Source organism: Barbatula barbatula, assembly GCF_947034865.1.
Source record: "Barbatula barbatula genome assembly, chromosome: 1".
In the NCBI taxonomy this organism is placed as follows: Eukaryota; Metazoa; Chordata; class Actinopteri; order Cypriniformes; family Nemacheilidae; genus Barbatula; species Barbatula barbatula.
This window is the reverse complement of record NC_136766.1, coordinates 7010329-7292839: the sequence shown is the minus strand read 5'-3', so window position 1 is coordinate 7292839 and position 282511 is coordinate 7010329. Positions and strand designations below refer to the sequence as shown.

Below are 282511 nucleotides of genomic sequence, written 5' to 3'. Positions count from 1 at the left end.
CATGCACCAAACATTTCTTACTTCACACGTCCTCACTGTATTGCTTTGCTTGGGAATATGAGCTTGTACATTACAATATGGATGAGTATGGGGGAAATGTCATTGTTAACATTGTTTCAGCGAGTTTAGAGTCCCGTTCAGGGTGCGGTCATGGCGAGTTAAAGTATTTGTGTCTTTTCCATCCCCAACACTCCTTATCACCCCCTCTATATCTTCCTCCTCCCTCCATCTCTCTCTGGTGGCAACAGGTGGACGGGTTCCTGTGGATCCCTGAAGGGCAGTTGCGGTGGACTGACAGACATATTTGTACAGGAATGAAAGGGGATTGGTGGGACGGGTTGCGTGGGTGTAGCGGTCAGCTGTCCACAGTGCTGGCAGGGGTGAGAGAAAATATTGCACAGAGCACCTACACATATCAGATGGAAAAGGAAGCAGGCTGAAAGGTCAGTGTGGCTTGTCTTTACACATCACAGCTCAGAATAGCAACCTGCGGTTGGCTCTGAAGCATGTTGGAACATTAAGCGACCTGTGATGGTGTTAACAAAGTATTGCATGAGAAAGAAGTTTCTGTGACTTTGTCATAATCCTTTCAGTGTTGTAATGGTTTTGCTGTGAATTAGTATTTTTTGTGAAACTTGAACTATTGATCATCACAGTAATAGAAATATCAAAAGTATGTTGTTTCCTAAAGGTGCAGGGTGTAATATTTAGGAGTATCTATTGACATTAATGCAATATAATATACAGTACATAACTATTTCTTCAGAGGTGCATAAAGACCTTACATGATAAAACACTATATTTTTATTACCTTAGAATGAGCTATTTCTATCTACACCGCTTGTCCCCTTGCAGGATATCTCTCATGTTGTTTTGGACAGACTGCTCTACACAACACGTATCATAAATATATCTCCTTTGGCAAAGAAGTTCAGACGCGACGACATTTTAGCCTGTGTCAGCCGCCATAGTGCTTCGAAAGGATGAGGGAGCAGTGGAGTGAGCCATTGGTTGCAGTTCAAATCTTCACCGCTAGATGCCGCTAAAATCTCCACATTGCTCCTTTTACAGATTTAAGGGGATAGTTCAGACCAAAATATAAATAAATGCATAATTGATTAACCTTCACATGCAAATGTGTATGCCTTTATTTCAACTGTGAAAAACAAAAAATGTCTCTGTGGCTTTGTGTCCAATAGAAGTCAATAGAGTTCCATGCTACCAACATTCTTCAAAATATCTTCTTTTGTGTTCTGCAGAAGAAAGTTTTGTTTTCAATTTAGTTTTGAGGAGAACTTCTAGAATTCCTTAAAATAAACACAGAAACACGTGTTGGCAAAAAGCTTCAGTATAGAATTATAAAAGGAATGTGGATAGGGAACATTTGTTTTTTATGTTCGATAAGAAATGTTTTTTATCCACACACAAAAAAACAAGAGATTGTTGAAGATGTCTTTTCAAGAGAGTCTCCATTTGCACCCCATTTAATCTCATTTCTGTCTTTGCCGTCTGACCATATTACCCAATAGTTAAAAGTTTGTGCTTACGTGGTCACAAAAGTCCATATAAATATTTCAAAGAAATACTTAAAACTCTCCAAACCGAATCCAGATTAACAATCAAATAAACTGATACTCAGCGCCAAAACATTTGCACAATCAGCATCAATAATCTCAAACATAATCATGTCTGCTGCCCATTAGCCAGTGGGAACAAAAAGAGAAAAAGTTGTTAAAACAAAGACGTGCCCACAGTAAAGTCCCGGCAGCTCAACGCCAAGCCATTAAAACTCACATGCTAAGAGCCTATTACAAATCCATAACCCAAACTGCACTTCAGCAAATCTCCTGACTCTGCTTTCCTCTCAAACCTTCATCATCGTCATCACTGCTTTAACAGCCGCGGCTTCCTCTTTGGTACCCATGGTGATTCTGAAGCGTGTGAGTTCAGTGCCCATTCTGTATCGGCTCTTCCTACAGGAAATCATTTTTTTCCATCTTCCTTTTCTCCAGCCGTGTTGGCTTGACCTAGTTCTTATGGGCCAGTGAGAGAGAGAGAAAGAGAGTTAGCATTAGTGTGTGGGGACCAGGTCGGCCCGAGCTGGAAGAAAAGAAAGTAAGGAAAAATACCTAAATAAACAATAGAGAGAGAGAATATGTTAGTACATAACAGAGTAGTGCTTAAACACGTTACAGTGCAACATTTCTAATCATAATCGAATATGTTTGGAATATGTCAATGAAAAATATCTAAACATATAAAATGTCCATTTAAAGTCAAATAAAAGATCAAATGAATAACATTCGTGTTCATATGACCTGAACATAGTGGCCAATATCTTAACCACTGGATTTGTCTTTTGATATATTGCAATGTGACTTTGTATTGTTGTAGAACAGCAGTAAAACCCCATAATACTCTGAGAGACCCTGAGAATGAGATGGGAAATCCCATCCACAACACAGAGCCTGCCTTTGTAACTGTTCCAGGCCTGCTTCGTCTTTAAAGGTCTTCTGAAGGACTGCCAGAGAAGCGATGTACTGAAGATTTATTTAGTGTCAGACAGAAATATAACATCCTCTAGCCGGTGACGCATCCAGCCATCGATCAGTCAGACACCGGGCTGTGATTCGTGCAGACTGTGGAGTGGGAGGGGTTTGGCAACAGGGAGCCCATTCTTAAACATAATCAGTAAGATATGAAACTGTCTGTGCTCGCTCCACCGCTGCTGTTTCTGGACGCCGTGAATGCCAATGGCTTTGAAAGGCGGCCAAGTGCCAGCTGCAACTTTGAATGGCGAGCAAAAGCCAGTACAAGCTGGCACAACCCACGAGACATCACAGAGTCTAATAATGAAACGTTTGCCATATTACTGTTCAAATAATGTGTGTTGCAAAACATTTCTATATGTTATGATGAATAAATCATTGTATGCATTGTGGTATGATGTTCTATGCGTTCTCTGGAATCAAAATGACCTGGATTTGAAAATCCTGTTTTTTGCTATCCAGGATCAGGTAATCTGTATTGCTTTTGTGACGGTTTGTCAAAGCAAAACTGGATTGGATCACCCCAAAACCATTCAGATTACCAAATTTGGATGACTAACGCTCTATGGAGGCCTAAAGGGACATATGAAATGGGAGACGAAAATAGATTTCAATGCTTTTGCATTCAAGTATTTGCCGCCCATTTTTCCACATAAAAACACATTATTCTTCAGAAAATGCATGCGCATATAACCTCGTCTCTAAATACCCCTACAAAATCGGAGCCGAAACATACGGTACATACGCTTTGTTTTCAGTTTTTTATTAAATATGTTATTCATCCAAACATAATTGTGGGGCACAGGAGGGAGAAGCACAGGATATATCAATTATTTATTTCTTCATAACAACAGAGTACAATGTGGCTGCAATTAACAGATTAATAAGTATTCTAACAGGATGTCACTTGAGAGGAATCTCGGTAACATACAGGAAAGGTGGGGTACTTATAAAGAAAATGCTGTGCTGGACCCCTGAGACTTTTTTAACTTCTTTAAGCGGGAGCATTTCATGTGGGTTCTCGGCCTACGCCTCACTACTTCTCACACTCTGGGTTTATGTGAAAAACAGAGTCTGATTTATGAATGGAATTATTGACACCAGACCGAGCCCAAGGCATTCATTTATACGTTTGTTTGCGTGTCTTCTTAAACATGCTGGATAGGGTGTCTCTCTCCTTACTGCCATGTGAATCAAAACGGGATTGGGAGTTTGAGTCCTAATTAAAACGTGAACTTCCCAAGGGAAATCTAAATAAATGGTTGGGGGCGTGTCTTATGCAGTTTTTAATTAGCCAATAAAGGATCAGTGCTTCATAGCTGAAGTGCTTACAATATGATAAAAGTATCACGAACAAATTAAAACATCAAGCAAAATCATTATGTGCCACCAATAACATTTTAATGAAATAATAATCAACATCAAAATTAAACCGTGACAATGCCTTCTAATGACAGGAGCATGCGTGCTCGTTCATGTCGATGTTATGGTTATGTGTTCATTAAGCTGTATGGTACTGGGCCATCTGACCATCTGTGTTTTACCGCAGAAAGGGCACTGCCTTGTTTTACAATCTCTCTTTTCTTCCTTCGTCGAGCCTCATGTCTCTCCGTTTTCTCATCATTGCACATTACGAGACAACCAGTCTGAGAGTCATAAGCTTAATGTTCAGTTTTATTGCTTTAAGATGTGACCTGTCTCATGAGACTCTGGTCAGCTGCTCTTGTGGCATCTCTCTGCGTGTTGTCTCCAGTAACCTCTAGAGGAGTGGATATGTATTTACTGGGGTGATGCTTGGCTAGATTAACCTTGGCAGTACTTTAGGGACACTTTGTTACCAGGGTCACTTATGTGCTAACAAACAGATCCGTGACACTTATGTCAAAGAGACATAAAACAACCCGTGAAAAGACATGATATGACTCGGCACATGCAGTTGATGGAGGTTGCCATGGTAACAAATAGCCGGTCATGAGGTTGACTGTCTATCACCTCTGTGTTGCCAGAACTCATTGTCTCTACGTTGACCTACGTTAGCCTCATCCAGCTGCTTATAATACTCGTGTAGCTTTGCTGACAATGCTTTTTCCACATGATCATAGGCAGCGGGTTTAATTTCATGGCAGTGGGTTTAATATCATGGAGCCAATGAAAACTGAGCTTTGACATGACGACTTGATTTCTCCATAAATGGTTAGGGATGGTCAATGTGATTTCAATGAATAGGGAAGTGTTATGACTGAAGGAAAGGATGTGTAATGGGTGTCATTTTTTGTAAGTTGTTTTTCTTTTATGATGCAAGGGCAAAACAGATCATCATTTTCTATATAATGTAAACTTAAAGCACGAAGTATTAGAAACTTGACGGGTGGATGTCAGTAACGTGGGTGGAGTATGATGTGCCCTGTGTATAGGACATGATTAACCTATTTGTGCAACCCGTCCTGTCCTTTTATTGACATGATCAATACATGAAAACTGACTAAGCCCTACACGACCAGATAATTTGTTCTTATCTCATAATGGCCCATTGAGTGATGCATTAGATCATTTTGTTTTCCAAACTGTCTTGTCATAATAGCTCAGATACAGCAAAGATAAAATTAGGTTATTTAAGAACTGGAGAACGCTGTAAAAGACACTAAAGTTTCTTGCAATAGGAATGTAATGTATTACATACATTATACATAAATTCAAATTAACAATAAAAAAGCAAAAAATACTAAGATTGGCTGTTTATACACTCTTAAAAAAAGGTGCTTAAAAGGTTCTTCAAATTGATGCCATAGAAGAACCGTTCGTGGGTCCACTAAGAACCATTCAGTAAAAGGTTCTTTAAACAACCATCTCTTTCTTACTTAAAATTTTTTTGTGATTCATAAAAGTTCTTCAGATGTTAAAGTTTCTAAAGGTTCCATAAAGTCTTGCAAATACAATGCATGTCTTTGTCCACCGTCACCTTTTCTTTATATTAAAGACCCTTATGGTCTCTTTATTAAGAGACAAAGAAACAAATACAATAGAGAATTACCAGGAAATTGCTCGCCACTTTAGCCTGTAAATGCAGTTTTTTGCCATTTTACTGCTTTTTAGTAATGCAAATTTCTTGTTTCTTGTTCCTGAGAAATATTATTATAATATGGTCATTAGCATTGGTACAATAATTCTATAAAGGCACGTGTTGTTTCATAGATTATATGATTTTCTACAGTACTGTATGTTTTTATGTTAGGAAAAATGTAGCTGCTAACTTGCCCATGCAACACAGTGTGTAATGTTGTATTCTGCACATATTGACCAACGTTTTGCAGAAAAGCACATATCTAAAGCATAAAACCAATATGCTTCACGTAGTATGGTACTATCAGAACCCCAAAGAGCCATTGTCTCCATTATGCTTATTGTTACTCTTGCCGTGCCTCTCTGTTCTGGCATGTTTGATAAGTGAGTCAAGAGTACATGCTGATGAATGTCAATGGCTTCCCACAATGCACTAGGGTTAGAGAGGTGGAACGGCTGGGGGAGGGAGCTAAGTCCACATGGCTCCATTAGCCTGATGGGGTTTTTATTAAATTAGCTTAGGCAGTCCACGGATGCCTCCTCTCCCACCCGAACACTAAGAAAGAGAGATAGTGAGCGAGAGAGCCACTCAATCACATTAAAGTCCTTATTTCATTTGCCAAAGGGGAGGGGCTCAACTATGGGCGAGAAAACACAAGGGCTCATAAATAGGGACATATAGAGAAAATGAAGGGGTGGAAGTGACGGTTGACAAGGGCGACAATTTATCGCCACGTGGCGGTGTGACAGCATGCTATAGTTCACTGCCTGCCAAAAAGAATTTCTAAATTGGATGAATTTATTCTTAAATCCATATTGTTGTCAGCAGGTGTGTGCTGTATGTTTAGAATAGCGTACTTTACTATTGCTGCACTATATAGTATGCATGCTTTTCAAAGTATACAGACTTTATGTATGACCAGTATACCTTGATGACCTATCACTTATACCAAAGTGTCGTATACCACAGAATACGTGAAATAGTGTTTCCCACAATGCAATGCATTCCTTGCGTTCCTATTGACATTGATGTAGTAGCATGTTGTTTTTAAAATCACTTAATAAATGATCACTCACACTTTTTTACCCAAATGTTTATCATATGTAAAATAAAAAACGCTTACAGATAGTATACAGCGTGCACTGTGTAGTGTGCTAGTATTCCATCCATAACCTTTGTTACCATTTGTGTGTGTGCAAGAAGTGTGCAAGGGTCTCACACATGTGTGACAGTCAACTGGTTTTATGGGACCCCATTCACACCAAGGGGCAATTTACACAGGATGCATTGCATTCTTGTGCCCATCTGCAGTTTCTCTCATTGTTTTGTACATATAAACATAAACTAGACTGGCGTCTTTGATCACTGCTACGCCATGTAAAATTCAAACCGGTTAGACGTTTGAACAGCGTCTCACACCTGCGTTTAGTTCCGTTCCATCTCACTCCGTCAGCTTTTTTAAACACATAGACATTTCCTCATTAAATGGCCCCATTCAGACATGCAAAACAACTCTGTGATTCATTTAAGATCTGCCACTCAGCGACCCATTTACATTACTACAGGTGCATTCTACATTTCAAAAAGAGATGCCAAACATTTTGACATGAAACATTTCAGGTTTTATTTTCACTGTGATGTTTGCCCATCTTTCACCTTTTTTGGGAGAAATTGTTGGGTCCAATTAAGACAACAAAACAACAGCAGGAAAGGGGAGATTAGACTAATAATGACAGCCCTGCATACAGACAGTGTTACCCTGGCGTCTGTGGTCCACATTAGAGCTGGGGGCTGTTAAAGACATGCATTTCTGAATTTCTAAACACAAGTTCACATGGCTCACAATGACTTTATCCCAGACGATAAACATCCTGCAGGAGCATGTGGTTGATGCTGTCAAATATATGATCAAATCCAATGATCAAACTGTTGTTCCTAGACAGCAATGTGGTTAAATAGAAAGCAAATGGACTGCTTTCACAGTCACCTAACAAATGTCTCCCACAAAGTTTTAGAAGAGATCTTAAAGGGATAGTTCACACCAAAATAACAATTCTGTCATCATTTACTCACCTTCGAAGTGTTTGCCAATCTGTAAACATTTCTTTGTTCTGTGGAACACAAAAGAAGATATTTTGAAGAATGTAGGACAGCAAACAGTTCTGGGGTACCTTTGACTACCATTGATTTTTGTCCTTCTATAGTAGTGCATGAAGTGTTTGGTTACACGCATTCGTCCAAATATCTTTCTCTGTGTTCAACCAAACAAACACATTTATACAGGCTCAGAACAACAAGAGAGTTTCATGACAGAATTTTCATTTTGGGAGAACTATCCCTTTAACAATCTCAATCTCATCTCAAAGTCATAGATTTCAATGTTAATATTTGTATCTTGTATTAAAATGTATGCTATTCACAATTCATTCCGAACAGTTTTTTGCCATTTCCGTCATCATTCGTGAGTTTAAAGGGATATTTCACCCAAAAATTTGTACATTTATACAGGTTTGGAATAACTAGAGGGTGAGTAAATCTATTTGGGTGAACTATCCTGTGGCGATCAGGGCGGGACGAGAGCTGAAAGGCGCGAGGTCGGGCACGTGAGTGATAACAAGTGTCAGCTGTGCGTGCACTCGTATCTCTCACGGAGGAACTCCGGAAGCATAAGAGACGAGCGACAGGAGTGAATGACGAGAGAGGACCGGGCCTGGACATTATGTTGTGTTTGTCATTATGTTTGCAGTCGACCGTGAGGGAGCTGCTGCCATTTTAAGTTTGTTTTGTTTGTTTATTAAATTAAAAGCTTGTTTTACATTCGCCCGGTTCCGGCCTCCTTCCTTCCTTTTATGGATCTTTGTTACATATCCCTTTAACGGGTAACATCTGAGATAGATACATGGAACTTTAACATTTTTTTCAAAGTCTCTTAATCTAAAAAAAGCAATAAATGTTTCCTTTGGGAATATTGATGATGGGGAACACTTGAGGAATTTATTGAACTGTAAATATTTTATTCATGCAGACCAGAAAAGCTATTTATTCTTTCAGACACACACAATCTATAAAGGTATCACACGAGCAAGTCGACATCATTTTAAAATGCCTAGTTCAAACCAACACAAGTCGTTCATGTGATGTGTTGACTGTTTTAAGAAATGTACTCGGACCAAGGCATGACTCCATAAAAGGGAAATTCTCATACTTTTCCAGCTGAATTTCGAACTTTTAAAGTGCATGTAAATACACTTAGCGAGATTGTTAAAAGGCAGTAAGCATGTAAAAGCATGTAAACGATACCAGAGACACGAGTCAGTTCATGTCAACAGAACATGCCATCACAACAGGGTCTCTCAGGTTATTCTTTAAACACCAGGTGAATTTTGCGTTTCAGCATGGGCGTTTTATGATGGGTGGGTAAGTTTAGCTCTTAGCGATAGGGATCGCAGGGAGGACTGGTCTCTTTGAAGACAGGATCAGAGAAAGAGGCTCAGCATGTCTAAATGAAGGCATTAAGATCTATAACAATGGTCTTGACCTCATAATCAAAGCATGCAATCTGCGCTATTGCTCCATCACAGTGCGCCGGCAAGCTGTCATTCCCAGCAGGTCAAATGTCAAAAAGACTCACGTTAAAACAAAGTGCTTTTCGCACCTCTGTTTTACAGCATATATATATTTTGTACTGAAAATTTTATTTTATACATACTGTACATCCATATACTTTTAATACAATTAACATTTTATATATATTCAATTTCCATCTGTCTGAAATTTGTTGTTTTCATTTTAGGAATCAAATGATGCTCAAAGTCCACCACTACAACATTTAATTTCAATTTAATTTTCATTTAATCAAATTCCGCCAATCACAGTTCCCAAATCCTCCCAAATAATATTTTGTGTGATAAATAAAAGAGCTTCTATCCACATTCATTTGGTTTTGCTAAATCCTTTGTGTTGCAATATGTGAGATTGTTGAGTACTTGAGTATTCACAACTTTCACGTTCACACACTCAAACATGACTTAAACTCTTTCAACAATAGATAGACACACCTTATTACCAGACCAAAACTTTTTCTTGGCACACCAGTACTTCACACCCAGCCGGCTACGCCAGAAATGATGTCACTCACTGCGCTTCCGCAAGGAAATGTGAATCTGTCGATGGTAATCCCCCTTCCTCTCCCCCGTTCCTTGAGGGCATGAGATGAGTGACCATACTACCATGGACAGGAAGTCCATTGTTCTGGACGCTTTACACACTTAAGCGAAATTACCCGGGTAACTAAACCATTGATTGTCAGCGAGTCAAGGTTACCCAAGACAAACGCACCCAACCATCCCAACCACCACCTCCTCAACATCACACACAGCTTTGTTATCCATTCATTGAGTTTCAATGCCTTTACAACCCGAAAAGAAAATATCCATTGCACGTCAGAGTAACATAGCCGCGTGGCCGTCGTGAAGCACGCGTGGGTTTGCATGCCCTTTGACCCTTGCACTATAACTAATGAGGAACTATTGATGTATGTGCACATAGGTTAGAGGTAGTGGGGGTTGCTTCTCAAGGAAAGAGACCTCAAAATAAGACCCATGACATTATTTTAATACATCTTTCTTAGAATGCTTTGTTCCTATTTTGTTACAATCAGATTTTTGTAAAGCTTGGTCTTTGTTTTTTTACGACTGTCGAATAAGTTTAATAAACTGCTTTATTCCAGAGGACATAAAATTGTATATTGCTATTTATCGTGCCAAGTGTTATATCACTGAAAACAGGTGAAAATAATGTAAACACATGGTTACCTAGTTGATTTTTTTTTTGTTAACCTAAAAAATATCAAAGCCCACCCACCTCAATAATATAATCTGGTCTTTTTGACACACACTCCACAACTGTCCGTGACAGTACAATCAGAGCAGAAACTGTGTAGTGTACGCTTGGCTTAACGCTAAATTCTTTAAACCCTTCCTTTATATCTGTTCCCCTCAGTTGGTCAAGCTTTCCTTACCATTGGAGTTCCGTCAGGAAAACAAGAGGATCTTTTGTAGTCTGTGCTGGTGACCCCCACGGGCAGCTGAGGCTCCGTCTGTAATAAAGTCCATCCATTTTCCTGTTCTTCTCTCTGGAACTCCTACGTGGTGTTCATTCCTACATACTGTACATGCACATCAAAGACATACACAGCACACAAGCCAAACACAAGATGAAACTCCATTAGCATATTGTTACCACAAATATGTGGGCTCTTATTTAATTATACACAATGTATAGACAAATGTATTTTTTAAACAATACACAAAGACTATTTTATACACAGAATATGTAAAATAATAATATTTTTAATACATATTTAGATTTTCTAAATGACATTTTGCCAGAACTGTTTGGACGTGTTGCAGAGCCCAAAATATAATTTTCTACATAATATACCACACTACTAGAAAACTTACTATAATATACAAAAACTAATGCCAGTCTGCTGTACATAGCCACCAAGTAAACAGTGTGGTCAGGCTTACTGCCAACATTTACACAGGCACTAACAGAATGAACTGTTACACTGGACCCCGGACTTGGGATTTAATTGTAAACTTGCCTAGAAAAGCATCTCTCACTGTAAAACCATCTGGTGTCATTGTAGCATGAAAATTCAATCAAAGCTTGAATCTTTCCATAGCTCGAGCTTTACTGACCAGCAGGAGAAATGACCTTAGTGTGAAAAGCTGAGGTTACAAAACATCATCAGGGTCAGTAGTGCAACTAGTACATTTACATGAAAGCCATCACAGGCAATTAAATCTAAGCATTTGAGACAGCTCAGGCTCTTCTCTAACCAGAATAACAAAATAAACTACTTTTTACGTCAGTGTACAGGAAACAGTCTCTTTTTGAGCAGACAATAGGTCCTGGTTGCCCCGGGATGAACCTTAGACACTCCTGAGCAGGCGTATAAAAAAAATCAACCAACTTTTGAAGTAGATGTCAAACACATGAATTCAGATGACATTAAATTGAGTTCCATTTGTATAAAGGACTGATGACAGATCAACTGAATCATCTTGCAGACTTTCAATGACTTCTACCAAATAAATGTTTACAGGCATTGTCATATCTCATTTCATATGTTGGTATTTTGCATGATAAGAGGCGAGTTGAATGTGAGATACATGCTTTGAGATGTTGATGCGTATAACCGAAGGAAATGGGCGAGGACAATGCAGAACTAGAGTATTTTAGATCTCTCACTATCAGAATGCAACACTATCTGTCTGCATTCATACAGTATTTACAGTTCACAACTGCAAAGCATTTTAATTTTAATCTGTATCTTGTGTGGATTAACAGACGGAATAGAAAAAGATTGTATATGAATAAAACAGAATAGAAATGGAACAACTTAAAGATACAATTCATTTGGAAAAACCATAAGAAATGTCTGTTAAAAATATAGGTGTACTGTATGTTATCTTGTTCCGATGGCCATGCTTTACACAGTTTTAAAACACAATCTCATGTAAATTCACTGAAAATCATGGGAATAAAAAATGCACTACTACATGAAATACACTTACATACCAGACAGTAATCCTCCAAAAACAAGTCTCAATGTTTTCTTTACATCCTCGTTTAAATATTTCATATATCGTTTTTTTTTACTGGAAGACCAAACAAAGACACAGATTATGTTTTTTGGCAAAATGTCATCATAACAATTCATATAATGTAAACTAAAAGTAGATGTCTGGGCTGATCAGTGTTACTGTGTCGATATGACATTAGTATGACGTATTATAGGATTATCCCCACTCCCTTTCAAACTACTACAGTGGCCGACAGGACTAAGATGTCATCACATTTTTGCTTTTTGCCGAAGGAGATTACGTATTTACGAAATGCGCTCTGTTAAGCAGTTTGTTCGTTTAGGGCTATTGTAAAAACGGTGTATGTACATGTACATTTATTAATTTAGCAGACGCTTTTACCCAAAGCGATGTACAAAGAATTCAGGGAGCAATACGAGATATGTCATACAAGAGCAATAGTACAATAGGTGCGAATATAAAGTTACTAGTTTCAACAAAAGCTAGACAACTATTTGTAGAGAGAAAGAGTGAGGGTTAGTGTATTTATTTATTATAATTTTTTATAATTGTTATTTTATGTAGACAGAAAATGCTCATTCTAAGGTAATAAGACATAATGCTTCATTATGTAAGGTCTTCATACACCTATGAAGACATAGTTATGTACACTATATTATTTAGCATTTCTGTCGAAAATTTATAATTTAATGCACCATTTTTTGACACAGAAGGGCGAGTGACATCTTAGCTCCAGTCCAGAAAACCATTTGTCTTCTGTAAATAACAACTTTGGTTTTGTGGAGAAGAAAATTCAATTCAAAGGAAAATATATGAGACTGTCTGTTTAGTAATGCTCATAAATATGTAGGCACTAATACCTTCACCAGGAGGTCCAGAGTCAGACATTGATATATGTGAGATTCATAATGGCCGTGTGCTGTCAGATTTCTTTCAGAAGGCTTGGAACTGCTGGAACTGCTGGAACTTGCCATTAGCTGTGACGTTAAAGAGAAGCAGAGTCTGATGTGAAGGAATACTTCACCGCTGCATTAAGAGACTCCCTGAGCTCCGTCTGGGATTGTTGGTACTATTTTCCCATTATGAGGGAGGAACTGGCAGTGCCATCTGTAAAACCACAGATATAATGATGATGAGGATCATAGCGCTGGCAATGTAGATAGTTTGCATTTGGTGAACAATGAATATGTTTGACCAACAGAAGATCTAAAGGTCACACATTGACCTAGTGGTGAATAATTTAACATGGTGGAAACACATTTTGGCAGATTCGCGTTATTAAAAGTAAAAGAAAACCAACTAAAGCTGTTGAAAACTGGAGAAAATTGAATATGTCTTCACACGCCTTCAATAAAATGTGACCCCTCTAACCTTTGTGTGCACATGTTCAGTCGAGAAAAACAGAAATTGAGAAGCACCGATTATTAAGTTAGATTAACTTAACTGTGTATGTTTGTCTAGCTGATGTTGATGTCATTATGCCCTTAACCGATCACCATAGCAACCCTGACGTCAACCCCTCTCGCAGATATTCAAGGAAAGAAAAGATGCTGCCCTTTCTCCTCCTAATGAGGAGTGACTCCACATCAGGACACAAATCACACTGTGAATGCACCACCAGGAAACCGTGACCTTGGAGACAGACATCGTGGTTCACTGGTCCAGGGTCCCTGTGATGCACCACCATAGCGACATAATTTGCCACGTCGCCTTTGCTGTGAGGTCATTCTTCACTGGCAGGTCTTTTGGCACAATTAACCTAAATATTGTCAAAACATATCCGTGTGCCATGAGGTCAATGACATCATCTCTTGGTACCCAACAACCCCCAAATCCCCCTCCCCACCCACGATGTAACCACAGCACTTATGACCTAACATCCGCTGGGTTTTTCCCTTTCTCTGCTCTTTACATCCTGATGCCACATTTATTCTAGGTCTGCGCGTGTGAGTGTGGCACAATTTGATGGTCATTGTGCATGATGTGTATTCAACAGTCATGTACAGAGAGTGTATCTGTATTTACTGGAAAAAAACAAGAAGATTTTGACGATAGATGTGAATGGGGTACCATTGGTTTTTGGTCATTTTTTAAAAATATTTATTTAATATATTTTCTGGGTTCTGCAGAAGAAAGAAAGTCATAAGGTTCCCTTTAAGGTGACAAATTGAATAAACATGATATTAAAGGAGAGCCAGACATCTTGCTTTCCTCCCATCTCCTCTCTTTCTGTCTCTCTCACCCTCATCACCCCCTGCACTCAAAGCAACAATGCAAGATCTCAGTCAGCACAGTTATTTCACAAACATTCGCAGACACTTTACACAGCGCCGGCCGGTAAATGACCAAACTGTCCTAGGTTAACAAGGCCTTTAATGAAAGGTTAACCGTAATCCCCGCCCCCCTTCATTTATTTGTTTGCGTCTTTCCATTGTCTGCCGTCCTCCGTGTCATCTACGATTTATCCGTGTCTCCTGAGAGCAGTTAACCGTCTGCTGCGTCAGCAGACCTCGCTCGCATTACCTGCCCACAGAGACGTGCTTCACACAGAGGAGGGGGTCTCTGAACACATCTTGCCTAAAGCACTCCTTTGTTAAAATGAGAAATAAACATGACAGAGAGAAAAATGAGGAGAAAGATTAGGGAGTTTTGTGTATTTTTTTATATCTCTGTGTAGCTTAAGTCAGCCGGTAGCTAAGACGGAGTGACCCGAGGGCCAGACAAGGTCAGCAGATAAATGAGGCTCTCAGTTTCTGAGGACATCTTTCTGACACAGACCGTTAAACTCCCTGCATCGGATAACACTGTGGATTACTGCAGAAAAAATGTGTTTCTTCAGGCACGCAACAGACCTAAATATCACTTTCACAGCAAACTTAAGCCGCTTCGGCCTTAAGCGTAGGATTGTTTGATGTCAGCACCTGTTGTGGATTTTCAGGGAAAATAAACATTTAAAGGAGAAATATTAAAAGGGGTACACATCTCTGTCTTTTGTCCAAAAACACAGATGCTCATCCTTCGAAAATGATGTCAGTGGTTTAAATGGTTCTCATATTTGTACATTGGATCTTTGGATCATTTCTTAGGGATCCTCCTTTCTCAGGCCAGAACTTGCTGCTTTAAAAGAATCCCTGAGAGCTCAGTTGTGAAGAAGTATAATAGAGGTTTATATTTACAGGCAGAAACTATTCGGTCACACAAGGTCTGTATACATAAATGTCATAACTGGGTTTAATAATACCCCAGAACACAAGCATGTGCATGTGTTAATACAATGCACAAGTCTTAATGGGGTCATATGGTGCGAATACGTGTTTTTCTGTGTCTTTGGTGTGTTATTAGTTGCCCATGCATGTACAAAAGATGCATTCTATCTACCTACCTATCTATCTGAAACACCTTGTTTAAACACACCCCCACAAATCTACGTCAGTTCATGGTATGATTTGAATAAGACCACCCAAATGTATACACAAATTGCTTTGGAACCTGATGTTCCAAATATGGTAAGAGGCGTTACATTTTCGTCACACGCTTGAAGTATTCGACCAATCGCTAAAATATGCGCATTTCAGAAAGGCGGGCAAAGAGGAGATACAAACATGCACGGTATGTGGAAAATACAACCTAATTTTTCAACCTAAAATCGTGTATACACATTGCATTACATCTAAAACAAACGATAATATTCGTTTAAGCCGTGTCATATGACCCCTTTAATAAAATAAGTATGAATTTGATTCTCAGTTCACACAACAATCCTGTCAAAATGTATTTACCCAGTTTTGTAAATGTATATTTGTTTTTTTTAATAGGAACACAAAATAAAGTATATGACAGAATATCCAGTGTTTACACTACAAGGATAAATTGTGATTGCAGGCTTTAAAGCTCCGTAATACACTTGAGAACATTGTTGTTTGGATACTGTTGATTCTAACGTGCATTGTGAACACATGTCTGAATACAGAAGAGTGAATGAGTTTCAGAGTTAGTCAGTGGATAATAATGCTTTTATACAACAGTTCGAAGTGTGTAGATAAATCAGAAACAACATCATTGTGTCTTCAAAACCCTCTGGTTTTTAAAGAACTGGGGAACCAATTCGAGCCCAGCATAACAGTTAAACAAACAGGTCACGTATTATTAAATTAGCAAAGTTTTGCTTCAGTGAGGATATAAGTGAGAAATAAGGTGAATAGAAGAGCAATAACTAAACTCACAACCTGCATAACAGTTAAAGCAACTCTTAACTAAACGGTAATACTGGTGGAATACGGCATCAGCTAATTCAATTCAATAAACAGAAAGAACTGTAACTTGTAACTTATATTTAGTTATTTTCTCAACAAAAAGCTCTTAGAAAATATATTTTTATCAAGAACAAACTGCTTGTCTGTTTAGACAGTAGCTTATTAATACTGTATGTAAGCACAAAATACCTTCACAATGGAGATCAGGCTGAGACTGTTGTGTATGTCGAAAAACAGCAGACTTTGATTGAAATAAATAAATCATGAAGGTCTCTGTGTGGTCTAATATCTCCAAAGCCAGGCCTCTTCTTTATCTGCAGGACACTGCTGAACTGTCCATGACAAGACACAGGAGTCTACAAGAGAAGAGCAGATTGTAAGTCGGGCAAGTGATATTTTTAACATTTAAATTCATCAAACAAAAACATTGTTCACCAAAAACCACCTCTTGTCATTTGAAATCTGTATGACTTTCATTCTTCTGCAAAACACAAAAGGAGATATTTTGAAGAACGATGGGAAATAAACTGTGCCGGCACCCATTAACTTCTATTGCATAGACACAAAACCAATGCAAGTGTGGGTGCCGGTTAACAACATTTATCTTCAAAATATTATTTTGTGTTTTGTGGAAGAAAGTCATATAGGTTTGAATGGACAATATGGTGAGTATATGATGACAGAATTAAAACTTCTGGGTGAATCAGTTTAATATATAATGTAAAAGAAAGTTAAAATTACCACCATGAAGCCCCTATAACTGATCCTTTAAATGGTTTATATTCAGCATTTTAGAGGTCACACATGCAAAAGTGAATCATAAAATAATCTAAATGATACATAAACCACAAATATTAAACAAGGGATTTACCTCTTCTACTCTATGTTTAATTTCCTTTCAAAAGACACGTGTGCGTGCAATACCGTCAGGGGTTAAATTTTATTGTCATTTACCCCCTCAACCCAACAGCCCTGGTTTAGCTCGCTCTGGGATAACCCCAACACAGCTGACTGAGATAGAAAGCTAAAGAGTAAGAGGTAGACAGAAGTTTGAGAATGTAAACATAAAAGTCATCCTATGCTCAACATAATTCCCTATTTGGCAACAGACTCCTAATTTAGCGATAGTGCACAGGGATGCAGGGCAGTGCAGATATTGGAATCTGGAGCGAGATTTGACGACCGTCTCTGCTGGGCCGTTTTTAGCCTGTGCTGCGTTACACTTATAAAGAAAGCCCGGCTTCAGTGTGCATGACAAGCACACATTAGTGAGCTGTAGAGAATAAACAGGTCTATAAATTCAACGGGAGACTTTTAAGCCCCCTGGGACACGTTTGCGTGAGTTGCGAGAGGTGCTTTGGGGTATCGTCTTAAATAAAGTGCAGCAAAGTGAGCAAACAAAACATGCCGGGTCAGGGTCTCATTCATTTGGGAAGAGAGACGGATGGCTCATTATTTTGCCGTCTAACAAGCATTTCATGTCTTTATTTTTTACTCTGTATGGGCCGCTACATAAGTCTATAGGAAAATAAGAATCAGCAGCAAAGCATTATGGGTTTTGTGTCCAAAGAATGGAAGTCAACGGGGGCCAATGTTGTTTGTTGTTTGTGTTCTGCAAAACGAAGAACGTCTCACAAGGAATGACTGGTGAGTTAATGATTGTAAACAAAAAGGTAAAGTGATAATTGCAGTATCTGATCACAGGTCTTTGCTTTTGTCCTACGTGACTACCACGTACAGACATGTCAACATCTCAGTCACCATCCTCTCAAGATCCACTCTGCTCTTCTCTCTGTTTATCATCAAGGGTTAAAGAGACCTGGAGGATGTGGTCTTATCTAGCTGCCTTAAACCCTTTCATCCTCCTACCGATCCTCCCTTTTCTCGATTTGAAGCTTGTGTTCTAGAGAGCCCTCTTTAGGAAAACAGAGCTGTTAACCCTCACTTAGTTGTGAAATCTGTTCAACACCATTGGCTTTCTTCAAATAATTTAAATGTAATTTAAATCAGCTGTAATATTTAGATATTTTTGATATTCACAAAATAGTATTCTGCTAAAACACATAAAAAAAAAGCAAAAAATTATTTTGCTTAGGCCGTGCCGGGTATCTTCAGGGTGTGCCAGGGCCAAGTAAAACAGACGCTCAACTTTCACACAAACTCTCATTAACGCACAATGATTCCATTCAAGTGTGTGTGTGTGGATTGGAATAAGGAAAGGATCGTGTCCTGAGAAATGGACCAGAGCATCACTAAATAAAAGCCCCTTTCATTCAACAAATCAAGCAGATGAGATGACAGGAACAGAAACTCTCTTTAACAAACTGCATAATTTATCATTCATGTCCGTATGGAGTATTACATGTTAAAGTTAAAAATTATGAGGTGTTAGATTTACCAGAAAACGATATTCTGAAATTTCTCCTGAGATGATGCAACAAGAAGATATCGCTGCATACAATACAACAACTGGCGATTTCCAAATAAAAGTGAATTTTAAAAGTCAATGGGTCGTAGGATTTACTGTATAGGATTTTAAAGGAGGTAGACTGGCAAAAACTGTACATACATTACATCATCAAGAACTTTCAAGAATGCTTTAAAAACCCCATTGATAAATCTTACATAAAACTTAAAAGGGACAGTTCACCCCAAAATAAAAATGCTGTCATCATTAACTTACCTTCGAGTTGTTAGTCTGTGTATATTTCTTTGTTCTGATGAACACAGATAAAGATGTTTGGTAGAATGCCAATAGCCCAAACAGTTCTTGGACCCCATCGACTACCGAAGAAGGAAAAATTATTTTATTATTTTTGTGTTAAATATTTACCAAATATTTTGAAGAGTATGACAGAAACAATTCTGTGGTACTTTTGACTACCATTGTCATTTTTCCTACTAGGGTAGTCAACAGAGTCCAAGAACTGTTTGGTTACAAGCATTTATCCAAATATCTTTCTCTGTGTTCAACCAAACAAATGTATACAGGTTTGGAACAACTAGAGTAATTTATGACAGATACATTTTTTGGGGTTAACTATCCCTTTAAACTATCAGTCATGGCACACACACATTTGTATGTTTGAATAACACATTTAAAAACAACTCAAGTTGGCCAAAGTGCTTTCCAATAAAGCAACATTACAAAACAAGACTAAAACACTATAAATTAAATAAATTAACATTAAGATACAACACGGCCGTAAACAAAGAATATTCAACAACTAGCTCAACTAAATGCTCTCCTAACTGAGATTTAAAAGACATTTCAGATTTAACTGAGATAAAAGCCGAACGATGGACCCCAAAACACATTGTCAAAACAGATTGACGTCACCATGATCCGGAGTGTCTTCTAATTTCCTGATAAACATGCCAGAGAGGAAGAGGAAGTGTCTTTGCTAGCCGGGTCTCCCTCTCTCTCTCGTTTTTAAGTTATTTATGTGATTTTATCTGGGTGACAAGCCAACAAGAAAAAGTTTGATGGATGGAGCGTCGCAGTGAGTGAGTGGAACACAATGAAGCATTGGCAGACACAGAGGGACGAAATGACATTACACTGGGGGTTACTCTGACTTCATGAGCTTTGACACCAGCCGACGGTTTGTGTCATATACTGATCACATGACGTTTGTTGCACACAAGTGGTGTCCACTATCATTTGCTTAATAAAACAACACAGAATAGCAAAATAGAGTATGAATTACTTGCAAGGGAAAACAATGAATTTTTACTTGGTTTGTGTTCAAATGCTTTGTGTTTACTTTCAATTCTGCAAAGACATGATTAATCACAACAGCAACACAATAAGTCTTGTAGAAATACAAATGCTTTCTATTCCCATCTGAATCATTCCAGCTGTGCTAGAAAAAATGCTCACATCTCCATCACAGCGGCATTGAACAAACACCACTGGAATCGTAGGGACTATTTTGAATAGTTTACATAATCTGCCAACTAATCTTTACTAGACACTAGGTCAACTAGCAAAATAGACAAATTAAGTTCAAAAGGATTTAGGGGTGAAATTAAGGGTACACAAACCTTTTAAAAATTAAAGACTAAACAAACCAAGTTCATTTAAATGTATGTGTTCACCCTTCACCCTTGTATTTACCAAAAAACTAATACATTTGGTTTCTGTTAATCCCACAATCCTCCTTGAGAATGTATTGCTTCTGTAGAAATGCACAAAAAGCAGGTTGAAATTGAAATGTCTGCAAGCACTTTTTTCTGCGTTTAGACATGACAAATAAATACATAAAGTTAAAGTTAAGTTATGGGAGTCACTTAAAGGGACAGTTCACCCAATAAAAAAAATATGTCACCCTCGAGTTGTTTCAAATCTGTATAAATGTCTTTATTCTGATGAACAACACAGAGAAAGATATTTGGAAGAATGCTTGTAACCTAACAGTTATTATTGGCCACCATTGACTACACAGGTAGCCAAAAATGCCCCAGAACTGTTTGCTCTCCTACATTCTTCAAAATAACTTTATTTGTGTTCAACAAAACAAAATAATTTCAATCTTTGACATGGACTTACTCCGTCAATATTAAAGATATTAAGGTTACATTGTTGCTTGTAAAACAGTACATCACAAACAATGACTATAGGTGGCTTTTCAAAGACTGGGTCACTTTTTTCCAGATACATCATTTTAAGAAGTTTGAGAAACACATGGGCTACTAAACACATGATTTGTTCTGAAGAATTTTAGTATCATACAGTCCTCTGAGCTCTGATCAAATTTTGTCCCTAATTCTCCATCTCTAATATCCAGTTGTTGGAAGTGATTAGAACATTAATGGACTCCATATTCAGCGCTTCTTCCCAGGAATCTTTTTGCTGCCTGGCCTTTAAACACACCCTGAGACTGGAGTATTAAGTCCAGATGCTGAGCCCCCTGATGAGGGTCTTCACTGCTCACACAGCTGCGCGACCCGACGACTTCATGAACCGAGAATGTCTGACTAATCGGTGAACAGGACTGCCCACAGATGTGCTGAGTCGGCTAAGTATTGTAACACACATTCATGTGGACTTATACGAGCACACTCCTCCCAACACATATTTAAATACTTTACAATGATTTTTATCAGTGCTGATGCAGCACAGAACGTGTTAAAATGCCCTAATAGCAGATACACCCCTTGAATGCTACACCAGGCTTATTATCTCGGCCAACCAATATTTGGTCACCCCATCATAAACCAGGTTGAACTAACATGGAATTTAAGTGACTTTTTGCTAGTGTTTAATGCAGAAAACTGTTTATTTTGACACAGCGAATAACAAAATAATATTTACCAAAAGCATCTCCACCTATATTTACATCTCTACATTATCACTCTACCTATATTTAGTGGTAATGAGTTTAGCATCAGCATTATTTCAGATATTGTGCAATCTATTCAGAAGTTTGTTTGTTTTATTCATTCATAACGCCATAACCTTTTCAGCAGAGAACACTGTGAAACACCTGTTCTGTTTACAGGCGTCTAGAGCCCCTGTAGAGCCGACACAACTATGCAAAGTAAACAAAGCATTTACTCAGAATGCCCAGAGTGCTCACAGATGTGGATGCCACCAAAACCAAGTAGTGCTTGCATGCTAAGGCCAGCTTCACTTAACAAAGTTGAGCAAATTTCAGCTTTGTTTTGAGAACACTGTATTTAGAAAAATTACTGTCAATTTAGTTATACTTCAAATTTAAGGCAGCATCCCACTTTTTGAAGTTTATCCCTCACACTTCATTTTCATATTTCATTACCTTAGAATGAGTTATATCTACAAACACCGCTGGTGGCCTTGTATGGAATTCACCATGATGTTTCTACAGTAGCCCTAAACAGACAAACTGCTCTACAGAGCGTATTACATAACTACTTTATCCTTTTCAGCAAAGAAGCGGAAACGTGACGATATCTTAGCCCTGTGAGCCACCGTAGTGCTTTGAAAGGGAGGGATAAAGTAATCCATTGGTTGCAACCTCACTGCTACCTGCTGCTAAATTCAGACACTGGACCTTTAAATTGAGACATTTTACTCAAACTCGTAACACAAAAAGAAATTGCATTAAGGTGGCAAGGTTTGCTTGGCCAATTGCACATTTTACAAATAAAAAAATACAGGTACAGTTCTGTTTGAAGCACTATCTTTCTCATATTTTGAGTAGTACAGTGTGCAAAGTGAACTACATCATAGTATTTTATGTGCACAGTTCGTGCATGCCATGTATAGTCCAGAATAAATCAGGATTACGTACGACAAATATTGCGTCATATTTGGCTTTGTGACAATGATTCTGAAAAGCATTCAGTATGGCACATATGGTATTTTGCTGATCTAAATCTATAAAGGACAAGTGCAGTCCATTAAATGTTTTTTATTGATCAAACTGATGTCTCAAAGGACTTTGAACGTCACGATACAGCCATACAATACAGTGTTCACATACAGTAAATTAAAACCATTTGTGAATATAATAATGGAGCACTATGCACATGTATCTCGAGAGAAAGAGATTCTGTAAGTTTTGTTGGACGCAACTTGGGCACATGTGGCCATGTTTGAAACTGAAAAGATCTAATGTTACAACTTTGGTTTATCTTGTTACGAATGTTTAAAAAAAGCATGTGAAACGGCATGCGGCACACAATAAATGTTTAAACATTCACATGACCTAACTTCCTCTCATGATTCATTCAGAAACTGTCACTTGGTTAACTATTTTTAAATCCAATTATATGTAAAACATATTTAGCTTTTGCCAATCCAATCCAACAAAACAAGAAAATATTGGCTTGTTGATACCACACGTGGTTCATCCATATTAAGTTGAAATGAATGAGATAGAAAGAAGAGAGAAAGTATATGCATGAATAACCTGTAATATTAAGGAACTCGTCATGTCAGAGACACTGGGGGTTATGGGAACTAAAACATTGAATAAAACTGAGCTGAGTAAAGGCTCTTCATGAAGGACAAGCCTTTCCCTTAGGAAACAGAGTGACCCGTCCAGACCACCTGACCCGGCGAACCAACTCTCTGTGACCACTATTACACAACCACACCCCCGCGCACGCACACACACACATATGAGACAGGAGGTGATGCAGTTCATCCCATGACACCATTCGTCCGTTATAATGCTCGAAACCACACATGACAGTATCTCAGTTGCATACTGCATGCTGCATACTATGTACTACCTAGTGAACAATGTTTCATGCAATGCTATCAGTATGTGACTGACATCTCAGAAATAATAAAGGGGATAATGTGAAGTTACTTTATTTGGCTTATGGGATAACAAATAATAAAAAGTCATCAGGTATTCAATAGAGAAAATGTTGCATACTGCAGAAAGAGCATAATAACGCTATATTCTGATATTTTAAACAAAGTATTAAGAGCTTTAATGTAAAAAACAACTTGATGGCAAATCGAAAATATTTCTTTTGCGTTCATGCTTTTGTTTTTCATTAAATGTGACATTTTCACAGATGTTTTGTGGTTACTTTTCATTACAGACTGTTCTGAATTCCAGCTCTACCGGAAGGTCATAATGAGCTTAAATCTTATTATGATGACCATCACAACAATGATAATTCCCTTTAATGTGGAACATATGGATGACATCAGTAGTCATTACGTAACAAGCCCATTAAGCACCTGCTAAATTACTTCCAGTGTTTTTCAACACCGATCCGTCATTAATAGCCACATGTTTTAATTTTTCAGACAGAAATGAAAAATGAAAGTCCATTAATGCTGACTCAACACCTCAGTGCTACCATCTCTTTAAATGTTATCTTTCTAGCGTGCAATAGTCTGGCATGTTTATCTCCTGCAAGAAACTTCAATATTCTGATTGCAAATAAACTCGATTTCCTCTCACTTTGCTTGAAACTGCACACTTAAAACAAGCAAGATTGCAAAATGAAAATGTATTTTCTGTTACTGAAGGGCCACGTCCTGCAGACTTTTGCTCAGTCAAACACCTGCCAGTAATTTTATACAGTAAGTAATCCTTAAGACCTTGATTCGCTGGTTCAGGTTTGTGGAATTTTGCCTTCCAGGAGCAGAACTGAATATCTCTGCTGCATTTTAACTATCAAATAATGTTAGTATTCCATTCTGAACACACCAAGATTCCTCAGTAATCTTGCAGTTCCTCCCGTTACAAAAATATGTTTATTCAAGTGTGCTATTAGTCTACATCTCTTAAAAAAATATCAAGTACACTTAGCATACTTTTTCTGTAGTTTTCAGAAATGTACTGAAATACACTTTTGATGGAAATATAGCCTATTTAAAACTATGATAGTATTCTAAGTATACTGTACTTGACTTGTAGTTGTGCTTACTCTTCTGACTCTCAATTCAAAGGCTGCGTCCTCAATTCATCGACCGCATGCGTCATCGAGGATGTCTCATTTCAGTTAAAAAAGACATGAAATTAACTTATATTTCTCTTAAGACGAAATCATTGTAGTTTCATTCCTACCTTGAAATGTGCGAATTGCTTTTCTGAAATGAAACCTGAAATTATCAATTTTGACGACGTATGCGCCTGAAAAATGCGACTGTAGAGCGCAGCCGTCAAACAGAGACGCAGTTAATAGCAGCCTATTCAATGCTTTTTCCTAATAGTTTAACACATATCTAAGTTTATACAGAAAACAACAAATAGCCTAAATAGCTACCTCTAGTTATATACTGTACTTTTAAGTTAATTTGTACTGCAGTTGCAGCAAAAATAAAAAACAGACGCTGAGTACCTACATTTTTACTACTGTTAAGTATACTAATGTTTTCACACCAAGCGCGAATGAAGCGTTGAAACATACCTTTGTAAACTAAAAAGTGGGCCAATTTAGAAGTTTAAAATAGTACACTTAAAGTTTACTTCTAGTACAGATATTAGTGTACTTAATACATAAAGCCTACTTAGAAATATAAATCACATAAGTATACTTAATAAAATTACCTTTAAGTGTACTTTTTTGTATACTTAACATGCGTTCTGTATACATTTTTGTTACACAAAGTATACTTAGAAACATACCGTTGTAAACTAAAAAGTGAGCAAATTTAGTAGTTTAAAAAAGTACACTTAAAGTTTACTTCTAGTACAGATATTAGTGTACTTAATACCTAAAGTCTACCTAGAAATAAAAATCACTTAAGAATACTTAATAAAATGACCTTTAAGTGTACTTTTTTGTACAGCTTTTAAATTCAGGCCCTAATGGAACCATGTTGTTTACTACAACCTAATGGACCATGTGCTCAACCACCGTGTCACCGTTTTTTGATGCAATGTATATGTTCAAAAGTGCCATCAGTCATTTGGCCGGCCTTGAGCAGTGAAGCTGACGAAGCATTTTGCGCCTTCTAGGGTTACACGCGTGTGGCCACAAGTGTGTCAGGTTAGAAAAACAGACGTGTCCTTGGAGGGTTCATTTTAAAGCAAACACCTCCGAGCTGCAGGTGTTGCGTTCACAAGTTCATTTTCAACATTTTCAAATAGACCCAAGGCTCACGTTAGACGTGAATATCCTGCGTGCAGTTATTGCGTTAAGCTGTCATGGTCCATGTTGTTTACAAGTGATTGGAGGAAAACATTGTTCAGAAAGGAAACTATATAAATTCCCGAGAAAGAATGTTCTCGCTGGGTCTTGTTCGACTCGTAATGTTTTAATAGAGACATCTTATAGTGTGTGAACATTGCCCACCCCTGTCGTTCCACTTCACTGTTTTGAACAAATAAACATCCAAAAACCACATGCGTTCTGCTCCACAAACCCGGCTCAAGTCAGATGAACAGAGTGGATGATGGTGTCAAAAAGAATAACATGGAGACCCACCTGTTTTCTTTCAGGTTGTTTTTTGGAAAACAGCAGGTGCCTTGAGGAGGGGCAGGTGTTAAGTGTGTTTCTTTAACACACCAGGTGCAGATCTGAAAGCAATAAATAGGGTTCAAATACAAAGTAGAAGGTTAGTGGAATGCTTTCTGTTCAGTGTGCTTTCAATACCGTCTATTATTGTTATTATATAGCTGGAAAGAGAAACATTTCAAACCGTGTTGTCACATGATGTCACTACGTATGCTATTCCAAGTACTTCTATTCAAAGTATCTGACCAGAAACCTTTTGCAATCTTACTAAAAAAGATGCTTATAGAGGACAGGTTAAATAAAGCAAGTGGTTTGGAACATCTGAGATTTGTTTCATTACATTCTGTGATGCTTCATTAGCTCACAATAACTGTACGAAAGCAAAACTGGCAATGATAGTTTCCAGCACGGATGATAATCATGATACTGATGTAAATTTAACCGCTCACTTGTGATATATTGTTTCTGCTTGGGTTGCCTCAGCCACTTCGTGGCACCTGTTCTTCATGCTTCAGTCACTTCAGTCCACTCTTCCTCACGTCTGTCAGCAGGTCTCTATAAATATTCCTCCCAGTCTCTCATGGCCCATGCGGTCCAGCTCTTTCCTGAGGGAAAGGAAGCGCTGGCTGATTCAGGGTCCCTGATCTTTCTCCTGGGAGAGAGGAGAGCTCTGAGATGGGGGCTGGGAAGGATAAGGATTGTTTACAGTGGAGATCTGCACTGTACAGGATGAGAAAAACCATGAAAGGCAACCATAACAATGAACCTTACGTGAAAGCGAGACAATGTTTTTTCATGCAGCGACTGGGAAAAGAAATGAAAGGGTAAAGTCAACATGAAATGCTGAGTGTTGGTAACTCATATTGGTATTATATTGTTAGTTGACTAAATGTACCTTATATTGCGTAAAACTAACTAACAACTATTGTAAAGCGTTTACTCTCATTTTACATGAGTAATATTTCATTATTTCAGACATTATTCAAACAGTATTTAAAGAAAAAAACACCTTAGATACCTTAGATCCAAGAAAAATAATACTTATATTTTATGACATATTATAATTATAGATTATTAATTATATATTAGTCTCATCTAAGTTTTTTTAATACATTATAAGGAAAAATATCATACTTTTTACTACATTTCATAAGTATATGTAAATTTGTTGTACCTTTATTATTAATGTAGGCTATTTTTACTGAAGAAAATTTACTTGAGTAATTATGTATGTTATAATAAATGTATGAAGTAAAGTGTAGCAAAAATGATGATTTATGCATTTTAAAGGGGTCATATGACACGGCTAAAAGTAATCTTATAGTTTGTTTTAGATATACTGTGTATACACGATTTAAGGTTAAAAAAACGCTGTGTTTTTTAAATACTGTGCATGTTTGTATTTCCTCTTTGCCCACTTCTATGAAACATGCAATTTTTTACAATGTTTATCGCTCAGTAAGGTGTGCTATGATTGGCCAGTTAACATCTGCGTAGTGATAGGTCGTAAACTGCAAGCGTGTGAAATATAATACTTTTTGCGTTCCCAAAGCAATTGTACCGACAGTAAGCCCACCATACTTGCATATACATTTTTGCGGTCTACCACAATCGACGTAGATTTGTGGTGGTGTGGTTAAAGGAGGCATTTCAGGCAGGTTTGGGTGAGCATTTGCTTTTAGATAGAATGCATCTTTTGTTACTACACTTAATGTTTTGCAATTTTACGTGTCTAATACATGCAAGTTCGACTCATAACACCAAAGACACAGAAAAACATTTCCCCTTTAATGTATTGAAGTATTTTTTTAAGTAAAAACTAAAATGTATGAAGAATGTAAACAGGGTAAATTAAGATTAAATCAGGGTAAATCTTGAATTAACCGAAACATACGACAAATCCAATTCCTTTAGTAAAAGTGCATCAGCATATTAAGCAGAGATTGGAGACTCGATTCTTTTAACATTTTTTCTTTTATTACAGTTTACATGTCCAGCATGGATTGTTAAACACACTCAGATGTGACAACAAACATAAATGTATAAAATCCTCAGTTTCTACATAAGAAAAATAAATCAAAACACAAATCGGAATGTCAACAAGGTAGAAATCTAAAAACCACAAAAGAAAATTATTAAAAAAGGTCCTATTTACATTTCTAAAAATGACCAAATTTAAGATTAGGAACTCAAAAAATAACCGAACGAAACGTCATTATACATACCATCATTAATAACACAGATGAGGTGTTTACGAAATACACTGCAGCACAGATTTGCACAGCATTGCTTTGTTAGTCATTTGTTACTTGATTTTACTCAAATATTCTCTCTGTCTACTTTTTAACAGCATGTTTATGTCAGTTTCCAGTAAAGTGAGATTCCCTTCAAGACATTGTGCGTGCCCAGACGCATCGTCACACAATGGGGCGATTTAAAAATCAAATCGACAAGGGACGAGAATGCGTCCACGTGCTTACAATCACCGTCCGTCTCTCATTCTACTCAACTGACTCCACAAAGCTGAAAACAACACTATTGTCTCCACCTTTGCGCCTGCGTTGTTCAGTAAAACAACACTATTGTCTCAAAGCTTTGCGCCTGCTTTGTTCAGAAAGCCAAAAAATACTTGCAGACCAATAATGAAAAGTGGTTAATAAATGGGACGGATGTTTTTAGAGGCACGTCTGATCTAGAGCTCAAGTTTATATCAGGAAAAAAAAACACACACGGCCGGACTGTACCACACCAGATAAAACGCTCTATGAAGGTGGTCAGACATCGCGCGGCTAGCATGGTCCTGATTGCTTATGAGAAAGATGTGACCCAAACATCCAGCGTCCGTCATTCTCGCTAAAAACGTTCGTGACAGAGGCTGTTGTTAAGAATGCTACGTGAGTGGGAGAGTTTGTGGGAGGAAACTTTGTGACCCTGGCTGAGGGCCAAGTCCATCTTCCTGTTGGCCAGAGGCAATGTGCCCGACAATAATAAAAAGAGAGAGAGAGAAAGAGAGAGGCCATTGTTAAAAGAGCCGGTCCAAAACTTGGCCTTACCTTGATTTGAGATTGAAAAAATTGCTTGAAAACTACAGTATCACATACTAACAAACTGACCGTTTGGATTATTCATCAGTCGTTGTCTACCACAATCTTGTTTACATCATATTATAACCAAGCATGAAAAAAACGAGAAGTAATGCACTTTCATGAAATCTAGACTCTGTTGGTACCATGATACAGCACTGGTTTCAGATAATGTTTCCCTACCAAACAATATACCAGTTTTTTTATGTATATAGCCTTCGTTTGATAGAGGGAAAGAAGCTGCCTATTCATCTACCACAGTATCACCATGATGCTGTTTATCAAGTGGCATATTTGGGAAAACACGTTCATAAAAGAGAGGCCTGAGCGAGCTCTGAGCTGCTTTTCAGAGATCTTTCAAGCCTATTTCTGTATTCCTCATTGATCGGGGCAGATGAAGGGGATGATAGAGGGCGCCGGGCCACCTGCGGAGGAGCTTTTATATCTGATTAACTCTCCTTCAAATCCCACCGGACGACAGGAGCACGGCGGGACTCATAAGTGACTGCATTCAGATCATGACCGGCCTCGATGTCCTTTACCAATAATATTTATCAAAGGGCTTTATGCTCTACCTTTGTCTGACAGGCCAATATTTATAATACCACTCTCCTTGTCTAACTCTCGTCCTCTGAGAGCAGAGAAACTCGATGATCGTGACGAGAATTTTGTTGGGAGGTGCTTTTAAAAAGTTAGTTTCTTACGGCTTCGTCCAAATATACACGGTCTGGGTTAGTCACTAGACTATGCAAAACACAGCAAGTTAGGAAACTTGACTTGTCTATTTTGCCTAGTAGGTCACATCAGCGTAATGATAAACGTGAATGACAAGAGCATTGCATTTCCGTCACCGGTTACAGAATGCTTTCCAAAAATAACCTGTGTCCTTTCACACAGTGGCCGATGTGGCAGCAAACGCATGTGCCAGCTAGAACGTTACCCTACGCAAGTATGCAAGAAAACAACGCACACTTCCTGTCTGGTCTAACACATTATGGAACACAATGACACACACTTGCGAGTACGCATCAGACCTTGGGCTTACAATGGGTTAATCCAAACCCTTGCCTGTTTATTTGTCCCCAAACCTAAAATCTGCCCCATCACTGAAACACAATCCCACAGTGACCTGTTAAAATAGAGTAAGCCCTCGTGCAAAGACTTAGTAGATCAAGTGTCTGCATCTTAACCCATGCGTTTGAGCTTGCACAGTTGTCCCTACTCCTGGCCACCTTCTGCAGGGTCGTATTTCTGTTAGTGAGAGCTTTGGGGTGGGAACATGTCGGCAATGCGCTTTAACCCCCTGCTGTTTCTAAAATGAGAGGATTATCTAACATTCCCAACATGACGGCAACAACTGGCCCTGTTTAAGGATTTCTACTCATAATTGGGCCCCGAGAAGCTTACTTAAGTGTATTTTATTGAGTTTTGAATTGGTGCACACAGCGGTGTGTTTTTAATAGTACTTTTTATATACATATTCAGTCGTTTGATTGAAAAATGTAAAGCAATGTTATAAATCGTTTAGATATTGCTCCATTGCCTCACTGAAGCCCTACAATGAATGCTGTCTTTTTGTCGTAAATGATAGAACCGTTATGTTCTTCAGATGACAAAAAATTCCAGTCAGCACAGTATCATTAGATTGTTGGTCAATAAAAGTGAAAGAGGTCAGAGCGTCTCTATACATATGAACAAAGGCACATAAAACACTGTTTAAACAAGTGGCAATAAATTGGGACTTTTGTTATGATCATACTATGTAAGCAAACCCAGAGAAAAGCCCCTGCTTCCTACTCTTTGATTTTGAAACAAAGACCAACGCTGTTTTGGGTAAAGTTTTGTCAAACGCGACTGGACTTGGTTACAGGTTATATAACTACATCCAGCTGTTGTATTGCTCATAGATATGACATTCTACGTTAAACCTGGATGAGCTAAACATTTATTGACAAAGAACATACAGTTGGGTCCAAACGTCTGAGACCACCCTTTCTTATTAAACCTGGAGATAAACAGTTTTACGATTTACAAAATGTTAAATTACGACAAAGCAATAATACATGATTCTGCACATTTCAATCTAAGCAAACTTGCCAAATTCACTCTGAAGTCATGCTGAGATAATCATCGGGTTCGCACAAATGTGTTGAGTTCAGACCACCTCCAACCATTACAGCATAACCACAACGAAAAGAAGTTTTAAAGACACCTAACTTAAACAAAAAGTGTAATAAAATATTCTGTATTGTGGAAGAAAATCAATACAACACAGAATGATTTTCACAAGTAGCCTCAAACCTTTGGACCCTACGATATATCCATATATTCCAATTTGAACATATGATCAAGATCTTATGATTATTATTGTTATGAGTTGCCCGGTCAGTAGGAACATCAAAGCTCAGAGTCCAAAGAAAAGATAAATGGAAATAGAAACATATTCCTGTCTCGGTTTCCATTTTGCTCTACGAGATTATCAATTTCTCTTGCAGTCTGTTCCTCTTTTACTCTCATTGTAGATCTAGAGGTCTAACTGTTACTTCTAAAACAAAAGTTATTAAGAAAACCCCACAAACGGATCAAGAGAAAATAAAATATTATGTGCAAATTTTCTGATGTAAATAGAGAAATGGATGTTAGGAGAGCACCATGAGAAAAAGAAGAGTGAACCAAACGTGTGTATGTGCGTGTGCAAATAGTTTTTCGTTTGTTGAAAGGCAGGACAGGGTATGGATCGGAGGCCATAGGTGAAAGTTTAAACCCAGTCCTGCATCGAACGTTTGCAGTGCACCAAATATCTAGGCGCTCCTTTCCTCTGAAGTGTATTAATGATGACATAGATCAATCCCAGGATGCACAGCACCAGGACCAGGGGTACCGTCACCATGATGATGTTCATAGTACGCTCTGTCTCGTTTATCTTCAGAACCACATCCACCTCATTAGTTTTCTCTTCGGTTTCTTCCTTCTCGTCAACATCATTTGTGTTGTCTTGCTCTTTGTCCTTCTCTTTATCTTTATCTTGCCCCGCATCTGGGTTGAAAGGAGGGTGGTCGGGCCACTTGCGTCCCGGGTCCACGTCGGTGTCTCTGTCGGGATCGAGGTCAACGGTACAGCCCATGAAGTCCCTAAGAATGGATTTGGGATAACCCGGCTCGCTCGTCATTCTGTGATTGTCAAATTTCCAGTACTTCGATCCCTTGTAGAAGTACGTATATGCTGTGTGAAAGAGAACAGGGTTGGGGAGTTTAGTGCATGAATGCCATTACCTCTCATATGGCACAGCCCACAGTCCAATGCACACAAAACTGGAAAATCTGGCAGGTTCTAGTCTGATTGGCTGACTACCTAAATAAGGTCAAACAGGTGCTGGACCAAATCAGTGTGCCCAGAAGCTGTGCTTGTGAGAATAATGTATTTTCAAGGTGAGTGGCATCAAACCCTTCAATGAAAATTTGAGTTTTGTTTGAGGCACTTAGTCGCATATAAACTATAGCTGAAAGTACAAGAATAACTATAAATTCAGCTTTCTTTCCCAGTCTGTAATTGTGTTATGAAAACATCTCTACACAACACACAAAATAAAATGATCAGACAGTCCCTTTCCTGTGTAAGTGGGCAGCTATTGGTCAGTATGGCTTTGCTCTATCTGTGCCATACAACTGACACTGAAAACAAATTGAACTCATCTGTCTGTTCGAAAAGGAAAGATTTCCAAATAAAACAGCATTTTTTAGTGTGTGCCTGTATTATTGACACGGTTTTGATTTGCTTTTTAAATACAAAACTGTGTTTGTGGTAATACAACTTACCAATTGTGCACAAGTAGAAATAATTGCCTTTGGTATTTCACGGCCTGCCACAGATGTGGTCAATACAGCCACAATCCATACTACAGCCCATGAAGTCTCTGAGAATGGATTTGGATAACCCGGCTTGCTCTTCATTCTCAGCTTATTGTCTCAAATCACATCTCCCATCATTTTCAATCATTCGTTTTTACTCATTGGCTAAACAATCTTGCCCCTCCCCATCCTCTACATTAAGCTAACAGATACTGGAAACCCCTTCCCTCATCCATTCTGTACATTAAGAGCGCAGCCACTCACCTCCATCATCGCTGAGGAAGGCCCCCTTGGGAGAGGATGGTACAGAAGTGCCCCAGACACTGATTGGTTTAGGGTAGTCCTGATCTGCGGCTCTAGAGTACTCATTAAAGCGCCAGTACCTGTCATTTATCAAACACAATTTGAGAATTACTGTAAACGCAGAACTTTATTAGGAATCATCACTGAAAGAAGCTATTGTAGCAATGGTGGAGAGAACCATTTACACCTGATATTATCATCCATCTCAGGCTATCTGATCACGGTGCTAAACACAGTTTGAAACACATTGCGATTTGATTAAGCAATGCATCTGTGGTGTAAATGCTGTCGCACCATAGAAAACAGTAAAGGACTGCCTACTTTCGAAATATGTTCTTATAAATAATAAAAGTCAACCTGTTATCAAATTATTTGGCACATCCTTCTGAAAAGAGCAAAATGTGTTTTCGATGCTGCTCCATCACCTATCATGTTCACTTGTGTCAAAAATGATTGACAATTAGCTACATTTTAGATTGGCGGCATGGTTCGTTCAGGGCAAAGAAATTATGAATAATGAATAAGAACAGAACAGAACAGCTGCTGTTAGCTTAATGACAGTTTAACGTAGCTGTGATTGCGTCATATTTCTATTGGAAGATGAGGATCAGCTAATGCGGGCTTGACTCACGTGACCTGACAGAACTAGTTAACCGGCAGTCTTAAAATTGTACTTCAACATAAAAGTGCTAGTTATTACATGAACTTGATGCAAAATTGTTATCTCAGGTCTGAAGAGAAACAACACAGCGCTAAACTTAAATATGGCGGCATTTTGGTTACTTCAAATCTTGTCGTTTCAAGCATTTCCTTCGACATTTCTTGTTTTTGTGTCATACCTGTTTTTCTCCATGAGGTTGAAGTTTTGAATTTAGCGCTCAGATCTCCGATTACAACGTACCTAAATAATTACTTAATATTTATAATTTTCTCTTACAAATTTTTTTCCCCCTAAGACATTTGCGACCCTCTGTATGTGAAAACCATATATATATATATATATATTAGTTTTACATAAAATCATCTAACAATGTAAAGAATGTTCTGTGATAATATAACAGTGATTTCAATCTTTGACATTGTCTTACCCACTCAATATTAAAGATATCTTAGTGAAATGAATGGTGGATATCGAGTTGCAGGAGTTGTTTTGTCATTTTCTTCAGGTTTTTGGCCTGTTCAAGTTTTTACGTGCACCACATGACACCTATGGAACAGCAGCTTGTCATATGACAATAATTTTGAGCTACAGGAAAAAGTGAAAAATAAAATTTTGGTCGAATTTGAGATTTTGATAAAAAATTTATACATTGAGCATTGGGATCACGAGACGAAGGCAATGTCGTATTAAACACCTAAACGTCTATGTTTTCTGAGAGGTGCACCTCCCTAAGTCTTTCCCAAGACAAACTGGATGCGTGTCCATGCGAAGCAGATTTGGATTTTGTTTTAAAACAGAAAATAAAGTGCGGGAATGATGTTAAGAGAGTAATTAAGAGAGATAAAGTGCAGGATATGCTTGATGCGAGTTATAGGAGCTCAAAAAATAGTTATTAAGAGCTTTCCTTAAATAGAAAGGTCAAAAATCAGATACAAGCAATGCAAAAGTAACCCGCGTGGCTACGGCCTCATATTAATGTATTATGAAGCTAATTGATCGGTCTCTAAAATAAGGATTAAATATCATCTGTAATCTACAGCTTCTCCAACTGAAACTTCGGACGAATATCAATCGCACCCAAGTGCCAAACCCCTTGTTTACACCACACCACACGCGGCACGTTTCGGCTCCAGCAAGGTTTTGTCAGTCCTTAATGTTGTGCCAATGTACAACAGAAGCGTCTCAAACGCAAAGCGGCAGATTTTGTGAGACCAAAGTATTTGCCTGTCCGATGTTGATTTTCCTAATTTTTCCTGAAGTTTTTTCCTGATTTTTTGGCGGTGCGGAGAGCCGCTTCTGGGACGCTGGTGCGGCTGGTATAAACAAACGCATTGACTAGAGTGGACGTGACGTTGACGTTTAGAACGAGTGATTCTGTTAGATATTATCATGATTCTGGTTGGCCAAACAAATCCAGGTGCTGGACCAAAGACGTTTCAGATGCTAGAGAGTAGATGCCCAAGACCACCCACCCCCCCCCCATGGAAAAAAACTCTTCAGATTAACATTATTCACATAAATTACCTATTTTGGATTCAAAACAGCAAAACTCACCAAAAAGTGACTAGTTTTCAGTTATGTATTATGAATGTAGCCCTATAATCATACACACCCTCCTCAGATAAAATGTGATATTGGGTGATCAGTACAGAAGCACTTGAGACAGGCTAATACCCGGGTAACTACAGTCTGTCTCAGTTCACCACTTGTGGTCAAATCACCCAAGACAGAAGTTTGTACCAGGTGTAAAATAGGGCCAGTACAACACTACGGAAAAGCAAATCCTCACCAGTCTCCTTTGAAGAAGTAAGTGAATCCCGAAGGTTCCCACCAGATAGCCGTGTCTATCTTGTCATAGGGGATCTCTCTACCATAGTCCATCAGTTCTTGAGGGTAACCTGGCTCCAGGTTGGCTTCCCTGAACAACCAGTACTGATTTCCTATAAGAAAAAATGTCACAGGGAAAGAAAGATGAAGGTATGCTGAGTTGCAGAGAAAAGAAGAGGTGGCAGCAACTCTCAACGGTTAATAGGTTTTGCAGTATATCTACAGGGACTTTCCCCACCAATGACAGAGCATTACAGATGTGTGTTTATCCTCGTAAAAGCACAAATCACTGCATTAAAGCGCTGCGAAGATGCATCAAGCATGCGGCTTTGGTTCTCTTCCTACATTCTAGCGGTCAAAGTGACGACATAGCATTGCAGGGAGCCGTAACAGAAACATTAGCGCAACTTTCAGTTTTTACCATTGTACAGTATGGCAGACACCAAGGCACCATTCTCACAGGCCCGGTTTAATTCAACAGGCCCATATCCAAATCCAACTTCTGCTGTTAGCATCTGGTAGAACCGCTAGCTGACGCAATGGGCTTGAACTCACGAAGAACAGATGTTGCTTGCCGACATATTCGGTCCCCTGGTTTCTATTGAATGGCGGAAATTTGCCAATGACATCACTGGCCCTATGCACATTTTGCTGCCAAAGTCACGTTTACTTTGTGTGTCTGCCTTACAACACTTAAGGAACACCAAGACATCGCTAAGTAGTTAGATGTCAGTGAGGTTTTGGTTTTAGTGTGGTTTGCCTCCTTTTCCAACTGAGGGTTAAGCTCCAAACAGCTCCAAAAGACCGTCTCAGTATGACTTATGCTAAACCAAAAATGTCACTCTACCTGTGAAATCCATCAGACATAATTGGCAGAGGGAAATCAAGGACTCTTCCTGTACTGTATGACAAATGTCAAAATCAATGGCTCTTTTTTAGTATGACAAGCACTTTAATCTGACAATTCTGCCAGCCTGGATAATGATCTCTCTCCGGACATAACGTTTTTATGGGTTATACCTTCAACATATTAGCTTTCAAAGAGCATAAAGCCATATGGGTGCTGAGTTAGGAAGGAAAATACCTTTGAAAAACACAAAGCGGCCATCGTGTCTTTCATACGCGGCGTCGATGTCCCCCGGCAGACCCCTCCAGAAGTGTCCAATAGGCATTGGGTAATTATCTAGGACTCGATTTCTCCTGACTCTCCAGAACCAGCGACCCTACGGACGTAAAAATACATGAATCGGTGATCAGACTCTTTCAGTTTGTACAGTGTTCAGATTCAATAGCCGAGTGGATGATCATAAGCAGTTGTGGAGTAGTTAGGAATCAGAGGGCTTCTGTTTTTTGTTTAGACAAGAAACCAGGTTTATCTTCTTTGCCAAGCCACAGTCTTTGCACTTCAAAGCTAACAACCTCAAAAAAAGGATTTTACGATATTGTTCACTTTATTTAAACAATTCATTTAGTTTTAACACCATTGTATTAGGTTTTATGTTCAAACACAAATGCATTGTGTTAAACGGACTAAAAACAGTTATGCTTTGGCTTAACTAAATGTTTATATTCTTTGTTCTGATGAACACAGAGAGAGATACTTGGAAGAATGCTTGTAACCAAACAGTTCTTCGCCACCATTGACTCCCATAGTAGGAAAAATTACAATGGTAGTCAAAAGGGCCCCAGAACTGCTTGCTGTCTTAAATTCAACAATGAAAATCATAAAGATCTGGACTCAAAAGGGAGTAAATGATGACAGAATTTGTATTTTTGGGTGAACTATCCCTTTAAAGATGGATTAAAAATGGGTTTGCTGTTGCTGTGGTCTGTTTGGAGTATAAACTGAAGCTCAGCTTCGAGACAAATGTAAGGTAGTTTGGCAAAGAATAACAAACAACACATGTTTATAATGACATACAAAAGCAAGTCTCTAAAAATGAAACTTTTAATGATAGTTTACATTTTAATGACACTTTAAAATGCACAAATCTACCTACGCATACAAATTGTAGTGCAATAAAACCTAACCAAATAACCCAGTCTCTAAAACACATATACACCTATTCTATAGTTTCAGATGACAATCCCATCATGTACACATAGACACAAATGCATTTGGCTTCACCTTTACATATCTATAATAATCTCCTCCATTGCTCTGGATCCATTCCAGAACCTTCAGAGCTTTTTAAACTGAGTCCAAATTAAAACCAGAGCCCAAACTGCAGCCAACACGCTCTATATTTATCCTACCGTCTCCCTCCACACCCCAGAACAACTACTCACTAGCGGACGTGTGCACACACACTTCAATTTACAGACAAAGCACACCTCGTTCTTGCACCGAAACACATGAGGAAACTGGCGGTTTTGCGTTACACAGGGAAGGGCTTTATTTCCGAAACCTGCGAGTTGTGTTTTTCAAGCATGTGAAATGCAGATAACCGGGGGTGGTCTTTCACTCAAGGGTATCTGATTGTTGTAATGGATAACTTGACCACTGAAGCCGGTTAAACAATACCACCTGCAGCAAAACCCTATTAATAATTGCCAACAAACTGCGATAGAGTATAACATGTCGCGCTAGGACTGCCATTGGCTCTGAAAACGAAACATTTGCTGGTCTTCTCAGAGCCAAAGATGTCAGCAACAACTGTGAGGGAACTCTCAAATGCATTCATGGGTGGATTTCCCATTGCAAATGCAATACTGTGAATCACAGGTGCTAAAGAATAGGGCGAGGTGGACGTATTTAAACTTTATGTTGGTGTAACTTGCTTTAAAAAGGGAAATTCCACCAAAAAATGACATTTCTTTCATCATTTACTCACACTCTTGTCATCTTCAACCTGTATGACCTTAACAAGTAGAACACAAAGAAATTATATGTGGAAGGATGTAGTCAACTGGCACTCATTGACTTGCATTGATTTTGTGTCCATACAATTGAAGTGAACGAGTGCCATCGCTGTTCCTTTACCAACTTTCTTTAAAATATCTTGTTTTGTGTTCTACGGAAAAAAGAAAGTCATACAGGGTTGAAATGAAAATAGAGTGAGTAAATGACAGAATTTTCTTTTTTGGGTGAACTATCCCTTTAGACAACGGGCCACGATATCTTGGTAATTGACATCAAAATATTTTTTATTTTATCACATTTTACATTTTTTTTTAATAATGATAGATGCAGTTTTACAGCCAGTAAGAAATATGGCTAGTAATTTTAGACCCTGGCTATGCATCCATTCAAGCTTCTCCCGAAGCAAAACAATGAACCATCTAATGAAAGGAAAGAAAGCCCACAGATAATCTAGTCCTCGTTTTTTTTAGATAAAAAGTCTCTAAACTTTCATGAAGGAACAAATTACTACATTACGTGACCACAAAATACCAAAAAGACAAAGAGCAGATCAAGTCAGATGTATCTCCTGATCAACTCCAGACTGCTCTCTTTTCCATTTTATGGACCTCCGCTGCTCAACAAAAACCAGAACTGGGGTTTTTTACAGCCCACTGCGTAACAGGGCCTGATTAAGAGCAGACCGACCTCACCAGGTCTCCACCTGCATGTCAAGTCTTCCACCTGGAACCGTGCAGTGTTATTGTTTCACAGCCTGACCAGCTCTTATTCAAAGAGCTCTTCAGCAAATCTTACGAAACCTTTTAAGAATGTCAAGCTCTTACTTCAGCACAACATCTAGAGTACAAAGTAAGTTAAAGGAGACCATTTCAAAAGTTTATTTAACTAGCAGCTCTCTAATGCAAAAATATTTAAAGGGATAGTTCACCCCAAAATGAAAATTCTGTCATCATTTACTCACTAGCGAGTTGTTCCAAACCTGTATAAATGTCTTTGTTCTGATGAACACAGAGAGAGATACTTGGAAGAATGCTTGCAACCAAACAGTTCTTGGCCACCATTGACTACTACCATAGAAGGAAAAATTACTTTCTGTTTTGAGCAAAAAATATATTTTGAAGAATGTCCGAAAGCAAGCAGTTCTGGGGCACTTTGAATCCCACTTTTTCCTACTATGGAAGTCAATAGGGTGCTTGAACTGTTTGGTTACAAGCATTCCTCCAAATATCTTTCTCTTTGTTTCAGCAAACAACAAAATTTTTACAGGTTTGGAACAACTAGAGAGTGAGTAATTCATAAGAGAGTTTTCATTCTTGGGTAAACTATCCCTTTAAGAGCGGTTTTACATCAGCACTCTTGGTGCGCACCCAGGTTCCATTAACGTCAGAGTTCGGTTTGTTTGGGTGATGTAAACGCTGTCTTCCGAACCCAGGTGCGCACCCACGCAATGTACCCGAGTCCGCTTAGAAAGGGAGGTATTGGGTACGGTTCATGTGAACTCCAGTACGCATCGCTGCTGATATGAACACAATCTTACTGAACCGCTTTTAATGATGTATTGGTAAAAATGTGTGTATGTTTCACTCACTTTGCCGCTTTGTAATAAAGCTTTGGAAACAAAACTAATGGTTCGAAAACAAATGTATAAAAGTGATGCAAACAATGTTATGCTTTTGCCGCATTCTCTGCATGCTGATGACGCAAATGATCCGTGGTTCCGATCCCAAAGAAATTATGTGAATGAAGTCCAGCTGGGGCAGGGGCGAGCAATCGAACTAGGGTTCGGACCAGGCAATCAAATTAAATGTGAAACAAACCTAAAAGATCAACCCAGCTAAAATCTCAAGCTCACCTTGAACACAAACATCTCTCCCCTGAGCATGGTGACTGTGTCGAAATTGCCCTCACAGATGTTTGGACCATAGTGATCAGGGCGATCAGTGGCACGAGGTCTTTCTGGCCTCTTTGGAGTGTAGGGTGGCCTTGGGCCTGGCTGGGCTGGTCGCCGTGGAGTCACGGTGGGGAGAGCCCGAGTTGGGTAACTGTTAGGGGGTCCTAAAAAAAAAGATCAGTGAGCGATTACACAATAATTCTACAATTGTAAAAAATATATATACAATAGCGTATATGAAAATGCACATAGTCTCTACGATATTGTGGTCCCTATTCTGGATATGGCTTAGGAGCTTCCTCGAATGTGTGGGGATTTTTTCCCCACTGTAGGGTTTCTAAATGGATGGTTCACCCAAGAAATAAAAAAGATATTTTGCCTATACAATGGAAGTCAATGGGGTCCATTGTTGTTTGGTTACCAACATTCTTCCAAATATCTTCTTTTGTTTTCTGCAGGATAAAGTCATAAAGGTTTTGAAAGACACAAGGGTGGGTAAATCATGAAATAATTTTGGGGTGAACTATCTCTTTAAGTAGGAACAATATTTGCAATGCTTGACTTAGGAAGCACCAGTATTAAGGAAAATTGTTTGTGAATTAGCAGGCATGAGGAAATACTGTAAACACTATTAAAGTCCACGAAGACTAAAACATTTCAGAGGAAAAGCATATGTGTGGAAAGTACAGATCACAAAAATAAACATTTTTAACTTTACACCATAACCATAAGCACCACTAAAACATTTTACTGTAAACCAAAGTATATGAAAACACTTATATAACGCTTTGCGACACAACTTAAGGCAGACGGAATACACTTCAATCCTAAACTGTAAATGAGCAGGCGACAAATCACTTATCAATAAAAAATTTATAACAACTTGTTCAACGACTGTGGTTTCTAAACTCTAGAATTTATGCACAAAATATTTAGAGAAAGTTTTACACAAGGATTTAAATTACATTGTTTATTTAAAAAGTCTGTTGTGAGACAAATTCATTTTTGATTAGCAAACAATCCATGTAGTCTCTCAAGAATCAGACAAATTTTAAGGGAAATACAGCACGCCACATTGCAGGACACTGCTAAAACGGTCGATTACACAAATCTTCCATATGAAGTCTCATTGTACATTCATATCATCAGAACGTTATTTTCTGCCCGGGAAGCAGAAAATAATTGGGACCAGATTCGCACCAAAACCCCCCGAATTGGGCACCGAGACTAAAATGTCAGAGCACACATCAATACCGTTATGCCAAGACTTAACAGCAACCTAAACGGTGAAAAACGACATAAAGCAGATACTGTATATAATTTTGAAGCCCTCACAAAGCATGCAGTAGCTTACCATAAATCTGCTGAACCCCACGGAGATCATCCTCAGGAAGTTCAAAGTTTTCCGTGTCCATCCACTGGTAAAAAGGAGCCATGATGGCCATGGGATTATTTGAGTGCTCCAATCCAAGGGCATGGCCCAGCTCATGCACCGCTACCAGGAACAGATCATTACCTGTGGGAGACTGATATTAAATATCACAGAGCGTGGTACAAAAGACAGCCAATGGTCAGCAATGAGAAGATGAGGTCACTGGCAGGGAATGTCTGATACAACAGTTTATTAATCTTTATTCGCTCTGGGAGATCACAGCTGGACTTTATGTGTACTCTCTAGCTTAAAAACATATGATATACAATACAGTGAATAAGTCAGAACATTAGATTCTGATGTGGGTAATGACACAGAGATGCTTAGTGAAATTGCTGCAGGCCTATAGTAGCTTGAGATGAAATAAGAACTAGGAAGCTATAATATTTACTTGACTTAGATGTAAACTGGATTTAGGGTTTTCCTGTGATTTTTGCTTAGTGTGGAGAATATGTGCACTTTAATGTCAACATGAAACTGATTATAGTATGCAGTATGTACTTGTCTGTATTATCTCGGATGACCGGCTACATATGCCAAAATGTGTATTGTACAGCGTTCAATGCTGTAAGGCAGGGATTCCCAAAGTGTGGTGCGCGCACCCCCAGGGGTACGCGAGCTGCCACCAGGGGGTGCGCGAGAGGAAAAATGTAATGGCGATCTGTTTTTTTAAGTGGGATTTTTCCATACAATAAAAAAACATGAACAGTAAACATTTCCTTTGTAATCGCTTTTATTTTAAATAAAAAACTATAATTTATTAGTTTTTGATAGAAACGTAGAAGAAGACCGCAGCTGTCTTCTTCTACGTTTCTACACTGCTCTTATTGTCGCACTTGAAAAGTTTCAGATTGATCCTCGTTTTTATTTAGCCTAGGCCTATTTTATCTATTTCGGAGCCTATTCTCTTTAATGTTGTGGATCGTTTGTAACTTCATTGCAATGTAATTCAAGGTACCGTCATTCTAATTTCCATAACAGTTGTGTTATGATGATGATGATGCTAGCTCCACGGTCATTTAATAGGCCTGGCCTATTGCTGCAATGTTTCTTTTACGCGGCTGAAAATAACCGTGCTTTCTGTTACTGAGCCTGTGTCTGTCACTCGTCCTCTTAAAAGTGGAAGCTTGTGCGTAGCTTTGTTGTATTATATTGAAATTTTGTTGATGTTATTGTCATGCGTGTTTTGTTTTTTTGCGCATGATTAAACATGAGTCTTTATATGGCGATAAAACAAATCTTTGTTGCGTTTTTTTTTTAAGTGGGGATTGGGGGTGCGCCAACCCTGTTGGGACATAGAAGGGGGTGCGCAGGAAAAAAAGTTTGGGAACCGCTGCTGTAAGGAATACTGTATGACACACTATAACGAGTTAAAAAACAACGTAAAATGCTATAATTTCCTATATTTATCATTGTTTATTGTCTTTTCCTTTAGTGACAATCTTAAACATTGTAGGTCACACGCTCTCTCTTGCCCTCCAACATACACACACAACTCAGAGATCAGAAAACAGAAAACAGAGAATCTTCAAAAGGCACTGCGCTGTCACTGAGCTGGAAAGAGATTTTGTAACGTGTTCTCTGTAAGTTCTCCCTATGGGTTTTCAATGCATATGCAAGGAGTTTGTGAACATTTGTGATTTTACCTGCAGACTGAGAAGATTGATGGAGAAACCAATGAGACCCTACTGAGACACTGACTGATTGAATCACATTCTGTCAGGATGATCTGTGTCTCTGTGGGTGTAAATGGCTCGATTTCCAGGACAAGAAAGATTGAACGCTGCAAAATCCACTCAAGGTTAACGCGTTTGCCTTGTTTTCCAGCAAAAAGAAAAATCTACACATCCTAAAAGGACATTTACTTTATTTTTTGTAATCCAATTGAATTTTATGAGGAATCACTCATGAAAATAGCGTGATAAAATAAATATGATTTTCATGTTATTTAAAGCTGCAATTTGTAACTTTCACCATCTCTGCTTGAAACACAAATTTGAAGGTTACTTTTCATCCAAAAATAGTTCAAAATCTGTATACATGGCTTTGTTTGGTTGAACACAGAGAAATATATTTGGAAGAAAGCTTGTAACCAAACAGTTCTTGGTCACCATTGTCTACCATAGTGTGGCGAGTCACCCCTGGCGCAATCAGCGTCGCCATGGGAACAGACGGAGAGAACGAGGCGCAGCTGTGGGTCGTCAAGGAATCATCAGAGCCGGCATAAAAGCCTGCTTCACAGGAAGCACGGGAGGCTATGACTCAATGGTAAAAGTGTGTCTAACCATTGTCTCTCCTGTACCTTTTGCCAGGCCTCGGACTATTGACGGTCAACAGCAGCCAAGGACTCGTGAACCCACGCACCCAGCCACTGCGCTACGGACACGAGGGAATTCACGGCCACAAGTGAACTCGGGGATATCACGGACACGGGACAACGCAAGGAACACGGCTCACCACCCCACCTCACGGCACGGGATATCGGAGACGGGCATTTGTGTGTTGTCTCACCGGCTGATCGCCACCCCTTTAATAAAGTCCCCTTCGGGGTGTTGAGAAAACAGGACAGATTGTACGTGTTGTTTCTCTACCCGTCACACATAGGAAAAATTACAATGGTAGTTGAATGTGCCCCACAACTGTTTGCTTTCCTACATTTTTTTTTTTAATCTTTATTTTATGTTCAACAGAACAAACAAATTTATAAATAATTTGTATCTACTATGGTAGTCAATGGTGGCCAAGAACTGTTTGGTTTACAAGCCTTCTTCCAAATATCTTTCTATGTGTTTATCAGAACAAAGACCTTTATACAGATTTTAGGGTGAGTAAATGAAGACAGAATTTTCATTTTTGGGTGAACTGTTCCATTAAATGGGTTAAAGTCATATGATGTTAAACTTAAATTCCCTTAAATCAGCCTACTGTAATGAATCGGGGTAAGGTACTTGCAAAAAAAAACTGACTTTCACATTTCAAGTTATGAGCATTAAGTTAAGGTTTCCTCCCTCATTGTAGTTTTTACTGGAAAACAAGACAAAAATTATTAGCATTACTTTTTTGCAGTTTATTACTCAATACCCCTGACAGCTTTTATCATTAGCCAGTAAACCAAATGGCAGCCATCCACACAGACAATATGAAGCCATCAGACAACATCACTCGAGCTAATGACTGCATCAAGATTAGAGCACTACAGTATAAGACTAGAACGTTTAGATGATTGGTAAAAAAAAATATTTGATGGTGTTCCAATGAACAAGTAAGAAAAATATATTTAGTATTGTTTAAATCGGAAACTCACCGAGAAATACATTTTGTGTGATTTTTTACTCTAACGACGTCTTAATTACTTTTCTGGCAAAAACTGACAACATGATGTCTATGAGGAGGCCTGGAAATCTCTCAGATCTCACCTAAATATACGCCAGAAGTTCTCTAAACATGTTCAACATCATGTGGGTGAGTAAAAAAATCACTCAAAGTTTATTTTTTGGTGAACTTGCCCTTTGTGTCCTTTCAGTTTCATTTTTCGGCCAAGTGCATCCTTAATTTTTCGGTATATATTTCAGCCCAGAAGTTTCATTTCCGTGCACCGCTAAGCATCTCCTCTGTCGTTCAAAGCAACTCTTGTGTGAGGGCTGTAAAAACATGTAACTTAATAAAACATGTAACTTCAGCGCAATGGAAGTCATCTCTCCTCACAGCTGTGACACTGACCTACACTTCAACTGCAGCCAACAATGACCATCCTGTAGCCCGACCTTTTGAAATGCTTTATGTTGCATTGATATGAAGTTGTTTTTACAATGAAATTTGGGTAAATCAACTGTATTCATTCATGTTTTTTATCAGACACTTTATTGTTATCTACAGGGAAAGCATCATAGTTCTCAATAGTGTCTAGTCATGTTGGACCTCTCTATGCTGCATCATGCTCCTCACACAGTCAACCTGCTATGCTGTTAAGTGTGTAATTTGCACTAGCCAATAATTCAACTTCCTCCTATACCAACATAATACAACCTGTGCTGTGGACTTACCCTGCAAGTTTTCTGAGCCAAGCGTCCATGGCTCATCTGAGTCAAAGTGAGTGTCTCCGCCCATCCCTGGACCAGGGAAGTAAGCATGTGCCAGGAATCCCCCCTCTCCATCAAACGGTGAGCTGTCACCATGGAAACCAGAGGCGAAGAAGATCATGATGTCAGGTTCCTTCCGACGGCCGTATTTGACCTCAAAATAAGGAATTTCATCGAATTTGAGGGGTGTCACCTTCTCCCACACCTTGAAGGCCCTTCGGATGGCCTCATACGAGTTGTACTCGCCGATCTTCGGGGTGTAGTTCTGAATACTGCAGACATGCCAGAAACAAATAAGAACTCATCAACTTTAGATACAACATTGCCACACTGAATTATTGTAGATGAAGGAGACTCTATGGTGGATGGGTGCATAATGGAAAAGTAAATGGCACACACCTAAAAGTCAATTGGGTCTTGTCCCATTTGTGGCCAGTGAGTGCGTATCTTTTCCGCCGGACGTTGGTTTTGATTTGACCCCCAAACTTATCTGGTACACCACAGCGGGGTCTTTTCATGGCCCTTTGAAGAGAAAAAACGGATAATGAGGATAAATGAAATAAAATCCTTTAACATAAGCACTATCCCTTATCATTGGTGCATCCTGGCTTTGATCGTCTTAGTATTTCCTTTAAACATAATTTTTTATAATAAGGACGGTGTAATATTGATAAACAAAAGTTTTTTCAGTATTTTACAAGCAATGGTAGACAAGCATATTGGTCCACAAACATTTAGAAAAAGTAACGTTCACAATGTTTTGACCACATAGTCATAGTAATTAAACATTACACGTGGTACTACAAGGTTTATTATAACCTCTACAGACCAGCTTGCCAACCCTGTCTGAACAAAGTCATATTTAAATGTTCTACTCATGTCATTACAAGACAAAAAATAACCAGAAGTCCTCCGCATAGACAAACACTTCCATAGAGATTAGGTTAAAATAACCACAAATGTGTTTTTAAGGATATCCTTTATAAAGTATTATTATTCATGACTTTACCTGTTCAGTTATAGGTTTAGAGGGATACTTTACTAGCGAATCAAAATGTCCCCTTGTTTTACTCACCCTAAAGGAGTCCTAACTGAATATGGTTTTCTTCTTGAAAAATAATGCAGGCGGAGTTATAATACCACGTATCATTTTACTTTCAAACGGTAGAATGTGAGTGATTGGGTGTTGTCAATTTCAAGCTCTAAAAAGTGCATCTATCGATCAAAGAACTGCACGACACCGTTCTCAAATACGGGTAAACCAGAGACAGTTTGCGACTCGCGGCTCTCATCGCGCCCTGCTCGCTATAGTATCAATCCGACTGCATTATTCTTCAAGAAGAAAACAATATTCAGTTTGGATAACTTGAGGGTGCGTAAAACATGGGGAAATATTGTTTAGCTAGTAAAGTAATCGTTAAATTGGATATAACAGCCTATAGATGTTTTAACTAAGTTGAACAGTGTTGCTTGTGTCTGCTGCCCTGAGGTCTACATTAACATCATGTGATGAAGATTCTCTTACTCGATGGTGGCTGGGTCTAACTCTCCGGTGATTTCCAGCCCATAAAAACGCTGCATGTCACTGATGGAGTCAGACAGGATTTGAGCCGAGCGCATCGTAGACATCTGCCTGCTGGCCTGAGGGAGGTAACCGTACATTCGCAGCCATGACTGAGAAAGAAACAGAGACAGGGGAAATTAAAGGGAGAGATCTGGATTAAAAAGAGCATTTATTTAAGATCCAGTGTGCAATTTTTTGGAGGTTTAATACACATACAGGTGCACAGTGGTTTTCCTTCAGAAAAACGACTAGCGTCTTTTTGGATAAACATTAGCTTTCAGTGAGTGGAAAAATGTCTCTCTTGGCGTCTTTGTTCATTGAGTGGCAGTAGCAGCACATTCATGACCAAACGCAGCTTACATGCGAGTGAGTATACAATTGCATTTACAAGTACCTTTCATTGTTACTGACTGGACATATGAACATAAACATTTTTCTGTAATTATTATATTATGTCTGAAATCAGAATCAATAAATATATGAATATAAACAGTTGTAATAAAGTAAAGTAAGTTCTGACAGTAAATGCAAGTACAGCGTGCCAATCAGCACGATACACCACCTTACACCACAGTGACGGGTAATAATAGATAATGACAGACTTTTTACAAGCCTGCCCGTCAAAATGACAGACAAAAAGGCTATGTTTGATCATGATACAAGGACTCAATAAAAATGGCACTTAAAGTATAATGTGACAACTTTTAAGGTGGTCATTATTCATCATTGATGATTAATTCATCATCAATTCATCATCAATGGGGAGGGGGAAACACTGCTACCAACATTATCCAAAATATCTTTATGTTCTGCGAAGAAATAAAATTTGGGTAAACTTTTATTTTTGGATGAACTTTGCTTTAAGGACAATGAACATCAGTCTTACAATGACAATGAAGGAGAAATTAGATCTTCCCACACTCTGTAAGAACGTCACACCTGTTATAAGAGACACATAATACTATATGCCAGACTGTGGGAGAACATGAGGCGGATGTGAGCGCAGATTGAGGGGTGACGGCACCAGCTGGAAAAGGCCAATTTATAAGCCACTCTGCACTGACTGCTGGGGGATTTTCCTGAGGCTACAGACATGCATGAAGTCACTGCTCTGCTTCCATATGGCCCACTTGTTATATGTGGGGATTTCATAAACCAGAGGGTCTTGTTCATTAAATAGGGTGAAGTGGGGGTGAGGCTTGGACTCCTTTGTGGTGATTCTACTGTTAAGCTTCCTTTATTAGGCAATTAGCAATTAAACTGCCCATTGTTGAGCCTGACCTGTGGCGACAGTAACCAGGATGTGCTGGACCAGATCTCCCCACAGGCAAAAAAACCTCACAAATGTCCTGAGATCTACTTCAAAACTCAATAACTGTCTTCTAGACAGAAAAGAAATTCAATGAAGAGCAAACATAGATGTTTACAGATACTCCTGAGAAAAACGCCCACGTAATCTTACCTCTGTTCTTTAGATATTAAACTCAACTCGCCTGCTGTGCTCAGATGGCCCAAGATAGTGAGATTTGTGATCAAAAGTCCCAGAGACAAACCCTTTTGCTCAAAAATTGACATTTCATATATCAGGAGATATGACAATCATTAATATATATAAAAGGTTTTGAGCTGTAAAATTAATGTTTGAGTGAATAATAATAATTAGATTGTATAGGTAAAAGTTTATATTTTTTAAAGAGGATTGGTCATCTTAAAATCTCTAATAACACTGATTGCAGACTTGGCTAATCTGATCTCAGATTGTGACAGTTTGGGAAATATCTGGGTCTGGACCTTTGTATAAAACAGGTGAGACCCTTTTCTCTACTTTTAATCGCATTGCAGTCTAGGTTAAATAATTGAGAATTAAGAGAACTAGTCAGTGATTTTTCTTTTGGTGATATTAAACATTTCAAACAAAACAGAAACCCTATCAGATGTTTCCCAAACCAAAGTGTTTTAGCTAAGATATCCACATACTTTAAAGTTCTATTATCAAAAAATGTCCTGTTTGTTTCTATTTTCTATTTCACTTAAAGGCGCAGTTTTTGATTTACAGCGGCCAGTAGCGTTGTATTATAGATTTGCAAAGAATCTCTTTCCAAAATCCAAACACTACGATGGTCACCACAGTCCAAAAAGATGTCATCTGCATCCAAACACTACGGTGGTCACCACAGTACAAAAAGATGTCATCTGCTGCGACGGCACGTCTCCTCAAATTATTCCATTAGCAGTTTGAAAATATCTCTCTCCAGTTTATATTACTTAAACTACTTACGATTTTATTTTCACAACATATCGTATGTTATATAAATGTCAGAATTTTTGATTAAAATCTCAGTTCTATAGGCACAATAAAATAAACAAATGGCAATATTGAAAGGATGACTGAGGACAAAAAAGATGTATTGTTCTGAAATGTGTTTGTGACGTAACAGGGTTGGACTTCAGCTGGCATTTATTAGCAGGGGGTCAATGCGAATACCCCTTCTGGACTTCTGGATGAATGTAGGGGTTCTCTGCCTTTATAATGTCCCCTTCTCTTTCTACTTTGTCACACAGTTGCCTGGCCTGGACACCCCCTTTTTCACTGCCACACTAAACACAGGCCTTTGTAAGAACCTGTGAAGGTAGCTGAATAACACTCAAATAGTTGAATAGGTGGCACTGTTTCTGGCCGTGGCTAATATGCCCACCGCCAAAATGTTGCTCAGCACACATGGGAAAATCCAGAATACAACCCCACCATGGCTGCCTTTTTCTCCCAATGTCTCAACTTCATTTGAACATATGATGTTTCGCTCATTGCTGCCATTCTTTTGAGCAAAAAAGGAGACTCCCTCCTTACAACATGTTTTATTTTTCACAAAAAAATTACACTGCATTTCAACATGACGATGAGTAAACCATGACAATGTTTTTGTGTGTCTGTATGAAAAATCTCCAAGTGAACAGACCACTCACAAAATACAAACATTCCCTCATTCATTTAATCTAAAACCTTGGTAAAATGTTATTTAACATCCAACATGTTAAATCCAAGTATCCACAGATTTCCTACTCGCCCTGACCACAATCGTGTTTGTATCATACACTATAAGAAGGGAAGTGCTGAAGGGCTGTTCAGTGTAGGACACACCTCACCCTATAGATAAGACTGTGTTTCTTTCAGTCGGTCTGAGCCCTGGGGCTTTTAGCTGGGCAAGAGGTGGAAGGGTGTGTGTGTACTCCCACAAGAGGAGAAACACATTAACCCAGTGTTCTGCCTGCTGACTAACAAGAGAGAACAACTTTTGTGGTTTCTATATCTCAAGGTCACCTACAGTAATTTGGCTGGATATTCATTGAAGGACACAAATGACAAGTTCTCCAGGTCCCCTTTTAAAAACATAAAGTCCACCATCACAACAACCCATGTGTTGCATACAGAGTAAGTTTTGCATTCAAAAGAGGCAAGGAGGGCCATCTTTCTCTCCAATCAAGCATCGTGCCAGCCGCTGTCTCAATAGGACCTTGAGAGCGTCTGTCAATAGCACGTCCTCCAGGAACCTGTGATTCACGACGCGATGTAAAAATATTCAGGTTTTGTGTGCAAGAGCGTGTGTGTGTCCAGAACAATGTCAGCCAAGATTCTAACGGCAGGAGAGCGCTATTATTCTTGAGCCTTGGATGCATGCCATCTTTTGGATCATGAAGTGAAAGGCAACATAGAGCGGGCAAACCGGATCAAGTGAAAGCGATTAAGAGGAAGACAGAACATGATAGAGGAGAGGAGGAATAAAATAAATTGAAGGCGGACTTGGGTTTGGTGCTCTAGACAGCATCCTGAATCAGATTCATCAGGTAACTGGTCTAGGGAGCAGTGCATTGATTGTTGGTAACCTAAACCTGTCACCATTCACTTGAATTGGTTTCATATAAATGAAAGTCAATGGGTACCACCAGTGTTTGTTTGTTTGTTTGACAACATTTTTCAAAATATCTTCTTTTGTGTTCTACAGAAGAAAGTCATACAGGTTTGAAAAGACAAGAGGGTGAGTAAATGATGGTTCATTTTTGGGTGAACTATTACTAACCATTACTAACAACAAAACAGAAATTAAATTATATAACTATGGATTGATTTAATTTTATCAAAGTTTGTGTTGTTTATAAATGGTTTGGTGTATGAAATTTTGGGTCATCTAGAGGCAAAGTTGTGCATTGCAACCAACGGCTCACTGCACCGTTCACCACTCTCTTTCGAAGCACTTCGGCGGCTGACAAAGCACTAATGACACTATCAAGTTTTCACTTCTTTGCCGAAGGAGATAACGTATTTCCGAATAACACTTTAACACTTCATTACGTAAGCTATGAACACATAGTTATGTATATAATATTGCATTTCTGGGGATCCTCCAAAAGATTACACATTGAGGCCAGTACAAGTTTAGGAAAAGGCTAGTGAGTAACTGAGTTGACCCCAACTCTTAATGAGGGGAAATAGACCTACCAGTCGTCTAATAATACACAGACACAAGTGCCATTTCCTAGTCCAATCACACCTCATCATACTTCACGTTCATAATGAGGCATGCCCCAGACCGCACACAAACAGACCTCTGAGCACCAGAGATGGACCTGATATTACTGTGGATACACAGGGACAGATAGAACAAGTGGCACTCCGGGGGTTAAACGCAAGACCGTGATAATGTTTCAGGAAGTGATACAGTCGGCTCCTTCTGTTCTACTATTCTCATACCCCCCACCCAAATCCCGCTTGAGTTTGTTCGGTCTCTATCCTGCTACACTTATGAATGCAGTCAGCTGAACACAAGAAGTCTCATTGTTGTGCCTCGGGAGCCCTGCAGGCCTAAACATCTCACTCCGTTTCTGTTTGTGACCTATTTAGAAAACAGCCGTTGACTTCACCAATCACATGCAGCACAGAGAAGCAAACCACACCTTCACACTTTCCAAATCACCAAACATTTCCTTATATATTTCCTTCATGGCATGGACAGATGGGATTGTATTATCTCCTATTGGTAACTGTCAAGCAAATAGTAAGTGAAACAGAATGCCTACAACCTGAAAACAACTTCTGGATAATCCACCCCCTGAAGCTATGTTTGACGCAAGCTGCATTCAGAACCGGCTAAAGTCACGTCTATGTTTGGAAGACAAAATGCGATGCTATGAAGTATTGTATCGCAAATAGTAGAACAACAAAAGGCTCTCTGACCACCACCCACACACACATATTCTCAACACTCCCAACTCTCACTTGAGCGTCTACTTTGTTTGTGCTATGTTCATTGCCACACAAGCTTTCTTTGTCACTCATGATGAACTTCAAAGGAATATGCCTCACTTATCACCTTACATTATACTAAAAATGAAGATACAAAAGATTCCTCTTATGAACTCTTTTTGTTGCTCAATCAGAGTAACAAAAATTCAAGAAGTTGAAATCTTATGATCGCATGATAGATCATATGATGGATGGTTAATAAAAGTGTTGAGCTTACTCAGTGGCTGAAGTATCCTTGAAACCTGACATCCAGAATCCATAAATACGAATGCATGCATAACAATCCCAGAATTATCAGAACACTACAACCATAGTTGCCTTCAAAAATTGCTTTAAAAATGGATTTGTTCTGTTTAACAAAAGAAGCTACTTTGAAGAATGAAGGAAAACAAACTGTTCTGGGGCACTTTTGACTAAAATAATCATGTTCCTTCTAGTCAATGGTGGCCAGGAACTGTTTGGTTACAAACATTCTTTCAAATATCTTTCTCCGTGTTAAGAGAACTCGAGGATTATTTAAATAATGATGACAGAAATTTGTTTATAAAACGGCCTGTTCTGGTCCTCGATTCTGATTGGCTGACCCGAGTTCTAAGCTGTTATAAAATACCCCAATTTATAAAGGCTGATGCACTACATAGCCTAAATACCATTTTATTTACTTTATTTTATAAGAGTGTCGTGCCCCAACACTCTTATCTGTTATAAAATGCACCGTAACCCACTGCTTTCTGGGGCTTATTGCTTTATTTTATTGCTGTATCGCACATGTGGCAGTGAGGATTGACAATGTAAGACATCAGACATTCTCAAAGCTTTCTTCTCTCCTCCACAGAGAACCTAAAGTTCACAAAGCCTGTGGGTTACAACTGTCTGGTTTAAAGTATCTCAAAACCTTAATAATAAAAACACTCTAATCAGACGACCCGGCTCAGTGTGACACCTCCGGTTATAATAACATGATCCATTATGGGCCACCAAGTTTAAGCAACTATCTTTCCCATGATCCTACATCGAACGTGACTATTCTTAATACGTCAAGCCTCTGATACCTCAAAATCATTATGAGGTTTTCTGTCAGATTTAGTGATTAGCTCAAATAAAGAAACATTTCTGAAATTCAGAGAGCTTGTTCTTCTGTCAGTCTTCATACACAGTGCCAGACCACCAATGACAGGGTTTGGACCACTGCAGCACTTCATACATGTAGAGGCTCACCACAAACAAACCCAAACCACACTGCAACAGTTAACACCCAACATAAAAAAATGTCAAATGTCTCCAAAGTATTGAATACCGGTGTTTAAAAACCAATGCCTTTGGGAAGAACTTCCTAAATTACTCTTGAATGTTACAAGCATTCCCATGCTGGGTTTACAGGCAATATCTTAAGTGGAAGAAACTCAGCTGTTCGATGAAATCCAGACCCAGAGACACAAGGAGCTCTGCAGAGACTAACACACAATGCATCACAAGGAAAAACACAATCCATGCCATGAGGGTGATCCATGCCTCAAAACGTGAGCTTGATAGAAAAGCAAAGCAATAAATGCAAGACAAAAAGAGTTAAGTGACATGAGTGGTTTTCTTGTGTGAATGGTCAGTTTGTGATATAACAAAGTGCCTTGTGATATAAACTTAAGATACAAATTTGAATATATTTACCGCTCCATTGAAGGATTCGTCTCCTAAGGTGCGCACATCCGTGATGTAAATCATCAGAATACAATAAATAAGAGTCCGTTTCCACAGTAACGCCATCGGGTCATCCCATAATACCGCCATGCTCACCAGGATCAGACTGCCTGTGTGATGCTGAAATCTATTCCGATGTCCTCTCCTCTTCAAACATATACCCAAAGATGCTTGAATTAAACTGTATATGGTTTATTTAGCGAACGCGTAAAATGCATTCAATGCCATTTCGTTTTGCACATTATTAATAGTCAGTCTTACTAAAAAAAGTGTACCAAAAACAAAATAAATGTAATTTAAATAACACAAAAAGCAACTAAAGTTGCACGTTTGCGTCCTTTCTGCAGAAATGCACGGGTCCTGTGTCAAAAGTACATTGTGAAGGCTGTTTAAAGTAGAGAGGACTCTCAAGTCGTACCAAAAGTCAGTGTCCGATGCTCTGATGTGAGCTTCCGAGTGGGTCAGACTCAGGTATCATATCCCGCGGGTGTGCCCACTTAATGCTCGTTGCATCCCCCCTCACGTGCTCACGGAATTAATAATAGCTACAACCTAACGTTACTTCAAAGCACGCGAGGCGCAAAACTAAGTTGCAATTTCCGCTTGGATTACGACTGAATATCGACAGTATGGGACGCGGGATTAATTGAGAAATAAAACAACGAAGCCTTTGGTCGACCACCACGCAACAGCGCTCAAATCGTTAGCAGATGACAACGACGCGTTATGACACCTGCTCCGAATGGTCGCCCGGCTCGTAAAGATTTCATATGGTGGGTTTCTTCTCGATAAAATCCACGTTTTCCTGGGACGCTTCCACTTTGTATCCGCTGTGCGCTCGTGGGGCGTTCGCAACGCCGCGTGTTCAGTTTGTCGCGCGGACTTTGCGCCGAGTCCCGCTGTCATACGCCGGAGGGGAGGGGCACAGCGCTTCAGTCGGACTCGGGAGGACCCTCAAGGATGTTTCTTGAGACAAAGAGGGGTTCTTTTCGACTCGCAGATGTAAATAAAAATAAACTTTTTGCAAGCTTTCATCGTCTTGTGTTCGGTGGAAATTCCCAACGAAGATGAATAAATGTTGTGGAAAATAATTGCTCATTGTTAGTTCACGCTATAAGCATTGACTAGTATCAATGACTGGACTCTTATTGTAAAAGCGACTCTGTGTAAGTCACTTTGGATAAAAGCGTCTGCTTAATGTCTAAATGTAAAAGTGTTACCAAAAATGCTTGCATTTTTTCTTGTTAGGAAGCCATAAGACAGCAAACGTAACAACATTTTGGAGTTCTGAAAAAATATTACAAGAGTTTCTACATAGGCTAATGCTTACATTATATGCTTACAATATACATTATATACCACGAAAGACAAAGAAATTGACCATGTCATGATCTAGCTGCTCAATATATCCCCGTCTATATTTCTAGATAAATGTGTTTGATATAAAGGCCCACATATTGTAATCTATATGACTACTGCAACCTCACATATCTTATTAATTTTTTTATAATCGTCCTTTCTCTACTAAAACAATCCCAAAGTTTTGTCTTAAAGAGACAGTACACCCCCAAGTGCTTCAAAATCTGTATAATTGTGTTCTGATGAACACAGAGAAAAATATTGGGTAGAATACTTCTTGGCAAGCAATTTCTTGGCCACAATTGACTACCGTAGATGAAACATTTATTTGTTCAGTTAACCAACTCGACGGTGAATAAATAATGACAGTATTTAAGTTTGGGTCAACTGTTCCTAGATAAATGGGATGAACATAAACAGTCTTTTAAAATGTTGACCATTTCTGTGTGATCAAGCCATGCCTCGTCAACACCAAACAACTGCAAGAGCGCCACCTACCGAATATAGTCAGACAAAACCATAAGCATCATCTTTGCGTTTTTAATCACACCATTACAGGCACCTCAACAAGCAGCAGAACAAGCAATGCAGACTGAACTTCCTGTTTTTAATTTGTTTAATTTTAATCTGTTTTTAATAATCTGTTTTAATATCAGTTTTCAACAGTTCTTCTAACGCTTGATCAATTCAAATGCTTGTTTATGAATCTATTGAGACAGACTGGTTGCAACACGGAGCAGTTGCAACATGGCCTATTTCTCCAAAATAGGAATGAGTGATGCTCATACCACACATGCTTAGATTGCCCCTTCCTTTTTCTGGGGAAAAATCTGCCATATGATTCATTCTGGACAAAATCAAATTTCATCAAAAATGTTTTTTTAATACTCTAAATTGTCATCGTCCTAACCAAACTGTTTGTGTGAAACATTATATATCATATTCTTAGCCTCTAAAAGACATAGCTAGGAAGTGTCACAGTAATTGTGTCTAGATAACATAGCATATTTTATCATGACTGCCAGTGAAGGGACAGTTGCTTATTATTTTTATTTGTAGTACACATTTGTTGTGAACTTGTGAAGATTAGTAAAAATATGGTTTGTTACTTATATCATATGTATTTGCCAATTTAGTCCTCATTCAGTCAACTTAACTGTAAAGACACACACACATACAGTCAGTTCAGAGAAGTGCATACATTTTCAGTGTCTTGATTTTCATTAAAAAATGTTGCCAGTTTAACCATTTAAAGACCCAGATGTCTGTTCACAAAATGAAAAAATTGCTAATTGATGTTATTGAATATATTTTGTATTACATTTTGATAAACTGTCCCGTTATGGGGTCAGTTTCAACATATTACTTTGTCTGTTCAAGTATAAATTACACTTTACAGCTATGTCGGTGGGAATAGCTGACCGAAATAAATATTTTGGTTTTCCACAAAAAAAAAAAGTCTTTGAGAAACTGAAGGAAACACAAAAAGTGTTGCAACCGTCCCAAGTCTCCCCTATAATTTTGTTTTCTTGAAGGAAGATTTTTGTGTTTGTCATTTTTGTGTTTTTGTGATTTTTGTGTTGTCTATGTTCCTACTTCCAAGCTTTTTAGATTTTTTTAACATTCTCGTGTGTTAGACAGTTTTATTAAAAGACAGTCAGAGAAAAGGGCATAATTGATAGTGCTGCTAAAAGCAGTAAATGAGTGTAAAGTTGTTTTCTAAACCTCTGTCACCATAACAAATTAAAGTCTTTTTTTTCAACCTTCAAACTGTTAAACTTACCTCAGGCACTATGCTTGCCAGTACACACGCACCCTATACACAGGCAGGAAAAAGATTGTTCTATTTTAGGAAATACATTTACAAAGAATTTGTTTTTTAATGTATTCAGTATAATACCTTTTAAAAATATAACAAACACCCCCTCCTGTAGTAAGAAATTTAAAAACAACTGGGTATACTGAATTATTATATCCATATAATATTGTCAGAATAATAGCACGTTGTCATCCGTGTACTGTAATACTGTAAGCACTTACAAGCAGTTTGTAAACTGTACACAACATTTCACATTTTACAAGACACAAATGATTCATGTATAAAATCATAAATTAAACATTCATTCATTCATTCATTTTCTACCGCTTTATCCGGGGCCGGGTCGCGGGGGCAGCAGTCTAAGCAGAGATGCCCAGACATCCCTCACCCTAGACACTTCCTCCAGCTCTTCCGGGGGGACACCGAGGCGTTCCCAGGCCAGCCGGGAGACATAGTCCCACCAGCGTGTCCTAGGTCTTCCCCGGGGTCTCCTCCCGGTCGGACGGGCCCAGAGCACCTTCCGGGGAAGGCGTCCAGTAGGCATCCGTAACAGATGCCCAAGCCACCTCAGCTGACCCCTCTCGATGTGGAGGAGCAGCGGCTCTACTCCGAGCTCCTCCCGGGTGACCGAGCTTCTCACCCTATCTCTAAGGGATCGCCCAGCCACCCTGCGGAGGAAGCTCATTTCAGCCGCCTGTATCCGGGATCTTGTCCTTTCGGTCATGACCCAAAGCTCATGACCATAGGTGAGAGTAGGAACGTAGATTGACAGGTAAATTGAGAGCTTCGCCTTTCGGCTCAGCTCTTTCTTCACCACGACGGACCGGTACATCGACCGCATTACTGCAGAAGCTGCACCGATCCGTCTGTCAATCTCCCGTTCCATCCTTCCCTCACTCGTGAACAAGACCCCGAGATACTTAAACTCCTCCACTTGAGGAAGGAACTCTCCACCAACCTGAAGTGGGCAAGCCACCCTTTTCCGACTGAGGACCATGGCCTCGGATTTGGAGGTACTGATTTTCATTCCAGCCGCTTCACACTCTGCTGTAAACCGTCCCAGTGCATGCTGAAGGTCCTGGTTTGAAGGGGCCAACACGACAACATCATCCGCAAATAGCAGAGACGAGATCGTGTGGTCCCCAAACCTGACACCCTCCGGCCCCCGGCTGCGCCTAGAAATTCTGTCCATAAAAATTACGAACAGAACCGGTGACAAAGGGCAGCCCTGCCGGAGTCCGACATGCACTGGGAACAAGTCCGACTCACTGCCGGCAATGCGAACCAAGCTCCTGCTTCGGCCGTACAAGGACCTGACAGCCCTTAGTAAAGGACCACAGACCCCATACTCCCGAAGCACCCTCCACAGGATGCCACGAGGGACACAGTCGAATGCCTTCTCCAAATCCACAAAACACATGTGGATTGGTTGTGCAAACTCCCATGAACCCTCCAGCACCCTGTAGAGGGTGTAGAGCTGGTCCAGCGTTCCACGGCCTGGACGAAAACCACACTGTTCCTCCTGAATCCGAGGTTCTACTATCGGCCGTATTCTCCTCTCCAGTACCCTGGCATAGACTTTCCCGGGAAGGCTGAGAAGTGTGATCCCCCTGTAGTTGGAACACACCCTCCGGTCCCCCTTCTTAAAAAGAGGGACCACCACCCCGGTCTGCCATCCCAAAGGCACTGTCCCCGACCGCCACGCGATGCTGCAGAGGCGTGTCAGCCAAGACAGCCCCACAACATCCAGAGACTTGAGGTACTCAGGGCGAATCTCATCCACCCCCGGTGCCTTGCCACTGAGGAGTTTCTTGACTACCTCAGTGACTTCGGCTTGGGTGATGGACGAGTCCTCCTCTGAGCCCTCAACCTCTGCTTCCTCAATGGAGGACGTGACGGTGGGATTGAGGAGATCCTCGAAGTACTCCTTCCACCGTCCGACGACATCCCCAGTTGAGGTCAACAGCCTCCCACCTCCACTGTAAACAGCGTTGGTAGGGCACTGTGTTAAATTAAACAATTTTCCTTTATTTACAGAGGGCATTCGGTCAAGCATAAGAACTGAATGACTTGCTGTAAAAAACATAAAATTTAAATTTTGCAAATACATTTAACTTGTTCAATATTGCATACATGTGTGTCGAAGCTATGGTTTTCAGATTACAAGCTGTACTTTTCCATCATTCAAATGTGTTTAAAAGGAAGTCATTTTCCATCGACTCATATGGCCACACGTGATACAATATACAATTCTGTTGTGTTACCATGGTACAGTGATGGTATACGCATATGGATACAAGATATCACAAGTTCATTTTCATTAAGTAAAAAAACTGTTTTAGTTTTTACAACATTTAAAATAGCTAGATAACTAAACATGACAATCTTAAGATCAAAAATAAGAGCAATTGCTCAGCTAACTTTGCCGTGAAATAAAATTGAACCATTTGAATCAGTACAGTATAATGTGATGTGTTTAGAAGTGGCTCAGTGGGTGTGTGTCTGAAGCCACAAGATTTGTGTTCGACTGTGTGAGTTGCAAAGTTGCTTCACAACTTCCATCAATCTATCAAGAAGAAAATGGTTAGGTGAGTGAAAGACTGCACATCAATATATTTAAAGCATTTTCTAACAAAAATACAAACACCTTTTTAAAATATTTACATTTAAGATTTGGCAGAAATATACAAGCCTGCTAAACATTACAATGTCTCTGTATTGAAGTGCACAGCTAACAATGCATTTTTGTTGTTCAAACTGATCATTTCTCTATTAGGGTTTATTTTAAACATACAGCTTATATTCATGCATTTTGTCTTTATTATAAATTTCTCCAAAGAGCTGAGTGTTTGACACTTCTCCTATATATGACTATTCTCTGTGGTGAGGATGCAGAAACCAGTAAGTTCTTAAGATTACATCCATGAATATATATCTTTAGGTACCTGACGAATGCATCACTGGTCTTTTATCAGGACACTGTTCTGTTTTTTTATTCAGTTACACAGTTTGTGCAAGTCCATAAATTTAAAACAAGAGTCAAAATTAGGCTTTACTTTCAAACTTTCATCTTACATTACATTTTATTTTACATATTTGTGTAATCATTCATTAAAATACATTTCTGGCAAGTATTTTCAAAATGGCTGATGACTGTCAAGGTCGGTGTGGAAGAACTCAAGAGCAGGCAGCAGTGAAGGGGTTGACAAAATAAAGATTTAATTAAACACAAAACAAAGACCCACGATGGGGATAATAACAATAAGACACTAACTAGAAACACTATAACAAAACAAGAATCCAAAACAAAACAAGAATCCAAACAAAACACTTCCCACGAGGGGGCAAAAATAAACTAAATGCAAAAAAACTCAACGTCCAACAAAAACTATTAGGGTAGGTATAGGGTAGGTTAAACACATGGCAAGAAAACAAGCAAAGTACATATGCAAAGTAATTACGCAAAAACGAACAAGCATATGACAACAGACATGAGGGCATTATATGGGGAACTAGCAAAGGAAGATAACAATGGGCAGGTAATGAGACACAGATGGAAAACTAGACTAGGAACGAGAGGGGCGGGTCCAAAAACGAGACAGGAGAGAACACATATTGTCCTAATCGACAATAAGATTTTTCTCGCCACACAAAACATTAGGCCCTGCCATGACTCTGCCACAAGATAAAGAGAAACATGCATGTGCTTCAAAATGTTATTTGATGCAATAGAATAACCTTTTGGTTCCATTAAGAACTGTTCTGAAGATGTTTAAAAAATGTTCTTTGTAGCGAAAAAAGGTTCTTCAGATTATAAACAGTAAGAAAGAGATGGCTCTTTAAGGTACCTTTGAATCAATTGCGGAGTATCGTGTAAACAAACAAAGAATAGGCAATGTGTACTTACACTTTTAGAAATGAAGGCGCTTCACGACGCCATGGAAGAACCTTATAGTATAATTGGTTCCATAAAGAACCGTTTGCATCTGAAAAACCTTTCTGTTTCTCAAAAGGGCATTTTCAGGGGAAAGAATCCTCAGATTATTAAAGTTAAGAAAGAGGTGGTTGTTTAAAAACCCTTTGACCTAATGTTTTTTGTGGAACTAAAATGGTTCTTCTCTGTCATTGCTGTGAAGAATCCTTTTAAGCACCTTTAGTTTTAAGAGTGAACTTGGGATGTTATTTTGACAAAGCATTATCTTTTACAGAAACAACTACATCAAACACTAATGGGTCAGGAAAACACCATAACCCTGAAGACTCTGGGTCCCCTCAAGTTACTAGATCAAATGCTAAATGTAACAAAGACCCCTCGCTAGAATGTTTTCATCAGAACAGTGATCCAGACATGTTTAAAAACAAGACAGCTTTACAAAACTTCAACAGGTAAAAGTCAAATATTTTTAAAGATCTGAAAATGTATGATTATGATGTTGACTTTATCACAATTGATGTTATCATTATGCAGACAGGAGATGGAAATCATACACGAAATGATCAATAAGACCTCCACTAATGAAACAAAGATCTGGAAACTTCCACGTGTTGACCTAGCTGTGGTTAAGATCAACTTAACCACAACAGACGGTTTTACACCAATCACTGCTTCGGAGGTAAGAATCCGCATTATACAGTTTTGTGACCAGTAGCCTACACTAAAAAAGTGGGAATTTTGCTACCTTTCCAGTTCACTTCATTTAAATTCAAGTTACACAATTACTGTAAAAATGACCACAACATGATTTTTTGTTCTCATGTAATCCATTCAAGTTGGGACTACATGAATGAATTGTTAAAACTGAGCAGAGCATTTCCAGTTCCCAGCAGGTTTTGCGTGAGGTTGCATTTTGAGAATAATTGTTGTTTTATGTTGTTTCCTTAAACAGAAAAACTAGTTTGGGTTACATTTGTTCTTAGGCTATGGGTGTTCCTATTTTTAAACTTGAAATTCTGTTAAGATGTGTAACTTAAAATCTTGAAAAAGATCAATGAAAATTTGACAGAAATTTGACAGAAAATATTTGAGTTCCGAACTTGAAATCAAAATATGAAATGTTTACATATCAAAATCATGTTCGTTCAACGGACATAAATTGGGCAACTTGAACTTTAAATTATGTGATCCAACAGATTTATTTTCAGTCTAGACGATCAAAATGTCATTTAAATCTATTCTGAACAAAAAGCTTTTTATGAAAAAGTTTGTAATATTCCGGTAACTAATTTAATGTATTTCTTTGTCTTGTTTATCTTTATTCATTTAAGCTGTTTAATGATACGCAAGCAGCACAGATATTGATCCCAGGGGAGGCTTTCCAAAACATATCAGAGAAAGGGCACAGAGTTGTTGTTGTTTCTTACAACTCTGATGAACAATTTAGAGTGAGCAATGTTTGTATTTTGACCTTTCTGCTGACTGTTTAATGTGTCTGCCATTGGTGTAAAAATTTAATAATTTAAATTACACTCATAAAATCATTCAAATTTAAACGATTTACCTGTAATTTTTACAGTTTGGACTGGGAAATGCAAGGATTGTATCTAAAGTCACACGGATTGAAGTTTCTGGACAGGACATAAAGAATTTGATCCATCCGCTTAGAATACACTTCCCAGTCAACATGACAACTGTAAGTAACATCTAACACGTGTCTACACCGGACACAACCGGAGCGATGCAACAAGACAAAAGACATCAGAAAAGCATTAGAACCCATTATAATATAAAGTTTTCCACACTGGATGCGGCGGGGAACGATGCTACACACCCTTTAAGAACAAGTCAAGTCGGTTGTCATGTTGCATCGCGCCTATTGCGTCCGGTGCAGAAACTGTGTGATAGTACTTTTCAGATAGCTATATGCTTATTCATTCTGTTTTTTGTGTTTTTGTATTTTTAGAACAACAGCAACAATTATTCATGTCAGTTCTTTAATGAAACTGGTATGGACGCTACACAAACAGTGTCTTTGTGGGAAAAAATCATAATTTTGTTTCTTTTCTGTATGGCATTGACATTAATACATATGGATTTTTATTTACTTTTATTTTGTTTCGTTTCACTTCAAAGGCTTCATCTGGAGTGATAATGGCTGTTCCACCACAAACAACAGTGATAATGTTCTGGAGTGCTCATGTAACCATATGACGCCATTTGCTGTGCTTTTGGTGAGAACCTACCAAAGCTTTCTATCCAATTCATTAATAAATGAGTGATGGCAGCTGCTAGAAATGAACAGCACCCCCTTAAACACTCCCTTTGTGCTTCATTCCCTCTAAACAGGTTAAGTTGCAGAACATAGATAAAGAGCACTGGATAATCATGTCGTACATCAGCTACATAGGCTGCGGTCTATCTGCTGTATTTTCTGGTTGCTCCATATTGATATTTATTATCAACAGGTGCAGTTTCTTACATTTTTAAACTAATGCGTATCCTCTGCGATCTCGGAATTACATTATTCCTTATGCAATGTTTTTGTTAGTATAGTAAAAATTAATATTGCACAAAACACAATGTACAAACGTAGCAATATTATTTTTTACATTAGTGACTTTTATTACATTTGAATTGTGACTTTTGGACCCCATTGTGTTAAACAAATAGTCTGAATAAATTATGTGTTTTTTATAGTAATGGCAGGAAAGAAGTGTCCAGGAGCATCCATGTGTCTCTGAGTGCCGCGCTGTTTCTCCTCAACATCACCTTTATGCTCAGCGAGTGGGCTGCCACAATAAATCAAGAAGGAGTGTGTGTGTTTGTCGCTGTTGCGATACACTACAGTCTGTTGTGTTGTTTCACCTGGATGGGCATTGAAGCTCTGCACCTCTACCTTCTTCTGGTCAGAGTGTTTAACATTTACATCAAGCACTACATGGCCAAGCTCTCTCTGATAGGATGGGGTGAGAAATACATCCAAACATGCAACCTGTAGAAACGGTTACAATACAGAAATTTATGAAAGAGAATTATGCATAGATTTTTGAAATGCGACTCATTCTGTGATCTTGCCCCTTTGACAGGACTCCCAGCTATTCTAATTGGAGTTTTATTTACAGTTCATAGCAGTATCCCTTTGTATGGTACTGGAAATATCGCATTATTAGGTGCCAATAAAACAAACAAAATGTAAGCCTAATTTCATAATAATGATAAAATGTGCATTATGTTGCAAATACTTAGTTATTTAAAAACATAATTTACTCTCACTCCTGTCATTTTAACAAATAATTTGTCGACTTTCTTTCTTCTGCAGAAAACAAAAGATATTTTGAACAATGGTGGTACACATTCACTTCTATTGTATAGACACAAAACCAATGCAAGTCAAAAGGTACCGTCGTGGTTTTCGGTTACCAACATTCTTCAAAATTTATTTTTTGTGTTCTGCAGAAAAAAGCCACGTAGGTTTAAAATGAAAAGAGATGATGTAAATGATGACAGAATTTTCATTTTTTGGGGGGTGAACAGCCTATAGCAGAAACAGTGTAAAATTGTTTACAAATGTTTACCTGGCTATTTGGTCATATTTTTGTAAAAAGCATACAGAGCTGTTTTCTTTCTCCCCTCAGTCAACATTCAGTGCACGACATCTCTGTAATTATTCAAATTAATATCAATGTTTATTTTTAACATTTCAGTTGCTGGAACACAGATGCTTCCATCCCAAATGCGGTGAACATTTCCTACTTTTCTCTCATATTCCTGTTCAACACCGGAATCCTAATCAACGTTTCCATAAAGATCTTCATGCAAGGAAGAGCTGGCAAGAGCAAAACGGTGAATGTCTGCAAGAATGTCACCACAGTTCTGGGCTTAATGTGTCTGTTGGGTAGCACATGGGGTTTGGTGTTTTACACGTCTGGATATACAAACTACCCCATTCTCTACCTGTTCTGCATTTTAAACTCGATGCAAGGTTAGTTACCCTGAAAATATATATGGTTTCAATCTATGTATTAAATCGGTTTGTGCAGTCACTTAAACTTTGACATTTTTAGCATGAAAGTTAGAATAAAAATAAAAAGATTGCTGTTTCTTTTGGCAGGGTTTTACATCTTTCTATGGATGTGTCTGACTGCAAGAACTGGTAAACAGCAAGCAGATAACAACTCTACATTAACTGTTGACATCACAGACCATTATAAGCAGAATTCCTAAAACCTTAAACCACTCTTCACAACAACAGGGTTTTGATAAATCGATCTTAAAATAGATCAAGGCCTTTTACCATATTTTCACTACTCTACAGTTTCACTTGCAACATGAAATATTAAAAGGCTTTGTCAGAGCCTGTGGCCATGTGGAAGGTGCTTGTGGAGAAAAAGCCTGCTTTTAAATATTGTTTCAATGAGTGAATATAAACTGAAATACTTACCTTTGACAAACAAATATACTGTTATTTCTATTTATATAAATTCAGTTTTTTTAATTATATTTACAATGTTGATTTAGTAACATGGCATTCACAAGCTTCCGGGTTGTTTTGACGAGCCTATTAATAATATAATATGTAATGAATGTAATAATATGTATGACTTCTTGTTAAAGTTTGTTTACATGAATTTATGTTGTTTACTTTCAAATGTTTGACATAATATAGCCCTGAAAAAAATAATAAATTGTATTTATAAAGAGACTACTGTTACTGTTTTTATTAGGCCTATAGTCAATTTAAAGTCCTTTTCAGTGTTTACAACATGGGGCTAGTAGGTTGTGCGTGTGATCCCAGAGATTGCACATACTTAGAATGATAATTTAAAGTCGCTTTGTATAAAAGCATTTGCCAAATATGCGTAAATGTAAAGTAGGCCTATTTGAATTGGTTGATTTCCTGGTAATTTTGACACTGCTTCCTGCTGTTACATGATGTAGTGTTCAACATTAAACCAGAGTACAAAACAGTACACGTATAAAGCAGTAAGAAGTGAAACTGATGACTTTACAATACTGATTTCCCTGTGTTTCAACAAGATCTGCACAGATGACAAAAGAACCCGATCCATTTATTTGAGGTATAAATTAAGTAAAAATGTATTTGTGCCATCTACTTTGTGCACCAATTGCAACACAGTCTAAAGGGAAAATTGTAATCTATTAATTTGTCTTACTGACACGAATTTCTACCTTTTTTCGTGTCACCCAGCACTAGGTTTAATCTATTTAAATGTAATACACAGTATCTTTCATATCTATAAATATATATATATATATATATATATATATATATATATATATATATATATATGTCAAACGCAATATGATGGGAATTCATACCTTTTTCATAAGGTGGCTCATTTGTGTGAATTCCCATTTCCTAAGAACTCATTGGTATGTTTAGTTAGGATTTGACTACTCCCCAGTGACGTTAGGTTTAGGGGCAGGGTTAGGGGAGCCATTTATCATTGCCTTGCCACCTTGTGAAACCCACGTTTTCAGAAAGATGTGCCTTTGCGGCTGTGATTATCGGGTTTGGTTAGTCCCATCCTAACATATGTACGACTTCTTTTGATATCAGGCTATAAATATATCAATGTAAATACACACGCAGTCTGTGTATTGAAAGTCTTGCTGAGTGACACAATTATTTTAAAATGGTATTAAAAGGAGAGGAGCTAAAGATTTTTATAAAGGAGGGCTCGGGTAAAAAGCGATGGGAAAAACTAAGCTTTTCGAAGTTTTGAATCAACCGAACGAGATGATTCCGCTTTACAAAATGATTCACCATTGAAGGATACCTGAAACACCGCGTGCTGTTGACACTTGCTGATCAAACATTGTAAAAGCAGGCCCACTATGATGATACAATTTACAAAACGTAAATGGCTGTGTGCCCGTATGATGGGTCCCAAGGATGTTGTGTAGATGGAAAAAAGCACCGGTCCAAGCACCGATCCCTGAGGGACCCTAGTGATCATGTGGTGAGCAGTGGACAACGAGCCCTCCATTAGGTATGATTTAAACCAGCGTAGAGGGGAGCCTGAGATTCCTAGAGATGACAGGGTTGCTAGCAGTATCGGGTGATTGACAGTGTCAAAAACTGTAGATAGGTCTAGCAGAATCAGGACCGAGGATTTAGATTCCGCCTTGGCTAGCCGCATTGTTTCTGTGACCGATAGCAGTGCTGTCTCAGTGGAGTGGTTTGTTTTGAAGCCAGACTGCTTGTCATCCAGTAGTTTCATCTGGGATAGGTAGGAAGAATTTTCTTCTGATGGACGATGTTTTATTTGCTAGTAGGTTGATGTCAAAACATAAAACTTTGCTTCATTGAACATATGTATTCTGTGTCCAGTCAAACCTCACCGGTGTCGATCTCTGAAGGGCTTGTGCATGTTACGTCTCCAGACTCAAAATGTAATACGGGCGAAGTGACTCTCCAACGTCCTACTTTGTTGGGGAGATTTTTTTTCCTTTTCAATTTTTTTAATTAAATCTTTCCTCACAATAGTTAAAAATGTGTTGACTTTTGTTGCACTTGCTATATCTCAACAAATAAAAAATGCCTTTATTCAGTTTCTAAGTAGTCTTTTATAATGGGGAGAATAGTTTAGTCTATAAAACATTGACACTTACCCACGACCCACAGGGACTGAATTGAATAGGTGGAAGTCTGAAAGAGGCAGTGAGCACACAGACACAAACATGCACGCTGACTGCGTTACACTTATGACCCCATCGATAAAGTCTTTTAACACAAATACAATAAATGAATTTAAAAAATATATTTCAGGCAAACTGAAAATAAAGTTAAAAAAATGATAAAATATTAAATGGATTAATATTTAAAAAATGCAATATATATTTTCCAGGCCCAATAACGCAAGCACACCGCAAGAACCAACCAATCAGCATCACAGTTTTTGTACCCATTAAAAAAAGCGCATGTACAGCTCGAACAGATCACAACTGACTCAAAGGTCATCTTCAGAGTGTTTTTTCTGAGGTAAGTTACTTTAAATTTAACCAGTTAATTTGCTTTAATTTACATTACACAAAGCAACCTCATTATGTGACCATAGTTTGTTTTCTCTTTTAGTTTAAAAATAAATAACCGCTGTTTTCACACTTATTCTTTTTCCACAGAATTGGCGTTTCAGTACATGTGCCACAATTCTGTGGTTACTCCTGGGTTAACTACATACGACATTACTACAAAAATTGCAGAGAGACAATGCAAATCTAAATACTGATCAGATCGTCAAGATAGTTCATTCCCTGTTACCCTGTGCTGCGGCCCATAAGCAGCACCAGATGTCCCATGTGCGTAAATGAATAAATATGGTTAAAAAACAGCCATATTCTGACAGTAACATACTGTTTTTATTAAAACAGTAATATACTGTAGAAAACAACGCATCCTGGGCAATTTAAGAAACTATTGTTCATTTACAGCCATCTGTCAGCAGCAATCTACTGTTTTTCTGCAATACCGTTTTGTACTGTAGTACTGTGCAATGCATTGTGGGCTGTATCTTTAGACCCTGCTTCAATAAGAATGGACATTACATATTTTTTTGTTTAGACCAACAAAAATGCATGTTTCTATCATTTTCATGATACCTCACAGATTGTTAACTAAGTTAATGGTAACCTCGTTGTCTTGCCCCTGTTATATTTTATTTGATTATGTTATGTTTTTCAACTAGTTGTACAACACAGGATTTGATTTATTTAATGTCCATCCCAGTGGACATGCGGTCTTAAAAATGGAAATAAACGTAGCGTTTTTTGTCACGTGCCGCTGCCATGGTAAATCGTGCTATCTTCGCTCAATTGATGATGGCTTTTTAGAGCCGCGGTGCACAAGCGTCACCGAAGGTGAACTTACTCAGAGTGGATTGAACTATGAATAAATATGATCAAATCAGCCATCAATTATAAGCAGAAACCCAACAGGCGCAATCAGACATATAGGGCCTATATATAGGCTACACATGTGGTACTCAGACTGAAATACTGCAAAGAATATTTGTTTTTTCTATTTACTTATTGTATTACTCAGTCCCACATATATGTATTTTGTTAGCATTTTTTTTACTTTGACTTCTATCACACTGTTAAGGTTTAAATTATTATTCACATGGTTAAAACATGCAATTTGATGTTGCTTCAGTTGGGGTTTCCAGTGTTGTGGACTTTAAAAAAACATCCAAATCCTATTTTTAACATTTGTTTCTACATTAAAAAAGAATTAATGTCAACTGAAAATTTTTGCATATTCTTTTAGCAAAGGAAAATACCAGATGTTAAATTACAGTACAATCCAGCTGTGACTCAAAAGGAAGAGCTGGTGGTCGGGGACCACCAGAAAGAACTTTAGTCTTTTTTTAATTTGTTTCAAAATGTTTAGTTACATATGTGTTTACGATAATGTTGTACTTGTGTTATTTGTTTGATTAATGGCTGCCAAACATTTATGTAATTGACATTCTACTATTTTAATTTTCACGTTTGATTTGCTGTTCACTATAAAAAATGTCCACAAGTAATAAATTACAGTATATTGATAGTCCACAAATAATGTGTTATTGTTCGGTCCGACTGGACCAATTTTGGACCTTTTTAGAAACTGTCAATTTAAGACACGTGTAGCAAAGTTCGTAGAAGGGAAGGAAGGAGGCGGGAACCGGCGAACATTCAACAATAATAAAACTTTAATTAAACAAACAATAAACACGGAAGTTGCCGACAGCCACCTCACGGTAGACTGTCGGCCATAAAACATACATAAACTAAACACATTTCCGGGCCCGGTCCTCTCTCGTCAACAGTCCTGCCGAACATCCTTTTAAGCTCCCAATCTCCTCCGTGATAAGATGCGGGACCGGTGCGCGCACAGCTGCTTGCACTTATCACTCACGCCACCGGCCCCGCGTCACGGCTCTCGTCCCGCCTTCCTCACCACATACCCCCATCACCCCTTACAGGCCGGGGGCACCACCGAGACTGTACCTACTCCCCCCCCGGGGAGCCAGTCTCGGAGTCCGCGGCGCCTGGGGGTATGCACCGGCGAGACGAAAGAACGGAGACGGGAGCCCCCGGAGCGACAGGGACGAGAGAGGGGAGAGAGGAAAAGAAAAAAATTGTCCGGTTCCCTGACAAGCTGTCGCTCGGTCCTCAGCCAGCCGAGAAACTCTTCCTCGCGGTGCCATGCGATGGTACTGGACGCTCGGTGGACGGCTCGACCCTCCTCCGCCCCCTGGCGGCCGGCGATGGCCCTCCAGCTGAGGGCAGCTGGTCCTCCGTTCCCTGCTCCTCCCCATCATGGCGGCTGGCAGCAGGCTCGGCCCACGGCGAACGGGCCTTGGCTCCCTCCTGGACGGCAGCCACCCCAACTCGACCCAGGAGCACGGCAGCGAGGTCCTCGTCCCATCCGACTTCTTGATCCAGCACCACCGCCTCGGGCAGCCACTCGCGGACTTCCCCCGTCCGCGCTGCCCGAACTCCTCAGCACCGCGATCACCCTCGGCAGCGAGGGCTCTCTGACAGCATGTCCCTCCTTCCTCCCGGGTTTCGGCACCAATGTAGCAAAGTTCGTAAGAAGGGAAGGAAGGAGGCGGGAACCGGCGAACATTCAAATACTAAAACTTTAATTAAATAAACAATAAACAATGAACAAACCGGCAGCCACCTCACGGTAGACTGCCGGCCATAAAACATACACAAACTAAACACACTTCCGGGCCCGGTCCTCTCTCGTCAACAGTCCTGCCGAACATCCTTTTAAGCTCCCAATCTCCTCCGTGATAAGATGCGGGACCGGTGCGCGCACAGCTGCTTGCACTTATCACTCACGCCACCGGCCCCGCGTCACGGCTCTCGTCCCGCCTTCCTCACCACAACACGTAAACCTGAATGTGACCTGACACCAATTGACCACTGAATAGAGAGACTACGCCATCCTGGATACTCGCCAGGGACGAGAAAGTATTCTTATACTTAAGGCACACAGGTTCATTTCATTAAGCGGCAAGAGACGCGAGCGTAGAAATATAGTGTTATTAAAAGATCCTAACACAATATCATATCACTTAAAACAAAAAGGAAAAAAGCCTAAGATGGCAAAATACAGCAATAAGCAACCTGTGCCAACAGATGCTTCCAAACCAAAAGAGGCACAACCGCAGGAGCACAACAGGCCGCACAACATCTCAAACTGGTTACACCGGTACACACATTCTCACGTGCAGACAACACACAGAACACCGCCACCCCAAACTCAGCCCCCACCTTCGACACTCAGCTCCCGTAAGAAATGTATAGAAATAGGTTTGGCAAAACAGTTGGCACAAGTTTCAATAAGGCCGCAGGCACTCTGCAACTCCTGTGCACTACAGTGCAGTATTAGTACAGACCCATCTGTGTTGCTTTATCTGTCTGCTGGGCATTAGACATGGTCTGTTGTTATATGCTTTAGCTATAAGCAGATAGATCCCAGATAATGGGTTCTCCAGACATGCTCAAATGCATCCTTGCCCAGAAAGAGAAAATATTTTATTAAGATATGATATGATCTGTAAACAGCAAAATGGGTCATTATAGAATTATATCAATGCAAATGAATGCCATTAAATGAATGTGAGAACAGGAGGGCTCTTGTCTCTGGCCAACGGTAAAGCCAGGGAGGGATTTCTGAAGCCACAAGATTTGTGTTTGGCTAATGTTTACTAGTTTTACAGTAGAGCTGTCACAACATCCACGGAAAGCAGAATGGTAAGTAGAGAAAACCAAATTAAAGATTCAGAAAAATATATATATGTGTGATGGTAAAGAGTGTTTTTATAACTAAGGCACTTTAAAAAAGAGAGACGTAAACTTTAGGGTGTTTAAAATGAATTGAATGCTAAAAGAATGAAGGAACTTTTGACTAATATATAACCAAAAAGTATGTGATTTTACTGTCAGTTTGTCTGCGATGGTCTTACTGTAAGTTTGTTTACTGTAATTGCCATGTCTGTTTTACCTCCAAAAAGTTGTTCCACGGAGTTGCATATATGACACAGCTTCTGGTGGTGATCCTTTACATAGAGGGTTATGAAACATGTCTTCCAAATGGTAACCACTAAAAACCACTTATTTGCAAAGTTTGGTACATTCATCCAAAAATGAAAAGAATTTGAGAAAAGAAAGATATTTGTCGGATTGTAACTAACACCGCCTAATTATTTTCTTTTCTTACCTGTCAAGGAACTCTAATACGATACAATAATACTAGAATGGAGCTTACCATCTCAACAGGACACAAAATTACCGTGAATGACACCATTAATGAATTACTTTGTAGTTTTGGGAATTTTCCATGCTATATTGAATGTTCCTTTCACAATTTCTTTGAAAACGAAAACTTCACCACACCAAAAGATATATTTGTACATGAAGAAAATCGTACATCTACTACAGTGGACTTTATCATAGGTAAGAAAAGAGTTATCTTCCATATGTAAATGGGTGTTCATTGCATTTATAAAGTAACATTGATGAGAGAAATGTCGGTCATAGGGTGGTGTTTTACTTAGCAGTTACCTTTTCTTCCAGGTGACGCAGAAGATGGTTACTCATTTTGTTCTGTGATAGCATGCTTGCTAAATGAAACAGATAATCTCTTGAAAAAAAAAGAGGTACAAATGAAGATCCCGCACGATCTGTTCAACATTCCAAATATAAAACAGATGTGTTTTAAGCACCTTGTGAATGTAACCTACGTGAACTACACTAGGTAAATTGATGCTTTGTTTTTAAGAACTCTTCATTAAAGTATGATCCTATGATCATGGTTTTATGTTAACTCTATGCAGGGTGGAGAAGAAAGCCGTAAACAAAGCTATAACGTTGTCTAGTCAATCCCAGATCTACAGTGGTGAGGATCTTTCCTTGAGTGTGGTTAAGATGAATTTGAACACGACAAACCAGTCTGTATCAGTCGCCGCTCCACTTGTAAGACTTCAATCTCATATGCAGTATGTCTTGTACAGCGTTCACATTGTTTCTGGAAATAACTCGTAACATGAATCATTCATGTTTATTACACCTGATTGTTGATGACAGTAAACGGTTACATTAAAGAGATAGGTCATCATTTGCTCACCCTCTTGTCATTTTTAACCCCTATGATCTTTATCTATGAGAAAGAAAGTCATTCAGGTTTGAAATGACGAGAGGGCGAGTAAATGATGACAGAATTTTCACATTCGGGTGACTTATCTTATTTACTGTATTCATTTACCTTTGTGTGCTTTTGCAAAATGTTAAAACAAAGTTGGGATGTTGCAGTATAGTATTGACAGTAACCACCACATGCAAATACAATATTTTCCAATATATTAACTCTTTGTGCTTTCAATCATTTAATATATATTTGATTCCAATATACTGAAACAATATTGTATTATATTTTATACACTATATACATCTTCCATTATATTTATTTCCATATAGTTTTGTTTCATTAATCTGTAATGTAAATTCTTGATTATTACAATTTTGTTAATACTATTTAACTCCAGAATGTGTTTATACTACCCACTAGCATACTGCATATCTGCATTCTTATTATTTTTAAGCTATTTCATCAAAGCACTGAAATACAAACGTGGATTCCATTGGAGGCTTTCCCAAATGTTTCAGATGACCAGCCCAAAGTGGGTATTGTTACCTACCAGTCTGCTGAACAATTTACGGTAAGGTCAAATCATCACCTTGCAAAATGTATTGTTTGCCTGGTTGATTGTTAGAAAGTAGTTGTGGTTGTTGTTTTAATGTTTCTCAAATATGTTTTTTCAGTTCGCTCTGAAAAAAGGAGTTCTTGTGTCAAATGTTATACGGATCGAAGTTCCTGACCGCGACATAAAAAATTTGGCCAATCGACTTTCAATACATTTCCCAATAATGGATTCAACTCCAACTGTAAGTGCAGAGCCGTCGTTATGTTTTTATCTATAATTCCGTAACACATGAAAAATGTTATAACATTGTATTATTCATTTCGATACGCCTTATTGTACATGCTGTGTGCTCGCTCAATGGCACCCTGTGCTGATGAAATCATTCTTAGAGTTTAGTTCTCATTTAGGAATAGTTTTTTTCGAAAAGCAAAAAATCTGTTGTGTTTGCGTCTATGAGCAACATTGTTGCGAAACGTCCAAGAGAATGGAGGTGAGGTGGCTTGACTTCTTATAGGCTGTTAGGATGATTGCTGTGATTGTTTACCGAAAGCCAGCCGAGTGAATTATGTGCTCCTGCCGAACCTTGTTAATAGAACATCATTTATTACCTGAGAATGAGCTATTTCTGTGTACGTACACCGCAGGTCCCCTTGCATGTAATTCGCCATGTTCTGTCAGCCGTCGTAGTGTTTCGAAAGGGAGGGGTGGAGTGTTGGTTGATTGCGATTCGTAACTTCGCCGCTAGTTATTTTTCTAAATTATTACAATTTTTCTTAAAACTTATTTGGAACTGTCGCGTTACAAAGTTTGTTGTCTTAAAAGGTTTTAAAGTAAAAACATGTCATTTTGTCATATATATGAATAATATATATAAATATACCCTGAATATTGAGTTGTTCAGTGAGTTGTAAGGAATTGAATCGCACTTCAACATGTCAAAATAAAGTGACAGCTGACTTGAGCCAGGTGGTAATGATTTACTGTTACTGTGTTAATCCAGCTGATATGTCCATTTCTGGGAATTTTTTTCATCATCATAAAACCTTCGCTAAAAACATTCTCTCCAGAGGGCCTCGCACAGCATGTTCGCACCGGGCCTCGAAACCCCCCATGTTCTCAAAATTCCCAAATACATCATTTGTTAAGTAATTTTTTTATAATTCTGTTTAGGAGTTCGAGAACTATACCATTTCTTGTCAGTTCTTTGATGAAAAAGGTAGGTTTTCTTATTGAAAGATCTTGTAAGTATAACATTATATGGTTTAGTCCTTTAAATGAATACATATGTTTTTGTTTATTGTCGGTAGAAAACACATGGGATACCACTGGTTGTGATACCAACAAACACAATAATAGTCTTGTGGAGTGTCTGTGTGACCACATGACCCCATTTGCTGTGCTTCTGGTGAGTATGAAGCCATCAATACTGAGAAAAAGGAAGCTGTAAATGATTGTGTGCTTCACGCCATCCCTGTTTCTCTAAATAGACTGAGCCGAAGATCGACCAATATAACTGGAAAATACTGTCAATAATTAGTTACATAGGCTGCGGTCTGTCTGCGTTCTTTTGCGGCTGCTCCATCTTGTCCTATATTGTCGAAGGGTAATGTTCTTTCAGATTTTTTTTAAATACAGCTCTGGAAAAAGTAAGAGTTCACTTCAAATTTGCCTTTTATCAGCATTTAAACGTGGTTTGCAGCCATTTTATTGTCTTTTACATTCCCACTAAAGCAAACCTCAGGAATGACAGGAATTCTCCCAACATCAATGTGAAGAGCATGCCAAAACATTTCAATTGTTGAAAATCAGGATTATTTGAGCAAATATAATGTTTTAACTTCCTAAATACATGTGAGCATTTGTGTATAAAATGAATATGAGCTTGTTTTCTTTGCTGTACTCAATGAAACATGGCATACTTTTACCAGTTTGGGAGAATGTATTTAGTTCACTAAATAAAACAAAAGTGATATTTTGTTTTGTTAACACAAACCTATGAAATAATTTTGGTGTAACCCTTAATTTTTTCAGAGCTTTATGTATTTAGATGAATGTATATCTATAAATAGATAGAAATTTCAAAACATTCACATATAAATATGCTCATTTTTAATATGAATGATCAGTAAATTGTTGTAAATTATTTTAAATCTTATAGCTTCTAAAGAGCAGTACTTAACTGTGCAAGGTTCTGACACATGTTTTTTGTCAATTGTTTTCAATAAGTATGATGTGTGTTTTACAGTAATAGAAAAAAAGAAGTGTCCAGGAGCATCCATGTGTCTCTGAGTGCCGCGCTGTTTCTCCTCAACATCACCTTTATGCTCAGCGAGTGGGCTGCCACAATAAATCAAGAAGGAGTGTGTGTGTTTGTCGCTGTTGCGATACACTACAGTCTGTTGTGTTGTTTCACCTGGATGGGCATTGAAGCTCTGCACCTCTACCTTCTTCTGGTCAGAGTGTATAACATTTACATCAAGCACTACATGACCAAGCTCTCTCTGATAGGATGGGGTGAGAAATACAACCAATCTTAGATTAACATGAAGCATACAGCAGATAGTGACTAACATACACGAAGCATTGCTGCTCAAAACACAATTTGGTATTTTGGAAGGAGGCTTTTAGCGGTTTTACTTTAACTTCTGATCCTAATTCAATAACTTTACCAATGTTTTTATAAGGCAAGCATGCTGTTTTTGTAGAGAGTCCAGACCATGTGTTCAAACCAGATAAATGCGCAATTGAAAATTTGGGAATAAAATGTGGCTCATTCTGTGATCTTGCCCTTTTGACAGGAGTTCCTGCAGTTGTTGTTGGGGCCTTGCTTATCCCTTTTGGCCATAAACCTTTTTATGGCACCAAAGAGATGACATTTTCAGAAAATGGTACATCACATAAAATGTGAGTCTTTGAACAATAAAGTTCAGACAAACGTAGTTAAATGTAGCACATTCAATAACCTGCTCATCAAGGTTTGAAGCAAACTTTTGTTTTGTTTCTTACAGTTGCTTGATCACAGAAGCTTACATCACCTATGCCGTAAACGTCTCCTACTTTACCCTTATATTCCTGTTCAACACAGGGATCCTGATCATAGTGTCTAAAAAGATATTTTTGCTGCGAAAAATGGACAACAAACACCGTAAGATGCCGGCGTGTAAGGATGTAGGCACGGTGCTGGGCCTCATGTGTCTGCAGGGTACCACATGGGGTTTGATCTTCTTCACTTTTGGATATACAAACTTACCCATTCTCTACCTGTTCTGCATCTTAAATTCACTGCAAGGTAGATTCCTGGTAAAAAAAAACAATAGGAAACAATATGTCAGGAATGTCAATAATGTTTAACGCAAAATGTGCGGAAAATAAGGCAGTATAAAGTAGATTAGTTGATGAAAAAAAATTAAGTTTTGAGGATTAGTGCGGATGAGATGATAAATGTAAATATCAATGTAAATGTATATATAAATGTACTGGACTCCCCATGCAGTGGTGTTATAGTGACTCATGTGACACCATCACTGGCTGACAAAAAAGCAAAAAAAAAAAAACCTTATCCTCTGTGAAACCAATAAAATAAACATGATGTGAAGACTCAAGAGCAGCGTAAGGGTCATACGTTTGAATAATGCTTAAATGCCATATGCATAAATGTACAACTTAAATGTATTGATTTTAGTTTTCAGTTCAATCTGAGAAATGGATTTGTTGTGAATATGTATAAAAACATGAAATTCGTTCTGTCTGTTCACAGGATTTTATATCTTTGCTTGGATGTGCATAGCAGCCAGGAAGAACAGAAAGGAACCACTTTATGACAATAAATCCACTACAGTCATCTCCAAATGTGACCCTGAACCACAAACCGGTCTTAAGTAGCACGGGAACATTGTATGGGCCAAAATTTTTGATTTTCTTTTGCCAAGAATCATAAGGATATAAAGTAAAGATCATGAAGATATTTTCTAAATATACCACCACAAAAATATATCGAAACGTTTTCTGAGTAGATGCCCGCTCTTTGGTACTCCTTGGTATGTAAAGCTTAGAATTTCAGCTATCCACAAAGCCATTACAGTGGTAAGCCAATAGAGAGTGTTAAAACCAACCTGTTTCTTCTAGCAAAACGCCTCTGTTTAAAAACATTTAAAAGGTGATTTTCTCATTATAATTATTATTTTTGCGAGTTATATATAGTCGTATCTCAGTTAAATATAGTTCCTTCCTATATACATCAATTGAAAGCTTATATAGCTTTGAGATGATGAATAAATCTCAATTTTACAACATTTACCCACAACACCGGTTTTTACGCATTTCAACAGTTCAGTTGCGTGTTGGATCTTTTCTTTTCTTTGAAAATTTCCCATTGACACAAGAGATTGCACCCTGATCCTCTAAAACACACGCTGCCACCTGAAAGCGAGAAATGAGCAGTTTTTGCAACAGCACTTCCTCTTCAGTTGATAATGACCTTCCTGTTTTCAACTGTAAACCTCAAAACAACATTACATCTCAATGTTAAAACAATAAATTGTAAATGAAATCTAAATCTGGATTTAGTTTCTTTATTGTGAGTGTGTTGAATTCAATAATAAATATATCACGCTTGTGTGTGTTACAATAATTATAATAGTGACATTTTATTGAAATATATGTGACCGCAAATATGCAGTATGATGGCCTAGTTTTTGCTTTGAAAATGTGCAGATTTCAATTTCAGTTGCATCATGGTAACATGATGAGGAAACCACAGAAATCACATGAGAGTGGCCTTTATGAACCCATGCTGAATGCTAAACTTATTTAAGGAAATAACACGAAGTGTTGGGTGAGAGAGCTATGAGAGACTTATACAGTGTTATTTTTTGGATATTATCTTCCACAATCGTAATAGCTGAAGAAGGTGAGTCTGAATATTCTCTTTGTTTTTGGATTCCAAAAGCCGATTTTGCAAAATCAAAGAGAGGTAACAAAACAAATGCATTTTTAAAAGTATCGAAGATATGTTATAATGTCCTGATATAAGTAATGAAATGAAATGAAATAATGAACAATAATTGAATAACTTGAAAACCAGGATTATTTACACATAGCTGTTTATTACATTAATGTTTACAGATTCCCAAAAAGAAATTGATGTACCATGTATTCATGTTGAAAATCATTGTTTTCGAAACGAGCCACTAAACATACCGAGGTGAGTTGGAAAGAAAAGAACATTGTGTTAAAGTGCAAGTTGAAAATGAAGTAAAATTCGATGAAAGCTTGAGACAATGAGATTTTTTGTGTTTGTTTTTCATACAGGTGTATAGAGCGTTATATGAGAAAATGTACAAATCGCGGCCGGTTTACGGGTATCAAGCCAGGCTATGGTATCCAGACAGTATCCTATTCAAATGTAAGACCATCGTTTCTCAATTATGAATGTATTTAACAGACACTTCTACATGATTCTCACAGACAAAGTATCACCACATACTAGGCATGAGCCGGTTTGATAATTTGACGGTACGATAGCCTTAAGCAAAAAATATTGAGGGTTCACGGTAGGACGGTATTGCTACTACGGTTTTAATGTGTTCTTTTAAATGTCTGCTTTTCCCCATTGAACATTATTATGAAGACTATAACTAACTATATACATATAAAGAAATATTAAAGTCCGTCATACACTGTCTGGCTGAGTAATATTTAAAAACAATCGTGTCGAAAATGGTTAACATCTTCTGAAGAGGTCTATACGGTCAGTTCATGCGGTGTATTGTGTTTTTCTTTTTGTTTAAACAGGCCACGATGAATATGCTAGAAGGATACACAGTTCACATCCCCTCCGAGGCAGTACAGAAGGGCAAAAATGAGAATGGGGAGATTGGAAACAATATTAACTTTATTGTGTTGGTTGTAAACAAAACCTTATTCGTGGTCAGTGACACTTTTGGCATTTGGAAAATTGCAGAGATTATAAAAATGATTTTAGCGATCAGTTGCTAGACACAAAAGCAAACGCTTTCATAGAAGACATTGTCTTGAGTTTTACATGAGCGCTTTATACCCCTGTGGCTTTCTCTCTGAGTGCATTAAATGATTCTAAACTATGTGTTACAGACAAACTCAGTTTCTGACATCATTGGAGAAAATGTGTTGGGTGTCTGGCTTGGTGCGACAGAAGTTCGCAACCTTTCTGAGCCTGTTAAGCTCAAATTCAAAAACACCAATCAGGTGAGGAGATTTCTCAAGACAATGTGATGTAACCATAACGTAAAGACCAAATGCATTGCCAGCATTGTAAAGGCTTTTGTAATTGCAGACTGATAATGGAGTCTGTGTCTTCTGGCATCTTGACGAAAAGACGGGTGGTCAGTATTCAGGTTCACTATCGTAATCTTGTTTGAATTGATGCTTTTACAGTGACATGTTATAATGTTTAGTGTGTCTGTTTCTCAGGTTACTGGAGTACAGAAGGCTGTAGCACTAGAGTACAGAATGATGAATTTGTGTGCAGCTGTGATCATCTCAGCTTTTTTGCAGTGCTCATTGTAAGTTATACTGTCTTGCAGTCACTTCCCTGCTAAAAGAAACAGTAGAATCGGAAATGTAATGGATTAAATTGTTGTAATGGGAATTGGGATTAAAAAACGCTGATGGTGTCTACTGGTATATGATGGATTCTACTGGTGGGATGTTGTCTGGCAGATGGGAACCAATGGAACACCATTCAATCCGATTGGACAAATGCGCAAAATTAATTTTGCAATGGCTTTAATGGGGGGAAAAAAACTAATGGTATTTTAATTGAATCCATTTGGATTTCTGTGATGTTTCTGCTGTTGTTTAGCAGGATTTCAATATTAATTCAATATTAATAGAACCTGTAATATTATAACTTCACCTATGTTGTAAATGTCTACAAAAACTGTCAAATATCTATTTCTGATCTCAATGTTTCTCATAGAATCCTAAAATTCCCGAAGAGATCCATATCGTCAATCTCAGCTACATTTCATATTTCGGCTCAGCCCTTTCAATCGTGTTTTCAGGTCTCGTCATCGTCATATTTCTTTGGCAGAGGTAAGCAGATCATCGCAAACGTTCATTCCGGACCATGGCCGAAATGTTAGATCCAAACTATGGCTACATGCTAAAATGGTTACATGCTACAGATTCAAGTTTTAGATGTAGGTCCCTAGTTCTCACACTAAGCCTCAATATGTCATTATTTCTGGAAATGGCTGTTAGACCAATGGTTGAGACGTATACGCTTCTGCCGAAGACCGACTGAAAAGGGAACGTACCTTAAATAGATAACTTGATGAGACAAAAAAAGAGATTGTTGAAAGGTCTCAGTGGCAAAGAGAGTGACACCCCTATCACTTTTCAACCTTATTGTATCTGTATACAATACAAACCCAACATTTGATATAGAATAACAGAATAATGTAGGAAAAGGTCCCTTAAAATTAATATAGGATAATGACATTAAACAAAGAAATTATGTTTGTCTCTACTCTCAAGCTAGAGCTACAGAATCTTTTTCCAGGTGAATCTTACAAAAAACATTGAACTGTGCCACACCACTGAAACTACTGTACCTGTCACTTGCGGAAAAGCAGATTGAAACCCAGATGGTTAAAGATCATATCCGATTACAATTGTTTGCTTTTCACCCTTGGCATGCAACACATAGATCAAGAAGATAAGACCCTCTCAGCGATTTCTCAGAAACATGTGCCAGTTTAAGAATGAGCTTTGTGTGGTGCATCTTCTAATAAGATCTTTCAATGTCCTCCCCACAGAAAGAAGCAGTCTGAGAAATCCGTCATGATTCACGTACAGCTCGCAGGCTCTCTCTTCTTGCTGCACATCTCATTCTTGTGCAGCGTCGGGTTTTCGGACCGAGGTGATGAGGTATGCCTGTCTTTAGGACTTATTCTTCACTGGTGTCTTTTGGCCACTTTCTCGTGGACGGCCATCGAGGGCTTTCACCTGTACCTGCTGCTGGTGCGGGTCTTTAACATCTACATCAAGAGATATATGCTAAAACTAAGTCTTGCGGCCTGGGGTGAGTTCAAAAGTGCAATGGATGATCAAATCTTGAAGGACCATTCAAATACAAATGGTGTCCTCATGTATACTTTGCCTATGACAGTATGATCCGTTTCTTATAGGTTTACCCACAGCAACAGTGATGATATGTGGTTTATTTAGTAGACATACATCAGTTTATGGAAAATACTCTATTCATGAGGAAAACCCAAACTCAACAAGCACGTCTATGTAAGGCCCATTTTTGACACTTTTATTTCTTTGTGCGCTCTAAGCAAGAAAAATGTATTTATTGGCTTGTTCATTTATTTAGATGCTGGATAACCACCCAGACGGCAAGCTTCATTACAGTGAATGGTTATCTAGGCCTGGTGATGGTCTTTAACACGATAATGCTTGGGGTGGTGTTGGTCAAGATGCGTCAGTTAAGATCGCAGGACGTTCGGATCAAAGACAATAAAAGGCGGGTTTGGAAAGAATGGGCTTCTCTGCTCGGCCTCTGCTGTGTTCTGGGAATCCCATGGTCACTGGCTTTCTTCACCCGTATGCCTTTAAATCTCCCTGCTCTCTATATGTTCACCATTCTCAACAGTTTTCAGGGTAAGTAGACCCATTCATAACTCATAATAAGAGGTGTCAAAACATTTGTGTCCCCTGACTTTTATAAATCACTAATCTTATGTGGTTTAGAGTGTTATATTTATTAGATAAACTATTACCTAGAATCAAACTGGATGATTCATTTTCAACACATATAGAAAAATGTAAATATTGCTAACTTCATGTGAGGTAAACCCCCTATTGTACTGACCCTTTTGTTGACCCTTCAAACTATATTGACACTTGCTGTTAAAAGAACGAGACATTGTTTTGTCATTGCATTTTATCCCAACTATGTTTAATTCCTCTTCTAGGTGTTTTCATTTTCCTGTGGTTTCTGACTCTCACATGCAAAGCACGAGAAGAGGAATATGTCTTGTCAAAGGGAACGATTCACGTCAGCTTCCAGAATAATGAGGAACATGTGACCGCAGGTTTTGTTAATGGAAAACATAAACACACGTATGAACAGAATGAAAATGTAAAGGCTACAGTATGGTCTTAGTGTATTTTAGTATATTTTTATATGTGTATGTTTTTCAAACCGAGGCCTGCAGACCCTCGGGGCAGCAAGGAGGCACTATGGGAATGTCTATAAAACTGAAGCAAAGATACATACACAGGATATATTTTTATAAAATATGTTATTTCTAAATTGTAATTGGTAAATACTGTATATTGGTGTTGTGTGGTCTGTCTTTTTTCTCGTTGTCTTTAGTGTGCTCACCTGACAGTATTCTTTGTAAATAAATTTGGATGTTGTGTTCAAACTAATGTGTGTTGAAAAAAAAGTGAGTAAAGCTCAAACTCCTTATAATAACATTTATTTCAATACACAAATGCATTGGGAACACTGCACATTCTGTTCTGAATCAAAAGGCTTTTCAAACATTTACTGTATAAAATAAAAAATGGTTGAAGATTTAGCATTCTTGTGAATCACTTAACTAATATTTATTTGTATACCCACGGTTTTCTGAAAACTGCTTTACTTCTGTGTTGCAATGAGTCGACCGACTTCTGGCACCTGTTAACAGGTATTCCGGCCCAGGACGATTGCACTACAGACCACCATTCCTCTGCATTTCTTGGTTTTGCCTCAGAAACAGCGTTTTTGATGTCACCCCACAAGTTTTCTATTGGATTAAGGTCCGGAGATTGAGCCAAAACGTTAATCATAACGTTCATAACGTTAATCTTCTTGGTCTGGAACCAAGATGCTGCTCGCTTACTGGTGTGTTTGGGGTAGTTGTCTTGTTGAAACACCTTTTTCAAGGGCATTTCCTCATAAGGCAAGTTTTTCTTTTCTTTTAAGTATTTGAATGTACTCAAACTGATCCATGGTCCCCGGAACCCGATAAATAGGTCCATAGTATGAGAAACATGGCCATACCCTGATGCTTGGCCACCATGCTTCAATGTCTTCACAGTGTACTGTGGCTTGAATTCAGTGTTTGGGGGTCGTCTGACAAACTTTCTGTGACCCCTAGACCCAAAAAGAACAATCTTGCTTTCATCATTCCACAAAATATTGTGCCATTTCTCTTTAGACCAGTCAATGTGTTCTTTGGCAAATATAGTTTTTTTCAACAGTGGCACTTTGGGGGGGCTTCTTGTCGATAGCTTTGCTTCGCATAGGTGTCTTCTAATTTTTACAGTACTCACAGGTAAAATCAGACTTTCTTTGATCACCCTGGAGTCTTTGCCATTTTGGCTATTCTTGCTTGATCCATTCGAATGGTAGTTTTTAGTTTTTTACACGTCTTTCAGGTTTTGGTTGCAATTTTAAAGCATTTGATATCATTTTACCTGAGCATTTTACATTCACACTCCACAGAATTCATCAGCGTTGGTTTGGTTCCGATCGGGCAAAAATCCAGGGACTAGTTCATTTTAGCGGAAAAATTTGCATACCGGAAATGAAATCGGAGATCGGACCAAACACTTTGTTGTGCGACATCCGGTTTACGAGCATTGAGCCCAAACGCATTGGCCATCGCTATAGCGCCACCTATGGGCCGATTTGGCTGGTTCACTGTATCTAAGTAACCTGCACAGATACAACCAACTGACAAAGTGTCGAGTTTCTACGATTTACGGTTTGGGCTGGGCGACGCGTTTTAAGGCGGAAAAATAATAAGAATAAGAATAAGAATAAAAATCCTTACAAAAACAATAGGTTTTCAGCCCTTCGGGCTCGAAACCCTAATAAAAGAAATGTCTATGCAGTGCATACTGTAGAAAAAACAGACAGTATGAGCTCAGCATAAATGGAAATTTCCTCAGTATTGTTTAAAAACTATCCCATGGAAATACATTAAGAAGCAGGCTAACTAAATGCAAATTGGACATTAAAGATGCTTAAATATAACACAACTATGTTTTTTCAGGTTTTCACATACACAGATTTAGTTTTAGAAATAACTATAAATTATTTTTGTAATAAGATGCTTTCTGTCCTGCACGGAGTAGAAACGTATCTTTACACTAGAGTATATACAGCTGCCGTTATATTTGAGCAAAACATAAAGGTTTGAAGTAGGCAGTTCACGTTGTGTTATCTTATAAGGACCAAAGGCACATGCTGTTCAAAACACTTGCATTTACAACGCATATTTGACACCATCTAGTTTTCAGAAGTGGAATTTCAAGTGAAATAAGTTGGCATGTTTTCTCCAGTAAAGACTTATCAAAGTGTATCATTTGTATCCCCCTTCAAACAATATAGTTTATACACACACAAAAAAAAACAATGAAACATATTTAAAAAGTTTTATGAAAATACCAATGTAAAGAAACCAAGGTACAAAATCTTATCAATTGAAATATTACAAAAAGTATTAAAAAAGTGCACAAAAACTTCTTTACAGCATCAATTGAACAGACAGCTTGAATAAATAGCATAAGTTAAAAATGACAAACTCATGTGATGTAAGCATTAGCTAAATCTCTGGTAAGGCACATTTACATGGACCGAGAATGTGCCTAAGTTAAGTTAAAAACATTTTTCCCTGAACTTTATTGATTTCATATGGGCTCTCATGTTTTCCAAATAAGAGCACTTTGAGGCAACAACAACGCTGTCTCAAAGTATTGCTGGTGAATTAAAGCAAACATTCATTCAAATAATAGAACCAAAATCTAGCGAACCTCAAAATTCCATCGGTAAACTTAAATTTTGGCTTTTCTGTCATATCATTTCAATAAATTCACACAGCGAAAAGACAATCGACGAAACAAAAAACCAAAACATACACCAAGCTGCAAATAATACAACAAGTCTGAAAGACTAGCTATACAATTTCATCTTTGATGACCTTTAGTGTACTAAAAATATAGCAGGAAATAGTGAAGTGATGAAAGTACAGTATACATCCGATCATATATCTGAACAGTAATATTAGCTCTTTCTTGCTGTATTCGAGCACTCGCACATACCAACTATACAATCAATAACAATAAAATAAAAAATCATGCCTACAAATACAATATGCATGCTCATTGTGTAAATAAACCGTTTAAATACTCTGAGATATTGATTTTTTTTGCATCTTGGTCTTAAATACATACAAACCCGTAACGTTTTAAACCACTGAGAAATATCTTTACGCCAAACCAGGAAAATTAGACGTGACAGATCAAAAGCTGAGGTGTATTCTAGTTGTGAATATTGTGCCCGTGTCAAACAACTCAATTTAATTATGCATTATAGCACAGCTCACAACTTAAATTCAAGCAGAAGACTGCAAGACCGAGTAAAATATAACATCTGCTTAAAATGCCACTTGTTTCATTAATGCCTCCGCTATCATTTTAAATTAAGCTTTACATCATTTATGCCCGTTTCATGTGTAATGCACAAAACTAAATGCCAATTAGAAGTCTTTTGGTGCACTGGAATGGAAAATAAAGATTATATTTACAAACACTGGTAACCCCAAAAACGAAAAAATACAGTGTAAAAAAACAGAATACATTGACTTTCCTAACGCTGGCCTATAAATACTTCCTAATGCCCCAATTTTTTTCCTTTTCTGTTTTATAAAAAAAAGGTACAACTTACAGTATACAAAAAGTCATAAAAAATACAAATAATACAAACTGTGGGGGGGGGGGGAATTCAACTCCTACGGTTAACTATCAAGGGGAAGATATCAGAGTCTACCACTGGAGACAAAGCTATGTGGTCCTCAAAGAGACAGTCTGGAGGTGTTACACGTGGATCACCACGCCTCCTTCATGTCCTCTGGGAGAGGAGAGGGAAGTGTTTGAGGGATCTGCGAGTCTGAGGACGACGCAAGAGCCGGACGCTTCTTGGTGTTACAGCAGGGCTTGAAGAGGCGAGGATCGATGATCACCTCACCGAAACGTCCTTTGTAGACAATCCCGCAGCACACCTTCTGCCTGCAAGTATTGACAGTGCCATTTATTATCTCAACGATAATGCATTTCTTTAAAAGCATCGGTAAAAAGAATGAGGCTTGTACCTTTTCCAGTAAGACAGGTCAAGAAAGGAGAACCCTGATGGGTTTGGACGCCTCTGCTTGGTCTCGATATCTGATCCATCATCAGACTGATTACTGTGACTGGGAGACTGTGACATACTGGATGTAGTGCTGTGAGCGTCTGAATCTATAAAGACGAGATATTAGTAATACTCATGTTAAAAACGAAGTGAACATCACAAAAGACCGGCGAAACAAAGTCAACATACTTTGTCTTTTAAACTTATGAAGCTTTTTTAGTTTACTTTTCTTCTTCCCATCAATGTTTTTGACTTTCTTGGGTTTGGTGAGCTTAAAGCCAGGACCTGCTCTCGCATCCACCACCTTGGGGGCACAAAATACACAACGTCAAGATTTTTTAAAGTGCTGATTGATTTGGGTACAAACAGAAGATGAACTCGTGGTTGTATTTGAAGCGAACAGCCATACGTACATGGTTCCAGTTCTTTTTTGACCCATGTGGTAATTTCTTCCAGCGTTTTACCAGCAGTACGCAAGCATTGCAGATGTCTCCAACTCTATCCTCGGACAGACTGATAGACATATTGCAAATTAAATGACAGCAAATACAAACAGGCTGAAATCTATTTGTACATTTAAAGACAGGACGCATAAGAGACTTTGAACAAGAAAAATAAATGCCGTCGCCAAACAAAATATTGAAACAAATGCAAAAAAATATGAATTATAATAATATTTAAAAATAAGAAAAACGTATAGAAAAAAAATCTAAAAATGAAATCTTATCCAATCAAATCATTATTTGATAATAAAATCAAAATTCATTGCCACTTTCCCTCCTTTACAAATTGTTTACAAGTAGGCATGTATACATTACACAGCATCACTCACCCAAAGCACAATCTGAAGTTTTCCTCATATCTGCTGCTGTCGGTGAATCGAGAGCTCGACGATTTGGTTTTGCAAATACAACAACCATCGTTGCTGCGGTAAATCTTTGATTTATGAAAGCCGAACATCTTTTTACTGGATCTAGAAACAGATAAAAGAGAACACCGTTAAAGAAAAGCTCTCCTGTTCATTTTGCGCGGGTGATAGGAGGGGGCGGTACGACAATAGCCCTCACCTTGACAATTTCATAGTTTTTAGTAATATGTTGAAAGAGTTACTTAAAGAAGACACGCTCGCGCCCGACACGTTCCGGATGAAAGCGCGCCGTGTTTGTTTTGATGAATCCGTCGCGTCTGTGGCATTGACCTACTTTTGATGTTTGACAATAGAGTCGCTGCACCTTTTCCCCGAGATTATCGACCATTTCGCATAAAGCCGAGAAAAAAAATCACTTTTTTAACTAATGCACGACACTTTGATGATATTGAAATAAAAAGAAATGATCCGTGCAAACGTGTTTTGAACCGATCCAAGGCGGGGACCTAACCGGGATCCTCCAAGAATCCAAAAAGAATAGTAAAATGTGACGATTCATTATTGGAGCACTGCTGTTTGTTCATATCAGCACGGGTTTCAATACACAATTTAAAAAAATCTTTTTTTTTCGAATTATTTGACAAGAGCCTAGTGCCAATCGAAAGTAAAAAATAAAAAAGAGCGCATGTGGTTTTTTCCAGAGGTTAGGGCGTGGAAGATCAACAAGCATCGAATAAAACAACACGACTAACGTTACCTGTCTTACGTCTGAAATCTCACGTCATGTTTATGCATAATGGCGCGAGCGGACACATCAATGAAAACGCATGCCATGCGCGTACGAGTAACCAAATCAAACCTAACACGAGGCGCTCTGCGACCTCGCAACTTTACACTTATATTATTGGGACATGTGACGTACACTATTGCTCTAAACGACGTATTTAAAATCACGTATGCGCGTATTCACACCGCGTCCCGCGCGTAAAGACGTACACGCTCGCTGATATCTTTCTTAAAACTAACATAACCGTGCGTTTAACTTTACGTTAAACGTTTACAAAATAACAAAACGATCGTATTTCAGCTCAGTCGGGGCGACGCTACACGTGCCACGATTGAAACTCTGGCAGAAATAAAGCGCCAAAACGCGCCTGTTAGTGCACTAACAATAACAGCTAGCCCGTTAGCACGCCACCATGCCACGCTCCGCATCCACGCGCGCAAAGACCCATTGTTGACGTAAATAACCGCGACGTAAAACACGCAACATCACGCGCGCGACACATTACAAACTCGCAGTCGGACAACGCGCACAATTAAAACACGGTTCGGCATTCGTACAGTTAGTTCGCAGTAATAACAAAGGACTTCACCGTCAGAAACTTTGAATTCCGTCCGTTTTGTTCGTTCGCACTGCGCATGCCTTACTACGGCTACACGGAGCTGAATGGCGGGGCGGAGCTCGGGTACAAACATTGAGTAAAGGGGACGGTCGGAGGAAGACCATATAAGGAGCTCAGACGCCAAGTTTGAATATTCATTCGACCAATCACAGGACATCCCTCGCTTGCCATTTAAGAATGTTGCATGCTGGGGCGGAGCGGAGCGTAGCGCACGTACTGTATTGTTCTTGTTCTGACTCGCTTTATGCGCGAATGGATTCCGAAAATCTGATTTTTCGGGTCACAACAGACCGAGTGTTTAAAAAAAAAGCTATTTATTTGATCTGTTTTGATCGAGTAAGTCAAACGAAGTTTGCAAAAGGACTCTGCACATCATTTTTGCAAATGTGTCTATTAATGTCAGTTTAATGGCATCTTTCACATTTTAACATTCATTCTATGAACAAGAAATACCTTTGAAGTGTTGACCCGATTTGCAATTTGACATTCTATTCGCAAACTATTTTAAACAGTGTTTTGATTATTGTTTTACAGTTCTTAAAATGCTAGATTAACTAAATTTAGGCTCATTTCATTACACAATCAACAAATAAGAGGAAGACATTTTACAGACAAAGTAAAACGATCCTTTGAAATGAAATCATCCCTTACAAATATATATATATATATATAGCTTTATTTGTAGTAAAACCATAGTAACCACAATTTATTATGATCTCATCACAGTGACCATCCTATCTGTAGTAAACTATGGTAATACAAACGTTGCGAAGACAAACTGAAGCCTCACAGCAATATTATCGTCACTTTTAATAATACATTTTATACACTGTACACGGCTCTTCAATATATAACACTACATTACACTGCTTTGTCTATAAATGTATCAAGAGATAAAACACAAGGAAAATAATCCCAGAATGCTCATTTTGAAAAGCTGTTTGAAAAGGTATCCAAACAGTCATGGTGAAATTGGCACATAAATGTCAGCCGATAATGTGCTTCTCCCAGTTACATCCTGACTACAAAATATGCTACACTCCAAAACTGTGAATGACGTTTCATCTGTTTTTCAGATCTGTAAATATTGCATAGCAGAAACTGAGGTTTAAAGTGACAGTTCACCCAAAAATCTAAACTTTGTCATGACTTACTCAAATCTGTATACATTTCTTTGTTCTAAAGGTATTTATTTGCCCTACTGTGGCAGTTAACGGGGATGAGATCTGTTCGGATACTGACATTCTTCCAAATATCTTCCTTTGTGTTTAGCAGAACCACATTTTGTACACGGGTATGAGAGTGAGTAAATGATGACATCACTTTCGTCTTTTGGGTGAACTATCCCTTTACTTAGGGGTGGTACACAAACATAGCAATTGTGTCGCAGTTGAATTCACCTGCAGATAATGGCATTACCACTGGCCACGGTCCAAACCTGAGGGCTGAACTGATGGGGAATGTGACGATAAATTTAAGAGACACATTAATAGGAGGATGTATTAATAAAAAGGTTTATATAAGCCAGTAAAAGGTTGTAGGAACTACCTGGTGAAATGTTTCTTTCTGCGTTTATTGTTTTTAAAATGTGGACATCACTTTTATAAGTCATGTCTTTTATTTTAGAAGCTCACATAAAGATCTAATTTGGTAAGGTAAATGACACAAGCTCCCGGTTATACTTTTTCTAGTTTTTATCTTTTCTTTTTTTTCTACGTAAAAATATGAATTCCGCACGACTTGTACTTATAAAGCATACTTCTACATCATTTGCTTTAAACTCTGCATTGTGACAGTGGGGATTTGATAGGAGTACAGAGCAAGCAACCTGACAGACATATTAAAATAACACTGCTCTTTTTTCTTTTTTTGAAAATATAATACGTTTCCGTTTAAATATAGCCATTGTCAGCAGTCCACAACAACAAAAAATATTGAGCTTTCAATAAACAGTATAGCAAAGGTGGAGCTTTTCACCTTTCGTGAACAGTATGGATCAAAATAGACATATTTACATGTCTATGGCAACATTGTTGATAAAATTATGACACGTTTCAAAAGGCTCATTGCACTTAATATATGGCAAACATAACAGTAGCTTTAAAGTCGGCCTGGCTTATTCTTTTTGTTCAAGTCTCTCCATGTAAAAAAACAATTAGTTCATGGTCCCCGGTGATCTGTGTGTTAATTCCACGTTCAGATGATGTTATATCCCGATCCCTTTGACGAGAGAGGCCTCCAGAGTGATATTGAATTCCTGCAGAGTCTGTAGCACTCGAATCAGAGAGTTCACCAGAGAATGGTCCTTTAAGAGTGCTGTGTCCTCATACATCTGTGCTGTGATTGGACATTCGGCTAGGAGAGCTATCCAGTGGTGTAGCAGGTGATCTCTGTGAACAGAAAGACAACATCAGTCAACAACACTGAACATGAAGAAACATTTGGAGGGGCATAGCGGTAAACAAGTGAAATGTAAACAAGTGAAATGTAAACAGGGTTCATTTTAATTGTATATAGAAATTTAAGAAAAAGGGTAAAAACAAACCTGGCCCCAAGACACACAAGCATCTGAAACTTCCCATCCTTGCCGATGTTTCTAGGTGTGCTGTTGATAGCCTGCATGAAATGGCAAAAATGTCGTGCCCTCATCTGCCAGTTCTCATCCGGGGTAATCTGGCTCTGAATGGCACCCTCAAAGTAAACTTGAGCTTTTTCTGAAAGAATAAAGCATGTAAAAAATGTTTTATTACACACCCCTGGAAACAAATAGATTTTAAGTCTTTGTAACAAATTTGGGGTGAAGAGCAAAAGTTATAACCGTGTATAAGGCTGAGAGATATATTGAAATATACAATTATTGTGCATTTCGCAATATGCATATCGTCGATGTTGGACTGAAACATTCTAGTTGTATCTCCTAAACTTTCAAAACTTTACAAGAAATTTAAAAATCTATTACCGTTTCAATTAATATTTGTTACCTAGAAAGTCCCAAATGAAGACGTTCTTAAAAAGGCGTGGTGACTTGAAGCCATGTTGGAACACCTGCTCCAGAGCCCACACCAAACCATACTCTCCACACAGAAGCAACGTGAGGCTTCCTCTCTACAACAGGACAACAACAGGAATGTTATGTCTTCATGTAATTCACAACAAAAAAAGTTTCAACAGGCCATTCACATGCAGATATGCTTACAAAGGACCCTCACCTCTTTCTCTGGCTTATGGAAGTGCTTAACAATGCCATTGATCGCCTCTCCCACTCCTTCCTGGATCTGCCCTGTGTTTAACTCTAAAGGATAAAAACATAAAACATGTTTGAGACCATTCATATACTGACCATTAAGTTCAACATAATCCATGGACTTGTGCACACACTTGGTTTGCTGTTTGGTGAAATGGTGACAAATCTTCGCATCATTCCGGGGGATTGCTGCATCGGTGGAGTCCGACACATTCTCTCCTCGCTCTCTGTGTTAGTCACCAATTCGCCCACCAGTATCCGCTCCAGGCTGCCATCATCTACCCCCTTTCCAAGCCAACGGCCACATGGAAACCTACACAACAGTCTTTCAGTCAGTGAAGGCTCTTAGAGAATAATATAAAAAATGTGTAAAATGTCTTTGTACTCACTTGTAAGTGTGTCCTGTTATTCCATTGCGGACCATCACAGACTCTACCAACCACTTCGCATACAGGCCTGAGTTATCATGACCCATCTGAACGGTGGTCAACTTGCCCAGGTTCTGACACTGTGGAGGTAGAATTATAACAGACCAAAACGATTAGTCTGGAGAGCAGTCGATGGACAAAATAATACAATTTAAAAATAAAACTGGGATTGTGCAACATGCAATTGTATTTGTTCATTCAGTGTAGGCGATATCTGGTGTATCGGTTGCCATGGTAATAACTTCAGCATCAGCTCCATCAGACCTTCCTTTATAAAAACCGAGAATTGCAGGAGACAATTAAAATGAAACCTCTCACGTTGATCACATGGTGTTTAAGCTCACCTCAAACGTGATCTCCAGAGTATTTCTGGGGACCTGTAGTACCCCAGTCTCAGCTAGTTCCCCTGACACGCACACCCATGGGTTGGCGGTGAACATGGAGCCACCGAGTTTCTTACTGGGAATGATCACCACATGATACGGTATCACTGTAAACAACGAGATAGAATACAGATAATGTCATTAGCAAAAAATCACAGCGATAAGTTTACTTGTCCATTTCATGTGATACTTACTGATCGTTGTGAAAACGTTAGTGAAGCAGAAGTAATCCACGGCATTGAAGGAAAGGAGGTGATAGAGAAACTGCTCTTTCTCATCATCACAGCGAAGAAAAGCGTAGCGCTTATAGAGTTTCCTTTAGAAAATTCAAACCACAATAAACCATTAAAACCATAACGACTAATATGTACAGCATATGAATATCCAACTCCACCGCATGGCATTGAGATTCGACAGTAAATGTGAGTTCAAACGGAGAGCAAGGTTACTTCAGGTCGGCACACCACAATGAACATGATCCACTTTACTGTTCTAGGCACATTCATAATTTAAAACCACATTTCTATGGTGGCTTGTTCTTTGCATAACATAATCATCGTCTTATAACCCATTAACTGATTTATTAAAGTAACTTTTATTTCAAAAGCAAAGAACTTGAAGATCTTACTTGGTGAGTTCATGGTCAGACAGAAGTTGTTTTAGGTGCCTGGAGAGCAGTTTCTTCTCCATAGAGAGACGCACCCATGCCCTTGCCTTTCCCACATCGGTCTTGATCTCACTAATGTTCTGGATGTGCCTGAAGAGCAACCAAAGCTGAATATCAGAGGCTTTCAAGTCCAATTTGAACAGTTGAATTCACTTAAAGTGACATGTTGTATTTAAAGATAATATAAGTTACAGTCAAATAATTGTAAATGTCAGAATAATTAACATAATTCAATAGTCCAAAAAGTTGGTAATGGTGCCATGCTATGCCATGATGTTGGTAACCAACATTTTTCTATTTGCAGAAGAAAGAAAATAACATAGGCTTTAAATAACAACGGGTATGTAAATGATGACAGAATTTGATGACAGACCTCCTTTGGGATGTTCTAGGTGGTGGACTACTCTCTTTAGATATAGTTTTGGCCCCTCCTTCAATTTTCGGTCCATTTTGTTGCTCGCCAGGTGAAAACATTCAATAATGTAGCTAATTTAACAGCACGCCTCTCAATTGAAGTAGTGATGCAACGAAACCTCTCTAGCAACTCTCTAGACTTGTGTATTACACAGGAAGCAGTTATCTTGAGGAACGGTTCAAGAGAGAAATGGGGCAGAAGAATTGACTCACAGACTCCCCAGAGCATCAAGCCGGCATGCTGTCATCGCCTGCATCCAGACGCATTCACTTCCACTCCAGCACCGTTAGTCAACACTGTCGAACCTTGCATAAAGAGTTACCTCCTGGCTCCCCAGACCCCAGATATTCTCTGTTCGCCTAATTTAACCTTAACCAGATCTGCATGTGTAATAATTTTATCCTGATCGTTCAGTGTTTATGCTGTAGTTTATTAAAACATTTTTATATTGTGGAATAATGACTAGTATAGACTCCGCAAATTGCTTGTAATGTTTCCTCGTTTCTAAGTCACCTGAATAAAAAAGCACCTGAAAAATGACTACATTTAAATGTACAGTAGTTCAAACTATATTAACGTATCAAAACATTGCCATTTAGTGCTGTTAAAAATGTGTTAGTAACCCAAACAAACAAATGTGTTGTTTGTGGTGGTAATGCTGACACCACAAATACAGCAAAATTCAGATCAATACTTAGTTAACTGGATGTGTTTGATGACTTGACACTAGTAGACACCGGCATGGATAAAGTGATGGATGATACTAAGGCTTCTCTTGCTCTGTGATGTCACATCACAGCTCAGCGGGGGTCTGATGTTTATTAGGCTGGAAATAATATGCAGACAGAAAGCGTCTCGCTGCTTCCCTCACCTCACGCAATGAGAAGAGACCAGACTACAATCTGACTATACTGTTTATATCCAGAGAGAAGGCTACAAGCCCCAAAAAAATCTGTGACTTCACATAAATATACATGATGATAAACTGCAAGAATCTCTTGGTCAACCGGTTTCACTAGAAAGATTCTGGACTGGTAATATCAAAGTCATAATGGTTCACCAGCTAGACCAGAACAAGAGAATCACTAAATAGCATAAACCAGCCTGGGTCTACTATAAATGTCTAATTCAAACATTTTCACCACAGATATTCAGAATTGCAAAATAATACACGATTTTATACCTAAAGGCATCCTGTTCACGAATATGTTTTTGTTTTTTATAATGACACACCCAAAACATTTATTTTAGGAGTTCTTTGATATGTTTTTGTTTATGTACATGCAGATCAATGTAAAAAAAAGGTAATTATTATACTTAAAAGTACTTATCATCAGAGTAAATTATGTATGGGTGTACAGTTATAATAGGGGTGTGTTTTAATTCTTTTCTGTCAGAAGGTGGAAGTATAAAGCAATGCTTTTAGCAGTCAGAGCTAACACTCACCTCATGTCCTGGATCAAAGAGACTTTAAGAGGTGGCATTGCACAGCCAGCGTCTGACTTTCTCCTCTCTGTCTCATGAATGATCCCTGAGACGAAACAGAGAAACATAATGTGTAAAATATCAAACATATGACAGCGATTCAACACTTTTTCAATAACAGCAACGCTGAAATATAAACATATTTGGGGTTGGTTTTATATCCCATGTACTGTATGTGGTGTTTCAAAAAAGAAAAGCTGGAAGCCTAATATTAAAGGTTTCTTGTACCCCGACATCTCAAATGATAAATCTTTATTATATGCTTATTCTTGCAAATTGAGATAAGGAGAGCCAGCGTTTGAACACAGTTTTTTATGTTTTTGTCCATATGTGCTTTGAGATATATACATCTTATTATATTCTACTGTGCACTGTAAAAAGAAATTTGAAACGCAAAATGCTTTCCATCTTAAAAGGCAGCTGCCTATGTGGGTAGCCCACTAGGTCAAAAAAGAAAAAACAAAAATCACGATTAATCTCTTTTACCAGGAGGGGTGAGGCCAGCTGGAGTGGCATCTCTCTTCTCTTTGCTCTCCTGATAATGTAAGAGGTGCGACCACAAGGCAGATTTTCCCTGGCAAAAACACAAACCAGAATCAGGGTCAAACAAATCACAAACACAAGGGAAGCCAAGCTGCCATGTCTTGCAAGTTAGCATGCTCATGTGTGGTTTCTGTACCTGCTTGACCTGCAGACCGTGACTCCAGATCCTTTCCAAGAGATCACACAAGCTGGCGATGAGCGTGTTCTCCTCCACACCCGTGATGCTGACCTCCCCGTGGCCCAGCTCCACCGCCTCCCTGCCCATCTTCTCCACAAGCATACGTTTTGTCTACGCCGTGGATTAGACTGGGTTAGCAACAGTTTACATCAAAATCCTCACTGTGACCCTGTTTACATTTGGTAATGCCATCTATTTGATTTGATCACTTTGTATTTGAGATAAAACACCTGACTCAGAAACATACAGCGTCTGTGCTACCAGCTCTGACTAAATCGGAAAGTTGTAGTTTATCATCAGAAATCAAAGGTACAAACGGACCTTATTTCTGCACTCTTTCAACAACCCCTCAACAAATTTCCAGTTGGTTTGAGCGATGACTGATGGCGAGAGGTTGGAGAGTTTGGGCTGGCGGAGGGTGGTGCCAAGGTTCCTAGCCTCCTGAATGTACTTCTGCAATGACAAAGCCTCACAGTCACGGAGATTTAACACAATGATAAACACTGATGGCTTGAAATCATGAATAAATGCATTGTGATATTTGTATATTTGACAATAATTGTTTTTAATTAAAGAGCACGAAAAACTTCCACCAGAATATTGAAATGCTGCACAACAATAATAATAAAATGATCTAAAAGATCTAATTATATTTTGTTATTTCTCTCGTAAACAAATAAACCTTTTTATTTGTATTATTATATTATAAAAGTTTTATTTGTTTAAAAAAAAAATTCAGAATGCAGGAAGCAACTGTAAAATGTGGTGTATGGGTGAGTTAAAACCATGTAACTTTTGTCAATAAACAAAGTCCTAAGCATTCTAAAAGTCTTTGTTTTATCAACATAAATTGTTATTTTTTTCTTTTGATTTTGTTTAATGACAATTGTTTTTCACCACTTTACCACAGTACACTTTATTCACTGGGCAAAGAAAGGATAAAAACGGAGGAATTTTATTCTGAAGGAATTAATCAAAGGGAAAAATGCAGGACGCAACTGATGCTTATATGGCTGCAGGTTCAGGATAGGAAGAGAACAGAGGGAAGACCTCCTGAGATTCACGGTCTTATCTCACATCTTATCTAACACATACCACATCCACCCTGACGGACCTCAGACACGGCCTGAAAGTCTGAGAAAACCAGTAATAGTCCAGAGCCAGCAGGAGCTGAGGCTCAGAGACCAGACACTCCACATGCTGAGAGTGAGTGCGTGTAAGAGGAAGACAGGACAAAAAGATAGAAAAAATAAACATAGGGAAAGAAAGAACACAAAACGAAAGAAACCATGACAATGGAAAGTAAAAGAACAGAAGACATTAAGATGGAGATATGTGAAGAACAAAGGAATAAAGAATAGATGCTATTCATACCTCTCTCTGGTCATTATCTAGATAGAGATGTTCAGCGTGTTGCTTCTGTCTGTCCCTCCTCCTCCACTGTGCAGGAGCGCTGCGCTTCGCATATCTAACACACCACAACAACAGCATTACATCATGAACTTAGCACCACAAACATAGAAAAAACATTTCTAGAAACCCTCTATATTGTCATCGCCGTCCGAAACATCAACAAAAAAAGATTCATTCTCACTTGTTGCTGGTGGGTCCAGTAGAAAGCACATCAGACTGCAGTCGGGGGAAGAATCCAGGCTCATACCGGCCCTGGCCGATCTTCATATCCAGCAGGTGGGGGTGTAGAGCCGTGTGGTCGATCTTACACAGTCTCATCTCGATGGCTTTTTCTAAAGCAACAAACAAACACATCAGAAACAACGTCTCACACATTACTGATGAATCACCTAAAACCCCATATGGTGTCAAAGAAATGATGTCATCGTCATGGTGACAAGAAACCCAAATCGCAGGAGGAGTGTAAACGTGTGATGTGGTCGAATTAAAAAGACAGCTAAGCCACTAACGGCAGGAGCGGTGCGTAGGTGGAGCGGGAGTGGGAACAGTGCGTAGGGAGAGTGTTGGCAGCACCTGCCCATTGTCCTTTCACACCGGCAGCGTATGCTTGCACTGTGCACCACGCTGCCTGGGTAGGTACCACAGTACAACAATGGAACTTCGCATGATGTTATATTATATACATCAACGGACAAAATATCCTGAACTTCATCGAAGCGCTTTTAACATTTAGGCATTTGGCAGAGTTAGATTGCATAACTATGATTTGTTAAATCTGCCCGTTTCATGCCCTTTTGGATCCACGTATTAAAAGTTTGAAATAAAAAGCCATCATGCTTTGAAGGATACAAAGTCACTAAAGGATTAACTCACCATAGTGGTTTTGGCCAAAAACACTGTCACACCACTTACTGACTTTTTCCTGTCAATCCATGTGGATTTTGTCCGTAAAGAATGTACTGTCGCTTTAATTAAGCGTGAGCAGCACAGCAAAAATTGAATCAGTACCGAAATGATCACTGCACCGCTGCTTTTATGGGCCACTTCTACTCCACTTTTTAAGCGTTTGTTAGGAATGCTCTCATCTGTTAACATGTGGCAGAATAAAATACGCGTGCGGTGTGAAACAGGCAAAACGCTTACATACACGCTCTCAATGTCTAGAATACACCTACCACCTTCCATAAAGTCAAGTCACTTTTTTAATGCAGTCATAGTTTACTTACATTGGCTATAATTGTGTTTTGCATTATAAGGAGTGAAGTGTAGTATACCGCCCTACAAAGGCAAAGCGCAGTAACTACACATTTACTCTAAATTGAGTTCAGGCTTGAAATGGGCTTTGTGACACCTGTTTAGTCTTGTGACAAAGTCTCCTGGTTCATTGCAGGCGTCCATTTTATGGACACAAAACCACACATTTCTCCAAATATATTCTCTTATGTTCTGCAAAAGAAAGTCATATACAGGTTTTGAACAAAATGAGGGTAAATAAAGGATGACTTAATTTTTGAGTGAACAATCCCTTCTAAAGATGATACGTGTGTTAGTGGTTGCTAGGGTGTGGGGATTATTATTTTCTAGTGTTCTGTATAATGATGAATTTAAGCCCCTAAATACTTCCTTTCACAAACGTCTTAACCAATAATAATTTAGCTGTTAACAATAAATAACATTTCCATTTAAAGATCATTTATGGCGTTTTCTTCTGTGGGTGGGGCTAATGGAGGACATCTGAATGTGAAGCACTCAACACATAAACCCATAATACATTGCAGGGTGCGGAAAACATTATGATCATAATACCCGTAGTGATTTCCCATGCTAATGCCTATAGATATCATCATTAATAAAGTGTCAGGAGCAGATCAAGCACCTAATAACATTTCAACAGCAGTGTGTCTGCAAATAAAGGTCACAAATCTATAAAAAACGAACTCGCAATCAATGTGTGCTTAATATTTAAAGTTAGGTTCATGAAGAAACCAATATGACATTTGAAAATGACCCTTGTGGATTAATTTACATTCATTGAACTTCTAGAACATTTGCCATCAGTGGGACATCCATGATCCATTAACCTGACAATATACTATACATATTTTACATATATTTTAATGTAAATCTAATTATTGCACTATACTTAAAATGTTGGCAATCATGCCAATGAAGCTTTGCAGGCTTGACCATGTTCACAAACAGATAACAATTTTTTTCCAGAAGACATTTTTATTTCATTATGCTTATTTGGACCCTGCCGGAAATCCCTTGTCTTAAGTGACGAGCTGTCTCACCTGCTTCATCAATATTGGTGCATTTCTGGTACATGGAGGTGCGCAGGGTGGGCGTCCTGACATTTAACATGCGGACCTTGTCAACACGGGAATCAAACACTCGTAGCGTGTGTTCTTTGTCCTCGTCGTCATGGCACAGGATCTTGCTGTCAATGAAAGAGGCAAACATCTGCGTCTCCAGGAACCGAGAGAGGAACGGCAGGTAGGGTTCGGGCTGATCCGACAGGAAGGAGGCCTGCAGTGAGTAGAATCCATAAAGGGATGACCATGTGAAGCTGGTGTGAACAACATTGAAGCTATACAGCATTTGGAGTTTTGTCATGCAAAACGTTTTGGACATTAAACCCAGTTGAAAATTCAGCACTGATACCTTGTCAAAGTTCTGCATCTGGTCACGGTTGCTGAACCAGGACTCTTTATCTTGGCTGGGCTGGATGACAAACACCTCGTAGTCAGCGAACATCTGGGTGAAGCGATTAGCGAAGACCTCCCGGACACGAATGTTCAACTGATACATCCTGAACTCATGTTCATTACACTGCACTTTTGTGTCCTTATTAGTGCTCGCGTCTTCCTTCACATCCAACTGCCAAACATACAGAAGGAAAACACACTGTATATAAAGAAGCACTGCGGTGAATTATGAACTAAAATAACTTTAAGAGATGGTCCTCACTGCAGAACACAAGATCCAGGTGACTAGGTTGGATCCAGATCCAACTCCTCCCACTTTATATACTTAGCCGCAGTTTGGAGAGTTAGGTTGCCAACGTTTGCTCTTATCAGTGCAATCATAATTCAGTGTACGCATTCAATTATGTTAACCTAAACTCTTACCCTAAACAGAAATGTAATAAAATACGTTATTAAAAGTACCCTTAAAATCCTTATCCAAAACCTGAAACACATAAAATATGTCTTCAGCAAGAATGTTTTTCCGTCAAAAGAATAACTTTAGTTACGACTCAATGCGTTAGAGAACCAATACAACATGTGTTGTGGCAAAACAGCTGCAGAAATCTGTCGACTAAACAAGACACAGTGGGAGTAGACTGGATTCAGTTTCGACCAATCACAATGCAATCCTTAACCCTTGGATCTCGCATTCTGCAGTGAGGAGCTACCGGAAAATATTAGCATAGCTTTACTTCGGTAATGTGCACAATCACAACATGTAAAAAAGGCAATAAATCCCACCCACTGCTTGGGAATCAAGCAATTTCAATAGCCCCGCCCACTTTGAAATCTCAAAACAAACTCTACATTGCTGTAGTGTAAAAAACAAACAAGCTCTTTAGAAGTCAACAAATAAAAACACTAAAAACTGAAATAATATGGTTACATGAAATACAATAATAGTAAATCAGGAAAAACTAAAGTTAGCTAAAAATAAAAAAATATAAAAAAATATATTAAATCCCAATCAGACAATAAAATTTGACAATCGCAAAGGAAGGAGTTAACAGATGATAGAGAGAAAGTTTGGCAGCACATACCACCATCTCCGAGTTATCTACATTACCATGGTAACCTGAGTGCTGGGTCAGGAAGTGGACAAATCTGCTTTGACTTAAAGCGCTCCTTCCCAAGAGAATCTAACTTTACAGTGTAGCCATGCTGAGCATGAAAAGCATCAAGTATGCCAGCCAAGTATGATGGAAACAAAACTAGTCCAGACTAAAGGATGTGCTGAGTCATGGGCATGAAAGCGGATTTAAACAAAGAAACCTTTTCTAGTCTTCTCATTTAGAAGCGTTAATAGGAATAAAGAGTCAATCGCTGGTCTTTAGAGACAATGTGAACTTAAGCTGCTCATTGTCAGATAGCAAGACTTCAGCCCGCTGTGAATCAGAACATCTTGTCTTTAGTCTTTATAATTCACTCATTCTTTTATATTGCCCACACAGTAATTATAACGACTGCCCACACTATACAGATCTGCTGCATACAAAGCAGCTGCCATCACTTCTGAAGCAATTGTTGAAATGACTGAATAAACTGCTAATCCTCAAAGAAACAATGAAGTTAAAAACCTTAAGTCTGTTAAAAAGAAAGAAACGTCATAACAAATGAAGTCCTGCAGAGACAGAGGATCAGTCACATTCTTCTAACATGTTATATTTTTATGGTATGTTTTTATGCAAAAAATGGTTATGTTGACTAGCATTGACTCACCTTCTCCAGACTGACTCCAGTCCTCTTGACCAGCGCTTGAAGGCGGGCTATGGTTTGGTTTTCTCTCAGCAGGAAAGAGTTGAGCGGCGAGCCCGCCAGGTTGCCGTTGCGTTTGTCAGAAACCACGTCGGCCGAGCGAAAGCTCCTGAGCTTGGTGTGGACCTCACTGCATTGTGGGTTTGCCTCTGGAGACAGTCCATACGCCAACAGAACCTCAGAGATCTCCTGGATGAACTCCAGCTTGTTGGGAAACTGAGGCAGGTCCTCTGGTAGCTCGATGAAGTGGTTGTCAATATCGACAAAACACAAGTTGGCCTGAGGAAAAATTATTTCATTAGTCATTAAAACATTGATCTGTGCGTGGATGTTAAGGAAAAACTTCCCAAAGAGAAGCAATATAGACTACTGGTTCTGTCCACAAGAGGGCTTTGCACAATCCAGTATAGATTGTATAGATTGCTGATTTATATGGTACTTTTATGGTGTTTTAATTTTGAAATTGAATAACCCTAGTCAGTGGCCTTTATGATCTTTCATTATTTGGTAGAGTCATCAGGATATTCTTAAGTTCACCTCATATTTGGCTAAATAAAGTGACACATGGTTGAACGGCATAGGAATGAGTAAACATTAACAGAATTTGTAGAAGCGAATCAAAGGATAATTCCACCCTAAAAGCTATATTCTTTACCTCTTATCAGAGAATTTTACAATAACATGCTGTTATAAAGATCACTCTCTCTTAACAGCTCCCAGAGACGCATCGCCTATAAGGTTAAAGCAGCACCATTCTTAGGAGAAAGCACATGAATCATCTCTGCTCATGAATTCGTCCTGCACTCAATGGGCAACTCGTGTGGGGGCGTGAGAGTGGGTCACTCACCTCTTGGGGAAGTTCCAGCTTGGTGCGGTCATCCTGGCCGTTGGAGTGTAAACCCATGAGGTAGGGCACGGGAGCGTCCAGGAAGTGAAGCAGGGATGCGGGAAGGATCGGCACGTACACATGCTGCCATTGGAAGGGGAACATTAAGGCTGTGATGCTCTCCGCCACCGCCATCAGCCGCTGGTAATCTGCTCGGAAAATGACAGACACGTTTACAAAAGCCAATGCAAGAGGAGGATGATGCACGGCGGTCTTACCAGACAATGACACTGGTTGAAAAAATCTACTCCGAACTGACTGGCTTGACTATTAGTCATCAGTGTATCACTGACATTTTTTATATAAATGTATGTAATGCACTTTGTCCGTATAGCTGGCCGTAAAAGGAAACTAGGACAGCAGACTAGACTAGACAAGACGTTAAGGCCATGTAAGACTGAAAGTAAGAGCTTTGACATTCTAAACTATGTAATAGTCCATGAATAAAAATATATAATATCTCAGATTTAATTAAAGTATCACTCTGCATACAGACAGACAGCCGGTACACTAAGAGGGTTTTTGTGAGAATGTCCTTGATATTCTAACGTTCCTGATATCGTGATACAGTAAATGATTCCTAAGAGCCTGATGCGCAATGCACTCTCATGTATGAGAATGACACAATTTCATGTTTCAAAGGGAATAGGCCAATTTGAAACCCACAAAACACAGTAAAAATGGCTGATCTTCAGGTTAAGGTCTCCACCCTGCAGCCCCAATGGATCACGTATGTCCAAGATACAAGAATACTTCCGGTTTCTAAACACCCTCAGCAATAACAACAGCCGTATTCACACAAACACACACCCTCTTCATCCTCACAGCCCTCAGTACTGTATCGACAGTTACACATTCATATATAGAACATATTAGAAATATAACAAACAAATACTTCACCCAAAAATGTCATCATTTGCTCACCATCATGTCATTCCAAACTTGTATGACTTTCCTTCTTCTGCAGAACACCATAGAAAATATTATGAAGAACACTGGTAACCGAACAACATCGCCCCCATTGACTTCCATTGTATGGACACAATATCAAATTTCTTTCCTCATTTCTCAAAATATCTTGTTTTGTGTTTCACAGAAGAAAGAGTCATACAAAGGACAGAATATTTATTTTCAGGTGAACTATTCCTTTAACATACACAGACACGCACTTCCTCTCCTCTTATTAAACAGATGAACCATTACATAACCATATGTAAGCCTACTGCATATGAAGATTTTGGTTTTCCAAAAATGTTTTTTTTTATTGTGCATTATGATTAATATCAATTAAACTGTAGTTGGATTGTTTGGATTTAATCCATAATAACAAAAAAATACATCTAACTAACACAATAAAAACATGATAACATTGATAATTGTAACATGATAATTATATATTCAACACACGTTACAAAATAATTATGTGCATATTTAAAGAACGGCAATTACGTGTAGAATTTGATGGATGCAAACCAAAAGATACACGCATTGATTCTATTATTTAACACTTGAATACGCACATCCATGTACCACTGTATCAACAGTACCGAAACCTCTATGTCTTGGCACATTTCTATTGCTGTGCTGTATAAACCATCATGCCGCCCAGCTCTGTGAGCCAGAGATCTATATACAGAGACAATAAGTAACTGACAAACGTCCATCGATCTAAAAGCAGGTGCCCATCTCAAGGATTCACGTACACGGGAACAGGCCAGGACATTTGGCCATTAGCTATGAATGTGCCTGCTATTTATAGAACAGCGTAGGCTCTCTCATTTTAAAGAGATCATGCCCGCTGCCTGTGCGCGCAGCTCCGTCTAATAACAAATCCCCTTCAGTGTCCACATACATTATTCTACAACCGTGAGGCTTCTGGCTGAGAAAAGGATGATGTCATTTCCAGCCAGTCATATTTATGCTGCATCACCGCCATCCTCGTTATCTGGAGGAGGGTTGCTAGGCAACACCACCGACGCATCCACCCAGCCCCCTAACATTTTGTAGTTACCCCCTGTAATTTGCCCTTCCTTGTTGATGTAATTGATCCAATCATCACATCTGCCACTGAATCGCGAAACAATTTGCCAACGTCCCTGTAAATTTAATCTAAAACGCTCTGCTGAGGCTCTCCAGTGCGAAACGCAGCCAATTACATTATGTTAAATCAAACAACACTAGTGTAAAACACTTATTTACACAGTTCAAACCAGACAAAAATAAAAAAAGAGCCTACCTGAAAATACAAAACATTAACACACACACACACACACACACAAAAAACCCAAATATGTTTCACTTAAGCGACTTTAAGATTAGTAGCTAATGATCCATTAAATAAACGCTCAACAGAAAGCTGTGCGGTGGCTGTGGGCAAAGTGTGGCCGGTCAGTTTGCGAACAAGAGAGAACAAAGCAATAGCATGAGCTCATAACCAACACAGAGACGGGGAGAGAGTGTGAAAAGAGAGAGCTTGTCGCAGTACACTGCAACCTACCCGCCTGCCTATCCTCTGACTTAACCCAGCCTGTATTGAACTGAAAAGGCACAAACGCAAGAAATGTGCTGAATTTGACGTTTGCGTGGCACAAACAGAGACATGTGTTGTGTTGGTTTAATATTTATTGTATAAAATAGCACTAATGTGAAAATAAGAGCATGTTTGCTAGCTGTTTGAGATGGTTTCATAGGACACACACGACTGCCTGAAGTTAACTTCCAGACTGTGTTTGTTGATCTGTCAGGCAAGTGGCTAATAATATAACCAATTATATTTAATTTCATTTGCTTTAATATTCCTTTATAGTCATATTTTATTGTATAAAAAGTGCATAGTCATGGCCAAAAGTATTGTTGGCAGAGACATAAATGCTGTGTCTTGCTAAATTTCTGCTTCGTTCACATAGTTTAAAGATTATTATTTGGAGTGATCCAATGCATATAAAAAAAGTTAAAAAAAAAGCAACTCCACAGATGTCAATCCCATATAGAAAACATGTGGTCAACCCTCAAAAAGTGATGCAAGAAGGGGTTTGCCATCAGTCAGGATTTATCCAGCATGCCAGAGTGAATAGCAGAGGTTGTGAAAAACAAGGCCTAACACTGTAAATTGTGACTCTTTGCATATATTATGTTTTTGCCAATAAACACCTTTAAATGCAAGATATTCTAACCTAAAATATCCAGTATACCATAGGAACATATGGAAAAATAATCTACAGAAACAGTAAAATTCCAAAATACAAAATGTATGTCACTACCAACACGTTTGGCCACGACTGTATTAAATAAACAATTTGTTAAATGGGTCATGTAACTTTGCCGCATTTAAGTTTAGCCGAATAACGTTCTTCTAACATTATAACCCAAATAATATTGGCGAGAAATACTTTTAACTTGCTAGCTAATATAATTTACATGTTATTTCTTAGCATGTTATCAAAAATAATCTGCAGGGACTCTATTTTTTGCGGATTTGTACTGAAAGTTAAGTCTGGGCCCAAGAGTTTGCATGCTCACGCAATAACGTTTGTTTATGCTGTTGCTTTGAAACCTTCTATAGTGAATTCTATCAAGCAAAACTAACTAATAAAAAAAATAATGCTAATCTCTTGCATTAAGGTTCTCCCTGATAGATTATGGGATGGTTTTTCTTTAAAGGGAAAGTTCAGTCAACAAATACAAATTCAGTCATCATTTACTTACCCTCAACCCTGTATACATTTCTTTGTTCTGTAATATTTGAAAGAATGTCAGTAACCATTCAATCTGTTTGGCTACCGACATTCTTCTATATATATTCCTTTTCTGTTCAGCAGAATACAGGTTTGGAACAACCTGAGAGTAAGTAAAATCAATTCAATTGTATTTATATAGCGCTTTTCACAATGTGCATTGTTCCAAAGCAGCTTAACAGGAGAAAATAAGAAAAACACAAATACACAAAAAAGGTAAAACAAAGCACAGTCAAAAGCAAGATAATTCTAGTTAATAATATCTAATAAATGCATTCTCACATATTATACATTAAGTGGATGCTTGGCTGAAAATATGTGTCTTTAATCTAGAATTAAATTGGGCGAGCATTTCTGACCCTCGAATAGTATCGGGAAGGCTATTCCAGAGTTTAGGTGCTACGAGAAAGAAAACGATGACAGAATAACATTTCTGGGTGAACTATCCCATTAACTATAGTATTTGTAGACAAGTCATAGTAGCCACCAAAAATAAAAACATGATCATACAAGAAAAATTAGTGTCATGTTGCCAGAAATTTCTTAAACATTGTAGTTTATTCTGGCTCAGAATTGCCCACCTAGACAGGAAGGAGCCCACTGGCTACATACAGCAACCAATCACAGTTTATTTTACGTGATGTTAGGGGCTGCTAAAACATCAGATATAGATCTCAGAGCACAGGGGAATATACCAAGGCGTCAAGGTTCAGTCCAGTTTCCCCCTGTCTGCTGCTAGCAGCTTTAACTGGTTAATCTGTCTGCGAAGGCGTCTTTCATCATTCACATTCATTCAAATGCAGCAACAATGTGCATCATAAACTACTGATATTTTATTATATTGTAGAAGATATTTGTCGAGAGCACACATTGTGTTTAAAGGGCTCTTAAAAGCATAGCGTTTAGATGCCCACCGTGTCATAGCTCAGGATAATTGCAAATGAAGGAATTGGGACTATGCCACCTGCCAAACAGGACAGGCCATCATTTTCTTTGGATGAGTCACATGATATTTACAAGGAAAGAAAGTCATAAAGGTTTTGAATGACATGAGGGTGAATAAAGACAACTGCAAAGCACCACAGAAGAATTTCTGAAAATTACTCACGTTGCGAGTATAGAAGGATCTGGATCTCAAGAAGCGCACAGGTGAAGAGCTGCAGAACGTTCTCCACTCCCAGCAGCTCAAACACTTCTTGTATGTGAAAGTCAAAAAGGGGCAGCTCGGCCGTGCTGGGCCTCTGACACAAAATCGATCCATATACGCCAAAGAACTTTAGGGAACGCCCGAGGGGTGGCAGCGGGACTTCGTAGAGGATGTTGTAGACGTAGCTCTCCAGCGGGAGGGGCGGGGGCTGGGGCGAGGTAACGGCCTGGTGCAGCTGTTCCAGAACCTTTCGGCAGGCGTGGGCGAAGGCCATCGGCGTGATCAGACAGATGCACTTGGACACGTAGAGCGTGTCACGACTGATGTCGTACGAGTTGAAGCGTTGTAACCTGGAGAGAGAGGGGGTGGGGTGCAGCTGCGGATGGGCGGGTCGGGGGTCATCGGGGAAGCGAGGCGTGGGGGGCGCGTGCAGGATGTCGTACTGTTCTGCATTGTGCATGTGATAAAGCGTCTGCATGGCACTGCAGATCTGCTTGCTTGTCACCTCCTCGAAGAAAGTAAGGGCGAAGCCGTAGGTGCGTGAGCCGTCCTCCCGCGTGATGATGAAGGAGTGGAACTGAGGCTCGCGAATGTCTGCCTGAGTGCGGAAGGACAGGCCCTTTGGCATACAAAGCTGCAGGAAGAGAGGACAACTTGTTTTAAAAAAATGTAATGATCCTCAATTTCAAGAAAGCCTAATTTGATCTGATACAAACCATAATAAGCTTTTTATGATGGACAGATAAAGTATGTTGAAGAGGTTAATGGGCCTGTATTTAGCCATTTCAGATTAGTAGAAGTCAAATACATAAACATGGCATTGGTCACTGAATCATATTTCAATTGGTCCTCCAAAGAAATATAAATAGATGAGCAGCAATTTATCTTGATAAAAAGCACATAGATTTCTGAAATATCAAACAATGCAGAAACATTTTCTGACTTCATTTACTTTTTGCCTAAAAAAATGGTCATAAGGAAATGTAAAAACTCATGCTTGTCAAGTATAAATTACTTTAGAAATGTAATAAAAATTGCCTATTTGCATCACTCACCATGCCCGCAGCATCCTGATCGAAAGGATTCCACTCCACATTGTCGGGAAAGTGCGCTAGAACTTTGGATTTAAAAGTTCTCCTCAGTGGACTCTGCTCAAAATTCTCACCTGACATGAGTAAAGAGAGATAATAAAAAAGACATTCAGAACCTGTAAACGTTTTCTACATTAGCCAAACAGGTCTCCTTACACCTTTGTGGCAATTCAAAACCAACAAAATCACAAATTAATCAATTCATTGATATAATTGTCATCATAGTCAAAGAACACATTCTAGTGTTTTTTTCTGAAAGAAGACTTGTTTTGCCAGGAAAGTGACTGCAGAAAACATTCAAAAACCAGAAATTAAACCCAGTCGGAGTGCTGGAATAGCTAAAGCAGTAAAGTTTGGAGAAAGACGTGACTCAAAATCATTTCAAAGTGAAGCACAGTACAGTTCACAGAGAAAAACCTGGTAAAAGATTCAAACAGTTTGAGGTGCTGACAGGTTGTTCTGAGATGCGAGAAGAGGAAGAGGAGGACTTGAAGAGGACAGAAAGTGATTCCGCTGTACCCTAGTGCTCAGCCAACTCACACACAAACACGAGTAAACAGCAGTACTGTGAAAGAAGTGCGTGTAAAGGTTAAAGGTCAAAGGACACAAGCGGAGCTTTGGTTGACTGTGATGCAAACAGTGGTTTACTGCAGCGGAGGGGGATTACCTTCTCTTTCACTCGCCAACTTTCCTCTGGCACCATCTCTGAATTTAGTAGCCTGTATATACTCGCATAAAGCTACATAACAGATAAAACAACAAGACAAATAATCAGACGGCTGAGAAAACTTTTTCCTCCAAAGATTTAATTCAGTGTGCAAATTGCTTTCTTCAGAAGTTGTGCTTGCTGTCTCACACTTTACACACAGTATGTTGAAACAACATGGGGTGAATTGCTGATTGGGTGTGTGAGTATACAAGTATGTCACTGTTAAAGGTAAAACCTGGACCACGTAAACCTCTTTATCTGGACAGAGTTGAAAACATAACTTATCAGTTAATCTGGCTAACATAAAACCACTGAAATGGGACAATGAACATTAAAGGGGCGTTGATCAATTTTATTGCTATATTACTGTTTTTGTTATTTTGTTATATAAGAGGTAGTTGTATTCAAGCGAACATCATTTAAGGGTCAGAACTCAAAACGCCCTTGCAACTGAAATGGCAACTGTTATTGACACCAGCCCCAGCGAACGGCAGGTTCTGGAATGCACCTAACTAGATAGTTTTCACACGCCTCCACAGAAGAAATTCAACGACATCTCTTTGAATGACAGTACTAAAGTGGTGCGAAACCAGATAGACCAAGGAAGCATTAAACTTGCCATTAAAAGCATCCTTGGGTATACAGCGATGTATGGCTTAATATATGAACGAGATGAAAGTGATTGGTTGCATGCTCCTGCTCTCCTTGGTTGATGTGTAGGCGTGTCGCAGGGTTTACCGGGAGAATTGTCCAATTTTGGGACTAAGAAAAGTGATTTTTCATGGTCGAAAAAAACTTTCCGAAACCTGTATGAACCCTGGGGGAGTGTATTGAGTACAGAAATACTATGCCATATGACAAGTTGACCATGTCAAGCATGAGAAGACGCAACGTTTAACATTGTAAAGTCAGAATGCATGAAACACCGTTGCAGGACATTTAAAATATCAGCATCCACCATAATCGTATACTTTTATACATTACGAGAATAAACTGATAAACACAATAATAAGATGCTTGCAGTCAATATAGGATCCGACAGGATTTGGCGCAGCAAGCTTATGCGAGTAAAACATATGTGTATAATGCGTCAATATTGTATTGTTAGAGATCGCTTGATATGTCCTTATAATGTGAAACCTAACGTTGCGTGTCTGACCAAATTCACAGAAGACTACGACTAAATTTACTAAACAAACTGCTATCCAATCATAGCAGTGGACGTTTTCTTCCAAGTCTTTCATGGGTCACGCCCATAAAACTGACCGTTTGTCGAGCAGGCCTCAAAACCCGGGTAGAAAATAGCCTATTACTTATCTTTTTTACAGACAACAGTATAAAATAATACAAACGGCCAGTTCAGGACACCTTAAATTCATCATGTTCGGGACAAAAATTCCTCATTCATGCCATGTCCTGTCCAGTGACAGTCACACCAGTATAATGTCAACATTGGACTTCATCCTTCATGTATTGCTTCATCTGCGTTGTTGATTATCTGCCAGCAGCATCTTACATGATTCGTTTCTCTCAAGAGAATAACAATAAAGAGTTCATGAGAGGATGAGTCAGGCCAGTAAAAATCCCCAAACAAATCACTCATCATTTTGTCAGTACCACACAAGCATTGAATAGTATGAACTGCAAACATCGATGCGGTGAAGGTCAGAAGCACGCAAGTTAAAATCAAACACATAGAAGCTGAGAAATTCAGCAATAGGAGTTGTAGAGACTAGACTCAATTTACAAGAGAGGAAAAGACCCTTTTAACTCCGCAATATAGACACACTGAGCAGTTGATGTCTGGTAATGTAGAAGAATCAGTAAACTTTTTGTAGGCGCTTATAATAAGAAACATACATTTGTAACTAGACATGCGATGTAAGGGTTGTAAAAAATAGGCAAAAGGGGCCTTAAGTTTTGTCGTTTTCACACAGACTGAGAATCTAAGATAAAACTGTAAAATTATGCTTATCTTTTTTCCTCAGTTGGTAAGATGTAGTTCTTTCAAAATAAGGTTGGTACCTTAAGAAGCAAACAAGAAACCACATTAAACTACATCTACTGTAGTGTAAATAAACAATTTAATTCACACTACAGTTCTGTGTATTTAATAAAAAGATGTCCGTCTCTGCTGAATAACTGGTATTCGTTGATGTGACACAGTGTTGGGTCTTGCATACAGAGAGAGAGTGTAGTCTACATCTATGTGCAAGTAAAGAAAGAGACACAAAGCAATAGGGAGACGAGTAACAGATGGTAGAGGATGTTTCCCTGTGAAAGCGGACTGCTAAAGCAAATATCCAAACAGCTGCGAGGAGAAGTAAGTATCAAGGCCCTCTGCGTATACGTCTTAAAAGTTCACTAAACCCAAAATAAATCTCCTGCCTTTATTCTCAATCTTAAAAATGCAAATTAACAGACAGATTAAAATTACATTATTTGTATATCTATTCTTGCCAGTTCAGTTTGTGCAACAATACGTACACAATAAAAGGTTAAATATAATACACATAAATATGTTTTCAGAGGTGTATAAAGACATTACATAATGAAGCGTTATGTTTTTATTGCCTTAGAATGAGCTATTTCTACATACACCGCGTGTCAACTTGCATGGAATTCATCATGTTTCTACGGTATCCCTAAACGGACAAACTGCTCTTCATATCGTGTTTCGTAATCTCCTTCGGCAAAGAAGTGAAAACGTGATGACATCTTAGACCTGTGTCAGCCACCGTAGTGCTTCGAAAGAGAGGCGCGCAGTGAGCTGTTGGTTGCATTTCACAACCGCTAAATACCCTATAATGGACCTTTAACTCAGACGCAGTATGTCTGAAACACGCCTCAGTTGTCAAATTGCATGCCAATCTGTTTGCAAGACTTTACTGCAAGCTTTCCTCATTTGTGACCCTGGACAGCAAAGAACACCCTGGGTTATAAAATGGGTCACAAGTGTTTCCTAGAAATTAAAAAAATTCTGCATATAGGCTGCAGAGAAAACGCAATGGTTTGGCTTTAATTTCAGTCCTACCGTAGTCCGCTACAGGCACAACTTGTGCGGTTCAGCTTGGAGCCAATGCGACAAGGATGTACTTGAGCGCATTTAAGACAGGTGGGAACAAACAGACTCTACACAGGGACATACACAATTGTAGCTCATTTCTGCGATGACACGGTATAGCATGAAACGGTCAAGCCTGGACTGACACAAAAGTACAAGACGGATAAATGCATGACCATGTCATAGCAAATAGGGCTGTGCAAAATTATCGATACAGCTAACTATTGCGATAATTTTTTTCATGATAGTGTATCGATAGTCCAACCTATAGTATCGATACCTTAAATAAGTCATGTTTTGAATGGATTCAAAATGATGTTTCATCGCATAACCATTTTTTCCGTTCCTGTTGATGTCGCTGTGATTCGCTGTCATACGGACAATGTCTCAAAAGTAAGCGGGTGCGAGAAAGCAAATGGCGTAAAGTAGATTCATTCATATAATATCACCAACAAGCTTCCGTATATCTTAGCTCGTGCAAAGAAAATAACAGAGTCGGTGGTGTATTTTATTTGTAAGGATTTGCGACAGTGTGGTTGAAAACCCCGGCTTCGGGCATATGGTGAACACTAGCTGTGTTATGTGATTCCGATTCGCAGGCACACAACGGACGTAGAAGTACCCGGGATTTACGAAGAGGTAAGAGCGAGTGACCCTGACTTGCAATGCATCGTATGTTAGGATTACATCACAACCACAGACACGCGCAATGCGTGAGACGAGCCATACTGGCATAAACATTGCGGAGTTACTGAAAACTGCACTGGTGGAGTGGGATATAAAAGAGAGTCATACTGACAATTTCAGTTTTATGAATAGATTTTAATGTACTTTGTTTTTTATTAACAACATAATGAAAAAAATATGTTTCTTGTGGCATTTGCATTTAAATGTTTAATGACTAAATATGCACTTTAAACATTATATGTTCGCTGTTCAGTAACACTGTGTAAGCAAGATGACAAATACCTCTTATAAATAGCTTTGTTAATAAAATTGAATAGGATCTTTTGTGTCTGCAGAGTCATTACTATAATGTGATGAACATACCAGAATACCATAGATTGTACACACCAACATGTATTTTTAGCTCACTCTTAATTTGTATTTATTTAAAACAAATTATTGCAATATATCGAACATTTGTATCGTATCGAATGTATTGTAATATATTGTATCGGGACCCATCTATCGTGATATGTATCGTATCGTGAGGCCCTTGCCAATACAAAGCCCTAATAGCAAGTGACTTGTCACTCTCTTTTCGATGCAAAAGCAAGCTTAAAAATGATTCAATAAAATGCACCAAGAATCCTTAACAACTTCCCCCAAAACTCCATTATCATGCTAGATTAATGACCAACCAGGGAGGAGTCTGAGGAGCTCAAAGAAGCACTCTTTCATAGTGATGTCATTGAGAAACAACTCAGAGAGGGGTGCATGGGAAGCTCCTAGGGGATAGTGTTTAAATGTCTATATGTGTGTGTGTGTGTGTGTCGAGCCCAGCTGCCTGTCCTCAGTGTACCAAGGGCCTAATAGTGCACCCAGGCCGTGAGCCAGCCAATCACATCGCTCAGCCAGCAGGGCCTCTCATGCATATGCTAATGAAGTCTTCACCATGCATGTGTCATTGGGAATAAAAGGTTTTTTTTGTCTGAAAGTTTGCCGCATTTATGGACCACTGCTGTTATGCATTACCAATAAGACAGTGGATGAGAGAGATAATTGTATAAAGTGATTAATAACAGGAAATCTGTGAAATGCTACTTCTTAGAAGAAGGTCTTCATAGTCCACACCAGAAGGCACCTCTCTAGTGGAAAATGTTTAGGGCATGTTATTTTCTCAATTAAGCATGCAGTACACACTCAGCCCACAAGCACTTTCTCAGAGGTGCTAAAGTGCTTCCTGTTTCAGAGTCCCTGTATAGACTTGGTTAACGTGTTATGACGAACTGATGTGTATGTGTGGAGGATACAGTTAACTTCAGGGTTCCCAAACCATGTTTTATATTCAAATAGAATATCCTATGACTAGTATTGTCAGGCTTGGGAATCAAATGTTTAATGCTGCAATTGTTAACTTTTTCAGGTAAAAATAAACGAAAACAAAACGGTTATTACGCAAGTACATCTAAATTTACATCAGCATTAAAACGAGCTTGCAAAGGTAAACATATCATAATTAGTTTTTAAGTTGAGATACACTATTTCAGAATAAATTTTAGTTTGTTAACTTTAATTATATAACTGCAATTTTATGTTTCACACATAGATAGTGATATGGAAGCAAAAGTTACAGCTATGTGTCGACCAGCACTTCCATGACCTTAAGTCAAATTGACTTACAAATAATTCAGGGAGCAACAAGCGATATTTCATAATAGAGCAATAGTACGACAGGTGCTTATACAAAGCACACCCAGAGCAGCGAGCAGCCAGTGCTGCGGCACCCAGGGAGCAGTTGGGGAATCGGTGCCTTGCTCAAGAGACTCACCTCAGCCATGGTATTGAAGCTGGAGGAGAGCGCTAATCATTCACTCCCCCACCTACTATCACTGCTGGTACTGACGCTCGAACCAACAACGTTTGGGTTACAAGACCGAGTCTCTAACCATGAGGCCTGTTAAAAGGTCATAAGGGTCCAGCGTGATTTAGTTATTTTTCAGCACCGGACAAAAATATGTGTGCCATCTGCAAACTAAAGAATTGTAAAGAAATCCCATGTTTGCAAAGGTTGACCCTAGTGGTAGCAAATATAAAGCAAATAACATAGGATTCTTGAGGGACACCACACGTCAATGGAGCAGACTAGGAAAAAGTCTGGCCTAGATTCACAGAAAAGATTTGACAGAAAAGATCCAAACCCATTAAGAGCAGTACCTTGAATGCCTGACACTTTCACATGGAGTGAAACAAGGATCACATGCTCAATTGTCATTCAAAACCCATCAAACAGATCTGATAAGGAAGATGCTTTATACCTAACATGATGGTTAAACAACACAGTGCATAAAGCTGCGGTCACGTGTTACAGCACATCTCTTCAAACGTAAGCAGACATATAATCACATGGAGAAATCAAACGAGAAAATCAACAGATTCCTTGTTTGTACAAGGATGCTTGGAGCAGAACATTCAGTCCTATTTACAGCTGACCAGCGTAAACAAAGCGGCTTTGGTGTTCTGAAAAACCCCTGGAAAAGCAGATAATAACAGTCAATGAGGATATATGTCATATGTTTAATAATGTAATGTTAATATTGGAGATGTTTTCAGAGGCAACATAATCTCACGCAAATTCTTAACTACTTTACAAGGTTGTTTTAGAGTGAAATTCACACTCTGCAGCCATGCCTTGTTAAAAGACAAAACTTCTGACTAAAACGTGCACGTTCACATTCCTCCTTAAATGTGTCTGTGTGTCATCCTCTGTTTGAACTTGGTATTAAAATTATCTTTCTATCAAATGGACGAAATAAGATAACACAATTAACAAATGAACACGACCGGGGCATACATACAGAGAGGACTTTTTTCTGCTGTCTTAGAAATCTAAAATGGAGAAAAAACATTCTGCTTGCCTGGTACGTTTTTAGTCATTAAACCAAACTTTTAAGTCTTCTGCCAAAGTTTAAATCCTGACTTGTTGTTTCCCTTCGTTTACGCATTATGAATGCAGGCGGTATTTTCTGTCTGTTTAAATGCAATCGTCCACAAGAGCGTCTACTTTCCTCCTGTCAGGCTAGAACAAAGCTAAAAATGTAATATAACTAAAAATGCAGATTTTCAATCAGCAGGATATACACGGTATACATACAGTTGAGGTAAAAAAAGAAGGCTGAACCTACAAAAAGTGTGTGTGACTTAAGTTTTATTCACAGGTGTAATCTGAATGAGGTGTGGCCTTCTAGTCCACCAGAAGGTCAAGGGTGCCTGCCTCTGCTTTTAAGGGATGCGTTAAACAGCTTTATTGCTGAAGGCCTCCAATAGCGTTCACGGTTGCATCATGGTGGAAATTACTCCTCAATGCGACAAGCGTGTTATGAAGAGGGTGAGACGTGTTGTCCATTATGGTTCCGAGTTCGGACATCAATCTTGTTTCAGCAACCACCTCCAGCCCAACCAGATCATCTCCAATGACAGACCTTGCCTTCTTGATGGGTTTATGGGGGGGGCTTCGGTATTACTTTTGTAGGATAAATTTAACATATGAATTCAAACGAATTAGCCACTTTATAAAATAATTACAAATTTCAGTGAGAGGAGGTCAGTTGAAGAGAATTTCAGACCAAAATATTTGTGAAGGCAAGGCTAACCACAGCAAAAATAGAAACAGAAACTTTCTAGTAATTTGTAAGAACAAAACTTTGGATTTACAAGACTTTGAGCTTTGTTGCATCGGCCACGTTACAACACAGGGAAAGACAAAATGAAAATGATCGAAAAAATATATACAATTTTGGGCAAAAAAACATTGTGGCACGGTTTGACAGGCAAGGCATAGCTTAAACCCGGACTATGCCTTAGTTATATTAGGATATTTAAGATGCTTTTATTAAAATGCATTAGATAAAAACATTACTGGTGTGCATTTTGAGACAAAATAATGGAATATTTTAAGATATGACAGGGCTATTTACTTTCAGTAAAGACAACTCAAACTTGCATTTTAGTCTTGGACTATCCCCAAGACTTGTGAAACCAGCCATGGATGTTTCAGCACAGCACAAAGAAAATCCCTACAGAGTATGAGCCCATTAGAAACACGCATTAGATGCAACTGCGAAAACAAAGAAAAAAACTTGACCAACTCGTTTCCTCTGAAAACTGTATGTTAGCAGTTTCATTCCCCAACTAACTAGGCCAACAGACACAAGAGCTTTGAGATAAGGGCTTTAGTTTCAAAACACGAAGCTAAAATTGCTCTCGTGTCAAACGTTTGAAACAAATGTGGTTGGTTGGAAAAATTGGTGACTTTTTGTACTCTCCTACAAAATGTATGACCCTTCATTTGTCTGAAGGGTACCATTGGAGCAGGAGCATGCTAAATCCATCAGGCTTGCCCTCAGGAGACATGTCACAATGGACACCAGTTGCATTCACTACAGTTTCACTGTAACCTTTATCTCAAGGTTCAGTGCGTGAGACGCTGATTACAATCACCACTTCACAACACAAGACACATCTGGAAATCTCTGGGAAATTCAGCAAACAAAACTCAACCAAATGACTGATTCACAGCGTTTGCCCTTTCACTCGTTATCTAAAACACCACATCTTACAGATCAGCACAAATATCAGATGCACACAATTCTTATGAAATGAAACACAGGGGAAGACTTACGAAATACATTTAAAAAAATCCACTTTTCCTACAAGATCTCTGAAAAATTGAGGAAAACACTAACTCTGCTAGCAGTGCAAGTGCAGATCTAACACGAAACACAAGAGGAAGAAGCCCTTAACCACAGGAAACATGCACTCTCACTAAACAAGACGTCATGTGCTCGGCCTGCAGACGAAAAAACGCTGTAAACCCCTTAACTTGTTGACTTGAAAATAAATGCTTTATGGACTTTTAACAGTGTTAAGATGAACAAAGACCTTATGCTCCTCAGAGTGTTTAAATGCTATAATGAACTGAGAAGATTTTATTCATGTTCTGGTCAAAGCTTTCTAAAGGAAGAAAATGATCAATAATTTACTGTTAGACATTGTTTGTACATTTATAATAGAGCTGGATGTGAACATTTAGATAAGGTCAAAACATATATAAATAAAGCATGCATGCAGCTTTAGACGAAAATCTTTTTGAGAAACATTATACAAAGGTGATTTATAAGTTTATACTGCTTTACAAATAGTATATAATAAATGTACTATATATAATAAATATAATATATATTTAACTACAGAATATAATATATCATTGGGTCTGTATTTGTGAATAGTATTCATTACACAAATACGGTATATATTATATTGCGTAACAAATATAAAACATGCATGGAGGTGTTACGATGTTGTATGCTTGTCTTCTGTTGTTGCACACATTGGATTATATTTGAATTATTCGTCTATATTTCCAGTTCCTTTCCTTCAAAGCATGGACAAGAAGACATCTAATAAGACTTCCTCTCAATCTCTCAGCACTCACAAATGCATTTATAGCTCAACCAATAATCAAATACGAATTGTTTACTAAATCTCAACAACTGACTAGTGTGCTGAATCGAATGCTTGTCCTACATTTTGAGTTTTTTTCCAATAAATTTTCCACTCACTATTCAGTAGAGCCTGTGGATTATTACAAACATATCGCTTAAATATTGGAGATAAAATACACAATAAAATTCGAAAAAAACACGAAATCCATGACCTTAACGCCTTTTAGGTTTCGGGTCTTACCGGACAGCTCGTCTGGTTCTAAGCCGCTCTCGGTATCCAGACCGCAGATCACGAAATAATCCGCGAACCGACAGGAGCTGGAGCTGAATCCGGTGGTCATTTTGAGACGGCTCCGCTTGTGCTCTTCTCTTCGCGGGTCTAACGGAGCGCATAATACGAGCTCTCCGGGTCATACGTCGCAGCCATTGCAGATGCAACGAAGGCAGTAGCCAAGAGCGCCAATAGCATTGTGGGCCTCCGCTACAGCTGTTCTCGGCTGCCTCCGTCCTCCGCGGCCGCTGTTGCGCATGCGCGGTGCTCCGCTCAAAATGACGTTATGCGTTAGGCGCATCATTGTGCGTGCATAGACTGCATTTTTCTGTTTTATTCTAGTTTTTTAGTCTAATTTTCAAAACGGACTTAATCAATGATAAATATATATTACAACACAGCATATATTAATTATGCAATTCATAATAATAATAATAATAAATGAAAAAATCTTATAAATGATATACAATAAGTTAAATAATTAAATTAAAAAATAAAATTAAATAATGTTGATTATCAAATCAAAAACACTGCAACACAATCGGATTAAACAGTTAAAATGTGTCTTCATTCAGGCATGAAATCAAATAAATGATAACAAAGAAAGAATTAACTTTAGTGTAATTGAGAGTATCAGAGATTACGTATTTTTGTAGGCTAACCCGGAAGGTTTATGCTAGTTACACGTTTTGTCTATCAAGATAATCTTTACAAACTAACACACAACATTGTTACGTTTGAAGCCGAAATACAATCGGCAGAAGTAAAAAGCTAACACGATTATATAAACAGACAACACTTTAGGTCGCTCAATATCAACGTCACCAAACCTCTGACAACTCTTTCAAACGTTATAATATTAAAAAAACAAAAAGTTATAATATTGTTACTTTCAAAGATTTCTTTGAATAAAAAAGTACGTTATAAAAAATGTGTTCCCTGGTAAGTAATTACTCCGTGAATTAATCTGCTATGTTTTAAGAGATTTGTGCCCATGTTGCATTATTTGTGAGCTTTATGTGTGCGATAATGTGTAACGTCCCCACAACTAGTCGCTTTTAGAAACGTATCAACCGCCGTTTTTAAGACACAACATGGCTTCAAAATCACAAGCGGGTTATAATTGGTGTGTTTTGTGTCATAGAATAAAGCGTGAAATTATTTAGAGGTTTTGTCTACCACAGACCGGGCGATTTACCAAAAATCCATTAATAACACCCATAGACTTTGGAGCGATGGAACCGGAAGTCATTACATGCCAACTCGCTTCGTGAACACAACGTGAGCAAAATGACTGCTGCAATATCAGGAAACGCAATACTGTGCCACATTTCAGGAATACCTGATTCCTTTGTAAGTCGTAAGGATCACCGTCGAGTCTAGCCGCTTGTCATTTCAGCAAATAATTGCGTGTTTTAGTCTCAGCCATTTTGCTGCGTGTTTTTCCACTCAGTGAAACGTGTTCTGGCTCTCAAGGGGGCGTGTCCCAGCGTGTTCACGTGGGAAAGTGACGTCTATGCATACCCTCCATTGAAGTAGGTACCATTTAAACTATATGTCGCATTGAACGGTAGCGGCATTTCAATGTTATTTAACGCTGCACTCTGGCGGTGTATTAAAGCATTGCATAAGACAAAGGTTTACAGTAAACAGTATAAAACACTTTTTTTTAAAATTGCACAAGCACAATTAAAATCACTCAAAACACATTTCTGTGGAAAACGTTTATAAAAGTATTCTTATGTAAACTGTAGCATTCAACTCCATATAAGGCTACTGAACAAATCTCTAAGTACGTTTATTAAATCGTTTTAGTTTCTTAGTTATGAATTCTTGTTTGTGTTATACTTTTACAGTCATCACACCAGCCCTTCGAAGTTATTTATAGATTCTTAACAAACATCTGACTATTTAAAGTCAATTGTAATCAATGAATTAAGAACAGGAAAATGTTAAATAAGTACTTATTTATTTATTCAACAATAAATATTTTATATTACATTTCTCAAGACGTTGGACAGACATCAATGAATAGCTTTTGAAACACAGGACACAACAGTAGTTTTCAATTAAAAAAGTAATACTGTAATTAGTTATTTGAATCTATGGATCAGAGACATCCCTGTAAAAATATGCAAAAAAATAAGGTATTAAGTACAGTTTAGAAATCGCAAAAAATGCCAGTCGGATTATTTCTATTTATAATTTTAACCAATAAAGTTTAGTAAGCCCCTCAAACTGTTGCAGAACAAGAACTCTGTTAAGTCTCATCTTTCCTCTAGGTCCATGTTCTATGACAGTCACTATAGCAACATTTTGAAATGACAAACTGAATGTTGGGTGTGACAAAATAAAAAGCAGATAAAATGAATCCAACATGCGAGAATAAATTCAGTTAGGTAATAACAAGAGTAGCTTTCAGGTATACCGAGTGTAAAGAAAGCTGTATTTTAAGTATTATGTAAGACTGATAATTTTAAGACTGATTTGTTTTCCTAATCGCCAGACTTAACTGCAGAAAGCAGCGTTCCACAATGTACATATTTCCACTGAGTTGCATCGGTTAAACAGACATATTCCTTTTACAATCCATCACAGTAGTTAAGATGAACTAGGTCCAGGAAATCAACCAAACCTAAAATATTGAACATTAATACTTCCCTCTGTTTTGTGGCTAAAATGAAAATGAAACATTTGGCATTTATACCATTTTGAAAGGTTGCATCCAAGTTTAAAGAAGATTTTTTACTTCGACCAGGTGACCAGAGTTTGCTGTAATTGTTTAGTGTATAAAACACTACAATGTCTATTAATTAATTGCATTTATAGAACCTACAATAAAGGCAGAACAAATCTAGGCAGATGCCATCTAGTAATACTATTGCGTCATCCAATCCAACTGTATCACTATTGGTAAAAAATGAACCAAGTGAAAAGCACTACCACCTACAGTTAACAGCAGGGCACAGGGCACTGAGAGGGCATTAGATTGCTGCTGCATTTTATCTTTAGTTTAATCTTAGAATTCAGGTTAAAATTAAAAGCAGTAAACACAACAAGTTTACCCTCAAAATGTTTCTGATGCACGTAATACCCCATTCTCATTCAACAAATGTGAATATTAAAATGGGTTCAATGGCACGTTCAGTAACTTCAAAGAAGGGGAAAATATCTCCAGTGTAGCAGAATTGTTTAAAATAGCATTTCAGTTGTTTTGAAAAATATTGGGAAGTTTAAAACATTGAATAAATGGACACAAAGATATTGCTTAACCGTCAAGGGATTTAGCGGTGACTGATTTTTCATCTCATTAAAGTAGCAGAGAAACAATGGAAGGCCAGTCTGTCACTCACAGTCTGTGACTGCCCATCATATGAAGACATGAGTGTGTGTTGTTTATGCATAGACGAAGAAAACAAAAAGAGAAGATTAGAGGATCAGTGTCATTCCTGAGCTGAATCAAGTAGAGCTGGAGAAGTCTACTCAAGCTTCTGCTGGAGTTTCTTTTGAAAACAGACAGGCAGGATTGAAACGACAGCCAAAGCCCCCAAGACAAGGAGAGAGTTCCAGGATACCGCCTCTCCAGCTGTGGTCAGTTTGTACAGCGTTGTCCCTGCATTTATTGCCACAAATGATGGAGGGGCCACTCCTACAAAAGAATGGAGAACAGTCACTAGATGGGGATTTAAAGTGTGCCTACTGTTAAAGAACGTTTTAAAAACATTCACCAAACATCACAAAATCTAGTATATCACAGATATATCTCACCAAGAAAGGTGCCCAGAAAGAAGACACCTAAAGGCACATTAATGACTGGTGAAGTGATGTTAATGAACCAGTTCGGAAGGAAAGGGGTTATCCTCAGAAATAGGATGTAATTTATGAGGTGCTCCCTGTGCTTGTCTACCTAAAACGACATGAACAACAACCGCTCAACATCAGGACCATTCAATTGACACTGTGAATAAATATAAAGGCTACTGATATGAAGGTCTTACTTGTTGTGACCATTTCTGAGCTCTCTCTGTGAGGTACTTGTAGACCATAGGTCTCCCAACTAAATAAGACAGCATATAGCAAAAGGACGCTCCGAGCCCTGAACACTGTAAAGCATGAAATACACATAGTACAGGACAACTATTTACTGATGTAACATATATTTAAGGGACTAGTGGACAAAGATTTACACAACCCAAGCACAATGACTCATACTTTATACATAAATTTGCATATAAACAAAAAACTTACCAGACAGACCAGGAAGAGAGCTAGAGGGAAGGGATACAGATAACCAGAAAGTATACTGAGGAATATGGAGCCTGGGATGGCAAACGTCTGAAGGCTGAACAAGGGTAAGTTAAGGTATTCAGAGCACAATGAATGAAACTAAAGCATTTACTAAAGTAGTCTATTATGCAACAAAGTCTCTATTTGGAACGAAGAGCTTCTTTCTTGTGTCAGAGTTCTAATACTTTTCACATAGTAAACATGCATAACAAATTCTGTTGCTAACCATAATTCATTATCCAATTCAATGATTCGTGTATTTCTTGTCCCGTTTTTTTTGGCCCAGTATATTTCCACATTCATTTTTTAATAACACGTTAACTACCTAACCAGTAAATCAGGATCTGGTAGTCGTGGCTCAAAGGATACAAGATATATGTAGTAAAGTACGCTAACAGTACTTGAGTGTAATACGTGTCTTTGTATTTGGACAGTACTGTGCCCAACGCTTTGGCATCATCCATGTCCTTAGGAATTTTGATCTTTTCCTTCTCATCTCTGAAAGACATCAGGAAAAACATACATTACAACCATAAAGCACAGTAAACTACAGACTGAAATGAAAAAGAAAGACGTACTCGTTCAGTTCGGGGAAATTACGGAACACCAGATACATAACACAAGCAGAACAGGCAAAGATAGTGATGAGGATGAGGATTGACATGCGCGCAGAGGCTCCTCCATGGGACTGGGTTCCTTAGAGAGTGGTTTAAAAAAAAAAGAAAACAATTATGCGCAACCTCCCAAACCATGTATACCTCTTATGTCATTTGTGCAATCCATTGCATATTTTTGCATCATTTGTCAACAATCCTCAGGGAAATTCAGGCCCTTGAGAGGTATGCCATGATGTGAAAAAATATACGTGGTAGTGTCACATTGTCTTGAAGAAGCAGTGTGTCCTATCTGTTCAACAGTTTTTGCAGATTTTCTATATTTTTACTTTTACAACTACAAATTGTAGAATAGACGCCCGCACTTGGGTTTTTGAGACAGCCAAAGAAATTGCTATATGGTTATTTGGATGTTCTTTATAAAGGTTTCCCGGTCCAAATAAAAAAGATCACACCAAGATCAAAATTTGCATTCAACACGATCACTATATGATATAACACTACATGTTTTGATAAGAAAATACGTATATTTGCACGGATGAATTGTTCTCCACAAAACTAGTCATGTGTATTCTCCATAGATTGTATAAAACAGGGTATTTTCACAGTAAATATGGGAAAATTAAGATTTCACGAGGACTTCAACGCTGAAACACGAAATACATAAACACAGCGCCTTTCTCGTGACGTCAAGGGGTTTAAAAACGAGTCACTTCACTCTTTATGACGTTGAAATATTTAGCGTGTTAACTAATAATAAAATAAAATAGAATAAAAGAAATGTGTGAACCTGATGTGAACATATATATATATATATATCAGAACTACATTACACAATACTCCCTAAACTACAACACTTCCTGTATCTGAAAATGACTTAACTAAAAGTAGTACTCGAAGTAGCTCTTGTTGGTATACAGTGGTCCTATTAGACATTCAGGTGTCTATCAAGAGTTTTAATAATTGACACAGTGTGTCCAGAAAAACCCTTCATCGCCAAGATAAAAAAAATGTTATCAATATTTTCCTGCTCCTCGTCTTTCAAGCTCCAGCCGTCACATTTCCCTTTTCCGACCGACGAGACAACTCAGAAAATAAACTCCGAATAACGTCGATAAGCGTCGATTAAATAAATATGAGAACTTTGTTACACTCCGCAGGCGAGATTGGGTCACACAACTCTGAATTACCTTTAAGCATTTGACTTTCTTTTGAGGGCCTTGGTTCCTCACCCACCAGAGGACTGGTTTCAGTGTCGCGGTTTCCGCTTCTCTTCTTGGTCATTGTGCCGTGTTTCAATAAAAGAAACAAATGAAGGGAGATCCTGTCGCAGTCAAAAGCTCAACGCAACCTTTTAACCGGCTATCTCCACCTCTCGTCAGGACAAAGTACCGGTGACCTGTGACTGTATTTTCCTCTTCCTTAGTGGTGTTCAGCCCAGATGGAAGAGAAAAAGTTAAGGTCTCTAGTGCCTCCTAGAGTTGAGACCAAGACGGTACATTCTAAAATGCAGGACCTAAAATCCAACAGCCCACATGGATGGATGGATGGAACAGTATTCAGACAGCTCTTAGATATAGACTTGTATTATATTAACCTTATATTATATCTATTTAAACTAACAGCAGTATATATGAAGAGTTTGGTTCCTAAATGAGATAGCTCAGCTTTTTCAAAATGTTTAAAAATCAAGTTTTTTATGGTGAATTCCAATGAATATCAATCAAAATGCAGTTGGTTTGTTTTTATTTAAGCCATAATAAATTAATAAAATACAGCTAACGGGTGGAATACACTACAAGACTTTAAAATCTGAACTAGACATGACTTGCATACTTTTTGAATGTTTCAGATAGAAACACACTAACTGATTAAATCTGTTGCATAGACTTTCAGACTGAACATCTGGGCAAAATCTGTGCAAAAGTCTTGTAGTGTATTTTGGTCTTTACTAACACAATTAAAAACATGATTTGATAAAAAACATGATTTTCGAAAAATTGCCTCCTGTGGGGCTCCAGTGGTCATGTGGTGGTGCTGGAGGTGTTGTTTCCGATCCGGACTGACATAGGGGTGTCTCGGTCAGAAAGTTAGGGGGCAGCATGGTCTTGATGCGCCTCATTACAAGCCTCTCGAAGCACTTCATGATGATGGGTGTGAGTGCAACGGGGCGGTAATCAGTGAGGCAGGACACAGCAGACTTCTTCGGCACTGGGACGTGAAATGTAAAAGTAAAACTAAGACTACTAATACATTATTTAACAAAATAAATGAAAATAAGTTAAATTATTTTAGATGAAATTCCTTTTATCGAATGAATTTGTCAGTAACACCAAAATAATCTAGCCTACCATTTTGTCATTTATCATTTGTTTCAGAGTTTTACAGTTGTCCAGTCATATTCATTCATTACCCTAATGTTATTGTGCATAAAATGTGAATAAATGTTAAATTATAGGCCTAAGAGTATACTAATTGTTGTTGTTGTTTTTGTGAGATTTATTGAGGAAAACAAGTACTCACGCATTGTAAAATAGTGTACAAGCATGCTGTATAGGCCGGGGTTTGAAAAATAGTGAGAGCGGTGGTAGGGTGTAAAATAATATTCCTAATATTACCAATAAATGCTATAAATCATAAACTTTTATAAATATAATGAATAGTAGGTTAACAAATTATTAATGTATACCTATAAACAGGGTTTTCCATGCACAGCTCTCAGTCGCTGGCCTCCGGAGCCACCCAGCATATTCTCTGTCAACAATTTTGTTTATGGGAAATTGTTTTATATGACTAACGTTAACAATGGCTTGCTGTGAGATCATGCGACGAAAAACATGCCCAAAATAAAAACTTTTACACAACTCCCAACTATATTAGCTTCCTAAAGTGTGTCAATGCATCGTGTCATTACGGGTGTGCTTACCCACGCACCCACTTAGTGAAATTGACCCCTTGTTAAATTTCAGGTTCCTTTCGAACACTAAATTTCATTAAGACTGTCTGTGTTTTGGATCACCATTAAAATCTCAAATCAGAAATAGGTTGGATATTGTGAGAGAATTCTTCTGCAGATCTGGGAGCACATAAACAAGACACAGAGAGCCATCAAGCTTTTGAACTAATTTATTTCAGGGAAGACACGTCTTTATATAGTGTACAGTAAGACACCTGTTAAAACCAAATAAGGTATAGAAACTATGTGGAAGAGACATCTTTATATAGTGCACATAAGACACCTGTTATACCAAATAAGGTATAGAAAACAGCATGTCAGACAAAGAATGTTTAGTTTAGAATAAACCCCCTTCCTCCACATTAAACTACGCATAGGCTTCACTTCACATTCATTTATGTGGGCTTTATAAATCTATGGGAAAAATAAATATTTTATACCACGGACAATTAACAGCTATGTAAACTGCATAGACTGAATAATATACGTGTACACTCAGAAGAGTTATAAACTGCTGAATATTCATTCAGAGCTCCATATTTTATTTTTCAATCTGAAAAAAGGTCCGGACTTGTTACAACATTTATATGACTGGGTAAAAGATGGTAGGAAAGTAATTTTTTGCAACTAAAATAGACCTGGGTTACTTTTTCTACATGCAACGTATATATTTTTCTTTCCCCTTTCATAATGTGGTGAAATTACATGTGTTTGCTTAATATCGTTGATGCGTATCCTCACTGTAACGCACTAAAGCATAAAAACTACAAGTCCCTACACGTCCCGCAGTGGAACGGAAACTCGCAGTGGAGAAATTGGCGCTGATCTATCCGGCCCATCGCGACTCCTCTTCCTTTCGCGCCGGTAGCCGAAGAATCGAGCGTCCATGTGCGCAGCGCCCGGGACTTTATAGATCGCCGAGCCCAACGAATCCTAGCCATACCGCAACCTTGTCATGGATCTCAACACTCTGATCGAGGCCCTTCGGGGCACCATGGACGCAAATTTGCGTGAGGCCGCAGAGAGACAGCTGAACGAGGTAAAGTGATCTTGTGATGATGATGATGGTGGCGCTTCGGGCCTTGCGTACCATGATGACAGGAATGTCTCAACTTGGTTCAATAAAAATTATCTTTAACAAAGTTGGCTGGCGTAAACCCATATAGTAAATGTGTGATGCAAGTTGGTTCATTAATTACTGCGTAATATTGTTTAATTATGTAGTTTAATGCGGGATAGCACACGCTAGCATCTCGTGTGAGTTAACTACGTCACCGAGATAAAAGCTCGCGTTAATGTGATAGTATCTAACAGACGATGGGGCACATAAATGTAACATTACTATGCTAAGTGTAAAAGTATAGCCAATATTGTATTTCCCCTCATGTTTCGAACTACAATACTGATGTGAGGGACCAAGTATAAGTTTTATTTCGTGTGCTAGCGCATGTGATGCTAGGCGCTAGTCTCTCACGTGTCAACGTGATGCGGTTGAGGGTTGTTGTCATTTCACTCAGTTCTAGAACACTGACATCTGCCACAGATGATCGCATTAAAATCACACACATTGACGTATATTATCCTTTAAATCTTTATTCTTATGTGCGAATACATCTAACTAACTTATGCGGACCAGATGTATTAACCAGTTGCCTTGGCGTTCCCCGCTTTCGTTTTAGTAACGTTAATCATGCCATTGTGTGTTCCGAGGAATACACTAATACTGCCATAATACGTCATGCCCTAAACCTAGTTTGTTTTTTGTGTTGCTTATATTTCTTTGGCATTTGCTCCTGCCTGACGTGTTTTTGAGCGATTGTATTGACACGAACACCCGTGGTGTATACGCTGTCAATGTTTGCATACCGTGTTTTATTAGTATTATTTAGGAAATGCCAGCCAGCGGAATGTATCGGTGCATTGCAAGATAAGTTTTGCATTATGACGGCGAAGTATAATTGACTGTCTCAAAGTAATGTATAGTTGTGTCAGGAAATGACTGTTGTATTTTTGTCTCCGAGTAATGTTGTTAATAATAAAGCCTGTGCTGTTTTTCTAGTTTGAATGTTTTGTGGTGCATTGTTGTTGGTCATGGTTTTGAATTTCAGGAAACAAATTGATACATCATATACTCTGATTCTGAATGCGGTGATGCTGCTTGTCTAGTTTTCTTTCCAGTATTTGGTTTGTCAGTCTTACTCCCCGAAATATTAATTATTTCAAATACAATTATTATTAATAAATAAACATTCAAACTTTTTTCAAAACCATTTCTGCTTTGAATGTAACTCAGGGTAGTTAATTGTCAGATTGACAGGTACAGAAGTTGTTGCTTTGGTAAGGTGGGTAAGACGATACCCAAGAAACCAGTCCATTGTTGCTCATTGTTTAACACTCTTGTAAAATTTTAATTCTTTAATCTCACTTGTGACTAATGGCTAATGTCTATCGAGGACATATTTGTGTAATGAATGGGCTAAAGAAGAGCTTTGCTGATGCCTGCTGTGGTTTCCAATGACACGGTCACCAAGTTGGCAGACCTCCAGGCTGCCCCATGTGGAGAACAGGCTTGGATTCCTGTGTGCTGACGCTTCACAGGGGTCGAGATGGAGGAAGAGAACTGCCACGTGTTTTCACATATTTTATTCACAGCTGTAATTGCCACAATATGCGTTAAACTCTGTATTTTACAATGTATTTACAGGAAGGTAAACGCATTGTTGAGATGACCATAAGATAGAGAAGCTTGATACATCCTAATTGCCTTCAATGTGCTTCTTTCAGCAGAAATCAAAGCTGACTTGTGCATTTTGTATGTTTGTGGTCTGTGTTAAATGCCAGAGGTTACAAGTAGATGTTTTTTCAGAAGTTTTGGGATTTCTTAAAATCCAACAGCAACACGGGGTAGATAAGCTGTTTTACCCTGGTAATTAATGTTATTTATGATATGTGTTGAATGTTTGTAGTTTGTAATGACTCATCTTTTTCCTCTCTACAGGGCCATACCCAGGTCAACTTTGTGTCTACACTACTGCGGGTGACCATGTCCGATCAGTTGGATTTGCCCGTACGGCAGGCAGGTACGTTGACGGTTCAAGGAATCCAGAGTTCGCCTCCTCCCCAGCATAAGCCAGTGTTATTCAGAACGTTGCTGTCATATTTATGAAGCGTAAGCGGGTGTAATGCACTCAATCCTCCTCCTCACTGCAGGGCTCCAGACTGCATCTAAATGGTCGCATTTTTCGAGACAGCACGAGCTATTTCTACCATAACTCTACAAGTGCATGTGCGACCTGCAAATTTAGAATTTTTCTAGTTGTTGTTTCACATGGAGAGACGAGTAGAACGCAAGCCGCCTCTAGTGCAGGCTGTGTGTGATCGTCAACTGCGCGCCAGTGCACTCAAGTCATCATTGACAAGTTTACACACAACGTGTGCGCATTACTAAATATCACTGTTTGCTGTGACAGATTTCTTGTGGGTGAGGGTTAAGTTTTATTTGTCGTTATATTTACATGTGTTGTGATCATGAGGATAAGTGCCCTTAATAGGGGTCGACCGATTATCGAACTGGACGATATTAAGTGTTTTTTCGATTTTCGACATCAGACATTTTAAAAGCCGATTTGCCAATAAAGTCATTTTAATTTTGAAATGTGCCATTTGGCTCTGATGCAGCCAAGGATTTAGAGAGAGTCCGGCCTATCAACGCAGGAGGCATAAATGTTCAGACACACATTACAATACCCGTCTTGGCAAGTATACACACAAGTTTTCAGTGAGTGGATGTGAACAGAGAGATTCTGTAAGAAGTGTTATTCCTTTGTCTTAACGCGCCATGGTTTTGTTCAAAGTTTTTGTCAGTGCTCTTGTGATTCTTAATTTTGAACACGTTTCATTTTTACACCAGACATGTATACTCGGTCTACTTGACCATGTAATAATCGACATCGGCCCTGAAAAGTGCATATCGGTAGACCTCTTGTCTCAATAAAATCATCGTATGAACGTAATAACACAAGACCTTTCATTTAGCTTTAATGTGTATTACTGTTAACATTTAAATGTATACTTTTTGACAAGCACAATTTCTGTTGGTTCAAATGAGTTCAGATTAGTTACTCTATTTTAAATAAGCAGAACCAAACCGGCTGTCATCCAGTAACTTATTTGTCAGTGTCAGTGAAACTCATTTTGAGGATGAAATGTGATAAATTGCATTGCAGGCTGAAATGAAAGTGTGCCCCTAAATCTTTTACTTGCACTACTAAAAATTTAAGTCCGGGGCTAAAGTGCTCCTAGTAAAAAAGTTAGTCTGGAGCCCGGCCTCACTGTCACATTATGACCATCTCCCCATCATGCCTTCAGTGTCAGATGTCTTGTGTTGACACGGAGCAGAGAGATTCCACTTTGTGTTTGCGTGCAGCATTAACACTCAGGCTCGATGCCTATGAGGTGTTAAATCAATGTTGTTGTTTTTAGATGTGCTAAATTGTATCGTTCTTAAGTGAATGAAATCATTAGTGAGTTGTCAGAATGACTAGTCGTGAGTGGAGATCAAATTATACCTGTGTGCATAGACTGCTTGTAACATGGGGACCAGTATGTTTTGCATATTTGTACTACAAAATAAGAAAGGTTTGTCTTTGAAATGAGAGCCGCAGTGTATTTAAGCTTGCCCGGATTTTTGCACAATAGCATTCGAACTTTTAAAGGATGGTTCACCAAACAAGACAAATTCTTTCCTCACCCTCATGTCTTTGACTCACCCTCTGTAACCTGTATGACTTTCTTTCGCAAGATATATATTGAAGAACATTGGCCCAGGTTTACTTCCATAGTATAGACACAAAACCACTGAGACTTTAAAAACCTGTATAGGACTACTTCGTTGAACACAAATTATATTTTGAATGACATGAGGGTGAGTAAATGAGGACAACATCTTAATTTCTGTGTGAACTGTTCCTTTAAGGATTTTTTATATTTGTCCTAGAGATTGTCATTACTTTTTGAAGACCGATCGCTTTGTGTGCAGCACACGTTCTGAAACCGTACCTGTCTGGTTATGATAAAGTTTGTAATGTTATGTACATAGATGTGGTTTTGTTGCATTCTCGTGGCTTGCTATTTGTTTTTAAAGTCTTCCATTTTGATTAAAGTGGAAACGTTCATCTCGTTCTGCATTTGTCGAACTGCCAGTGCCTTATTTGCAACATGACATATTACTGAAGAACTTTGTGCTCATAACTGAGTTAGGAGCAGCACTCGCACGCAGTACATTCTTCTAATAGTTTGTGTCTTCTGTGGTGTAAAAAACACGTATAACTTATTTAGCAGTGAACAGATTTTTTTTAGATTATCGCTTACACTAAAATAGCACAGATGTATGATCTTTGTGCGGATTACCCCTGCTTTTTACTGTTCAGGAACCCTGTAACTATGAACTTGTGAACTGTCAAAACATGGTGAACAAGTCTCTTTAAATGCTATTTATCACAAGTAAAATGTATAAAGGACAAAAGGAGCCACTGGACTCTCAGCTCCCTTCTTCTGTGGCCTTATGGGGAAGAAAAACAGGAGTCCATTGTTGCATACTTGACCATTTCAACAGATGCATTAGGTCATCAGGATATTGTTTCAGACGGTTTCATTAATGTTGTGTATTCTGACTTTCTAATTTTGTCTATAATGTTGTAGGGTAGTTTGTTCATCCAGACAAGGGATGGGTGGGGATGTTCATATTGACAGTTTATCGATCATACAAATTGATATTTTTATATAATAATTTAATACGTTTTTAAATAACTATTAAATTATACATGTTTTTCAGTTTTCTTTATGGTAAAAGAAAATGTGTGAGGACAAGCGTGTGACCAGGTGTAAATGCCCTCCGAAAAGTTTGAGACAGATTACAATCCAATCACGCAAACCACTTGACAAAACTGGACAAGTTGAATTAATCTGATTGTTGACGCCACATTTTGCAGCTTTGCTCGTGTTCGTTGTTTTAAATGTAGATGCACGACAATTGCCCTCATAATGCGCTGTGCATTTTCTGTCTTGGCGTGTCCACACCGCAGCGAAATGAAGCTCAGCAAAGAAAATCAAATAGCAAAGCTACTACAAGGTAATTTCGGAGCTAGCAATCAATTTCCTTTACATAAACTTTCTGTATCTCATGTATGCATTGCATCAACAGTCTCCCGTGCGTTTGGGAAAGGAGAAAACTGCGCTACCTGTGGTTTCCCTGCCTTCTCTTAGACATGGTGTAAAAATTAGAGCCCGACCGATATGGATTTTTGGGGGCCGATGCCGATATTAACTTGAAAAGAGCCGATTTATAAGCCGATATTTTGATTTTGAAAATAAACTGGATATTAGCATTTCCTATAAACTGCACTTACACAACATTCAATAGCAAAATATCTGCCTGTTCTAGGTATGTGGGCTGTATAAACCATTTTCCAGAAGGGATGTTAAAAAAAGCCTTAGATTACAGTCTCAATGACTAAACAATTGCACATCTACAGTATATATTTTTCAATGATCATAAAACAGTCTGGTTTTAAACATTTAACACTTTTATTTACTTCCAGTTGAAGCTGGTTTTAACAGTGTGTACTGTAAATAAATTATAAGTTAAAGTAAAAGAGCTATACCAAACAAATTCAATATTCCACAAAACCATAATAAAATTAAAATAAGTTAAATGTATAGCTACATATACAATAAATAAATATAAAATAAAAAATAAATAAATAATACCAAAATATAATTAAAACAATGTAGAATGTTCTCAATATATACAGCACACAGGCAAGAGGTTTTCCTCCTTCACTACTTTTTACAAATTATACTTTTAGACTTTTACTCTGTCTACCTCTGAACTTTAATATTTGAACAGTGTTTTGAAAAATGTCTTGAACAGGGTGCTCCTTAGTACTGCCAGTTGAGAAGTGGCAGGTTGTAGTACAGGAAGCACAACATCTCTGCCTTGGAACCTGTTAGAGAGCTCCTCCTATCTTGATAGATGGCCCCCACAGTGCTGAATACCCTCTCACTAGGGACAGATGAAGGTGGAGGAGTGAGAAACCTCCTGGCCAATGGAGCCAGAGTCTGGAAGCGGCCAGCGTTTTTCATAACATGAGTGAAGCATGAGACTCTGTTTCTCATGTTTTATCGGCCGTTATAAACGCCGATGCCGATTTAAATGCCATTAGCTCATATCGGCCGATAATATCGGCCGGCCGATACATCGGTCGGGCTCTAGTAAAAATACCAATGTGAAATATGAATGTGTAAAAAAGTTTGTATTTTATATCGTATCATTCGGATAACGCTGGCTCTCGGTTAGTGAAATCAGCATCCATAAATAAGGGATAAGATGCAGCCCCTCAGACTTGGCATTTACATTTATTCATTTAGAAGTGATTTACAACTGAGAGAGCATTTAACATTTCGCCTTGACCATTATCCATTACATCGCATCTTAAACAACCCTGTTGCACATCATATTGTTAGATTTGGGATAGAGAGAATTGCTCATTCAGCAGCAGGCAGGATTACTCTCATCCGGACACACGAGCCATTCTGTCAGCATTCTGATGTCCAACAGTCTCTGATCCAAACCAGTCCTTATCACCACTAACGCATTCAGCGCACACAAACTCCACATATACGTGGTATGACTTTCGGTGTTTGTTTTAGACTGCCACGACAGGAAGTGATGGAATTTCTTGATGCTGAGTGTGCAGTTGTTTAGCTCTGAATGCACAATTTACTGAAGCTGTGTGAAAAGCATTGAGACACAATCTGTTCTCACACCTGCCTGGCTTTTCAACAAATGCACAGCTGCAGCGTGACTTTGCTTGAATGCCCATGTGACGTCAAGAAAGTCAAACCCTGGTAAAAGCCACTAAACTTATTTTTTGATTTTAGGGGCACTTTAAAGGTCAGCCAGAAATCGTACACATTTTCAATATGAAGTATATATTTTGTGTGACTATGGCACAAGGTTGCATTGTAATACTTGCGTTTACTCTCTGAACAGGTACACACCATGGTACTTTAATGCCCAATAAAGCTGCTGTCATTTACATATTATTTGTTTCCATCGTCAGACATAAAAGAATCATTACAGATTATTTGTGGTGCTTGGAAACTGTTTTGTAATCATTCACTCACTCAAAAGTATGCCGCAGTTTGTAACGCAATGGTCCGGGTGACTGTGTAATGCATGCTTTGCCGCTTCAGAAACAATGCAGCAAAACATTACATAAAAAGATGGTGATCTCTATCTAAAAAATTATTCATTTTGAAACTATGGTGGAACAAATTAAACCGTGATGGGCCACCAGAGTCAAAGTAATGTATGGGAAACACTGCTCTTACCATGTCCTGTATGGTTGATGTTGTTCAGGTGTGATCTACCTGAAGAACATGATAACACAGTACTGGAGTGAAGGGGAAAATGCAAACGCTGAAGTACCCTCCAGTAACATCCCAGAAGAGGACAGGCAGTTCATTCGAGATAACATAGTTGAAGCCATCATCCAATCCCCAGAGCGCATTAGGTAACTAACACACACACACACTGGAGAACTGGAGTCACATGTTCATTGCTAACTTTTGTCTTTTCACTTCCAACTAAGAGTGCAACTCACAACCTGCATTCACCACATGATCAAGCACGACTACCCTGGTAGATGGACCGCCATCGTGGACAAGATTGGCTTGTACCTGCAGTCTGACAACAGTGGCTGCTGGCTGGGCATCCTGATGTGCCTGTATCAGCTGGTCAAGATTTACGAGTAAGATAAACGCTTATTTGCCCACAAGACACATTTATCAAGTTTTTTAGGGTCAGATCTGTTTCTTTAAACAGTATGTACTATATTTAGTGTACATTTCAGGCCAGGCGTTTGTGTGATGCCACATGACAGTAGCAAGGACAGTGTTGTTTATGCCCAAGTCATGCCACCGCAGTGCCAAATTTAATGAGAGATGCACTTACATATGTGCAACTAAATGCTACTAACTATCAGACAACACAAGAAGTGTTTCTGTAAGATTGTGAAAAACAGGAACATTGTTTATTAAATGAACTTACACTGGTGTAAGTCAACATAAGTGTTGACCCGGTTATGGTGCCTTAACAACCCTGATACAACAGTCTTTACATGGTCTCACACAATATCTGTTAAAGGGATAGTGCACCCAAAAAATTAATAAGCTGTCATCATTTACTCAAACCTTTATACTTTGCTTTGTTCTGTTAAACACAAAGCAAGATATTTGGAAGAATGTTAGCAATTTCTGGGACATCACTCTCTTCCATAGTAGAAACATTTTTGATATTTTGAAGAATTTAGGGAAGCAAAGTTCTGGGGCACCTTTGACTACCATTTTAAATGTTCAATGGTGCACCAGAACTGTTTGATATTCCACATTCTCCAAAACATATTTTGTGTTCAACAGAACAAAGAAATATAAACAGATTTGGAACAACTTGAGGGTGAGTAAACGATGACAGCATTTTCATTTTCGGGTAAACTATCCCCAAGTGAGTGTTTTGAGAGTGACGAAAAACACAACTTGTATTTGACTCTATTTGTGCTGTTCATGTAAACAAAACAATATTACTACACCATTTAGCAGTTATGAAGTCCTGATGTCGCTCTGTGCTTTTATAAGATATAAGAAGCCAGAGGAGCGCCAGCCGTTGGTCGCTGCCATGCAGATCTTCATGCCCATGTTGAAGGAGCGTTTCATTCAGCTACTGCCAGACCCATCCGGCGATTCTGTCCTAGTGCAGAAACAGATCTTCAAGATCCTCTACGCTCTCTTCCAGGTATCATCATCACCGACGCCTTTGTTACTGCTGCACCTGCAGTTTAATAGAATAACAGCTTTCACTGTTCAGATGTGTTCATTGAATGATCTGTTTTACAGTACAACCTCCCTCTCGAGCTGATCAATAGGCAGAATCTGACTGAGTGGATGGAGATTCTGAAGACAGTTGTGGACAGAGATGTACCTCCAGTAAGGATGTTTGCTTGACTTAATATGTTGTGTTTAGTATGTTATAAGGTAGGATGTGTAAAGGAATTGTTCACTTTCAACATACATTTTCATGATAATTTACTCGCTCTAAGATTCATATGTATTTATTTCTTTAGTCGTGAATTAAGGTTTTTGATGAAAACATTCCAGGATTATTCTCCATATAGTGGACTCCAAACTTTAATCGATACCAGACGATGAACGAGTGTCTTATCTAGCGACACTGTTGGTCATTTTCTTAAAACAATTATATGCTTTATAAACACAAATGGTCGCCTGGCTCTGTTCTGCGATGCACGATCACGACTTCACGTATTACGTAATTAGGTTGAAAAGGTCACACTTGATGTAGGTGTAATCCAGGATACTCTCACGAAATTACTATTTTAAACAAAAAACTAACAAAGACAATTGAATGGGTGTTAGTGAACATTCAACTATTTCTCCAGTATTTGTAAACACTGACACGGTACGGCCTAGGTCAAGCGTGACCTTTTCAACGTTCAACCTTAATTTCTTTTCGACTAAAGAAGAAAATACATAAACATCTTGGATGACAACAGGGGTGGGAAAATTATCATGAAAATGAATGTTGAAAGTGAACAATTCCTTTAAGGAATGATTGGCTGTGGGTGGACGGTGTGCGTAGTGTCAGTCTGCGTTTAGTGCGGTCCACAGTCTGTGTCTTGCAGATCGTGTGACCGTACTCACACCACACTCACAGCCACAGAATGACTGGAGATCATAGTACTGGCTCAGTGACGTCTACATGACCCTCCACCACTGACCAGCCTCCATATTCTCCTACAAAATCCCTTAAAGTCAACATGGATGTATTAAATCATTCATGTTTAGAATAATAAATATGTCTGCAATACGTATAATAGGGTGTTTAAAAGTCTGTTTGACTGAACTGAATGCTTACTGCATTTTAAAAGTGCTTGCGGGGGATGTTTTGCAGGAGACCCTGCAGGTGGATGAAGACGAGAGGCCCGAGCTGCCCTGGTGGAAATGCAAGAAGTGGGCGCTCCACATCCTTGCACGGCTCTTTGAGAGGTACAGCCAGAGGCATTTACATCACTTCCTCCCATGAGCACTACAGATAGAGTTCTCATGGTTGACTCACCACCCACTGAACCTCAGCCCACGGCGGGCAGTTATTTATTTTCAGCGGAAGAATTTGAACGTTACTGAGATTCTCGCATGTTTGTTGTGGTTCCTGACAGATACGGCAGCCCTGGAAACACAACCAAAGAGTACACAGAGTTTGCAGAGCTTTTCCTCAAGGGTTACGCCGTGGCTGCACAACAGGTACAGCGTAGATGTCAACAGGTTGGGGTCTTCTAACAAGAGCTGGAGAACTGACCACCTTTTTTGTTCCTCTAGGTCCTGTTGAAGGTCTTGTATCAGTATAAGGAGAAGCAATACATGGCTCCAAGAGTCTTACAGCAGGCACTGAATTACATCAACCAGGGAATCGCACACGCCGTTACTTGGAAAAACCTGAAGCCCCACATCCAAGTATGTCGACATTGGATTTGATCAAGTTTGTGATGATATTAGCTTTAATCCCACCTCATCCAATCAGAATTCAATATGAACTTTCGATTATATATCTTGTGTGTTCACAGGGAATCATTCAGGACGTAGTGTTCCCCCTCATGTGCTACACAGACAGCGACGAAGAACTCTGGCAGGAAGACCCGTACGAGTACATCCGCATGAAATTCGGTTAGAGCTACACTATCTTCTGGTTTATCACTATAAAATGTCATCAGCTCAGAAGTCGTGTAGGTCTCATGCTTTCCATCTTTACTTCTCCCTAGATGTGTTTGAAGACTTTATCTCTCCGACCACAGCGGCACAGACGTTGCTCTTCACCGCATGCAACAAAAGGAAGGAGGTGGGTGTTTGGAAGACGCCATCTGGCACGATGAAGCCAGTGATGTAAACGGGTTTGGTTTAGAATCGCTGCCAACCTTCATGTGTCCAATCAGCACCTTTCATTTCCCTTAAGAGATCTAAGGAAAGCTAATGAGATCAGGCAGAAAAAGTTTGTTTTCCCATGGATGAGTTTGGTTTAGTTTTTTATATTTTAGTTCATTTTTATATTTTTAAATTGAAAATGTTAGTTAAATCTCAAGCTTGTTGAACCTATTCAGAAAGTCTCTATTGATTGGCTGTGGGTGGACGGTGTGCGTAGTGTCCGTCTGCGTTTAGTGCGGTCCACAGTCTGTGTCTTGCAGACCGTGTGACCGTACTCACACCACACTCACAGCCACAGAATGACTGGAGATCATAGTACTGGCTCAGTGACGTCTACATGACCCTCCACCACTGACCAGCCTCCATATTCTCCTACAAACCCCCACATGACGCGATTCAGAGGATGACCAGCTCTTCAAAGTCTTCTAAATCCTGAGGTTTTATCTTTCGCATTGTTTTATAACAGGTGTTGCAGAAGTCCATGGGGTTTTGTTATCAGATCCTCACAGATCCCGCTTCAGACCCACGGAAAAAAGATGGCGCTCTTCACATGATCGGCTCGCTCGCGGAGATACTTCTGAAGGTGAATGGACTTGATTGACTTATATTTTCACTCTTGCCAAATAACAAAGTGTGTCTGGCTGGTGCTGCAACAGATGGGATTTCTAAAATATATTTTTCAATAAAAATGCAAATGTTCATTATATTCAGGAAATCTAAGTCTTTCTTATTTTTTTCCTGAACAGAGAAAGATCTACAAAGACCAGATGGAGTTCATGTTGCAGAACCATGTCTTCCCTCTGTTTCGCAGTGAGCTAGGTTACATGAGAGCCAGGGTGAGATTGAGACATTTTAGTCATTATCACTCTGTAGTAAAGCACAGGTTGTCAATAGGTTTGGCACGGTAGTTCGGCCACACAATTACATTACATATCCACCATCGTTTTACTTATAGAAATACAATCCTTTTCAGTTGTACAATGTCCACTTTTGTAATAAAATAAGATTTGTATGATCCATATACATGAGGAGCTAGCTACAGATATAAAGTAATGCAAACATATATTTTTCTTGTTCACATGATGTAATCGGTAACACCTATGTGCTATTTGCTATTCCCTGGGAAAATATACTGCCCTATTCCTAGTTGTCAGTTATCTTTTAAACCAGGACTTTTCTTCACCCATACATTGAAAAAAGCTATGGAATCCTTTTTGTGCGAAATTCTTTAATATAAAGTTTATTTGGATAAGACTTGCTGTCAAATATAAAAGTTACCTAGATTCATCTTTTTTTAATGCTAGATTTATTTTGTTATATTGTTCCACAGTTCATAATACTGCCTGAATGTGAATCATTTCCTGTCTGATGCTGGCCGAACGCTGCTAAACATGTGTTTTGCCTCTAGGCTTGCTGGGTGCTTCATTACTTCTGTGAGGTGAAGTTTAAGATTGACCAGAACCTACAGACTGCCCTGGAGCTCACCCGTCACTGTCTCATTAATGACAATGAGATGCCGGTTAAAGTGGAGGCTGCCATCGCCCTCCAGGTGCTCATCAGTAATCAGGAGAAAGGTACCGCTCACATTTCCTGTCCTTATCAAACTCATTTAATTAAAAAAAACAATTTTCTCTAATCACTGATTAGATATGGCTAACTTTCTTTCTCTCCCGGTCAGCCAAAGATTACATCACTCCCTTCATCCGACCCGTGATGCAGGCCCTCCTCCAAATTGTACGCGAGACAGAGAACGACGACCTTACCAACGTCATACAGAAAATGATTTGCGAGTACAGCGAGGAAGTGACGCCCATTGCCGTGGAGATGACCCAGCATTTGGTATGACCAAGCTATTCAATCCGCCTATAGAGTTATGATTCATCCAAAATTATATGTATTGAGAGCTGTGAAGGTTCTTATAGGACGTGTGCGTGCATTCATGTTAAACTCTGCTCTATCAGGCCATGACCTTCAACCAGGTGATCCAGACAGGACCTGATGAGGAAGGAGGTGATGACAAAGCAGTTACCGCCATGGGCATCCTCAACACCATTGACACGCTGTTGAGTGTTGTGGAGGACCATAAAGAAGTAAGAGATGAGCCATGTAGATGAGAGAATCATGAGTTGTTCTCTCTTGCCTGTTGCACGATGACTTAATTCTAGCCACCCACAACTAGATGCAAACATGTAGTGGTGCCAATTCTAAACAAAGTGCCTTTTAGGTTGGTTTTGAGCTTTCTTTTAATAGCCCTGTGGAAACCTGCACGTATTAATGCAGTAGATGCTTTCTTAGGAAAGATATTTCATGCAGTAGCTCCAGAAAGCATTTAGACATTTAAAGGGCTAGTTCACAAAAATGGAAATTCAAGGATGGAATTACAAGTGAGAGTAAATTACAGAATTTTCTTTTTTTGGATGAACTCTCCCTTTAGGCAAACTTAAAATATAAGCTTCGAAGCATTGTGTCTGTCCAGTCAAAGAACAAGGCACTACTTTTTATACGACAGAAATATATATGCAGGTCTGATTATACTTATTCTCACTCCTGATTGGTTGTTTTCAGATCACCCAGCAGTTGGAAGGCATCTGTCTGCAGGTCATCGGCACAGTCCTGCAGCAGCACGTCCTAGGTAAGATTCACACAATTAAACGCGCATCACATGTACATGAGACCGTCTGACGTTGTTTACTTTTGGCAGAGTTTTACGAGGAGATCCTGTCTCTGGCTCACAGTCTGACGTGTCAGCAGGTGTCGCCACAGATGTGGCAGCTCCTTCCTCTGGTCTATGAAGTCTTCCAACAAGATGGATTCGACTACTTCACCGGTAACACACAATCTAATGATTCAACCCAAAATGTTCTATGTGGAAACGAGGTTGATGTTAGTTTACTTATGAGTTATGTCATGCGGTACATGTTTTTATTTTAGATATGATGCCTCTCCTCCACAACTATATCACAGTTGACACAGATACTCTGCTGTCTGACACTAAATATCTTGAAATTATCTACAACATGTGTAAAAAGGTAATGAAAACGCCCCCTTGAGCACAAATATTTGTTTAAAAATCGGTTGCAATGTGAGTGAACGTGTTTTCTCTTCAGATTTTGACGGGAGATCCGGGAGAGGACCCAGAATGCCACGCAGCAAAGCTGTTGGAGGTCATCATTTTGCAGTGCAAAGGTCGTGGTATCGACCAGGTTGGTTTTCTGATCTTTGTGACCGCACCACTTCTTTGAACTTTGGTTTTTGGTAGGGATGTAACGTTACTTCGTAGTACGATATTTCGCGTTGCAAAAATGTTACGATGCACATTGTGGAGAGATGAGGATAATTTGTGATATGTTTAATTCTATTCGTTTCCTTGAGCGGTCAAGACGCTACCTACTCTGTGCCAGCACGTCACATGTGCTTATCTCACATATGCGGTAGAGAGAAGGGAAAGCTCAAGACACAGTCTGTGTCTCCACATGGTTTGCAAAGGGTCTTATTTTCCTTCACATTTGCCGGTAAAACACAGCAGACTTGAGCGTGACTGCTGGAATGTCACCCTGAAGCTCATTACTAAGGCAAGCACAAACGTTCTTGTATGCCAATGTTACTTTATCCGCTAACGTGAGCTGTTGCATAAAAACAGCGCTGTTTCGATTGGAGAAGTGAAGTGAGTTGTACTGTACATTAAAAGATTTAATGACATGCAAATGACATACTTGGTTCGATCTTTAGCATGATTGAAGAAATGATTAGATACTTTCTTTTTGAAAGATTAGATTTTTCTCATTCATTACAAGACCGTGCATTCATCAAACACACGTGAGCCAATGGCGTTTGAGTGTGAGCTCTGTCAGAGCGTTTCATTGGTTGAATGCACTGAGTGAATAAACCCGTCACTTTGATTTGGCGACACATTATAAACTTATTACTTTTGTACCTGCAGGTGGTGCCCTTGTTCGTAACGACTGCTCTGGAGCGTTTGACCCGTGAGGTGAAGACCAGCGAGCTGAGGACCATGTGTCTGCAGGTGGCCATCGGCGCACTCTATTACAGCCCTCCACTGCTCCTCAACACATTGGAGAACCTCCGCTTTCCCAACAACACTGAGCCGATAACTAACCACTTCATGTCGCAGTGGCTCAAGGATATCGACTGCTTCCTCGGGTACACATACACTTTCCTTTGCTAGATGCTCTTCTAAACATCTTTCATCTGTTCTGTATGTAATGCAGATTGTTGTGTTTGACTTTGCAGGCTCCATGATCGTAAGATGTGCGTGTTGGGACTGTGTGCTCTCATGGACCTGGAACAGCGGCCTCAAGCTGTTAATCAAGTAGCAGGTCAGCTTGTCCCCGCTGCCATCCTCCTGTTTAACGGCCTGAAGAGAGCCTACACATGCAGGGCCGAGCATGAGAATGACGAAGATGACGATGATGAAAATGGAGGGGAGGAAGAGGAGAACGGTAATGAGCTTTTGGCTCTTTTGAATTAGATTATTTTGGAAATTGGTTATGATGATCAGGGTTTTTTTTGTGATTGTTTGTGCAGCCGAGTTGGGCAGCGATGAAGATGATATCGATGAAGAAGGCCAGGAATATCTTGAAATGCTGGCTAAACAAGCAGGAGAGGATGGTGACGATGAAGACTGGGAGGAAGATGACGCAGAGGAGACGGCTCTTGAGGGCTACACGACCACAGTGGACGATGAAGACAACCTCGTTGATGAATACCAGATCTTCAAAGCCATATTTCAGAGTGAGATTTGCTTAAAATGGGTTTCAAAAAAATCATATGTAAAAGAATGTTAAGCTAATTTGGATCGACCCTCTTCTCTTTAGATATCCAGGCCCGTGACCCAGCGTGGTACCAGGTACTCACGCAATGTCTCGATGAGGAACAAAGAAAACAACTTCAGGACATTGCAACACTTGCAGATCAACGACGAGCAGCACACGGTGAGGCTGAAATATTGCCCTTACAATCATGCAGAACCATAAACTATCTGGCTTCTTTCAAATCATGCCATTTGTTTTTTTTCTTTTGCTTCTAGAATCAAAGATGATCGAGAAGCACGGAGGATACAAGTTCACGGTTCCAGTTGTGCCGAGCAATTTCAACTTCGGCGGCAGCGCCCCAGGAATGAATTGAGCCCTTCTTCCCCTTCCCCTTTCTTACCGTGACTGACTGTAGTGAATGGAAACACGTGTGTTGCTCCCTGACGTAGTGGTTCTGCTCTCTCACTCTTCAAATCCGACTATCAAATTGAACAGCACCAGAAGACGTGGGGAGGCAACCAAACACAACCGATGCCTGGGAAAACAAACCGAGAACTCGAACGCTAAGCAAGTGGGGGAAAAATACGGTTCTGAACTATGTCGTCTAATGGGATCCAACAATAAGAGGGAAACCGTAACAGCGGCTCCCAGTCACATACTACGGGGGCTAAGGAATTGAAATTGAAATCATTGTCACTGTACGGGCCTAAAGGCCCTTCAAGGTTATACCTCTGGCAGTAGTGTGTCAACGTTTTTCTTCATTGACAAAAAAATCAGATCTCATGATATTGTACATACTAGCCCAGGCCACTTGATTTTTAAGGTGCCTGGTCAGACAACCAGAGGCGTTTGTAAGGTGTCAACGTGTATTCAAATGTAGCATATTGGATACTTGTCATAGCACTATGTGATGCCTGATCTCTGTAAATTAATGACTAGCACTTTCATATTGTTCAGGTCTCTTAGCCTTCTGTATCAGACTGCAAATTTTTTTAACTCAGTTGAAAACTATTTAAGAATTTGGAACCTTGTTACCCGAGAGGTGACGTCTATAAGGGTTGGTGTTGAGAGGGCTTCAGTTATAGTGTGTGTGGCAATCAATTGCTTCTTGTAATGATTGTTTTAGGCTCCAAAAGAAAATGCACTTGGTGTTCGATTTGGATAAAGACATTGTAACAAGCACTGAAGTCATTTATATAATTCGTTGGAGCATGAATACAGGCAGTCTCAAGCATTTGGTTGATGTATGGATGAACCACCAGTATACACAACATTAAAAACAATGGCTTTAAATCTTCTTTCGTGCTTGTATCACCTTATCTGAACATTATTTTGAACATTGTCAACTACTTTTTATTTGAATAGTTTCGCAATACCACGTAAGCAGTGATTATTTGGTCAACTTATTGTGTATATTTTAAGATCAAGTATACATTTTGGTCGAAGTACTTAAAGCTTCAATTCATTACTTTTTTGTTAATATAAGTATCAGTAGGGTACATAAAATCACTGCTGCAAATGTTTCCATGCCTTAAAGCAATTTCAAAACCGTAAACCTAATTTAACGGAGGCCTATTATGTCTATTCATTGTCCGGGAAACTGCCCCAGGTTTAATAAGTTGAGATCGTGGGTTTGGTTTCACGAGGAAATTGTGACGTCATTTGACTTATACCTACGTAAAGATAAGTGTCTAATGTAACCTGTAATCTTATTTTTGAAAATGGATGACGATGGAGAGGAAAATGTACCCATTGAAGCTGTAAGTTCATTGAGGCATATGCGTCAAAAGCACCCTCTCTATTGGGATATTCCCATCTCCGACTTTGTGTGCGCTTTTCCAAACGTAATCAAAGTTTGACATTCGAGTATTTCGTAAACAAAGGTGTTTCATAAGTTATATGGCAAGTTATTTTTTATGGTTGCCGTGATGTGAGAATGACAGGTACAGGTCCTAGTCCCAACTCTAAACCTCGTCTCGGATGTGGCAAAAAAAAATGCTGTTTTGTTTGGGAACATTCTGGGTATATTCTCAAATTCTGGTACTTATTGCTGCTGTGTCGTAAAGGATGCAGCCTTGTGTAAGTTAAATTTGGTGACTTGTTACGAATTGAGTTAAGTGCTATGGTTAGACTGATTTAGAAAGACTTGGTGAGGCATAGCAGTACAAGTTTTTATGCTTCAGGGCTTGACATTAACATGGTGCTCATCCTTGTCAATACTTGTACACACTTGGTTATCAATTAAAACTTCGAAGCTATCTGAATAATTTTACAGTAGGCCTCTATAATAGTGTTCTACGATCGTTGTTTGTTGCTTCACAAGTCAAACATAAATGTGTAGATGGAACACAATGTTGTAGAAAGATATAAAAAACATTAAGACAATGTTGTATATTTCATGCTTAATATTTGTATTTTTAGCATTGACCATCACTTCTAATAGAAAATTGCCAGTATGCATGAGCAAGCCTTCAAAACTGCAGTTATGTAAAAGCAAAATTAAAAGCATACAATGACCAAGAGGCATTTAAGAAAGCTTGCGTTGACGGTCACATGGCTACAGAGACGAGCATATGTTTTATGATATAACAGAGGCTTTGGTCAAGGTATCATCAGCGTCGATTTGCTTTTTCTTGCATTTGATTCCAAAAAGACTGCAGATCTTCATCAGCATCAGGTCTACGATTTCCTCTTCTTCAGAGGGCTGGGATGAGATACACACGGCAATGAGTTTACAAGGGTGAAATGCATAGATCTCTTCTGGATTTTATTATTAAGTGACACTCACTGTTGGGTGAAGCTGCTCTTCGCTGAACGCCACCAAGATGACAGATATGAAGAGATTCAGAACTACAAATGTCATGAAGATAATGCAGGATCCGATCAGGAAAGCACCCAGAATTGGATTGTAATCCAAAACCTAAGGGTAGAGTGAAATGAAACGTGTAAAATGAGATCTAAAACACACTGAGTGGATTTTATTTTCAGTGAATCATATTCAATATATGCCCTTCCTTATACCTCATCATAGTTGAAGATCCCCAGCTGTAGGCGTATAATGGTTTGGCCAGCCTGTAGCAGATTTCTGTACGAGTAAAGCCTCCATCCGTACAATAAATTACACTAATGGGGTAAAAAAATGTATATGCTTAACATTTAAAGGTCTTTCAGGAAACAATGGACGATTTTAAAGTCTGAAATCTTCTTTATTATACATATGCAACCATCAGCATGAAATATTGCTGTTATTTTCTTTGGGTTTGTTCCTTCATGACTGAACCCTGGGTTGAAAATATCCCAACATTTTTGAATGCCTGAAACCTCAGTAGGTGAGAAATACTTGAATGGTTTACTGCGTTTGCCAAGATTACCCTTTATGAATTGAATGGGCACTTTTTTATCAAAGGAGGCCATAAAAAAGTACATACCCTCACAGTATTTCAGATGCAGGGTTAGTCTTTGTGCTGTTGAGATTTTTTTGTACTAGTCACTGTTACAGCTGTGTTGGGTGGCAAATCTCAGGACAGAAATGGGATAGATTACTCACAGCAATGGAATAGGCTAGAAACATGATGGTCATGACCACAATGAAGCCGGAGATATCAGCCCATGCCCGTTGCAGTGTGGAGGTTATCATGTGGAGTTTGGGGTTGAGTCTGAGCAAATGCCACAGCTTGATGGTTGCGAGGAGAACCAAGAAGGCTATCAAATAACCCAACGCAGCATCTGCTGCGGCGGTCTCTGAAAAACTCACAAACCTGGTAGAGATGAAGAAAAACAGCACCGTTAATCGGTTTTTATTTACAAGATAACTGGACATGATTTACTGTGTTATACAATGTAGCAATACATGTAGCTAACAGTCGGATACAATACACAATTACAGGTTAAGTGAATAAACATTGAATTGTTCTGTCACTGAAAAATAAACCAGAATTTGAAAGCAAAATTAAAAAAAGAACTAGAAAATAAAGAACTTCTTAAAGCATGTGAAATGTCGCTGCTGTCCTCCATTATTATTTGTAAGCCTTTCTGTTTGTCACTGGGATTTGCAAATATCTAACCGATATAAAGTATAAAAAAGTTCTTGTCAAATTTTACAACACAGTATTTAACAGTGTTTTTTCCATTTCCTGAAAAACAGCAAGGCCCAGAAATCCACATAAACGTTTTTCAGTTTTTTTAGTTCCCAGAATGCTGGGCATTAGGCTGTTATAAAAAAAAACTGTTGCCAGTAAATAACATAAAAGTAAATCTACAGTAAGTTACTGGCAAGCTGCTGCCAGTAATACTGTCATTTCTACTGAAATTCTTTACAGTGATGTTATACCCCTAATATATGTGGATACTATTTAGTGTATGCAGTGAATTGTTCCTAAGTTCAAATCTTGTACTCACAAGTCCTTGTTATTTTGATAGTACTCAATGTCCCGGTTACCCAATATCGTCCTCTTGACAAAAACAGACAATGCACTCCAACTTAAAATAATGATGGCCAACTCTAAAAGATTCCACTTGCTTCTGAAAAACGCCCATTTCTGCTGTCTCATAAGTTTGCCCTGTTACAAAAAACATCATATAGTAGTTGACTTCAAAACAGCATGTCTTTATTTCATTGTTTCTGCACAAACTAAAGCTAACCTGCACAAACATGTAGTAAAGGATGAATAGGAAATAGATGGCCTCCGATGCCATTATAAACACATGAAAGCCACCGGTAGACTGGTAGAGATGGACACTCTGTACCTCACTTCGATCTTGGAACACACCTGCGAGACCAACGAGTGTATCAGAAACGGCTGAACTTCAAGCAAACGTAAAAAACTAAGCAGAACATTGCTGAAGACCCCTCACCCACTCCTGTGGTTTCGAACATGAGAATCACGATGCAGAAGAGGTTTACATTTGCGTTGTATACTGTGAACTCCACAAACACGGCCCGCGTATACACGTCCAGCCAAGAGTTGTTCAAAAGATACTGAAGGAGTCTGCGGGACAAGACAAAAGGGAAAGATCAGATGTGTCTGCTTTAGACGTCATAACAGAATAAAAATGCAATACCTGCTTGCATTCTGTTGATCAGGGCCAAGCTCTGCCACAAATCCTCCTCCCTTATAAAGGGCCACGTTGCCCCACACTGGGTTTGATCGTAGTTTGGCTTGACTTTGATACCGCCAAGGTTTGAGAAGAGTCTTTGAATCATTTACATTCCACTGGATCCAGCCTGGAGCGTAGGAGCCCATGTCCTCTGAGTCCCAAGAATACGGCCCGTTGCAGTCAACACCGGAGTGCTGCATCGGCTTAGCAATCTTACAAGTGTCTTTCCTCACCCTGACCTGACGAAGACGAGCGTTGCCAACAAGTTTTGAGTTTCCATCCGTTATGAAGCCTGAGAATGTAGAGGAAAGTCACTAAGGTCTAGTGGTCTGATAAACAAGTTGTTTTTATCCGAAGGACACAATTGAAGTATACCTGGATATTGGCTAAACAGATTATTGAGTAAGGATGTGTTCGCCCAGTTGAATAGATCTTTCTGCTCCATACTCTCTGAAATGCCATTGCTGAAGCTCTGCCGGATGTGCTGAGTGAGATAGTACGCGTTTGGATCTCGCTGACCGTATGCCACCAAAAGTAGCATCCACAGGAAGCCGACGTAAACTGAAACGAGAGAAGTTGTGAACACAAAAGTAGATCAATTATATTGAAAGTGAGATGAATGTATTTGTTTCTCTTACTGAGAATTTCTCTGATGAGAGCGAAAACTTTCTGTTCTTTGATCATGTTGTTTCTCATCTTTTCGATGTCAGTGGCCGGAGGAGGCTGATAGAAACTACATGTGCTGTTTCTCCGGGCTATTCTGACTGCATCAGGATCATCTGTAGACAGAATCCAGTTACAATTCCATTTAGTCATTTCTCTTGAGTTATGCAAGAGCAATCTGTGAGAAATAAAATGTTCCTTGTCACCTGTGCCGGGCAAAGCTCCATCTATGGGAACATCTCCATACTCTTCTTGGTCAATATTTTTAAGGACCAAAGCAAAAAAGACTGCAAATCCAAGTACCTAAAGAATTCATACATTTACATACATAAGTAAAACAATATGAGAAGCAATATAATGAATTTACTTTTTTGACTGGCTCTTACTTTTAAAGGCTGCGTGATGAAGAGGCTTTCAAAGAAAGACACCACCATAGAAACGAGCCAGCTGATGGATCGCTCCCTCCCATAGGTCAGGCCGTACAGCATAGTGAAGTACGCTGAGACGCCGCTGGTGGCCACCACGAGAAACCATCCCACGAACACAAAACACCAGGGCAAGCCTTTCTGACAGCACTTTTTGTTGTCTGCACCGCTGCCCTCCGTTGGGCTGGAGCTGCGAGTGTGATGATCGCTGGAACAGGAGACGTGAGGTTCAATTAAGTTCTTCATGCCCTGCACCTGCAATACAGCCCGGCTGTAGCTTTCCGGCTTAGAAAAAGACGAAGGCCTGAGCAGTCTCAATTCTCTCTCCACATTTTGTAGTTGTTTGTAGAGATATTGATTGTAGATGCTGCATTTTTCACTTCGCTCGGGGCTCTCACAAAAACTGGTCTCTGTAATAGAAGTAAAACAATGTTTTACAAGTATTTTAATCTATATAAAATATAAATCCATAAATACACTGTAGAGATTTTTGCACAGTGCGCTATTACAGTGAAGTGTCGAGATATAGGCCTACATTATTGGTAAAACGTTTAGGGTCACTTACTTATTCCTTATCAAAAGGTTTTTCTATATTTTACAATAATATTAGACTCACTGAAACTAAGGAATAATACAAATTTAACTATGGGAATTATGTTGAAACTTAAACAATACAAAATCAATCCAAACTATATTACATTTAGAATCTTCAATGTAGTCACCCTTCGTCTATAGAGTTTGTAGAAATGTTTTCTTAGCATTATCCAGCATCTAATGCTCTTTAAGCAATAAATAAAGTTCCCATGTTTTCTAACCACTTATTGGCTGCATCTTAAATGTCAGAAATTTAGTTTAGTGATATTTCATATTATTGCTGTTGACAGTTCATGCACTCACCTTGCAGATTTACACATCTCAGAGAAACAGCAAGCGTTTGCTCCTTTTTAGAAGAGTCAGTGTAAAACTCATTTCCGACTCGATTGTGTTGACGTATTATCTCTTCAACCAGTGACAGTAGAGTGTTGATATCTGTTTTACCAGGGTCCACATCTATCTTTGGAACGGGTCTTCTCATGACCTTATGGAGGGACTGTGCGATCCGTCTAATGTCCTGAAAAAATACTAAAGCATTATTAAGTCTACGACATCACATGCCCTCGCCCCAAATTCAATCAGAAGAAGCCAAAAAGTCACTTTTGAGATGTGTGCATTTTATCTATCCCCGACTACTTGCTATCAGATGTAAATAAGGCATTCTAGAGTATAACATGCCTTGATCACAGTGTCTGGAGTGATTTCCTTGTGATTATTGTCTGGAGAGGGTGGCTGATTCGGAGCCACACGTCCCGTTTTACCCTGCTTTGTCGGATCTATCTTTGACTGTTGTTTCGACGAAGGTTCCGTCGTTCGCTCTCTTGGACGAGCGTTTCTGAAGATGCTCACGATGAGGAGGTTGATGGGAAACATGATGATTGAACTCTGGATGCCAATCATGACCTGCTGCCAGGTGAACTCAATCTGACCTACAGATCACACGAAGATGTAAATCCCGTGACAATAGACGTAAACATGTTTTAAATCATGCTAAGATTAAATGAGAAGTGCATAAAATATATAAATCAAGTGGTAATGTATCATATGTTTTATTTATAATACACAAATAGGAATGAATAAATGTGTTTAATAAATACATAAAGTGCCATAAGATATTTAATGGAATTCAAATTATTAATATATGAATATGTATTTTATTACTTAAATACACATTTTATTTACTCTTTAAGTGACTTTAAGTAAATGTCATGTGTTGCATTACTCTGTTGCAAAGGAATGGACATTCCGAAAGCTTTGCAGTCTTTTCAGATAAAAGCATGAGATGCATTTGTCATACCCAGATCCATGGTCTGCTCGGAGGGGTCTGTTGGGATACCCCAAAACATAATACTGGTCAACATCGTGCAGAGCAGGAGAGACAAACAGCAGGAGACACGCTGCACTCTGGTGAAGTTACTGCTCGGTGGACGACTGATCACAGAGAACCAGATGTGACCGTCACGGAAGTCTTTTGCAGTCTTCATGAAGAACAGATTGCTTTGATAAATGAAGCCGAAGTAAGAACACGGTACCACATTGAAAAATAACATCCAACTAATTTATATTGGTGACAGCTACACACCTGAACCTTTTTAAGTCCATCTCTGTCGCTACAGGAAACACTTTATCCAGCGTGCCCTCTCCCATGTCAATAGCCAACCACGAGTTGCACAGAAAGTGCCACTTCTGTCCAGTCTCCAGGTCTTGTACCATGACCTTATTCACATACCTACATACAACCGGGAATTAAAACTGTATAACTAAAGGAAATCTGCAGAAATGACAAAAAGTGCTTTGTAACAAAATGACATCTCGGAATCACAAGAATTACTGTCACCTCACAGAGATGTATTACTTACTTAATATCACATTTGCTTCTGTGACCAACATAGCAACTCGTAACTATATTACAAGGTGGCTATTTTGTATTTTATTTATTTTTAAATATGCTATTTATATTATTTGTTCTGATTTATTTTACCAAGCAGGATAATCCCCTGAGTTGTCGTGCCATAGCCTGATGCTCTGAAGTTCTCCCAGTGAGTACGGTGTGGTCAACAAGAACATATCCAGCCCTCCTCTCTCAAACACTGGCTTATCAGGATCAGTCAAATGATGAGCTTCACTTTCACCTTCTTCACCCTGCAGAATCACTGTCACCTGAACCAATGTTACGGAAGAGTTAACTTTCAACAACACCATTACATTGGTAGAAATACTACAGCTGTATGACATCAACCTGAGAGGAAGTGGAGGCTCCACGGCGATGCCCCGTGTTGATGCTTAACAAGTAACGATATTCAGCCAAGGGATCATTGTCTTCAAGTACTGTGACTTTCACCTGTTCACAAAGCAGAGATAATGTTTTATTTTATGGCAGTTTGATGTCATTGAAGAATTTATGTTTTATGTTTCTAAAATCAAAACCTTCACAACATCCTCAATGTCCTTCCTCCGTGCCCACACCACGACCACCAGGTACACCAGAAAGATGGCTCCGACGAAACACACCACCACTGGGTTGTTTACAAAGGTGGCGAAGAGTTCAGCTGTGCGCGACACATCGACCACGTTGGGCATGACGAAGTATGAGCTTCCAAAAAATGTCAGATGGGTGCACAGGCACTGAGTAACAGATGCTGTAGTACGAGGACCAACCTGAACCACAGGCAAGGTCGGGAGGTCTGGAATGGTCATTTATGTGTATTTATTAATATATATATATATACATATTGTTCTTACCCTACAGCCATCACTACTCCAGTTGCCGTTTATCTCATCCCAGTACAAACATTGCGCAGCAATGGTTGTGACGAAAACTGAGGCGTTTGTGAAATTCACCCCTGCGTCAACTACAGGCCTCACTAGCAGGTAGTAAACGCCCACTTCTATGGGCATTTCCGTAGGGTTAATCACCCATGTGTACCTCTCTTCTGTATCACACAGTAGAAAACATCAGAGCTGTGCTTGCTTTTCAAGAGAATTATAAGAGAATTTCTTATTGGCTTCTTAATAACCTTCAGATTTCCCATCTCGAGGCAGCTGTGTCTGAGCATCATAATTCGTGTCGTTTGGGTAATCCTGAAAACCCAGGAGCAAGTGTAGAGATGTTTCCTCTGAAGGGTCAAACTTCAAAACCAGAGATATATTCGGAGTGGTCACATTGATGACCACAGTGCTGTAGTTTCCCAGATCTAGAAGAGTTTGGTTAACACTCTCCATCTCTGTTCTTGGTAAAAGAATCTAATAATAGAAGATGCATTAATGTTACACATGCAAAATGTCTGCAAAAAAATTGAATTATTTCACACGTGAACTCAGGTTTCTTAAATAAACTCTCATACCTCAATCTCCTCAGTGAGGTTGGCCACCGGAATTAAAGAACCGTTCTTTTTTGTAAGAGAGAGAGACCCCACAGATCCACTGATCTGCTCGCTCTCACACCAGGAGAACGGATTTATCTTGTAACTCGTCATCTGTGACAGGTCAAAAACAACGTAAATACAATAAAGACAAACTTGAATTTTTCAAAAAGTTCAAAATCTCAGTCAGAGAAACAAAACTGATAACACGCTATTTCACCCGAAGGTCAACGCCAAGTTTAGTAAACGTCTGGTCTGGGGTTTAAGTGATGATTATCGATTCAACAAGTTTGACTTAACGCAGGTATATAAGCAATTTAAAGGAAGAAAGGAAGATCACGCATCTCACCCGAACATCTACCGGTTCTTCTGCAGATAGAACATTAGCACCTAGAGATGGGAGCATAAAACTGGCAGAGTTGCTGTTCTCAATGTTAAAAGATTGTTTCTGAAGTCCATCTACGGACAATCTGAAAGAACACAACACAAAGAGTCGTTTGGTCAAGTTCTTATAGAATCATGACTGCAACTCAATGACCTCTTAAAATCAAAACTTGATATCTGTTGTTTAGTTAGGGAAAGGGAAAGATTTGGTCATGATTTATCTGAAGTCGTGTCCTTATATGACTTTCTTTAATCAACAATATTTTTTGAAAAAACAAGTTCTCAATGCTTTTAGGTCCATACAAAAAAGAAAACTGAGACCAATGTTGTTTGGTTACGAACGTTCTTCAAAATATCTTCTTTTGTGTTCTGTAGACAAAAAAAGTCATCCAGGTTTGGAATGACAGGGGGGTGAGTACACTAAATTTTCATTTTTGTGGGTAAACTATCCCATCATCTGCCAATACCAATCTTACTTTTTTAACCACCTCCACTCTTACTACATCTACCTGTCATAGAAACCACTTTAGATAATACTGGAAATCCCATAAAACTGGCTAACAAACAACATTTCATTCACTACATGAATTGAATTACCTGTTGACATATAAACCCATCACTGAAGTGCTCAGAATGGTTGGCTCCTGGTTGACCTCTTTCCCAGCCAGCAAGGCACTCTGAACATTGCCCACCGTGTTCAATAAATGACCGGAGATCTCACTCTGTAAAAGTGAATTAAGACAAACTTGTGTAACAGACAGAGTGACTGAAAGCGGTTAACCATTACTTGAATCAATAAGACATGAGACATACCTGCTCATCTCTGCTGGAAGAAACTTTAAGGATGTTACTGACACCATCAATAATCGGCGTGGCAGCTTGTAGCACCTGCTCAGAGAGTTCCTCTGAAGAATGGCTCAGATAGAACAGAGACTGGCTGAGGTTTGTCAGAACCGAACTAGCCTGTAACTACGATATAGGAGAGCTGAGTTAGAAGAAGCTGTGCTACCCTGTCAAATCATTTGGTTTTGTTGAGAGATACCTGAGCAGTGTCTGTTAACTCGTCCCCTATTGTTGTGAGGCCTACGACAGCATCAGCACTCATCTGAACCTCTGCTGGGTTCTTCGGGGGTTCCATGCTTACCGCAACACTCATGCTTTGCAACATTTGTTGTCTCAGCTTTTGTCGAAAGAGACTTGTTGAGTTATTCTGGGGTAAAGTGAGTTAGAATAGAGCAAGCGAAATATTTTCTCACCTCTTTTTTGACACTTTTATCTTGTTGGTCAGGCAATGCATCGTTCAGTCTGTTTGATACAGACGTGAACATTTGGGCCAGCGCTACACCTGTGAGTCGACCCTGCTGCTGCAGCTGAGATACCTGGCTGGAAACAAGCGCCTGAAGGTCTTCAATAGTAGGCTTGACAGTATCATTCACCTGCAATATAATGCAAATATAAGATTTATAGTATAAGTTTGTTTTGTAGTGCTAAATATATTTAAGGCTTTTTAATTTGTGAGATGTTGTGTCTGTTTTATTTGTTCGTGTGTTTTTTGTATATGTTTACAAATTCTACATTGCATCAAGAATTGCCCTTTGGGCTTATAATAAACTTTGAACCTTGAACCTCACTGATGATGGTTTCATAAAGTCTATGGTGGTTCTTGAAATATCAAACGATATGTAACATTTTGTTTAGAATAAATATCATGTTCATTATCAAAGAACAGACCACAATACCATAATAAACATTTTGTTTTTAATTTTGTATTTCTTATTTTTTTCTATATGTATTTTTATGTATTATTTATATTTAATATAATAAATCTAGAGTTTTAAAGGGGTGACCATATAATAAACACATGTTTATACCGTATTATTTTATATATTTGACATTTGCATGTATTTTAAGGCATTAGTCATATTTCATAAAAAAACATATTTTTGTTCTTTAAATATTAGTTTAGATGTTATTGTTATTTACTGTATATTTCATATAGTTAAAATATATTATATATATAAACTTTACAGTGAATAGCCATATTAAACATATTAAATAAGTATTTTATATTTTACATATACGTTTTTTTATTAGAATTTTTATGTATTAGTTATATTAATCAAGCTACATTTAAAAGTATATTTCCATATAATTAAGACATTTTATATGCATTTTATGTAATTTACATTTATATAATTTTCTATGTACAGTATTATTTATATTAAATAGAAATTAAATTAGGCTAATTCATCTAGCTTTAGGGTGGATGGCCATATAATAAAGACTTTATATTTGCAAGAGGAGAACTGGAATCCCCTGGTTAGGCCTCGTTTCCCTCTGAGGTTTTTTTTTCTTCTGCAATGGAGTTTTGGGTTCCTCGCCACCGTTTGCATACGGTTTTGCACTGTTCTGCTAGAATTTTTGAGTTTTATTTTATTAACGCTGCATATAGGAATTTATAGTCAGTCTGATATTTGACCCGTGTTTTGACTTGCATAACCTTATATCTTTTGCTTATAGTCGATGTTTTCTTGTACAGCTGCTTTGTAACAATGGAAATTTTGAAAAGAGCCATATAAATAAAGTTGACTTGACTACATGTGTTTGAAAGGACGCTAATAACCGACTTTACATCCATAAACAAAAACAAACTTGATTACAAACCCATGTAGTTACAGTAGAGTTAACAGCAACGCCTGCAGTATTTGTAACAGTGATTTCCACTGTCAGGATGTAGTTATTACTTTTATCCCCTAGAGGAAGATAGAGCGACTCTACCACATGCTCGACACCACAGTAGAAAACGTTGCCTGCAACACAGGTCAAAGTACATTGGTTAATCTTTATCCATCCTTCAAACAAGCGAGTCGGCCTAACCTCTGCAGAATGAAATCTCACCTCTGTCTGTTTTAAAGCAGTATGTACAGGGCCCAGCTTCACAGAAAGATGGATCCACAGGACAGGTGATATTAAAGGGTGAGAGAACGTCACCCATTACAGGGCTAATTGTACAAGAGGACGGATTTAAGATGGATGGAGACACAGGAGTCTGTGGAAGAGAATCCGTCTCACGAATGGATGTACTGTTAACTGGAACAATGTATTTAGCAGATCCAGATAAGTTGTCTTTGACAGCTGAGAAGCAGAGAAAATTCGTTGACCATTCATTGTAGCAAAAGAAAATTAAGAAAAGGTCAAAACTGTCCACCAGTAGCCCCAAAAAGTATATTTAAGCCACGTTTAAATGTGCTGTATTCAAATGAACAAATATGATTGTATTGAAAAATGTAAGTGAAAGAGGTTTAAAAATAAAAGACAAAATGTACTTGGACAAAGCATACATATTTCCATTGCATATATCAGTTTTGATAGATACTTCTCATTTCTTCTAACACAATGAAGTCTCACATTTTAAGTGTGAAAATGACATCGTCCAAATACGTTTTGTCTTAATTTTATGTGTGAAACTTAAAATGTGGGGGAGGGACTAAGGGTCTAAAGCCATTCTTACCATAAACAACCACTGTTATATCATGATTTGCTTTCTCCAGAACTTCACTGTCTATAGTTAGAGAGGTAACCTCCTCTGCTTGCTTTATCAATGGTCTTTGCACTGCCTGCGAGTGACAGTCGCTTAGCAAACCCTGCATGAAATCAATGTTTGAATCAGTTGGGCATATGAACATGACTGTATGTCCAAAACATAAACACACCATAAAAGCACTTACAGTAAAATCCTCTGTGCTTTCAAAGTACCACACTATTTTTTGACAGTCCTCACATTCCACCTGCAGTGTTACAGCGTCTGCAATATTGACTGGATTGCAGTTGGAACAGCTGTAGAAACATGACATGTAGCATACACTGGTTTTAAAAAAGGATACTTACATAAACTAACCAGAAATCTTAGTTTACCCTTTTTTTATTGTAGTCTGTTATTCTTACTTTATATGTAGTTGTATATCTTTTCCAGGAACTACGGTGATGCATCTAGTTGCACTTTGTTGGTAACCATTTGATTCGGTAAATACACTATATAGTGAGAAACTGTAGACAGGTGGCAGACATGCTTCAGGTATCTCATATGTGCTGCCTTTCACTTCAGTGGCACAGGGACACGTCTCATCTATAAAGCAGAGATAAGAATGAAAACCATACTGATATGTGCTCGTAAAAGAAAAAAACTTATATTGTTCCAAAGTATGTTTTTTTTATAAACTGTTGAGTTAGAAAAACTGCATGAAAACATCATAAAAACAATGTGTGAACCTTATTGGGGATGTTAAAGACAATGCAAAACATGGAATAAAAACTTCTGCTTGTAATTTTTTGTGCATGTCATAATTTTTTGTTCTAACAAACACCGTCCGGTGCTACTTGGACACGTCATCAGTGATGAACCCAAGGTCAACAGGTATGTCGGGTCTTTAATCAACATACATCCTTGCCCGGGCCACCCTGCCGGGCGTTATCAGTCCCCGTCCTGTGTCCAAGTGGCATGCTACTCCACGGATCGCCCCTTCGGATCCACAGCCATCATGAGGCTTTTTCGGCAGTCTCAGAGATGTTCTTTATGGTTGACCTTTAACTCCAATAGGTTTGAATGTTTGGAGCAACGACTGTCCAGCAAAGCCCCGACTCCTGAGGAACTGATTGATGGTTCTCATGGGTATCTCGTATATGAGAAGGGCCCAAAGAAGCCTTGGCAGGATTCCATGCTGGTACATCTAAGTTTTATATTTTCCTGGAAGCCCTGACTTTCCGACTGCAGTGAGCCAGTTCGTCACGTCGTTCCTGGTTTGTTGGAGAGCGGTTGTATCCTTGTATTCATGTGCACTCCAAATCTTTAATCAACAACCTTTACCTCCCCCTCCAAACCACAACTCTTCATACAGAATCTCTCGGCACATGGGTGGGACTACATTGACTGTCCAACTATAGCAAGCCGAATTCGCTTTTAATCATTCTCAGGATATACATTTTACTAGTAAAAATGATAATTCTTGATATCAAGAATGGAATTTCTACTAGTAACACTTGCTATTTTTGTTGTCAGTAATTACATTTTCACTAGTAAAAATGTGAATTTTGGATAACAATCACGTCATCCCTCGCAGAATATTGTTGATATCAAAAATTTCATTTAAACTAGTCAAAAACATAATTCTTGATATCTGTAATTGCATTTTACTAGTTAAATAAAACAACAGGCTGCCCTTCAAATTCAATTTCAGAGATCAATAATAACTTCAATTTAAGATATCAGAAATGCAAATCTTACTAGTAAACACCATCATTTTTTATTTCAACAATTAACATGTTACTAATAAAAATGTAAATTCCTGATTTAGAAACTTTTCACTAGTTGCTCATGCTCATTCTTGATATCTGTAAATTAATTTTAACATGTTGCATTTGGTATTTCTCATGTCAGGAAATAGATTTCAGATATCAATAAATCTGAGAGTAATTTTAGATATCTAAAATGGATTTCTAATTACTAACAATAACATTATTGATGTAAAGAATAGTAATTGTTACTAGTAGAAATTATATTCTTGATATCAAGAATTATATTTTTTACTAGGAAACATTTAATTGTTAATATCAAAAATGTACATCTTTAGAATGATAAAAAGCTAATTCAGCTTGCCATAGTCCAATGGCTAGACAGTTCTACATTTCAACCATTTAATCGATTCCCAAAGGACAAAATGAAGCCCAGGTCTATATTATTTTCTCATTCCAAAAGCTGTTTCACTATACATAACAGTAGTGAAGAAAACAACTTCTCAAAAACCTCAAACTATAATAATATTGTGTTATATATGTTATAACGGTGGTGATACTTACTACATTTCCAGATAGTGTTTTCATCATCTAATCCATTCACATATAACTTCACACTAGAGCCAATGACTGGAACCTCTGGATCAGCAATGATCACCAGATTCTTGGATGGAAGAGAGAGATTATTTTCACATATATTTCGGTATTTTAAAGACTGTTCACCATTTGAACGGAAATGCCTTGTGCTGTTTCAGTTGCTGACCATTAAAATATATGAGTAAAAAGGGAATCAATAACAGAAATACAGTAAAAAGGTATCTCGAAGTCAGGACTTTTTAAAAGCCATTGTTACACACATCTCCATCATACAAGTTTACCGTGTCATTGTGGCAATAAACTGTTACGTTTCCAGCATCTGTTTCCATAACCGAGAAGTTATTTGCAGCTCTGATCACAACATTGAATGCGCCTACATGAAGAAAAAAAAACAAGGGTTACGATTGACTCAGAGAGGCTGAAACGCACAATATCTGTACCAATGTAGCGGCAGCACCTGGTTCTCTGTTTGAGATACGGAAAGTCTGTGGATCACCGTATTGCATCTCATGCTTCTCTGAAAAGGTGTGATTGGTTCCAGACACCAGGAAATGCAGCAGCACCGGAGCCCCCGCAGCCAGGGAAACATTGACATGCAGGTCATGAGCCGGACACTTTTCATGCTTAAATTCCACTTCTGCCCATAGATCATGCACTGCCTCCATCATGCACACATTCAGGCTGGTGGATCGATCTGTGCCCGTGACCTCATTGAGAGCCACTATGGTGAGCAGATGGCAGCCTGGTCCCATCCGGATCTGGACTTCTGGAGACAAGGTTATGTTGTGACGCAAAAGTCCTTTGAGAGCAGAAGAGGAATTCAGCTTTGTGTGTCCATGTTGAATTTTGTAGGTGACGTTTGTTCCTGGGGAAGGTGGAAATATTTGAATGTGAATCCGAATTTTTGTTTATTTTGTATTTTTGTAAGTCACACGCACACGCAAAATCTTCAAACATTTTTATGTGATTGCATGGTTGTATTTATTATTGATGGTGTAAATTTGCCATCAAAAATTGAAAAGTATGTTACCTGCATCTAACTGCACTTCAATGTTCAGTGAGTTATTATAATGCGCTCTGCAGTTTGCATGGTCTGTGGATTGATTCAGGCTGTAGCACCGCACGGTCCCAAACTCTCCAAGTGGTTCCTGGATTAGGATGCTCTTCTGGGCGGCCACGTGCCATTCACTAGTACTACATTCGACCGTGACCGTGTACAGTCCAGCACGATTGTACTTATGGACCACATTCTCCATCCTAAAAGATTTTCAGTTCACCAATAAAGTTTATCATGAAAGTCATTCCACTACTATGAAATGGTAATATATTTAATGTTGCTTAGTAACATCACTTACTTATCTGGACTGTAATTCTCGATAACGTGACCATCACCTGCGCTCAATGTGCACGTGAGGTTGCCTTGAAAGGGGTGTAATAGCCACTTCACTGTAATCGTGACATTGTCAAAAACTGCTGCCAGTTTGCTCATCAACAGATGAAGAGCTGCAGAGATACAGTAAATCATGTCAATATCATTCTTAAATGGATAGTTTACCTCCAAAAATCTGTCTTCATTTATTCACCTGCATGTTATTTAAAACCTGTATGACTCATTCTTTGGTGAGACACAAAAGAAGATATTTGATAAATGTCTCAGTGGTTCTACAATGGAAGTCAATTGAGGCAAATGTTGTTTGGTTACCAACATTCTTTAAAACATCTTCTTTTGTGTTCAACAGAAATCATACAGGTTTTGGAACGGTATAAGAATGAGAAAATTATGAATGTTTTGGCGGGGTGAACTTTAATTCGAGGCTCTAACATCTGCTCCTATTCTATATCATTTCAGCGCATAAAGACTCTGTGTCATCTCAACCTGGTGTACAGATCTAATGAGGATTATGTAATCAGATAAGCGTTCATGCAGTGAGACACGTACTAGCGTCTATACTGCACTTCAATAAAGTGTTTAGAGGCCACAGAGTCCTTTTAATACTTGTAAGAGACAAAACTGTAATATCAATATCAAATATGTTGCTTAATTATTCACCATTTAAACATTACTATGTGCTAAGCCAGACGTGACAGTAATGTGTGATCCGAAGTAGAGTTTCATCTGGGTGCAAACAAATGAGATCTGACCATTTTTGCAATGATATTCCACTGACAAATAGCTTCCAAAGGTCGGACACGGCTCTCCAAAGGATGAGATATCAACAGCAGCCTGACACACCTGCAGCCCGTGGCAGTTCCCTCGAGAGACAACAAGACATTTTGATATCATACAACATATGTAAAGACAAAAACTATTATGTGGTGTATAGTGTTCTCCATTGAAAATAAAAATAAAAAGACATTACACAGTCACGATACAATTCTAAATGTAAAAGAGCCCAGCATTGTACCTGAGACGGTATCTACAATGTCCACCCAGCTGCACTCCTCCTGCTGTGGAGATGCATGAGGCGGAGTGCGACTGCTCCTGCAGTAATGCAGCGTTTTCCTGCCGTAGAAACTGTCGTCAATCTCTATCACTTGACCAGAGCCACATTGAAGTGTAGCGTTATGATCAGCGCAGGCTAATGAACGTCCAGACTCTGAAAGACATTTTTCCATTTTGAAGACATCATTAGTTAGTTAGTTCTGAGAAAAGATCAACCATAATTTATTGGCAGTTCAATTATGAGTTTTATTGTGGATTTCTGTAGCCATTGCGGAGCAAATGGGACCAACCAAATTCGCAGATAAAATAGAGCTCCTGGCTGCAGTTACTGGTGGTCTCCCACTGAAATCCAGAATCTCTCATGATGTATCCACAGCTTGTGTTATGTGCAGGCTCTCCGAGCCAGCTGGAAAAACGGACATCCGAGCCATCCAGCCAGGATAAGAGACCTGTGGACGAAAAGCACCCGAATCTAAATCTTGAAATGTAACATGTATCAAATGATTTGGAGTAAAATGATTTCTTAAACTGTTTTATTGTTATCAATAAACTAATAAAAATTAACCGTTTTTATATGAACACAATTCTGAAATAGTAATGTTTATGTGAAACCGTAGTCAAATGAATCATATATATTTTGATTTACTAGGTAATACTTTAAGTGGTGTGTTACCTGTTCCTAAAGTCCTTGCTTGTTGCAAGTTGTGCTCTTAATATTTTTTTTCTACTCATTAATATGACCCAACTAAGATGGTGAACCTCAACAGCATGGCAAAAATGATACCCTGTCCCTTAATGCCCACCACAGCCATAAAGACTGAGATGAATGTACAAAAGGGCCCTCGCAATGTCCTGCCATTAATGTTTCTGTGTGATTATCAGGGTCTTTATAAACCTAGAGATTGATGTCCCTAACAGCTTGCTGTTCTTCAGAGATAACAAAAGACATGCAATGATGGTGATAATAGCCTTCAGGTAAAAATAGTTTGTTTGCATGAAAAGCCAGCTGCCATGAGAGATAGGATTAAGCAAGCCGTGTGCTATCGGCCTATTCGGTTGAGGGAGTAATAATGTAAATGTTACTGAAGAAAGTAAGATGTAAATAATATGTAATGATTAGGATGTTTGCCAAACATTTACAAGCAGCCCTGAAATGGTATTTTGCTTCATTTTTTAACACAATACATTGTGTATTATTATAATTTAGTTGTATAATTTTTTTAACTTTATTTATTAATTAATGTATATACAGTATATACTGTAAACAGATACACACGTATATATATATATATATATATATATATATATATATATATATGTTTTTTTTTGCTGTCACTGAGTACCTTGCAGAACCAAAACCAATACAACAAAAGTTTTGTCTCTCAATGGAACTGCACTTGTCACAAAGATGACTGTCATTATATTTTAAATATAATTTCTTTGTCATGACGTGATGTGAGGAATAATTCATATTCATGTATGTAAATTTTCTAACAGCTCCCATAACTTTTTCCCTACAATGGTACAGTTCCTAACAACTAAAAGAGGCTCAATAACAGTAATTGAGACGACAAAGTAAGTTTGCATAAACAACTTGAATAGAATTAGATCTAGAGAAATCGATGCTATATCATATTAACATTTTATATTTGAAGTTATTATAAATCATAAGATACAATATATTCAAAACTTCTTTATAAAAGCTTTCTGCAGAATGATATAAAGCCTTTCCCTGAACCAAAGCAATATACCGTCTGTGGCCGCAGGATCCAAAGTGAGATTGACAGAAGAAGGCGCTAGTCCGATCCACCAGCTTTGTTCTGTCTGCAGATGTTTCTGGAGAAATTGCTGGGTCTCGTCATTCTGGATGAAGGCCAGGTGCCCGCCGCCCCTCTCACACCAAGCTTGAGCGCCGCGAAAACTACGTTGCAGACCCACAAATTCATAGCAGGAGCTCTCAAAAGCCTGCTGGTGTTCTGGGCAGGTAAGACCGTCTTCACCATTACTCCAGACTAAAACGGCATGTAAAATCAGTGTAAGACACAGAACATAGTCCATCTTTGCCCGTCACCTGTCATGAACTGAAGAAGCCCGATCCCTCTGTATTTAAAGACCACTGACATCCGCCCCCAAAATAATATTCCTGTTTTGCCAACAGACATGGTTACTTACCAACAACGGGATTATTGCACGACTGCACGACTGCTGGGCTTTTGTGTTGTTCTCTCAGATGGATTTAGACAAAGCACCCCAATAAATTATGAAAACAGCATCTTTACACAGAGCCATTGATGTCCACGGCCTGAGCGGATGGAGATAAGGCAAGTGCTGAAAAACAAACTCAAATAAGAGAACAAAAAACAGCTCTTCTCTGAAATGGGCCATTATCAGGCAACAGCACCATTTATGCTCTGTATGTTGCCCATCTCGTCCGCTACTAAAAAATCTAAAGATGCTTTGACAGGTTGAATATAGTTAGATGGCTTAACATTAAACAAACACGTGCCTTTGCATGCAGTATTATGTAAATGGCCTTGAAATGTCGCAATACTTACAGGGAATTAAATAAACATGGAACAACACCCACATCAAAGTTGGCTCGTAGATATTTCTAGTATATTAAATAGTCATATCATGCATAATATGCTACAATCTCACGAGTACAGTATGCATACACTCTGGTAACACATTGACATTAGGTGAATATTTCACTTTAATGACGTGCCAGACATGAATGTCTGCTGTGTAATTGGTTGTTGATAAATAGTGTCGGGAATAAAACAACTGCACGAAATATTACGGAAAGGGACGAGTATGAAACTTGACCCATTATAGTTGTGCAATGTCCAATGAGCACGCAGGAACGCGGACGCATATCACGTCTGACGTTATCCCTGCGGTGTGTGTGTGTTGTGCTGCAATGGAAATGAGTTCGGAGCAGATTCAGGAGCCCTGCATGCTGTCTTTCTTCTGGAGGGACAGAAGTGAGACACCGGAGCCGCTAAAGGCAGACGTTTCAGGTAAATGCTACGAGTGAACGAGACAAATGGAATAACCTATAAAGTCGTGTTGCCTATATATCTCCTAAACCAGAAGTTTAAAATAATAAATGCACAAAATGGCGTATTAAAATATACAAGATAAGAATGTTTTATATTGTGACTTACAAAAGCCACATAAATGAAGCTATGCAATCTACAATCCCCAACTTTTTGGTTGAAATAAACAAAAGACAAGCAGGTGACCTTTCTTCGATTTACAACAGTTAATTTATGGCTATTTATGAGCTCAGATTTCGTGGGAAATGTGATGTTTGACGTAGTTCGACTTCAACCCACACCTGCCAAAAATGTAACATAACGTATTTGATCAAAGGGTGAGATGTGTATGAAAATAAAAAAGCATCCATATGCATATATGCTATATAATCCATATGCTATATAATCCAGCAGCGGTTCTCAAACTTTTCCGTCGTTTGTGTAGAGTGCATCACTTTACATTTTAAGCGGCTCCCCTTAATAAAAATGTATAGGCTTACATTTATAATTTTAATTAAACACAAAACAAATTGTGTTATTCAATGCTGGAATATCGATACTTTTGGTTGGTGGTCTTAATTTTCTGATGTTTGGTAACATCAAATGTATGATACATTTCTATTTTCATGTAGGCTAATGCAACACAATCTGTGCCCCCCCTGGATCCATCTTGGGGCCCCCGTTTGAAAACCACTTTCGTATAGCAGTGTATTTCTAAACGTAGCAAAACAACTATTATAAGAATAATTATTGCGTTGTCTATCATCAAGTTATATTTTTCACATATTTGGTTTTAAACTATTTAATATACACCGTGTCTACGCAACATGACAACCTGCTTGTTCTCAATGCGCGCATCCGGTTTGATGGGATCTAATTCGTTTCTAATGTCCTTGTTGTGTCGCTTCGGTTGCAATTCATAAATAGAACATAGAATATAAATTCATGTCTTCTGTGTGTTCTGTAAGTTTGTAAACAAAATCAAAGCTTTTGAAACAGCTGTTTCCACTCATCTTGTCAAGTAATGCAGAGTAATGCACTACTGTTTACAGGAGACCATTTTCAACTGAAAATGCAAAAAAAAAAAGATGTGTTCTGGCTGTCCGTTTTACAAGGAAATAGCGTTTTAGGGGACTGAAAACGCAACCTTTTAAAAACGGGTCTCAAAGTGCAACCTTTCGAAAACACCGCCGTTTTCGTTTCCATATTTACTGCAAGATGGAACTCTCTGGAAACGATGGGGTCGCGCGAATATAGCCAAAACAATATGATGGTTTTCCGTACTGTGAGCTCTCACTGCTCAACTATGTATTACATTTACATTTAGTCATTTAGCAGACGCTTTTATCCAAAGCGACTTACAGATGAGGAAACATTGGAAGCAATTATAACAACATAGGCAACAAAGTGCATCAAAACTAGTCCATTAAAGCCTAGCACAGTATACAAAGCTAAGAATAGTGAGGTTAGTACAATTAATTTTTTTATTAACGTTTCCCCAGCAAAAATGTGGATCTGCTGCACCAATAAGACCAGCGGAGACACACTATTTACATTCGCTGACAATATTAAAAAGCACTTTTGGCTTTAAACTGGTCATGTACAAAGTCACGTATTGTTTCTTTACACTATATCATCACCATCCACTGGCCTGGTGTGCATACTACAGCATGTAAATCTAATGGGTAAATGTTTTGAAAGCCATCTAAAGTTTTTACCTACATTGAGGTAGTCATTGTGCAGACATTAAAGAGTCTGTCTTCCATAGGATCCATCCCAACATGGCTTCAGGGGACACTTCTGCGCAATGGTCCTGGTCTGTTCTCGGTTGGCGACACTTCGTACAGGCATTGGTTTGATGGGATGTCTCTCATTCACAGTTTTACCTTTAAAGATGGTAAGTGGACGAGATTGTTTTATGCTAAATTTATGGAAACCAGTGTATTACTCTAAACTACTGTATGCACAGAAGAGTACATGCAGAGTATTATATGCATTACAATAAAACTCTCAACCTATTTCAGGTGACATATTTTACAAGAGTAAATTCTTGAAGAGTGAAACATTCAAAAAGAACACAGCTGCTAAGAGGATCATTGTAACTGAATTTGGAACCATGGCCTACCCAGATCCTTGCAAGAACATATTTGCCAAGTAAACAGAATCTCTTTTCTCATTTGCACAAACTGAGCCGATCTAAAACGACATCATTAATAATAGATTTACATTGCTTTGTAGAACCTTCAGTTACCTGCTGAATGCCATCCCGGATTTTACAGATAATAATCTCATTAACATCATAAAATATGGTGAAGATTATTACGCTTCATCTGAGGTGAACTACATTAATCAGGTTGACCCATTGACTCTTGACACTTTAGGAAGAGTGAGTCCAACATTAATTTTTTTAATTTTTTCAACATTTTTGGTCACAGGACTGGTTGCAAATCCTTGTTCTTTTTTTATTTCAGACTAACTACAGAAACCACATTGCCCTGAACCTTGCAACGGCACACCCACACTATGATGATGATGGGAACGCGTACAACATGGGTTCAGCCATCATTGGCTTGGGCAGGCCGAAATGTGTTATTTTCAAGGTGCCTGCTAATGCTTCAGGTACAGATAGAAATATGGCAAATTCTTTCTTAGGTTTCAGAATGCATTCCAACACAAACATCTATTATACAAATCCATTTTCTTTCCATTGCAGAAAATGGGATGAGAAAGCCAGCACTCACAAATTTGGAGAAAATTTGTTCCATTCCCTTCCGCTCCACCCTGTACCCTAGCTACTTTCACAGCTTCGGCATGACGGAGAACTACATCATCTTTGTGGAGCAGGCCTTCAAACTGGATACACTGAAACTGGCAACAGCTTACTTCAGAAACGTCAACTGGGGCAGTTGCTTAAAATTTGACAAAGATGATGTTGTAAGCAAAACTACTTCCCTTCATTTTGCTAAATCATCTAAAAAACTATCACATCTGCTCATCTGTGTGCTTTAATACATATCCAATGTAGTCTAAAAATGGTTATGCTTGATATTTTTAGACCGTCATCCATCTAGTGAATAGAAAAACTGGGAAAGTGTTATGCACAACGTACTATGCAGATGCCTTTGTGTTCTTCCATCACATCAACGCTTACGAGGAGGACGGCCATGTTGTCTTTGACTTGATCACCTACAAGGACAGCAATCTGTACGATATGTTCTATATAAAAAACATGCAGAAGGATAGTGACAAGTTCATAGAAACTAACAAAGATTTTTCACCACCATCATGCCAGCGGTTTGTCCTTCCTATCAACATAGACAAGGTGAAATAGGGCAGATGAAGGAAAAACTTGCCTCAGCAAATGCTTCTTACATTTTTAAACTTAGAGATAATATTTCTTTGTTTTTCCTTGTGCTATCAGGAAACTCCACCAGACACCAACTTGGTCAAATTGCAAGACACAACCGCCACTGCAGTGCTGAGGCAGGACGGCTCGTTGTACTGCACACATGAAACTCTTTTTGATGGTGAGATTATATTCTGAATTTTTCAGCAAAACATTTACATTTATGCATTTGGTAGACAATTTTAACCAAAGAAATCTACATTGCACCGAAGTACATTAAGTGCAAATGGGCCCACAAACATTTAATGAATCTTAATGAAGTAATAGCAACCAACTTTATATTGCAACATTGCAGGTTTAGAATTACCAGGCATCAACTACAAATACAACACTAAAAAGTACAGGTACTTCTACGGATCCCGGGTCGAGTGGTCACCATATCCAAACAAGGTCATTTTGATCATTTTAAATCCATTACTGTAAGGCATTTTGTCCTGTGTGCAAAAGCAGTAATTTAGCCAAGTCGGCACTTATTCTTGTACTTATGTACCGTACAGCTTGCAAAAGTTGATATAGTCACCAGAAAACATATCGAGTGGGTGGATAAAGATGGTTACCCATCAGAACCAGTGTTTGTTGCCTCTCCAAATGCTGTTGAAGAGGATGATGGTAAGTATTTTATGAAAATATTGTACATTAAAACAATACTGTTAATGTATAATATCGAAACGAATACAAGATTTGTAACCAATGTTCAATGTGAATGTCATCCTTTTCTTGATTTGTAGGTGTTATTCTTTCTTCGGTGGTTTCGCTTAACCCTAAAAAGCCACCTTTCCTTCTGGTCCTTGACGCCAAGTCCTTTACAGAGATCGCCCGGGCTTCAATTAATGCCTCGGTTCATATGGACCTGCATGGATTATTCATACGTGACACATCCACCTAATATTGTACAAAAAATACACCACAGCCAGTTGAAACCTGAGTTTTATCTTCTGTGATACAATTTGCATAAAACGATTGTTACAATAAGACAATACGAGTATGCTTTTTTTAATTGTAATTTTTTTAAGAATTAGAGACAATTTTGTATCCACCCTGTAAAAGGTGATAGTAATATATTTAAAGATTCTAAATGGGATTCAGCATTTGTGTTAATCATCATTGTCTTTATATTGAATTATATCATTTTATATTTTACAGTTCAAACAGGGCTTTGTTGCAAACAAATATGATTTTAATATCAAGAGTCATGAGGTTAAACCGAGTAAGGCACATTGTGAAATGTTATATTATGACATATGAATGTATACCTTAAAAGCACTTAGTCGCTGTGGTTAAAGTTCATCGCAACTAAGTATAAAATTTAAATCTATGGTTATAAAATGTATTATTTAGATTGATAATGTAGATTATTGTATCTTTTGAACTCTTCAGTATGATTACTAAATGATTACATACTTACTCTTACTCTAGATTCAATAACATTTCTTTTTGTGATATTTCAAATTCAAAGCACTGCAATTGAAATCTAATTTGGCAATGTTGTATATTAGAAAATATTTTTCTAATAAAACATAAATGATAAATGAAAGTCTCTTTACTTTAAATGTGCAAAATATTACTGATATAGTTTCAAAGTTCACAGTTCAAGACTGTATATTTCATATTAATATTTAAAGGGAAACTTCACTCAAAAAACTTCACTCATTCTGTCATCATTTACTCACCACGTTTTACCAAATCTGTATCAATTTCTATGTTCTGATGAACACAGAGAAAGATATTTGGAAGAATGCGTATAACCAGACAGATTGCCCTAGTAGGTAGTCAAAAGTGCCAAATATCTTTCTCTGTGTTCATCAGAACAAAGAAATGTATAGGTTTGATACATAGATTTTTGGGTGAAGTTCCTTTAATGAGTTTCACTAAACAGGTGGAATAATTTACTGTATAACTAAAATACCATTCATTTTCACAAATCGCTTGCTGCTGGTGTGACATTTAATCCAAAGGAAAGTGCAACCTAATACTTTTGATGATTGTGTACTGAAATTATGTAATCATTTATTGTTACGAGTAAAGTTCAAAAAGGGCAATGTACAGTCCTGAAGGCCATAAATAAATCATACCACAAATCTGAAAGGACCCACACTTATCTGATAGATAAAAACTGTTTTCTATAGTGGAAATGTGTTGCATTCCCTGAATTGAGAAGTTCATAGTTTTTGTTTGAATTTGTATAGCACGGTAACTAAATGGACCAATAAATAGAAACTTTAAGGCAGAAGTACAGCTACCTTTACATTTATTTATATAGAGAGTAAGTTGTCCATCTCCTATATGGGGTCTCTGTTTTGATGAAAGGCGCTTGGCACATGGCATGTTCCTGTGATTCCAGCAGTCAGTTCACACAGCATCGGCTCTCAAATCCACAATATGATGAACGAAACATGAATGAAACATTCGGCTCACTTTGTCACATAGGTTACACACAGAGAAAATCATACTACAACGTGATGTTTACATATATAACTTAGTAAGCAAAACGTTTAGACCAATTTACTTTGCTTTAAGTCTGACAATACTCTTCGTGCGCCACTTATCTTTTAACACTATCTTGTGCTGTTTCCTCACACCACAGATAAGGTCCCACTATCGTTTACATTAGTTAACCGCTATTGTCAAATCATAAGAGTATTTAACAGTATCATGTACAGAACCCAGTAAAGTGCAGAATTTATTATTATATTGTTCTGTATCACATTAATAATCTAGTAGCGGTTGAAATTTTGTAGAGTTGCCATGTCCTTTGTCCAGCTCTATCATCACAGCATTTGTCAGGTCTGGCCATGGATTGCGTCCTACCCGCTCCGGTAACCTTGGACTGCGTCCTGCCCACTCTAGTTACCTTGGAACAATGAGACAAGACTGGCTGAGAGTAGAGTACTGTTCTGCACTCTTTGATGCAACAAATGCATCAGTTGTTATTGGAAGTGTTCCTGGTTCCTGTTGATCTAACTAGTGCAGCTTTAACCTTCGGAATATATATATTATGATGCAAGATTGTGCTTTCCTGTAGCTCAGTGTCAAGAGCATTGCGTTAACCACGCAAGGTTGTGGGTTCGATCCCAGGGGATTGCAGATACCTAAGTAAAACGTGTAGGATAATGCAATATAAGTCGCTTTGGATAAAAGCGTCTGCCAAATGCCTAAATGTAAATTAAAAAGATGTGTCTGATGTTTAAACTAAATGTGGTAGTTATTCAAATTGAATGAAATATTTCCCTAATTTCATCATCTAGGCATACTTGACAATTCAAGACCTGACACACCCACCTCGTGTGAGACCACGTGATTCAAAGCATGCGCCTCGAATTAAGGTTTGAGAGTCCACGTTTCCAAACACTACACATATGAAACTCAATACAGCCTAAACTGGACTTGTTTACATCTCATGAACAACGATTATGATAAGGCCGGTAATCAAAGCCCGATAAGGAGAGCTATCACTAAAATCATCGGGTTTGTTGAGAACTCAATATCCTTGCAGTTGATCGTTCTTTACTGAGAGGCGGAGTCCTTATTCATGGCTGCACAGATCGATCAGCGTATGACGTCAAAGTATCGCGAAAGCGACTTCAAAGCGCAGCTTTCGAATTGATCTCGCGATATTTTAATGTCATTTAATGAGCAGGTCTGTGCAACGCAGTATGAAGTCCAAAACGCCTAAATAGAGCGAGTCCGAGTTTATAAGTAGAGCAATTGCCATTTAACTGCAGACTGAAGAAAAGATGGGAGAAAAGATGCAGTACGCCTATGGTAAAAACAAGGAGGAACACCCCGACCCCATCAAGGCAGAGGTGAAAGGTAAGAATGAATCGAAGCGGCAGTGTTGCAGCATTTCTCAGTGGAAACAGCACGTTTATAGTAAACACGTTAATGTCGTAGTTAAACATATCTCCATATTTTGGGGGGATTTTCTTGCTCGTATTGCTAACTAGCCACATCTAAAAAAACAATTAAATGAGAAAGTGCTTTGATAAGAAAACGGTTTTTATTTTGTTGTTGTTCTGTACACTACACTACACTACACTACACTACACTACACTACACTACACTACACTACACTACACTACACTACACTACACTACACTACACTACACTACACTACACTACACTACACTACACTACACTACACTACACTACACTACACTACACTACACTACACTACACTACACTACACTACACTACACTACACTACACTACACTACACTACACTACACTACACTACACTACACTACACTACACTACACTACTATATGAAGAGTTTATTTCGTTTTTTAATCATGTTTTGTATCGTGCATTCCAATTAATATCAATCAAAGTGCAGTTGGTTTGTTTTGGGAAAAAAACATGATAACATAAAAAAACTTTATTGCATTTTGGTGGACAAACACTCTTCACTCAGGATACACCTCCGTTCAAACCGTAGGGTCACAGTTTCCCTGTAAAGCTGCTTTGGAACAATGCAAATTGTGAAAGGCGCTATATAAATAAAATTGAATTGAATTGAACTTATAGACTTATATTTTCCTCATTTTAAACATCAAAGCTGTTAAATACTAGTTTGGTTTGGAAAAAGAAACTCCGTATGTTTGCACAAATATAACTTGTGAAAACTCCCTCTAAATGTGGTTTTCTAGACAAGACATTTGCCTTCAGATCAAAGGCTTTGTACTACAGTGACCCTTTGATTGGAAGTATATCTTGTAGTATAAGGATATCTGCTGACATCTACAGACAAACAGCAGATGAACAGGAAAATACACTTTTATACCAAGTGACTCATAAATCACAATTTATGAATTTCATTAATGACCGGAGTAGAAGTGAAATTGTAAATGTCTTTATTGTTTTTCTTTTATTGTGATTTCCAAAGGTTTGCTTCCTGATTGGCTAGAAGGCACTCTTGTACGCAATGGTCCCGGTCTCTTTTCGGTGGGAGAGACCTCCTATAACCATTGGTTCGATGGAATGGCACTTTTACACAGTTTCTCTATTAAAAATGGTATGAGTGCTGACATAATATATTGTTGAACCGTTCCTGTTGCCAAGTCTCTTATCAATATTTTTATACCGTCCCTAGCCTAGACCTAGGACCTTTGTTACTTTGGATATACCTGCATTGCTAATACAGTATTCCTGCATTTTTAGGAGAGGTGACGTACAGGAGCAAATTTCTCAGAGGTGACACCTACAACAGCAACATGCAAGCCAACAGAATAGTGATATCAGAAATGGGAACCATGGCTTACCCAGACCCGTGTAAAAATATTTTCTCCAAGTAGGTAACCGTATTCCGAAAATCTATTATTTCTGTATGTATTTTCACATTCAGTATTAATAAATGACTTGATTTGATGTACTGCATATATGTGTATGCATGTCCTACTGTGCAGTTAGAAGATGGAATTTGGAGTTCGTAAAACTTAAGTTTTGTACATTTCAGAGTGATCACCTTTCTCAGTCACACTATCCCAGACTTCACTGATAACTGTGGCAATAACATCATCAAATATGGAAATGATTATCATGCCACATCTGAAACAAACTATATTCGGAAAATTGACCCTGTCACTTTAGAGACTCAAGACAAGGTCAATCAAAACTTATTTCTAATTATTTTAAAAGAAGTAAGTAGTTTTGCCTGTTCATATGAATATTGTTCTTCCTTTTTTTTAGGTGGACTACCTAAAACATCTTCCTGTAAATATAGTAGCGTCACATACACATTATGATAAAGAAGGAAATAGCTACAGTATGGGCACATCCATTGCAGAGAAGGGCAAAACAAAATACACATTGTTCAAGGTTCCAGCAGCAGGTAAGATTGTTGACATTTTAAAATTGGGATGCAAATCTCTTTACGACTTGTTTCATCATACATACAGACCTTATTGTGTGAGTTGTGTGCATTTTTACACCGTTTTCATTGCTAATATGCAAATAAATATTAAACACCACCTAGCAACCACCTAAAATCCTTCCAGAACACCCTGGTTACCAATTCTGCTAGGTTCTACTTGCACTTATACATACAATATGAAACTATATATGTCTCCTACATTTATTCATTTGGCAGACGCTTTTATCCAAAGCGACTTACAAGTAGGAAACTAAAAAATACCCTACAGTTACCCTACCCTAAACCCTCAATGATTGTTCCTGTATCCAGGTGGGTCGGACAAATCTCAGACGGCTTTAAAGAACGTGGAGGTTGTTTGCACCGTGCCCTGTCGCTCCCTCCTCACACCCAGTTATCACCACAGCTTTGGCATGACCGATAACTACTTCATATTCATCGAACAGCCTTTGAAGCTGGACATCCTGAAAATGGCCACAGCTTATCTAAGGAAGGTCAGCTGGGCCAGCTGCATGAAGTTCCACCCAGAAGAAAGTGTAAGACATTTTGATTTTTGCCAGTGTGCACACATGTCTGCTGAGAAAGTTCCTGTAATTTCTCTTTTTATCCCCAGACGTTGATTCATCTCATCGATCGAAAGACAAAGAAGGAGGTCGGGACCAAATTCTACACGGGTGCGATGTGTGTCTACCATCAAGTCAATGCCTTTGAAGATGACGGCCATGTTGTTTGTGATATGATCGCCTATGATGACAACAGCTTGTATAATATGTTTTACCTGGACAAGCTGAAGGAGCCGTTGGCCTCTGAAACTAACCCCCTGTACTGTAAGCCCAGGTGCAAACGATTCGTGTTGCCCCTCAGTGACAAGGTACATTGTTGTTTTATTAACAAAGGAGTTCACTAGGATTGAATTGAATGAATGAGTTTTTTGTGACACCAACAGGGTGAGACGGGTGAGGATCTGGTCAAACTTAAATATACGAAGGCGAGTGCTGTGAAAGAAAAAGATGGAAAAGTTCTGTGTCAGGGCGAAGTTCTCTTTGATGGTGAGATAATGTATGTTTTTCCCACTATGAGTAATAAAAAATACTTTGTTTTACTGTGTGTATAATCTAAATCATTTTATTGCATTTAGGTGTGGAACTTCCAAGGATTAATTACATTTTCAATGGAAGAAAGTACAGATATACATATGCGTGTTTAGTTGAGAAATCTCCAGTGGCCGTAAAGGTATGAAAAGTTTAATCTTTTACCAGTTAATGCTATTGAATTAATAGTAAGGACAAAACATATTTTTTAGATTGTGAAGCTTGATGTTGAGACCAAGCAGCAGAATGAATGGATGGAGGAGGACTGCTTACCCTCAGAGTCAGTTTTTATTCCCAGGCCCAATGCTGTTGACGAAGATGATGGTTAGTTTTTTTCATCCTGTAATATATTTATATTTCCTTTTCACCAAATTCTAATGCCTTTAATAAAACCGAGATATTATTTCATTGTATGCTTTGGAAGTGCATAATTTTACTACTTAACTTATCATAACCTTAAACAAATGCATTTGATTTTGTGTAGGGGTAGTCCTAACATCCGTCATAAACACCAAACCCGGCCAGCGTTGCTTTCTGCTGGTGCTTGACGGGAAGTCTTTCAAAGAGGTTGCACGGGCATACGTAGATGCAGAGTTTCACATGGACATGCATGGACACTTTATACCAGACAGCAGTTAAGGGTTTCTGTCACAAATGCAAGCTGTAGGGAATGTCCTGCAAATGTTGATATCTTTACTGAAATGTAATAATTTTGTGTCTGGTAACACTTTTTATAACCCTCTGAACACAAAATCGTTTTGTAGACATGGTCTCCATTTGAAAGCTGTACAACTGGTAAATGTAATGTATAAATATATTGTTTCCGTAGTCATTAAAGATGAAATTGTTATTGCTTCAATTGAATTCTTATTTGAATTGTGTCAGAGCTACAAGGGTCAAAATGTGCACGTGAGGAATCGAGTAACACAACCCTTAAATAGGCTTTTAAACAAACCTATATGAAACATACCAGGACTTGTGATGCGTACCAGTTTTTGTGCATCAGAATGTATAGCCATATAATTTAATAATAATTTATAATACTTTTTATGTCAGAAAAAATACTATTTAAAATGCAGAAGCATTCTGTAGGAAGATCTCTAATATGAAATCAATAATCTGCAATCTGTCGTTTATCGTAAACTTGATCGCCAGGGGGCGCCAAATTCACTGTAACGAGCGCGTACCCAACGCCGCATTGGTCATTGAATCGTGTCAATGATAGATCGGGTAAATACTGCCTCACAAAGGCATAGAGGTGGCCGATAGAGCTACGCTTTTATATATATATATAATGATCACAATTGACATTTGTATTTCTCAACCAATTTCAATGTTGTAAGGCCTACACAACGTTCTGTCTTTATGTACTTCTTTATTGTTAGAAAATATTTGTTGTCATAAGATCCTGAAGACTTACTCTTGTAAGCATTGAAATCGTGGTGTGACCTGAGAACTTTATCGTCTCTCCCGTTAAATAAAATTGGTTTTAGGACGCCATTGCCCTAACCAACATGGCGGCGCCGTTTACGCGCTGCAATTGGTTCAAAGCGCTCAGTGCGACGTTTATGCTCTCGCAGCTAATGACGACATAACTCTGAGACGATCGGGCGCTTAAACGGAGCAGGGCATGACTTTGTAGAGCTCGCTGAAAATATGATCACTTTGATGAACAGCCTCGGCACCAAAATGTCCCTACTCAAAGTCATCAGATATAACGTATGTTGCTTATTTTGGAGATGACAGTTGTTTATGTTGATGTGAGGTGGTGCGTGCATTGCGTTCAAGAGTTTGGACGCACACAATGTACTGTTACGCGATCATTTTGTCATCAAAAGCCAGCCAGTATGTTGTTGTGACACTTGCGATTGCTGTCATGTTCACCTGTGTCTTCAGACGTACGTGTTGGGCAGGAATAGCATTGCGAGGTGTTCATCATCCAGTCACTCAGATGGAGAGACGCGCATTTCACAGATATTAAAAGAGAAGTTTCCTCAGGCTTCCTCGGTCAAGGTTGTGGATATATCCGGTGAGTTTGAGAACAAAATTAAACATACAGGTGTGATTTGGACGGCAGGTGTGCAGTTATGTATTTGTGTTGTTTCAGGGGGCTGTGGTGCAATGTACGAAGTACACATCGAGTCTGATGAATTTAGAGGCAAGAGAACTGTGCAGCAGCACCAGTTAGTAAATCAGGTGGGTTAAAGAGTACTAAAGCGTCCCTTATACTCTTATACTGTCATACTGTAAATAAACCATTTCGGTCATTAATAGAAAAGTCTTTTAACCTAAAAAGAAGAATTAGAGATGGTTGAGTGTCGTTGCATTAGATAATAAAAGATTACACCAAGTGAGTTTTATCACCAAGACCGATAATAACGCATAATGTCCAAGCTAAAGTTTAGTCATATAGACAAAATGTATTGTCACATACTATTTCATGTCATTAAAACAGTATTTGCTATTACATAATAATCTTTGAATTGTTGTTCAACAGGCTCTCAAAGATGAGATTAAAGCCATGCACGGTCTACGCATATTCACGGATGTTCCTAGAAAGTAGAGTCTGCATGACATCATCACTCCATGTTTGTTTTTGCTGTCGTTTTTTTATGATTTATGACTGGCAGGGGTATGCTTGATGTGTTTTATGAATTAAATGAATTTAGAAAGTTGTATCTAAAGAAAGAAAAAGGTGGTGCACTGATGCTGTAATACGCACAATGATATTGGTTTTGTCTGTAAATAAAAGCGTTCAAGAAGAAACACATTTGGATGGTTGAAACCATATATACACGTATTTACATCTGAATAGTGTTTCAATAGCTAGTTAAATGTTTGTAAAGGTCTAGATCTAATAGTTCTCTACAAGCATCTCGGAAACGATAAAACAGTTTCTGTTTGCACCATCTGGTGTCATTTTTGAGGTAACTCACAAACGTGTTACAGGTACCTTATTTTTGGCATCTTTCCTGCTTAATGCAGGTGGGAAATTCCAAACATGCTCAGCGAATGAATTTGTTACGAACATACTGAACCGTATGTTTATATTTTACTTAACCCTTGTTGATAGAGTCTAAACATAAAAAAATTTCAGTCTTTGAACAAATTTGATATATTTGAGAAGCATGCGTTATGGATGTGACAAAAAAGGACAAGTTTTTTGGGAGACGACAAACTTTGTAGGATTTCTGTGAAATAAAATGCACAACCCTGAAGCAATAATACCCAATTAAAAGAAGGGAAAAAGACCAAAGATAAACCAGTGGATCAAACAAATGTCTAACAACCTGGCACTGGAGAAACTGACCTACATTGTGAGAGGAAAACTTGAGGATTTTAAAAACATGTGGTTGCCCTTCTTATGCCTTGTGAAAACATGAGACATGTAAAACTATACTTTTTGTTGGAATGAGCATGGTTTTCTTTTTTCTCTTTTTTTTTAGGGTGGGGGGAGATTTTGTTTTGTGTCTATTCATTTTTTGAATGTTTGGAAAAGTTAAAAATTCAATAAAGATATTTGTGAAAAAAAAAGAAGGGAAATCCTTTTTATAGAACATCAAAAAGTGACTTTATTTTATTTATGTAGCGTTACAGATGTGACAATCCTGAAAATGGCACTTACCTCACTATGAAAAATCAAGCCTTAAAAATAAAACATGCTCTACAAATTTGAAGAGCGTTCTCACATGGGTAGAACCATCAAATGTTAATATCTGTGTTGTAACCATAGTAAAAACCGTTGGTAAATACTTAATTATTTCATGGTATGGTTGACATTTTCACGGAATTGCCCAGGTGGGGTTTTTCTCATTCATTGTACAAGAGCATTTTTACTCCTCTCACGTCTATTACCAGCTTTACGGTACTGTACTTGACTACCGTAACTGACGCTTGCTTGGCATCTTAAGGTGTGCGATTTATTTCAATGGTTTACCTCGTTCGTTTCAACGAACCCTTTAAAACCTGATACATTTTTCGTTTGCGTTGTGTTTTAAAACCTAAATTTAGCGAAATGAAAATACCATATCGCGTTATGTTAGCCCTAGAAAGCCTACGTATGCCGCTATCCCCATAGATCAAATAGGTTCGAACGACTCGTTCAAAAGAACCGATTCGTTTGGGGATCATCAGCTGTAGGATGGACCTCTGAAGAGAGCGTAGTTATCAGGGAGTCTTCAGCAGATCGTTGGGCTCTCGACATCATCATCAAACATGGCACAAGAGGGAACGGAGGTTGTGGAAGAAACTGAACAAATGATAGACAAAATGGAGCCGGAGAATTCCATTTCTCCCGTGGATCCAAAAGAAATGCGGGCTGTGGTTCTGACAGGCTTTGGTGGTATAAACAAACTCAAAGTCACCAAGAAACCCATGCCAGAGCCTCAGGAAGGAGAAGTCAAAATTCGCGTGAAAGCATGGTAAATATTTTCGTGTCAAATTATGTCATACCGTGGATGCGTGATGGATGATGTGTTGGTTGAGGAGATACAGCAGCAACACGTTGCAGCAGGAGGAGGCGAGGTTAACAGGTGTCTTCACCTAATGTACACATTATTGATTTTAAAAGACTGTATAACATATACATACCGGATGCACCCCTGCCAAGCGCAATGTAAACATTAGAAATAATATTTAGAAATAGCCTGCGCATTGTCTGTGCGCACATGCGCTGGTTTCTCTGCGGATATCTTAATGCATCGCAGAGATTTAAAAGCCGCAAAAGCTTGAATGTTTACTTTGTGATGCTTTAAGTATCGTAAATGACGTTTTATGTATTATAATTTATGTATTATAATATATTTAATATGATGTGAAGAATTAAGATGGAGCAGCAGTGAGCTTTAATCTTGTTGGTGGACTGTTTTGGATTTATTTGATAAATAAATTATATATCTTTTTTATATAACACGGTAAAACATTAATTATTAAATTAAAAACATTAACATTATACAATAAGATTTAATTCATTAATCTCAGTTAATGGTAGTTTATGTAATATACTATCCTTTATGATTTATGATATAGGCCTACCATTGTTAATGATGTGAAATATAGCCTGCTGTATAAGTAGACTGTATAGACACTTACAGACACCAGGATTAATAAATGCTGTGAAAATATTGTTCATTTTAACTTCATGTTAATATTGTGTGCTTTTCACTGTGTACATAGACTGCTTGACATTTACTTAGATCTGGATGCTGATTTTTAATTCTACAGCGGCCTGAACTTTCTTGATCTAATGGTGCGTCAAGGAAATATTGACAATCCTCCTAAAACCCCCCTTGTGCCGGGATTTGAGTGTTCTGGGATTGTGGAAGCAATGGGGGAAAACACCAAAGGGTTTGAGGTATGTTTAGGCATGTTTTTGATGCTGATAATAAGACATTGCTGCTAGAAATAGAGGTTAATACACAAATGATAAGTGACTGGTAATCTATGTTCAAATCTACAGTGTCTCATGCTTTAGCCAAAAAAGGGCATTTTAACATTTTATTATTTGACAGAAAAGTCTAGTACTTCTTCGTAACAAGGTATAGAAAAGAAGTTTGTTATGCAAGTTGGGAAAAGCCTAGCATTTACACCTTAACATTTACCAACAATATTTCTGATACATCATCAGCGTTGAAACAACAAATAATCCAAGACCATGTTTATGAAGCAATGGGACACCGAAACGAATGTACTGTGATAACATACATTCTGGTAAAATACTGTGAACACAACCACATGTAAATTGATAAGTACAGAGTAATTTTTTTCATTACAGATAGGTGACAGAGTTATGGCCTTTGTGAACTACAATGCCTGGGCTGAGGTTGTGTGCACGCCATTGGATATCGTGTATAAGATCCCAGACGACATGACGTTCCCAGAGGCTGCTGCCTTCTCCATGAACTTTGTGGCTGCGTACATGATGTTGTTTGAAGTGGCCAATCTCAGGGAGGGAATGTCTGTCTTAGTCCACTCAGCAGGAGGTGGGGTGGTAAGTATGTGTTGCTTTCAGGGATTAGTGAAGAACATTATGAAGCAGTCAAACAAAAATCATTCATGTATGTCTTATTAAACTTTGTGTTTTCATTGCAAAGTACTGGTAAACGCTTATTCGTGGGGATTTTTCTCAGGGATGAGTCTGTATTTAATTTCAGGTTGTTAAGAACTGCTTATTCCATTTCAGGGAATTACTTTTCTTTTCTCTTAGGGTCAAGCTGTGGCTCAGCTGTGTGCCACCGTCCCCAACGTCACTGTGTTTGGAACCGCCTCGCCCTTCAAACACGATGCCATAAAGCATTCCGTGACACATCTCTTTGACAGAAACATTGACTATGTTCCAGAAGTTAAAAAGTAAGGATCGAAAAGCATGCATGCCGGTTTTGACATTAACTAGATGTAGGACCAGAAAAGACAGATGTGTCTGTGAGCAGGACTGCTCATGAGCATCTGTTGTCATTAGAACGATGGAAATCAAAGAGTGAGTCATACCGGGAGGCCAGAGCAGGTCTGAGAAAGCAGACGTCACTAGATGCTTGGTTCCGGTCCCCATAGCAACACCCGGCAGATGGGAAAGCGGAGTGTTCCTGTGTAGAGAGAGGGACCGGCTCTCTTTGAGAGTTGATCAGACAAAGACATAAACACGTGCAGAACGGTTAATCACAGCAGATTAAAAGTAACAACATCCATTGCTACTGAGAGTTTGTAACACTCTCGTACTAAATTTGCACTTTAAATGTAACGTGAATTAAAGATTTTGTTAAAAGAAATTCTTGTGAAAGGAGTATTGGAGAAGCGATTAAGATTCTTCATACTATGGTTCCACATTCCTCTCAGGATCAGCAGCAGAGCTGAATTAAATTGGCCTTAAGTTGGTCCCTCAATAGACAGGAACCCAGGCATCACAAGAAGCTTGTAGGCGGTCCATGAGCATTGGAGTTCATAAGATTCCTCTCATTCCCTCTAGTTGTGCTTGAAACATTGATTTTTTAAAAGGCTTCATTTAAAATAGTAAAGCAGTTGTTTAAGTTTGCAGCAGTTGCCAGAACATTGGGTAATATTCAGGTTGACAACTTCTCTTTTCTCCTCCAGGGTTTCTCCTGAAGGAGTAGATATTGTATTGGACTGTTTGTGTGGAGAGAATACTGGAAAAGGACTGGCTCTGCTAAAGCCAATGGGAACCTACATCCTGTATGGTTGGTAGTACTCTGATCATTTTTTATTGTAATCATTGCAATCTATTATATTATATAATGTCACTAAATCACATTAAATGCACCAAAAATTAAGATTCTTTCATCATTTACTCACCCTCATCTTATTCCAAACCTGTAGAACCAAATACACAAAATAAGATATTACGAAGAATGTTGGTAACCCAACAACATTTGCCTATGTTGATTACCATTGTATGGACACAAAGAAATCGTGAATCACAAGAAATAACTTTTCACTAAGAAAAAACCTGAACAAGAACTTTAAAAAGGAAAACGTATCATTACTATTTTTTGAAAATAAGAACGACTAAAACATTATTAATGGCGCAGTCATCACAATGCTGAATTAATGTTTATGATTAGTCAATATATTAATATAAACTGATACGCTTATTAACCTGAGCTCTTTGCCTACTGATAGCAAATTTGTGTGTGTGTGTTTGAACATACCTCCAGGTTCATCAAACATGGTGACTGGAGAGACCAGAAGTTTCTTCAGCTTTGCCAAATCTGTAAGTGCTGTTGCATATCTTTTCAAGTTACAAAGTTTCAAAGTATAAATGTTTTTTTTTTCTTTCCTTTCAATGTGTTTTGTGTTGTCGTGGGGTTTGGTGCTCGGTTAGCTATAAAAACAATAAAAAAGCAATATTTCTTCGTCTCAGTGGTGGCAGGTTGAGAAGGTGAACCCTATCAAACTCTACGAGGAGAATAAGGTCATGGCTGGATTCTCTTTCCTGAACCTTCTATTCAAGCAGGGCGGGTGGAGGCAGGTTAAGACAGCTGTACAGAAACTTCTGTCCCTCTATGAGCAGAAGAAGATTAAACCTGTTGTAGATTCCTTATGGGCTCTTGAGGAGGTAAGAGGCAATGGCTTTGTATATGTTTTCTTCTATATGATGGTACTTGAAGATGTTTTCTTGGAAAAAAATAAACATACGCAAAACAATAAGGAAAGAGCACACACAAAAACCTTATTATTGTGTTGATGCCTGTGGAAGGCACCATTCAAAAGGTTGAGGAAACTAAAGTATTTCTTCAATCTTAACAATGTTTTGATGTAAAAATACGCCTAAATGTTCACAAAGATTTTGGTAGATTTTTAAAATAATTATTAAATAAATTAAAATGATTCAAATAGGTCATTCAAATACGATTGTGCCAACATTCACTGTAAAAAATGTCCCTGTTAAATTACAGTAAACAACTGGGAGCTAGATTTGCCAGCAAATTTTACAACAAACCATAATCTGTAACAACAGTTTATAACTGTAAAAGATTAAAGACATTACAGTACTGTGCTGTAGATACTGTTGTGGACATTATACTGTTATTTTAGTGTTCCTGCTGTAATTTTTTAAAACAGTTTTTTACTATAAATTTTTTATTTCTGATAACTTTACTTTGAAATAATACTAGAATTACTGTAGTATGTGATTGTAAAATTGTTACACTGCTAGAAGCTGAGGATTTAAAATTTACACGGATGAAAAACTGCTTGCAAATTATTCAAAGTTGCTTCTTTTATTTGTTTCATGTAGAGGCTGAAAACTGCATTCAGAGAAACTACATTTAAAAGATGCATTAGGCAAAAAAACACAAATGTGTTGTTGCACAATATGTTGCAAGTTATGATATCCAAACTAGAATACACAGCCTAACAGCTGAAGAATCATACAAAAGTTAAATACGTGACGAAAAAATCTAATATTAAGTAAAAATTAGGCTGTCACAACACCACTGTTAGCCTATTAAGTTTAATGCATGTTGCCTAAACCAAATGATAAATTAGAGTCACATTCTTTGCTGACATTTTATAATAAATGAAGGGATGACACATCAGACAATCAATTAGATTGCAAATTAACAAAATGTCATGGTTCTGCCACGTCTTGTCAGGTTTTCTAGTCTTGGGGCAGGATCATGATAGTACCACGTGTTTTGTGTGGAGAGAAACACATTATTTTTGGTCACAACATAATGTGCTTTCTCTCCGGTCTCGTCTATGTCCCCGCCATCTCGTTACCCCCTTATTATCTTATGGTTTCATGCCCCTCACCTGTGATAAAAAAATCATTGTTTCTCCCGCACCTAGTGCCTGCGTTTGGGTTCTGTCCCTCCCTGATCATGACACAAAAGCGAAAGGTTTGCTGTTTATCCTACAGTCTTGTGGATGTAAAAAGCTAATAAATCTCTGTTTTGAGTAATGTATTTCTTTAAATTATTCTAATCACAATGACTTTGATCAGTTTGCACTTACCCTGATAAACAGACGAGGAGGAAATCCTGTATGCACTAAAATACGTTGTCTCCTTTGAGTTGGCAGGGTCACAGTCGGAGCAAATCCATATACGTAAAGCTTTTAATTAGTCCTTCTCACGTAATAAAATAACATATCTGTAATGTTAAAACAATTGGCTGTGTTAGGCTGCTTCGTCGTGACTTTCCTAAGAGAATTCCATTGAAAGGAAAAAGAAAGGTGTGTGTTCCTATATGTAATCATCTGCTGTGTGTGAAACATCAGATGTCAGGTGGGCTGTCGGTCTCTCTGCTTTGATTACAGATGGTTATGTCGTTCTGTTCTTCCTACACTGCCAGAGACCCCACCTCCATAAAAACCCATCAAAGCCGCACAGCCTGTGAGCAGCAATCGGCAGCATTTTACACAGTTTACATTCCACAGTCACCGTCTCATAACTGAGAGTTCCTGTTAGCACGTTGAGTGATTGTTGCATTGTTGAGGAAGTAACGGATTCATTTCTGTTTGATTAAACCGAGTAAAACGCGGCAACCCAGCGTACTGTACAGTAGCTGCTGAAGGTGGTGGTTTGATTGTGCATTTTATAAAGCTTCCATTTTACAGTACAGATGGTATGAAAACCTACTGTATGTTTTTGTCAAAGCTGGCTTTTTTTCTTAATACTGTGATTCACTCCACCGGTTTCACACGTTTCTGATGTTTTCTTGCAGTTGTGTGTTGTGCTTATACCACCCTGATTGGTGGTGTCAGCTGTAAATGTGTCAGACTCTTTGAGTTGAATATTAAGGATTTGTTGTTTTGGGGTTTAGAATAAAAATCGTATGGGTTTTGTGGCTTTGGTGATTCATTTGATGGCCGCCAGCATAAGTGCACGTTGTTCACTGTTGCTAGTCTATGTATTAGCGCTTTAAACATGCAAAAGTGCCTGAGAAAGAGCATGGTTGTTTGGTTAGAGATAATCCTAGGCTTTACTTTTTTAAGAAATGTATTATTTGATTTAGGCTGTTTAACACTTTTTGGAAACTTTTCATTGAAGTATCTGTTGATGTGCATACAGTGTGATGTCACCATGGCACATGTTTAATTCATTTGTTCTAAATCTTTTCATGCTCAAACCACTATTTAAATTCTTGACCCTAATTATATGTTCTTGTAAATGCTAATTGAAAATAATTGGCAGCTTGTTATGCAACACACACCTGTAATTCCGTTGGCCAGCTATAGACCGCTGCTCACACACATGCGAAAGAAGGATAGTAATGTTCTCCCTACTTGTCCTTAGGCATCTAGTTTGTTTTTGGTAAGGGGTTTCTCTTTTATAGTTCAGCGGACCTAGTTGAAGTTTATTTAGGAGGGACATATGAGAAATGGATGCGAATCGAACTTGAAAACGGGATAATTTCAAGATTTAATGAACACTATTTGGATTTCTTTAAACAAAATCTAACAAAATTTGTAATATTTTTGTGTGGACTATTCTTTTGAGAACCTTTAAAGCCACAATATGTAAATGCTGATGGTGCACTTTCAAAACAACAACAAAAAGTAAAGCTAAATGACGTTATGTAGGAGAGGGGAATTATGGGACATGTCGTTTTCACCATCCAGAGCCGTATGGAGATCGCCCATCATGTTCAAAGATTGTATTTTTATAAGTGAAACAAACATTTTCATGGAACCTTTTCTGCACTGGAATGCATGTAAAATATAAATAGTCATATTGATTTCATGTACGACTCATGTAGCTAGACCTTTGGACTAATGTCTGAAGTCCAATAGCTATGGGTGTCTTGGGAATGCTCCTTCAATGGTTCAGGTCTTACCTCTCAGGTAGGTCACTTAGAGATTCCTGGAGAGGTGAGGTCTCTGAGTCCAACATCTCGACACAGGGGTGCCTCAGGGCTCAGTGCTTGGTCATTTGCTATTCTCAAGTCTGACGATCCGACTGTTTCAGCATGCCTAGCCGACATCTCGCTCTGGATGAAGGACCATCACCTGTAGCTGAACCTTGCAAAAACAGAACTGCTTGTAATACCGGCCGATACAAAGACTCATCACAACTTCTCCATTCAACTGGGCTCATCAACCATCACATCTTCCAGAAAGGCCAGAAACCTGGCAGAGGTGATCGATGATCAGCTTAACTTCACAGACCAGGTTGCCAGCACCATCCGGTCCTGTAGATTCATCCTCTACAATATTAGGAAATTAGACCTTTTCTATCAAAACATGCTAAGGAAATCCTAATCCAGGCTCATGTTCTGTCCAGACTGGACTACTGGAATGCGCTACTGGCTGGACTTCAAGCTTGCACAACCAAACCTCTACAGATGATCCAAAATGCAGCAACGAGAATGATCCGAAGAGAACACACGTCACTCCTCACTACATTAAGTTACATTGGATCCTTGTTGTGGCATGCATCAAATTCAAGTCTCTGCTCCTGTCCTACAAGACCAGCACTGGTTCGGCACCCCCTTATCTTCACATGCTAATGCAGACGTATGTACCCGCCAGATCCTTGCGCTCCGCAAACGAACAACGGCTTGTGGTGCCATCCCAAAAAAGTTAAACATCTCTCTCACGTACCTTCTCTGGATCGGTTCCACTTATGTGGAATGATCTGCCCGCTGCTACAAGATCTGCAGATTCTTTAGCCATCTTTAAGAATCATCTGAAAACACATCTCTTCCGTCAACACCTGACCGATCAGTTCTGACTTCTATATCTTTTCTACACTTAAAAAAAAGAAATTCCAACTAAGCTCTGTACACTGTGATAGGCTTTGAGATCCCATTTGTATCACTTTTTTGTTATCCTTATGTTGTTCAAATTGCTTCCATTGTTTACCTCATCTGTAAGTCGCTTTGGATAAAAGCGTCTGCCAAATGACTAAATCTAATCTAAATCTTAAGTCTGGAGTCTCCATAGTAGCTTTCATTGGCCAAAGACCGCAAAAGAGACCATCTGACTGACATGTAAAGCCACCAATCAAAGTATGATAATGAAAGTTCAAAGTCACTACTAAATCGTCAATTCAGCCAGTGATTTATAGGTGTGATGTTTGAGACTCAGACTCATTTCATGTAGACTTGAAGTTAATTTAATGAATAATTTTTCAGTTCTATTATAGCACTTTATTATAGCTACCAGCACTGCTTGAACATTTTCTGAATGCTTCTAAATGTCCCTGTGCAATGTGGAGATTTGAGCAGCATCTAGTGGTAAGGTTGCGACTTGCTGCCAATGGCTCATCCACCGCTCGTCCCTCCCTTTCGAAGCACTATGGCGGCTCTCACAGGACAAAGACGTCATTGTGTTTTTGCCGCTTTGCTGAAGGAGAAAACGTCTTCAGGAAACATGTTCTGTAGAACAGCTCGTCAGTTAAGGGCTACTGTAGAAACATGGCGAATTACAAGGTGATAAGAGATGCACGGATCAGCTCGAATGTCACCCGAATTTGCTACTTCAAACAAATCATCCACCCGCCACCCCCCCGCACCTGTAATTTTCTCTGATCTCGATATCCACACCCGACCCACACCTGGTCATAACATCATTCATTCGAATTATTTGTTTTAAGCGAGTCCTTCATACTTTAATGGGAATATTGCTATTTCTGTCATTGCAACAAACTATATGTTCAGCCCAAGCAGTGACTGGATAAACGAATAAACATTGGAGCCAAGTACGGTGCAGTTGAGGCTGATTTGATTTAATTCTCCTTTTTAATTTTCTCTTTCGGATCTGTTTCGCCTCCATTTCTGTTTTAAGAATGGACCCCGTCCCATCCTCGCGACGCAGGCTTTTTATAGTTGATAGTCGGCAAATGAGTGCCTGTGTGCCTGATGAAAATACATTTAAAACACGTTTTTATTTACATATTTTAGAGAATGTAGTTCATATTTGCATAATGAATGACTGATCTTATCCATCCCCAATTAATCAGAATGTACTTTTTTATTACCTGCCCGTGGACTGTCCGCAGCGCTGGCGGATATAACCGCAATCCGCTCATCACTAATGTAGATAGAAGTAGCTCATTCTAAGGTAATAAAAACATAACGCTTCATTATGTTAGGTCTTCATACACCTCTGAAGACGTAGTTTTATATATTTTATTGCATTTCTGTCAATAGATCCTCCAAACAATTACACATTGAACCTAAATTTTACATTTTATGTCAGGACGTTGTAGTGCAGTTAGACTCTTTATAGACTGTCAGGTGATTACAACCCTTCCTTTGCTCTTATAAACGTTTGTGTGGTCCCAAGCACCTGACTGAGCTCACACTTCCCACAGAAAACAGTCACATTGCTAGCAGGAGAAGAGGATTTAAAAGGATTCAAAGAAAATGGTTGTAAGGGGAGGTCATAATAAAAAAGGAGGTGGAGAGAACGAAATAGAGGGTTGCAGAGATGTTTTTGTAATAAGAAGAAGGGTGACAAATTTGTGACCTGGGGACAGGCAGCGGTAACATCTGCGCGGGGAGCTGCCGTAGGGAACCGAATCTCATTATTTGTTAACAGTTAAAGCTGCTGTCTCCCTGCTTTTCCTTTGGCATGATATGAAGATGACCTTCTTCATGTGAAATTGAGCATCAGAAAGGATTCTGAGCTCTCAGCAGGCTTTGGGGTTTAGTATGACTGATGATATAGCCTGCAGGGTGCTGTGTGCCTGTATGACATGCACATTCAGTAATCGCATCTCTTAAGATTACTATATGTGTATCCCACAAAACCTTATAAAAACATTATTGCATTTGACCAAAAATTACAATCAACCATTTAATTGAACTTATTGCATCATTCTTTTCAGACAACAGATCCTTTGGTGGTAAAGAGCTCCATTCAATGTTCATGTGAGCCGTATTGTAGCGTCTAGTCTCACGTCATTGACCACGACCAACCTCATTGGCCGCTCTCGCCTGACAAAGGAACCACTGACATTTTCATCTCAATCGCATTTGCTTGCATTGCCCTGTTGTCATGGTAACCAGGGGTCTGCACCGTTGTTGTTGTTTGGTGACCTGTGAGAATTGTGACTTGGCAGTCGCTTTGCATCAAATACAAAGGCATTCAGATCAGCACTGATCTGAGACCTGTGATCTTATATTTTAAGGGGAACTACTACAAGACAGAAATAATGTGTTAAGAGGGATTTAACAGTTGTTTTTTCCACAATATTTTGCAGCTTTATCTAACGTTCACAAACATGCAACATTTTTAATCGATATCAAGCTGCATTAAACTAAATAGCAAAGAGCTTAATTTCAAATCTGTCCCTCAGTCGCTGCTTTTGCTCAAAACTTCGTTTTGTTAGCTTGGGACAAAGACCTCACAGGACCTCACATCATTCTGCCCTCCATAAACGGATTAACAGAAGACCTCCATGTCTCACGAGTCCATGCACACTTTAATTTGTTTCTAATCAAAGAGTTCCAGAAAGCCCTTCAGATTCTTCTGTGCTTATCTCATGAGGTCAGGCTGTACTGAGCTGTTGAAAGAAAAGTTTGATTCTTTAGTTCCTCACTCCCGACCTCAAGAGGTGCTCTAGCGACAGACGCTTATAGGCCGAGGTCTTTAGCCTCCTTCTTAGAGCACCTGACTCCCATGCAGGATCGACCCAGTTCGAGGCCTGCTCGGAGCGGGGCGAGCAGAACCGGTTACACGGAGAACACTTTGATTCTCATTATTTAATCAACATGTAAAGCTCTCTGTTCTCATTTACTTTGATAAACCTAAATGTTCATGTAACAATTTGGCCTTAGAGCACTTCAGTGTTGTGGTCACCACATTTTCCGAGGCAAGGACTAAAAAAAAGTGAAGATTGAGTTACAGTATAAACATTTCAATGGGAGTGGATTGTGATCACCTCTTCTCAAGCTTCAAAATGATGCAAAAGCGTTAACCATAACTCCATGTCATGAAGCCATACAACCAGTGAGTATGTTGAAAGTCTTGACCTGTGCATCTCTCTCTCTCTCAATGCTTATCGCTTTGTATCCCTTCAGAAAATCACACTAAGACTGTACTAACTTTGTAAACAGAAAGCGCAAAACAACTCTGTTTTGTTTCCGGAGAACAAAGAAAGCCATATGGCGTTTGAATGAGTTTGAGTAAATTATGACTTAATCTATTTTTGAAGAAAGCATTCCTTTATAGAGTAATACAGACCTTTAGAATCAAAACGATTAAAGCAGAACAACCAGCCTGAAAAACTCAAGAGCCAATTTGTGTTTATAAAATTACAGGTAGACTATTCAAATGAGAGATTAATTGTGCTACAAATTTGTAACAGCACCAGACGCAAAACGGTACAGACAAGGTCATAGTAAGCGGGTTTCCATTTCTCGCATTTTGAAGTTTCGCATCAGAAACGAGTAATGCAAAATTTTAAAACCCTTAATTTCCAAAAACGTCTTACTCTCGCTTGAGGTTTTTCATTTGTGCGAAAAAGGGTGAATGCGAATAAAGGGAGATGGAAATGCATTTGCCGAATAAATGTTGTTATGGTCATTCTTAAATGCCTGAGCAAAGTCGTCAAGTATGTCTGTAATTGCTTCTTAAACTGTCACAACCGTGTTTTCCATAAGTGACAATGTTTGTATGCATTACAGTAACAAGAATGCATCTTTATTTAAGTTTTCGTTTGACATTTAGTGGTTGACAGTGTCAAAAGCGGCAGATAGATCCAGGAGGATGAGTGCAGATGATTTAGAGGCCGCCTTTGCCAGTCTCGGGACTAAAGACTGAGAGCAGTGCAGTCTCATTGGAATGACCACTCTTGAAACCAGACTGGTTGCTGTCCAAGAGGTTGTTCTGTGTGAGAAATGAGGAGAGCTGGTCAGCTACCACACGCTCAAGAATCAATTAATTTATCTACCTAAACTTCCCTTTGTTTTTAAACGGTCAGACTGGTCATATTATCAACTCTACGTTCTTAGTTTAAATGTGTCTGCATATTTACAAATCATTTTAACCACAATTGCCAATTTTATCTGTTGTCAACCCTAATGTTTGCACAAAGACTGTTGGTTGCCATCACTGTTTCATACTGATCTGATGTCGCCTGATGTCTGATAATGCGGAGGTTTGTGGAGAGAATAGAAGAGGCGGGTCTTAGATCAGCTCACAAAGGACTGCTTCCTAGAGCCATACAAGCTGAGCATATTTGTGAGGCTTTGAGATGATATTTGTGCCTCTGAGGGAAACAGTTTTTTCACTGATGTTTTTTATTGTCTCCATTCCTACATTCAGACACAATCAGGCCCTCCATACTTGTAATAGCTTTGAAATGAAACTGAATCTAAGGGATGTACTTGAGAAATGAACCGTGCTGTTTTCTGGGATGAATGATCTTCTGAGGTCATGCAGCTTGGTGAAAGAACGAGGAAGTGGAACTGATGTCTGTACCTAAAGCTATCACCCATACAACATTACAAAATTAGAAACCAAACCCCAGTGTCCTTACCATTAAATCCGTTTATACTTTTTTTTATAAAAATGTGGGTTATGCACGATATGAGTGGTTGCCAGCACATTGCTATATGGGACTGCTAAAGGTGTTCTGAGTGTTTTTGAAGTACATTTCATTGGCAGTGATGCTTACTTGTTCCTCTTTCAGTCTGTAAGTGTGGATTGTGTTTTCTCTACAGTATATAGTACATTTACATTTATGCATTTGGCAGGTGCTTTTGCACTTGTCTATGTAATATTCTGGAATGATCTTTTTTTATTATTTACATTTCAAACCTCCGGACTGATGTAGTTAAAGAATTTAAAGGATTGCAGGGCCAAATTAAAGCTTATTTACTGTGTCATGCATTATGAATCCTACCCAGTTTGTTTTAACACTGTTAACAGTGGGCATGTCCCTATTCTCAAGGTCTGGCTAACAGCTGTTGTGTCATTTACTGATTCATACGGCTAACCATCACTTTAAAAGATGTGGTCATATACATCCCACACATAACCTGTGGAAACTCATAACACTGTCATATTGCCCCATACGGTCCTGTTTACTTTTTCAGTTTATACGCAGAGCATATGTAACGTGTGAAAATTACAGTAGTTTAATTCTTCGTTGTCATGACAATAATGCAAATACGAATAGTCCTTAAAAATGACTAGCATTCATTTAATTTATACAATATTTTTATATATTTGTTTTTATTCTCTGAATGTGTCAACGTTTAGACAACCAACTAATTTTTACTAACTTAAAAGCACCTGCACTTTTCTTTGAAAAAGTGTCCATTCCATTCCCGTGACATGTGGTTATTATCATTCTACAGCTATCCTCTTTTAATCCAACGCTGCTTAGAAAGAACCAAAATGACCAAGTGTAGCACCTATAACTCAATAAATCATCCAACACATCAACATCAGCTTCTTTTGAACAGTAGTGCACATTAGTCTTCTGTCTCTGCTGCCCCTTCAGTCCGTTATTGGTACTGCATCAACTCAATACAAGTCAGCATGGACCTTAAACAATAATTGTGAGAGCAAGACCTGGATTTTGCTTGAGGTGTAAGTCTTTCAATGTGTGGGATGTGTTGATTCATACTGTGTTCATTTGAAGGTGAAGGAGGCCATGCAGAGAATCCATGACAGAGGAAACATAGGGAAGCTCATTTTGGATGTGGAAAAGTCTCCCACGCCTTTGGTGAGTGAGTAACTCCGTTAAGACCTATGTTCTGTAAAACACACGTACAAGCAAAAACATTACATGGTGTGTGAAACAATGTTAATATCAACTATTGGTTTACGTAACTGTAATTCTTTGAGTTTTCGAATATCTTGTGTATTGAAGACAATGGCCAAAAGCTGACAAAGAAATCAATATGAAGGACAAAAGCATGTTTGAGTACTACACCTTTCACCTATAGTAGGGACAAAAAATGACAGCAATCGAAGAATCAGATCAAATCATGACAACGGTTTCCATGGAGACGTATCTTATGAGGACACAATCTGTGGAAATAATGGCCTTCAACAGCATTCCTTCATAAAATCTACATTTAATGTCTTCATTTGATGAACTGCAGATATTCAAATATTGCGATGTTAGTTTGGAACCCCCAACCAGCCCAACATAACAGCTTTGGCTCTGTCAATGGTGTGGGGTTTTTATGCCTTTCTGTTAGAAGACATTCATTATATTTGCAATTAAATATATTAAAGAGATTTCATTTGTCACTTACTTCCCTGCGGATTTCATACTGCTCATATCTGAATACAATATACATTTTTCAGATGGCCAATGACAGCACGGAGACCAGTGAGGCAGGTGAGGAGGATGAAGAACACGAGGGAGATACGGATAACAAGGAGAGAATACCCTTCATTCAGTGAAGCTGACATCCCAACCAGAGACTTTCATGAACCCTGTGCTATTGTGAAATGTGTGTGTGATGTCTCTCTTGTTTGTCTGTATTTCAAATAGGCTAAAAACACTTACTGTGGTGTTTATTGTTCAACTGAAGTGCCATTCTTAGTGCAGTGTTGAAACGTTCCAGTGTTTAAGACCAAAACGTTATTGTTGAATAGACTTTTTCTGAATGTTTTTTGGTGGCCTCTCGAATGCTTATTTGGGCCTGTCAGTCAGTGGACAGAAATCAACAGAATTAACACTCACCAAGTGCCAAATGCAAGGGAAAATTGGCATAAGTGGCCAGTAACTTTGTGATAATGCGCGAGCTGTTCAGTTGGTTTTGTTGATGTGCCGTTGTTAGTGACGTGAGTATATTAAATCGATACCAAGTTTATCTAGGATACCTAACATTTTTTCTTCAGGACTGAACAAGGTACAAAATTACAGCAAGTCTTTGCTTTTGTGTAAAATATGTTTACATTTATGCATTTGGCAGACAGTTTTATAACAGCTTCATCAGAATCTGTATCGCCTGCGCATCCGTAACCTTAGCATTATGCTCTACCTGGAACAGTACAGAGATACTGTGTAATGAAAATGCAAAATAGTATTCATGACCTCCACATTTTCTTATACACAATACGCTCACAATTATAAAGTGAAGTTTTTATTAAACCCTGGTTGTAGTGCTTGTAAATGTGCAATGCAGGGTAAATGTGGTGTGAAATGAGAGTGTTAGTGCGAGATTGTGTTTTTGACTGAAAGATAAAAAGAAACTGGGAAAAGCTTTTTGTAGTAGTTTGAGTGAATGCGCAAAGGAGGATGTGCCGTGTTACTCGGTTTTTGCGTCATGCTTCGTGTACCTCAAATCATGACTCACAATACTTAAGCCTTTGAACCATTTAAATGATTCATAATCAGCTTTATGTCAAAGGCCCTCAAAATGTCTTTTCTTAAAGGCCCAGTGTATGAAATTGTGGTAAGGTTGCGAATTGCAATCGCTCACTCCACTCCTCCCTTTCGAAGCACTCTGGTGGCTAAGTCACGTTTTCGCTTCTTTGCTGCAGGAGATAACGTATTTATAGAGCGCACTCTGTAGAGCAGTTTGTCTAGTAGGGCTACTGTAGAAACAACATGGCGAATTCCGATCCCCGCCATGTGTTTATAGAAATCACTCATTCTAATGAATAACTAATAAGTAATAAAAAACGACTTTATACACATCTGAAGACATCTATCTATATATATAATGCATTTCTGTTAATAGAACCTCCAAAAAAATGACACACTGGACCTTTAAAAAAACTTTAAAAAACGTTGTTTCCAAAATCCAAAAGAGATTTGAGAGCTACTTCGGTATTGTATGTGAAAGACATTGTTGTTTCCACCGTCTTTACATATTTGGGTTCAGGTTTACAATGATATGAAAGTGAGTAAATATTAATCGTGAGTCTGTCTTGCACCACTTTGAAGTCAAGCACATCCTTATGCGACAACAACAACGATGCCTTTTGTTGCAACATTGCCTTTTGTTGCACACAGTATTAACATTAGACACACATTTTAAGAATAGCCCAGGTCGAAATATACCTCCAAAATAAAAACAGAAAATAATGATTAGCTTTTTTGGGGGGTTGGTTCTGCCTACATGTGGTAATATAATTTAATGTGTTGGGTATTGCGGTGCTTGCACTATTTTCTCCACAACCGTGTGTGCTTTTATCTCCAAACTCTGAGATGAATTGCAGCCAGCATGAAATTCATCTACACCCAAGAGTGATGAAAAAATTATGATTAAAATGGACCCTTTCCTCAAAAGAAAGCTTCTTGTTCTTGTTTGTGTATTGTAACGTGCAACTTTTCATGACTAAGTGCATTATATGAAAATCAATATTTTGTGAAGGCATGGTTTCTTTGTTTGGTCTGGTGTTTGACTTGCCTTTAAGCACTATGTCTTCTCAGATCAAGAGACACTGAAGTGACTGAAGATTGTTGCCATGTAGTTGTATTTAGTGAATATGCTATTGTATTTTGTGGTAGATTGAAAAAACATTGAATTATAATAAAATGTTCTGCAAGGCATTCTTTTCGATTTCTGTGTGTTTATTATGTGGTCTTTATTATTAAAATGCGGTTCGGCATTAAACAGAAAACATCAACCTGGTAACATTTTACACGATTCTTATCTGGTTTTGATCTGATAATAAGGTTGCAAAAGATATACAGTACATCTGAAAAAATTACTATTCTTGATGTTTAGGAGAAATAGTTAAATATTACAGATAATTGTTTTATTGGACATTTTTATATTGCTTTTAAGTACAGACAGGTAGCCTTTTAATGCTTTGAGTGCATGTGTGTTTCAAAGACATACAGTAAAGGATATTCCCTTTCGGCTGTTGCTTTTATGCAGTCGTTTAAAATTAGCAGAGAACACCGAGCTCTGACCTGGTCTTCCTCTCAACAGCTTCTCTGTCAACCCAATTCAAACTCATGTCAATGTGCACTTATATATATTCTCAAGACCTGCTCATGCTCAAGAGAAAGTCGTGCAAAGCATTTTTAATTGATCTAATCAATTTAAGATTTAAGAATTTAGACAAATTTAGATATTATATATTTTTATATTATAATTTGCTTTTCAGTTTGTTATTGCTTCAATACCGACTCGCCAATAAATACTTACTATTTTTAACTATATACTTAAAAGTTGATAAAGTACAGAAAATGAAAGTGTGCTTACTGTTTATAGCAGGAAGTCTGTTTAATTCATGAGCACACGTAACAGTGTGGCACTGAATTTTCTTGTTGGGTTAAGAACTGGAAAACTACCAAATTAATTCCATGCCCTTACCAGGTAAATATTTATAAATGGACGAAAACAGAGGCAGTGTTGTTGTGACTGCACCTAAGTATGAATACACTTTTAGTTGAAAACCGATGTTCAGCCAATAGAGCAAGAGTGTGGAAGGGAAAGACCAAAAGGCTGTGCATTTGGTGGGTTCTCCATAATTCTCCCAGTGATATAATCAGTCCACTGCGTTTGGGGATTGTCAGCTGTGGCCATGGCCCAATCTCGGTTTCTCATTTTGGTGATGTGTTTCACCGTTCTCCAGTTTGGACATGGAAGTGCCTCCCGCACCAAGAAAGCTGTTTCAGGACAGAGAGGTACTGTACTAGACTTTTTATGTCAGAGCTAGCATGCTAATGTGTATGTTTGCCTCTGAAATGTCCTTTATTAATCCCTGAGGGAAATAACTCTTCATTGTAAAACAATCTGGCATCTAAACCCACAACCTGTTTCCCTGTAAAATGACATTCCTATTCCATTTTCTTGTAAACTTGCAGTATTTTTCAATGATTTTGTGTTTTTTGACTGTATTTAAAAAAATACATGATTTTTTTAAATTAATGTGGAAAATTTCCTGTAAAATTTCACTCTTGAAAATAAAGCTTAAAAGGTTCTTCACAGCGATGCCATAGAAGAACTTTATTTGGTTATACAAAGAACCATTCAGTCAAAGGTTATTTAAAGAACCATCTCTTTCTTACTTTTTTATAATCTGAAGAGCCTTTTTCGCCAAACAAAGAACCTTTTGTGAAACAGAAAGGATCTTCAGATGTTTAAGGATCTTTATGGAGCCAAAAGGTTCTTCTATGGCATCGAAAAAACCTTTTAAAGCACCTTTTGAGTGTATTTTGTTTTTATACAGTGTTGATGCTTGATGCAAAGAATATATGCATACATTTATAAAATCATGGAATGAAAGTTTTGTTTCATGCTATGCGTTTTAATCCGTTACAGAAGATGATGACATCAGAACACAGATTGACAAACTTTGGCAGGAAATCAACTCCTTAAAAGAGATGCAGGCACTTCAAACGGGTAGATGAAAATGATTGCATATGGATAAAAAAGCTATCCATAATAATTTTAGACATCTTTATTTAACGAGAAAAGACTTCACAGGATTTTCTTTGTGCACATGTTTTTGGAGACTCCTCATTACATGTAGATTAAAATAACAGGGTAGAAATTGATTTAGGACATGCACATTTACATTACACTGGATAACAAAAATGTGTTACCTCTCATGTACTTTAAGTCTGGTTAACAGGAAATGACGTTTGACTTGAAACATCTTGTAATAGCTGCAAGAAAACCTAACTGGGATAAGGGCAGCAGTCAACATATTTTTCATATTGTCTCTTGTACTTGCAATAATCAAGACCATAACCAGCCCTTGTAATTTTCTTAAAACTTTCTATAATAGAAAACAACTATACAGAGTAAACTCATTATTTTTGTACCATTTCAGTTTGCCTGCGTGGCATCAAAGCCCACAGGAAGTGTTACCTGGTTTCTGAGCAGTCCAAGCATTACCATGAGGCTAATGAGGACTGCATTGTACACGGAGGAACCCTGGCCATTCCCCGAGACATCAGCGAAAACGACGAACTGAGAGACTACGCCAAACGCAGTTCACCTGGGTCCAAAGATTTCTGGATAGGAATAACAGACATAGTGAAGGAAGGCCAGTATGTGGACGTTAACAGCCAACCTATCACATTCTTCCACTGGGATCGCTCTAAGAAAGAACCCACTGGGGGGAAGAGAGAGAGCTGTGTTTTACTCTCCTTGGCAGCGCAGGGAAAATGGCACGATGAGGTTTGTCGCAGCCAAAAGAAATATGTCTGTGAATACCTGATTCCATGATGAGCCTGACATTTGCCGATAAGATGGTGGTTAAAGATAGGCTGTCACTGAAGCCATTAAAATTTAAACAGTGGGAATATGTGTCTTTTTTATTCAGTGGAATGACAAAATAAACAATATGTAATTGTTATGATGTAAAATTACCACGTTTACAGTATGGAAATGTAAATAAGATGATAAACTTTTAAAATGAATAATCGTAGGGTGAATTTGGGTAATCTGGGACGTTTTTTGCAATTTTGATTTCTGTGATTTATTTCTATATCTATTTAACAGGTTATATCAACACATTAGACTTTTCAGAAATCCTCTGAAATATTTTTTTTAAACACAGCAGAAGATAGAATGTAGATATTATACCCAGAGGAGACATGCCACACCTATCAGTGTTTTTGTGTCAAAATAAAAATTCTGCCCAAATTTGATAATCCGGGACAGGTCACCTTGTAATCAGGGACATATGTTTAGGCCTAAAAAAGGCCTATAGCCTATTCACTTTACGTTATGCATGCCAAATATAAGTATTGTGAAAAAAATGTGCAGAAATCTCAATAGGAAAATGCATTTTCCAACATCAGGATAAATAATGTCTATCTTTAAATGCATATTTCCCCCATTTTAAGATGAATATTTCCCCCCTTTGAAGACGGTCCCAGATTACCTAAAACACGCTGTCCCGCATTCTTAATCATATTTGTGGGACAACGAACACAATTTCAACACTTTAATACATATTTTGTTTCTAGAATAGATCACAAACATAATTTGACAACAATTAGGAATATTGTTTTAATTTTTTGACATATTTATGCCCTTTTATGCTGGACTGGTCATGTAATTCCCATGGGAACTTCTTGATTGACAAGTGCCCCGCCCATTTATGTGGAATCACCCAATGATGTCATAGGATTTCAGGTACATGAATAATGTCCTGTTGACTAAAATTGGTTAGAACTGGGAACAAACACACTGGAGTCAAAGCGTCCCAGATTATCCGGATTCACCCTATATGTAGGCCTAAATAAAATAAGAGACAGAGAGAGCGCACAACACAAATTATGACAAAAAGTATAAACATATTTATGATCAACTTTTAACAAATAAAACTAAAATAAAACAAAACTGAAACTATCTTCATATTAATCTACATTGATGATCATGACATTTGTTCAATAAAAGTGTTTTGTTACAAACTACCATATAAAGATGAGAAGATAGTACCATTATTAAAGATAAAATCACCCATCCCTCAAAAAGTTATAACTTGTCTGTGATATGATCAAGTTGTTCTAAAATAAGTTACATGTTCAGTCACAGTGTTGTCGGAAGTGACGCAGGTCGATGTGAAATCTCGCGAAAGTGCGAAGCGGCCATTTTTCCTCCATTGATGGCTGTTTGTGCTTACAGTCCAAGCATACAGAAAGTAACACAGATTAAACTGGATTACAAGTTATTAAACCCCAAAGTTTGGCTTTGATATCGACTGGTTTTGCCTAACACCCTCAGAATGGTCCCTCAGAGCGACTCGCAGAGCTCCTGTTGACAGCGGATCGCGGCTGTAGGATCAGATGGAAATGGTGCCCAGCGAAGAAAAGCAGCTTGTGCCCAAAGAGGTGAGACTTTGAGGCTTGATCCTCCAACACGGAGAAACTCGACAATCGCTGCTTATAAAACACTCCTGTTAAACTTTACTCACGTTTAAATGACGGCAACGAAAGGCTGGGAAAGTGCGCGTCATGACAGCTTAGCCGCTAGCAGGGGAATGCTAGCAGCTGCTCGGCTAACTATCAGTCAACAAGTCCTTTACACAAATCTGATATGTGAATAAATCGCTGAATTTCTGTTGTGTATATGAGGGTGAAAACAGGTAGCGTGTTGTCATTTTTGCAGTGTGACTGATGACTGTTTCTCAAAGCTTGTAAACTGTCACGCAGGAGGCGCTGAAGTGTGCTCCGTAGTTTGCGTTAGCACAGCTCACACGCTGATTCAGATGTAATCCACATCGGATCGTTCATGGTCACGGACGTGATTCGATTTAGGTTTACAGAATCTGATTTTTTCTGCTTTAATCGCGCACGTGGTTCAGCAGAGATGCGAGTCGAGTGATATTTGAATACTTTAGTGACGTAAACATACCGTCATGTTATGGATTTGATATCATAAGTGCGAAATGTAGGATTTAATTTAACGCAAGGCATCCCCTGTTTAATATGACACGGTGTGATTTAAAAAAAAGATATATTTACTACAGAGGAATCGTGGTATCAGATTGAAATACTATAGTATAAGACAGACTGATTCATCTTTCATGATAAATCCTGATAATGTCATTTGATTCGCAGAACTTCACCAAGAGCAAAAAAGAGTGTTTGGTTGTCCTTGTTTTGGCCTGGTTCTTATATTTCCTAGCATTAGTGTTAAATGATATGACACATTGATCATCAAAGCAGTTTAATGTTTTTATAGTTAACACCATTCAAGTTAAATGTTAACAGTATTGCATTTTGATCAGTTTTAAGAACCTGACGTAGCAATACAATGTAAGTGTTCAAAGTTAAGAGTGAGCCAACATATCCAACGGGTATATAAAACCCTTTATATACTATATTTGGACACGGTGTTTATTTGGGTGTCAACATTACATGTGATTGAATTCGTTTTTTAGAAAGCCGCTCCGTTTTAGATTTGGGGAATGATGAAACCACCCCAACACATAACAACAAAAGTCATTTTTGAGCGTAGTCTGAAATGAACGCGTTTCTTTTTATCCTATTTGATTTTATGGACTGCAGGATTAAAATGGCCTTGATGGCTCATGTCAGCTACCTCATGAATCGGTCTCTTTTAAAGTGCGATTATCATCACAATGTTATCATGTCAAATGTAAATTTGACATTTAAATCATTGATTTCTCAGTTCGTATAGTTTATAGATAGCCCTTTGCTTTCTCTGGTGCCACGAGATTACATTTTAGATTACAGTGCTTGTGGCATCGTTGCTGTGCCAACGGTCAAAGATGTTGACTGTTATCGCAACGGTTCATGGGATCACAGTCTCATAACTACGGTACCCTTGAGCAGAATACAACCAGCCAAATGTAACTCCAAGAACACAATCTCTGCAGTTTGAGTACTGTTAATCACATTAAATCAGTTTGTGTCTGCAGAACTAATGCTTGCTGTGCTGAGTTCACTTTGTTTTATTCAGCTCTAGATAGAATGTCAGTAGTAGTCTTAAAGTTGCTATAGCGATTATTTCACATAAGCATCTTTAACTAAAGACTCTCGGCACACACACAGTGTAGCCTATAATAATCCAAATAATCCAAATTTAATTTTTATATTGTTGAATGACACTTTTCAATGAAGTGTTTTGTTGTAGGGGTACACAGTACATTCTTTCAGCAGTCAGTCATGGGCCTAATATAGGCATTCAAGAAGGGAGAGGGCTCCATTTTTAGTTTCCAGCCTACTTGTTTTGCTCAATTTTATTGAAAAGCTATACAAAATATAAAAAGCACATTTTGACCATTCAGAATGCAATTGTGAAAACATTGGCTTAATAAATAGTAGAAATGCTAAAAGCCATGTTCGGTGTTCTGTATTTTGGCCTTCGACCAAGTGTTTAATTTTTATTTGGCTTCGGCCAAGAATATTTCTTTCGGCGCATCTCTAGAATGGGCCAGGAGAGCATCTACGGCATTCCAGCGCTGGAATAAAAAAGAATTGTTTAGCATTCTAGGGAACAGGAAGTAGCAGTGTAAAGGCTGTTAAATTGTATTGTTGTGTTTTTATTGGTTGAAATCAACTCATGGGGATCTTCTATTATGATGCGTGGTTGTGGGGTCTGCTGGCTGTTTCAAAGGACCACCTGCTTACTGTAACTGAGCAGTATGACAGAAGGCTTGTTTGAGTCATACCCAGCAGCGTGACGGACATTTCACATTTAAATTAGGCACTGAGTGTCATTTGACAAACTTTAAATACATATACTGTCATGTCTGTTCGTTGTATTCAAACATTTCTAAAATTAGTTGTTTTGTGGTGTGATTTTTGCACGGCCAAGGACCAAAAATCCTATTTTCCCAAATCCACCCTCTTTTCAAAACAGATACATTGATTATTGTGAAATTTCAGCAAAATTATTATTCTTTCTTTGAGCTGTTATAATAAAAACCTTTACTTCAAAGCTAGTTGGATGTCGACCCTTTATTTTCGCTTTCGATTTTGCAACTCCTGAATGCAAACAGGATACAACTACCCAAGTTCCTTAAAGCTAGGGTACGTTTTTTATTTGTTAAAAACAAAGAACAAAAACCAGTTACGCACATACTTAAAAGATCATTGTTCAAAACTGTCTGCTTATCTTTCCCCAATCCATGATGAAAATAATATCTATTGTTTGAGCTGTCCGGTCATATTTTAAATAAATGTTTGTTATTACCTGCAATGTTATGTTTAATAAAATGTAAAATCCAGATCGACTCTAGTGAACCCAGCCCCGTGTTCAAAATCATGTCTTTAATGTATTCCAAAAATGTTCGGAGTCTAAGGGGTAAGGAAGTGCAGCTTTAAGAATGAAAAACCTTGACATTTATTGTTGAAGTTAGATGACGTTTGCCAACATAACATTCTTTCAAAGGAATGCAGACTTTAGCACTGGCAGACTCTGATAGATGGTTTGTTTGGGTAATGTCGCTTGCTGTCACAGCTTTGTGCTACACTGTTTTCTAGAAGAAAAGCAGGCCGGGTGACTTTCTTTCTGTCTTGAGTCTTTAAAATCATTCTATAGAGCAGGGTTTTTAAGCGAGGGCTACCAAAATATCTAAAATCCTCTAGAGGGCTACTTGTTGATAGCATACATTCAAACTTTAAACATGCGATGCCTTATTTTTACGCTCACAGAACCAAATTCAGTTTTCTTTCAGATATTAAAGCATATAACACTTGCTAATAATAAACGTTCATGACGATGTAGCACTTGGCTGATCGGTATAGTCACAGATTTGTCAACTGTCTTGAGTATTATTGGTGAGCCCTGTGTTAAGCGGGCACCTTACAGAGTTCATGCGGGCTACCAGGTGCCCACGGGCACCACGTTGGAGACCACTGCTTTAGAGCTTGTTAATCGGCGTCAAGGCGCGTTGCATGCCGGGGCGGCGCCGCCATCTTTGGAGGTTGTTTACTAGCGATTGTTTTGTTTTACTATGGCTCTCAACTTTCTTTTGCGTACAGTGGTGTGAAGAGGATTTGAAGCGGTGGAAAATATGAATAAAACAATTTAAACGGAACGACATTTAACCAAACACACTAGCAGAAAAGAGCTGCTGCCACCTACACATATGGGCGCGACACCCAGCATTTAACACGGCGTGACATCAGCGCCACATTCGCTATATGAACAATGCATTGAATTCCCCTGAATAGTAATCGGGAGCATTGCTTCGGGCCTTTGATTCTGTGCCTCTGATTGTGTTCAAAGGGACTGGAAATGTGACTTCCCAGTGGTTCTCTCTCCCTCTCCCCCGTCAGTATCACGAAGCGGGGTGAACAAACACTGAGTTGCAGAGTTGACAAAACCAGACAAACCCAACCAGGTTTAGCTGTAGCACAACGCTTGTTATAAACGTTCTCTGTCAATTCCGGTTTGATCGAGTTTGTGAGGCGCGTGCGCCTGGAAGTGTGACACGTGCGGCAAGCAGCCAATCACACGGGACATGGAAAGCATCATCATCAGTTTGATTGACTTCTCGCGAGGATCAGCGCAATTCACTTTTCTGCTGAAGATGAAGAGATCATTACGAAAAATGTCATGAATTGAAACACATTTACGAAGTAGGAATAAACACTGCTGCAGTTCAAGTTTGAAAAGGCAGCTACAGACTACATCAATAAAGAATCTTCTGAATTTCCATTATTTATTAGGTTTACCACGAGACCAAAAAATTATATGTATGCGTCATTACTTTAAAATGCTTTATATATTCAAATTTGTTTTTATACGAATATAGTTATATTAATTTAAATTCTATGTTTAATATTAATTAATAAATATTGATTATCACCTCATATAATAATTATATGAATGCGTTTGAATTATCATTATTACCGGCTTCGTGATACAGGCCAGAGGTGTCCGTGCGCCAGGTTGCCCACTTCCCACCAACAGCTCTTCATTTATCACGGCCCCCAGGACCAGGAAATGAGGATTTTTCCTAGCATACCCATGCGTTGATCAGTCTGATACCTTTATTTCTGTTTTCTAAATGGACTTTGGTGCAGGCCTGATCTATAGCAAAGTCTAATTTTTTTTTCTTGTTGAATGCAGGGAAAATGTAATAAAGAATGTGCATTAGTGTAATGCTACATAGGGACATCGTTAAATTTTTTGAGCATGTATGATCATAATAAGAAAGAAAATATTTGATCTAGTCTTACCATGATAAATACTTGATGCCCTAGTAAAGTTCAATGCGAGCACCTGACAATATTATCCCTTGTAAAAATATCTTCTAATCTGATATTAACCCTTCTTGTGTGGACAGCCGTGTGTCTTAGACTTATACACTGGCATCTCTATGATGCTTTTTCAAAATAGTTCCCCTGTGTATTAACCTTAAATATCAGACCTCAGAACTGGTGTTGATGGTCACCGTTGACTTGGTTTTCAACTGTGTTTTGTTGTTCTCTCATCAGGGTATTTTTTGGAGTTGTAGAAAGAGTATTTTTGATGAGATGCAGAGGAGGTTCACACAGGTAGCTGGGTGTTTATTGCACGTGTGTATTTGCAGCATGCTGATTTGTTTGACACTAACTACCCAATGAGATTACATTTAATAATTACCTAGTGAGATGACCAGAATTGGGACACATGGGTATTTGAATCCTTGATGTAAAAAGAAAAGTCTGAAAAGAGTCCCTACCTAAGAGTCCCCTACCGTCGGCCCCTAACCGACATTGACATTTTACTTTGATAAATTAAAACATTAAACATTATATTTAACAAGAAATAATACGAGGCGTTTAGTTGGTTGTGTAGGTCTACTCTTCTTATGACATGGTACGTGCTTCTATAGGTTGAAACGTAGTGATACCAGGCCTCAATCAACATTTCCCCATGTTTTACTCACCCTCAATGTATCCTAAGTGAACGCGTCTTTCTTTTTGAGGAATAATGTAGTTTGTATAAACAAACCACCAAACACATAAAAAGTTATTTAGGTTTTTATTAAGAGGCCATTTTCAAATAAAAACATAGACAAACGTGTATGTTTTTGAAGAAGATGCACTGATGAATCATAAACAATAAGATCGATAATAGATGGCGTCAGTTTTGCTGACCAAATTAGTTTTATGAAAGCAGTTCTTTGAAAGAGCTATTTTGCTTTTTTGAAAAACGATGTTCTTTGCTTATCCTTCAAAAATGTCTTAAGAGGTTTTGCTTGCATCATGCTTTGAGTCCTTGGAGCATTTGGTAACATGATCTGTTCCTCTGCAGAAAGCAGACAGATCTCAGACAGTGATGAGAAGAAAAGGGTTCAGCTTTGTAAACATTTCTCAGAATTGCCTTCGCATTTCAAAGCTGTTTTTGCATGGCATGTTCAATGAGGATCTTTCACATCACGTCAATTGCCGAGACTTTTATACAGAACACAGTATTATGTTGCATTTAATAGGCAGATATGTTGACTATTGCCAATAGCAAGAAGCACTTTCAATGCAGGTGGCATGTAGATTTTCATTTGTTGATTGCATTGAAAAAAGATCCCAGCATGCTTAAAAAGATATGTTCTGCCCATCATAGGTTTGTTTACATTTACTCTCCACCGGTTGTGTAGTATTCTGGAATCTGGACTTATTGATAGAAGCTACTGGGATCTCAATTACAAGCCCTTGATATTCAGATTAGTTTAATTGGCTTTCAGTGTTTTATAGTTGCAAATAATATGTTAATAATACCGCAATAAAGGATTTTCATAAATTTCATATTCACAATTTCATAGCCGGACGCACAACTTCCGCTCTGTGTTTAGTTATCAGTCTGGCTATTGGCTAGTAAATAACAATTTATTATATATTTTATTTATATTTTATTGTGTATTCATTGTGTTAAATTAAAACTGAAGGTCTGCTGGAAGTTTGGGCCACATAACATGTTGCTACTGAAATGTCTATATTATTATAGTTGTGCATAGGGATGTTCATATTGGCCATTTGACTGTTAACCGATAGTGTCATCATGCATGGAACTTCTAAACCTCACAAACTTAAGCAGAGCTTAAATCGACAGAAGTGTGATTCATACATAACATGTTGCTTCTGAAATGTCTATATTATTATAGGTGTGCATAGGGATGTTCATATTGGCCGTTTAACTGTTAACCGAGAGTGTCATCATGCATGGAACTTCTAAACCTCACAAACTTAAGCAGAGCTCAAATCGACAGAAGTGTGATTCAGGTCTTGTTAATAGAGCTAACTGTGTGTGTGTGTGTATTACAGATTGAAAGTGCTGCAGAAGAGCCAAGAGTGTTGTGTATCGTGCAGGACACCACCAATGCAAAGACGGTCAATGAGAGGCTGACGCTCAACCTGCCCGCCTCCACCACTGTCAGAAAACTGTACGAGGATGTGGCTCAAAAAGCTGGATATGTGAATGGGACTTTTTGCCTGGTGTGGGCCAGCGGCATCAATACGGTGAGAGTTTTCTGCACACTTCTAATGCCTCTTCCAATCTGTCTGTAATGTGTCCAGATGTTTCATTTTTGAGTCGAGGTCGGATTGAAACAAAAGGCAAAAAGTGGAAACTGCTTTTATATGAAAACATTCACTGCAAAAAAACGGTTAGTTCTCTTTTTTTCCCCTGAAAATCATGCATCAAATCTACTTTAGGATGGTTAACGTTTCATTAAACTTCAAATTTAATAAACCAATTATAGAAGATCTTACAGAGCAGCCCAAAAGTGTTCTTAATAGCCACAAGTCTAACAGATCTCAAGACAGAAATCATGCGAGTGATTGCACCTCATTCGCGTCGCAACTGCTTGACTCTCTTTCAACGTCGTTGCCTCTATTTGTCTGTATTTGAACTATACGCCGCGGCTGAAGAGCGTGTTGCACCACACCACATAGTTTTTACGTAAAGATTGTCTAGTAAGTGAACAGACAGTGTTTACGTGCAAGAAACATGTTTATCATATAACTGAGTGTGGTAAAGCCACAGTTTTGTTTTATATTTATGTAATCTGCACTTTAGTTTCATTTGCATATTTAATAGCAATCGCAATTGCACAATCTAAATTTTTCAGCCCTAATATATAATGACCATTTAACAGCCGACAGCGATATGGCCAATCACTTATCACGCACCCCTAGTTCCATCATATATTTGGCTGTGTGTTAATCCCAGCACTGATGCAGAGCACAGAGGATGTAACTCTCTGAGTAAATCAGTGGATTAAAGCCTCTCACACCACTGCCTCCTCCAACTAAAATTGGCACGTCCTGACCTGTGTTTAAATTGGCTGGTATATGACGTCCCACAGGTATCACAGAATCCTCCTTTGAGGTGATCTACAATACAACAGCTTCATTATTTTCTAAATGTTTTCTGCATGTTTCGACTTGTATTGTATATTGTTTCAAAATCCTGGCCCGTATTCTGATGTTCCCCATGGTTTCCTTCATTCCTCATCATATCTCTCAATTATAGTATTGTTTTTCGTCTTTCCTGCCCCTACAGACTCCTTTGGACCAGGCCAATGAGAGATCCCTGGTTTTGTCTGGTTTTGAGGCAGGAAAGAGGAACTTCCTGCAGCTCACGGATAAGGATGGGGACCAGCCTCAGATAGCTTCAGTGAGTTGATATGAGCCGTATAATGGGTTAAAAGCACTAGTGCATCTCTTGCTCATTTTATTTCTGCTTGAGGTTTTTATATTTTATTAAAGATAAGATGCACTTAAAGATATTGTTATCTTTTGCAGGATGAATCGGGCACAGCAGACAGCAGTGGTCTCGACGACAGCTCTCATGACCGCTTTATCGGACCCTTGCCGCGTGACGGTACTGTGGGCTGCAGCAGTGACTACAGCAGCCCCAGTTATTCATACTCATCCATACTCAACAAATCAGACACAGGTAGTGTACTTTCACATGGTTTTAGTGAAGTGCATAAAGGTCATTTTTGCCACTCTCTTTATTTCTCCGCTGTTCTCTTCTTTCCAGGTTATGTTGGTTTGGTTAACCAAGCGATGACCTGTTATCTAAACAGCCTCTTGCAGACATTGTTCATGACCCCTGAGTTCAGGAACACACTCTACAAGTAAGAAATCAGCGTTTTGTGTTTGCTCGGCCTGTACTCTGTAGTTTAAAGAATTAAGCAATAGACTTGAAATCAGAATGCATAAGGTTACAGAAGAGGAAGTTCATGTAATTGTTGGGCCGTCTTTCCTGACTGCATAGTGTAAGATTTTGTGTAAAATGCATCTTGATGCAACACGTACGTACTGTGACACTTTTTCTGCACCAGTTGGGAGTTTGAAGAATCTGAGGAGGATCCGGTCACCAGTATCCCATACCAACTCCAGAGGCTGTTTGTGCTCCTGCAGACCAGTAAAAAACGCGCCATTGAGACCACCGATGTAACGCGCAGCTTTGGCTGGGACAGCAGTGAGGGTAAGACGTCCTCACATATGTTTCACTTAAAGCTATAGTCAATCAAAAATAAAAGTTTTAGATGAAAGAACCTTTTACTTAAGCCACATCCACATGAAGCCAGATATTGTTTTCCTTTTCATGTTGTCATCTTTAGAAATGTCTGCCTACAAACAAAACCACTGAAGCTGACTCAAAACGATATAGTTTACATGCCAAATCAGTATGTGGCGCTGTAATTCTGCCACAGATACACTAAAAATGAGGAAGACTTGGCGCTTTCACATAAACTTTGTGCGCTGGGTTGATGACATCATTGTTTCAGAAAATTTACGGATTCAGCTATACACGTGAAAACGTGTTTTCGGATTTATTTACTCTGGCACCCAGTAAACAGTAAAAAAAAGCGGTTTCAGCCTCCCAAAACGCTGGATCCATCTGGAAGAACAGTGTTTCCCACAGCATTTTGAGAGACTTGTGGCGCTGGTGCTAGTACTTAGCATATTTGTGACGTCATCACGTCGCGTTTGAGCTAGTGTTGCCACTTGATATCTTATTATTACTGAAACGCTACTTCCATACATAATCTTTACGTATACAGCTAAACGAGTCTCCGCTTGGATGGCCTCTTAGGAATGAGAAAAGTGGATGACTGTCCAGCTAAAGTAAAATTGTGCCAGCCACATCATGACGTCTTTTGCCATGTTTACAACACAGGGTATAGGGTGTACAAGATGGTTTGAGATGAAAGGTGATTTGTCTTGGTGGCCACCACAATTTTACATTTTCAAATGTTTTGCTTGTTTTTGTTTGCCAAACAAAAGTAATGGCATAGTAGGGACGCGAGGATATGGAAATGTTAGGAGTATTATAATTTTTGGGTGATCTCTTCCTTAAACCTCCCTTTGAAAACCCGCATTAGTGCTGTATCAAATGGCTGGAGGACCTTGATCACTCTGAAACTCGTAACCGTGTGTGTGTTTCAGCCTGGCAGCAACACGACGTTCAGGAGCTTTGCAGAGTCATGTTTGATGCGCTGGAGCAAAAGTGGAAACAGACTGAACAGGTATGTGATGCAAGACCCGCACCTCAGCATGTTTAACTAAACCACTGCTAATAAAGTTCTTGGACAAGGGAAAAAAATATGTATAAACAAACAAATGGTGTGCATCCACCATATAAAAAGTAAAACAAAACCGATGGTAAAAAGCGTTAAGTACCAATCGTCCCCTCTTTTGTTTTGATGATAGTTGCATTTCGCTCATGTTCACATGCAGCAGTGCTTTCATATGGTCTTGTTTGTTTTTCCAGGCTGACCTGATCAACCAGCTTTACCAGGGAAAGCTGAAGGACTATGTGCGCTGTTTGGAATGTGGCTATGAGAGCTGGAGAATCGACACGTACCTGGACATCCCTCTGGTCATCAGGCCCTTCGGGGCCAGCCAGGCTTTTGGCAGTGTGGTGCGTCCAGCGCTCATTATGACCTCTTTTAGCTCTTTACTAAGACTGTACATATTTGTCTACGCTGAAAGGTAAAATTCTATGCAACGTGGTCCAGTCACAACTAAACTTAACTCTTTGTTTACTATAGCTTTATGTGGGGCAGCCTTTTGGACCAATAAGAGTTTACTGTGGGGACCCAGTGTGATGATACCAAAAGAACCCCTTTCATTAAAGGTCCATTGTGTAATATTTGGGGCAACCATTGACAGAAATGGAATATGATATACATTACTGTCTTCAGAGGTGTATGCAGATGTTTTTATGTTTCATAAATATGTTCTCGCCTTCGGCAAAGAAGTGTAAACGCTACTACATCTTAGTTCTTTGTCAGGCACCGTAGTGCTTCGAAAGGGAGAGGTGGAGAGTACCGTTGATGGCAATTCGCGACAACCCTGCCTCTAAATTGGTCATGTGACCATCAGCTACTGTCGTTAAATTACTTATGTTTATCAAGAATCACTGCACATGTTTACAGATATCCTTCTTCAAAACAAATCTTTCTTAAGCGGCCGAGCCTCATTTAACTTTTATCAGACTTATAGATATCTGTCCTCGTTGTGTCAAACAGGAAGAGGCTTTGCAGGCCTTCATCCAGCCTGAGACTCTGGACGGGCCCAATCAGTACTTCTGTGAGCGATGCAAGAAGAAATGCGATGCCCGCAAGGTGAGAACAAGATCCAGAGGGGTGAGCAGGAAGCTCTGGGTCACATTTTTGTTGCTTATGCAATATTGTTTTGTCTCCAGGGCCTGAGATTCCTTCATTTTCCGTACATGCTGACACTGCAGCTCAAACGCTTCGACTTCGATTACACCACTATGCACCGTATTAAACTCAACGACCGCATGACCTTCCCAGAGGAGCTGGACATGAGCCCCTTCATTGACATAGAGGATGAGGTGAGAAACGGCTTCATGTTGGCTCATGTCCACAATGAGTGAAATCCACAGCACATCACAAATATGTGACGCACGCTGTGGATGGCATCTTTAACCGTCACACATATATGATGGTATGACCGAAGTGGTTAACCGTGTTCTTGACCGGCTTCAAAATTGGTTTTTGATTGATGGAACTATTAAACACATAGGACTCTTTCGTACAAGTTTTTCATACTGTCCAGTTGGCAATGCGTGAGCCATCTTTTCTTTTTTCTTTCTACAGAAATCACCTCAGACAGAAAGCTGTACTGATAGTGGTGCGGAGAATGAAGGAAGCTGCCACAGTGACCAGATGAGTAATGATTTCTCCACAGATGATGCTGTGGATGAGGGAATTTGTCTGGATAACGCCAGCAGCACAGATCGAGTGCTCAAACCAAAGGTTTCATCACATTCTGTCTAAACTCTTGGATTGCAGTGATGTCCTGGACAAAGAAAATGAATATATTTTTCTGTTTTATAATAGACCTCATTGACCTTTGAACTCTTCTCGGTCATGGTGCATTCTGGGAGCGCTGCAGGTGGACACTACTATGCCTGCATCAAGTCGTTTAGCGACAGTCAGTGGTACAGCTTCAATGACCAACATGTCAGCAAGGTCAGCCAGCTAGTTAATCTTAAAGGAACAGCACACAAAAATTCATCCGAGCTTTTTTGTTGAGAGAAACGCATAATAATAATAAACAGTTGGTCATTTTTGGAACTTTAAAACAATTCAGTCTGTTGCATGTGTTCACTGAACATGAGTTTTGATAGCGTTGTGATTTGTGGCATTTTAATCATGTATGCTCCAGATCACGCAGGACGACATCCGGAAGACATATGGCGGGTCCTCGGGGAGCAGAGGCTATTACTCTAGTGCCTTTGCCAGGTACGTTAAGCCTTCTAGTCTGGCATTTGTGACCTCTGTGACATTCAGATGTGAATCCTGCAATGATGAGAATGTTTGTCAATGTTTTTAACAGCTCTACAAATGCATACATGCTCATGTACAGACTGAAAGATCCCTCCAGGAATGCAAGTATGGGAATTTATGAGATTTGAATGTTGTTGTTTCAATTAAACATTTTAATGTCCTATAGCAGCTCTGTATGTCGCAATGTCTCATGTATTTCTGACATTTTAGAATTTTTGATGGTGTTTTGCAGAATTCCTGGATGTGGAGGACTTTCCGGAGCACATAAAGAGACTAGTACAGCGAGAGAAAGAATCTGAGGAGCAGGAAAAGAGACAGAGGGAGATCGAGCGCAACACATGCAAGGTAAAGACTCTGTCTGCTCTAGTGTTTATTACTGTAAATGCACAAGTAGTTCCAAATCCTAACTAGACAGCAGTATTGAGCATCTCCTGATGCAAAGGCTTGTTATTATATTTTCAGATATTAATAATTTAATATTGGAGGCAGCCTAGGGGAGTTTTATAATACTATTGAGTATCAATGAAAAGTATAAATACTTTTAAAAGTATGTTATAAGTATTAATCTGAACGATGTGTGTTAGTAATGCCAAAGTACAGAATTTCAAAGCACCTTACCATTCCATGACGTTTGGGATGCTTCCTATGTAAGATGGTGCAGTAGTGTTTGGAACAAAGCCTTACAAGCAGCATTACTAGAATTTTCTGTCCTTTTCCATCAGATCAAGCTCTTCTGCATGCATCCAGTGAAAATGATGATGATGGAGAACAAGCTAGAGGTTCACAAAGACAAAACTCTCAGAGAAGCAACAGAAATGGCCTACAAGGTGAGTAGAGCCCGTGCTAAATTATACCCTTTAACTCATTTGATAGAGCATATCTAGCAGCCCACAAGGTCATATGTCTCATTGAATCCATTTTAAGTTGCATAAATGTAAATGACTACATTTTACCTCAGCATTTCACCTCAAGTGTAAAACTACAAGCTTTATTTGCTTAACAAAAAGAGAAACCAGCATGACCGATGCACTTTGCATTAGCTCTCTTTTTGAGTGATCGTTCACTCAAAAATGAAAATTCTGACATTATTTACTCATCCTCTTGTCATTGCAAACTTTTTGACTTTCCTTCTTCCGCAAAACACAATAGAAGATATTTTAAAAGATGTTGGTATCAGAACAGCACTGGGCCCCATTCGCTTCTATTGTATGAACACAAATTTAATGCAAGTGAATAGGGCCCAGTTAACAAAATTCTTCAAAATATCTTCTTTTGTTTTCTGCGGAAGAAAGCAACAAATTCAGGTTTGAAGTGACAAGAGGGTGAGTAATTTTTGGGTCACTTTAATATATCACTGATTCGGTTATACTGTATTATACTAGTCTGAATCCTTGTGTTTGTCTGTGTGTAATATTCACATATATTTGTAGCTGATGGATGTTGAAGGAGTGGTGCCGCTAGACTGCTGTCGACTGGTGAAGTACGACGAGTTTCACGAGTATCTGGAACGTTCGTACGAAGGCGAAGAAGACATGGCCATGGGTCTGCTGCTCGGCGGGGTCAAATCTTCATACATGTTTGATCTATTGCTGGAGATCCGCAGACCTGATCAGAAGTTTCAGGCCTACAAACCTGGAGGTTACAAATTGACCTGTTTTACTTTCTTAATGAATGTTCCTTATCTGATTGGACTATTGTTATAAACTGCTGTCTCTGCATTGGTGTACATTACAGAAGTAATGGTGAAGGTCCACGTGGTGGATCTAAAGATCGAGACCATTGCTGCCCCACTCAGTGTGAGGGCTTATCTTAACCAGAGCATTACTGAGTTTAAACAACTCATAGCACAGGTGCAGATTCTACCATCATATCTCTCTTTTGTATTTACCAGTCCATGGATGTTTCCTATCTGACCTTGTCTTCACATACTTGTTTTTATTTCAGGCCACGGGGCTTTGCGCAGAAACTATGCGTGTTGTCTTGGAACGCTGCTATAATGACCTCCGGCTTCTTTACGTGCCCAACAAGACTCTAAAAGCAGAGGGTTTCTTCAGGAGTAACAAGGTTAAACACAACACTCAGCACAGTGCCCCTTTTCCCAAACCCTACTACATTTAGTCATATAGCAGACGCTTTTATCCAAAGAGACTTCAGAGTTCGGGGAGCAATAAGCGATAAAGAGCAATAGTACATTAGGTGCTAATACAAAGTTACTAGTTTCAACAAGAGCTAGACCACTACCTGTTGAGAGAGGGTTAGTGTTTTTTTTTCATTTGTCTGTCAAGTTTTCGCCGAAGAGATGTGTTTTAAGTAGTTTTTTAATGTTGTGAGAGATGTGGTTGACCGGACCACATAAGGAAGAATGTTCCACCAGGAAGGAGTTGTGAAGGAGAATGAGCGAGAAAGGGATTTATTGCCCTTATGAGAAGGCAATACAAGGCGCCGCTCGTTTGCTGAACGCAGGGTTATTGATGGGGTGTAGGAGGGTGTGAAAGTATGCCGGCGCAGATCCAGTGATAGTCCTGTAGGCAAACATCAGTGACTTGAATCTGATCCGGGCTTCTCTATGAAGTGCCCCACCTAGGCAAAAACACTTATTAGCGGTCTCAAAAATAACGTTCTTATCTTCAATCCCAATGATTATTAAAGGGATAGTTCCCAAAAATGAAAATGTTTAAACGTGGCCAATGTCATTCTCTTATTGACGTGGACAAGCAAACTTGCAACACAAATATTCACCCAAAAATGAAAATTCATTTATCATTTATTCACCCTCATGTCATTCAAAACCTGTATGACTGACTTTCTTCTGCAGAACACAAAAGAATATATTTTGAAGTACGTTGGTAACCAAACAACATTTCCCCCCATTGACTTTCATTGTATGGACACAAAACAACTGAAGTATTTCTTAACATATCTTGTTATTTGTTACTCAAAAGGAGTAGTCATTAATGGGTTTCGATCAATATATGAAGAGTTTTGTTTTTCAAAAATCATGTTTTTTATTGTGCATTCCAATTAATATCAATCAAATTGCATTTGGTTTGTTTTGATAATAAGCCATAAAAAATACAGCTAACTATCACAAAAAAACATAACACAATAAAAACATGATTTAAAAAAACACTCTTCATATTTTGATACTTTGGGTGAACTACCGCTTTAAGGTTTTTCAGCGGCAATTATTTTAGTAATTTTCTAATTCTGTTTAACATCCTCAGGTATTCGTGGAGAGCTCCGACTCGACAGATCACAAGGCCGCTTTTACAGAATCTCTTTTGTGGAAGCTCCTGGATCGTCACGGAAACACAATCAGACTGTTTGTCTCCCTGCCTGAGCAGTCGCCAGGCTCCTTGGCCATTAGAACTAGTTGCCCCAAGGCTAGCGCTGACTCTGAGGACTCGTTTGATGGAGCGAAGGGCAGCCAGAAGCCAGTGGAGGCCATTCTTGAAGAAAGCACAGAGAAACTAAAGAACCTTTCATTACATCAGCAGCAGACCTCCAGCACCAGTGACAGCCAGAAGAGCTCAGAACACAGCGACTTTGAACTCATCGACTCACCAGCACAAGAGTCAGAGGCCCCCTCGCAGCCCCCTCAGCTCGAGAACTGCGCGCGGGTGGTTCCCGACCCCGAGAACCAGTTCCCCTCGGAAGAGCGCTCTGATTCAGATGTCAACAACGACCGCAGCACCAGCTCGGTGGACAGTGACATCCTGAGCTCCAGCCACAGCAGCGACACGCTGTGTAATGCAGACAGCGGCCCGTTGCCCCTGGCGAACGGTCTTGACTCGCACAGCATCACAAGCAGTCGGCGCTCCAAAGCCCACGAGGGGAAGAAGGAGACGTGGGACACTGCTGAGGAGGATTCGGGAACGGACAGCGAGTACGACGAGAACGGCAAGAGCAAAGCTGATGCTCACTACCTGTTCTTCAAAGCTGAGCCGTACTCTCAGGAGGAAGGAGCCGGAGACGGACAGAAATGTAATGATTCTCTGTCTTTATTGCCCTGTTTGTACACATTACTGTATGTATAATGCATACAAAATGTTGATAGTAACTGTTGCTAATGGGCTGAATTGACTTGCAGGTTTGCTTGTCCACGTCGATAAGAGAATCACATTGGCCGCGTTCAAACAGAATCTTGAGCCGTACGTTGGTGTCCCTTCCACTCAGTTTAAGGTCTTCCGGGTTTATGCCAACAACCAGGAGTTTGAGAGCGTGCGGCTGAACGAGACTCTCTCTACTTTCTCTGATGAAAACAAGGTGAGTTTCTAACTCGCTTGGAGATTCACCATAATGCTTAAATTATTATCGTAAATGTTTATGTACTCTGGTTCAGATCACGATCCGATTAGGACGAGCACTGAAGAAAGGAGAATACAGGGTGAAGGTCTACCAGCTGCTAGTCAATGAACCAGAGGTGAGCTTGTGTGCACGTGTGAGTACTCTTTACTCTTCAGTTAACTGTGTCATTCTTCCTTTGGTTTTTCATGTTTTTGTTGTGTTTTGTTTTGACAGCCCTGTAAGTTTCTTCTGGACACTGTGTTTGCTAAGGGCATGACTGTTCGACAGTCTAAAGAGGAGTTACTGCCTCAACTCAAAGACCAGTGCAAACTGGAGCTCAGTATAGACCGGTGAGACACACACTTACACAAACAAAAAAAGTGAATACAGTCGTTGGCCTTTGATATTGTTTGCATTGTGATGTTGTTTACATTATAGTCATTTGTGGATTTCCAATATTTATCACACCATTTTTTTATCAAGCTGTTGGCAATGATGAGGTCTGATATAACAAACTGATAGTTTATTAACTTGAAGACAGAGAAGGACATAATGTCGGTTGCACAGTAAGCGTTTTCTGTGAAAAATGAAGTAAAATGTTTCTCATTATTTAAAAAAGAGCAGCCAATATGAGCACAGAATAAAACACATCTCAGGAAGCTGCTTTATAAATCGACAAGAAAACATTTCTGCAAGTTGAAGATGGTGATATATAACACGTTTGAATTTATTTTACAACATCATTTCCATAGTTTACGGCATAATTCCCATAGTTCCCTTGGTTTTATTTCATAATTTTGATGAGTTCATTATTATTCTAAAAGTGAGAATGTGTCCAACAACTTTTGACCGGTAGTGTTTAGTTTGTCAATAAACGATTGCTTGTTAAGTAGATCCAATCCAACTCCAATGAAAACTAATTTAAAACTGTATCAATCTCAGACACAAAAAATCCTATTGGTACATCCCTAATTTTCATTATTCTAGTGGCAGAAAATACAATATTAAAATATAAATATTACAAGTAGATGATGAGATTACATCATGGGTGTATTTGTTTAAATATATTTAGCTTGTTTAATTTATACTGATTTGAAAGAAACTTTAAAATGATCAGGAGGTTTTGACATGCACCCTCTGTGTACGCTGTTCAACATTACAACAACTGCCCTTTAAGATGCTCTGATGCACGGCAGAAGAGGAATAACACATCTGAATACTAACAAGATGTATGTCGCTCTGTGTGTTACAGGTTTAGACTCCGGAAGAAGACCTGGAAGAACCCAGGCACAGTGTTCCTGGATTACCATGTGTATGAGGAGGACATCAACATCTCTAGTAACTGGGAGGTGTTCCTGGAAGTCCTTGAAGGTGAAAATTGTACTCTTACTATTTTTATTTTAAAGGAATCTTCTAGATTTAGATTTGACATCTTAACAAAACTGTCCCTTATCCAAGAGTTCATTGATTTCTTGCTGTTGTAGAACCCGAGCGGATGAAGTCCATGTCCCAACTGGCGATCTTGACGCGTCGCTGGTGTCCCTCCCAGATGAAACTCGAACCCTTTCGGGAGGTGGTGCTGGAGAGCAGCAGTGTGGATGAACTTAAGGAGAAGGTATGTGAACATCTACTGTAGAATTGCAGAGGTTTGTCCACTTTTGTGTTAATGACTTGTTCTTTTTCTTCAGCTAAGTGAATTAAGCGGAATTTGTCTTGAAAACCTGGAGTTTGCAAAGGTACGTCAGTCTTTATAATGTCGGTTTAATCTGAAACGCTGGTGTCCTTTGTTCGCCGGATCAAAGTTTCTCATTTCTCTGACAGGGGAGAGGAACTTTTCCTTGTGACATATCAGTGCTGGAGATCCATCAGGATTTGGATTGGAATCCTAAAGTCTCCACCCTCAATGTCTGGCCTCTTTATATCTGTGATGATGGAGCTGTGATCTTCTACAGGTGCTTTGTCTTTCCAAACCATTTGCATGATTTAGTAAAACAGCAAAGGAGATGTTGAGTGAGTTTAAGGGCCTTTAAACCCATACTTGGCAAGTCTATTAAATTCATTGGTAAATAGCTTGCTTTGAGGAACAGATCGAAGTAATGGTCCAGAATGAAAATTCTATCATCATTTACTCACCCTCTTGTCATTTCAACCGGCATGAGTTTCTTTCTTCCGCAGAACACAAAAGAAGATAATTTGAAAAATGTTGTTAGCTTGCACCCACACATTGGTTTTGTGTACATACAAAGGAAGTGAATGGGTGCCGAAGCTGTTCGGTTATCAACTTTCTTCAAAATATCATCTTTTGTGTTCTGCAGAAGACATTAAGTCATACAGGTTTGAAATGACAAGAGGTTGAGTAAATGACAATATTATTGGGTGAACTATCACAAAGTCATACTTTCCTGAAAGAAACAAGACTTTTATACTGAGCATGTGGTCTTGGAGAGCTACACTTAAAGACACACTCAATGGAAAAAGCTACTTTTTGCTATCCCCCCACAGAGACAGCAACGAGGAGCTAATGGAGCTTTCCGAGGACGAGCGCAATGAATTAATAAAGAAGGAGAGCAGCCGCCTGTTAAAGACGGGCCATCGGGTCAGCTACTCCCCCCGCAAAGAAAAGGCCCTCAAAATCTACCTGGACGGAGGGCCTACCAAAGACCCTGGACAAGACTGAGCTGGTGGCAAACTCTCCTTCCCCATTTTCTATCTGGCCTGCCCGCTGCAGTGTAGCGCTGCCTCACCAGGGACCCTGGCGTTTTGGCCCACGTTGAATCAACGTCACCAGTGCTGTCCGGCTGATGCTCTCTTTCTCTTTTTGAGCTCCAGAGCATGTAACGTGGCTCAGAGTACAATTGTGCACCATAGTTTATCGTACTGTAAAGTTTAAAGGGAAGTGTAAAACTATTTCAAATCTAATATCATTCAGAAGAATCAATTTAATAATATAATGATGGCTGCATTTGTAAAGAAAACGGAGGGGGTGTTTTGGGAGATAGTTTATGATCCTCTTAGTCTTTCGCCGGTCTGCACCCTAAGTGCTCCATCTCTGTTGATTTTCATCCTGTCATCCTGCTGTCTCTCCATGTATCGCTTTTATGATTTTCAGAGGTAATTGCGTCTAGAGAGTTCTACAGAGTTCTCATGTTCTTCATCATTCAAATTCTATTGAGCGTTTGAGCTCAGCTTGTAATGTACCCAGCCACCTCCAAACGTCCCAAAGACCCTAGGGGTGATGGCACTGCTCATCTTCTATTTCATAAAGCTCTTCGACCTACTCTGGTCGTAGTATGATACTATCACTTGAAGTTTTTGGGTATGATGCTCTCAATTGAAATAATGGGATATCTCTCGTTTTGTTTATTTAACACACAGTTGTGAATTAAATGCTTCTTTTCTGGCTGATGAGGTTCTATTCTTGCCGTTCGTGCTTTCGTGTTTGTTTGGGTATGGGCATATAAAGTTGCGAGCCTTTAAAAGTAGGGCAACGTGAATCAAGTAGAGCGCTGCATTCACCCGCTTTGATTTTTGTTGTTTTTATTCCACTACAGACTGATGTTGTCAGTGACTTTTAATGGCACGTGTTTTAATTATTTTGTATCTGTACTCGGCTTTCTTTTTCCATATAGAAATGTCTCGTCCTGTTTCGTTTTTATTTTTGAAAACGGCCTGTTTAAGTTCAGATGTGGCGAGTGTGTGTGTGTGCGCCTGCGTGTATGGAAATGCTTTTCGCTGTTGTATTCACGTAGCGGGAAGGCCGAGGGTGTGAACGCCCAGCGCCCAGTAGGAGCTCCAGCGTCCCTCCCCAGTGTCGCAGAGCATAGGCTCCTGGTCTCCAATACTGCCACAAGCTGTTCACAGGAGACATGCCAATACTGAAATAAAGAGCAACAATCAATCTCTGTCCGCCTGTCTCCAGGTTGACATCACATTTTTAGGAGGGGAAATGCTGTTTTCATTCATATTCATGGGGAATTTATTTTGCTTTAGTGTTCAAATTCAAATTAAATCTCAAACTATTAAAGGCTTCGTAAAGTAGTTGTTTTTGAACGATAGAGAAGTTATAAACGTGTTTATTTATAAACTATTTATGTGTGTTCATATTAGAACAAACTGGCAGTTCTGAAATTCTTACTCGACCTCGAGGTGTTCCAAATCTTTATATATTTCTTTGTTCTGATGAACGCAAATTTTGAAGAATGTAAGGGCAGTTCTTGGCCACCATCGACTACCATAGTAGAGCAATTGTTCTGTTGTACACAAAAGATCATATTTTGAAGAATGCTTGTCACCAAACAGTTCTGGGGAACTTTTGGCTACCATCAAATATTTTCCTACTCATCAATTGTGGCCAAGAACTGTTTGGTGACAAGCATTCTTCCAAATATATTTGCATTTATACATTTGGCAGATGTTTTGATCCAAAAGAAATTGAGTATGTCCCTGGGATCGAACCCATGATCTTTGCATTTAATAGCATCATGCTCTAAACACGGAGATACAATCTAAATGTATTTCTCTGCATCAGAACAAAGACATTCATACAGATTTGGAACAACTGCAGGGTGACTAAATTATGACAATTTTATATACAGTATGTGGGTGAACTGTCCCTTTGTGAGCAGTGCAGTTTTTGTTTCTCACAGAAATAAAAAATATTTCTAAGGGTTGAGTGAATAGTTATGAAAACGAATTCTGGCTGATTTGGGGTTCACAATCTTGCCTTATACTAAAAGAGCGTCTCGGAGACCAAATCAAATACTTAAAATTTGACTGCTTTTAAATGACTTAACCTAAACAGTGCATCGTGTAAAATATAAAACATAAGAACAACAACGTTTTTATTTTTTTATTTTCTGGGGTGAGTTGGGGTTTGAATGCCAAGTAAGATCACATGACGGCTATATTGTTGCATATCGATTCAACTTAATGCATGAAAAATTAAATTAATTCTGTTATAATCTCGTATATTACGAACCACCAAATGTACAGTCCTTTGGCATTAGCAGTCTACAGTTTTTCAATGCTCAGAACCCACAGCGGATTGCAGCACTTAGGGCCTTCTGCTCTTCCTTCTGTAGCATTTTATTATTTTGCTCACAGCTGTGTTGAGTCGGTTTGGATGATTATGGTAGAGCGTCCTCCAAAGCTTTTGAGGGCAATGATGAAGCATACATGTTTATCAGGAGCTCTTTCATCTCGGGCTGATTCTCTCTAGATAACTTGGTCGACCTCTGAGTACATCTTGTCGGCGAGATCCTCCTCACTGGAGTTCTGAGATTTCAGGCACAAAGCACCTCGCCTGAAAAAACGAAAGTTAAAGACCACCGTTATTGAAGTGAGAATAACAACAGGCTATGACACATCAATTATACCTACAATTCAGTCTGTTTTCGAGGTCAATTCAAGTCAAATCTGTATACCTGCTACAATTTAAAGGTCTATGGTCACTTAATCCATGTTTTCGAATAATGGTCAACTTGTCAAAACTATTGAAAAGCACAATTGTGACTCAAAAAAAATCAACGATGTTATATATTTTGCATTACTATTAGATATTTAGTAGACACTTTTATCCAAAGGGATTTACAAAAGGGCTAAATACAACCTTTTAAACAATTGTTAGATATACATGCGGGAGGTATAAAGAGAATCAAATGTTAAAAGAAACTCTGAATGTTAGCAAATAGGCACATTAGTTCGCTTCTTAGAGTGATTTTGGCATCCCCAAAGTTGTCACCCACCAAGAAGTAACATGTTCCATGTTTTTTAAAGGACTTCCCATGAACTCTGGGCTCTTTATGGCTTTTCTTTATTTTACCCAAGTCTTATATTTTAAATGTGTGCTCGCATATAATATTTGGATGGGAACGACAGGTTGCAGTGCATGTATATGAGTGAAAGTGACCAGACTGGCATAGAGTCAGTTGTGAATTTACCCTTGATGTTGGCACTGCAGGTCTCCAGCACAAGGGCAGTGTACTTGAGGACCATCCCCCTCCATATTCCATGACACCAGATCCATTAGGTGATTGGCTGTAATGATGCAGCGCTCGCGCTCTATTGGCTTAGAACTGCACACGGGGAATCGCAGGGCTAATATAAAATTGAGAACAAGTCAACTATAAATATGAATTACTGGTCAATTTAGCAGTTTGCATTGTGCACTGCAAAATTTCTCTATTTCCTAACTACATTATATTGGATTTGTGTATTTTGAATGTGGTCGTACCCTTATGGAAGGCACAGCAGAATTCCGCTTTGCAGTCACTCTGATATTGACAGATGGTGCCTGCCTCTCCTTTCGTGCCGTTTTGGGCACACTGACCCCATACACAAGACTGTTCCGCACAACATTGTTCATCTTTGGAACACGTCTGAAGAAGATACAGTATATTCATTGCCAATAACCACGATTTTAAATATTTTATAGATTTGTTATTTCAATAACAAATTCTGCAGGCTTCAGATCAAAGAAATAATTCATTCACAGTTTTTCCTACAGTGAAACCTCTACAGAGGATGCTGCTTCATGATAGAGATGCTGCTTCCTGGATGTTGGGTAAGCTTTGCAAATATGAACAATTTTCAGGTTTGATCAAATATTCAGTTACTAATATTTATGCATTAAAACAAATGATCACATTTAGTACAAAGTCCTCCTGTGATTTGAATGGTTGTTAGTGTGTTGCTACGTGGTTGCTAGGGTATTGCCTACTGACCAAAAACTAGACGATTAGAAGCATCAAAGTAGTCATAGCCAATAAATGTCGAAAATAGGCCATGTGTGTTTAACATTGTAAATGGTCGGTTTTATTTATTTGATATTATTGACACCATGTTTGATTATTTTTCACAAAAATACAGATTTCAGTTTTTAAGGTGGCCTTACTCAATATTTAAAGACATCAATGGTATATTTTTACAGAATGTTCGTAACATACAGGTATGATGATTTTATTTAGATGGGTTAGCACAGGCAATATCACATTAATGTACAAATGGTGGGAAACACTGCAATAGGAATAGTTAAAGGTTCAGTGTGTAAAGGTTTGGAATGCAAAATAATAAACATAACCGTGTCTTCAGGGGTGTATAAAGACCTTTCTTAATGAAGTGTTATGTTTTCTATTAGCTTAGAATGAGCTATTTCTATCTACATACGCCATGGGTCTCCTTGCATGGAATTCATATTTTTTTATCTATATTATCCCCAAACAGAAAAAACTGCTCTATAGAGCGTGTTGTGTAAATACTTTTATCTCCTTCGGCAAAGAAGCGAAAATGTGACAATATCTTAATTCTGTGTCAGCCGCCGTAGTGCTATGAAAGGGAGGGGTAAGCTGTTGGTTGCAATTCACAACCTCACCGCTAGATGTCACTAAATTTCATACACAGGACTTTTAAGATTGGGGGTTTGTTTAAAGCCTTTGCTAGCATTAATGCACTGTTTGAGTGCACAAACACTGATTGACTGACCTCATCCATTGTGTTGCTTCAAACCAAACAGTTTAGCCAGTGTGCCTTTGAGCAGCTTTTATCTCTGCAAGAGTGCCACACATCTCCTTTCTCCCTAGCTTTCTATGAGGTGAGCTCTCCTCAGTGTGTCAGTTACAGGGCATGAGAAGCTCCTCGTATCTAGCAATCTGTGCACTTTATGAAAGTAAAATTGCTTTAGAGAATCACATTACAAGTTCTGCAATGCTGCAAGCTCGGTTGCATCATATTGTTGGGATGCCGCATTGTTGGGGAGGTTAAGTGTACAGTACATGGCGGCATGCTGAGTCAGTGAAATTTGAAGCTTCTTACCGCATCAAGCTGTTTGCATGGCAGACACTTTGACTTGCGCGTTTCATTCAGACAGAACTTGCCCTTCTCGCAGTCTTCATCCATGACACACTCCTGAAAACAATACAACAAATCCACAAGCCCTCAGGAAAACGTAACAAGGAGTCTCCAAATGCTATGCCAATTTAATACACAAATATAGTGGGATATATGCAGTGGTGTAGAGGTGCCTGGAAAAGTGGGTATACTGTTCATTTATGCCCACATTTTTAAAGCAGCTTTTTGCCAGAGAGGAACTGGAATCCCCTGGTTAGGCCTGGTTTCCCTCTGAGGTTTTTTTTCTTCTCCAATGGAGTTTTGGGTTCCTCGCCACCGTTTGCATACTGTTTTGCACTGGCCGGGGGGGCTGCTAGAATTTTATAGTTTTATTTAATTAACACTGCATATAGGAATTTATAGTCTTGTCTGATATTTGACCTGTGTTTTGACTTGCATAACCTTATATGTGCTGCTTATAGTCCATGTTTTCTTGTACAGCTGCTTTGTAACAATGAAAATTGTACAAAGCGCTATATAAATAAAGCTGACTTGACTTAAAGCGGCCCAGCAAACCTCTGTGTTATAATGTAGCCAGGTTTCCACCCTGGTTTTATGCACATTTTGAAGTTTCGTATTAGAATTGAGTGATGGTCACAGAAGAGGTGCAGATTCTGCAATCAATCCTGGCCTACAGGCTATATGAAGAGACAACCAGGGCAGTAAGCAGGATTTTAAAAATACCAATTTCCAAATAAATGTTAACTTCCTTGATCTATGGTGTGCATTTTAAGACTTTTAGAGTGCAAATGAGAAAACAATAGCTAACATACAACCCTGTCTGTCTTTTTATGATTATAGGTAAAAAAAACTCATGGTCAATATTTTTATGCAAATGTTATGCAATCTATATTTCATGAAAGAGCATTTGGGTTTGAAATGACAAAGGTAAATGAGTGATAACAGAATGCAGCTTTGAGTGAACTATCCCTTTACTTTTTGAATAATAACCTAGACATCAAATTACAAAAGTAGCAGATACTTGTTTTTGTTATATATATATTTTTTAAATATATAATAAATTTTATTGAAAGGAAAAGAATGTGATTTACTTGATCTGTCATTAAGTTTGCAGTAACTCTGTGTAAAACAGAGACTCGTGAACCAGTCTCTTCTTTGAGTTACCCTTGCCTGAGCTCCCTAGGCAGATTTGTTGATTATTTGGTATCATCCTGCCGCATCAGATACAGCCAATGCCAAGTTCAACACTGATGTTAATACACAATGGACAGTCTCCTTTTATCCAGACTGGACATTAGATGGAAGATTGTGCTGACTTCTCTCAGAAACTTAAAGGGTTAGACATCTAGAAACAGAATGAAAGACAGGTTGCTTACATGATCGATGTTGTTTGTTTTATTGCTGTACAGTGTCACTTTGGAAATGGGCGTCTCATCAGTTGCGTTATCTTTCGTCTGGAAGCAAAGACACAGAAATGCATTGACCTGAGACTATTATCTACCAATGATATTCACGTTATCCTGCAGATTACATTTAAGATAAAACAAAAAATCTGGGATTAGATATAACCTATGTGGATATTAATCAATTATATTTGTGAAAAATTTAGAAAATGATCCGTCCCACCTTATTGGTCGTCTCAGTAACATAAGAGGATTTATTTTCAGCAGAGATTCCTATACTACTTTCATTTTGGAGGTTTGAGGAGATGCTATATGGATAGCTTCCTGACTTTGCAGCCTCATTGTCCACCTGAGAAACAAAATGAGATAAATCAGCATCACTCACAAACCTGATCTGAGAAAATCAGACTGTCAAAGTTGTTATCCTCCTTTTGATCTGACCTACTGTATTTACATTCATTTAGAGTCAAATTATATTTTAAAAATAGAGTATAATCATAAGGAATAACTCCAGTATCTAAAAGCGCAATGATATAGTTTAGCACAAAAAAAATATTTATTGACATAGTATATTTTTAGATTAACTGACTGTATTGCAAATCTGTATTAAGCGGGAACTAGATTATGTTTAGGTTTTATTATGTTGTAAATTAATATTAAGAACATATTTAGGAAAAAACCGAGCCCTAATGAGGTGGTTTTATTAAAACTATGGAATAAAAGTTCCGAAAAATAAGGCTTTTTGGGGTTATATAAAAACCAGAAAACCTGATGCACTGCGTCCTTCAATTTCTGCTGCGTGTCCTCCATCAGTTCTTCCACCTCTTTAAACATATCGTTCAGCGTCCGTCCTTGGAACATATTTGTCTCCATATTCGTAATGATGTCCATCTCTGTTTTCGAGGTTTCGGGGATGATGCCGTTAACGATTCCCAAACACACACAAAACCCCATCAGAAACATGTTTGCTTCGGTGCTGATGCTGGATGAATGTGGGTGCATCATGTCAGTGCTTCAGACGAGCTCAAGCTGCGCCAGGCGGGGCGCCATTTATACAAAAATATGATTCGCGTTTTTACGCGTCACTATTAACAGTTTTCAGTATTGAAACATATATTGCATTTAATAATTAATTGATTTAACATTTATAATTTAATTAACCAATGCATTTTTCTACAATTTCGTGTTCTGTTTTCCTTATTAGTTTATTGCATATTGCACTTATTTGTGCTGCTCCCCCAACATGTTTTAAGATGCGAATTCTTATGTGTCGTTTCTTTGATGACTGTGACATATTCATCACTCATTTTATTCATCAAACGTTTTGATACTTAAAGTTGTGCAGTTTTATTAATTTTAACACTAATATTACAGATTTTAGTTTTTAAAATGTCTGTAGAAACCTATTGCGCCACTAGCGATACACAGCGGAACTGCATATGAAAATAAATCTAACAAACAACTTTTTTCAACAAACATAGGCATCGTAAAAGAATCGTACAACTGTAAAAAGTTTAATCTAAGCAACATCACTCAAAATAATTAAAGCAAAACAAGAGCAATAGTACATTAGGTGGGAATACAAAGTTACTAGTTTCAACAAAAGCTAGACCACTACCTGTTGAGAGAAGGGTTAGTGTACTATTTTTTTTATTTGTCTATCAAGTATTTTGGAGGTTGTGAGAGATGTGGTTGACAGGACCGAGCTGAATGCAGGGTTCTTGATGGGGTGTGAAAGTATGATCCAATAGGCAAGGCGCCTTGAATCTGATCCTGGTATTGATTGTGTGGCTCTCTGAGCTTTTAGGGTTAAAGCATCCCCCCAACAACACAGAAAAAAGCAAAATTCGCAGTCTCAACCAACTCTCGTAAAAATATCCAGACGCAGACCACTGCTATGTTTATTAGAATGAAAAAATAAACCACGAGGCATGTTGCGTTTAAAATCCGCGAGGTGGAGCCATTGTGCCAGAGAAACGCAGAATCGCTTTGATCTCTCAACCGGGCCCTCAACAAACTTCAAAGAGGTTGTTAGGATAATATGTGAATTTCCCGACTTAAAATATTTACAGCAAGTCAAATCAGACATAAAAATGAACTAAAACAACGATGCTTGAAAAATGATCGGTAATAATTATAATAAACACATATTGTTTTTCAGTTATGTCTTTGGAATATTTTATTGGCCAGAAATTGTGGATGGGGGGCCCTTCATATGTTGTGTAGGCTACAACGGGGGGCTTTGAATTTAAAAGGTTGAGATTCACCCCATTACCTGGACTACAAAATCTTACATTTAGTCTCGTGATCAGATTCTACTCTTTCTTCGTGGTTCAAGCCCCCACCATAATGTATGTTATTGAATGATAACAGCATCACCTGTTGCATTGTCCCGCAAGAAATAAACCTGTCAGCTACCCAAAGAGCATCAGTCATTATAGCTGCAGCCTCTCAGCAAATACTCTACATCCCTTTAGTGAGTGATTTCATACTGGGCTATAAAAACAGGGATTAGGGTATTTCATGTGAATGTTGGTTCCACCTCTAAAAACGCACAGCCAATGGGAAAGCCAACACACGGGCTTGGACGTCAATTACAGCTTCTAAAAATGAGCATCGTGGCCGGAGTAGACGTTCACATTGTTGGCAGAAGGCATAGACTGAGCAGATCGGACCCGCGCGCATCAGTGTCGCTGACTGGACTCCCTGACGTCTCCCGTACGTCTCCCGTACGCCTCCCGTACGCTTAATACTGCGCGAACACACAGGTAAGCAACTTTCAACAATAAGAAAAGAACATTTGTAGCTGTAGTTTGTATATGTGCAGATTATGCTCTTTAAACAGAGTATCGCTTATTGTATCGCTGGTGTTACGCAAATGTCAAAACAGGTTGTTTCGATTTAAGTTACGTCAACAACACTAAAACGCTCATGTTTTATAATTGTGTTATTGAAAAATGTATTTCATGCTACACATGTTATAAATAAGTACAACGTTCTCATGCTAATAAAGCTGGATTTAGGGGATGCTCTCTTCGTTTGGTCATTTGACATATTTAAAGCAGCGTATTCGGTCGGCTTTAATAGAAACATATCGTTTCTCTCATGTTGAATATTTGTATTAATGACTAAAAACGTAAGGAAAGATCAGGTACTAAACCTACATAAACCCTATAAAAAGTAGCCTATGATATGGTAACGTTTTACAACGAGGTCTTATTCAAATCCATTAGGTAACGTATTTTTTGTTACTGTTTGTAGTTCACGAATAGCCCTAATGTAAGCAGATAGTTTTGATTTAAAACGTTTGATTCAAAATGTATTCTTGAATGTTGAAATTACTGTAACATTAATCCCTTATTTATAAGCATTTTTAATTCTTTGTAACGTACAAGCGAGTTTACATGAACCCAACTACGTTACATACCGCAAACAGCTAGCTGTTCCTGAGATCAGTGATCTGCATTCACCTGACACATATTTCTAGTTCATAATTAACATGTAAACATCAAGTAATAAAATGTTTAATTTATGCATTATAGTTGCTTTACAGAAATATTTAGCATAGGCTGGTTCTCCTTTTCTGTTGTTTGTTTGTTTGTTTGACCTGTTTTTAAATGACATTGTTTTGTATCCGATGATGTTGTTATTAAGGGTGCAGTTATACAGACTGCTTTCAGTACAGGAGACAAAAACACAGCGATGTGAACACAGATAGAAAGAGAAAGAAAAAAATCCTTTTATTTGAAAGGATATCATTGCACGACATTACATGAAAGCTCTTTTTAGATTAAGAATCAGAGAGAGCAGATGAAGGAAGGGAGCGAGATGAATGACCAGTTGTTCTCAGTGTGAGAATGATAATACTTCCGTTAATGTTTCTTTAAGGAATCAGAGGCTTGTACTTTAACCTGCACTTGAACTTGTGTGAAGTTTAGTATGGAAGGACGTGGGTCTGGTGTGATACTCCCATAGAAGGCATACATTCAACACCGCTTAATTTTCATACAGATACTTCTTTGTTGCAGTCTCACAAACACTTATTGGGATATTATCCTGAAGGTGGAAATACAGCTTTATTTGATACACGTTCACCTTTTGAACTTTAAACACGGCATTGTCTACACTGATTTTGAACTTTGCCTTTGGAAGATGATATGCAGAAAAATGGTGATGTTCAACCCCAGAAAAATCTCCGTATTACCCTTCTTGAAGTTTGCATATATAGTAAAACGCATTATAAGGTGGTCAGCCACAACAAGGGTAAGAACTCCAGTAAGTTAAAACTTAACTTTAGTTAAAATGATTTATAATAAGCGTGACATTTTTTTTTATTAACAATAGCCTTTTACGGTTGACAATATATATACATTAGGCTTGCAGTAAAGGGTTACAGGTTGCTTTATGCTGTTTAAGATGTGATTCACCAAAACAGTGATATCTTGTCCTCATCTCTTTCTTACAAGCAGATGATTCAGTTTGATTTATTGCGTATTGCACAATGCAAACCTATTGAATCATCTCTGCATCGGTTTTTGGACACGTTAATAATTTACCATCCGCATTAAAGTCAACACTGCAAAACTTTGATAAACATTCATCACAGCTAAAGTTTTATTCAAAACAGCTTTACGTGTGCTCGGCTGGAATGTTTTCAATAACGCTGGACACGGTAGCATCGCAGCGCTCTGAGGATACAGTTTAGATCAGAGGCTGCTAAGTGCAGTTTGCCAGTCTTTTGTTCTGCACGCTCTGTGCTCCTACACCCTCATTTGTCCGGGGTTAGTCCATGTGTTACTGTTAAATGAAGAATTTTGCCTGAGCTCATTGCCATGTTGATATAAGCACAGCGATTGTAATACCGAAGGAAGACATTTTTTGGCAAGACATGAAAACGACTAGGTTGTATGTAAATCTCTATGTTGAGCATCTGTTATAGTCGAACATTTGTTTTTAGGCTCCGACTTGTTTAAACGCTGGCCAAAGACGTGCCTTTATTTGGTGTTCGCAAAAGTGTGGCAGTTGGTCGGTGTTGGGTTGAAGTTTCTCCTGGTGTTGGCTGAGCAGCATTACAATGACTTTTAGTCATGTGTAACACCGTGTCTACACTGGACACGGCCGACACGACAAAAGACATTAGACACGCATTAGAACCCATTATAATTGAACATTTTGTCCACACCGGATGCAGCGCATCAAGACATCACTTACAGACCCTTTCGATATCATTTTGATATCAAAGTCTCAGATGATTCTTCTAAATTTGCTTAGGAGAAATAAAAACTCAAACGAGACAATAGTTAAATACGCTAAGACTATGAAGGAGTGGACTGTTCATTCGGATTGTATAGTAAAATAATCTGGATTTGGGTAAATTTGAGAAATGTGGAGATCTTCAGTAATATTGACTTTTGATCGCAGACTTGCTAAATCTGGTTTAGTCTTCTGAAACTAAAGGAGACATATTTTAGTCTCATATCTGACACTAGCAAAAGTTTCCATTTGCTCTTCATTTATTCTCACTGATGTCTCAGAGAAATAATTGAGATATTAATGAGATCTCATCTGTGTTTTTTTCTTCTGGGTGTCACTCACAACACCCCAGATACAGAAAATAAAAAGGTAGTAATAAATGTGAATTGAATAAGCAGCCATCACAAAAAGGTCAAGTTTTATTCAGTTCTTCTGACGTCATTGAAGATCTCGTTTAACAGTCAGTTGCAGAACCTCTCAATGAGCGCTTTTCCACCATCGTGCCGAATCGTTCTTAATGTTTCGCTCCGTGCTGATCCAGGCCAGCTGGTACATAAATGGTTTCAGTTTCCACCGCAGGGCTGATAACGGACATTTTTTGAATGTTAACACAAACGCATCACACGCTGCCTTGGTAACACAAGAAACTGAGCTTTAACGCCTCTTCGCGCATTCATTAGCACGATTCAGCACGGTTACACAAACGTGACGAAGATTCCCAGCGGAGAACAGTTTGTAATCGTGCCGCGTCGAATCAGGCTCACGTGGAAACATAACTGTAACCGTATCAGACTGTGTTCAGAACGGTTCGGCGCGATGGTGGAATAATGTGTTCCTCTCAATGTGTGATTAACAGCTCAACTAACTGGTAGCTCTGTCTCAGTTTGTAATTAGTGGTTTTCACCAGAGCTCAGTTCAATCACAAGATTGGTGTTCGGAAAACAGATACAGAGGAGCCTGAAGCTGTATTGTGCTAACCGTGCAGCCCGACGCACAAAATAATCCACCATCCTTGAATCGAAGCAACGTTTCTCAATGAGCTCATCATCAGTTAACACAGTAAAGTGTTTTAAAGCATCACACTCAACACAATATTTGGTCTCCGTGACAACAGGACCAATAGCATCTCAAGCTTTAGACTGTACGTAGCTGTGTTTTTCTTTTGTGCATGAGACCTGTGAACTTTTCATTTCCCCTGTAAAGGCACTTTTCCATGAGTTCATTCATTGCTTCCTGTGCATGGGTTTTGTAAAGGGATGCCAGGTGATAGAATATGTGCCGGTCTATTCAGATTTTTTAAACGTTTTACTTTATCGGGCATTATAGTAATTCACCATGATCCATTGTTTCAATGAAAAAACGCTGTCGAGTAAAAACATTGTCTTCTGTTTATTGTAATATGTTAACTGTATATTTTGTATTTCATCCCGCTATGAATCAGTGTTGGGTAGTTGTGGGTTACAGGTCAATCCGCATATCCATGTGCTTTTTGTTTTCTCCTGGAATATGAGACCTGTCTATTCTGAGCCTGTACGTTCCGATATCAATTCTTCGGCACCACTATTTCTGCACTGCTGTAATGCAAGTAGATCCTCAGTGGCCATTACCGAGACACTAATGTCTATAGCACCTCTCATTTTAATGTCCTGTCCTGACTGTGGACATGTGTTTGGTTCAGACATTTATAAGGTGTTACCTCACAAGCTATAATGTGGCTGCCTTTATTATAACATCCTCCAAACAGAGGCGGACAGAGTACACAGGTTCATTACTTGAGTAAAAGTACAGATACCCCTTGCTAAATTTTACTCAAGTACAGGTAAAAGTACTACAGTCAGATGTGTCCTTAAGTAAAACTACTGAAGTACATGTTTTTAAAAGTACTTGAGTATCAAGAGTACAAGAGTACATTTTCTAAATATTGCATTTATACTGCCACGTTGCTTACATTTATGTACAGAAACGTCCTACATGGAGTTATGAAAAATGTTCATGTTAATACCTTGGAGAATGTTAAAGGAATTTAAAGTAAAATAAAGTAATTTTCATCTTTTTACCATGTTGCTTTATTTAACATTTCTCACTTGCCAACAAGGCAATAGCACAATGGCAACGCTCTGACAAACCTCTGCTAGAGTTTTAATGGATTTTTGCACCCACATTTGAACCGAACCGTTTTAAACACACCGCACACTCAAGAAAATCAAAGCAAATACTCCGCTTAGATTAATGTGTTATATTAGAAAATAAAATTCAGCTAAAAATTATGTGTACATGTGAGTTTCTCTGTGGCGTTTCATCAAAACCTAGGTTATGTCGAAATGTCCTCAGACCATACAAAAACGAACCACAACGAAACCAAATGATACCACATATATAACCACAAAACTTAAAGAAAGTAGTAAAAAATAACCCACAGCCAGATGTTGTCATAACCACCACCAACGACTACGATAATCGACTAAAATATAAACCAACCATTGATCAGATTCAGCAAACAAGATTAAATATAAAACATGTCTTACCTTGTCGAGGATTGTTTAGCCTTGATTCTTTTCATTTTTAAGCGAATCCTGGCATAGCTAGTGGCAAATCGCGCAAAAATACATAAACAATAAACTGCGACTGTGCTACAATGTCTTTCCGTACAATATATATTTTTTTCATTTTTCACAGATAGCGTTTTACATTATAAATGAAATACAACAACAATAGTGTAAATTATTCAATTTATTAAAATTATTATATGGATGCCAACTAATTGGGAAAATAAAGACCTCCCCACTACCCCTAACCTTACACTTGATTCCAAAACCACTGTTAGCCATTTCGTAAGCAGTTGTTTATTTTATCGAAAATAAATGCCTGTATATGATCTAAAATGTGGAAAATGCAGACAAACGAGTTCAGCCAAAAAGGGTTTCGAACCAACATTATAATGACGTCACGTCAAAACTACATATCATCGGTCTTACCGACTACGTCAATGACGCTACTGGTGACTTAACGGTGTTTATACATTCTCAAATACACATGCTTCCGACGTCCATGCTACATGTACACATCAGTGTAAAGAAGTTTAATTATCTTTAATGAGTCACATTATGCACACGTACTTTGTTTCAACTATTTTTTCTGAACGCTAGGGCCATACGCAAACACCGCCCCTGAAATCAATAAACCTAAACCAGCAAAGAAGGCAATATAGCAATGTTCTGACACACCTCTGAACCTGACCGTGTTATACACACAGCATAGAGCAAAGAAGAGAAAATAATAATGATTAAAGAAAATCAGCTGACCGGTCGCAATGTTTTCAAGTCAAAATAATATTTAGAAATTTGTTATATTTAGCATTTTATATGATGCTATTGGCTATCCTTACCCTTACCTTTATTCTTTGTTCATATAAAAATACCCCAAAAAAGATATAACACATGTAAACATACCTCTCAAATGTACTTGAGTAAAGTCATGAGTACTCCCAAAAATGATACTCAAGTAAAGTACAGATCCCTCAAAATTTTACTTAAGTACTGTACTCCATTACTGTCCGGCTCTGCCTCCAAATAACCTCAAGGGCCACTGTGATGTCACTCTGAAATATGACTGTAATAACTGTAATGGTTAATAATTAGAATATAGATTAATGTGAAGAACAGGCAGTACAGTATTGCCTATGCAGTAAACTTCAGAAATGATACAGTCATTTTCTGTTACCTTCACTAACATTTAACAGGTGTCTCCATAAAAGAACAAGACTCATTAAATGTTTATTTCTTGTATAATCATCCCTGCAAATAGTTATTCTCCAGAGTGCACTGCGAAACTTACACGAGCGTCGCAAGATAAATATCCCTCCTGTACAGGGTCAAACAGTCTCTAGATGTGTCCGCAGCTGCACCGTCTCCCACTTACACTTCTGTGTGAATTAATGATTTTCTCTTCACGAGACCAATGCCCTTCACTGAGGCCACTTAGATAACACATTGTTTGTTCTTCTGTCCAAGACAGCTTCCTTTTGTTTTGGCAGTCGTTCATGAATGACATTTCTGAGTGTATGAGACGCTGAAAGTGTGCTTGCCACACTGGGGAATGGTTAGGCCTGTGAGGGATTCTGGGAAACATTGTGTCTAGCTATCAGGCATAATGTCCCCTGCTTTAGATTGGGGTTCCTTCCTGGTTTTCTTTGTCTGAGGCGGTAATTAACGCTGGTGTGTTAGCTTCCAGCTTTCGCTGTGTTTGCTCACCGACATCGGCTTCCTTTGTTTGGTCTGATAGCTGGAAGTTCTCTACAGCAACAACAGCACATTGCACGCTCCGTGCAAGGGATCTGTTTTTCTTGCGGCCAGATTGTGTTGTATTGGACTGGACTGTGTCCTCTATAAAACACATAAAAGGTTCACATACTAATGAAGGGGTATGGACTTAAGTGGTGACTTGAGTTTGAATTCAGCATACTGCGTCCATGGTTTGTGTTTTGGTTTTATTTGTAGCTAAACCATAGTCACCACAAATTAACCATGCTTTTACTATAGTAGCCATAGTTTGACCATGATGAGTATATAATCAGCGCTAATACAAATAGTAGTCAAAAACAATGGTTACTGAACTTTTACTATAATAAAAGCATGAGTCATTTTATCAGTAGTATGACAATTATTTATTTCTTTTGGGTATTGTTTTTAAGGTTATTGTTCCATTATTAGCTCTTTCTAGAAAGGCACATTTGAACAGATCAGAAATTACAAACCACCCCAAATTCCAGAAACCAGCAAATATGATCAGAGCTAGTTATCCATCTAGAGCCATTTATGTGATAAATGTGAATCAGATGGTAACAGAAAATATTGTGTTGTTGTGCCATCTGAATTTAGTCTTCTTGACTATAGGCAGTGTTTTTGTTTGCTGATATTTGACAACCCTGGAAATCCCATCAATGCTTAAGAAGTCACAGTGAGTGTTATTTTTATAACAGCACTGTCACAGTAATTCCCTGTAATTTCTATTTGGAGTGTGTTCAAGTGTGCACCGATTTTACTGGTGTTGTTTGGGTTAGACCCATCTGCCCAAACGGGCTCTTTCCATTCAGTCAGATGGTGAAGTCGTGGTATGCAAGTCAGCACAATGCAAAGCGTAAATGAAGAGGACAGTGCGCTGCCTCTCACAGCCCGTAATGGATGTTTCTGCAGACATATCTAATAGCTGCTCTCCTTCATCTGTGAAGCACAACTCTCAGTTATTGACACATTTTATTTTTAGCGTTGCAAGCAGACGTGCTCATAGAATGCATATGGCTATTTTGGGTTTAGATGCAGTAATAGCTGTTATGGTGCAATAGTTGTGAAGGTTTTTCTCAAACAAGGAAATGGAAGGATTTAAAGGGTTTGTGTCCCATTTTTGTTAAGTATGTGTCCGGCGAGGTGTCTGCACAGAGCCGGTCTTACCGTTCATGTAAATAAGAGGTTTGGTGTAATGCAGAAGTATGTCAGACGCTAGATGATGGAATGCAGTGCATGTAAATGTGTTGGCTGCTTTGACTCCAGAGGGAGTTAATCTAACACCCACATGACAAGAGCTGACACATCTCCTCTCTTAGGAAACCACCAGCAAAACACTTCTCAACAAACTTAATGCATCTTATCTCCACTGTTCAAGTTCAACAGTTTTTCAGACAGAATTACAGATATGCATTAGTGCTGCACTACTGTGTGTACTTGAATGATCTTGCTGATTTGCATAACGCAGTGGTTTATTTATTTATTATATTTTATTATTTCAAAAAGTTATGTACAGTATTACGTTTTAGGTGGATGCAGATGGTAGAGAGATTGTTAGTTTGAGTGCATGCACTTGGTTTGACGTATGCAAGGTAATCAAAAATCAGAAAGTATGTGAAACATGTACATTGGTTTGGTTATACAATATTTTGTTTTTGAAAATATTTAAATATAGTTCAAATTGACCTCACAAATTTAAAGCATTTTTGTTCAGAAAGCCGCAAGCGCACCGCAGGTCAAGTGACAAGAACCAACCATCTTATATAGACATGCTCATTGAAGATGGACACAGAGCATAACTGCGTTTAGTAGCAGAGTTATCTCAAGGTATTTTCAGTGCATATAATCCATATATCCTTTGTTCAAGTTCAAATTCAAGTTCAAGTTCTTTATTGTCATTCAGCTACATATGGGTACATACACTGGAACGAAATGTCGGAGGCCCAGGATCGTGGTGCTACATATGTACAGACATACAACAATGAAGTAAAACACTATAAACCTGTTCATAACTAACATACTGAGAGATTATGACCATAAATATACTATATATAAATGTTAACCTATGCATTGACTAAAACATTTTAACTATACGAATGCTTCACATAAATACATACATGTGAAAAGATAAACATTGTAAGTCAAGCAGCTGGCTGGGCAACATTGTAAGATGATTGTAGTGCATGAGCATGTAAACATACATATATTTGAGTCTTCTGTGGGATTATGTACACACAGTAGTGTGTGAATAGTGTCTAGTGCGAATAGAGGAGATGATCTTGTTTCAGGAGGTAGGAGTTTGTGTGGGGATTCAGAGAGGGCAGTGTGATTTGAGTTCGGGGCTCTTACAGCCTGGGGAAAAACTGTTGAGCAGTCTGGCGGAACTGCTCTGATGCTTCGGGTGGGGTCTTCACAATACTGTTGGTTTTTCTGGAGCATCGTGCATGGAAAATCTCCAAGATGGAGGGGACAGGAGCACAGATGATCCTTGCAGCTGTGTTCACTGTCCGCTGTAGGATCTTGCGGTCTGCTGGACTACAGTTCCCATACCAGACAGTGATGCAACTGGTCAGCACGCTCTCAATGGTTCCCCTGTAGAAAGTGGTGAAGATGGGTGTGAGAGACTTGGTCTTCTCAGCCGGCGGAGAAAGAGTTCTTGTTTATACCTCCTCGTCTCAACGGCTATCGTGGCCCATGGTTGCTTAGCGAAGACAGACGCCAGGAGAGCTCAAACTCTAGGTGCTTTGGACAAAAAGGAGAAAGCAGTGCTGTTCGCTTTTTCCGTGCGGTTTTATCGGCCAAAAGTTGCTCGGAGATACATTGGATTTGTATGCCAAAAATCATTAGGATATTAAGTAAACATCGTGTTCCATGAAGATATGTTTTGTAGATATTTTCCTATGGTAAATATCTAAAAACATATGTTTTTTAGTGGATGTAGTAAAATTACGAACAAGAAATGGCTTGAAACACACTCAAGTTTGGTGTCTATGGGTGTGTTTCCATCAGCTCCCTAGTTTAGAAGTCTGTGCACTGATCAACTAGTTGGCCATTATGGTCTTATGGTCTTATTCACGAAATCCTTCCAGTGCACTCAAACGTTTGTTCCCTAAAAATTAATTGTCATTGTCAATGATGTTGACATTAACTTTGACTTGACAGCTAATTTTATTTGTTGTATATTAGGCCTACTTTCCAAATGTGCTTTACTTAAATGTGATTCCTTTTCGAACATTTTGAATATTATAAATATTTATGCATTGTGAATACCGTATATGAAATATTCACAGACCGGATGATGTGCATGATAACAACAAAAGCTTCTATGATAAAAAAACTCAAGGTTTTATGTGGTGTTAGGTTTATTCATGAAAGTGTGTTTATACTGTTTGATGTATCTTTAAAGGACGTTTGTAATTTTGAGGAAGTGGAATAGCTTTGAAATCTTATAGGGAAGTTTACTGACAACACACACCAACTGCACTTGTTGCCAGGGTAGCGATGTGTCCCTGTCCTGTTTCACGGTCCAGCACGACTGAAAGCTGCTAGACAAACAGTTTTTATTGCTTTTCTATGCGTGCGTGATTTCTAAATATGCATGACTGGCAGCTTTGTTAAATCGGCTGCTATCTCTGGTAAAGGGCGAACATGCTGTAGTGTAGAGGACTGAATTTATTTGACATCAAACTGTTCTCAGTATGTAACAAATACACATTCATACTTCATCTTTTATGTCTTGATATTTCATCTTCTGTTTTAATGTGTTGTTTACGTAGATGGACTTTTTAATGGATAAGATTTGTGCCCTCCTGCCTTAAGCAATAGTATTTATACAATACGTCAGCCTATAAAATAATTCATTTTCAGCTCTATAAATTTGTATTGTTTAGCTGGATTTATTTGTTGTAAAGACGTTAGATCATTGCATTCAACACATGACATCACATCATAATTAGCGGTGCTTGCTAAAGGCAACATTACTTTTCCTATTGCTCATAACCATAGTTAAAATTAGGGCATTGGACAAGCCTCAAAGCTTTGGTATTAAACTTTGGCACATCATTTATCCGGCATGTAATTTTTTCTGCGGAGATGAATAATGACTCAAATTATGTGGGTTATTATGGAGCGGTGCGCTATTACTTTAATAAGCAATGTTTTCCTGACAGGCAATTATATGATCGTCCCATTGACCTACATTGCATGGTGTCTAAGCCATATTTTGCACACCCTGGCAATACAATAAAAACTGCCATTAAAAATAAACATCCTAAAATAAAATTTGGCACAGGTGGTCTTTTTGGACTTGGGACATTAAGCAACCACAAAGCAATATGTTGAAAACACTCAGAGCACATTGGCAGCGTGATGACAAAGTTTGTGCCACACACACTTTCCTCAGAAAGATCTAGAAGAAATGTCTTGTTGTCTTTTCAGATTTGGCATGAGTGAGGAGACCAGATTGCAGATGTAGCGGTTCAGCATCGTGGAGAAATTCGGTTTCAGCAAAGCATCCACAGGACAGACGATGGGTGACACAGAAGATGAGAAGAACAAGGCAGGACGGCTCTTTGAGAACTTTGTCCAGGCCTCTGACTGTAAAAGCACCCTTCAGGCCTTTAACATTTTATGCGGTTACCTGGAGCTCGACCCTCAGGAGCACAGCACCTTCTACAGCAGTCTGAAGAGTGCGGTGACATGCTGGAAGGCCAAAGCGCTTTGGAGCAAACTAGACAAGAGAGCCAGCCACAAAGAATACAAAAAAGGCAAAGCCTGTGAGCGCACCAAGGTAAGCTAGTCATAATCTGTACAATATGAGATCTTTATAAAGTTAACATTTAAACAGATCCTGTATTATTCACTGAGATGTTTGTCCTGATTCTTGGGTTATGATTGCAGCGTGGTATGACGTCATTATGTATGACGTTAGTTGCATATGTTGTTGGTTAGACCAGTTCTCTGTGATTTTAGGGGCAACTTGATTCAGTTCTGTTTCGCTGTATGAGCTCATTCCTACATGTTAAGCTTGGTTTGTATTATATTTGCAGAACAGTCGTAACATCCAAGTTGTGTTGCTGTTTATGTGAATTTTATTATGGATTTCATAAACACACACAGGCATGCACAATGCACAAATAGGACTAAAAAAACACTTAAAGGAATAGTTCACATAAAAATTCTCTCATATGTATGACTTCCTCTCTTAAGTGAAAAACATAAAAATTATGTTATATTAAAATGCCTTCATGTTGTCTTCATGCATGGGACCCAACATGTTGAAGCCCCGTAAAGCCCCTACAGTACATCCACCAAATGACTCTGGATTTCTTCGATGATATGTGCTTTTTTGGAGCTTCAACATGTTGGGTATAAAATTAACAATTATTTATATCAATTCCAAATATTGGGGTATAAATTAGTTTTTTTAACTCAGGAAAACACAATGCATATACATGAGGGAGAGTAAATTATGAGAGATTTTCATTGTCAGGTAAACGGTTTGTTTGAAATAGTTTGAATGTCATTGCATTAAATAGCTAAAACCAAATAGGGAAATTTTGTGAAAATGTCAACCTTACCATGAAAAACCAAAGGTTTTTACTAACAGCACAGATATCAACATTTGGTGGTTCAAATACATATGTTAGGTCCCTCTTCAAGTTTTTAAAGCATTTGTTTTATTTTAAGTGCTTGATTTTCCATAGTCTAGTAAGTGCCATTTTTAGGATCGTCACATAAATTACGGACCATATTCCTCCTAAGTGGGCACATGAAAATGTAATTACTATTTTATGTTCTATGAAGATGCATCCCTTCTCCATTTGTTGGCTATAATTGCTTTAAGTTTGTGCATTTTCATTCACAAATTTGTTGTCCCCCAAAAACCGTGTCCTTTTTTTGTCGCATGCATATAACGCATGTTTATTTCCCTTTTTTTAAATAGAATATTTGTTCATAGACTATCATTTTTCTGATGTTAAGACTATATCGAGAAGGGCTTAGTAAAATATACAGTAAACAGGTGGTTCATTCAATTGGTAACAAATTCATTCCCTGGCCGTTTTAATGTCACATCCATAATGCAAAATGTCACATCCATAACTCTGGAATTTCCCAAATGCTCTTCATATAGAAAAAGAGCAAAACATTTTTCAAGCAAAATAAATCCACGGAGAGATAAAGCCTTTCTGAGGTTGAATGTGCTAGTGTGATTCAGACCATCAGAGCCCTAAGCCCTAATCATAACATAAGAGACGGCATCACTCAGCAGATGTGATTATTTTAGACAATCAGACTCCTGGCATGTTCATTTGAAAGAGTTCCCCATCAAACACACTCGCACACTTTGAAGTCCAAATGTAATCAGGCCCAGCTTGTTGTTAGCATGTGTTTGAAGTGTTTGAAGACTTTAACAAGTTCACTTCACACTGGCAATAAACGCCCTAATAACTTTCTTGATGTGAAGAAGTGTAATTATGCAGCTTTTTAAGATATAATCAAACCCAGCTCTGTGTTCTTTATTGTTTCATGCAAACAGATCAGGTATGTTGTAACTACACAAAGGATCATTATGAGTAAGTATGTAGAAAGTTTCCACTTCATGGTTTGGATTTCATTGCAGGTTCGCCATGTCCTCGTATTAGAATGACTTTGCATGGCATATCAATTTCTATTGACGTGATGATCGTAACACCAACAGCGCCAAGCATTTTATGAAACTGTGTGATTTCTACAATAATAACTTAGATATGTCTGGCTCCCTCAGGAATGTCTGGGCCCCACATAAGGCCAATGTAAACCGCCCCAAGTCAAAATTGCCCATCCCTATTTGTTCTAGGTATGGTTTCGAGAGAGTGACATGATACCATTCCCCACCACAATTTATGTATGCCAGATTCACAGTGTGTACAGGATATGAGCTCATTCTTTCTTTATCAACCAGAAGGAAAACACGCCAGAACCTGTTTTATTGATTTATGCTGCCTTTATTAGCATAGCTGAGAAAAACATCTCATACTTTGCCAGAATGCTTGGATAGCCATTGCCAACAAGATATGGAAACACTTCGAAGAATTCTAATATTGTATGTTTTTAGTCCATGAGGCATTTTGTTGTTTATTTATTTTTATGGTTATTTCTTGTCAAATAAATGGTATGATAGCTTAAAGAATTGTGCTTTAAAAATTCTCCCTTTCAAAGGTATTAATTTTATACAGTTAATGCGGTTCTATGGGCAGTGTTTAAACAATGTTGACAGTGAGTGCATTTCAATTCTTCAGGGGTTGTGGTTACACTACTGGATTTTGTGGTAAATTCTTTGAGCTGTTCTTCAAGTCTGAACAGTAAAGCTTATGACCCAGACTGCACTTAAGATTTTACCAGAGTGCAAAGGTTTCTGTTTCCTCATTGGGGAAGTGAGGTTCTTCTCTTTGTCTGTGTGTGATTGCACGTGTCTATGCTCATGTATATGAACTGGTAAAGTATGGCATTGTCATTTGTTTGAGGGAAAATATTAACTGATGGAATGTATCTCGAACTCATTGTAGTGCACTTTGAAAAAAGCATCTTCCAAATGCTTGAATGTTAATGGGGCGGGCTTACAGCTGTGGCTTTGTGATTCTGGATCGACACAATTCAATAGTGTGGTGTAGCATAGCCATCATACGGTGGCATTATATTGTATGATTTCTTTCCACTCTGGGACAGCTCTATTGTCCTGGATAGGCCTCATCTATTAAATGATTTTATTTCCATACAGGCATGAATGTTGGGAGTCCAGGCTGGCTCTCGTGGTGGTCTTTTTCAGTTCATTGAGTAGCTTTGAATAGTGGTTGAATATTTGGTTTCGACAAACTGCTCAAGCAAAGCGTGATGACATTTTATGTTAGAGACAATGTGTGGGTTAAAGTTAGTTTTCCACTGGCATGTATGAAAAGTAACTATTGGTCCGACACTGTGACTTTCAGCAGGAAGCCTAATGCGGTGGGTCATGCGGTCGATTCCTGTTCTGCAGACTTTTCCATGAGATAAGACAGGCCGAACGAGCAGAGTAATGGGATTTTGCAGCTTCCACTGGCCTTTACTGGGATGAATACTTTACCATGATGAAAATGAAACACACCTAGAGGACATTTTGTGATCATTTATGATAAGCGCAGTTCACCCAAAAATGTCAATTCTGTTGTCATTTACTCTCTTGTCATTTCAAACCTGTGGGACTTTCTTTCTTCGGCAGAACACAGAAGATATTTTGAAAAATATTGTTAATCGAACAGTGACGGCACCCATTCAACTGCATTGGTTTTGTGTTCATACAATAGAAATGAATGTGTACCGTCGCTGTTCCGTTACCAGTATTCTTCAAAATATCTTCTGTGTTCTTTGTAAGAAAGTCATACAGGTTTGATATGACAAGAGGGTGAGTAAATGATGACAGAATTTTCACTTGTGTGTGAATTGTCACTTTAACAAATATTAAATGTACAGTATTTATTTAGTTCATCTGTTAGTCCTTGAGTAACTGATCCAATGACCTTGGCATTTCTTTTGGTTGAACTGCGAAAAACAAATCACATTGTTGAGATCTCCTCCGAAACTTTTCTTTCGATTTTAGAGTCTTAATTTGATCAACATTGAATCTCATTAAAAACTATTTTAAATATATTAAACATAACAAAGTTTCCTTTATAATAGGAAAAAATCATCAAATGGCCAGCGATGGACAGGAAACAGCACAAGCTGACTCAACAGGAAAGCTCACCTCTACACTACTATACTTTGTAGTTTCAGGGTGGGGATGAGCCGAGACAATATCGTTGTGTTCATATCTGCTCTGACTGACAGAGCGTTTTATTAGTCTGTGGGGACTGTAAATCTACTCCCTGAGTGCTTGCGTGCCTCTCTGTCTGTCGGAATAGACAGGCTTTGTTCATTCTCTGTTGTTTTTAGCACAGGTAGTCAAACAGAAACCGTGCACCTGGTCTGTCAGTCTCTGCTGGTGGTGACTGGCTCATCCAGTGGAATGAAAGACCAGTGCGGGAGTGGGCCTGTCAAGCCGTTGTAGCAGCCATCTGTGGGTGCCAACCTCATACCTGAGGCACTGATGAATGGCTTCTTACACCTTTAGGCATATAATATTTACTTGTTTATATTCACTCTGTATTTACCCAACCACCCATAAACTTTGTCTTTCAACCCTGTTACTCACGGATGAGCACAAACACTATCCTATTGAAACTTTCAACCGTTTCTAATGAAAAATACTATCCTATTGGTATTTTCAACCATGCTATGCTCATAAAATTGCTGGGTTAAGACTCAGCTGATGAGTTATGAAGTAACTTTGTACACATTTTCTGTCCTAATTTAACCCAACCGCTGGCTTTGTCCATTTTTGGCCCAACACTGGGTTGAAAATAAGCCAAAAAGTGTACTAACGCAAGCAATTCATAGATATTATATATAGATATTTTGAATCCTGTTACTAACTGTATGAAAAAACACATATTATCCTATTGATTTTTTCAACCCTGTTACGCACACACCTTCCACTCATCTTTCGGTTCTATTTTAATATACTGTACTTGTAAAGCTAGAGGATAAGGTGAAGTCATGCTATACTCTGTAGGGAACTGTTCTGCAGATTTTGGAAAAGAGCAATAGAAAACAATGAACTTAATGCTTATTTTATTACTGGCCGCTGAAGGTCTTTTCATGATGACATCTGGGCTTCTGGTACAGTTGGTCACAAAGTAAACAGCCACCAAAGACACTGTGAACTGCATAAACATGATAAGATCCAGAATCAGTTGCGGATGAAGCCTGGGTGTATCACAATATTGATCACACGCAACACTGAAGTCACACATTGTGAGGGGAAGCACTACATTCCCTCACTGCGGCATTCTCATTTTGAGGTCTCAGGTTTAAGGTCCAAACTGTGTGCATGGGACAAACGTGGGAGAAGTAGGAAATATAAGGATAAAAATGGAAAAGGTTACATGGCACCATCTGGACTGAAACTCAACTGAGAATCCAAGCGCTAACTTTATTTTATGACTAAAGAATACATTTGTATGGAGATCATCTCTCCACATAAAAGAGATCTTTCATCACTAAACCAGAGGGAATGAAATCATCCCCACGGCAGGCATTTCCATGTCCAAAAACCTGACGTCTTCATGCATCCCTGATGTGTGAATCATGGCTTTTCCATCACAAGCTGTAATTATGGTTTAATGCTGAGGAAATAACACACCCGCCTCCAGTAATGTTTGTATAACCATTTGCATTTGATCTTAAGTATTTTTAAATTATTTGACTCCATTAAAGACACTTCCTGAAAGAGTGGGCAGGAGCTGTCTGCTCACAGCGAGTATGACGGACTCATTGAATTTCGAACAGGATGTGAAGTATGAAAGGCAGTCTCGTATCATACTTTTACTGTTTTATTTGAGAATACCTTGTATAATTCTTGCTCTAACTTTCAGTGCTTGATAATGGGAGGGGGTCCATGCGGCTTGCGGACTGCGATCGAGTTGGCTCTCCTCGGGGCCAAAGTGGTGGTGATAGAGAAGAGAGACACATTTTCCAGGAATAATGTCCTGCATCTATGGCCCTTCACCATACATGACCTCAGAGGTTTGGGTGCCAAGAAGTTCTATGGCAAGTTCTGCGCTGGAGCGATAGATCACATCAGTGAGTTTTAAAACCTGTGCTCATAAAATTTTTTTACTCATTACATTCTTTAAAAAGCATTATAACTGTTTTAGCTCTCTTTTAATTTGCAATTGTTCTAATTTCCCAGTTCCATTTCTGGAACTTGAAAGCTCCAGTCCCTTTCCGCTTTCATTGTATGGACAGGAGATGATTATAAACTTTCCATATTTGGGTGAATTATCCTAACCGTGTATTTGTAATTGAAAATGGAACCTATTTTCTCCCCTAACAGCACCATTTGGGTTGTCACATCTGTTAGTTTTAATGGTTGCTGTATTTTTGAATCCGTGTTTGCGTGACTTCAGGGCTGATGGTTTTTGCTCTGGCTGGTTTTGGCAGGCATTCGGCAGCTCCAGCAAATGCTTCTGAAGATCGCTCTGGTTCTCGGTGTGGAGTTTCACATTAATGTGGAGTTTGTCAAGCTGGTGGAACCGACAGAGGACCAGGAGAATGAGGGTGAGGTTCCAGACTTTCAGTCATACTGTACACCAGCTGTCAAATGTATCGACACAGCTACTATAGTATAGTCATAGCGAAGTCACAATGGTTAACATAAATGGAAGTATGTGAATTGTTGATTTAAAAACAGATCTTAAAAAAACCCTTGACGATGAATGTGGCCGACAAATGCAACCTCAGGAGGACGCAGCCTTTGAATTGAGACGCAACCCTTATCGGATCACATCACTGCCCTCTCTCGCCATTCCCTTAAAGGGATGGGAGAGCCCCCAAAAATGGTCTTATCTATTCACCCTCATGTATTTGAACACAAAAAAAGATTGAGAAATGTCCCAGTGGTTTTGTGTCCATGTAATAAAAGTCAAAGAGGCCCAATGTTGTTTGGCTTTCTTCATAATATCTTCTTCTGTGTTCTGCAGAAGAAAGAAAGTCATACAGGTTTGAATAACATGAGAGTGAGTAAATGATGAAAGTATTTTTATTTTTGCCGAGCATAGAAGCCTGTTCATAGCCTGTATGTTTTATTCATTAATAGCTAGTATCTGGGTTTTGTTTAGAGCATAATTATCTTAATTTTTTGTCTTATTGAACCTTATATCCCCATCATCATTTGAAGGTTCTCAGTGCCGTTCACACACAAACAGGAGGATGTTGGGATAGACAGACAAAATGCTTCCTGTTTCACTACAATAGCTGTTTCTATGCCAACCAAATAACACCTGCAATTCGGTTCCTGTATTTTAAATGCCTAGGGAAAATTGGAAACATGTCATTGAATATCATGCACAGCTTACACTTCTCATTCAAAACCGCAATGTCTTTTCTGTAACTTCACACGATTTCTAAGGATCAAAGAGATGAAGAAATGACAAGTAGATCATGATAATTAGAAACAGATCTCACGGGTCCGGACGCTTTGTGATGGAGCGTGTTTCCAGATGTGGCCACTCTGGTCATCTTTGGAAGAATAACATTCAGTGCATAAGCTTCTCTCTTCCCCAGTGCCTCAGCTGATTGGACCATTAGCAATTCATTTTTCTCTTCTACAGCAATGACAGCAGGCTGATAAAAACAAAAGAGCTTTCTATATTAAGAACCAGTAGCTGACCTTGTACCACGGCCTTGAGACGATATGCATGTGCTCTGGGTGTTTATAGGAGTTCATGTAAAACTTTTATTCTTTAGACAGCTCTGTTTTACATCGCCTTAAATGGATTAGTTCTACTTTAAACCTTTGAAAGAGATGTTGGCTTTTATTAACAATAGTTGTATGAATTACTTTGAGGTTATATTTTTGGAAGGCGTAGTTTGCTAAGCAAGATGATGTAATGCGTACCAGAATGTAAGTTTCACTTGTTGATACATGTTGCTGTTCAGAAAAATAAATCGTTTCATGATTTTCATCGAAAGCTACATACAGTACAGTTCAACTCGTGGTTATGACTGCTCCACCCAGCCCCTGTCCTCCCTAGAGGAAGAATTTATAGCTTGTGAAACTTAATGGACTTCCCAGTTATGTTTAATTTTGAATCAACTTTGTCTCAAGTGCCTGTTGTAAAACTGTGTAGGAGAAATAAATAAAGAAACAGTTGTTGATACACAAAGCTATACAATGAATGTGAAAGCCAGGATATTTTGGTCATTGTGGACATTTTTAAGTTAATTAAAAAAGACTTTTACTAGCAGATTTTAGAGTACAAAATGAGTCATTGTTGTGGTCCCTTCTGAAGCTCTAGAGGAGACATAATTATAGAAATAATACTTGGGTCTTTTACTCAGGATTAAAATCTCAAAAGTAGGAAACTTACAAAAACTTTCATAGATGTCTAGGTAGAGTTTGTGAATTGCGATGAAATAGATTTGTTGAATGGATGCGTTTGTTTCTGCAGGGCCGGGATGGAGGGCAGAGATCCGGCCCGCGGATCACCCTGTGGCTAATTTTGACTTTGATGTGGTTGTGGGGGCTGATGGGAGACGCAATTCTTTAGAAGGTATGTACCCCAAAACGTTTTATGCTGAGGATGTTGACCCATAATGCTCTATCACAAATTTTAAATAAAAGCCTTTGCCTGCTTTCGCTGGTTGGGTGAAAAAATGTTTTAAGTTTCACTTGGCTTAGTAAATCACATATATTATGTGCACTAAAATAAACACACGTACTGTTTACACAGTAACCAAGAGGCTAAAATGATCCTCACTCTATGATTACAGAAGGTAAAAATAGCAAGTCATATGGTCATTCACCTGCATCTAAAATTGCGTTGCGCTCTGAAACTCTCTTCACATGATGAACATCAAAATCTAGTCTTTTCGATGTTCATCGTGTGAAGAAAACTAGAAAATGTAGTGCTTTTCCGTGTAAGAAATTATTTCACATTTCTCGTGTACTTTGGGTGGTTGCCAAGATGTTGCTATGCATTTGCTATGCCTTTCATTTTTAGCACATTATGTTTGTTTTTTGCCTATTTTACCTACTTGGTGAATAAATATACAATCATTTTGAAAAGTATTAGCACACCCTTTCTCAACAAGCCACGCTATATGAAATACCATTCAATTCTATAGCACAAACTGTTGGATGAGTTTTATGCTGAAATTAATGGATTATTGGCTCGTCCAAATCCCTGACTATGAGCAATATGGCAAGCACCGCTCATAAAACTTCTTCAGACATAATCCAGGTCGCTCAACCTATCTGTAAAAACAACTTCGGCAACAAAACTAATTGTCCTGTGTTCTTGGCTGGAGTCCCTAGAATGGATTGTTTATTCTAAAAAACGTTATAAAGCCATACAATCGAGTTCTGCTGTGTAAAGCGATACCGCATGATGTCACCAGCCGCCCACCGGTTACATATGAGATCAGCACGTGTCTGGTTTGTGAACGCATTTAAGCATGTCTTTGGACTGTTTTCCAGGTTCGTCATCTTTTCACTTATCCCTAATCGGATGCTTTTTCCAAAAAAGGCCATATGAGGGCCCTTTCAAGCTATGAGATGTTACCTCATTGCCCAATTATGAGTGACTTCAGGGAGAAAAGAAACTGTGCTTTTTTCTCTTCTTTTGGACATGAAGTCAGCTAGTTCAGGACGTCTGGGGAAAGTTAAATTTATCCCAGTTTGAGGGAGAGCAGCGGTCAGAGTAAAGAAGCTGCGTTCAGGGAAAGTAATGCAGATGATGAAAAAGATTTTAAAGCATGACAGAAATAGGACGGTTCTGATCCATAATCATGTGTCTGTTTCTTAGAAGCCCTGTGAGCCTCCTCATAATATTGCATGATGAGAGACTAAAGGCAATTGTACTATCCCCCCTGTATCCCATTCTGTGAAGTATAATGAGGAGGTAATGAGGTCCTTCAAACAAAGCGCATCTATCAATGTCACCTGCTGAAAACTTGTAGCGTCACGTCTGGATAAAAAAATCACGTCTGGTTACGTCTGTGACTTTCACCAGACAGGAAGGACATGTCTGCTGTCACTCTTCAGTTGTGTAAGATAAAGACATTGAGTACTTTTTCCTTCTTGAGTGAGCCTCAGAGATCTAGTCTCAGATGTCAGCTAAGCGAGACAATCAGAGATCAAGCTGCTTTTATCTTCAAATAGCAGGTGTTTGATTTGGGAAAAGTGGCAGATTTCCTCTGGATTAATAAACACTGGTGTATTTTACATTAGCTTCAGTCTTTTCATTGCATTGTCTTTTACCATTCTCACCTAGACACTGTGTTGAGTGCACTCTAAAGGGAGTTTGTAGCATTTACCATATCCCAAAATGTAAATGACCGTTGCTCAAACGGTACATTGGACATGGTATTTGAACTAACCTGTTATTTGTTTTAGCCACTGAAATGTCTTGGATTCCACAGTGGTGGTTGGCTGATGGTTAAATAGATCAACTGTCCTAGTAGGTCTTTAAAAACAAGAGGAATGAGCCATATCTAGAGATTAGAATATCATTTTTGGAAAAAGCCTCCTTATGCTCGCCCATTAAGCAACCACCCTGAACACCCTAGTAACATCATGGCAACACCCTTTCCATTTTCTACAGGAAATTATCTTTATTTTGGTTTCTTTCCTCTTGCAACTCCCCCCTTCTCTCTTTCCTTCTCTCTCTCTCTCTCTCTCTCTCTCTCAGGGTTCAGGAGAAAGGAATTCCGTGGCAAACTGGCCATTGCCATAACAGCAAACTTCATCAACAGAAACACCACAGCTGAGGCAAAGGTGGAGGAGATAAGTGGCGTCGCCTTCATCTTCAACCAGAAATTCTTTCAGGATCTCAGACAGGAAACTGGTAAGAAAAATACACCAGGAATAAAGAGACAGTTCCCCCCAAAATAAAAATGCTGTCATCGTTTACTCACCTTGGAGTTGTTCCAAATCTGTATACATTTCTTTGTTCTGATAAACACAGAGGAAGATATTTGGAAGAAGGCTTGTAACCAAACTGTTCTTGGCCACCATTGACTACCATAGTTGGAAAAATGACAATGGTGGACAAACGTGCCCCAGAACTGTTTTCTTTCATACATTCTTCAAAATCTCTCATTTTGGGTTCAACAAAACAAAGAATTTATAAAGCAATTGTTTCTACTATGGTAGTCAATGGAATCCAAGAACTGTTTGGTTACAAGCATTCTTCCAAATATCTTTCTTTGTGTTTATCTGAAGAAAGAAATACAGATTTGTCCCTGAATAATGTAACCTAACCATTCAAACATCTACAAATAACAACTTTGCATTTAAAATAAAAATGGTTTAACTAAAATAAAATGTTCAGAATATGCATTTTTGTGGGACATATTTTTTTTAATACACAATCTGTGCAAAAAGGCACATTATTTAACATTTTATAGAGCTCTTTTGTGCTTAACTGGCCTTTCCTTGTATTTCTCCCAATGTTTTTCTTAAATGTTACAGTGTTATCTTGAGGTATGAACAGACATATTTCAGTTATCTTTCTCTAGCCATGATTTGTCACTTAAATGTAAATGTTTATCCCTCAATGGATTATGAACTTCCTCTATTATATACTATTATACCTCCAAGTATATTAGCTTTGGTATACCTGCCATGACTTGTGTTCCTTTTAAGCTGAATTCTTGATAAATCCTCACTTAAACTCAAGCTGACCTCAGAAGAACTGTTTTTCATTTTACATTTCTGTCTCTGACAGATCAGATCATGAGTTTGTCTTTTGTGCAGGCATTGATCTGGAGAACATTGTTTACTACAAAGACAAAACGCACTACTTCGTCATGACAGCGAAGAAGCAGAGCCTGCTGGACAAGGGTGTCATCATTCATGTGAGTTTGTTGGTTTCATGTGTGTCATGTATTGATTGAACTCTTTGTCTTAACTTTCTGCAAGATGGAGTGACTATGACCAAAAGTCCAAAGACAAAACAATGAGACCTGAGGCTCATAAACTTCACAATATTTCACAAGCGTACAATCTGTGTTCTGTCTCTATCTGCTTCATAAACACACACAGTCCCATAAACATGGACACAACTACTCTTGATACTAAGGCCCTTATCATTGACGCAGTGGTGTCCAGCCTCGGAAAGTCTTTACAGTTAACCCTGTTTACTTATTTTACTAAAGAAAAAGTAATCGTGCTGAAGAATCAGTAATCACATAAAAACCAGCATTCTTTATTATCATGACACGGTTTATTGTTTTTAGGATTACATTGATACTGAGGCACTACTGAACAGCGAGAATGTCAACCAGGAGGCTTTGCTGGTTTACGCCCGAGAAGCTGCAGATTTTGCTACCCACTACCAGCTGCCCACTCTGGACTACGCCATGAACCACTGCGGTCAGCCTGACGTGGCCATGTTTGACTTCACCTGCATGTATGCTTCAGAGAACGCTGCTCTGGTCAGGGAGCGGTTCGGGCGAAATGTACTGGTGGCACTTGTAGGAGACAGCCTTCTAGAGGTGAGGATATTATACTATTGTGCAATTTTACTTATTGTCCATGTATAATAATGTAAGATTCTGATAACTGTGAACATGCGTCTGTCTGTAGCCTTTCTGGCCTATGGGGACTGGCTGTGCCCGTGGCTTCCTGGCAGCCTTCGACACAGCTTGGATTGTAAAAAGTTGGGCACAGGGCAGAAGTCCCCTTGATGTGCTGGCAGAGAGGTCAGTGAAAGTGCATAAACATGCAAACGATAATGCACACAAACACAAAGATCAGCAGATTTCTTTCAATGCTAATTCTGTTGTGTGTATAATTTCTGGAGAATTTTTACCCGGAGAGTTTAAGCTCCTATTGGTTGCTGAAAGCATCACAAAAAACGAAAACAAGGCTTATAATTTTACCATAAAGGGTTTTTATAATAGCTCTCAAATTGTATACTTTATGTTTATATTTATATATATAAGTTAATAGGTTCTTTGTTTTTTTACTTCAGGGAGAGTTTGTACCGTTTGCTACCTCAGACAACACCTGAGAACATTGCCAAAAACTTTGATTTGTACACCATCGATCCAGGAACACGCTATCCAAACCTCAACTCAACCTGTGTTAGGCCACACCAGGTGAGATGACATCACACTTTGTGTAAATCACGTTGACATTACAGCAATAATCCACAAAACTACACAAACGTCAATAGTGACATTTATTAATCATCGTAAAAAACTAAAATCTTGTTTTTTCAAGTTACGATTGTTGAAATGTAATAATATGGTGAATATAGACCACCAGTGCTGCACCAACACTGAAACAGAAAACAACCAACAAGGATTTATAACCAAATCAAAAGGCCAAACGAATATCTTTAAGATTTATTTACATCATTATTTATAAAATAAAAATAAAAACATTAAACCCGATGTACTTCTGAACAAGTGCTTACATCTTGCAAAGTGGTCCATATCAGCTTTGAGCACCTCTCATCCATCTTTTCAATTGCAGGTCCGCAGCAACTATATCTGTGGAGAGATGAAGGTATGCTCTCTGGAACGGGCCGCCACAATACGACGCCCTGTTAACCTGGCCAGACGAGGTTAGAAGAACCTTCCTATCAATCTGACGCTTTAATCTTTCAATGTTAAGTGGACTGTCTGTATTCTCAAGCCGGCTGGTGTCTGCTGCGTGAGATTTGCATATGATAATCGTAGACGAGTTACTCTAGTCAAAATCTGAATGTGTTTACAGCACGCCGATCCCTAGCAGACAACAGCCGGCTTCTGTTCTCCAAACACAGAGAGTGTGCTTTGCTCCTGTGATGTGGAACGTTCAGGGAGAGGCAGAATTTATCTCCGCTGAGGGAGTTAAGCCCAGTTTGAGATTTGTTATTATCAGCGGAGCCAAAGTGAGAAGTGTATTACCCTGAACTGATCCCCTACAGCTTTAAGTCTCTCTCTGGAGTAAGGAATGCTCTATGCACCCCTTCTTAAAGGGACAGTTCACAAAAAAAAAGAGAATTCTGAATCTAGTGCAAAAGGCATATGGCATACTTTTATTATGATATTTTTGAAGCTTGACAATTCACTAGCATTTACCTCGGTTGTATTAAAAAGAGCTGAGATTTTTATGTTTACTGTCTTTTTAGAGGGAGTAGTTTGCCCATTCGACTTTCTGACAGACAGACATCAAAACCTACAAATGTAGGTCTTCAGGTCTTCCTCTTAGGAGGAAATAGGAAAAGATGAACACACAGAGACTATTTTAAGAAGTAGTCATGCTGCTATTTCCCAACAGTCATTATAGATCATATCATCGCGTGCTACACACGTGACTTTAGTGTGTTTATGAACCGTTGTAAGCTGTCAGTCTGACACAGTTCCCACACCTTATAAATAGAAATACCATCACCTTGACCTTTATTTGTGTTTTTAACAGAGTCTGAGATCCGGCCCAGTCGATTATTGACGTGGTGTCAGAAACAGACTGATGGCTACAGGGGTGTGAATGTGATTGACCTCACTTCCTGTTGGACGAGTGGCCTGGCTCTCTGTGCACTGATTCATCGCTTCAAACCACAACTTATGTGAGATGATTCTTCACATCGCACTTCGCATTATCCATGGTTTAAATATAGTATTCATTGTTTTGTGGGGAGGTTTTTTTGTAGTTATACCATAGTAATCACAACTTTATTATGGTCTCATCGCAATAACCAAGTTTAACCGTTGTATTTGTAGTTAAACTATGGTAATAAAATGGTAATCTATAACAAAACCATAATTCATTTACCCAAGGGGTGTGCAGGGTATTACCTATACGATTTTTTTAACATGTGTTTTAGACCAAAAAAGATGAGACCTTACAACGTTAAATTATGTAGTAATAGACATTCTTTCAAATTCATTATGCCTTAATTTTCCCTTATAAAAGGAAGCCTATGACAATTCCAAACAAACAGTATAGTTTACTGTACGTGACAGTTTCATGATGTTCATTAGACATGTAAAACATTAGCAATGGAATGAACTTGTAAACACATTTAACAAATATTTGGTCTGACGGCTGACGTGCCCACAAATCATGTTTTGTGTTGGCAACCGCTCTGGTCAACACTCCTGTATGTTTCTTAGCTTTTGCCTTCATATTTAGTTACTGTTTAATCTTAAACTTGAGCAGCACATGTGAAAAGCACTTTGACCTCTGGAGAATTCGCATTTTTACGTTAAAGCGCTTTTTTCCTTTCCAGCCCACAGTAATTTGTCATTTCAACAGAGAGACTGTTCAACATTTTTTTAAAGCTGAGACCGAATTCAACCCTCATAACATATGCAACAGTTCACACGCCTTATCAAGGGCCGTTTGTCATGTCTGTCAGCCTATGGACTGTCAGAAGTAGCTTAAAAAACAGGGAACAATCATATCTTCAGATCACCCTTACTGAGATGTCACGTTCTCTCTTTTCTCCTGATTTCCTGCAGCAATTATGACACTTTGAATCAGCAAGACTGCATCAAAAACCTTCAGCTGGCGTTTGACGTGGCCGAGAGGGAATTTGGTATCAAGCCGTTTATCACTGGGAAAGAGCTGGTCTCCGTTCAGGAGCCGGACAAGACCAGCATGAGCGCCTACCTCTCAAAGTTTTACGAGTTGTTTCGTGGTACACCTTTACCTCCTACAGGTAGACCCGCAAATCTTTCATCACATTGCTAATAGGATCACGGGCTCCTCCCCCTTTTAAAAAAGCCAATAGAGTTTGGTTTTCCTTTGTGTTGGTGAAAAGTTGAATGATGACATGAAGACATGGATGATGTCATAATAATAGTTGATCCCTATTGGTGAAAGGGAGACGTTGTAAGTTTTAAATGCTTATAATCTTCAAAATATGTATTATATTTTATCATTATATATTATCATTTATGAATGCACTAGTTTAAACATACTAAACTATACTTAACATAACTATACTAAAAGTCATAAAAATATTTTAAGATTTATTATCTGCTAAATTCTCCAACAGGGCTATATAGTGTGTAGGCACCCTCACCTTTTGCCCACTCAAGGTGCTAAAAGATTAATAGCATTTTACACTGTAAACCTCTTATCTGCGTTAAGCGCATTTTTCACCTGCTTTGAGTTAGCATAAGGTGTGTCTATTAAAATGCTTTAAAAGAAAGCCCCCCCCCAAAAAACATCTTTCGGGCCTCCTGAACTAAAACACATCACTGTTATTCAATTCTTTCATGCAGCCATGCGCTCAGTCATGCTAGGAATGCACGTCTGCCCTGAAGCAGGTTACCGCCCTGCAAATCTCTGCTTTAGGCTGTACAGTAAATGTACTACATAACACATTGTCTGGCCCCAGAAGTAAAATGGCGCAATGCATCAACAATACACCTGTGCCAAGCCTGATGTCAGCTCAGCTTTTTTCAACATGGCCTCATTAGCCAACACGTTTTCCACAACAGCTTTCTAGGAATGTGCATGGGCAACAATTAAATAGCCTAATAATAATTTAGGTAATGCGTTTTAAAGGTATGTACTAGATGCACATTTTATGTTGTTGTTTTTTCGAAAAGCCATGCAAATGCTTCTGTCATGTGCTTTTTTGTAGATTCAAAACATGAGGAAGATGCAAATAATGAGAAACGTTCCTCAAGTTCTCCCAGACCTGTTTATAAGTCACTGCAGCCTCGAAAACGCATACCAAAGGTATACTATATTGATCTAGTACCTGACATTGCATTTAAGATTACTTTGTTCAAGGCATCCACTTTTTTCTTTATATGTGCTATAGCAAGATTTATTTCTAAAATAAATTTTACTTTTATCTTAGAATGATGAAAAGGTGGAAGTGAACAGTGATGCTGTATTTAAAAGAAGACGGAAATTTGACTGCTTAGAGGTTAGACACACCTGAAAAGCCATGAATTTCATAATGCATATGAAAGCATATTAAATCAGAAACGAGTTCTGATTGGGCTGTTTCTCTGCCAGGTCTCTGCCACAACCAAGTCCTCCAATCCGAGGTCTTTCCTAGCCGCGGAGGGGCGGGAGCTGAAGGAAAATAGGGTCAAGTTTATGGCCACTCAACTACTGGCGAAGTTTGACAACAACACAGCAAATTGCTCTCTTCGCAGGCAGGTAAAGACTACAGACCTCAGAGGATTTACTGTTCATGATGTTTTAAAACAAACTGATTTACCATGAGTTGACACCCTGGACAAGCCTACTTTTTAGAGTCATTCCTCCTGCCTCCCATATATCCCTTCCTCGTTTTCTTGCTCCAATAATCTCTTCTTTCTCTTTTCTTCCACCTGTCTCGCTGACACTGGCTACATATCATATCTGTGAAACTCTAGTCTCTCGAGTATAATGTTGAGAGCCCTCCAAGACCTCCATCCTCGAATATGACTGACAGCCCTCTCTTTAAAATTATCAAGAACAAAGTTCCACCACCCCCACCCCCTAAAAAACAGGTACAACCCCCAAAATGAGTCTATACTCACAAAAAACAAACACCACATATAGTAAAGTACCGTGGTAACAGCTGCAATGTACACTACTGTACTAAGAGTCTGCCTACTTTATTTCCTTTTAATAATCTATATTAGTATTTAAGCGTTTTAATGAATTATTTAATAGTTAATGAGTCACTTACCAAAGAATGCCATAGAACGTTTTTTGGCATAATGTTAAGAAGTAATGTTTTGAATGTGTACCATAGTAATACTTTGGTATTCTTTTTGGTAAAGCATCTTGGTGTTAGTTTTGCTTTATTAATATTTAGAATTAGATTTTATTTTTATATTTTAAGTTTTTACATTACTTTTAGTTTCATTCTTATCAATGTAGTCATGTGCTTTTGTCTTTTTATTATTTATTTATGTTGCCCATATACTGTAAGTATTTTGTTCATTTGATTACTTAAGTGCCTCAGTTTAATCTGATATAGCTTAATGTCATAGGTAACATTTCAAAATTTCTACCTTTAGTTTAATAATATTTAAGCTGATATTTTATTTCCATAAACATCATTGATAAGTTTAAATTTGAGTAAACTATTATACCATTCCATGGCATCGTATGATAATTGATCAATTTCATAGTATCCCTCAAAGTATCGCTGTCTGTACCGCTACAATATTTTAACATTCTTAGCAGACTTAACACAAAATCCTTTAAATCTCAGCCCCAAGACGCTCTAGGGACACATTGAAAGTTTATCTGTGAGATTGTGTTATCAGTGAGCACTGCCCACATGTGCTGTGTGTTCACAGTTTCCATCCACTTCCTGTGTTAGTGAGGAGCAATCTGCTCCTCTCTTCCCCTCACTTCATTCCAGTCCTCTGAATCCACGGAGGAAACCGACCCACACACACTCACACACTCAGTCAGAGGCAGAAACCACAGCCAGCTCAGGGTCTGGATATGCCGACACACGCCATTCAACAGTGCTGGCCATGAAAGCAATGCTCCAGCGCCTCCAGAAGGTGGAAGATAAGATCGGTCAGGTGATCAGTCACCTATCTTCTATTTCTTTCCCATTCTCTTTCTTTTCTGTTTCTTCTCCTTCTTTTTATATGTCATATTTAACGCAAAATAAAGATATTGTGACTATAATAATGAAGTTAATATGTTGGTGTATAGGAAGCATCCGACAGTACATAAGGGACATTCTTTATTCTTTGCCTTTTTTTCCCTGCTGTTGTCTTTCCCCACGTTCACACTCAGAGGAAAGCCCAGACTGAAAACGCCAGAGAGTTTCAAACGAAAAACATAAAGGAGAAAGCTGTCCATCTGAGTGCTCTGTTCTCGAGTGAGACGGCATCTCAGCATCAGGTGACTACAGCTGCGCTGCTTGCCCTGCGACTGACAATCATTTTATGCACCTGCAGTGTTTGCAGATATCATCACATACTGAGTCATTACCTCCCCCCTCCCCTCCATACAATAATTGGTTCATATTCGCTGTAGCAGAACAGATGTAGGTCAAATCAAGACGTTGTACAACCTGAATCCTGTATAACTCACAAAGACGTACAGTAAAACGCGTCAGAAGGAATACATGTTTTCATTTGGAAACTTCCACATGGCTCTCCGCGTCATGTAAAGATGCTTGGGCTGCTTAGTGCTCCTGTAAGCAGTTGAATAAATATCTGGGAAGAAAGTTAATTTTAATACTTTTTTATTACTGCCCACATTAGGAGTAGCCAACAGTCCAGATGTCCACCGATGAATCCAACGCTATCTCTGCATTTATTATATTTCCTAGCAGAAATGGCTAGTGGCTCCATGTTCTTAAGCCAAAGTTGTAGTACAAGTTCATTCAAACCATCTGCAAACAATCGGTGCTTGAACTGTTTTTCAGAACTAATTTCACTTTCTGGGCCATTCGGCATTGATATCTGTATAAAGTCAGTTCCCATCAGATTCACGCGGATGTCCTTACAAATAACCCCAGGTGTAGTTCAACCCATCAACTACTGTATGGATATGTTTCACTAATGTTTGCTTTATAATTCAAAGTCGTATTTTACTTGAAATCTTTCTTTAAAGTTTATTTAAATGCATTTGATGTGTTTGTTTCTAATACAATGACTTTCAGACACATTTAAGCGTGACTGAAATGTCTCGATGTGTTTTGCAGTATTATATCTTATACATTATGAGAGTCACGTGTATGCATGTGAAGATGGCTCTGAATGCATGCATTCCTTTGGTTTCATGCAGGCTTTGGGTTTTGTCATCATCTGTCAGCATAGCGTGCGTAGGCATGCTGGAGATCCTTGTAATTTCTTGGAAACCTTTAAGCATATTTAGCTTTTGAAAACTTTCCGGCACGTCAATCCCTATAAATGACGGCTACATTTAAATGTGAGGTGTTAATTTTTTCCGCTCACATACTTCGCCAGATATCTTAGAATTCTTACGATGTGTTCACACCAAACTCGAACAATCGCCTTCCACGCTCTTTATTACTCGCAGGGAAGTTGGTTATTTTGCCGTGAGTGACGCGAAAAAACATCACGCTATGGGGAGAGTCTTCACGCGTCAAATAGTAGGTGTCAATGAGTTCTTCGTGCAATTTCTTGCTAGAGTTTACATTTTTCAACTCGCGTTCACAGCTCCTGATTCATGTCCTTCGCATCACCTGCATCTATTCGCATCTTTGCATTGACTTTGTATGTAATTACATAAACACACATACACGTGCAAATCGCCTATTCCCGTTTGGTGTGAGCCCAGCATTAAGGTATATCTCAGACTTAAGATATGCTATCCATTAAGATGAATTAAAGTCACACTTACTGTACGTCTACAGTTGTCTTGTGTGTCTATTTTATTTCACCTGCGGAACACAGAACAAAGTTAATACTTAAAACCTGAGAACCCAATGCATGCCAGCAGCCTCTGATAAATGTATAACAGAAAATACAGTAATCTGTAACCTGAAATCTTTACAGATGTTCATCATTTTACACTTTATCATCTAATTCTGCATGTCCGTTCAACCTGATCTCACATAAATTTGTAACATTTTATGAGGTTGCTTATTCGTATGAATTCGTTCATTGTAAAACGAAGCAAAAATCTACGAATGAGATCATACGAATTCATATGAATTAGCCACGTCGTAAAATAGCTTTTTGTTGTGTTGGTCTGTTCATCAGCTTTATTGCATCGGTTTTATTTACTGCTCTTTTTTATCCCTCTCTTAACAAGACGAACAGATTTCTGCACTTAGAAACGTTTGGACAGGAGGTGAAGATACAAGCAAATAGCTTACAGATGGCGAAAGCTTTTTAGCAGCATTATTTGCAACATTTGTTTCTGAGACTCGTTCATCATCTCATATTCACACGGGATGATTTCAAACATGATAACATGTCGAAATCACTGATGCAATATGGAACGAACGTTTTGATTCGTGAGTTTAGTTGAGTCAAAACAGGTCAAATTTTTCTGTGCAAAAGGAAAACAAAGCAGCTCTGCCAGAGGAAACCAAACTCTTGAAAGCTCAGGAGAAGGCATCCGATCACCATCTTAAAGCACATAATACAGTGAGACTATGCTTCAACAATACGCAATCACCTTATGGCAGTGATCAACATTAATAGCAAATGTCATAATATTATCAGTAGAAAAGGTAGATAAATGTTTAAATATGCATGTAATATAAATAGTTTACCCAAATATGGAAATTCTGTCGTCGTTAAAAGTGCACAATAGCAAATGAGAAAGTCAACAATTAGACAGACTTTTCTTTTTGAGCGTACTGTTCCTTTAAGAGTTTGTTTTGGTCACCCATACATATTTCATAATTCATATTGTTTTTTACTCCAATACCCTTCTGCAAAGCCCGAGTCCTCTGCTTATCATTCTCACATCATTCCTTCAGTCACCCCTCACACCCTCCCCCACAATGCACCGCTGCTTCCTGTCCTCCTCTCATTTCCTCCCATCCCTCTTCTTTGCTGCTGCAGGTAGGGACACCTGAAATGACTTAACACTCCTTTAATCACTACTAAAATAATTTCAGTGTTTTCTTTCTTCTCTTTCTTTTCTATTAAATCTGTGTTATTAAGATACCTAGACCCAAACCGATACAAGAGCAACGTTTTAAACAAGAGACTCCGAGTGAAACTGTTAAAGCAACTCATCTGGTGAGTGTTAAGAAATATAATTGCAGTCTGTGTGCAAAGATAAACCACCTGTGTTTAGATATGTGGATTACTTGATCTTTAATCATTTGTTCTATATGGAACCATACAGCCGGACAAAGAGCAAGAGTATGTATTGTAATATCATTCGTTTAACCAATTAGAAATCAATTTAGTTATAAAGATTACATTTTTTTAGCAACCACCATGTTTATAGTTAATTTCTAAAAGTGTACTTTACAAAAATTACACATTTATAATAAAAAATATGCTCATTTTTTTTATCTGACCAATTTGGGGAAAATGTATATTAAGACTGCTTGGTCTCACCTTTCCTCAACAAGCTTTTACTTCGTGCCTTCAGTTATATAGTGGCACAGCGTCTCCTTTTGGACATCAGAAAGAAACTGAGTTTCCTCAGTCAAACTAAGACAAAAACTTTACATTCAATGACAAGTTATCATAAAGGGATAGTCCGCCGCCCCTTCATTATTTGTCATTCCAAACCTGTATGACTTTCCTTTGCAGATTGACTGTATAGACACAAAACCAATGAGACATTTCTCAAAATATCATTTTTTGGTGTTTCACAGTGTTGAATACAGTTTGCAAACTACATGAGGATAAATAAATGTTAATTTTATATTTTTGGGTGACCTATGTCTTTACTCTTTACTGTTGAATAACTCATAAAGCATGTTTGTGTTTTGCAGCTTTATTGTTTTATGGTGCTTTGAGTTTTACAAATAAACAATTGGCATTGCGAATTATTCATTATCAAACTCCGGCTCTCATATCATGCAAACCCATCATGTTTTCTGTTGTTTCATCTGTTTCTCTCCATCTATGCACTGAACAGACCCCTTCAAGCCTCCGAACTCTTCATTCTAACTCCGTAATATTTCACCCCATCCCAGAATGCACTGCTGCTCACTACCTTTCTTTTACTTTCTCATCTGCTTCTCTATTACAGTAATAAAGCCATTTCACCTTATGTGCTCATCCTTAATGTCTTGACTTCGTTCTTGCATAATCGTTTCTTATTAACATGCTTTCACGGATATTTAATTTCACTCCTCTGTCTGTCCTCGTGTCTCTTTAAAGCTGTAAATCAAAGCCAGACACACAACTTTATGGCTTAGACATACAAGGAGAAGCAAATAGCAACTCACAAATGGTGGGTGTTCATATGTTACTCAGATTTAAAGGCAAAGTTCGCACACAAACCACAAATCTTCAAAAAAGACCAAAATCATGGTTTTGAATGCATGACACTGTTTTTAGATCTGTAAGATTGTTGGTCTGATCATTGCAGCGTCTTTCTTTGATGTCTTTGTCTCTTATTAACTGTCTCTCTTCACGTGGTTGGTTTTGTAAAGACAATGTGCCAGTAAAACACATTGTTGGCTGTAAACGTCCATACATCTCCAATAGCCACAGAGAGAGAGAGAGAGAGATCAGGCGTCCTTTCTTCTGTTGCCAGATGTTTGACCTGAAACATTTGCTCCACCCATCAAACAGTTCCAAGTTGCCATAAACTGTTAGAAACATCTCATAATTGACTAACAACGCTCTCTTTTCCAAATAAAAGATGTGGCTTTGTTTCAAAACTTAGTGAGCTGTCTTTGTTTGGCATCTAAGGTATGTACCTGATGTCTTTAGTAAGATACGGCACATTCCAGATCTTTACAATCACATTTACGGTATGACTACGTTAGTCTGTCTTCTTGAATGTTCGTGCATGATCTTGTTTTCTATCACTTTTTCTGTCTGTCTTATTTTCTTTTTCTGCTCTCTTATTGGCTGATAGCGCACAGTAGGGAAAGCGTCTCTGGTTGTGGGTGCCAGGGCAGAGACCGTGGTTGCTCGGTATACAAATGATAATATACCCAACAAAAATGACTCGGACACTCCGGTAAGCTATCAAACAACTGTTTAGTGACGTTTGTCATCTGGACTGAAAGTAAATATATCAGAATTAATCTAGCAAGGAAGTGCATTCATCTATGAAATGCATGTGGTCTATTTCTTGCATTTACTGTATCCTTAAAGGTTTATATCATATTTCTTCTGACATCTACTTATAATATCACGTTTCCTTTGTGCCAAAGCAGTCATGATTTAGTTATTCATGATTATTTATAATAACCATAAAATATTATTTATAATTAAGTTATTCGCCCTCTTTCAAAAATAAGTGTGTTTGCTGCTTTCTTAAGACTTTAAAGGCAAAGTTCACCCAAAAATAAAAATTCTGTTGTTTATTCCATATCATGTCATTCCAAACCTGTATGATGTTCTATCTTCTGCAGAACAGAGAAGAAGACATTTAAAGAGGGTTGATAACCAAACAACATTGTACCCAATTGACTTCCATTGCATGGACGCAAAAACACTGATAAATTACTCAAAATATCTTCTTTTGACAAAAGAGACCTGTTCAGGTTTTGAATGACATGTGGATGAATAAATGATTAAATAATAACTTTTATGTTATTACTCTATGTTTCTATGTGACACAGTCTTAGCATGGCCACCTCTGTAGTGACCCTGTCAATGTGGATATTTTTCTCAGGGTTTGGCTTGCTTATATTAACAGGCCAAGTAAACTGCACCCACCGTTATCCTTCTACACTCCCACATCAGCATGCCTCAGTTAACACAATCTTACCCAAGACTTCTCTGTTTTTCTTCCAGCCATCTTTCAGAAGGGAGTTCCCTCAGAGTCTGGGCGACATGTGTCACACGTGCAGAAAACGGGTGTTTGCAGTAGAGAGACTGAGTGCGGAGGGATTCCACTTTCACAGAGAATGCTTCCGCTGTGATACCTGCAGAGCTCCACTGAGCCAGGGAGGACACTCCTTCGACTCACAAGAAGGTACGTTAAAGAAACCTGTATCAATGTGTCAATAAAGTAACTTAAAGCCGTCGTTTGTAGCTTTTTTGGGTTAAAAATAATAAAACAACAGTTGTTAAGCAAGTAAGATAAGTGTGAAAACTGTATCATGACCATAATTCACAACAATACGCTTATAATATTGATTTGTAAGTTGAGCTGATGGGGAACGATTTGGCATGTGAAGTAAACTGCTCTTTTATGTTTCAAACAGAGATGGCGATAGAGAGGCAAACGTTACAGATTAAAGCCTGTTCTTTTTTTTCTATGGAACACGTTAACAGATTTCATCACATTATTACTGTCCCAGTATTACACTGATTTCCCATACAATGAAAGTGAATGGCGACTGAGACTTCCAATAAAAAAAACACACAAAACCTTTAAACGTAGCTCTTGGGACTTTTGTACCTTGTAAAGACGACACAATAGTATTTTATGTGGAACAGCGAGGAATAGACCAAATTGTACACTCTCTCTTCACTCATGTTGGTGATGACAGCTCCTCTCAAGCTATACTGCCACTATATTGTCAGATATAAAATACACTACAAGACGTCGTGACTTCAGTCTGGACTTGTCTGTGCCAGTCTACAGATTTGATCAGTTAGTGTGTTTCTATCTGAAACTTTCAAAAAGTCTGCAAGTGTATGATGACTAGTTTTTAAAGAACTGTAGTGTATTGCAGCTATTACAGTAAAAGGTTGTCACGTGTTACTTTTATTAACAAGCTTTGCATTGGATTTTGTCTCATGTAGGAAAGTTGTATTGCAAACTCCACTTTGCTCAACGGAAATCCTCGGTGAAGAACGGAGGGACGCAAAACCTACATACAGTAATAACACCTCTTACAGTCTCTTAATGTCTCTCATCATTTTTCCACATAGTAGCATTCTTACAGTAAATTCCCTCTCATTTTCCCCCCAGACAATTGATGAAAGAGTTCACGACAACTCTAGCTGGAGTCCAGGCGGAGATGAGAATCATCTCATGAGCGAGCCTCCAGGTATCCTGTCCTCGTTGCTGAAGAAAGGTGTACGCTGGCCGCTGCACGTGAGCCAGACTGTGTGTTCTGCACCCCGCCGTGTGTATAACTGGCTGCATGGGAAAATGTGTGCGGCAGGGGAGCACTTGAGGGACAATGCGGAGGATTACGTCTTCCTCTACGAGCTGCTCAGTGTGAGCCTGCCTCTGCTCGGGGTTCTGCATGAACTGGTGCTCCAAACGTACGGAGAGGCAGAACCTCTCAATCTTCAGCCTATACAGCACTGGCTGGAGCAGCACTTGGGTCAGTGGGTCTTGATGTAAGACAAACTTCAAAAGCCTTTTAATGGGTTAGCACAGAAACAGCAGTTTATTTGTCCCGAAACATATTGTACCCATTTGCGGAAGTAAAGTAGCAGAACTCAAACTTTTTATGTAAACGAGAAAGTTTAGCGGCTTGTTTTAGAGGGTGTACAAATGACCAAAGCCTTTCTCAGGTTGCAAAGGTTTCAGTTTGGTTCAAAGAAAATGCAAAGGGAACTTAAAGCACTTTAATATGTGAGCTGCCTTCCTATGCACACGATGACGTTCTGCTTTTAATTTTATGCAAGTTTACGAAACCGTGACTGATCAAGCTGCAAAAGCGCCTCGTCAGCTTTGCTGATCTGGAAGCCACATTCTCCTTCAATGTTTACACTTCTTATGATGTCGATTGTTCAGTTGTTAAGGCAATATTTTGGGTTTAAAACAAGATTCATCTCTCAGTTTGTGACAAACAAAATGAGCATTTACTGTATTGTACTTACAACTGTAGGCATTGTGGCTTGTACAACGTTGTATATAATCCGAAAGCTGTAGCTTGCTATTTTATTCACATACACATTCTTCATGAAAATTACAGATCTTTCATATTTTAACATCCGTCCGATTTGTAAACAGGTGCTTTTGATGTTTGCTCCTGTTGTAAGTTCATTACTGTAAATGCAATGACACAAACAAAGGGACATGTACTGGTGCCATCTGGCGAAGAAAACAGATTCAGACTATACACTTGTTGTTCAGATTTGCATCAGATTATATGGAAGTCTCTGTGGAAAACAAGCCATAATGAAACTTTAGTTTCAAACCAAGAATGTTTAAGTGCAAAGTACAGAAATACTAGTTTCATATGCGTTCTTTTTCAATATTCACTGGACCATTATTTGCTACCTATAACATGTTACCTGGGGACAGCGTAATACTCTACTTCTACAATTTACAGGAATACATTTACGAAGTGCAATTCATTGCACAGATTTTTTCAGGATTTACTGAAAAGTATTAATAATGTAGTTTTATGCTAAGCATGCTTTTTATTGACACTGGAAGGTTTCTTGTTAATATAGTGGATTCTGGTGGTATGAGTGATATTAATCCTCTAATGGCATTGAAATAAAACATTCACTGCATGCTTTTTTGTGCATTATTTCACAACACTTTGTTTCCAGGCTGCATTTTGATAAGATCTCTACATTTACGTTTCTCTTTTCTGATTCACTTGTAGTTCTTTTTGACCTCTTCTGATTCTGAGTCATGCTGATCGTAAGGTGATCACCCACAAATTCACGTGCACGTTGTTTTAGCCATTTCACTCTGTGTTGTGCCTTGTAAAGCCAAGTGTGAACCTCAAGTGTTAACTGCTGTGGAAATGCACACTGCACGAAACTGAACGCCTGCCTCTGATTGTTGTATCTGTTCGTCGTGGTGTTTGAATTTTCTTTCTGTCTTCAAGCCCTGCAAATGATTTGCTCATTCGATCTCTGCTTCATTTTTTTCTGTTTCAGCGGTGGCTTACATTTCACAACCCCACACAAAGGGTCTCTCGTGCCTTTATGAAAAAACAGGGGTCTTTAGTACCGCGATGACCTTAATAAGTTAAAGTAGCACCTTTTATTAGATGTGTTATAAAACAGTTTGAAGACTTTTATGCTGTATATTTTCAATGTCAATTGTTTTATTTATATTAAGCCATACTAGTACAATAAACAAATGTAAACATTGCCGTTCTCATCGTTTCCTTAGATGTGCAAACCTAGCTGATATCTGTTTTTATAAATACAAAATAAGACACTGAAGACTTAATACATGACTACTGTTTTAACATTTTACAGCACCATTGTAATAGCACAATTTGTATGATTAAACAAACTACATTGAACTCTTTAAAGCATCCTGCAATCTTAAATCTAGCTCTGTGTTCTGCTGAATCTCATCGAATGAACTCTTTAGCATTCTTTCCGTTACCAGATTCAAGTGGGTGAGAAAAAATACTTTCAAGATCCTTTAAGTGCTGATAAGTGTTCAGAGTAACCCTGAATGAGACCCTTCTTCAAGCTGGACATGAGGGAGATAAGGAGATTTGGTGGTGAGGTCAGACACTACATGATAAATTACACAAACTTCATACGCGTCTGATTCTGCTTTATAAATCCTTGAGAAAACGTGTTGTCTTTATCACAACACATTACTCCATAGCTACAGTGTTATGGTTTGGTGTGGACATAATCACTCATGTTTTTATTTTATCATTATAAATGTTCTCAAAAGGCAGATAGTGAAATATTGAAATGTAATCTTATTTGGTTAAGGCACATACACCCTTAAAGTAGACCTTCTGGTGCTTAGATTATACCGTTTTTAGATTATATTTGTTATTTATTTTATTTGGTTTTCTTCATTAAACAGGCAAGAGACTATAATATAAAATGTGTGGTTAAATTGTCAAGGTATTGTAAAGCAGAAAAACATCATGTATATAGTTGTTCTGTCCAGAAATAGATAGATCTGTTTGATTTAAAGCATCTTAACCTCTTAATGCTTTTAACCTATTATGGATTTTTTTATATGATGAATTTAGCGCAATACTGCCCCCATCTGGCTAAACTAGAACATAGCGGCGCACGTGTCTGATTCTGCACACATCTGGATGTCTCCTGAGGGCTCTTAATTATAGTAATTACACTACAGAGTATGTTTTCTTAACAGTTCTGATTTTACATTACATTAATAGCAGTAAACAATAAGACTGAAAAACCTGTTGCATGTGCCGTTTATGGTTAATCTCGGATTTAGATATTTTCCACCTTAAACCCGGAAATAACGGTATCACTTTTTTTAAATTAAAATGATTTTGAAACATTAAAATATTATTGTTAAAACATTACAGTAATACATTTTTTAATATTAATTACATCAATAAACGATTCAAATTTTAATGTTAAAACATTACATTAATAAAACATTGAAATATTAATCACATTAATAAAACATTGAAATATTAATGTTAAAACATTACATTCATAAAACATTAAAATATTAATGTTAAAAAATTAAATTAATAAAACATTAAAATATTAATGTAAAAACATTACATTAATAAAACATTAAAATATTAATGTTAAAACATTACATTCATAAAACATTAATAAACAAATTACATTAATAAAACATTAAAATATTAATGTTAAAACATTACATTAATAAAACATTAAAATATCAATTACATTAATAAAACATTAAAATTACTAATAACTTAGTATATAATAATAATAAAAAAGAGCGCAGATCCAGAAATGATTTCCGTTGTGAAATATCCTAAATCCGAGGCGTATATGAAACAGCATTAGTATAAGATTATAACAACAATATAATATTGACTGTATACTTTAGTAAACGTGGCGTATTGAGTGCTAGTTTCAATAGAAGGTAGGGTAGGCCTAGTAATGACAGGTGTTGGTAGCAAGCAAAAAAAATGTAGGTCACTACTTAAGAGAACACAATACATTTCCAAAATCCCTATCATCTGTATCTGTTATGTAGTCTGATTTAAGATAAAGAGGGACACTTTTTATTAAGTGTTCTGTGAGGGTGATCGTGCGCACATATTGCCACAAGAGGGCGATATTTCATTGCAGGCATTGGGTTTGGCCCTACAGAATGAAATGAAGGCTACAAACCAAACAAGTCAATATTAATCTGTACCACTGACGACTGTAAGGCTACTGTGACCTTTAAAAAACTGACAAGTGAAAGTTTCTGACACACGGGGCATATCTGTAGCCTTTTCGGAACTGTTTTGCCCTGTGAGGAGATAAAACATAGAAAACACAGACGCTGCAAAGCAGAAGGTTATCTCTCCGTGCCATCCACAAAGTGAAAAGGTTAAGGTCATTCAATAACTGTTATTCCAAGTTAACATCTGAATAAAGCCGCGTGCCATAATGTCAAAACAAAACATTTTTATAGCTATTTATATAAGTCATCTATTGAATTCTTTCCTTTCAAAGACATTTCTTATGTCATCTTGCTTGGTTTCAGATTGTGTACACTGCGTATAGGTTTCATGTCTTTCTACTGACATGTGCCGCTCAATTCAATTATGGGATATGGGGGCATGCTTTACAGAACCTTTTCAAACAGATCAGTCTTTGCTTACGCAATTCCTGTAAGTAGATATCCAGTCGAGAAGCATTTAGCTCAATAATGCCGGCTAGATGATCTGTTTTGCATTGATAAGTGGTGTGTGAGCCGGGCAACATTACATGCCTGGAGACTGGGGAGAAAAAAGCGCTCCGGTAGGTCAACAATATAGAATTATACAATCCCTGTAAATCTCTTTTATGACTTGCAAGAGTTTAGCACGATGCCATCTGTACAGCTGTGCTTCGAATACGCCAAATCACCCATTTAAAGGGACAGTTCACCTTGAAAATAAAATGTTGTCATTTGTAACTCAGCTTGACAGCGTCTGTCCCTTTGACGGTGTGTCCCTTTAAAAGTGAGGATGTAATAATGTTTATTTTTAAATTAATTTTTTTTATCGATAAATGTTGCCTTTAATTTATTTGAAAAAAGTATCATATTGATGTATTTGTACTATACATTTCTGTCGATCTCTATACCTCACAGGATCAGAAAGAGCTCGGTATTTGGGGACTTAAAAAGTGTGGAGTTGACACCGAGATACAGCAGAAATGTTCTCTTTAGTGCTTTCACACAGCAGGTGTAGATGGCATGGACCAGAGTGAGAGAGAGAGAGAGAGAGAGAGAGAGAGAGGGGGGTTTTGCTGTTCCTGACCTGGGCCAGAGTGACCTCAGCAGGGATGCTGTGTGAGGCGCTGTGGCGGCCGGAAGCCATAAGCCAGGATGTGAGTCTCAGCAGAGGGGTAAAGCTGGTCTCTATGGTGCGCTCCTCTGACTGTGCCGCTCTGCAGGGTCTCACTGAAGTGGAGGGAGAAAATAGCAGATCAAACACGTCTACAAAGGCCTCTGGAAGTACAAAAATACTGTGTTTCAAACATACCAATCATATCCTACCGTACTTTCAAATACTGGCCTCTCTTTAGATCAACCTTTTCTTTAGGGTACATTTCATTGTACCTTTACAGAAGGCGTGGTTAAGACTGTCAGTCATGATTCAAGATTATACAGTAAGTACACTATTTTGCTATTTCATTTATAATTGTATGATATAAACTATTTATCTAAAGTTGTATATATGTCACATTATGTTATCGTGTTTTTATTGTGCAATCCTCAACCTCACCTCACTAAATTGAATACTAACGTTTAAAGCTACCTGACAATTTATAGAGTTGAGGGTTTTGCTAACTGGGCCAAGACGAAAGAACCCATTGCTATACCATGGTCATTATATTTCTTTGGTATCTCTTTGCTTATGGAATTAAACGGCACGTTTGAGGCATGTATACTGACGTCAAGATTCGTGTCAAGAGCTCACAGACTGACATCAATAAATCCAAATAAAGCACATTGAAGAACAAGGGATGGATGTTTTTCATAAACTAGAAGTTGTTCCAGAGATCAGTCCCTGTTGATTTTTTTCTCATGTCAAACACGTGCAAATGGAGAGGTTTTTCTCATGTCAAAAGCCAGAGAGGTTATCATGTTCGAATTTGGCAAAACATACTGTATAGAGACACAAGTGTCTGGCAGACATATTGTGATGAGAAAACATGGAACAACCATTTTTGCATGATATTTTTTAAGCTAGTTCCAGCAGAGGCTGTCATAAAGACATCATGTCGAAAATTAAGAGAAATGTTTCTCATCTCAGAAATCCTTGAGAAACATAATGCCATTCAACGCAACACAAATAATTTATTGTGCATTTATAAGACTACATTGTCTATGAGAATCCAAACGTGAGTGTGTGACTCAACTCATCTCTGTGATGTTTCTGTGTCCTAGATAGTCCTAGACCTGTGTCAAGGCAGAGAGAAGTGGTCTTGTTTTTCAACACAGTTGTAGACTTTTAAAGAACGGTACTCCAGATTTAGAGCATATCTGCATGGAAAATGTCTGTTGTAATGACGGCCCGGGGCAAGGCTGCTGTCCATTGTGCTTACTGTTTACATGGCTTTGTGGCGATAATTCTATTAGAGGGAAGGAGAATAGGCTCAGGAACTGAATGGGGTCTTTGTTAGGCAAATCTTCTCAATGTACTAGATGAGTAAGTAGGCAGATGCACTGTAGCTAAATGATGAGCGAAACGCACATACTCATTACTGCAGAAGTGTAATGGAGTTAAGAATCTATGGAATAAATATGAATGAATGCAGAATTATGCACGTAGCCGGATGCAGATGCGACCGCTTTCTCGTTCTGTTAGTTTAGGATAAAAAAGCTGTGTGTTGCCCTCGACTGACCGTGTTTAAAGCATGTTCCCATCAGCTATGTGAAGATTCGGTGTTGATTAAAAACAGGATGTCGAAATCTCCGGGGATACCGATCCTTTCTCTGGACTCTCACAGAGATGTTCAGCAGCATTGCTTTAGTGATTGGCCGGTATTGATGTGGCCTCCAGGCAGATGGAGACAGAGAGGGTGTCGAGAAGATCACCTGCGTGAGAGCTGGTTAAGACGCCGCATGTGCTGATTCACAGGACGGCAGATAGGGTCAATTAAATGAGAGATTCAATGGAAGAGCAAGATTTACAGGCTTAATCTATAAGCATTTACCTCTAACTAATCTGTTAATGGCTTTGAGACTTAGACATCCAATGCCCACAATAGGAAGCCCATCAATGGTGCGATTTCCTACTGACAGGTTTATTCACGCTTTGCTGTGAAGGGCACATATAAGAGTCATTTAGGAATTAACAAGACATTGTTTTTAATATGAAATGTGGAGTTTCATATTCCATGTCATGGAAGGGCAATACAATTGAATTTATATCTATAACTGAATGTATTTTACAAGTTCCGGATATTTGACATTTGAAATGTAATGTACTATGAGACTTGATTCTTGTCAAGAATTGGACCAAACATTAAAGGTAGCTTTACATACCATAAAGGAGTCAGGGTAGTCGAAAATTAAGAGGAATCGGTGATAGCTTGAAAATTAAAAAAAGTTCAGGTACGTTTTTGTAATAATGTTGCTGTTTTTCATCATTTTTATCAAATTAAACAAATTTAGTCAAATGAAACAAATAGCAGCAACAGCCTTTTTCAGTTTAGTGTGAAGATTTATGTTTATTTTCACCACATAAGAAATTAACGATTGTTGAGTTTTTTACAGATGAGATGTCTAAAAAACATGTAAAAAAAGTCACATATTTTTGAAATACTGTATAGATAAGACCGTCAAATGACAGAAAAAGACCACACGTTTACAGGAAAAACTGTAATTTTAATGGAAAATATATATATTTTAGAGAATATCATTTTTTTTTACAGATTTTTTGTACAGAGTTGCAGGAATAGGTTGAGGTTTGTATTAGTAGGATGTGATATATATGTACAGTATATGAAAAGTAATTTGACATAAAATGCAACAGTTAGGAGGGGAGAGGTAAAAAGAATAAGAATCTGTGAAATCAAAATCACATTTCATGTGCCGGTCAAACATGCTATGTTTATCTTTTGTGTTTTGGTGAATATTGCACGATGTATTGATTGAAGGTCTGACTTGTAGATTTTTGTTAACCTGGACGTGTTCATGGAAGAATACAAGTCACTTTAAATAGCCTCCTTGTGGTCAGGCCAATACTGCATAAGTGACCTCCGGTGATGAAAGGCACACATTTAAGTGATGCGTGCACAAATCAAAGATGCTCAGTTTTCTGAGTATTGCTGCTAACTGACTATGTTCTACAGTTCGACTTTAGATGCTAATAGTTTCAACAGGACACAAATATATTCTTTTCAATATTGTATGTTGTATTGTATGTTATTGAACAACAAGTATGGCGGAACTGTACTGTAAAACGATTTTATTTGAAAATACTGATAACTCTTTTTTTAATCTAAATTAATTGTTTAAGTTTATCTGTTTTTGCAAATGAACTCTTTATATGTTTCTTTTATCGTGTCATATATATTGGGTTGTTTGTTTTAAACGAGTTGCTGTGTGTGTGTGTTTTGAGCCGGAGCCGTGTGCGTTCAGAGCAGCGTTGCAGTGTGGTGATAGAGGGTGAACACCAGCGCTGTTGCTCTGCCAGCTCTCCACTGCTGCTTCTGATTAACAGCGGTCCGGTGGGCTCAAACCAGCTTGGGAGATAAGGAGGAGAACGGCTCCTTGGCCGCTGTTGTGGACCCGTGCAGCATCTGCTGAAGCACGCCTCTGCCAGGGAAGATCCACTGTGAAGACGAGGCACTGGTGGGCATACGTCCACTAGGCCTGGATCTCTGCTCTGTTTGATGGACCCACTCCTGAGCCTGGAGCATCCCATGCATAATCTTCTTATTGCCTTTCATCCTGATTCTCCTGATACACTTTCTGAATTAGGTTAACATTTTACCAGCTCATGACCAAACATGTGACTTGTTGTGATTTTTAGCATTTTCTTAGGTTTCCAGTGTGTTTCTTTATCATCAGATCTCTCTGTATGCATTTTGATATGTACAGTATAGAATCACAATGAATGTATAACTCGCTCTCCCTTGACTGTTTTCCCCAGAATGGGTTGGTTATACAGTAGATAGGACATTTAATGAAAATATTCCTTTGTATGTTTTAATCTGGAGGTCGGTGAGAGTGGGATATTGTACTTCTGGTTGTCAGGCCCTGCTTTCGATCATTTGGTTTTATTAAAGCTCGGTCTCATTGTGTGACTGCTCTTTGTGTGAAGGAGACAAAGCAAAAGAACATCATGATCACACAAAGCGGACCATTGTGTAGAATTTGTTAAATGTGCTTTTTGTTCAACTACTCAAAAAATAAAAATCAGTCATTATTGAGAATAACCTGTGGACATGTTCTGTGTTTGACACGTAAGATCATTGTTGTATGTAAATGTGTTATGTCCTTCAGCAAAGAAGCAAATGGTACAGATACTTATATATACAGTACTTGACCATTAAACAATTTTCTATATAAATTGTTGATGAATCCATTTTTGAATGTTTGTGTGACGGTGGTGTTTCATGAACAAGGCCTATTATGTTTGTACACATTTGAGTTACACCTTCAGGAGTACATTTTCATTTTTGGATCTTTTTCCTTTTGTACTTCGACAGAATGTCTCACATTGACAGGCACAAAAGTACCGGAGTTGTCACGTAAAATTGCAGGTTGTCAGCCTGTTTCTCTTTTATTCTCCGAGCTTCTAAATTGCAGACCCGCATTGCACTCAGTCCGGCATATGAAGTGTTTGGAAAAATAATGTGCTTCATATCATATACTTTGGCTGGTGTTAAGTGCTGGTGTTAAATGCGAAACATGTGTTTAGGAGAGCGTGCAACAATTGCCTTTTCGATGCACTTTTGTTCTGATGCATTTTCTGCCACCCCATTATCACTGGAGGTAGGGGATTAAGTGCAGAGCGTCTTCATCAGATAGTTGCCTTCCGGCCCCAAAATAACCGAGATCACCTGTGCAATCGAGCGCCTGAAGATGCTCTGAATTGTGGTCTTCTTATACATTAGCTGTCACCGCTACAATTACCTTCCCTTAAACCTCCGTCTGGTCCCTCCCTTCATAACATCAAACAAGAATATGAGTTTATTTCAGCCTCATCGTGTCAGAAGTGCTGTTTACTCACAAATACAAAGGGGTGAGGCACGAAACCACTGATAGCTGATAAATGCTTGACTCTCACTGGCCAAGCATCTGATGTGAGCTTGTATTGATTTGTACTAAAGATCCTGGTCATTACAAGTAATTGATTCTAGCAACTAAACAGTGTCTTTAGAGGATTATCAGAACGGCACGGGCATTCATAGCCGCCAGTGCTTTTTACAACATTTTACGTTGATATAAATTGCAACTTTTTAGACTCGTGTGTTAAACAAATGATCTGAAAGTATGATTAAGTTTTTTTATAAATCAGTTTGTTAGTTCCGGATGCCTCAGTATGATACATTACACATTGTATGCAAAACAGGACATTTTTCAGCTCTTATGTGTATATCACTGCACTAACTATTAAGCCAACTATTAAAGGGATTGTTCACCCAAAAATGAAAATTGGCTAATAATTTATTCACCCTCATGTCAAACGTGCATGACTTAGTTTCTTCAGCAGAACACAAAAGTAGAATTTTCAAGAATGTTGATAAGCAAAAAACATTCCCCCCCTGTTGACTTCCATTGTATGGACACAAAACCACTAAGACGTTTCTCAAAATATCTTCACAAAGAGTGATATACGGATTTTGAATGACACGAGGGTGAATAAATGATGACAGAAATGTTTATTTTTAGGTGAACTGTCCCTTTAAATTTGGGGATCAGGCCAGGAGGTATATTTATATTGAAAGCGTGGAAATAATGATTTTGCTTCGAATGTTTTTGTGTTCTTACTGTTTTAATGACGGAGTCGTTGTTGTGTTTGCTCGTATTGACCTGATCCCTAAAAGTGATCTTTGCTGGTTTTTCATTCTAGATATTCATTCTTCATTCTTTGACTGAAGGGTTCATTTTGAACCAAAAAGGCATCACTGTGAATAACCGTTCAAGACTGTATAAAAAGATTTTAAAACATTATGACAAAACAGTTTGTCGGTTTGTCCATTTAGGGCTACTATAGAAACAACATGGCAAATTCCATGCAAGGGGGCTATGTTGATAGAAATAACTCATTCTAAGGTAATAATAGATCAAAAGTAATAGTAGTCAATAGATCCTCCAAAAATTGACACACAGAACCTTTAAATATATAAAATGTGTCTATATGCGTAGGAAAAGAGGTTAATCCATTTTTCTGAACATTTTCCCACTGGTCTGTTTCACACAGTTGATAAAACATCATTTGTGCCATTTCGTGTAGCCCTGTGTCACTGATCTAATCAGGCCTCGCATCTGGTTTTAATCATATTTAATGGAGAAGTTATGCCAGAAGCTATTTCCAGTTAAAGATAGCTTTGATGGATTTCTGTATTTTGAGCACGGGACAAAGTTCATGAAAACTCTCCCCAAGCCAGCTCGACTTTGTTATTTCTCACATATATTTGCTGTAAAGTACATTTTAATATCTCTCGTATTTAAACGGCGAGTGACTGTGTAACGTTGACAAATAGACCATCATTGGGTGCATTTCTCTCTCGTGTTGCCCCTCTTAACCCTTATTCAGTAACAACACAGTTGTTAGAAAAAGGGAAAACACAAAATAACTAGTGATGGGAACCCATAATGTGCCGGTCTGTCGTAGCACATGTGGCTAATCCTTTTCTGGCGAGGATTGGCTATTAAACCCCTCCTTTCATTTTTCGAGTAACATTGGCAGCAGAATATGATCATAGCTTTAGTTGTTGCGTCCCTGGAGTGTGGGATTGTCACAGTGACATGCCTCTGAGTACCAGGAGGACCTTCAAAGGCAGTGGCCATTGATCCATATCTTCAAACACTGCATTACAGAATTGAATTAAAGAGACATTTAGTCCACAAACATTTGGACATCAAAAACCTCAGCTGTTGCCTGGAGACTGGTCCTCTTCCTGCTTCTCAGACAGAACACAGCAGCGTGTGCTTACTGTAACATACTGACATCCCAAATCTAAGGGAGCATATTTTAATGTATGTCTATTTTTTTGCAAAGATATCATATACAGGGAGCAGCAGCATTATTATTACTGCAATTTTTTGAAGAAACCCCAGTTTTCTTACTGTCCCGATAAAATGCATTATTGTGTGTTTTTAAATTAATTTGTTTAAAATAATACCATTAAAAACGAATCCTATGTGTACTACTTTGAATATAAACAGGAACGATACTCCCCAACAAGCTGCCTGTTTTGTGTCTTGTGATTGATGACAGGTAAAGTGTTACCATCATCCCTTACAAATACTTGAAGAAAAGACCCCAACCCATATTTAGGGAACAAAATGTCCCATCAGCCACACAGAACCCCATAGCAACCTCCAAACAGCCACTGGGAACATCATAGCAACACCCTAACAACCAGCCTGATCCCTATAGCATCATAATGCAGATTTCGCACATGCAGGCAAAGGACACTCCTATTTTCTCCTAACTCTATTTACAGTTATTTTATTAAAAATAGACCCGGGTGTTTACAACGTAGATTTAATTTTTGTTCCACAATTTAAATAACACACGAACTTCAGATGCAGTCTCAAGATGTTTGCTTCTTTTGTTGTTCACCAAAGTGATTACAATTTTGACAACATATCTCTCCACTATTATTCTCGCTTGGGTGTCAGCCGAGGAATTTGATGAACAGCAACATCAATGCCATCATACATTCAATCAACATTTTTTACTAATGATCTCTTTGTTTCAAGAAACCGCATGAATAGACCGTTTTCTGGCCCTCTCTCTGATGCATTCTTTTATTTGGTGACCATTCCTAGTCACATTCTTCCAATCATTTACATATTTCTATTCCCTCAGTCTGATTTGTTGTACCTTATTATTATTTACTCTTTGTGCCATTTAAAAGATGTTTTTTGTGCGGTTGAATGCATTGTGTCTTGTAGGGTCACTTCCATTCATTGTAACGCCCTCTAAGTTCTGACCACAAGGTGGCGACACCAAGCATACATTCATTCAAATATTACAACTGGAATGAGTCCAATGTAATACTGAAACGCTTTTGTCCAAACAAGCACGCTATCAAAACGCATTTCAATTCAATGCGCAATCTGTGCCCAGCTAGTAGCAGTTTGAAACAAATTGTCCACGCTGGCATCTTCTTTAAGTTGCTGCTGTGTTTTTATTTAATTGAAAGTGATTCATTTCAAAGTCATTACCATTAAAGAGACGCACATAAATCGGATGAAAACAGCCTGCCGTGGTGGCTTTGATTTAGGTAGTATCCCCCTCCCACCACGCTCTGATTGAAATGAAGCTCTGTGTTTTTATCAGTGAATGGTTCTGGCTGACGTAGCCCTTATCTCTTAGTAAAGCTTTGAATAGGCGAGTGGAGCTCAACAGGCAGACCTGCTCTGCACCTGGCCCTCACAGAGGCCCCTGATTACCAGAGGTCACAGGGCAATGGCGAAGTAAACTAAACCAGAGCCGTACCACCTTGCCTCACCTCTAGCCCCCTGGAGCGAAAAGGCTGACACAATCCAGCCTTCAAAGTGCGCACACACTCAAACAAGGCCTTTGGGGATTTGTGTGGCCACATCAGATTACATCGCTGATAATGGACATTGAAAAGACGCTTGTTCGGGCAAAGGAGGCGAAGCGTGTTTCAGACTTTAACGTGTAGCTAAACATTTGATTTATCTGTAAATAAGAAATCACACTAAACATTTTTTTTTTATGGTGTTTGCTAAGGCATCCGTCATTATCGCTCATATATATATATATATATAGAAGAGGAAAAAGGTGAATGAAAATGGCACCGTTTGTGCTACAGACAGGGAAAGCATCTCAGATTGTGCAGCTTGTAAATGTGTGCTATTATTTCAGTGATCAGAAAGAGGAAGAAATCCCAAAGACCTGCATTAAAGGTGTGACCCAAACCATATCTAGGGACCAGCCCACCCTAGCAACCGCACAGCAACATAGTAAACCACATAGCATGCTCTGACAACCACCCAGAAGAGCCTGGTATACATCAGTAGAGAAAAAGTGATGTTCAAAGGGCATATTTTATAATATTTACTTTTATTGACCCCTTGAGTTATATCAAACCACCAAAATATGAAGCATATGAACACATTCAACTTTTAAGGTATTTATTGGACAAAACTATTTTGCAAAAAACGCAAACACAGCAAATTAGGGAATACAGGTTTATTCTAATATACCAAAAACAATAGAAAAACAAAAAGC

General features: G+C 38.6%; 17 protein-coding genes across 28 annotated transcripts; 11 read left to right on the top strand and 6 right to left on the bottom strand.

The window, feature by feature from the left end:
• Positions 1–28369: 28369 nt before the first annotated feature.
• Positions 28370–55876, bottom strand: mmp15b (matrix metallopeptidase 15b). The gene is made up of 10 exons (XM_079456107.1): positions 54905–55876; positions 47902–48050; positions 46776–46898; positions 46341–46648; positions 42220–42381; positions 40827–41029; positions 37196–37334; positions 36074–36224; positions 33585–33703; positions 28370–32694 (listed from the first exon to the last, which is right to left on the bottom strand). Exons 1-10 carry the CDS (start codon positions 55022–55024, stop codon positions 32231–32233), a joined length of 1938 nt encoding a protein of 645 aa, XP_079312233.1. The 5' UTR covers positions 55025–55876; the 3' UTR covers positions 28370–32230.
• A 4788-nt stretch (positions 55877–60664) lies between these two features.
• On the top strand, positions 60665–66744 carry LOC306900698 (adhesion G-protein coupled receptor G2-like). Its single transcript, XM_079467921.1, has 13 exons — positions 60665–60700; positions 60952–61013; positions 62321–62498; positions 62581–62725; positions 63378–63494; positions 63626–63742; positions 64013–64055; positions 64183–64280; positions 64396–64514; positions 64747–65015; positions 65136–65241; positions 65754–66031; positions 66161–66744. Exons 1-13 carry the CDS (start codon positions 60693–60695, stop codon positions 66271–66273), a joined length of 1653 nt encoding a protein of 550 aa, XP_079324047.1. The 5' UTR covers positions 60665–60692; the 3' UTR covers positions 66274–66744.
• A 6008-nt stretch (positions 66745–72752) lies between these two features.
• Positions 72753–79326, top strand: LOC306900676 (adhesion G protein-coupled receptor G3-like). 3 transcript variants are annotated; one of them, XR_013787315.1, is made up of 14 exons: positions 72753–72825; positions 73086–73167; positions 73300–73527; positions 73648–73828; positions 73908–74046; positions 74673–74789; positions 74893–75015; positions 75945–75990; positions 76082–76179; positions 76262–76377; positions 77020–77288; positions 77573–77678; positions 77860–78063; positions 78532–79326. XR_013787315.1 is itself a non-coding variant. In XM_079467866.1 (14 exons), the coding sequence occupies exons 1-14, from the start codon at positions 72823–72825 to the stop codon at positions 78654–78656; spliced, it is 1914 nt and encodes a 637-aa protein (XP_079323992.1). In that variant the 5' UTR covers positions 72753–72822; the 3' UTR covers positions 78657–79326. The 3 variants fall into 3 exon arrangements, 2 of the variants coding, with proteins under 2 accessions (XP_079323992.1, XP_079323993.1); XM_079467866.1 differs by having other exon boundaries at positions 77783–78063; XM_079467867.1 differs by lacking the exon at positions 72753–72825 and having other exon boundaries at positions 73085–73167; positions 77783–78063.
• A 203-nt stretch (positions 79327–79529) lies between these two features.
• On the top strand, positions 79530–84345 carry adgrg3 (adhesion G protein-coupled receptor G3). Of its 2 annotated transcripts, XM_079474494.1 has the most exons (12): positions 79530–79683; positions 79899–79977; positions 80085–80178; positions 80568–80702; positions 80886–80999; positions 81088–81136; positions 81225–81316; positions 81733–81848; positions 82574–82839; positions 82946–83054; positions 83137–83423; positions 83738–84345. In XM_079474494.1, the coding sequence occupies exons 1-12, from the start codon at positions 79620–79622 to the stop codon at positions 83926–83928; spliced, it is 1596 nt and encodes a 531-aa protein (XP_079330620.1). In that variant the 5' UTR covers positions 79530–79619; the 3' UTR covers positions 83929–84345. The 2 variants fall into 2 exon arrangements, with proteins under 2 accessions (XP_079330620.1, XP_079330621.1); XM_079474495.1 differs by lacking the exon at positions 80085–80178 and having other exon boundaries at positions 79543–79683.
• A 1733-nt stretch (positions 84346–86078) lies between these two features.
• Positions 86079–90370, bottom strand: sinhcafl (SIN3-HDAC complex associated factor, like). Of its 4 annotated transcripts, none has more exons than XM_079460707.1 (6): positions 90193–90370; positions 88781–88921; positions 88362–88461; positions 88138–88252; positions 87911–88055; positions 86079–87827 (listed from the first exon to the last, which is right to left on the bottom strand). In XM_079460707.1, exons 2-6 carry the CDS (start codon positions 88906–88908, stop codon positions 87647–87649), a joined length of 669 nt encoding a protein of 222 aa, XP_079316833.1. In that variant the 5' UTR covers positions 88909–88921; positions 90193–90370; the 3' UTR covers positions 86079–87646. The 4 variants fall into 4 exon arrangements, with proteins under 4 accessions (XP_079316833.1, XP_079316832.1, XP_079316835.1 ...); XM_079460706.1 differs by having other exon boundaries at positions 86184–87827; positions 89016–90300; XM_079460709.1 differs by having other exon boundaries at positions 86184–87827; positions 88174–88252; positions 90193–90300.
• A 651-nt stretch (positions 90371–91021) lies between these two features.
• dennd5a (DENN/MADD domain containing 5A) lies at positions 91022–122074 on the bottom strand. 3 transcript variants are annotated; one of them, XM_079456761.1, is made up of 23 exons: positions 121895–122074; positions 111009–111080; positions 110306–110415; positions 109212–109884; positions 104331–104518; positions 103448–103762; positions 101643–101858; positions 101273–101507; positions 99160–99310; positions 98940–99033; positions 97887–98018; positions 97524–97676; positions 97331–97418; positions 96806–96890; positions 94906–95034; positions 94472–94593; positions 94239–94384; positions 93856–93974; positions 93601–93779; positions 93432–93514; positions 93204–93327; positions 92768–92936; positions 91022–92612 (listed from the first exon to the last, which is right to left on the bottom strand). In XM_079456761.1, exons 3-23 carry the CDS (start codon positions 110306–110308, stop codon positions 92429–92431), a joined length of 3588 nt encoding a protein of 1195 aa, XP_079312887.1. In that variant the 5' UTR covers positions 110309–110415; positions 111009–111080; positions 121895–122074; the 3' UTR covers positions 91022–92428. The 3 variants fall into 3 exon arrangements, with proteins under 3 accessions (XP_079312887.1, XP_079312885.1, XP_079312886.1); XM_079456759.1 differs by lacking the exon at positions 121895–122074 and adding an exon at positions 120523–120795; XM_079456760.1 differs by lacking the exons at positions 111009–111080; positions 121895–122074 and adding an exon at positions 120523–120827.
• A 428-nt stretch (positions 122075–122502) lies between these two features.
• On the bottom strand, positions 122503–126929 carry tmem41b (transmembrane protein 41B). Its single transcript, XM_079460971.1, has 7 exons — positions 126644–126929; positions 125418–125535; positions 125209–125337; positions 124801–124894; positions 124551–124655; positions 124321–124459; positions 122503–124201 (listed from the first exon to the last, which is right to left on the bottom strand). The coding sequence occupies exons 1-7, from the start codon at positions 126735–126737 to the stop codon at positions 124032–124034; spliced, it is 849 nt and encodes a 282-aa protein (XP_079317097.1). The 5' UTR covers positions 126738–126929; the 3' UTR covers positions 122503–124031.
• Positions 126930–129194: 2265 nt separating this feature from the next.
• Positions 129195–146529, top strand: ipo7 (importin 7). Its single transcript, XM_079456746.1, has 25 exons — positions 129195–129448; positions 131408–131489; positions 136832–136985; positions 137064–137222; positions 138106–138262; positions 138364–138453; positions 139436–139530; positions 139701–139785; positions 139861–139995; positions 140106–140205; positions 140301–140377; positions 140927–141043; positions 141207–141296; positions 141869–142034; positions 142139–142299; positions 142422–142550; positions 143026–143092; positions 143162–143287; positions 143392–143489; positions 143568–143663; positions 144401–144621; positions 144712–144920; positions 145006–145212; positions 145296–145412; positions 145508–146529. The coding sequence occupies exons 1-25, from the start codon at positions 129365–129367 to the stop codon at positions 145603–145605; spliced, it is 3120 nt and encodes a 1039-aa protein (XP_079312872.1). The 5' UTR covers positions 129195–129364; the 3' UTR covers positions 145606–146529.
• Positions 146530–147356: 827 nt separating this feature from the next.
• On the bottom strand, positions 147357–166209 carry pkd1l2a (polycystic kidney disease 1 like 2a; the record flags this gene model as incomplete). The annotated part of the gene is made up of 42 exons (XM_079463417.1): positions 147357–147936; positions 148021–148152; positions 148254–148355; positions 148780–148990; positions 149631–149791; positions 149874–150001; positions 150087–150220; positions 150294–150621; positions 150705–150890; positions 150968–151108; positions 151199–151295; positions 151379–151827; positions 152315–152528; positions 152690–152940; positions 153309–153508; positions 153594–153740; positions 153993–154171; positions 154251–154352; positions 154439–154669; positions 154754–154944; positions 155029–155254; positions 155356–155487; positions 155723–155843; positions 156355–156479; positions 156571–156726; positions 156800–156937; positions 157014–157193; positions 158422–158567; positions 158656–158892; positions 159269–159401; positions 159486–159594; positions 159703–159883; positions 161611–161710; positions 161925–162016; positions 162101–162508; positions 162674–162900; positions 162999–163146; positions 163786–163896; positions 164049–164240; positions 164377–164535; positions 165838–166098; positions 166158–166209. The coding sequence occupies 42 exons, from the start codon at positions 166207–166209 to the stop codon at positions 147811–147813; spliced, it is 7344 nt and encodes a 2447-aa protein (XP_079319543.1). The 3' UTR covers positions 147357–147810.
• Positions 166210–166874: 665 nt separating this feature from the next.
• bco1l (beta-carotene oxygenase 1, like) lies at positions 166875–172061 on the top strand. Its single transcript, XM_079457233.1, has 11 exons — positions 166875–167106; positions 168893–169021; positions 169149–169278; positions 169363–169510; positions 169596–169743; positions 169838–170058; positions 170180–170446; positions 170546–170651; positions 170826–170920; positions 171028–171139; positions 171259–172061. Exons 1-11 carry the CDS (start codon positions 166929–166931, stop codon positions 171414–171416), a joined length of 1692 nt encoding a protein of 563 aa, XP_079313359.1. The 5' UTR covers positions 166875–166928; the 3' UTR covers positions 171417–172061.
• A 1755-nt stretch (positions 172062–173816) lies between these two features.
• bco1 (beta-carotene oxygenase 1) lies at positions 173817–178342 on the top strand. Its single transcript, XM_079457246.1, has 11 exons — positions 173817–174340; positions 175413–175541; positions 175688–175817; positions 175983–176130; positions 176216–176357; positions 176709–176932; positions 177010–177267; positions 177343–177445; positions 177535–177629; positions 177700–177811; positions 177972–178342. The coding sequence occupies exons 1-11, from the start codon at positions 174265–174267 to the stop codon at positions 178124–178126; spliced, it is 1572 nt and encodes a 523-aa protein (XP_079313372.1). The 5' UTR covers positions 173817–174264; the 3' UTR covers positions 178127–178342.
• A 663-nt stretch (positions 178343–179005) lies between these two features.
• On the top strand, positions 179006–181048 carry bola3 (bolA family member 3). Its single transcript, XM_079457260.1, has 4 exons — positions 179006–179206; positions 179384–179516; positions 179595–179683; positions 179985–181048. Exons 1-4 carry the CDS (start codon positions 179144–179146, stop codon positions 180048–180050), a joined length of 351 nt encoding a protein of 116 aa, XP_079313386.1. The 5' UTR covers positions 179006–179143; the 3' UTR covers positions 180051–181048.
• A 301-nt stretch (positions 181049–181349) lies between these two features.
• On the top strand, positions 181350–198416 carry vat1l (vesicle amine transport 1-like). Of its 2 annotated transcripts, XM_079458179.1 has the most exons (9): positions 181350–181908; positions 182711–182840; positions 183261–183476; positions 183693–183835; positions 184574–184677; positions 185155–185210; positions 185361–185555; positions 195540–195623; positions 196214–198416. In XM_079458179.1, exons 1-9 carry the CDS (start codon positions 181703–181705, stop codon positions 196310–196312), a joined length of 1233 nt encoding a protein of 410 aa, XP_079314305.1. In that variant the 5' UTR covers positions 181350–181702; the 3' UTR covers positions 196313–198416. The 2 variants fall into 2 exon arrangements, with proteins under 2 accessions (XP_079314305.1, XP_079314306.1); XM_079458180.1 differs by lacking the exons at positions 195540–195623; positions 196214–198416 and adding an exon at positions 187259–188141 and having other exon boundaries at positions 181654–181908.
• Positions 198417–199396: 980 nt separating this feature from the next.
• On the top strand, positions 199397–201048 carry clec3a (C-type lectin domain family 3, member A; the record flags this gene model as incomplete). The annotated part of the gene is made up of 3 exons (XM_079463405.1): positions 199397–199499; positions 200137–200217; positions 200651–201048. The coding sequence occupies 3 exons, from the start codon at positions 199397–199399 to the stop codon at positions 201046–201048; spliced, it is 582 nt and encodes a 193-aa protein (XP_079319531.1).
• A 1321-nt stretch (positions 201049–202369) lies between these two features.
• usp47 (ubiquitin specific peptidase 47) lies at positions 202370–222749 on the top strand. The gene is made up of 28 exons (XM_079480159.1): positions 202370–202661; positions 209550–209744; positions 210790–210903; positions 211032–211185; positions 211273–211369; positions 211577–211722; positions 212688–212767; positions 213013–213162; positions 213773–213868; positions 213949–214101; positions 214367–214525; positions 214610–214741; positions 214938–215014; positions 215109–215164; positions 215292–215404; positions 215782–215886; positions 216490–216697; positions 216794–216909; positions 217004–217123; positions 218284–219043; positions 219150–219325; positions 219402–219482; positions 219581–219696; positions 220599–220717; positions 220831–220961; positions 221035–221082; positions 221168–221298; positions 221849–222749. Exons 1-28 carry the CDS (start codon positions 202617–202619, stop codon positions 222021–222023), a joined length of 4053 nt encoding a protein of 1350 aa, XP_079336285.1. The 5' UTR covers positions 202370–202616; the 3' UTR covers positions 222024–222749.
• Positions 222750–224202: 1453 nt separating this feature from the next.
• dkk3a (dickkopf WNT signaling pathway inhibitor 3a) lies at positions 224203–229724 on the bottom strand. Its single transcript, XM_079480570.1, has 7 exons — positions 229363–229724; positions 228818–228943; positions 228568–228645; positions 227156–227248; positions 225579–225723; positions 225286–225442; positions 224203–224648 (listed from the first exon to the last, which is right to left on the bottom strand). The coding sequence occupies exons 1-7, from the start codon at positions 229597–229599 to the stop codon at positions 224561–224563; spliced, it is 924 nt and encodes a 307-aa protein (XP_079336696.1). The 5' UTR covers positions 229600–229724; the 3' UTR covers positions 224203–224560.
• A 1490-nt stretch (positions 229725–231214) lies between these two features.
• mical2a (microtubule associated monooxygenase, calponin and LIM domain containing 2a) lies at positions 231215–270302 on the top strand. 3 transcript variants are annotated; one of them, XM_079480292.1, is made up of 25 exons: positions 231215–231362; positions 242565–242916; positions 248618–248825; positions 249186–249302; positions 251195–251296; positions 253436–253591; positions 254503–254603; positions 254985–255242; positions 255334–255449; positions 255722–255848; positions 256228–256318; positions 257158–257305; positions 258201–258400; positions 259334–259431; positions 259556–259624; positions 259717–259863; positions 260082–260198; positions 261000–261233; positions 261454–261561; positions 264309–264386; positions 267081–267261; positions 268038–268114; positions 268207–268285; positions 269807–269849; positions 270087–270302. In XM_079480292.1, the coding sequence occupies exons 2-24, from the start codon at positions 242656–242658 to the stop codon at positions 269824–269826; spliced, it is 3093 nt and encodes a 1030-aa protein (XP_079336418.1). In that variant the 5' UTR covers positions 231215–231362; positions 242565–242655; the 3' UTR covers positions 269827–269849; positions 270087–270302. The 3 variants fall into 3 exon arrangements, with proteins under 3 accessions (XP_079336418.1, XP_079336419.1, XP_079336420.1); XM_079480293.1 differs by lacking the exons at positions 260082–260198; positions 261000–261233; positions 264309–264386 and having other exon boundaries at positions 231228–231362; positions 268207–270302; XM_079480294.1 differs by lacking the exons at positions 260082–260198; positions 261000–261233; positions 261454–261561; positions 264309–264386 and having other exon boundaries at positions 231228–231362; positions 268207–270302.
• The last annotated feature ends 12209 nt before the right edge of the window (positions 270303–282511 follow it).

What these genes read in the sequence shown, in the direction of transcription:
- bco1 (XM_079457246.1), top strand. Translation starts at nt 174,265, where the DNA reads ATGGGAGAAAAGATGCAGTACGCCTATGGTAAAAACAAGGAGGAACAC. An exon ending in CAGTTTCTCTATTAAAAATG is followed by an intron (nt 175,542 to 175,687) that starts GTATGAGTGCTG and finishes CTGCATTTTTAG; the next exon opens with GAGAGGTGACGTACAGGAGC. An exon ending in AGTTCCACCCAGAAGAAAGT is followed by an intron (nt 176,933 to 177,009) that starts GTAAGACATTTT and finishes TTTTATCCCCAG; the next exon opens with ACGTTGATTCATCTCATCGA.
- adgrg3 (XM_079474494.1), top strand. Translation starts at nt 79,620, where the DNA reads ATGAGAGACTTATACAGTGTTATTTTTTGGATATTATCTTCCACAATC. An exon ending in AATCGTAATAGCTGAAGAAG is followed by an intron (nt 79,684 to 79,898) that starts GTGAGTCTGAAT and finishes TAATGTTTACAG; the next exon opens with ATTCCCAAAAAGAAATTGAT. An exon ending in TAAACAAAACCTTATTCGTG is followed by an intron (nt 80,703 to 80,885) that starts GTCAGTGACACT and finishes TATGTGTTACAG; the next exon opens with ACAAACTCAGTTTCTGACAT.
- dkk3a (XM_079480570.1), bottom strand. Translation starts at nt 229,599, where the DNA reads ATGATGCACCCACATTCATCCAGCATCAGCACCGAAGCAAACATGTTT. An exon ending in TGAAGGACGCAGTGCATCAG is followed by an intron (nt 228,944 to 229,362) that starts GTTTTCTGGTTT and finishes TTTGTTTCTCAG; the next exon opens with GTGGACAATGAGGCTGCAAA. An exon ending in CTGCTGTGCCTTCCATAAGG is followed by an intron (nt 225,443 to 225,578) that starts GTACGACCACAT and finishes ATTTTATATTAG; the next exon opens with CCCTGCGATTCCCCGTGTGC.
- LOC306900676 (XM_079467866.1), top strand. An exon ending in TTGTCCTATATTGTCGAAGG is followed by an intron (nt 76,378 to 77,019) that starts GTAATGTTCTTT and finishes TGTGTTTTACAG; the next exon opens with TAATAGAAAAAAAGAAGTGT. An exon ending in AATGGTACATCACATAAAAT is followed by an intron (nt 77,679 to 77,782) that starts GTGAGTCTTTGA and finishes TGTTTCTTACAG; the next exon opens with TTGCTTGATCACAGAAGCTT.
- LOC306900698 (XM_079467921.1), top strand. An exon ending in GCTTTACAAAACTTCAACAG is followed by an intron (nt 62,499 to 62,580) that starts GTAAAAGTCAAA and finishes ATCATTATGCAG; the next exon opens with ACAGGAGATGGAAATCATAC. An exon ending in TTGATATTTATTATCAACAG is followed by an intron (nt 64,515 to 64,746) that starts GTGCAGTTTCTT and finishes TGTTTTTTATAG; the next exon opens with TAATGGCAGGAAAGAAGTGT.
- usp47 (XM_079480159.1), top strand. Translation starts at nt 202,617, where the DNA reads ATGGAAATGGTGCCCAGCGAAGAAAAGCAGCTTGTGCCCAAAGAG. An exon ending in AGAAATGCGATGCCCGCAAG is followed by an intron (nt 213,869 to 213,948) that starts GTGAGAACAAGA and finishes TTTTGTCTCCAG; the next exon opens with GGCCTGAGATTCCTTCATTT. An exon ending in CTTTCTCTGATGAAAACAAG is followed by an intron (nt 219,326 to 219,401) that starts GTGAGTTTCTAA and finishes ACTCTGGTTCAG; the next exon opens with ATCACGATCCGATTAGGACG.
- tmem41b (XM_079460971.1), bottom strand. Translation starts at nt 126,737, where the DNA reads ATGACCAAGAAGAGAAGCGGAAACCGCGACACTGAAACCAGTCCTCTG. An exon ending in AGAAAGTCAAATGCTTAAAG is followed by an intron (nt 125,536 to 126,643) that starts GTAATTCAGAGT and finishes CCACTCTCTAAG; the next exon opens with GAACCCAGTCCCATGGAGGA. An exon ending in CTTTCTGGGCACCTTTCTTG is followed by an intron (nt 124,202 to 124,320) that starts GTGAGATATATC and finishes ATTCTTTTGTAG; the next exon opens with GAGTGGCCCCTCCATCATTT.
- sinhcafl (XM_079460706.1), bottom strand. An exon ending in AACTTCAGATTGTGCTTTGG is followed by an intron (nt 88,462 to 88,780) that starts GTGAGTGATGCT and finishes TATGTCTATCAG; the next exon opens with TCTGTCCGAGGATAGAGTTG. An exon ending in TCATAAGTTTAAAAGACAAA is followed by an intron (nt 88,056 to 88,137) that starts GTATGTTGACTT and finishes TCGTCTTTATAG; the next exon opens with ATTCAGACGCTCACAGCACT.
- bola3 (XM_079457260.1), top strand. Translation starts at nt 179,144, where the DNA reads ATGATCACTTTGATGAACAGCCTCGGCACCAAAATGTCCCTACTCAAA. An exon ending in TCAAAGTCATCAGATATAAC is followed by an intron (nt 179,207 to 179,383) that starts GTATGTTGCTTA and finishes CTGTGTCTTCAG; the next exon opens with ACGTACGTGTTGGGCAGGAA. An exon ending in AGCACCAGTTAGTAAATCAG is followed by an intron (nt 179,684 to 179,984) that starts GTGGGTTAAAGA and finishes GTTGTTCAACAG; the next exon opens with GCTCTCAAAGATGAGATTAA.
- bco1l (XM_079457233.1), top strand. Translation starts at nt 166,929, where the DNA reads ATGTCCAATGAGCACGCAGGAACGCGGACGCATATCACGTCTGACGTT. An exon ending in CTCTTGACACTTTAGGAAGA is followed by an intron (nt 169,511 to 169,595) that starts GTGAGTCCAACA and finishes TTTTTATTTCAG; the next exon opens with ACTAACTACAGAAACCACAT. An exon ending in TGCTGTTGAAGAGGATGATG is followed by an intron (nt 171,140 to 171,258) that starts GTAAGTATTTTA and finishes CTTGATTTGTAG; the next exon opens with GTGTTATTCTTTCTTCGGTG.
- vat1l (XM_079458179.1), top strand. Translation starts at nt 181,703, where the DNA reads ATGGCACAAGAGGGAACGGAGGTTGTGGAAGAAACTGAACAAATGATA. An exon ending in CCTTATGGGCTCTTGAGGAG is followed by an intron (nt 185,556 to 195,539) that starts GTAAGAGGCAAT and finishes GTTCATTTGAAG; the next exon opens with GTGAAGGAGGCCATGCAGAG. An exon ending in AAAAGTCTCCCACGCCTTTG is followed by an intron (nt 195,624 to 196,213) that starts GTGAGTGAGTAA and finishes TACATTTTTCAG; the next exon opens with ATGGCCAATGACAGCACGGA.
- ipo7 (XM_079456746.1), top strand. Translation starts at nt 129,365, where the DNA reads ATGGATCTCAACACTCTGATCGAGGCCCTTCGGGGCACCATGGACGCA. An exon ending in CCTGCAGCAGCACGTCCTAG is followed by an intron (nt 143,093 to 143,161) that starts GTAAGATTCACA and finishes TACTTTTGGCAG; the next exon opens with AGTTTTACGAGGAGATCCTG. An exon ending in AAGGTCGTGGTATCGACCAG is followed by an intron (nt 143,664 to 144,400) that starts GTTGGTTTTCTG and finishes TTGTACCTGCAG; the next exon opens with GTGGTGCCCTTGTTCGTAAC.
- dennd5a (XM_079456759.1), bottom strand. Translation starts at nt 120,622, where the DNA reads ATGACCACCGGATTCAGCTCCAGCTCCTGTCGGTTCGCGGATTATTTC. An exon ending in GATCCTTCTATACTCGCAAC is followed by an intron (nt 104,519 to 109,211) that starts GTGAGTAATTTT and finishes TTTTCCGAGCAG; the next exon opens with ATTACCAGCGGCTGATGGCG. An exon ending in TCCATAAGCCAGAGAAAGAG is followed by an intron (nt 93,328 to 93,431) that starts GTGAGGGTCCTT and finishes GTCCTGTTGTAG; the next exon opens with AGAGGAAGCCTCACGTTGCT.
- mical2a (XM_079480292.1), top strand. Translation starts at nt 242,656, where the DNA reads ATGGGTGACACAGAAGATGAGAAGAACAAGGCAGGACGGCTCTTTGAG. An exon ending in GGAAATTTGACTGCTTAGAG is followed by an intron (nt 259,625 to 259,716) that starts GTTAGACACACC and finishes TTTCTCTGCCAG; the next exon opens with GTCTCTGCCACAACCAAGTC. An exon ending in TGGAAGATAAGATCGGTCAG is followed by an intron (nt 261,234 to 261,453) that starts GTGATCAGTCAC and finishes GTTCACACTCAG; the next exon opens with AGGAAAGCCCAGACTGAAAA.
- mmp15b (XM_079456107.1), bottom strand. Translation starts at nt 55,024, where the DNA reads ATGGCGGTATTATGGGATGACCCGATGGCGTTACTGTGGAAACGGACT. An exon ending in TGGCTCAGAAAACTTGCAGG is followed by an intron (nt 42,382 to 46,340) that starts GTAAGTCCACAG and finishes AGTCTCCCACAG; the next exon opens with GTAATGATCTGTTCCTGGTA. An exon ending in CTTCCTCAGCGATGATGGAG is followed by an intron (nt 32,695 to 33,584) that starts GTGAGTGGCTGC and finishes TCTTTCACACAG; the next exon opens with CATATACGTACTTCTACAAG.